This window comes from Gobius niger, assembly GCF_951799975.1.
Source record: "Gobius niger genome assembly, chromosome: 19".
Taxonomy (NCBI): domain Eukaryota; kingdom Metazoa; phylum Chordata; class Actinopteri; order Gobiiformes; family Gobiidae; genus Gobius; species Gobius niger.
In genome coordinates, this window is record NC_136870.1 from 19,363,584 (window position 1) to 19,616,875 (window position 253,292).

The window sequence follows — 253,292 nt, forward strand, 5'->3', positions numbered from 1 at the left end:
ATCACTTTGGACATCTGCTACCTGAGTCTTTTTTTAAACTTTGAATAACACAACAAAAATGAACCTGCTGCTTATTTTCGATAAAATAGTCATTAAATGTGGAGCCAAAAACATAGTCGTGGCCTTGGACACTGAGGTGAGGGTCGGGAAATGATTTCAAGGCAAATTTTTAAATATGTGACAAAAATTTTCTTTACATGGCCTGCTTTAACCCCTTAACCCCCACCTCAACCGAGCACATTTTCTCCAGGTGTGCCCAAATCTAAAAGTTTTTTGTTTGAAGCTTACAGTCTATAGGTCAGTGTAATGCCTCATTTGAAAGCAAAGACCAACAAACCTACAAATCTAAGCTTCTTTGTTTCTGTTATCACATTATAGTAGATTTTCTTGCTTTTCTGTCACATTTTTGTTTTTGTTTTTTGTAGCGTCTAGGACACATTTTGTTTTTTGTTAGTATAATGTAACTGCGATGAAGCCACAAAAATGTGACCAAAACATGTCAAAAAAGCAACTAAAACTCATCTTTCCATCCATCCATTTTCTTCCGCTTTATCCGGGGCGGGTCGCGGGGGCAGCAGTCTGAGCAGAGATGCCCTCAACCGAACCATGCACACATCCTCCAGCTGTTCTGGGGGGACCCTGAGGCGACACCAGGCCAGCTCGGAGACATAGTCCCACCAGCGTGACCTGCACCTTTCACGAGGCCTCCTCCCAATAGGACATGCCTGGAACACCTCCCGAGGGAGGCGACCAGGAGGCATCCAGAACAGATGCCCGAGCCACCTCCGCTAGCTCCTTTTGACGTGAAGGAGCAGCGACTCCGAGCTCCTCCCAGAAAACTGAGCTCCTCATCCGATCTCAAAGGGTGCGCCCAGCCACCCTGCGAAGGAAGCTCATTTTGGCCTAAAACCAAAAAGGACAAAAAAACGTGACAATCATAGCGAGGAAGAAGCTTAGATCAGTTTTGTCGGTCTTCGCTTTCAAATGAGGTGTTACACTGGCCTATACGCTGTAATCTCCAGTCGAGAAACTTTTAGATTTTAGGAGAAAATGCACTCGGTTGAGGCAGGGGTTAAGAGGTTAACTAAATGTTCTGATCTGGGGTGGCTCTAGTTGATCAGGTCTATGCTCAGCAACACTATCAGCCCAAAGAATGAGATCAGCTAAACATCCTGAATGACCAGGTTATTCCATCAGTTGGATTTCTTCTTCCCTGATGGCATAGGCATAGGCATAATCCAAGATGACAATACCAGGATTCATCGGGCTCTCATTGTGAAAGAGTGGCTCGGGGAGCATGAGACACAATCACACATGGCGTCCAGAGAGTCTTTGGGACATGCTGGAGAAGGCTATGCACAGTGGTCACACTCTCCCATCATCAATACAAGATCTTGGTGAAAAATTAATGCAACACTGGATCTTTTGACACTGCACAAGCTTATTCAAACAATGCCACAGAAACTGTTTGTTGTAATCAAAGCAAAAGGCAATCCAACTAAACATTAGAGTGTGGGTCAGACAGCGTATTGACATTTTACTGTGTGAAATTAAGCCTAATATCATAATGTATCCAAGCAAATATAAATTAACCAGATTTACATTATTCTAACATTGTACACAGGGAGTTGAGGTGTTGATTTGGGGGCCGCAGCTTGAAAATCTTAGTGGTTAGGGCTCCTGCACAAATGGTGGAACGCTGTTCTGTCTTCAACGCTGTGGGGACGAAGTTACATCCTGCTGAATGAAACTCTCTCCACTTTTATTCAATCACCAGAGTCTAATTCCACTTTTTCCCTCGCTCTGTCTGATGAGGTTGAAAGGGTTTAAGCTCATGTTATTGGACGATTCAGACCAGACTGGAATCACTACATCTATGTAATGTATACACAGAATTGGAGCGTTTGGATGTGAAACTGAGCTGATGTTTTATTCACCGCACGCATTTCCAGAGCGCTATAAGAACACTATAGGAATAGGAGGAATAGGAGGATGAAGCGTGTAAATTATAAATGAAAGGCCCGCGTTATGTAAGCAAGACTTTGTGAGGTTTCAAAAAAAAAAAGTCTGTGTAGTGATTACTCTTCTATGTTCCAATATTCACATGATTTTGGGGTTAGTTTAGCTGTTCCTAAAGTAAATGAAAGGAAAATGCATGTAAATTGTTTAAATAGATTAAAGGGAAGGGGATTTTGCTTTTGTTTTGTGGAATGGGGGGGATGTGAACTAACTAGGATTATGCTTTGCTTTTTGGGTTGCGTTACATCACACGATCACGGGAGATTTGTCATGTCTTATCTAACAATGATAGGGACGGGACGGTGCACAAAAGGTAGCGACGGATTTAGATCAAGTAAAAATATTTCAAAAAACGCCGGTATAAACAGAAATATCCTCCAGCTGTCTGAAAAATGGCAGCACTGGAGCAGAGTTTGCTTGCTTTGATTCAGTGCTAGCTGCAAGTGGAATTCAAAGGGATGACGCTTTCTGTTTACATTAAAGGGCACACCGAATGGGCAAACAAGAAGATAAACATGCCAACTCACTTTAGATACAGTTTGAGTTGTACTATAACACTCACAGTGGTTCAGAAGTGACGCTGATGTAAGGACAATGTAAAGCAAATGTTTAATGCTGCATAATCTTTGTTGGAAGCTTGGAACCACAGACTAGAAAATGAGACAGACGCTTCTTGTATGGCCTAAAGTCATGCACTTTTGCACAGAATTAGCAGAATAATTATGGTGTGGCGACCCAAAGTTAACCGGGCATTCAGAACAGTGCCTCAAAGATACAGGTACTGTGCTTTAAAGATGATGGTGATGGTGGTGCCCAGGAAACGGAAGGAGTCCACGATGGAGATGGGGGTGGGAGAGTCTTTCAGGGCGAGGGGAGGGCGGTGGGGCTGTGTCTTTCCTGAAGTCCACGGTCATCTCCACTGTCTTCTGGGCGTTCCGCTCCAGGTTGTTGTGGCTATACCAGGACGCCAGCCGGTCCACCCCTCATCACCGTCCGAGATGAGCCCGCACACTTGATAAGTTGAACGGACTGGTGACTGGAGGTGCAGCAGTTTGTGTACAGGGAGAAGAGCCAGAGGGAAAGTACACAGCCCTGAGGAGTTCCAATGTTTGTAGTCCGAGTGTAGAGATGTTACTGGATGTCCCGTGAAGGCAGGCAAGGAGGCATCAAACTAGTGCTCAAAAAATGATTTATTTACAAAAAAAACATGAAAAATAAAGCGAAACAAAAAGCCTAGGACTTAACTTAAAGAAACCAAGGAGACAGAAAAAAAAAAAACTGGTGCAGCCTCACGGCAAACTGCCCTCCCGACAATCTACACCTACCAGGAGTAGTAGGAGTGCCCCACCTCACCCACCTGGAAGCAACCACTTCACAGGGAAGGGCGGTGGGGCAAGTGGTCTTTAACATAACCAAAACAAAACAAAGATAAACAATCACAAATTTCACAAATTATACAAACAATAATCAAATCATATTAAAGCAATATACTTGACGACAGGAACCTAAAAACCCATACACAACAAATGAAACATAACATCCCCCCTTTAAATCAATCCCAGTGCTGCAGCCCAGCTACCCCAGGTGTCACCACTAATCCCCAGCTGAGCTGACAGCACTAAACCAATCAGATCAATCAATTAAACTAGACCATGTAACCAAACAATACAAAAAGCAACATAATTGACCACTCCCACATACAGTGAAAGGAGGGGTGGAAGCCCCCCTTTCACACCGAGAAGAAGAAATATATAAATGCCATTCCATAATTTCTCATGTTGTATGATTAAACGCTGGGTTGTGTTTAGTGACAAACTCTCCTTAATTCAAATGAGTTTCAGTTCCCGTTTCTCTCCCTGATTTGGTAAAGTCATAAACATCTAAAATGTTCTGGTAAATCTATGTTCAACTCAGATTTTAAGTAAAAAAGTCAATCAACCATTTCAATCCATCAACTGTTTCGTATAATATATCAAAACAGGACTGCACCAAGATTAACCTCTTAACCCCAATATATTAATAAATATATTTTTTTTCATGCTAAAATTGTTGTCCAAAAGTTCTAGATCTAAACAATCTGCATGCTTATTTAATTGCCTCAAAGTGCTCGACAGCTCGACTGCTTAATGCAAAGTGTTTAGGATTAGACAAACCGTGACAGCATTGCCCATTTGTCAGGCTAAATCCCCGTTCTGGACCGTTGGGAGATAATGCCACACAAACAGCGTTACGAGACTGGGCATAAAGAGTATCCCATATATACATACTGCTCCCCATCCGGGGCCCCTCCCCCCCCCCCTGACTCTCCTCTCTCCTCCAGCCGCCTCTCGCGCTCGCTCTCCGGGTAAAGATGGCGTCACCACCGCGGACAGCTCCCGTCAGTCTCCCGCCCCGACGCGCTCTGGTTCCTCCGAAGACAACGTGAACCCGGAGGGGCGAAGTTCGGACAACCACCACCGCCACCACCACCACCTCCACCACCGCCGGCCAACACGCACACACACACGAAAACCAGGACCGGCGCGCGTGTGAATGTCTGTGCGCGCTCCCGAGCCGGCCTTCCCTCTCCCCCTCCTCCTCCTCCTCCTCCTCCCCAGCATCCCCCGCTTGTTCCACCGCAGAATGGAGCCTCGTTCGGGACACAGTTAAACGGCGCGCTCGCTTGTACCGCCCCTTATTTATTTATTTTCATTTACGCATGTAGCTGGCGACATTTGGAGCGACAGGATGCTGGCTCTCGTCCTGGTTCTTCTGTCTTCGGTGGTGTCCTGCCCCGGACTGGCCCTGGGCTCGCATTTCAATCCAGGTAGGAGCGCATCCTCTGTGTTCTCTGCCTCAGTACCCTCCGCATCCCAACACTTCGGGAACACTCACACATATAGGACAGAGGAAATGATTCGCACCGTAGCAAAGGCGCAATAATCTATTGGCGTTTTACAGCACGATCGTGAAGGTGTCATTTCTCCATATTAAGACTAGACATGTGACTGTCCTATAGTGGCTCTTTACACATCTGCATTCACTGTAGAGGGCATTGTCATCTTTAGCCTACACCTAAAGGAAGTCAATCTGTTTTGGGTACTTTTCTCTCTCTCTGATTCACATTCTTTTGTGTGACAACACCTTGCTCCATTTCCAACAAGTAGCTTATTAAAAATGGCAATCTGCATCTTGGAATTTGAGTTGGGCTCCAGCACAATGAAATCAATATGGCAAATGAAGATGATGGGCTAATGAAATGACTAATTGTTTTTTTTTGTTTTTTTTTTGTTTAGTTGACCCAACCCCCGAACTAAACAAAAAGAACATACAATAGAACAAAAACATGGCCATGCATTTCAGGTGTTCTCCCATCACAAAAAAAGGATTCCGACAAAGTTAGGCTACAACCAAAAAATACACAATCCTCATCAACATCCAAATAGAACAATGCATCTCATTTTAATCCAAGGCTTGAACGAAAATGGCTGAACGTTTTGCGTGCCGGATTATGTAATCCTATACGCTGAAACAATCTTACTCATCTCATCATTTTCATCTGTGCTAAATGCTATGTCACATGACCCCCCCCCCTACCCCCCCTCAAGAGGTGCCGCTGCTTGTCTCCAGGTAAAAAGCCGCGGTCTTCTCTCGCCGGAACGTGGGATGTACAGCGAGGGGCTCACGCTGTTGAGTATTTAATGTGGCACCCTTTCGCTTTTCGGGCCTGAGGTTTCCATGGCAACCGGAAGGAGTCCGGTTCTGTGGCTTTTTTCGCTCGTCGCTCGTTGCTTTGTTATCGTGTCGCTACCACGGGCCTAGACTGATTGGTGGTTTGGGTTGCGGGGTTGTCGTTTGAGAGGATTAGGGGTCTCCTCTAAAAGAAATTCTGATTTTGAGTGGGATTTGCCTGGTTAAATAATGGAAGAATATAGATCAAATAACACATCATTCATTCCATACCAAGGCGTATGTTGTTGTGTCCTTGGGCCTGTCTGATTCTGTTGTGAGTGATTGGTGAGAATGCTAACTCCAGTGTGTTCATCTCTCAGTCTCCTTAGGATTACTATCATACCAATTGAGAATGCCTCCCTTAAAGGAATAGGCCACCGTTTTTACATACTGAGATATGTTCTTACCTTAGCTTTGACGAGTTCTTTAGGACCTGTCTGGTCTTCCTCCGTGCCTTCAGTCACGTAAACACAGCACAGACGGCGTTAGCATTTAGCCTCTCCTGCTCTCCTCTATAGCTCCAAGCTACCAAGCTCTTCCACGTTTCCCCTATTTAAATATGATTACGTGAAGTGTTACACTACAAAGTATAATTACACAAAATTAAACAATGTGGATTTTCTAAGCGGATACCAGGAGTAATTTGGCATCCGCACAGTAAAGTGAAGATTACTGCGCAGTAAAGTGAAGATTACTGCGCGGATTTCGAACTACTCCTGGTATTATTACGCCTTACAATATAGTTCCCCCTTTTATCCGCTTAGAAAATCCACATTGTTTAATTTTGTGTAATTATACTTTGTAGTGTAACACTTCACGTAACCATATTTAAATAGGGAAAACGTGGAAGAGCTTGGCAGCTTCTATCTTGACCTGTTTTGGAGCTATAGTGGAGAGGGGGAGAGGCTAAATGCTAACGCCGTCTGCGCTGTGTTTACGTGACTGAAGGCACGGGTGAAGACCAGACAGGTCCTAAAGAACTCGTCAAAGCTAAGGTAAGAACATGTCTCAGTATGTAAAAACGGTGACCTGTTCCTTTAAGCTCGTGTTCATTTTGTGAGTATATTAAGAATCGCTGCACTGGTGTTCATGGTCAGTAGCAGTCAGTATCAAACTGGACCATGTGATTAAAATCAACTCTCAATGACGCTCTTTATTGACAATGAGAACACTGCAGTGATAAGAAATAAATAGAAGATCGTAGATAAGATATGAAAAGAAAAAAAAAAAAAAAAAGGACAGCCGTGCCGTGAGTATTCAGTTTTGTTTGTTTGTTTGCTACAGTCTTGGAAGAAGCTCTTGAATCCTGGCGCCCGACTCTGTCACAGAAAAGCCTACTGAAGCAGAAAGTCCTCCAGAGCAGAGTTAGTCTGAACCACAACATGATGCAGGGATGCTTTCTCCCCTAAAGAGAAAATGCTACTCTATTCAAATCATTTTTTATTTACACTTTACTACTCTTTCCGAGATCTTGAGCCAGAATGTTGTATAATATTAGTATTTAGCCTAAGCATTAGCATAATGTGCACAGTTTTGAGTTGAAAGAAACCCACTCTGACACTATTAGCTCATTTGGTTAAGCATAAACTATGATATTCTTCCATGTTTTGACACATTTGCCTGGAGTAAGAAGTTTTGCTGTTAACAATGACTTAACATAAATGCTGACAATACAATGAAAGCCTATGCCTATCTATCCCAAAGCATCAATCAATAGAAAGGGTTATGTCAGGAAGGACATTTGGAGACAGTCTTTATTCTGACATACAGAAAGTGTAGAAGATGTTTCGACTTGCCCGGACACATGTCCAGGCATCTCTTCCGTATAGTGCAGTCAGTGCCATTATGGCTCACTGAGTATAAAAGCACTTAGCTGATTTTGATATCAGTTTGCAGGGAGCACCCGTCGGAGTCTCGCTGTTTTCAGAAGCAATAAGGTTCTTGCTTTCGTTCAAGGGAATTCAGTGGACAAGCTCACTGTAAGGTAAAGGAAGTTATCGATTATTATTTATTAATGTGAGGGATAATTTTACAACAATATTTATTACATTTTCTATGTATAGTGCATCAGCGGTTTGGCTGAAGCACTTTCTTGCATCAGCCATATCCATCTATCTATCTATCTATCTATCTATCTATCTATCTATCTATCTATCTATCTATCTATCTATCTATCTATCTATCTATCTATCTATCTATCTATCTATCTATCTATAGCATGTACCTATTTCTATCTATATCTACGGTATATCTATCTCTTTATCTATATCTATCTACTGTATTTATTTATTTATCTCTCTTTCTATCTATGGCTTCACTTGCTTACATTATAAACACATGTTACATGCTTGTGTACTTGCCCATACATCTTCTGAATTTACTGTGTCTTTGATGTTAACAGTATTGCTTAACAACTTAGTCCTGATGACTTCCTTTCGAAAACATTTACTACAAAGGAAGACTTCTGTATGATTCAAAGCTTTCGATAAAGATAAACTTTATCCACATTACTGCTGTTGATTTTTTTGATTTTGATTTTTTATCTCACAAATAAATGCTACTTCAGTGTAAATATACATGTTTCTTTACATATTTAAGCAGGTGTACTTAATATTGTACTAAACATATTACTATACATACAGTAAAAAAAAAAACAATTGAATCCACATTTTACTTTGAGTACATAAAGTCTACATGACATTGAAGGGTTGTATGTGAGAACTTGACCAGAAGAGTGCTCTGTGTCTGCTGGAACTGTCCTTAACCTAATACACTGGACTGAATGTCCGAAGTGAAAATGCATGTGCACTCTAAAAGCTCTGTGTCTATGAGAATGAGTAAAAAGCTTGCATGATTGCATTACGCTTTCAAATGCAGGAGGCTGGCTATTGCCCTGTCTGCACAAAACCCACGTTAGACAGGTCAGTCGACGATGAATTAATTATTCACCAATGTTTACGTTTCGATGAGACCAAAAATATATACTGTATTATACCTCCTCATGTTTGGAAATTCAACTCACAATGTAAACAACATTACTTCATATGCTTCTGTGTTTGTATTTATAGCTAATGGCCAATGCACCTTTATTGACCTGGCCTTTAAATGCCCATTTGTACATAATGGGACGACTATGGCCTTGTGCGAAGGTTGATGTGTTTGAGATGGTTTTCTCAGTAAACATTAGTCCAAGCAAGGTAAACAGGATGCAAAGGACTAATCGAAAAATCAAGTTATTTTATATATTATTATTATACATTTGAATAGATTGTTAAGGGATTTCAGTGAAGATGAGAAATTTACTCAGTTATTTCAGAACATGTTCATAGAGGGTAGCATCTTTTTAAAGCCTTATGTTTTTGCTGTTTTCAGAGCACAGAAGAGGAAATATGAAAAATTGTGTGTTGCTCTCATTCCCTTTGTACATATTGCTGGGGGTTGGGTTAAAGAGTTGTGCTTCGTGACAACCTGGATGAAGCTGTTCATAGACTCCGTCTCCTCCATAAACGCACTGAAGAGGATGAGTGCATGGGATCACCCGCTATAATAAGGGTTTGCGGGTGGGACGGGTGGTGTAAATGTCCTAAATAGAGGGGAGAGGGGCACTGATGACCTTATTAGCCATCAATGGCAGGACACAGCTGGTCAGAATGGGCTCTTTTGTCCCTCTGTAGAAGGTGCACATGATGGGAACCGAGGCTCTTGTCTAAGTCCTTTTTTGATAAGTGATGTGAGGTTTGTGGACCAGGATCGGTTCTCTGTGATGTGGACTGCAGAGTGCACCCCCAGGAACTTCTTAACAGCTGACAGTTAGAGGAGTCTTCGAAAGTCCACAACAATCTACTTTGTCTTCTCCAAATTTAGAGAGAGATTGTTTTGCATTTACCAGGTGGCCAGGCTTCTCTGTGTCGTCCACAAACCTAACAAAGAGGTTTGAGCTGTGCTTTGAAGTGCAGTCTTGGGTCAGCAGAGGGAACAGGAAGGGCCTCAGCACACAACCTTGGGGGACTCCCATGTTCAGTGTGATGGTTTTGGAGGTTCTATTGCCAATACGTCCTGCCTGTGGTCTCCCTGTAAGAAAGTCCAGCAGCCAGTTGCAAAATGATGTGTTGAGCCCCAGGTGGAGCAGTTTGTGTATGAGCTGTTGCAGTATTACAGCGCTGAAGGCTGAACTAAAATTAGAGAGCAGCATTCTAACGTAGGAGTCTTTTGTCTCCAAGTGTGTGAGCGCTGTATGGAGCGCAGTGGAGATGGCGTCTTACTTCATCACTTTAGGTTTTTGAGATTTGCTAATTGTGACTACTGAAACTACTGAACAATATGATACATCCCAGGTTGATTTCTTTTTTCATCATTGTTTAGATGTGTGAAGAGAAAGGACTCACTTAAAATGCCTCTCACGTATTGTTATATAACGTGCCCAAATTAAACCCGCTGAATATTTGATGTGTGGATGTGGGCTTAAGCCTCATGGACCACATGAGCAGACTGCCCTCACACAGACACAGGAAATGTCTGATACAACCTCACTGAGCTGAGATCATCAGTGGAGCCAGTAATCCACTGCAAGGCTCTCACTGAAGTCTGAAGGAGAGCGGGATAATTGTAAAGGGGAATAGGTAATAGCATTATATCTGAATGATTTGGTCAATTTGTAAAGTTTCATTGCAAATAATGTCTTAAAAAGCAGTCACTTATATACGTAACTCGGTTGTTTTTGAGTTTCAGCTTTCATTCAGGAGGCTTTGTGCATGACGTTTCTTTTTAAATCCCTTGTTGCAATATAGCAGGGGTATAGGCAACGTCAGCATAGAACCTCTGGCGCCCATGATTATTGCGAGAACTATTTGTACACATGTCCAAGGCCACAATCAAGGATGAAAATGCAACCAAAAACAAGCAACAAAAATGCGATTAAAAAGTGATGAAAAAGCAACAAAAACATGCTGGAAAAGTCAATAAAAAAGCAAATAAAAACATGGCAAAAATGCGCTAAAATCCAAGGGGAAAAAGCGATGAAGAAAGCATCAAACAAAAACTACAAAAACGAGACAAAAGAGGCGAAAACACGACAAAAATGTGACAAAAAAGTTATGATCAGTCTTGTCGGTCTTAGCTTTCAAATGAGGCGTTACACTGGCCGACAGGCTGTTAGCTCCATCGAGAAGCTTTTACATCTGGAGAAAATGCGCTCGGTCAAGGGCTTAAAGTAATAAAAATGCTGCAAATACTGTCGATTTCCTATTACCGATTCTGTTTTGAGCACAATCCCAGGCTGTGCTATTTTAAGTCTGGAGAATGAAGACTTAAAAACAGACTAAGGGTGAACAGAAATGGTTCACTAATTGTGCAAAGCATTGGTTCTCAAACGTGTCACACCAAGTACCACCTAGGAACACAACATTTAGTTATCGGATAACCAGTAGATCCAAACCTAGTTCTACAGCAGGACTATACTAGGCCTAAACCATGTATGAAACAGGACTGAACAATCACTAGTACTAGTTCTAAATGAGGACTTATCCGAGGGAGATCATTAGTTCCACAAACATTATTACTCCAAACAAAGAAGTGAGCGTGAAAACTTCGTCCTGTAAATGAGGACTTATTGGAACAAATAGTCAATTCAGATGCAACAACCTACTATTAACGGAACCACTGTGGGTTTAAGTGTGCCGTTAACTCCGAGTGTGATATTAAAATATGTAAATGAATTCAAGCTTCTTTGAGCTTTTTAGGATATTTACTAAACTGGAGATTTAAAGAGCAGACGCCCCCCTCCTCCCCCCCCTTCAGTGATGTTCTCGACGCAACAACAAAATTACTATTCTATTCTATTTGGGGGGGAGGGGGGGAAAACAGCAGCCCATCTCAATAACACAGACTAAATTATTGCCTCAGATCGAAGTGTTTATTTGTGAAATTTCTATTTTCATTTTATTGTTAATCGGGGCTGATGACGAGCGCATTGTCCCAGATGTGAAACCTCTCGACGTGCAACAAACCCCCCACCACCACCTCTCCCTCTCTCTCTCACTCACTCTCTCGCCTGACCTCGTGCGGCTAAACCGTTTCCATGGCAACCGCGCTTCCGAATAAAAAAAACAGCCCGCACGACAGGATAAATCAAGATGAACGGGACAGGGTGGGAAAAAAATGATGATGAATAATGATGTATATCGGAGCAGGGTCCAGCCTAAGTAGAATTCAATTTGGGGTCCCTACGGCGCGCATCCCGAGGCTAATCGATGGAGGGGGGGGGGCACCCATTTACCGCCAAGAAATGTCAAAGTTTCACGCAATGAACTGCACAGCAAGTTACGTTTACAAATATTTCTGCTGTCTTATTATTTCCTAAAAAGTTGATCAACTGTTCAATCATGTGGGATACATAGCAGTGACGTAAGGGGGCTGCTCCTCTGAGGCGTCTTCATGTGTGCCTGTTATGTAATAGGCCCTGAAGACGTGATGTCACTACTGAGCGCGTGCAGAAAGCCACGGGGGTCAACTCTGTACGTTTCATATCACACTGGGAGAGCCACTGGAGCAGAAATACACTGGTTATCATATCTATTAGGGCAGAGCAATTTAGGCGGGGATTATGTAATGGCGTCTTTTGGGACACATTTCTAAATTCAGATTCAGTTTCTCATTTTGAACTTGTCCACGTGACTGAAATGTAAATTCTAAATCAATGCAAGAATCACATGTTTACAGACGTCTAAAACAGGGGTGGGGAACCTCAGGGTGGCCTGCGAGACCATGTGACCAGGCCCCCCCCATGGCATTTTTCATATTTAATAGCATAGATCAGGGTCGTGTGATCTTAAATAGCGTGTAGCTCGGCAGCGACTGACTTGGCATCATTGCGACCGCTAAGAAAAGGAAGGCGGATCTTGAATATTCTAGGACAAATTAAAGCAGTACTAAGTAACGTGTTTACCTTTTCGCAGTCCTTGTAGGGGTCATACAAGTGTTTATGGGATGATTGGAGGGTCTTTCATCTCCCCCTGGTGTCTCTGGCCAGAAAACCATGTTTGCAACTTGACTGCCACCGGTGCGGTGAAAGCAATACACACTAATAGAATCACGAAGAAGAAGCTAATATGCTAACGGGCAAAGCTAACTGCAGGCTAACGTCACTTTAAACAGTATTTACAGCCAAGTTTGAGTGAAAAAAAATATTTCCATTGTATAATTGGATGCACAGTGACCCTCTCTCCCTTCGCCTTTCCTGTCAGCGTAGTATTTGCTCTCCAAGACAATTAATAAGTTAAAAAATCGTAACTTGCTACTACACCTGCAGTTGCGCTTATGGCCTCTAGGGGGAAGAGTTACTTAGTACTGCTTTAACAAATCAATTCTTCTTTGTCGAAGTGAAAGGCCAGACAGTGTGCCTAGTATGTGGCGAGGGGGCCGGCAGCGATGAAGAACGCAAATCTCGAGCGCCATTACACCTCGAAAACAAATTGGATAAAATGAATTCTCTTTGTCGGAGTTTGGGTGCCCGGCAAGCAGCTTTCACACGGCTGACCCAAACTTGGAAAACCATCTTCGAGCATCATCATCACCATCACTGCCAGCTGACATCAGACGCCTCAACAAAGATAAACAATCCCAGCCATTGCATTACGTGAGTCTGAAATCATGATCATCCAAACTATCAGTCCTACCTCAATGTTGTATGAACGCTAGCATGTATGTCACTAAATTATAAGGCCCTTGGAGAGCTTAATAAAAATTGATTTGGCCCCTAATGTGAAAAAGGGTCCCCACCCCTGGTCTAAACAGCATTTCATCCTCAGTGAGATGGCATATTTTCTTGCTCGCAAAGGGCGTTGCCAAAATATCTCCAATCTTTCCGATGTGCCAAAGGCCATCATTCAACTCATGATTTCATTCGATCGTCCAACAATCTTGCAACGCTTTGTTTAGCTGATGTCCCCGATTCTATTTGTCTGCACCTTCTTTCTTGTCCCCGCCAAACGACAAAACCTAGTTGGATGTCACTATTTTATATTTATGGTACAATGCACAAACTATAGACAGTCTTTGCCATTTGATTGGGATTGTGCAGCCATATAACTACCTACCATTAAAGTCACGACAACCACTACAAGGCTTTCTACAAATTAGGCTATTTCTTTTGCTGTCCAACCCAAACAATTGTGACTTGCATTTGTTCGGACATTTCACAAGAGAAATGTTTAGTTCTGATGTTTTGGAACCTGTCGCCCATGCGCACTTGCGCAGTTGCATGAGCGGTTTTCCCAGGCGAGGAAAACGAAGGGGATACTGAGGGCCTGGGGCGCCTGGGACGCACTGCCATTGTTCGTCAAATTTTGATTGGCTGAAAATTCTGTCAGTCATGCTGAGTGTCAATCATGACAACAGGGGTATCTCAAACTGTGGAGAAGGCCCTGAGGCGGAGCAGCTCACCAGAGGTGTTTATGGCACTTTTTGGGTAGGAAATTACAGTTGCACCTCATCAATACAATTTAAGCAACTCAAACAGTTTTTCTTAATTTGGCCAGGGCAGAGAAGGCCCAGCTGGCCCTGACGGCACACCACTGATGTAAACATCAGTAATACTCTACCTCTGTTTATAAAAGAGCCATACATAGACGCTCCCTTGTGCCCTCCTGAATGTTGTTGTTTTAGGATTTTGCTGCAGCAGAGAAGAGGTCCCGAGCAGTAGTCTGTCCGTTCAGACCTGCTTCTTCCTGGGGCTGAGATAATGAAGCTGAGCCAGTCACATCCAGAGTACAACACCATCTGATTTATGGCACTGGCCTACTTACAAACTGCCCAAACTGCTGCATCACGCTTTCTCCAACGCTCTGTTGTTTCCGGTGTATTGTGTCCTGAAGCGGCCCATAGATCAGAGATGAATTATGAAACCCTCTTCCACCAACTGCAAAAAATGTCTTCTTTGCTAATTGCTCAGTAGCCGAACTCACAAAGTACTGCAGTCATTTACTTACAGTGGACTTATTCTTATTCACACAGCTGACACCAGAAAGTCACTTTCACCCATTAGCTTCTCATCCCTCTCAATTAATCTCATTTTAAACTGAAAACTGGCTTCCTTTAAATCTCACAAGTACCACTCACTGAGTATAACCAGATTGAAACCAATCATAGGACTGTACCATGTCTAAACTAGGGCTTAACGGACTAAAATGAGACTAAACCATGGGTAGTTTTAGATGACAGTGAGCCCAAAAGTGGATGAATGTTTTCATGAATCAAGTTTATTTGCTACTGACCGATAAGAAAAAACTGTTTTTTTAAACTCGACAAACCAAGCACAGTGGTCCAATCTATTCATAGTTCTAAGCCAAAGCTAATTCACCCCTTGTTTCTAGATGGGCTTTTTACAGATGATAAAATTATAACAATTGCAGAGGAGCCCAAGATGTGACATCATTGTTCCCAGTTGGTTCATATGCTTTTTTATGTGGGAAAGTGGGGATTTTGATGTCAGCAATTTGCGTTTTTCAATTTGTTGTTAGCATCTCAAAAGCTAAACAGTAGTTTGTTGTTGTATAAAATACCATGTAAATTTAGTTTTTGCTAAATTACTGTCAGGCATTTCTCTCACAATTATTATCCTCTGAGGATAATACCAACTCACACTAAACTCAAGAGATGGCAGTGCTAAACTGAAAAGCTCACATTGATCACACTTCAGCTGATTTCTGCTATCAGGTATGGAAGCCCGGAAGCTTGTTTTAACCCGAGTTCCCCCTGTTGTTTTGCCCATTTGACCAAGCATTTATGTGCATTTTCCAATTGGAGAAAATGTTTTTCCCAGATCCAGAGGGCCACATGAAGCAGCACTCCAGTAGAGATACCCATGCCACAGTTTAAGAAACACTCCCGCTTTATAGACACCTCTCATAATGTTAAACTCTCCCTGGTCTCTAAGCACTCTTTAAGCGTCACTTCTCTCTCTCTGTCTCTCTCTTCATGTCTGGCTCGCTCCTGTTCGGCTTGTTCTCCGTTCACGGTGGATTCAGTGGATTATTATTGAATTCTTTCGGGACAGAGGGCTCTTCCACAACAGCTGCCCACGTCCTGCCGCTAATTACAGGAAGCTCTGAGTTGTGAACAATATTCTCGGGAGGCCAATGTTATCTATTCTGAACAAAGTTATCTCTGTGAATACAAAGGCAGACCCCACACAGCAGCAGCATTTTAGTATGTAAACAGCAGATCTAAACTCAGTAGTCAACTCACTTAATAGACGGCCTGTAAAGATTCCTGTGATATAGGCTTACTTCTATTGTTTTATGGTAGCTCAGTGGTTCAAACCAAAGACATAAAAAGTAAATGCTTGTTTGTTACTAGTCTGCTCAATGTATTTTTCCTACAGCCCTTTGCATTTAGCCATCAAACATCACAAATTATGAACAATCCAGATGTTTTCAGGTGTAATAAACCCATAAGCCACATTTTGGTGATATCAGTGCCTATTTGCCTATTCTGCACGGGACTGTAGAAGAGCTGAGCAGCTCTCTCAGTGGCAGACTGAGACACCCTCAGTGCAGGACGGAGCGCTACCGCAAAGCCTTCATCCCCACTGCTGTCAGACTGTACAATAAGACTGTGAAGTAACATGTGCAATAATCTCTGCATCAGCTGCACTTTATTAACTCTTCTTCTTGAACGCCGACTGTAACAAGTGAATTTCTCCTTTGTGAGATCAATAAAGGTTTATCTTATCTTATCTTATCTTATCTTATCTTATCTTATCTTATCTTATCTTATCTTATCTTATCTTATCTTATTTAGAAATAATGAATGACCGTAGAGACCTTTGAGATGATACTTTAGGTAAGACTTAGCATGTAAAAGTGGCCTCTGAGCTACAGGCAAAATCATACACAGTTAAGTTACTGCTTTTAGTAGAGTCGGAAACACATCCAATAGCCACTAAACGTTAATGATGGGGAAACCTCACCATACTTTGATATAGAGACTGACTTCTCCATTCTTTCTTTTCTTTTCTTTTCTCTCGGTTTTTTCATACTGAGATATGTTCTTACCCGAGCTTAGACGAGTTGATGCGTACCTGTCTGGTCTTGTGCGTGTGCTCAATCACACAAAAAGACCAAAGATGTTGTTAGCATTTAGCCTCTCCTCTTCTCTTCTATGGGGCCAAACGGGGGGAAGTTAGAAACGACAAAGCTCTTTTTGTTTTCCCTATTTGAATACGTTTGCATGAGTAGTTACACGAAGTATAGTTACACAGAATGAAACATGTCGATTTCATAAGCGGATAAAAACGGGTACTATATGTTTGTTAAGTGCGACGTCACGACTTCCGCTTCCGGGTACTATTAGACCGACAAATATGAGAGAAAAAAAACATTAAAAACTCTTAAAAACAACCATCAATATTTCTGAAACTCAACGGAGAGTTACTGAACCTACTTATTTCTCAGACTCATTAGCCAAAAATGCCGCACCTACTGCTAAAAAAGTAATATTTACTAAAGTCACTACTTCCGGGGTTAGCGTAGCTGTTGCGCCGTTAGCATTTATCTCCCCTAACCCGGATGTACCGATTTTGGTAGATATTACTTTTATAGCAGTAGGTACTGCATTTTTGGCTTATAGGCCTGATAAATAAGTATCTTCAGAAACTCTCCGTCGAGTTTCAGAAATATTGATTGTGATATTAAAGAGTTTTTTGTAGTTTCTCGCACATCTTGGGACCCGGAAGTAGAGCTGTGACATCACCACTGAACAAACATATAGCCTATATTGTAAGGCATAACACCGTAGGAGCAATTTGACGTCCGTGCAGAGAAGTCTATATTACTGATATTACTGCGCTAAATGCTAACAACAGCTTTGGTCTTTTTGCGTGACTGAGCGCACGCGTAAAGACCAGACAGGTACACATCAACTCGTCTAAGCTCGGGTAAAAACATATCTCAGTTCCTTTGAAACATACACTTCCAATGTGCATGGTTTGAAAACAGATAGAGAGGGAAGTGTTCATGTCAGCACACATTTTAACTAATCTGACGATTTATACTATTTTTGGAAGCTTCTCTGAATGTCCCTTATTCTTCCTGAAAAATAAAGTTCCCCATCTGGACAATAAACTGACTGAACCGATGGGTGGGTGAGTGCGCTAAACTTAATTGACTGTTTGGGATGCACAGTCTCTCTCGCCTCTCGCTTTCTCCGTGCACCTGCGGCTTACTTGCTGCTTCATGAAGCTGCAGTGCAGGGCCACATCATTTATAAGCCAAATCCCAAACACAGTCAGCCTACATTTTGCGATTTTCATGTGTAAAGTTACATCCATTGACATTTATTTTTATTTATTTTCATCCATCTGAAGTCAACAGCCTCTCCTTCTCCTCTTCACCGCCGCCTTCAAAGTCTACACTTGACTCCTCAAATCGATCTTGTTTAAATTCCTCCAAGCACTGTTTTCATAAGGTCCAATGAGAACAGCTCTTGTGGAGAACTGCCGCAAGCTTTGAATCATAAATGAGTGAGAATAACGAGCGATCCGTGAAAAGAGCATAAAATGTAAATCGATTTTAAGAACAAGCCAATTACCAAGTGAGCGTCTGGGATGTGTACGTTGCTAATCTCCACTGTAAACATGGCATAATCCCGCGGCAGCTGTCCCGTAGCAGACGCGGTGGTCCCAATCCCACTCATACACCAACATGACGGGGATCCATACGAGCAGAACAGACAATCCTGACCTCCTCTGCTCCATCTGTGGACCTACTGTCGCTGAAAACACCAAAACACCAACAAGTCGTCATAATATTATCACCCTCACACAGAGTTCAGTGTCATGCTTAAATATATCACATGTTGACAGCTTTTCTCTTAACATTCTAATAGACTGGAATGAAATAAAAAGTTAATAACTAGCATTTATGTCGACTAATCAATCAAGGCATTCAATTTCAACATCTTGGGATTTTTTTTTTTTAGGTAGTTCACAACTCCTGTCTTTGGTTGGCCCTACCTACAATACAAAATTGATCGTTTTCTTATGAATAACAAAAAAACCATAAAGGGACTATACGGAGTTTAAAAATGTTAAAGCTAAGTATTTTCCTCCCCCTACATGTTCCAGCCATGTCCTAATGTGTAGAATGAGCCCAGACCGGTTCACCACAACTGCCTCTGTCACTCAAAAAGGTGTTAATTCGGGTCCGAAGTGCCGTCATATGCACAAGCTTAAAGGGGCTAGATGCAACTTGGCCATTTTATACTCACTACTGCCACCTCAGGCCATAAGTGTAACTGCACCTTCTATTTAAGCTCGTGTATGACGGCACTTCGGACCCGAAGTAACGTTTTATGTGACAGTGCAGGATTTTAGAGGCAGTTGTGGTGAACAGGTCTGAGCTCATTCTACATATTAGGACATGGCTGGAACATGGAGGAAAATACATAATTTTAACATTTTTAAACTCCGTATAGTCCCTTTAATATAGGGCTTGGCCTTATTGGAAGTAGGTGTCCAAAAGTATTTACAGTATCTGCAGAAAAAGGCTTTTCAGTTAAACCCTCTATGGCATTGCGTTGCCCTCAGGCAACAGATTCTGCTTTTGGCCCTAACACTGGCTTTTTGGCAGTTTTGATTCTATTTTTTATAATGTTCCGAGATATGTTTCTATCCAATGAAATCAGGGGCTGAAGTAGGTATTGGAGTGTTTGGGTAGGGGGTGGAGCAGTCCTTTCAGGAAGAACATTCACAGGTGATGCATGTGCCAGATAACAGTAACATAATTATCACTTTAATACAGGTTTGAATTGGAATAACCTGAAAAACATGAATATGTCAAGAAGCATAGATTGTTTACATATGTTCTTTGTTTGTATTTATTTTCTAAAACTGTGCTTTTTCAGTTTGTTGCAGTTTTGTTGGAAAAACAAAAATAATGTTAGAGATAAGCTAGAATGGATGTTTTGTTTTTTTGTTCTGTCAACCAGAAAAGTGGTTTGGAATATTGTTTTACCCTAAAAATAAAAGTCATGCCATATGGGTTCAACCTTCAAAGTATTTCCACTAGAAGTTTAGATAGAGGTGCACTTTGTTTTACTTAGCATGTGTTAAATAAAAATGCTCAAATAATTTAACAACAATGACACAAAAATCAACATTCATAATACACACAAAGTTTGATATTGTTCACCTCTGCTATGTTTAACCTACCAGAAAGTTTGCATTGACAATCCAAGCGCATAACCAGTTCATGTGACTAGAGGAAAGGTGCGTGCATAGTATTTTTAGACACATAGCAGTGCTTGGAAGAAAGTACATGAGATATTTAATTTCTCTCAACTTTAATTGAATCAGATTCCTCTCAAAACATGCTACATTTTTCAGCAAGAGACTTGTCAATCACTGAATGTGTGGAGATATCGAGGTTATTGCACGTCTCCATCTGTTTGCCCTGGACAGCAGTGAATGAGGAGGAGTGACGTGAAATATTTACAGGGCACTATAGTATTCATGTGGTAAAGATAAAACTACAGTGTGTGTGAGAGAGATTGGGTGAAGAAATAAAATGTGGTATTGTAGCTTCCCGCTAGGGTGTAAATGTGCAGTGTTGGAGAAGGCGCGCTGGAGTCGAGAGTAAAAATATAACAGTGCACAGATGAAAGCTAAGAACAAACACACTACGCCTCCGAGCTTCAAACCAGACTTGGACGCTCTCGGAGGAACACGCCGCTCTTCATGATTCACGGATGGATGAAATAAAGATGGCCGCCGCTGCCTGGTACAGCGTATGGAAGGATGTGTAAAGAATCTCAATAGAATCTCTGATCCAATCGGCTAAAAAAAAAAAAAAGAGTTGCAGAATTAATCACTATGTTTTCGTTTTGTATTCTTTATTTATAGCTATAGCTGACAATATAAGCTTATTGCAAATCAGAAATAAGCAAAGTAATGTATTAATTACTGACATCTGAAAAATACTTTTCTTTTGTTGGTCAATGCTTGAACAAGCTAGACTTTTTTCTTTCTTTTTTCAATTTTGACACCACTCTCTCTCTGGCACTGTTACCATGGTGATCATTGCATGGTGATATTTTCACTTCATTATAACATCAGCTTTTCAATTTGATTTGGGCTGCTGTGAAATCCAAGTGTCTTGAACGTAGCTATGGTTTAAAGCAGTACTAAATAACTCATGCCCCTAGAGGCTACTGCAGGTGTCGTAGCATGTTATGTGTTTTACTCATTAATTGTCCGTGAGAGTAAACACTACACTTCTTCTTCGTGATTCCATTAGTGTGTATTGGTGCCTCCGGGTCGGAGCAGGGAAAGCTGCAAGTGTGGTTTTCTGGTCAGAGAGAGGGAGACGAAAGACCCCCCCCAATCATCCCATTAACACTTGTATTACCCCCAGAGGGACTACCAAAAGGATTTATTAAAGTAAACAAATTAGCACTGCTTCAATGTGTTAGCAAAGAATAAGTACATTTCAGTCAGATGGACGATCTCAGCGACATTGCGATGCATTGTTTGCTTCTTGCGATATAGATATTGCGTTACTTGATATTGTAAAACATTTGTTATCTATAAAAACCTTATTGCTTGACAGTGAGTTGACTAATCACCTTTCCCAGCGCAAATCTTTGCAAATCCATTCACGTTTGCCGCTTTTTGTTCTGAAAAGCCAAAGACATTGACCTCTGCGTGTCTCTCGGTGATAATTTCATCTCACGCTGCTCTCATCACCGTCTCCATGGCAACGGCACTTTAATCAAAAGCTCCGCCGCTTCCCTCCCCTGAGCATCTTAACATCTGCCTGTTTACATGGAGTGGTGTCACCTTCTCTAAAAATAACTTTGTTTTCAGTCACTATTTCCGGAACAATCCTCATTCTGACGCTGCATCCTTGAGCAAGACACTTCACCCACCTGGCCGATGTGGATGATAAAAAATGTGTTTACAGCTGGGGTACTCAAAACTCGGGCTTTTCCACACAGATATGATGTGTATTATATGATGTGCTGCTCAAGAAGTCCCCGTTGATCATGTGGCATTTCTAATATTGTGCCTGTGTGTCCTGTTCTGTCCTGCAGATGGCGCCCCTCTGAGTGAGCTGTCCTGGTCCTCCTCTCTGACTGTGGTGGCCGTCTCTTTGTGTGGACTCTTCACGCTGGTTTTCCTCATGCTGGCCTGCCTCTGCTGCAAGAACAAGGGCAACAAGGGATTCAGGGTAACACCTTTTTCTGCTATTTCAGTGAATCACAAAGGCTGGATTGCTTTACTTTAGATAATATGATAAGATTGTCAGTCAGTTATGAGAAAGAAACACCCAGACCTGCCAATTCTTGATACAACACAACACATGGAGCTGAATATTTATTTCCACGTGTCCCATGTGTGCTCATCTTTTAGTATGTCATCTATTACTCACATAGTGTACATTCATGCGACATGAAACTTGTTTTTCATTTGTCACCGTCAATAGTGACAGGGCCGGCCCTAGCCAATTTGGCTCCTTAGGCAATTGATTGAACTTTTCCATTTATATTTCTGCGTGTTTCTGTCTTTTCCTGAATTTTCTTGAGCCAAATAGCATTCTACAGTTTTTTCCTCATTCCTTTTGGACACAGTTCTACTTTTATTTTATTTTAGATTAATATGATTATCATTGTAATAATACATTATGATTATTTATTTATTTAAAGAAATAAATCATAGCATGTGCATTATGAAACGTACCTCTACTACCTCTACTACTAAATTTACAAATTTTCACCGCAATGGTAAAGAAGGACCATGGAGGGATGGTTTGAAAGCTTGAAATAATCAGTTTCCAATGCAAAATATCTTAAGTCTTTATCACGTTTTGTTCCAAAGTTATGTTGTAAATGGTGGGAGAATGGGTTTCAAAAATTAAAGCACAATTTGGCGCCCCCTCTAGGGCCTAGGGCAACCCTACAGGGCCTAATCTGCCTAGAGCTGAATAGTGACCACCCTGCTGTCAGTCTTAGGTACAGCAGTGGCAATATGTGAACAGAGCACAACAAAACATAATAAAATGCACAACAAGCATGTTGCTAATAACTTTATGATGGAAATTAAAGAACTGCATAAAAACATCTGTATGAATATTACACTTTAGCCTCTACATTAGATTTCGAATTGTTCCTCTCTGAGAATTGAGTGATCCCAAAATATAGTGGGGACCCAGAGGTGGGCGGGACTAAAGATTAAGACCTGCTCTTGTTTGTAAACTAAAGGTTGGGTACAGGCTCATGAATTCAGTTCCTCACATAAGTGACTGGTTACAACATGTCAGTGAAGAAATCTCCTGAACTTAAATTGCATCTGTCATTTTGCAAAACTGCTGGAGGAGCAATGATTAAAATCTATTACTAAGATCTTTATAAACAGGCCGTTTTCAGTGGTGTTCATGTATGCTTGCATGTTGTTATTGGAACAAATACTTGTATATATGAACCGAGAGACTGGGTTGGCCTTCACGGCACCTCTGGGTCCAGTTGGGTGTGTCATGTGCGTGTGTGTGTGTGTGTGTGTGGGTGGGGGGAGGGGGGGTATTTTTCTGTGGGGTGAGGGGGTGGAGGTGGGGTGCATTTACCCATGAGGCCACGGTGCATCCGGCCTCTGGGCCTCATCTGGACTTAGACTGAGCCGCTCCCAAAGCAGGAAATGGGAAAATCAGAGAAGAAAACAGTTCTCTGACAGTGTTTTATTGAGGTTTGGGGGATTCTTAAGATTTTGCTGCAAAATCCCCCAAAATGCGTTATACGTGTTGGACATAAAATCTGACATGTTTTTGGATTTGCAGTTGTATTTTTGGATTCCTGACGAGAACATCATAATGAACCGCTGATTTGGGTGTGGGGCGGAGCACATTGCATAAAGATGGGGTCAAAGTTTACATGTACAGATTTTTTACATTCATTTCTTGGATGCTCCATTTCTCCACAAGGGTCGTGAGTTCAGACTTGACCAATTATCGTCTTTCAAAGTGAAGTGTTCATGTCCTCCCGGTTACTCTGGGTTCCCTCCCACTGATCACAGACTTTAGTGTGTGTTGTGTGAATTGCTGGCTTCCCACAGTTCATGTAGTGGTTGGTGGACTGGTGTGTTCGTGGATGTTCGGTGTCGGTCGGAGAGTCCAGGGGTGCAGATTGGCAGCCTCCTTTGTCAGTGTACCTTAGGGCATCGGGGTCTACTAACTACCACGAGTGCAGAGTGACTGAATTATGCACGAAATTGTAAAGCAACTTTGAGTGTCTGGACCTTCTCCTGACTTTGGAAAGCAATATAACTTCACCGATTGAGCCGAGTTAGAAAAATTATTCTTTCACGGCTATTCAAACCATTATCTATCAAGTTTAAAACAGCCTTTGCACAGGCAGCCTTCTCATTCAAAGGCATCAAAGACTGGAACAAACTCCCACATTGTCTGAAACTTTCCTTAGACCTGAAGGACTTCTCTCGCAATACAAGAAACGGTATTGGAGAAGAATATGAGAGATATGTTCTTACCTGAGTTTAGACAAGTTGATACGTACCTGTCTGGTCTTTGTGTGTGCCCATGGAAGAGCTTGGTTGCTTCTAACTTCACCCCCGTTTGGAGCTATAGGAATTCACTGGGAGAAGCCAAATGCTAACAACATCTTTGGTCTTTTTCCGCGACTGAGGGCACGCACAAAGACCAGACAGGTACGCATCAACTCGTCTCAGCTCAGGTAAGAACATATCTCAGTATGGAAAAACGGTGGCCTGTTCCTTTAATTCATGTTTTTTTGCACATTGTCCGAGTTGAAATGAACTAATAATAAACTAAACTAAACATGAACTCACTTTTGTGCACCGATTCAGTGTCCAGTAGAGACACTTTGAGCGGGGCGGGGCACATTGAACATATTGCAAAGTTGGAGTTAGTTATCATTTCGTAATCGATTCTCTGTTCATTGCACAGCCCAGAACCCATCCAGCTATGGGGTCACATATGGAGCACCCTGAATGGAGCTGAACCAAAGACTTGCGTTCTGCAGCGCAAACCGATCAGCCACTGTACGTGACTGAACCCAGTGATCTCTTACAGTGCTGTGTAAGTTGTGAATAGTTCAGAGAGTGTGCTGCGTGCGTTGGGGGTGCAGTGCAGATGTTATTTGGCTTTCTGGACAGAGGAACGAGAGAGTGATGTAAGGAGAGGGGTATGTGACCTCCTCCTACTTCCCTCTCCCCTCTGTCCTTCCCTCTCTCTCTTTCTCCCTCCGCAATCATCCGGCAGTCAAGTCTTTACACCCTGGACTCGAGACTGTCCGGCAGCTCCCTCCTGAGTGTGCGTGAGTGAATATGTGTGTGCCGATGCTGCCGTCACCTGTGCGCTCTGAGCTAAGGTAAGGTAACACTAGAGAGAGGGGTGTTAGGATGGGCAACTGTCTTATAATAATGATGGAACTTTTTTGTGGCAATGGCATGGAAGATCTGGGGTTTGGACAATGCAAACATATTAGTAATAAGTGGCTTTTTCCCTATGTTTTTGTTTTTTTTTACAGTTTAAACAGTAATGAGTTGTAGAAGTTGTGGTGTGTTTGCTGGAAATGGAAAACATTGGGTGTAGCAATGTAGATTGAAGGCGTAATACAAGTAATACAAATACAGCCAATAAATATAATAAAATACAAGACTCTATTTCATTGTGGTTATGTTTGTTGGTGAAAATACGCCTAATAATAATAAGCGGGCTCGCCTCGCCTCAGACCTGACTCGTATCCTTTCTGGGAGCGAGACATCACCAGTTCGTCTCCATGGTGATGTTACTGCCCTGCTTTGACAGAAGGTAGCCAAACATAAGGCTTAAAGGAACAGGCCACCGTTTTTCCATTCCGAGATAAGCTCTTACCTGAGTTTAGACGAGTTGATACGTACCTGTCTGATGTTTGTGCTTCCCCTTGGAAGAGCGTGATAGCTTCCAACCCCCGTTTGGAGCTATAGAAATATACAGGGAGAGGCTAAATGCTAACAACGTCTTTGGTCGTTGGGCACGCACAAAGACCGGACAGGTACGCATCAACTCGTCTAAGCTCAGGCAAGAACATATCTCAGTATGGAAAAACGGTGGCCTGTTCCTTTAAAGACATCAGGTCCTCCTCGAAATGTTTCATATTAGCTAAACCACTGCGAAAAATGTCTGTGTCCAAGCGCGTCTGTGTAAATGTTTATTTACCAGCATTTCGCCACAGTTTGCTTAGTTTACTGGAACGTTAGGAAATGGGGCTTTCAATCATTCCACTCAAGTGATTCTGTTGAAGTGATTTTCCCATCCATCCAGTTGCATGCAGAATTACTCCTGCACTAGAATTAGGGATGTGCCATGAATCGAAATCAGAATCTCAACAATTGAACAAGGTCCATTTCAATTATCGTTATGAGGCTTTTTAATCATGAGGTTCACAGCCAATTCTGTGGCAGTAACGGCGCACATGGTTTGGAGCTTGGAGGAGAAAATGGAAGATTCTAGTTCGTTAAATGATTCTGGAGTGGAAAGTTGTTTGTCTGTATGTTCATGACAAAAAAACAAGATCAATGCATGTGGGAAAAGTTAATTTACAACTTGAAATCATTCTTTTGACCTCCCCCCATCGCTGCTGTTGGTGGGAAAGGTCCTGCTCCGCGTTTGCTGTGACAGAGTGCGAGTGAACAAAACCACATGTCGGGCCTCGGACCGTGTGAAGATCTGAGCGAGTGTTTTTGTGTGTCCGTGTGCATATTTTTGAGTGCGCTCTTTTGCATGTGTGTGTGTGTGTGTGTGCGTGTGTGTGTGCGTGTGTGTGTGTGTGTGAGTGTGCGTGTGCGCCTTTTGTGTGAGGGGTCACATTTTTCCAGCGTTGGGACATTTCTCCGCTCCGATCTGAACTGAAAGACTCTTATTGGGACGTCCGGTCTCGGGACACTGACCCTCTCTATTCTCCTCCTCCGCTTCCTGCTCACCATCTCCTTTAAACTCTGTAACCCCACTTATTTTTCTGCAGACAAGAAGTGCCTTTAAGTTCTCCGTGTCTCTGGGCAGATAAGCCGTGTCCAGTACATGCGAAATAGTTTCATGTGAAGAGATGGTTGGGGTGAGAACTTTTTTCAACCCCCAAGGAAGGCGCCGTTTTCAAAGAGCAAAACGTTTAGAAGAAGAACTAAGTATCTTGTTTCCTTAATAAATCCTTTTCGTGGTCCCTCTGGGGGTAATACTGTCTCTGGCCAGAAAACCATAATTGCAACTTTCCTGCCTGGTGGTCGGAGCCATCAATACACACTAATGGAATCACAAAAATGAAGCTAACAGGCTAGCGGGCAAAGCTAACTGCGGGCTAGCGCCACTTAAACAGTATTTACAGCCAACTTTGAGTGAAAAAAATGATCTCCATTGTGTAATTGGATGTACAATATCCCTCTCTCCCTTTGTCTTTTCTGTCAGCGTAGTATTTACTTTCACGGACTATTAATGAGTAAAAAAACGCAACATGCCACGACACCTGCAGTGGCGCTTATGGCCTCTAGGGGCATGAGTGACTTAGTTCTGCTTTAAAGCATTGATTCATCACTAGATTCTGGTGGATATTTGTGATCTTACCTGTATCTCCAACAATAATACACAGAATGTTCTCAAAAACATACATTTATGATTGGCCCAGTTGTCCTTGTTAATCTGTTTGTTTGTTTCTTCTTCTACAGCTGAAGCACTTATAAATAACCGAAAAGTGACTTCCTCATTTTCAAACTCTATAAATCATTACCAGACTTTCCTTAGTTGTTCTGTACTTCATTTATCACAGCGGTATGTATCTGTTGCCATTCCGTTAGCTAAATCGTGTCATGCGTCTTTATTGCATCATGTGTAATTCCCCCTGCATCCACAAGAGGGAGCTCCAATTATATCAATGCTGAGGTTTATAAACAATGTATCCACTTAAGCATTAATCGTGTGCAGGATTAGTCCACCATCCTTGAAAGAACTTTTCTCTTGGCCACACTGAATTGTTTTCTTTCGTTCTCGACATGTAAATAAATGCCTCTCCAAATATGTCAGTGTTTAATATTTAGTGGAGCATTGTGAAGTTTTGTTTTGACTGTTAGGAGGATGACGGGTAAAAGCTGTCTGCTCGTGAAATCTGTTTATCCACACTGATGTCTGTGTCTTCTGTGGCTAAAGCTGCCCCGGGGCCAACTGGCAAAACGGTGACATCTAATCTGGTCAATGTCTTAGATGGGACATTGTTGACTACCTACCCAACCTAGTGTTCACAACTCATATCTTTTGGATCTGTACGTCCCCATTTCATATAAAACAGCATGAACTGGGAGGAGAATCAGCTTTATCCGTATCGTCTCTAACGCTTGACATTCGCCCTCTGCTTCAGGAGTTTAAAAATGCCGACGGCGAGGAGTACCGGGCCGACATGTGCATGGCGTCGCCGTCCCAGGGCAGCCCTGACGTCTACATCCTGCCCCTCACCGAAGTGTCTCTGCCCGTCGCCAAGCAACCGGCCCGATCAGGTGAGAACGTCCAACAAAATCACTCTGAAGTGGCCTTTTACTGGTTCAGCTCTGTCCACCACACTGGGCATTATGATGATGATTGCCATTTATGAGGTCAACGGTGAAAAAGCTGCTCTTTTAGCTGGACACATTTTTAAAGAGACATTTTTGCAAGTACTTACTTCTTCTACTGCTCCAATTCCATCTACTTTTCTGTTATAAAAAGTGTCTATGACTCTTCTGTTTCTTCTTTTTATTACTACTATTGCAACTACTTCAAATAATTGTGCATCCAACATGTTACTCGCTGCAGGCCTTCACATTACCCTTGCCTGTTTTGAGGGTGTGATACTGCGGTGATTCAGTGTTGCTCCCTCGGGTGCCCTCCTCCCTCTAGCTGGACCGTGGTCAGCTCGAACCCCTCCTAGTATCCCACAATCCCACAGTGGAGCTCGCCCCGTGAACTGCGCTTCGCTTTCTCCCCTCTCTCCCACAAACATCTGGCTCTTGTGTAACAGAGTCCAGGCCCCAGCGCAGAAAGAATGTGAGAAATGCGAGAGGAAACGGCCATCTGTGCCTCTGCAGTCACTGCGCACCACTCGCTACCCTCAATAATGACACGATCAGTTCCAAAATATCTCTTCAACTGTCTCTGCTTACTAGAGAGGCGCAAAACAATGCATCTTATTGTGACGCAATTAGCAAATTGAAAAGGCTTCAATTATTCAAGTAAAGAAACACACAATCTGTCTTCATTAGGATTTATTATGTACTACAGTTCCTGTCTTCTTTCAAATGTTTAGGCTCCAAAAAATGTGTCAAATCTGAATTGAATATTGAATAAAAAAAGACCAGGCCATAACTGACAGTTAAAATTGCACATTTCTGAGTTCAAAGTGTCGCCCTGTCCTTGGATTAAACAATGATCCGCCCACACTTCTCTGTGACTGTTATTGTGCAATGGATGGTGGTCGCATGGACTATTTGAATAGACTGTCTGTGTGTGTGTGTGTGTGTGTGTGTGTGTGTGTGTGTGTGTGTGTGTGTGTGTGTGTGTGTGTGTGTGTGTGTGTGTGTGTGTGTGTGTGTGTGTGTGTGTGTGTGTGTGTGTGTGTGTGTGTGTGTGTGTGTGTGTGTGTGTGTGTGTGTGTGTGTGTGTGTGTGTGTGTGTGTGTGTGTGTGTGTGTGTGTGTGTCAAGTCACAGATATAGATGGATTCTGTCTTCATGCATCAGAGCATGTTCAATGTGTTCATAAAGTTTGGATAAAAGAAAAACATTACAATTCATCCATGTTTTTATCTGTGTGTTCTTTGTGTTGTATTCTGGCTGTGGACCGCTTTAACCCTTTAATGTTACCCCCACAACCATAGTATAAACTAGTCTATACCTGGTCTAAGCCAGTCTAAAAGTTGTCAAAAGAAGCATAAACCAGTCCAAACTTGCGCTAAACCAGTCTTAACCAGTCCAAACCAGGTCTATACCAGTCCAAACCAGCATAAACCAGTCCAAACTTGAGCTAAACCAGTCTTAACCAGTCCAAACCAGGTCTATACCAGTCCAAACCAGCATAAACCAGTCCAAACTAGTCCAACCCTTATCTAAACTGGATATTTTGAGTATTAGGCAGATGTAGAAACAACACATGATTCAATAAAGTGTGCTCTACCAAACGGTGGAGCGGTTGAGACTAGATGCAAGTTGGTCATTTTATGCTCACTACTGCCACCTCAGGCCTTATGCGTAACTGCAGTCTCTATATTAAGCTCATGCATGACGGCATGCAACAACTCTTTGAGTGACAGTGCAGGATTTTAGAAGCAGCTGTGGTGAATAGGTCTGGGCTCATTCTACACATTAGAACATGGGGATAAAAAAACGTAGTTTTAACATTTTTAAGCTCCATATAGTCCCTTTAGGCCTCATACTTGATTGTATTTATTTTTTTAAATAATGAAAGAATGTGTTAATTTCAAATAGTTTGTTGTGGTCAAAACTCATACCAAACTTTGCAAGTGCGTCCCAATTCTTCACATGGATGAGTTTATGAGCAATACTGTCACTGCAATATATACAACAACACTGTTAAAGAAGGCTTTTTAATTAGATGCACCACACATTAAGATCTTATTTCACAAAGTGTACTTTTACAATACCCTAGTCTAGGACAAAACTAATCGATAAAAATCAGGTGTAGGGTGTCCATTTGGAAACACCTTTATTGAACTTTAACATCATATTTTCAAAGGAGATTGTGATGTATGTCATCATTAGGCCATTTAGCTCATCTGTTCTATACACTAAGCCCCTGTGAGAATCCAAACAGATTACTACAGACATCATGTTCTCCGTATGTCGATGTGCGAATGTGCTTTGGGACCATAAAGATCTGCAGTTTTTCATTCGAAGTATTTTGGCTTTGTCCCGGACCCTTGAGCCCTGTCCCGCCCTGATACAGCTGTTTAATACAACAGAGACCCCACACCCACCCACTCCAGATGTAACGCATACTTTACAGCGTACGCACTCAATCTAATGCACATGTGCGTAGAACAACCGTGGACTATAATGCTGTCCTGCAGTGACAAAGTTGAAAGTAAGGGGTGATGTGATTCGTCATGCAATTTGATACTTATTCGCCACATTAGTTTCCAGACGTTTTAAACCATATGTAAATCTGACTGAGCTATTTTACAAATGCAAAGGTACGTTTGATTTATAGCTGGGGCTGCAATATAAGCCTGGCCCTGCTAAATTTAAGATAAATTGTCATTATACAGCACCGACACCAGCCCTTAGTGATTAACATGTGTTGGGGGAGTCACTAAACACAAACTGCACATGCAACATAAAGTGAAAGACCATTTTAGAAATATGTTAATCGTCTATAGCGTTTGGCAAACCAAGTGCATAGATGGTGACGGAAAGACATAGGAGCTGTATGTAACACATTCAGCTGCACTAGGGCAACTTTCTATCAGGAGTTTCATGTTATATATATGAATATCTTATTGGCTTACATAGTAATTTACTGTAAGGTAAAGTCTATTGTTACATAAAGAATAGAGTGAGTTTTGTTCTATACTATAGGGGTGTGTGTCCGTAAATGAATCCTCTGTAATATTGAAAAAAGTGAATGCGAGATGTGAAGTGAAAAGAATGTCAATTTACAGTGGGGCAAAAAAGTATTTGGTCAGTTCCCCATAGACACCCTAGTGGATTTCGGCCAAATACTTTTTTGCCACTGTATGTGGCCTGGTTGGACTGGTCTATGACAATATGAAGTCACGTAGCAGTCCTGGCCAAAAAAAAAAGATTACCGATATTAAAATGAAAACTCCTGGTTTTGCTTAAAGGGACTATATGAAGTTTAAAAATGTTAAAATTAAGTATTTTCCTCCCCCTACATGTTCCAGCCATGTCCTAATGTGTAGAATAAGCCCGGACCTGTTCACCACAACTGCCTCTAAAATCCTGCACTGTCACAAGCTTAATATAAAGAATGCAGTTACGCTTAAGACCTGAGGTGGCAGTAGTGAGTATAAAATGGCCAACTTGCATCTAGTCTCTTTAAAGGGGCTAGATGCAAGTTGGCCATTTTATGCTCACTACTGCCACCTCAGGTCATTACGTGTAACTGCACCTCCTATATTAAGCTTGTGCATGACGGCACTTTGGACCCGAAGTAACAACTTTTTGAGTGACAGTGCAGGATTTTAGGGGCAAACTCAGTATAGTCCCTTTAAATAAATCAGTTTTAATCAGTCTTTATGAACTTCATAATGGACAGTACCAAGTATCTGGTACCAGGCAAACAGTCACACACACTTGGGTTGTGAAAGGATTCAAACTCTCTCATACTATAGGCGAGCAAACAATCATTAATTAATACAGCTTTTTTGACTTTTAGCTGATACAAAAACCTTCTCAGAGCGAATGACTTATTACTATTGTATTCGTTCTTCGTCATCGAATTTCTCCGTTTGCGTACTATCCCATTATGATGCAAATGCCAGAGAGGGAGTTGCACATAATTGTACATGGCTCTCATAATGCCCTCTGTGTCAGCCTGTAGTGCATTTTAAATGGTGCCACACGGTCACTGCTGCGGAGTGGGAGCACTGGGGAATGACAGAGATCTCGTCCCAACAGAGAATGGACTGTCCCCCGTGCACAAAGAGGCAACTGTCCCGGGACTTTATGGAACAGTGGTGAAATGTAGAGATAGGCTCAAACCAGGAGTGGACAACTAGAAGACTAGACATAGCCTGAGTAGAAGACTGTGGTCAGTTTTTTGTTTTTTTGGGGATTTGGGAAATTCGCATAATGGGTAATCCTGGGTCAAAATTAGGACTAACGTGGTGGACAGTGTCTGTGAGGACATGAATTCAGTGAAGGTATGTCAAGGAGAAACCATTTGTAATTCTGTAGTATTTGTAGTATTTTACAGTATTAGTGACCAGACATCAAAAATAGGACTGAAGTTGTTTTAAGACAGCATAGTCATTTAGTAACAGTAATTTAAAGTATGGCTTGAGAACAGAATGAGTAATATTTTATACTCACTTATGAATATGTTGCTATGGAAATAACGAGATATTTGTCTTGTCAAATGCACAAACTGAAAACGTATTAACATTGTGAATACGTTTTTGTTAAACAATAAATACCCAGAATTAACCTTTTCTGTTTCAAAGAATGCTCAATAATTTAATGGTGTCATGAAAGTTGAAAAAAAAGAAGAAAAAAAAAGCTATTGTTCTGCAATTTCATATACTAACACAGACAGTGGTCCCAACCTGGGGGACGGGCTCCCCAAGAGGGGATGACTGGACTTGCAGGGCGGGACCAGAGCTGTCCTGGTTTAGCCTGGTAAACCACGCCCACTTCTTTTCTGCGTGAAAGAAGGCGGGTCTGGACACACACGGTAAACAAGTGACTGTTTGGCCGAACCAATCACAACCGTCACAGGGAATTGACAAGTTACATCACTCGCTGCGCCGCTATGTTGTAGTTCTATCAGCAGTGGCACGTGTAGAACTAATCATGGATGAAGGAGTCGATGATTTTGCCTCCGCGCTCTCGTCAGTTTATATTCAGTTGATATTTTCTGAATTGGACTACAGCTTTGTCACATCCACTAATTGAATCTGTGCGCGTTAGACTCGCCTGTTCATACTGCTCCAACTGCTCCGTTACCAGACTAACTTCCCTTTGTGTGCTGTGGCAGATCCAGTCCTGGTCAGAGGGTCAGTTCATAAAGGATATCATTTGAGCAAAATAAATCATTGCATATGACTAAGAAAGGACTTATTTTGCAGAAAACACCACACATTCTATATATTTATTTGAATTAAATGCTAATTGGTCATTATTTTTTATGCATTTGCAAAAAAGGTGGAAAACAACAATGTTCTAACACATTCCTCTCAATCTCTCTCTCCTTCAGTGCAACTCCTGAAGTCGACAGACCTTAGCCGCCACAGTCTGCTTTACCTGAAGGAGATTGGACATGGATGGTTTGGGAAGGTATGTCCTTAACGCAGCCATACTTCATATAGACCAGGAACTTGCAATCTGCCAAAAATCTGTTTTATTATTATTTGGACCTGGCTTAATCCTTGTTTATAAATCCTTGGTCTGTTTTAGTATGAAGTGTATTAACTTGTGACTTGTTAACCCATGTTTAACTTAACCTCATGTCTCTCTCTTGTCCGTCCCATCTCATGAATGGTCTTTTCATCCTCGACTGGTACGTCCATGTGCTGCTTGTCCCATATATATGTGTGTGTGTGTGTGTGTGTGTGTCCTCGTCCATTGTCTTCCCCCCGTGTGTCTCTGTCTATTTGTGTACATGTTTACCGCCCCGTTGTCTCCGCCTGTCCCATGTGTCTCCGTGTGTCTTTGCAGGTATTATTGGGGGAGGTGCACACCGGGCTGAACACCACTCAGGTCGTGGTGAAGGAGCTCAAGTCCAGCGCAGGTGTTCATGACCAGATGCACTTCCTGGCCGAGGCGCAGCCATTTAGGTAATTTATAGAGATAGAACTAGATAGAACTAGATAGAACTAGATAGCTTAGATAGATAGATGGATGGATGGATGGATGGATGGATGGATGGATGGATGGATGGATGGATGGATGGATGGATGGATGGATGGATGGATGGATGGATGGATGGATGGATGGATGGATGGATGGATGGATGGATGGATGGATGGATGGATGGATGGATGGATGGATAGATAGATAGATAGATAGATAGATAGATAGATAGATAGATAGATAGATAGATAGATAGATAGATAGATAGATAGATAGATAGATAGATAGATAGATAGATAGATAGATAGATAGATAGATAGATAGATAGATAGATAGATAGATAGATAGATAGATCAGCAGCAAAGGAAGGAAGGAAGGAAGGAAGGAGAAATAAGGAGGGAGGGAGGGAATAAAGAAGGGAATAAAGAAGGCAAGAAATAAAGGAAGGAAGGAGGGATGGAAGGAAAGAAAGAAAGACAGAAATGAAGGAAGAATGGAAAAAAGAAAGTAAGAAAGGAGGTAGGGAGGGAGGGAAGATGGGTGGGTGGATGGAAGGAAGGAAGGAAGGAAGGAAGGAAGGAAGGAAGGAAGGAAGGAAGGAAGGAAGGAAACAAAGGACAGGAAACAAAGAAAGAAAAGGCAAATGGAACAACTATACTTTTACGTTTTTTGCGCTGATCTACATTGTGTGTGTGTATGGTCCCTCAATAGATCCCTGCAGCACCCGGCTCTACTGCAGTGTCTGGCCCAGTGCACGGAGGTCACGCCCTACCTCCTGGTTATGGAGTTCTGCCCCCTGGTGAGTAAATATGATCACTTAAAAACAATGCACAGAAGTATGTAGCACTGAAATGCCTGGCTGTAATGTGGAAAAAAGAGAAGGCATTAAACACATTGGATCTACTCATTTACTTTGCTGCCCCCTAGTGGAGAAACAGAGAGAAGTAAACAATGGGTATTTGATTTGCATATCTACATTTATTACTAATTACAAAAAATACAGTAATGAATTTGGTACTTTTCAGAATAAAATAACCTCAAATTTAATAAGGTCTGCTGTAGGGATAATTTGAAAATATTGCTTTTAAAATAGTTATTGAATAATCCTGCAATCACAACATCCTGAGTCTGAGCCATGATGAGGACCATTGTAGTGTTCTTCATTGAACGAAATTGCAGAAACCAATGTAAAATTGATGTTCTGTGAGTTAAGTACAGAAGGCTGCCCTCTGGTGGTGTGTCCATGTATCATTTTTCCTCTGTTGTTGTTGCCAGGGCGACGTGAAAGGTTACCTGCGTAGTTGCAGAGGGTCCGAGGTCATCACCCCTGACCCACTAATGCTCCAGAGAATGGCCTGTGACATCGCCTCAGGATTGATGCACATGCACAAGCATGACTTCACTCACGGGTATGTCGATATTGTGCTATTTCTTCTGTATGTTTACCTTTTATAAGATGATTATTGTGCGTATTATGTCTATTTTTGTTGACTCTCAGACTTTTAAGTGATAAATACATATGTAAAATAATGAATAGATAAAAGAATGAAAATGTAAATGTGCGGTGGGAGAAGATCCTAGTGAACCCCAGGCAGAGATGTTGCAGTAAAACCTATCTTGCCCCCATTCCAGCTGCCAAATTTGACTTTGAACAGAAAAATTGTGTTTAATTTTACATCCATGTGGCTCTAATGTCCCCACAATACTGTGTAGATTACTCTAATGTCCCCACAATACTGTGTAGATTAGGGTTAAGTCTCCTGTCAGAGAGATGATGTAGTACTAAAGCGAGTGGTTATTCACATGCAACAATTTGTAATCATTTTTGAAAATGTTCCACCCAACCTTCCAGCTATACTGGATCATTCAAAAATGGACTCAAATGGGGAAATGGTTGTTTCCTGAAACAATATCCTGGTGCTGCCTGAGTGCTGCTCCAAACTCCAGCATCAGTGATTTTGTTGCAGGCGATGACTCCAGACTTCCAAGACCTACTTAAACCCTAAAACTGCTTTGTTATGTTTAAGAATTAGCATGAGAAAATATTGATGAAATCCATATTTCTGTTTGGTGATTTAGTGATCTGGCGTTGAGGAATTGTCTACTGACCGCTGATGTCTCTGTGAAGATTGGAGACTATGGGCTGTCCCACACAAAGTACAAGGTATATCCACAGATGTTATCTGCACCTCAGATTAATCTCATTGTAATCAAATTGAGTTTCCATTCTATGCCCACTGTCTAAAACTTTACATTGTATTGCATTGAGAGCTCTAAATCATCACTTACAGCAGTGGAAGTATCCGAGTCTTGATTGCACCAAATGCTTGTGACTAAAAATGGCAAACTGGCTTAACTCAGACTTTAACAGAACTATAGGCCTACAATCTGAGCTACAACACAAGTATATAATGGATTGTATATCTTTTTTCAGGACGACTACTACGTGACTTCGGATCAGATGTACGTACCGCTGAGATGGATCGCTCCTGAGCTCATCGACGAAGTGCATGGAAACCTGCTAGTTGCCGACCAGACGCTACAGAGCAACATATGGTAAAATCACAAACATATTAAGAAGGTGGCCTGGAGGCTGAAGGAGAGTTCTGACTGACCCACTCACTGTGTCTTGTGATGCAGGTCTCTGGGCGTGACGATTTGGGAGCTGTTTGAACTGGCAAACCAGCCGTACAGACATTACTCGGACCGACAGGTGCTGACCTACGCTGTGAGGGAGCAACAGCTAAGACTGGCCCGCCCGCTTCTCAAAGTCCCACTGGCCGAGCGCTGGTAAGCTGTACTATACTGTATTCACTGCATGGCTTTTATGTTTATAGAATGTGCTACATAAATAAAGCAACCAATTTGTAGCCTTAATTCTGATCTGTAATGTGTTTTCAGGTATGAGGTGATGCAATTCTGTTGGCTCCAGCCTGACCAGCGTCCCACAGCCGAAGAGGTGCACCTGTTGCTCAGTTACCTGTGTGCGAAAGGAGCCAGCGAGGCCGAGGAGGAATTCGAACGCCGCTGGAACTCCCTCCGTCCTAACAACAGCCATAGCGCTTACTGTAGCTCCTTACGGGACCACCACGCCACCTCTTCATCCTCCTCCTTCCCTCTGCTGGAGAACTTCACATCCACGGACGGCTACCACTCCGAATCGGGAGACGACATTTTAACCGTAACAGAGACGAGTCACGGTCTGAACTTCGAGTACAAATGGGAACAGGCCAGAGCCGCAGAGTCGATAAACCAAGTCGACCGTCATTGTCAAGACGCGTTCTACCCACCAGGGGGCATTGTCGGAAGCTGCCCTGCTGACAGCATGAGCCATGGTGTTTCTCCTCCCACATATTATCAACCAAAGCACCTCCATGCACCAAGTGTACTTCCAGTCTTGAGTGCCCACAGCCCATCGGTTGGTAGTGAGTATTACATCCGCATTGAAGAGCCAGTTGACTGCAATATAGATCCCGATTACACAATGTGCTCCTACAGCCCTGAGTACCAAGGCAGCAGTGGCAGCTTTTTGACCGGAAGTGCTGAATCGGGCGAGTGCATCGTTTGTCCCTCCCAAAAAAACATGGCTTATTGGTCCGCTAATAAGGCTGATGTTTATGATTCCAATGATTCAAGTCCAGCAATATCGTTGACAATGGAACCGCTTATGGGACATATTGCAGATACGAGCCCGATACAGCCCTGGCAATCGGGTCACTACGTGTCCTATAAAGATCAAGATGGCGGCTACTACTACGAGCAATCGCCACCGGATCTGTATTTGATTGGAAGGGAGCATCTTCAGGAAAGCTGGGGGTCGCGAAATTTGCGTCAGGCGTTGGGTGAATTTGAAAGTCCGTTGCGTATTTCCCCCACAGCGAGTACGCCACCTCAGCAGGCCTTTAGGGACAATGAATATCTGGACACGACCCACGCGTCCGTAATTGGAAAGACTGTGACTGGCGGTTACTACGACATGATGGGATCTCTGAGAAAAACTATGCCGAGCCATATGAAACACCACTCCATCAGTATAGACATGGAAACGGAAGGAGCGCTTTACATTGGGCACCAAGACAGCGAAACCGAGGATGATGAAGAGGACATATTCGTAGAGAGACACACTTGCAACACGTGGCCTTCGAAGCACCGCCACAGTAGCTACCACAACAGACGAGCCAGTCATAGCTGCAGACAAGATGCCTATGCTGATTTCCATTATACAATGCCAACTACCGACATCGAAGATACGTGGCCAGAAGATCATACTATCCCAGCTTACCACTCTTTGCCAAAACACGTGGAGTATCTTGAGTCACGCCAGGTAAAAGACAACAGCGCTTGCCTTAATATAAGTAAGCACCACTCAATAGTGCCCCAAGATAATAATGCCTACGTTTACCTGTGCCATCAAAGCGACAACCCCTCCGAATGCTGCCACTCGCATTTCGTTGACCCCCTTTCTGGCGTACTAGTTCGAAACAACGCATTAATCCATAGTTACACTCCTCACAACAGCTACACACAAGATAAAGCCACTGACATCCAAGCGAGCGATGAAATGATCAATCTTTCTCCAGCACCGGGAGGTCCAGCTGTGCCCAGGCCTGCCCTTAGCAAGATGGTGGCTACGGAAGATCAATACGTTGACCTCACTGGCGACGATACACCTTTGAAGGAGAAGAAGGATGATGTTGTCAAGGAGGTGGCGCATAAGCAAATTGAGGCCAGGATCGAAGACATCCAACTTGCCCAGAAATCGCCGCCTCCCCCTGCCGATAACATGCACGTAATGGTTGCTGATGCACAATCAGAGCTGAGCCAAAATGTCGACAGTGGCATGGAGGGCGGTAGATCTAGTGTTAGTCTTGCCGATATATTGGATTGCAGCGATGAAGATGAAGAAGACACGACAGATGATATTACAGACATAACTTCGGGCATCTTCGTAGATGAGTCCAGCGAAATGACGGCGTCTCCTGCCATCAAATCTCTTCAAAAACAAGTGGGGACTCCCGATTCTATGGATTCAATGGATTTGCCCTCCGCAGCTGGATCTTGCGAAGGTTTAAGTCCGGCTTCCTCACATCCATCCAGTTCTCCCAAAGCAATGGACAGCGGATATGATACAGAAAATAATGAAAGCCCAGAGTTTGTCCCTAAAGAACCTCATGAAACAAGAGACCAAGCCATGAACGATCTTAATGCAAGTCTGGAGGAAGCTGAAGCAGCTGTCAAGGAATTTGAAATTGAAGATATAGAAGAAGAACCAACATTAGATCAAGGCTTAGTTCTGGAAGCTTCTCAGAAAGGTGAAGACACTTTACTACCATTAAGTGAGAACACGCCATATCGAGATTCTGCGTATTTCTCGGATTACGAAACAGAGAGGCACTCGAAGGAGGAAGAATTGCATGGAAGCAGGGACGAGGAAGCTGAATCTGAGGAGGTCAAAGATCAAGAAGGAGAGGGATTTCAGGTCGCTGGGGACAACGCAGCTCTAAATTTCGACCCTGACAATGATGGAAACTCATTGGAGCTAGATTCGGTGGAGGGGGCTTTGGATGAATGGCCATCTCAAGAGGACTGGGCGGCCGAAGTGGTGGGTGCCATGGATGAAGCGATTGGAGCTCTGAATGGAGATTGCAGTTCAAATGTCAAGGACGATTTGGAAGATGAGCGGAAGGAAGAAAAAACTCAAGTCAAGTCAGCAAAAAGTCACAACAATCCTGGCGGAGCGACTGAAACGATGCACATTTTGCCCAAAGACGAAGTGGCTCTACAGAAAAACGCGCACATACGTCGTTTGTCATCCTCGTCGTCCTCTCCTCCTGCTACTCCAACGGCGCCACTCCCTGCGGACACGTACGAATACGAGGAGGAAACAGACAGCGATGACTCCGAGGAGGAAGAGGTTAGAACTTTTAACGAACAGAGCGGAGGAGAAGACAGCGAGGACGAGTGCCACCCCGTTCCCATAATAATCAGCGATGACAGCGTAGCTAAAAATCTGAGAAGTCTGCTCAAGATGCCAATGCTGCTGACGACAGAGAGCCTACAGGAGGAGCTGGATCGCAACAAGAAGACGGTGTCCTTCTTTGATGACGTCACAGTCTATTTGTTCGATCAGGTGGGTACGGTTGAGATGGTAGATAGAGATGGAGTGAGCTGAATGCTGAATGAATTGGAAATTAAATTGCATTGTCAGCAAAAACTATTGACTAACTGATGGATTTACAGCAAAAAGACATATTTCCAAATTCCATGCTGCTCATATAGGTGACAAAATTAGATGGGAAAAACCATGAAGACCATGATGGTTATTTCAGGACTAGAATAATTGTTTTTTTTTTAGCTTATATGCTAGTTATATGTACTAACAGCAACAATGAATAAGAACACGTTGATTCACTTGCAAGAGATTTTGAAAAAGGTTTCACATGTGTAAAATTCAGATATTGAGTGACTGTTAATGTTGTGCCTCCTGTTATTTGTAGGAGAGTCCGACTAAAGAGCTGGCGGTGCATGGTTTACCCTTGGCTTCAGACGGTCAAAGTTCACGCCTCAGTGTTTCAGACGACTCCTCAGATGGAAACGTCTCAGAGGAGAGTAAGTTGTTGTTTTTTGGGGGGGTAAATCATTAGTAATGTCCAAAGGCAAAATATAGGAATGTTGCAGTAGTTTATCATATGGTTAAAGTGTATTATCCTGCTCTATTTATCCAACCCTGCGTCAGAATTGACCGATTAACAAAACACAGGGAGCCAAAATTCATGCATTTTTGTGATTCATTAGGTGCAGGATACGAATGGGACGACGACTTCTCTCTGCTCCCACTGCCCACCTCCGCAAACACACCGGACTCTCCGCCGCCCCCTCCACCGAGATCTGCCTCCAGACCAGAGTCCAAGCCCGAGACAAAACCACCAGTGACCCCACCAGTGACCATACCGGAGACCAGATCTGCTGAGTCCAAACCCGCATTCTCCAGATTTACCGTGTCTCCGACCCCCGTCTCACGTTTCTCCATCACTCACATCTCTGACTCAGATGTGGACTCAATTGGAGGTACAGTAGGCTATGTGTTCTTTTCTTTTGGGGGGGTTTTAGCCAATACAGCCTAACTTGTGCTGTTATGAACGATATATAAGAGACGACAGCGCTCTATAACTGTTACCCTGGCAACTAAAGCACCAATAAAAAGACAATCACTTGCACTTGGGGACCTTTACGATTCCAGCACAGAATGAATTGTTTTCATGATCACACAGCTCACAAATAGGCATCGGCTTTATGTTATTTTAATGACTAACGCAGCCTTATTTTGTTGTGTTTTCCAGGCAGCAGTGAAGACGGAGACAAAGAGTAACCAGCCTTTGGAAAAAAAAGAAAAGGAAAAAAAGAAAAAAAATCGCATGACTTTTCATACTTCACTGTAACGTCAGGTTTTAGAAATACAAGACAGTGCCTCCTTTGTCTGTGGACACTCAAAACCTACAATATTTAAAATAAAAGATTTAATATATAGTGTAAGAGAAAATAATATATTAAAAAGATGTATAGAGTCTATGAAGATGGGACCTATCTTTGACTATTGTCTATTTTTTGGAGCAAGAAACAAAAGGGAATGAGCTAATGATTTATGAATACAGTACGATGGAAAATGGATGACAACTTCGCAATGGATTTTTAGCACTTTCAAACAACGCTGTACAGATACATAGACTTTTTTAGAAGCTTAGCCATATCATCAAAAATATATCATAAGTGAGTAATAAAATTTTCATAACCATTTTGGACAATGGACATGATGAAAGCAAAGGGAGTCTATGGAATGACAAACGAAATAACGACTTTTTTTGCCATATTTTTGAAAACGTTTTGGTTCTTCTGGGGTTCACACAGCAAGTCCTCTGCCCTACTGCAGGGATTTGCATATTTGATAAATATGTTGTTATCGCTGTTTTGTTCATAAACTTTTCTTAACTTAATTTTAACATCAGACGCAATTCCTGATGCAACTGCCTTTTTTCAGACTTGGGACCACCATAGTATAGAAGTACATCGACGATTATGGTACACTTGTTTTCAAATGTTTGTACCATGAAAACATTCAAATTGAACGCTTACTAATTCCTCAAATATAGCGATGCATGGTTTTGACGATTACAAAATGGTATTTACTATTGAGTATTGAGTAAGATTATTAAAAAAAAGACGTGGATATGCGTATAATGTCAGGCCACACAAATGAACAGTTTACCTGCGCCTTTTTTTGTAGACATTTGAAACACAGTATCTATTGCCATTTTCTATGTTTCCGAAAACTGACCACACTGTTACCTCCATCCGCTGTAAATTGGCACAACAATCATCAGATTAAATGTTGCTTTCTTTGTGTTTTTGTGACGAGCCGAGTTGAAATAATGATGTATCGTCTAAAGTGTTTTGCTGCCGAGTCCCTCTCCACTCACAAACTTTTTTCTGGCCTGACCAAACAAGTTTTTTTTTGTTTTTTTTCTCTTTTCCGTTTAGTTGACCATGAAAAAAAAAAAAAAAATGTAACTTGTTGCACAACAAAAAAAGAGGAAAAGATCCCAATTTACCATAGTGCTATTCGGCAGTAAAGATCCCGAAATATGAATTTGAAAACTTCATATTTAAAATGAGTTACTTAAAGAAGAACTAAGTAACTTGTTCACCTTAATAAATCCTTTTCGTTTTCCCTCTCGGGGTAAAACAAGTGTTAATGGGATGATTGGGGGGTCTTTCATCTCCCCCTGGTGTCTGGCCAGAGAATAGAATCATGAAGAAGAAGCTAACGGGCAAAGCTAACAGTGGGCTAGCATCACTTAGACAGTATTTACAGCCAAGTTTGAGTGAAAAAAAAAATCTCCATTGTGTAATTGGATGTACAATATCCCTCTCTCCCTTTGTCTTTTCTGTCAGCGTAGTATTTACTCTCCAGGACAATTAATGAGTAAAAAAACGCAACATGCTACGACACCTGCAGTGGCGCTTACGGCCTCTAGGGACATGAGTTACTTAGTTCTGCTTTAAATCGGAGGGGTGATGCGAACTGTAGCGACACCTAGTGGTCAAATTTCTGACTGCCCCTCAACATCTACCAAAGCCAATCAGCAATATGCAGGAGTAGATCTTTTAGATGTTAAATGCCTTATTTTTCTCTGTATTGATCTGTTGACAGTTGGTATTCCTTTAGCCAAAACACAATGGGTTCAGCTCTTCTACTACACCACTAGGGGGCACCAGTTGAGGGTAGTGATAGCCATAGGATTGTTAATTGTATTGTAAATGTATAATCACTAGCTGCTACGGTTTGACCGCCTTATTTTTGTTGACAGACTTATGGACTGAATGAGTGGCGAGGGACTTTGCCGAGCTATGAAAATAACGCCACGTCCACAGCTGTTCCTAATATTTTTGTATCCGATTCAGGAGCGATTTCTCTGCATAGACCATGAAGTATTTTAGATTTGTTGATGTGGCCAATGGGGAAATCTGTGGTTTGTTTTGTTTTTTGCCAAAGATAATTGTACGTCAGGAATAAAGTTGACAAAATAAGTTAAACTGAATGAAAGGAATGAAAAAGCTGGTGGTTCTTTGGCCAAAAACCATTACATTGTTTATCTTCTATAAATATCAATTAAAGTCTGTTTTACACATCTGAACACAGTTTAAAGCTGTTGTTGTAAACAATAAAACATTCAAAACCAGTTACAAATGTACTTTTAATTTAATTTGTGTTAGTTGTTGCTGTCATGGTTTATTTAGAAAATCACAGTGGAGATGGGTGGAAAGATTTTATTGATAGATTAGTGAACAGTTGATAAAATAATTAATAACAATCAATCAATAAATTAATGATATTCTGTAATTCAGGTGACAAAGCACAAAAGTATAACACTACTTAATTTGTGGTTCAACTTGTTAGTTTTTTGTTATTGCTTTCACAGTAATTATTTATCATGGTAATTTGACTGTTTTGGTATGTAGTGGAGAGACTCTGGAGGTGCTTCATTTAAATGGTTTAAAACTATCCAAAAGGAAGTACATTTATGTTGACCGTAAATGATAGACATTTCCTACAGTGATGTATGACATACTGTTCAATCTAAACATGAAATTAACTTTATGTGCAAAGTGCACTGTTGTTTGAACAGGAACAACCAGAATGCTCATTCTAGCCACTTGGGGGTTTTACATAAAAATAAAAGGAAAGAGTTCCACACGTGTCCAGCAGAGGGCACTGACATAATAAGAGCTCAGGATATGAACAACACATTATATAGCCACATGGTAAATGGACACTCTGCCCCAGGGCGACTGTGGCTTCAATAACAGCTCACCACCACTGAGTGTGGAGTGAATGAATAATGACTACTATGTAGTACTTTGAGGACCTTGTGACACAGGCTTGTAAAGTGCAATACAAGTGTAAGCCGTTGTTATTAATGAAGCTACAGTGAAGTTGGGGCTTTGACCAAATCACAGCTCATTATGTTTCATTTATTGGGAACATTTTCTCTATTATCTGCCGTCCGCGATCTGATGTGGGAGCTGAATTTCGGCAAAATGAGTTTGACACCCCGGCTTTGAGTGGTACATTTTGTTCCCTAACACCGACATTTTGCAGTTTGTTTACACAACACAACTTCATGTACACAATAAAGCGTGATAGGAAGGTCTACACTGCCTGACCAAAAAAATCGCCACATAAAGGTCACACGCTCTGATCTCAAATGGACCCCCTTTAGGTTTGATTACAGCTGAGTCTAGCCCTGACCACCTTCAGTAACCCCAGATCAGAACAGTTTTTTTTTATTTTATTTTTTTGGTCAGGCAGTGTATATAATGCTTCAGTATTCTTCCGCTGCGGTGGACGCCTTCTCCACCACGTCGTAATGGGTCTCATCGAGGGTCGTCAGCTCTTCACCCTCAGGAAGAGGAGGCTTGGGCGGAGCTCCGACGCACGGCAGAGTGGGCGGGGCCAAGCTAAAACAACACAGACAACAGTTAATCGGCGAAAGTCAGAAGTACATTGTGAGGTGGAAAATAGCATCGTAGAAAGTGCCCCAAAAGACACCACCTGGACTCTAGGTAGTGTTTTTTACTTGCTCCATGCAGGGTATTAGAAGATTGACATGCACTGAACACAACGAAATAAAGAAAGACAAGTGACTTTAATGCCTGGCCAGTAAACCTCTTCATCTAATTTTATTTTCTTTATACTATTGAGAAGACTATTACAAGCCCAAAATGTAAATATCGCATCCAAATCATGGCATGTGCTGTAAGTATTGTAAATAGTGGCTTTGATTTTCATTTTTGAGGACGAGCCAAGTCAATTTGAAATGATATGCATGAACCGTGACTTTGTTTTATGGGGGGAATTTACAGTCCTGCCCTTGCTGTGAATGGGTTTAGCTAGCCAGGCTTGACAACAAGAAGCAGCGTCATGTATTTCTGCACAACACGACAGTTTAACAACATATTCACAGAGCTTCTCGCGTAAAATGAAATTCACAAGACTATGAAAACACCATAAAAAAGGGAGTTTAAAACAAAACATAGAAAAATTAACCCACAATGCTGTTACATGCAAAAGTCAAATGAAGCATGCTGGAATACACCACCACCACCAACACATAATGAAAAGAGTAGCCGTCCACTTACTCTGAGGTGTTCTTTAGAAACGCATACAATCCGGACGACTGAAACTACAGGTCAGAGACACAGTGACCACCCCCTGTCCGCTAATGTTCATTCATACAGCCCTGTGCCTTATACACACTGCTAACAAAGTATAAAGCAGCTGTCAGTCATTTGAAATAGTGTAGTCGTATAGGGCTGTTGTCTTTGTCCTTGGGCAAGACACGTCACCCACCATCCCAAAAGATCGTGTCATTTTTAAAAGAGACGCTGCAAATTTGAGTTGAACACTGGACTGTCTGGTTGCAATGTACAGTTTATTATAGTGTTACAAAACTTGCTGCATCAGGGTTTCTACATGTGGCAGCAAGTCAAGTGTAATACTTATTAATGCAATTTTAATACCTAAATACTATATTTTTAATGCCACAAACACAACAACTCTTGGCATATTCATTCGGAAGATTTGTAAACATTCGATCACAGAGGGGAATCGGGGAAAATGTTGTTATTCAAAGCTAAATTGGACACAATGAGAACTTTTGAGCATATAAGCAATAAAGATTTGATGGCAGTTTGAATCAGATTTAATGTTTTTTTAATGCCGCGCGGAAACCATGTTGCTGCATATTCAGAGAAATGTTTATGTTTTTATTAAAGGGACTATACGGAGTTAAAATCATGCATTTTCCTCCCCCTACAGGTTCCAGCAGTGTCTTAATGTGTAGAAAGAGCCCAGACCTGTTCACCACACCTGCGTCTGAAATCCTGCACTGTCGCTCAAAAAGTTGTTACTTCGGGTCCGAATTGCCGTCATGCACGAGCGTAATATATAAGGTGCTGTTACGCGTATGACCTGAGGTGGCAGTAGTGAGTATAAAATGGCCAACTTGTATCTAGCCCCTTTAATATTCAGTTTTATTGGATAAGGTTAAGGTATGGTGACATGGAAAGTTTCACTCGCTCAAGGCCCATTGGTACAGTATAGTTATACACCCTTTACCCAAGGCTTATTAATAAACATTACAAAAAATGCCAATAAAAGGTACATTTTTTACTTTAAAATAATACAATTACCGATCCCTACTTTGGTGAAGCTCAGTAGTCATCATAGGATTTTATAATCGACAGGTTTCTTGGAAGATTTTTGTGTGTGAAAAGAAACTGGAGGAAGGAGCTGAGGTTTGTATAATATATGTCTACGTTCATCAATCAGCAACATATACGGTATGTATCTTTATTATGAAAAAATAAAATTGAATCAAAAATTGAGATATGTCAATTTGAGAGTACATTTTGTGTCATATCGTCCAGCTCTACAATTACTTCACTTTCTACCTTTATGTATGATTTGTTTGAAAAAACAACAACATATGATTTATAATAATATATAATACAATCTCCCCCACCACAGTATATCCTCACCATTAATGTAACTGAATCAGAACATAATGCACTGATGACCCAAAACTGAAACAATCTCACAAACTGGTGTCACATGAAACACAGCACAAGAATTACTCAACAAATCCCCAAACATCACCAGCAATTTATATTTATTGGACACAGTTTTAAAGGAAAATCTCGTTGCACGTTTGAGGTCAACAATGTTATACCATTCCTGTTTCATGCATCCGCACAAACTTCTTCATTTTCTTCCTTTCAAAATAAAAGCACAGTGGAAAAAAAGTGGCTACAGACAAGCGCTGCTCCTTTTTTCAAATCGGAGAAACACACTGACAACATTTGGTTTGCACACAGTAAAATAAGTCATCTTTAAATATTATTTTGAAGAAATATCAGCAAATAATCTGTAAACAATGGAAGGTTTTGAAATATCGTCGACAGGACTGGGTTGTTTTGTTGAGGACGTTTCATTTATCTTTTTTACACCTTACATGATTCACTTATTAAGATAGTTTAGAGCTTCGGGGCAATACTCCGGGTTCTGAGCGAATCAACTCCGACAACCCACTCCGGTCGATGATATTTGAAGACCTCTGCTACGATGAAAGTTCCTGGGTGACTGAGAGCTTACACAACAATGTAAACAATATTCACTTTATGTTTACTTACAGTATTTTAGTACCATCCAGATGTCTTTAAGATTTAAAGCAGAACTAAGTAACTTATGCCCCTAGAGGCCATAAGTGTCGTAGAATGTTGCGTTTTTTTTTTTTAACTCATTAATCGTCTGTGAGAGTAAATACAGCGCTGACAGAAAAGAAAAACTTTGTAAATACTACTAAAGAGGTGCTAGCCCACAATTAGCCTTGCCTGTTAGCCTGTTAGCTTCTTCTGATTGTGAGTCCATTAGTGTGTATTGGGGCTGCGGGTCGGAGTAGGGACACCGGGGGAGATGAAAGACCCCCCAGTCATCCCTGTAACACCCCCAGAGGGACTACGAAAAGGATTTATTACGGTAAACAAGTTGCTTAGTTCTGCTTTAAGTTAAAAAAATACAATCTTAGTAGCAGATGTTCACAATTTGACTAGGGGGAAAGAACTTAAAATACAGTATTATCTGTCCCAACTATAGACTGTGGAAAAACATGGACGTAGTATCGCAGTTAGCTGCTGAAGCTAAATAGGAAATGGGGGCTGGCTCCGGAAGTTCCTAGCTCCTATAGAATTTCCATTAAAACTCTTTAAAGTGCATATGACAGGTTTTAATGCTTTTGAAAATATGGCTTATTTAGATGGATAACATCAGTTGCATAATTATTAATATTTTATTTCAGTGAAGCAGCAATTTATTTTCATTTAGAATTTTAAGCTGCTGACAGGAAGTGACATAGAAGAAGGTAACATTTGACACACCCATTTCCTATTGACTTAACATGGTTGGCACGGCCACAGGTTAAAATTGTTTACCTTCTTCTATGTCACTTCCTGTCTGTGTCCAGAAAGGAAGTGAAACTATAAACATCACAAAGAAAGCTGGGTACAATCTTTAGCAAATTCTTAAATATAATCGCGTTAAAAATTGTCTAATGTGTCATATGCACTTTAAGTCATGATTGAACCTCCTGTTTGTCCCTACATAATCTAATTCTTTTTCCTTTTGCTACTTTTATTTTCGCCCTATTCTCAATATAGAAGCCGGCTCCAAAAAAACAGGCCAAATTGTTAGCATTAATGAGATCTAGCTAGCTCACACTGAACAGTATGAAGCCACCCTCACTTAGTCCATTGGTATTCTACAGTCTATGATCCCAAAACAAAGGGACCTCAAGGGAAAAGGGACCACTGAAAGTCAACACTGCTGATATAGTAAACATATTTAACGATGTAGATTATTTATGTTATTTTGTATTCGAATAGAACTTCAGTCACTGAGAAAAATATAAGGTCCTTTTTGGTCACAGGAGGAGAGGGCGTTAGGAAGGACATCTGGAGTACAACTCATGACCCCTAAAGGAATCACTGCACGAGGTGAAATGATTGGCGATTGGTGTATTAAGAAAATATTTGTATTTCATGAAAAACAAGGCATTTTAATCCCATGAACACTAAATCAAGTTTGAGACAAGGCAGGACATAAATATTATTAAAACGACTTAACGTTTGTTTATTTATTGTGATTATAAATAACATTTCGAAGGACGAGGATTCATTGAGCACATTCAGCTTTCATTTTCAGACGACACAAGAGAAAGTCACAGTTTTCAGAAATAAAACGGCGGGGGAAAAAAAAGGTCCAAAACATGACAAAAATATAGATTATATTCACGGTTAGAAAGTGCATGTAATCATTTCAATAGATATTATAAGACAAGCACATGTTTGGCACATGTAGTTTATGTACAAATAACATTCCAGTAACATCGATACATTGATAAATCAACCCAATCTCACTTCCATTATCATTTCCGCAAATCACTGAAGATACAAATTCATAGAAATAGGCAGAAAAGGACAGGATTTTGTTATGTTGGTCACTGAACATTTTTGTGAAAACAGAAACAGAGCAACTCATTAAATTGATAGTCTGTAAGTTTGCAAAGGGAGGGAACGGAATTTTCAAAAGTAAGCAATCAAGCTCCTCCCCCTCCCTCCTGATTGGATCTGAAAGGCTGGTTCACAGGAAATGCTCATCTCATTGGTCAAGGCGGGAGGATACTGGCTTCTGATTGGTTGCTGAGATCCGGGGAGGAGGGACTTTACAAAAAATTATAAATTAATATACTTACTTTACATCAAAATGCAAGACTAAGTGGTCAATTTTGCACATTTATAAAAAATTGTAATACATTTAGATTTCCAGACTATCACTTTAAGTTGCTTAAGACAGTGTACATTCATGTGCTTCATCAGGAATCTGCAAAGTACAGTTTTCGAGTCAATGCCGCTCTCTGACTATCTGTAGTGCTCTGTTTCTTTTTATACAGTAAATGATGCCATTTTTTAAATCCAAATGTTCATTGTGTACAGCACTTTGGTTGTTGTAAAGCACTGTAGAAATGAAATTTGATTCATTAATAAACAGGTTGTCAGGTCAAATCCTTTATGTCTAAGTTTTGACATACTGCAGTCCTCCTGGTTTCATTCATATTATATAAAATGGAGCTCGGGAAAGCACTAAGATGAATGGGATTTCTGGTGCATTCAATAAATGTAGAATACTGGAGTTATCGTTCATTCGGGAAAGTTGGAAAGTTGCTGGTTCAGCCTGAGCACATACTCTTGTCATGTAAGACACATTGAGTGGTCAATGTGAAAGGAAGGGACTCCAGTGTACTATTTCTGAATTACTAGGAGAACAGCTGAATGCTTTCCAAGGTAAATAACAAAAATAATAAAATTGGAAAGGCAACTTCTCAATAAGCTAACTTTCCAAGCACCATACAAACACAGCAATAGTATCTTGTAAGATATCAATAAATAAAGTAGTGATTTGCAGAAACAAGTACAACATTTTATAGAAGATTGGGTTGTGCTAAAGTGATAAAGCTCCTCTGATTTAAGAGGAAAATTAAAGATTATCAAAAGCTCCCGGCATTCAACATTATAGTCCTTCCACTTCGGGACCGACAAAGTCCTTCCAACACCTTGCAGCTCTCTCTTTAAGAAAGTCAAAAACATGCATCGTGGACAGGCGAGGGACTCTCCCGACAAAAAGAGATGTGGCCGTTTGTACATTTGTTCAACCGCCATTCTGCCCCGGTCCGTTCTGGCTGGGATTTCAAACCAGGATTTTGAGGAGCCGGAGAAGGAGCTAAAGCCTGTCCTGAGTCTTACAGCTGAAGCCTGTGTCTGCCTGTCTGCTTTCTCACACTGTCGAAATCAACTTGACCTCTGTCGAACTGCGGACAAACAAAGGGCACAATGCTGCAAATCCCCAACTTTTCTTTACAGTTCACAAAGTCAAGCCGATCCACCAGACAATAACAAAACAAAACAAAAAAACACATGAGGGAATCAGTTATGCAAACACGAACGAAAAGATGAAATGAATGAACACACCACTGAGTTACACAAAGCTAAAGGGGAATCTCAGCTTTCAATCAGAAATTATTTAAAGATAATCTGGTAACTAAATACTTAACAAATGCTGCATTCCAGGCAACTGGGATTTTTCCCACTTGAAAATTACGACCTACAATCACAGAGTGTTCCAGCTAAATAAATATGTACGTACAAACAAAACGGCTAAAGCTACAATAGTTAGCTAATAAGATGTTAATATGAACACTAGATATACAGTAATGCTGTAGGCTGCGGCGAAAAGTAACATCATTCTCCTGTCCGGCTTTACCCAAATCTAAAAGCTTCTCGACTGGAGAGCAACAGTGTAATGCCTCATTTGAAGGAAAACTTTTTTGTTGCATTGTTGGCGCCATTTTGTCCCATTTTTGAAGTGTTTATGTCGCGTTTTTGCCTCTTTTTTTATTTTGTAGATTTTTTTTTTGCTTTTTTGTTGTGTTTCGCCACATTTTTGTCACTTTTCTATTTTGTTATTGTTGCTTTTCTGTCACGTTTTTGTCGCTCTTTTGTAAGTATATAAATGATGTATTTATACAGCACCTTTCACAGACAGGGAAGTCACAAAGTGCTTCACAAAATTACAAATATATCTTATGTAATATATCTTCTTGATTATAGTAAATTAATGTATCTACTGCTCATGTACAAAAGGGGGTTGGCGCTAACAAGCTTGAGATTCTGCTTACTCCTTTTGAGCATCACATCCACGTTACTTATTTATTTACTTGCGCATGCATCTTTCTTTGGCTTTGCTTACTTTGAAAAACTGTGTTCCTATGTAGAACTTTGTGGAACTCAGATGCTCAAATAGAAAAGATGAATTAAATTGACAATGCAATTTTGTTGTTTTTGTCACTTTTTTTTTCATCAAAATGTGCTCGGTTCATGTGGGAGGGTGAAGTTTTGTCATTGCCTACACTTGTCCACTGGGGGCCGCTATTGCTGTCTTCATCTCGTATCTGAACTGAACTCTGATAATCTCCCAGTTTACATGTTGTAAATTGCCACTTTGAACGGCGTTACAAGGCATTTTTCTTCTTCTCAGAGGTCACCAGTTGCCTGGAGCGCAGAAAAATTCTACTGATAAGTTTCTGATCAAATATTTACTTTTTCAGGAATACTGTCCCAACAACAACACAAAAAGTAATACAGATGTTGTCCTGTTATAATTCATTGATTCTCAACTGGCATCACCGTTACATCCAATTTCAGTCAGGTTTACCTTATGCCCACCAACCCACCAGCTGAGAATCCAGGAACAGCAATCGATGAATGAACAAAAATAATAAGGACAGAAAATGTAGTAACTTGGCGATTACATGCAAATAATGGGAAACGTGTAAAGTAAACAAAAAAAACAACAACTTCCCAAACACCACCGTACATTAAAAACAATAATCCATCATCATTTCCGTTGTTTAAGTTCAATCAAGATTATTTCATGTTGTGGCCTAACAATATGCTGTGCATACATGGTTTAAATGTGTCGTTTGTGATTTTACAGTATATCAGATAGATGAGTTAGTACAGTAAAGTGAACGAACAATTATCTCAAAGTGACTGAACTTAAACCGGGTGTTTCCATTTATAAATAGAGAAGTATTCATAATCAATGCAAATGCAAGTAGTTCTTACCTTGTGGGGAAACGTGGCTCATATTCTTCCACACCCTGCTGATAAAAACAAAACAATAATATTAGGATAGAAAACGGCAGTATGAAATTAGGAAAACCGCAAAGACTGGGCTGAAAAAGGGCTTCATCGGAATAATGTAATTTCCAAAAGTGCCATCAGGTGGAGATGGAGGACCATGAAACTATATGACAGCCAGAGATGCTGCATATTACTGCCTTTGTCAAAATAGTGATAGATAAAATATAAAGCTTCAGGCTGGATATGATGAAAATCATTGCATTAAGAGAATACTTTGTACTTGGAGAAGTATCACATTAAACACTTAATGATTCCATGTACTTTTAAACTAGCACATCTTGAACACCTTCTCCACCTGCGCCCGTCTCTCCTCCCTCTCATGTTTGTATTTTCTTATCGGACCTCTTTGCATCTCACATCTGTGCAGAGATGAGAAGAGCGCTGAGAGGAAGTGTGTGTTTTTATTTTTTATTTCTTTCTTTTTTTTTTAAATGTCAGCGCAAGCACCACAGTGTGCGGGAACCGGAGCGTCGCCCACCACACGGGAGTCCAGGCGAGACGTGGGACGGCCCGGACGTTGTGTAAGGATTTTGAATATTGACAACACAACACAGCGAGCGACGGTTTTATAACTGAAGTCACAGCAGCAAAACAGACTAATGACACTTCAATCAGGAGAGATGTGACTAATGCATTACAGGCTCGAGAACGTTATGGGCATTTAAAAGTAATTTCTTCTTCAGTGATTCAGGTAGCAAGTTACTTATCAAATATAGTAGTAATTTAAATAGAAGTAAAGTAGTAGCATATAAATCCTTGAATACTGCCAACATAACACAGGAGTCTTTAAATGCCAGCATCTTCAATAGGACAGCCCAACCTAATGAGATGTTAACATGAGGGCAGTTACGGCACAGTGGCAGAGTGGTTAGAAGGTCCAGGGTCCATATATGTGGAGTTTACATGTTATCCCAAAATCCTACCACGAGAAACAAGTACAATAGGATCCCCTCTGAGACCAATTCTCAGTGGGACTTTCATGGTTAACCTTTTAACTCCCGTCTGAATTGAGCACATTTTCGTGAGTTCGGTTTCTTCTAAAAGTGTCAGGAGAATAAGCACCAAAATAGTGATGAAAACAAGACAAAAAAACAACAAAAAATCAACAAAAACATGACAGAAAAGCAATGAAAGAGCAACAGAAAAGTGACAAAATGTCATAAAAAAGTGACAAAAAGTGTGTAACATAAGAGCAACAAAAACGTCACAACAAAGTGACCAAAAAAAGCGATGAAGAAGTGATATGCAATAAAATGCAACAAAAAAAAGCAACAAAAGATCAATGAAAGGAAATGTCAAAAAAAAAGTGAGGGAAAGATCCACTTTGATCACTTTTGAGGGTCTTAGCTTTCACATGAGGCGTTGCGCTGGCCTATAGTAAAGCTGAACTGGAGAAAATGCACTTGGTGGAGTTTAAGGGGTTATATAAAGGTCAAAAATAGGGAAGCTGATCATCTATAAGAGCTGATCTTTAGTTTTTTGCACAGTTTGAAGTTTGGAAGGAAAGTCTAGATTATCTTCATACAGCTATAGTTGACATCCAACTGTTCTTAGCTTACTTGAGAGTAAAATCTTTCTTGTAGAGCCTAAACACAAACAAAAAAAAACCTTTGATTTGTATAAATAGAGTAGCTCCTCACCTGTGAGAAGCCAGGGCCGGCCATGCTGTAGGGCCGGTGTCTGTGCAGGGTCTGGGACGACATTCGGAGCCCATAGTCCGGAGCAGGGATTGCCACGTCCTCTCGCTCCAGGAGGTTCCCAGTGCTGCTGCTTTTCCCGTGGTGAAGACTGAACACAACAGCAATTAAATAGGGACAGTCAGACTTTGATAATATGAGCCAAACTCCGCTCAGAAATTCAATAAATCAAGCAGTCTCTTGTTCTTTGAGTTTCATCACAACTTCTAACACATAAGATGAAATCAGGCTGAGTAGAACACTGTTTACTGAGTCGCTGGCAAACACAAGACAGAAATGGTCACATAGAATTTCAATACCCACTTGTGAACTCTTAGATGCCTCATTGAGTCGGCCTCCGCATCAGAAATCACTCGAGTGTATGAGAACGGGAACCAGCCACGCCTGAACAACAAAAGTACACAAAGTTTTACTCATTTGTTAGTCATTTCTTTATAAAATGGAAGAAAACGCACTAGTCTCTATGTCTAGGACAGGGCCTTGGAGTCAAAGTGTGGTGTTGATTGCCTTTCAAGAGTGTTTTCTTACTTGCCCCATTTATAAATATTCTAAAAAGTACAAAACCCACGTGTCACGACGAGAGGAAGGTTGCATGGCCACAGTAATAGATTGTTTATCTCTTGTTATGTCACACGCTGTACCTAATTCCCCGTTTTTGCCCGGGGCGCTCCTCACTAATGACTCACATGCGCGTCTTCTCGCTCTCCCCGTAGTGCCAGCCGTCCCGGGCCTCGGGCACTAACAGGGAGATGACGTCGCCCTCGGAGAAGCTGAGCAGGGTGCTGTTGTCTCCGGCCGCGTGCGAGAACACCGCCTGCACCCGCGTCCGACCGTTCCTCTCCAAACCCGCCGCCATCGAGCTGGAGCGGGGCAGGGTCCGGGTCTCCACTGGAAGACAGAGAGGAACTTTTAATAAAATACAGTAAGATAAGTATGAAGTCTGGTATTGCTTCTGAAAGGAGAAAGGGAGAAAGAAGACTAACAACAGTTCATATTTGTAAATCATACTTTGAGTGGTTTTGCTCTTCTGTGGGGCAGCTTTGCGGACGGGCAGCGTGTTGGAGTACACCTCATGCCTCTGGGTTTGGGGCGACACTTTGCCCTGGGACACTTTCGCCTCCATCCACTGCTGGTAGTCGTCCGCAGCGTGAGCCCCGTTCATCACTGGCATCTACAGAAATAAACAGTATGACAGGAAAAGGTATTACAGACATAAGGCCAGTTTAACTGTGAAATGGCAAGTAACTTTTGAAAACCCGTGATGATAAGTGGTTCACGGGTAAATATCGGAAATGATTAATGGGCTGCAAAAAACAGCATTTACAGCTGTTGCATAAGTCTCTGCATCGCCGCGGTAACCAGGTCGAAACAGGAAGTAGGTCAGGAGAAGATGATTAATTGAAAGTCTATGTTTGGATTAAACAGGAGCAAACAAAACCTCTGGGACAGCGAGGGGAGGGGGGGAAACGGTGCTAGAAGAAGCACAGCGTTTGAATCCGCCGAACTGGATCATAGCAATCCACTTACTGGAAATGACTGCATCAAGATTAATATCATGAAAGACAGGTTGACTAATTGAGGTGGCACAGTGGCACATTTCCTCCCCATGTTTGTGTGGGTTTCCTCCAGGTGCGCTAGTATCCCCCAATACTCTCCTGAATACACTTCCTCTGTCTGACTTAGACCTTTGGAAACACTGACCTGTTGAGCCATGGCTCCTCCGGCTCTGAGGGCAGCGAACTCAGGGGGCATCGGCAGCGGTTTGGCCCCAGGCAGAGGCTCTGAGATGGGCACGCCTCCGCTCATCTGCTGGGCCAGGAACATGGCGCGCTCCGGCAGCTTGTTGGGCTCCACGCAGGCCTGCTGCCACATGGGGAGCTTCTGGGACAACAGCTCCTTACCCTGGACAAGAGCGGGAGAGAGGCTGCAGAGATCAGTATACAGGAAAACAGGGCTGAACCATTTGGAAAAATGTGGATATGCAGCCTTTCAGACAAGTATGGCAATTAGATTTGCGATTTATCTCTTTAACGCAGAAGTAAGTAACTCATGCCTCTAGAGGCCATAAGCAGCACTGCAGGTGTTGTAGCATGCTGCGTTTTTTTACTCATTAATTGTCCGTGAGAGCAAATACTACACTGACAGAAGAGACAAAGGGAGAGAGGGATATTGTACATCCAATTACACAATGGAGATATTTTTTTTCACTCAAACTTGGCAGTAAATACTGTTTAAGTGACGCTAGCCCGCAATTAGCTTGTTAGCTTCTTCTTCGTGATTCTATCAGTGTGTATTTGTGACTCCAACCCGGTGCAGGGAAAGTTGCAATTGTAGTTTTCTGGCCAGAGACACCGGGGGGAGATGAAAGACCCCGCAATCATCCCATTAACACTTGTATTACAACTACGAAAAGGATTTTTTTAAGGTAAACAATTACTGAGTTCTTCTCTAAACGGAATTTAGTTCACCATGCCCCTTTAAAAGAAAGTTGAGAGAAGACTTAAATATGACCTGCTAAACTAAAATGTAAGCAGTTGGCATTTCATCATTACCAATAAAAATACAAAGAAATGATCTATGTACTTTTGCCTCATTATCTTAACATCTTTTTACTGTCCTGTGGAGTTATTTAATCAATCCCTCTGTCTTTTCCTCACATGGAGAAAGACAGCACTGAGAAAGTAAACATGTTACTTCGGAGGTTGTGGTGCAGCTGAACTTTACTTCGCCATTAAAACTGTCTCAGATCAGGATACGCAATTATGCAAAAGGCACAATTACTTTTGATGAATGTCAATGAGGATAATGAAGAAAATGAAGGAGCAGTTCAAGTCAATTAAAGCTTGTTCCCAGCACATTTTGAGTGACATTTTCCAAGTCCAGATGCAATGTAGCCACATGGTGCAGAGACCGGAAATAAACTGACTTTTTGCAAACAATTTTTACTAGAAGAACAACACACAAATGTTCATTACTTCCATAGATGCCGACTTGCCACTCATCTGGCTTCTGTTGCCATGCGGTGACATGACCTGCATATGATCTATAAACTACTTCATATTTAATTTGAAAAAAAACACACGTAGTATTAAAAGTGTATGTCCTGAAAAAAATTGATTACGTTTTGTTTTGATCGGAATAATTAGCAGCCGCTGTCAAAAAGCGGGACAGGAAATAATGTCGTGTCTTATCTAACTTCCTGTCGTTAGCATGTGTTAGCGGCGGCTCCCTCTCGTCTCTCGGTTTGCGCTTCAGACATTTTCACTCCCACTCGCTCCGTCTGAACTCACTGTTCTCGCAGAAGTAGGTCACCCCCTCCCCACAACATCACATCCACTGTCAGTCACTCGATCGATGGAGTACAGCGAGCCACGAAATTCCACGAAAACCCACTTAACGCTTCTAGGTGGCGTTCGTGGTCCAGGATTTGACGTTGGATCCCAGACGGAGGGTCCGGGGCCAGTTGGTTTTGGTGTTTTGGGGACTTTTGACCCAACCTGTTTTGTTTTGAATCGTTAATTGCTATGGCAACGGTCCCGATGTTTCATCACTTGTCACCCGTGGCATCTCTCAGACAGAAATCTTCAAACAAAAGTCGAATTGTCTTTTTTTTTTGTCTTTCATAAAACCTTTCCAGATTTTCTTGTGGCTGCAAGTCCTTTCAGATAACAATAATCATGTCTCTGTGATAGAGTTATGTCACCAGTTTTTTGAAGGCCAGATCGAGATGGGTTCAGCATTGACAAAGAAGGAATTGTGAATATGTGGAGAAGGATTCTGAGGTGAAAAACTATTAACATTTCTTTTCATTGCTTTATTCATTATTCTGTTGATTATGCACTACCTAGTCAACAGAAAGAGCTTAGAAAACTTTCTGCACGCACTGAAAACGAAAACATAACTTGCACGTCTTACCTTGCCATGATAGCTTGTGCCGGTTTTAGCCACAGCACACTGCCGGTCCACCAGGAAGCAGTACCTCCGGCGCTCCTCGGAGAGAGCGTTCTTGTATCCCTCTGCGATGTAGTTGTCCAGCTCACCCTGCTTGTTACTGATGGCTTCCACGAACTGTAGAGGAAAGACAATGGATACTTTACTTCACTAAAGTTAACTTCAACAAAGAGAACTGCTTATAGAATGGATAAACTTAAGCACTCAAAGCTGAGGCAGAGACGTTGGGAAGTAAAATACGGATGTTCTTAAAGACAGTGGTGGTGGTGGGGGTGAGAGGAGATGGAAAAGCTGAGGAATAGGACATACGCCTTAACCTTGCTTTCCAATGTGTGTTTTGCTTGATTATAGAGGCACAGCGCTCCTCTGAAAACACAGATCCACCCCTCCTCTTTTTCCAATAGAAAGAGCTGCTCTGAAGGCCTAATGTTTCAGCTTCTGTTACTTGAACTCAGGATTTAAATATAGAGTAAAGCATATTTGACATGAAAACACCTCTGCCAAAAACAGGGGAAACACTCCAAAAAACTCAACCGAATTCCATGAAATTACTATTTATGGCTTTTGACGTGTTGACTGAAAAGCAAATGTACCAGGCTAGTAATGACATGCGGTAGGAAGTTAACAATTTTTTACTTTAATACTGCATTTCAAAAGTTCTGCTTTAGTTCCGCAAAAGGGAATTGTACACGAAAAAAAAAAAAAAAAGAAATCCTTTGATACTTCTTCTCAGTTGGAGGTGTAAAAGCAACTGCAAAAAGTGTCACCTTTCCGGCACTGTGAATGATTTGTTGATACTTCCTGTCTGAATGTGACACCTACTGCATTATGCAACGGGACAATCTGCTCACAAGTGTCTCTATTATGTAGACACCTTTTCCTCAATCTTTGATATCGATAATGGCTCATTCGTAATAACTGGGCTACAGTAGATGAATTAATTGTGAGGGCTGCAATATTAATGCAGTAATCAAATATACGGGCAAAGTAAGATTGGAGATATGATGATGATGATGTTGACAGAATTTGAAGAATGTATGATATTGGCAACACATTGATTGACTGAAGAAAACTACAGCGCTTTCTATATTTCACCGGACCTCATATTCCTCCTTCTTGTGACTTCCTCTCTCCTACCTTTGATATTTAATTTCACTCGGCCGTGTATGGCATCGTTACATAAGCGGTGCAGCCCCAGACCGTTTTCTGTCGCTTCAGTATGGTGCTTTGAAGCCGCCTGTGATTGCCTTGAATATGGCTTATCATGGGGGCCATAATAAGCCAATCAGGACACAATGTGGAACTCGGGGGGGGGAAATCTGCTGACGCCTACAGCGCAATTCAACGGCAATGCAAAGAGGAGGGGGCTGGTAGGGTTTGGTCCACTAGTATAGATTGGATTGACTCATCATATGCTGTGCTGCATAGAGGAGACAAAGCATGGTTTTAAAGCTGTTCGATATTGGACGTCGTTTACTACAATGGATGTTTACATTTATTAGAAAGATGACATTATAATAACTACACCTTATTTAGACCAAGAATATTTAATCCCATGTTAAACTTACTCAAATTCTGATGCTTTCAATCGATCTACTTCTATACTTGCAGTGCTAACACTTAATAATGACTAAACCTTATTTAGCCTTGATGATGAATTAAGTGTTAATTCATCATTTATCATCAACAATTCATTAGTTAAGTGTGACTTAATACTAACACTTAATAACTACTTAAAGGAATAGGCCACCGTTTTTACATACTGAGATTTGTTCTTATCTTAACTTTGACGAGTTCTTTAGGACCTGTCTGGTCTTGCCCTGTGCCCTCTATCACGTAAACACAGCACAGACGGCGTTAGCATTTAGCCTCTCCCTTTCTCCACTATAGCTCCAAAACAGGTCAAGATAGAAGCTACCAAGCTCTTCCACGTTTTCCCTATTTTAGTATGGTTACGTGAAGTGTTACACTACAAAGTATAATTACACAAAATTAAACAATGTGGATTTTCTAAGCGGATAAACGGGGGAACTATAATGTAAGGCGTAATAATACCAGGAGTAGTTTGAAATCCGCGCAGTAATCTTCACTTTACTGTGCGGATGCCAAACTACTCCTGGTATTATTACGCCTTACATTATAGTTCCCCCGTTTATCCGCTTCGAAAATCCACATTGTTTAATTTTGTGTAATTATACTTTGTAGTGTAACACTTCACGTAACCATATTAAAATAGGGAAAACGTGGAAGAGCTTGGTAGCTTCTATCTTGACCTGTTTTGGAGCTATAGTGGAGAAAGGGAGAGGCTAAATGCTAACGCCGTCTGTGCTGTGTTTACGTGATAGAGGGCACAGGGCAAGACCAGACAGGTCCTAAAGAACTCGTCAAAGTTAAGATAAGAACAAATCTCAGTATGTAAAAACGGTGGCCTATTCCTTTAAGGATACTATACAGAGTTTAAAAAATGTTAAAATTAAGTATTTTCCACCCTCTACATGTTCCAGCCATGTCCTAATGTGTAGAATTAGCTCGGACCTATTCACCACAACTGTCTCTAAAATCCTCAATCACTGAAAAAGGTGTTACTTCGAGTCCGAAGGCGTAATAATACCAGGAGTAGTTCGACATCCGCACAGTAAAGTGAAGATATTACTGCGCGGATGTCGAACTACTCCTGGTATTATTACGCCTTACAAAATAGTTCCCCTTTTTATCCGCTTAGAAAATCCACATTGTTTAATTCTTTGAAATTATACCCTATAGTGTAATTCTTCACATAACCATATTTAAATAGGGAAAACGTGGAAGAGCTTGGTAGCTTCTATCTTCACCTTGTTTGGAGCTATGGAGGAGAGGAGAGGCTAAATGCTAACGCCGTCTGTGCTGTGTTTACGTGACTGAGGGCACGCGTGAAGACCAGACAGGTACAAATGAACTTGTCTAAACTAAGGCAAGAACATATCTCAGTATGTAAAAACCGTGGCCTATTCCTTTAATATAGAACCTGCAGTTACACATAAGACCTGACGTGGCAGTAGTGAGTATAAAAATAACCAACTTGCATCTAGTCCCTTTAACAATGGATCAGTGACGTATGTGATGAACTGTTAATTATGAGTTAGGCATTAACTGTAGCAGTTAAGTAGTTATTAAGTGTTCGTCACACTTAACAAATGAGCTGTTCATGATTAATTAAGTTTTAACTCATCATTTATTAAGGATAAATAAGATGTAGCTATTATAAAGTGTAAGCACTGCAAGTATAGAAGTAGATGTATTAAATTGGAAAATTGGCAAGCATCAGATTTTGAGTAAATTTGACATGGGATTAAATATTCTTGGTCTGTGTCTACCAGAGTTGCTTTGGGCTTGGGACAGACCTTGTTTAGACTTCAATGAGTGCAGCTTTTATGAGTTATTCCTGGTCTGCATGGGTCAAAAGTGGAAGAGTTTTGAAATTGTTTTAAGTGATGCATGTGGCAAGCAAAACATAGCATACTTCAAATATATTGTGGCATTGCGGTGACAATTTGGCATTATATTGAGCTGTATGTGTTTGAGTGTACATCATATTTATTTATTGGTTTGTTTGGTTGGGACAGGCAGGGATCCTAATCACTCCACCACCTTGCTGCCCGACCCTATGATACTGGTCCGTGACACAATGGTCTGTTCCTGACTGGACCCAATCAAAAACAACAGATTTGCTCCACTTACAACAGTTGACTGGCCATGTTTTTCCATCCACAGAAAACTAAATCTTTGTCATTAAACCAAGTGTCTGTGGACTTTTCATTGGCTACAGACCAAGTTCGGCAGGCGGCGCTTCTGTTGTAGACCTCCAGAGCAGATTGTGCATATAACGTCTAGAGACGATTTTACGCTGCGCCTTTTTTTTTTTCTAAATGCAATATGGCGTCTGCACGTGTCCCGGTTCATATGACTCACCCTATGTTTGTCGAAGCTTCACTCAGGGCAATGTGGAGCTAAAAATAAAAAGCACAATTGTTCAAAACACTGCGAGAAGCCAATTTATGAAGGACGGAGCAATCATTCTCAAGTGGTTTTGGAGGAGGTAAACAAAAAAGTATTGCGGTCCTTCACATTCCTGCAGCCATTAGTCTTTTTTTTTTGTATGTTTGTTTCATTAAGCAAAGCAGCGCATTGAACTAAATAGGTAAATAGAGTACTTTAATTAATTGCTAATGTACACATGAATGGCGACCAATCATTCAAATAACATGCACAATAGGTTAATCCTCCAGCCTGGTGATTCTGACCATTAGCCTGGGTGAAAATCCTCCTCACTGGAAGGATGGGTCAAATGCAGGGGACCAATTTCCCTACATTCGGGGGCAATAAAGTACACCTTAAAAGCCTTCTTGACACACAATGAAAGAGAGAGGGAGTAAATTCAATTGCTAATATGGTCCAAACTCATCACTAACTTTCCTAACACATTTCTAACTAGGGCTGAACGATATTGAAGTAACTCAATAACTCGATATCGATATTATTGCAATATTTCACCAAAACATTTCAACACGATATGTTCCATTGGCTAAATTAGGACAAGTTTAACTAAAACTAAACTTCCACAACTTTCAGAATTTCAATGCATTGTTTGTTTTGGACCGACTTTGCCAAAAAATGTGTCGATCTATGTGTCGCGATATATTGTGGCTTCTCGTGATACGGATATTGTGTCACCTAATATCGTGATACGATATTTTTTGCGATATATTGTGCAGACCGATTTCGAACGTCCCAATTCTTAATGGGGATAAACTCATGGACATTGCACAACTTTCCAGGGTCACTGCCACAGAGATGCTGGAGTTCAAGAAATGTATACAAATGTTTTATAATTACATTTTGTATTTTTTTCTCAAGTTTACAACACACTGGAGGAGGATTATAGCTAAGACCTACAAAACTGTTCTTGATTTTTCCTTGTGTTGTCATCACTTTTTTGTGATGTTTTTGTTGCATTTTTGTCACTTTTGTTGCATTTTTGTCGTCTGTTTTGTTGAGTTTTTGTTGCTTGCCATCACTTTTTTGTTACCTTTTTGTCGCCGGTTTTGTTGAGTTTTTGTCGGCTGTTTTGTTGTGTTTTCATTCTCATTTACATCTTATTTTTGGCACTATTTTCACGTCAAAGTGCTCGGTTCAGGCGGGAGTTAAGAGATTAATGATCATAATGTATTTATCATCATATTATCAATAAAGAGTATGTATGCAGTGTTGTTTGTGGATAACAATGTCATTTTGGTTGATGCTCTTTTTGTGCATCTTTTCTCAAGAATATGATCCATTTTTGGCCTGGACACTGGTGGTGCTGAGGAGAAGACGAGAGGCTGTGGAGGCCAATAGTTCTACTGCTTAGGGAGAACTCGAGAGGAATAGGCTTGATGCATGTATGTGTATGTGAAATGGAAGAGAGAGTGCAATTATGAAAATCTTAAGAGGTGACTGATCGACGGCAACAGGAAGGTGACACAATGTAAGAGTGAGGTAGGGATTATGGTTGAAAGTAATGTTCAGCTTTATATAACAAATTACAGCAGGTTATTGTTGATCCCGCCCACTTAAAACACCCCCATAAGCGAGCCGAGAGACTTTCAACTTCCCTGGAACACCTGCTGACCTGCCCGTCTTTCAGCACCTCATCCAGAGTCACTCAGTGCGATATACAATCCGCACACTACAGCATTGCTTTGCCAACCTACTTTACACATTAAGTCCACCCACTGGTTTGCCTCTCGCTGCGGTGAGTCAGCCTCGGAGACATGTGGGATCGTAACATCGTTTTAGTGTCCCACATTTGTATGGGAGTTTTGGCAGCTCGAAAATACCAAACCAGACCGTGCAGTTTGTAGTCTGTAGTCCTACTTTCTTTTTTTAAATTGATGCGGGTCCGCGATGTCCATTAGAGGACTGTTGCGTATGTCAAAAGTGGCTGTGATTCCAACCTCTTGAAAGATATCTTCGCATTTTCTATGTAGGAGTACGATAATGTACATTCTCAGTCATCCAGGTGATTAATTTCTCCGAACCTTAAAACATTTCACTCTCCATCTAAGAGTGACCTTGAAAGCTTTCTTAAAGCTTTTTTCTCATTTTGACTGTACAAGTAAAATTTGTTCTTTTTTTGAGGAAAATGCTTCATCCACTGGTAGTCCTATTTCAAAATTTGCCAAATCTACTCAAAACCATAATAGATCAAGCCCTATTTAGCTTATTCTCTTATTTATGTTGGTCATTCATGTCCAGCTTAATTCATTTGTTTCAGTACCATTTATGTAAGTCGATTCCTTCAGTTTAGTTTGCTCTTTTTCTAAAGGAACAGGCAAGCTATCGCCCATCTTTCACAGGGAACTTTACAAACCGTTAATAATGCTTTTACTCCGTGCCTCATCACAGCTGCAATGTGGCCGAGTGTTTGGCAGCATCAAAGACCCGCAGTCCAATTTAAACATGTCCAATGTGCAACCTCCCTCTCTCTCAGTACAGCTGGATTCCTTGCCTATTTCTGCAAGCAGCATTTGTGGTTTCTGTGCTCCACATTGTTTTACTGGATACTTCCATAAAGTCCATAGAGGTCCTGAAGACAGCAGCTTTTTAAAAGTTAACAGCAGCTTATCAGCGAAACCCATTTGAGACCTACACATTTCTTCTGATGAGACACTGAAGAGGCACCAAAAGCCCCCTACACCTGCAGCACAGGTTGCTCTGGCTAATGGACGTTCACTGGAGAATACAACAGATAAACTGCAAAGCTCTTCCCAGATGACGGTGAAAGACTGTTGTGGAGCGGAGGGAGCTGCACTGGAGGAAGAGGAAGGAGGAGGAGCTGACCAGTGCAGGACACCACGCTCTGAAACAGGGACAAACAGAAGAGGCGGTGCACCGTTTAAGAGGATCAGAGGAGACTGAAGGTAGCTAGCCAGGTTTCCTCCGGGTGCTCCGGTTTCCCCACAGTGGCAGCGTGGCTCAGTCACAGCGACTCAGGCCTAACATCTGAACACTATTTCGTTGCACGCTTGTACAATGACAAATAAAGCACTTGCTTACTAAATAAGCTAATCCTCTGCACTGCACCCATCCACCACTCCTCAGGTTGCTGCTCCACGTGATAACAAAGCCAACCTTACATTACCATGATGACTCTGCTTGTTGTTCAATTAGATGACTCAAATGTATCAAGCCCGAATGTGTCTAACGTTCTCGCATTTAGAAGAAACTTTTATGCCAGAATTTTGACTCTTTGAAACAACTGCTTTATGATTCACCCTCAGATGTTCTTTAATAGCGATGACTGGATTCAGACTTGACGCCTTTTGCTCAGCACTCACGTCTCATCTCAAAACAACACAATGTGGATGCAACATTTTAGTCACTCCTAACTCCGAAATCTGGACTAATAATCACATGTAACCTTGCTGACCATATCTATCCACAACGATACCAAACAATAACCCCTGTTCCTTATTTCAGAGGTGTCTCATCCCACGTTCTCACTCTCTGTCGCTCCATCTGCCCATGGACAACAGGGCGTCTGTCTCAAATAAAAGGCCTCAGCGGGACGGTCCTGTCAGCCTCGCACCCCTCCGCCGACTGACCTGCATCTCCTTGTCGCCGTATTTGGACGGGTGCTTGCTGCCCTGGCTCTTCCTGCGCAGCTTCTTGAGCTCGGCCTGGCACTTCTCCAAGCTCTCGCCTTTGCTCTTGTGCTCCATCTGGTACTTCTTCAGGGCGGCCTGGCGGAGACGGGGACAGAGTCAGAGTCAGTGGGGGGGCAGGGGGGGGGGGACGAGCGTTTTCAAGCTACCAAACTTTTTAATGATGCCTAAAGTTTTATTGTTATATAAAAAAAAATGGCTGCCTTCCATTGCAGAGATACAACACTTACAAGGTAATGATTTTCTGTTGCCTTCACTTGTCTAACAACCGCACAGGACAGCAGCCCTAATGCAATACTGAAATAATATGGAGGAAAACAGATTTGGAAATGCTGAAGATGATAACAAAAACTACCAAATATGACTGAATCTACAGTTACCACAACTAATATTGGTACTACAACTACAAGGGCTGTGAAAAATGCAACACATGATAACTTGTGTCTTATTAATGTCACTTTTTTACTACACCATTTCAACAAAGAACAATTATATCCCTTTAAATGTAAACAGACATATGTATTAATCATCAAATTGTGTCAAAACAAGACTTAAAAGATCAAAATGAGGACAAAAACATAGCTAAAATAAATAGTAAATTGGTGGGGGAGAAAATGCTAAGAACCATTCTTAACCTCTTAACCCCCACCAGAACAGAAAACATTTTCTCCAGTGTGGCTTTACCCAAATCTCAAAGCAGAACTAAGTAACTTTACCTTAATAAATCCTTTTCGTAGTCCCTCTGGTGGGAATACAAGTGTTACTGGGATGATTGGAGGGTCTTTCATCTCCCCCTTGCAACTTTCCCTGCTCCGGGTCGAAGGCGCTATACACACTCATAGAATCATGAAGAAGAAGCTAACAGGCTAACTGGCAAGGCTAACTGCGGGCTAGTGCCACTTTAGCAGTATTTACAGCCAAGTTTGAGTGAAAAAAAATGATCTTCATTGTGTAATTGGATGTACAATATCCCTCTCTCCCTTTGTCTTTTCTGTCAGTGTAGTATTTACTCTCACGGACAATTAATGAGTAAAAAACGCAACATGCAGTGATGCTAAGGGGCACAAGATACTTAGATCTGCATTTTTAAAAAAGGGGAAAAAAAACATCAAAATAGCCATAAAAGTGAGGATGAAAACGCAACAAAGATGTAACTAAAAAGCAAAGGAAAGCTATTAAACGAAGCCAAAAAATAGTGAAACAAAAAGCGACAAGAAAGTGACAAAAAAAGACAAACGCAACAAAAGCGTCAATAGAGCAATAAAAACGTGACAAAAACACGACCAAAAAAAGGGACAAAAAAGTTATAATCACTTTTGCAGGTCTTAGATTTCAAATGAGGCAGTACATTGTTGCTCTCCAGTTGAGAAGCTTTTAGATTAAAGCCGAACTGGAGAAAATGCGCTCGGTTCAGGTGGGGCTTAAGAGGTTAGGTGGATCATCATAATAAAAAAGGTTCACTAACATAAATATAATGTCAATTTTCACTAATGACAAGAAACAGGCATTTGTGCAAATAGAAAACTGTATACTGAAGATATTACAAAATCTACAGAAACATTTGACTTAGACGGTGAGAAAAATGCCTTAAACTGCGATGTGAGAGTTTGATTTGAGGTCATTTTTACAAAGAATACATCAAAAGTGACTTACATTAAGATATCGCGCATCCAACTCCACTTTCTTCTCCAACTCCGTCAGAAGCTCGTTATGAAACGACTTGAGCTAAAAAACACAAACGTTGCACATTACGGGAGGTCACCGCGGAGTTCCTGAGCTGACAGATCCATTTAAAAGGGCTGTTTCTCATGTTGAAAAGCAGTGGATTTGTCAGGGACGTTCTGTTGAGATAAGGAAAGGGTTGAGTAAAGTTGAAGAGTGTGAAAGTTGAACTTGCGGGGAAGCGCTGCAGCGGGGACGACTGATGAGGACAGAGTAAAAAGGATTTATCTATTCAAAGTGCTTCCAGTCTGACGTGAGGTTTCAGGCACAGAATACTAAGTTTGTCTAAGTCCTTAATCCATAAAGAGGGATGGCTTTATTACAATTTTGTCATGGTCAAGTATGCTTAAATTAATGGTTACACAGATTAACTTTTTACTTATGTAATTTAGCGAATCGTAGGGCTGTGCAATTAATCGAAATTCGATTACAATTTCGATTATTACACTATTATTACACACGATTACAAAATTAGCATAATCGGTTTTCAATATTTATTTCTTTTTTATTACATTTTTTCAATTTTCTTTTTGCAAAGCAGACTTGCATTATTTCATGGCGCTGGGATTATTTTCGCTTTGCATTTCACGTGCCATGGCCATGCTTTTGCCTGACATAAAAATAAACAGCGCTGTGTGATAATGTCATCAGGCCGCGCTGCTCAGTTTACTTGCGCAGGTGTGAGGGCTGGCCAGCAGGGGGCAGGTGTGAAACAGAGACCTCTCCTTAATCGAGGCATACTTGAAATCGTTTGTACTTTCATGACTGTTCAGAAAACAGAAAATATTCAGCACAGTTTTTTTAAATTAATAAATATATAAATAAAATAAAGACTTTTTTTTTAAAAGCAACAAATAGTCAATTTCAATTATGACAAAAATAATCGTGATTATTATTTTTTCAATAATCGAGCAGCCCTACGCTTGTTGTCCAGTGTGTGTCCTACTCACCATTTCTTCCAGCTGGATTTGGATCTGTCTGTGAACCTCCGCCATCTGAAAGAGCACCTCCCCTGCAACGCCACACAGCCACGAGAGAGAAAATAAGTTTAACGGTCGACCATACGAAAGTCTCTGAACAACAGGCCTGTAGCAGAATCCACTGCAGACGGAGAGCATGCAGGACAGACCATGCAGCCACATGGACCAGATGAAACACAAAGAAACTCAGAGACACGTCGAAATGAAGAGAGTAGAAAAGATTAAATCATACTGGAAAAGAGGAGTGTTTGTACATTAGTGAAACAGCTACTCAACAACTACACATTTATTCAATTTGAACAAGTCAAACGGGCTGGTTTCACACAATCACTTTAGCACAGCAGACTATGATCAAACAGGGTCTTCATTTGTTATTTACATCAGTCTAATGCAGGGAGAGACGAGCCGATGAGCGAGTGCAAGCGGAAAAATAACAGATTTTATGGGAATTCTGCGCCTGATTTAACATTGGGACATTACAGTAGTAAGGCCACAAATCTGATATGTAAATAAGAAAATGCTGCGCCTGCTGGAGTAAAAAATGACTGTGCTGCTACTCCACTTCAGCACCTGCTATTCGTTTTTAGAGCTGGGTACCGCTTACATTGTTTTCGATACCAGTACTTTAACGATACTTGGTTTTCGATACCAACACAATAACGATGCTTTTTCGATACATATATTAAATTATTTGTCATACAGAACTATAAAACAGATTAATAATGTTAATTTATTCCTTTTCTTTCCATTTAATTTAGATTGTATTATTTCATCACAACCAAGAACCCCCACCCCCACCCCTCCATTTTAAAAAAACGTTTTTTTTTCTTACATTTTCCATATTTTTTATGAATTTTTTCCCTAAATGTTCCAAATTTTTCCCTCAATTTTTCTACGTGTTTATTCCCAATTTTCGTACATTTTCCCCATATTTTTCCAATATTTTTTCATGTTTTTTACAAATATTTTTATAAAATTTCCCCAAATCTTTCCACTTTTTCCCAAATTTTGTCTACGTGTTTATCCACCAATTTTTCCCAAATCTTATTTTTTTTTTTTTTTTTTCACAATTTTGCCCAAATTTTGAAAAAAAATATCCACTTGTTTTTTCAATTTCCTTTTTCCCCTGATTTTAACCCCCTTAACTTAATTATGTTATATTTTAATTTTAATGACCAACAGCATCTAAAGAGTTTATATTTCTTGCTTTCGATACTTACATTTTTTCGATACCAGTGGTGCCTAAACCTTTTTTTCTCTATACTAGACTGGCATCATTTAACGGTACCCAGCCCTACTCGTTTTGCACGTGTGCAAACGCTCAGTACATGAGACACTTAAATGAATGAGTTCAACATGGTGGGGCAAATAAGGCTCACACCCAAAACCAGCTGTCAGCTCAACAGTTTATTTTCTCACGGGCACTGATGCCGACAGTGAGCGCAGTAGTAGTGAGTGGTTAAGTCTTTTAGGTTGCTAATGTAGCCTAAAAGAAAATACATAACTTTCAAATGTGTAATCAGTTCCAGTCAGCGGGTTTTCAATTGTTCACAGACATTAGACTCGTGTAAAAACAAATTTGCATCGATCCGCTGCTTGACCAGTCTAAAGCGCCTTTGTGAAACCACCAAAACATGAGGAGAATCCCAAAAAGTCATAATAAATCAAAGTGAATCGAGAGAGAGAAAGAGAGAAGGGGGGGGGGGGGGGGGGGCAGGGGGGATGAGTCATGCAGCCAGCGAGGTGCGTGTCTTTGATTGGAGATACCTACATGCTGCCTCTTCTGAATGTGCAATGCAGTGTAAAAAAAAAAAGGAACAAAAAAGAGCTGGTTTGAGCAGAGAAGAGACAGACACACACGCAAAGATAGCACTGGGGGAACTTTGCACTCATCTTTGGGTTAGCAGGAATCTACATTATGTTTTGCCAGTGTTACAATGTCAAATCTGGATGATTATTTTGGAAGGAAACTTTACAATTATCAGTGACATCATGATGGAAAAAGAATTACAGTATTATGAAATCCCTTGTGTCCACACTGTGCCATACTTGATACAAATATGTTATTTAATAAGAAATTGTGGGGGATTATATGACGTTTTCAGCTTGACACAATTGTAAATGCTGTGTGACATTCCTATCTTTTATATATTTCATGGTAGTAGGTGTGTGAAGGCTCTCATTCATCCAGGAGGTATTCGTCATAGTGAAACTGGACCGGGTTAGGATGAGTTGAGGATGTTTTGCTTCTATTCACAGAAGCAAGAAGAAGAAGAAGCTTCTGCGAATAGAACTTGAAGCGAAACATCTTCAACATAACCCAGTCCAGTTGACAATTTAAGCTTCACTTCAGTTTCTTGGTTTCTTGGTAATAGCATTAGTTGTTCTGGGAGCAGTTGAGGGTAATGGCAAAAGTTTATTTCACTCAAGTAGTTTTCTCAAGCACAGCTGCTGGATCATTGCATTCGTACATGTGTGCTTCATAAAGATTAAGAATGAAAATAGTAGACAAGTACCGCAGTATTTCAGCAGTAAAACATGTTGAAACAGAAAAGAAAATCTTTCTATTGGACAATACCATCTACAGAAAAATATGCCACATTTAAATATGGAAGAAAAAACGCAAGACATAAACAAATTTTAAATCAAACATTAACAATAAAAATCATTTTCAGTTTCAAAAATGGGAATGTGTACGTATGCCCTGAGCTTCACCTTCCATACCTCACTCCATACTGCACGATAATCTCTCCTAATCTGATTTATGAGCAGGGGCAGGTCATAACAACTATGTCAACAACAACAAACGCGTTGGAAACATTTTGTATCTAAACGCAAGTCTTTCCAAATCTCGTAAAAACAATGTCATAATACCAATAATAAAATATGAGATGATACAATGTACGTAGGTTTAGTCATTATAGTGGATTATGATGGCACCAGTGCATCTCAAACAGTTGGAACCAGGGGCAAAAGAAAGATTGTGACCTGAATACTAAAGAAAAAAAAACTGATACATAAAAGTTGCCACAACACAGAAAGTTCATACACTAATTGCCTTTATGAAGAAGAAAGAGTAGTAGAAGAAGGAGGAGAAGTAGAAGAGGGAGGAGGAGAAGTAGAAGTAGTAGAAGAGGAATTAGAAGGAGAAGAAGTAGTAGAAAAAGGAGGAGGAGAAGTAGAAGAAGTAGAAGAAGTAGAAGAAGTAGAAGTAGAAGAAGGAGAAGTAGAAGAATTAGAAGAAGGTGGAGAAGTAGAAGACGAAGACGAAGTATAAAAAGGAAGAGAAGTAGAAGATGGAGGAGAAGTAGAAGATGGAGGAGAAGTAGAAGTAGAAGCAAAAGTAGAAGGAGGAGGAGGAGAAGAAGGAGAAGAACTAGAAGAAGAAGAAGAAAAGGGAGAAGTAGAAGAAGGAGGAGGGGAAGTAGAAGAAGAAGAAGACGAAGTAGAAAAAGGAGGAGAAGTAGAAGAAGAGGAAGAAGAAGTAGGAGGAGAAGTAGAACTAAAAGAAGAAGTAGAAAAAGGAGGAGAAACAGAAGAAGAGGAAGAAGTAGAGAAAGGAGGAGAAGTAGAAGAAGAGGAAGAAGAAGAAGTAGGAGGAGGAGGAGAAGTAGAACTCGAAGAAGTAGAAAAAGGAGAAGAAGAAGGAGGAGAAGAAGAAGTAGAAGAAGGAGAAGTAGAAGATGAAGAAAAAGATGAAGGAGGAGGAGAAAAGGAAGAAGAAGGAGGAGAAGAAGAAGGAGAAGAAGGAGAAGTAGAAGATGAAGAAAAAGATGAAGGAGGAGGAGAAAAGGAAGAAGAAGGAGGAGAAGAAGAAGAAAGGCTGGTGGAATTTAACCACTAACCTATATAGTTTAGAACTGTAATATACATTTGTTTCCTGAAACTGAACTAAAAATGGCCAGTGCAATTTCAAAATTCTAATCACAAAACTTGTCAGTAAAATGACACTAAGACATTTCTGTGCAGCCCTGACGTCCCCCGTGTGCGACGGATGCTTGAATTCTACATCATATACCTCCACAATCCCCAATTACTCTTTGCACCCCGTGACTGCACCCTCTTGTGTTGCTGCGTAGCCTCTGGACACCTCCCAAACTGTTGGATGTTCTCATTTCAATCGCCCCAAACTCTAATCCCAAAAACTCTGCAGCTTGTGAAACGCTGGGTCCTCTATGCGGCGCGTTTAAGCAGCTTAGCGATAATGCGGTTAGATCCCACACCTAAAGCTTACACAGTCCCAAAGTCCATTGTCCAAAGCAACACTAGGTCTCTTTGTTCGCCCCTCACTCATATCGTGTTCTGGCCACTCCATTCCAGCATCCAGAAGAACTTTGAGCATAGAATTAGGGGAAAGATTGTGACATGGGATGCTCAGGTCACATGTGAGGTTGGAGCTATTTGATTAATCTGTTTTGGTTTTTGGTCTTGCTAATAAAAAACAAAGCAAAAATAATAAGAAGGAACAAATGGAAAGAAGATCAATGACACCTTTTCAATCAGAAGCTCGAGCAAGGCTAATAAATTCAATATCCCAGGAACAAGTCTGCACCTTTGGACTTTCACTAAAAGGAAAAAAACAAATAACTTGAATAATACAATTTATAGCACTTCTGGACAATTCGCTGACTTAATACTTCAACAATTAAGACACATTTTATTGGTATGAGAGAGTAATAGCTGGAAAAGGACATTGTACTCCAGCAGCTCGTCTTTGAACACTTGTGCTGATGCGGGGAAACGGAGAATTACCGCCATGTTTCTTGGACCACAGCCGCCTTTTTTACGACTTTATGCCCCGTGTTTCTGCGTTTTGCTGAGTCGCGTTCCCCTCTGAAAGCAGCCGCTCTGACTTTTACCCCTCTGACTATGAGCTAAACAAAATAAAACGAACTTGGCAGAAGCTCAAGGGACGCCAAAATTGCCAGCTCCGTAGAAAGAAAGAAAGGGGGTCAAAAAACGGGGTCTTTAAAAAAAACTGAGACAGCGGACGAGGGAATCTGCAAAGAGTATGCAACCCAAAAGTAAAACGATTTGTAATACTATATGACACCATTGTGCAACAGATGCGCTTTCTGACACAACCTCCTCTATTTATCTCACTGATCGTGAAAAATAAGGAAAACAATTCTGTTCCTTGTTGATAATCTGTTCACGCAAAATTAGCATGACCACCATTAGGGCTGCACACTATAACGGCAAATTAACAATATTGCATTATTAAAGGGATATTTCAGGATTATTGACATAGGGCCTCATTTCTTAGTTATCCAAAGTGTTGTTGATTTCTGGAGATATTTTTCTTTGTAATTCATGCAGTTCTTATATTTGAAGAGTTTCGTGGCACTAGGCTAGTGCAAGGTTAGTGCATTTCTACGGTATCACCTAGCCTGACCCACTCCACAGTGCACCTGAGGCAAATCGCCTATAACGCCAGACTAACCATATAAATGTCTGTGTCAATAGAATATTTTTTGGAATATAACTGACCTTGCATCACATGAATGATCGCATTTTCAGGGACTATTTTCAAGCAGATCACTCCGCCGCTGCGTACCTTATACAACCACGAAGCTGATGCTGCTCAAATATAAGCTATTTTAAATGTAAAATGGTTCAAATGATTCTATCGACACAGACATTTATATAATTTGTCTGGTGTTATAAGTGATTTGCCTCAGGTGCACTGTGGAGCGGGTCAGACTGTTTTGCATTAGCCTAGCACCACTCGACACTTAAAATATAAGAACTGCATGAATTACAAAACAAAATATCTCAAGAAATCAGCAACACTCTGGATAAATGTCAAATGATGTCTACAGTAAATACTTTTTAGTTGTTTAATTTCTTTGGTGTTGTTTTTTGATACTAGCCATTAGCTTTGAGATAAAAAAGCCTATGAACACCAGTCAAATTTACATCAAGGCTGCCACGATAAACATTTTTGGGCTCGATGTTTATCGTCTGTACATTTATTCTTTCTTTGTAGATCTTAGATTTTTCACTGAACAAAATTGAGTTTTATTATATTTCATGTTTATTGCAGCTCGTGTGGTATTTTAGGATGTGATGATGCACTTTTAGAACAAAGGTTTACTGTTATTTTTAAGCCTGAGAGGTGACAGTATCTACTATCGTTAGAGTCAATAATATCTTTTATCGCGTTAATTCCTGTCTCAATATATCGAACTGCAAATTTGTTAGCGTGACAGGACTACATCAAAAGTAATGTTCCGTTGTTATTGGGGAAAATAGCGAAAGCAACTTTTTTGCCAACACAGCCTGAAAAAAGTATGGCAACATAAAAATGTGCTCAAACTTAGTTTTAGTCATGATTTTCACAATTTTAACCTTGTTTTGGTGCCTCGTTTTGACACAATTTGACCCAAAAAAAGGCCAGCGTTTGAATTTGACTAAAATATCACACTGATATTGACAATAATCAAAATTCAGTTTTTTTGTTGTTGTTTTTTTCTCACAACGTGCTCCCCTTACCACATTGAAAGCGGTGGAGAAAATTGTATTCAAAAATGTTTTTTCGTACTGTTCTCCATCTCCGTTTCCTTTCACTGCCTCTTTCCTATAGAAACCCAATGTATCGCTCTGCATTGCCATCGCGAGCGTGTCAGGGAGAACACGGCGGCTCGAGATCCACGGCTATAAATAGACAAAGCAGCTCCTGACATTGGAAAATACAACGATGCCCACAACCCCAAAAAAGGTCTGGCTGTGTGATGTCACGGCTTGTCTCTAGTTCCTGCAACCAGATATGGGCAGGGAGGCGGGGAGGAAGCTCTGACCAAATACACAAACCAGACTCTCTGGGATGGAGATGGAGATGAGGCGGAGGAGGACGCTGTTTCATAAGGCTTGAGTCTGCAGCTATTCAAACATAATTATAAGGGTTTTCTATGCCGAGGGAAATATGGGGCTGACATGTTGAAAGAATGGCTTTATCCATATGACAAGGCAGAGGAGGACAGTTATATAAAGATAGAGAATTGACTGATAGGCAGCGATTCTTTGTGTGAATTTATGTTCGCTGCTTGACCTTTTCTAAACCAGAAAAGTCACGCAGAGATATAGAATCTTTTCTTTTGTATGTAGGTATTACAAAGAGAATGATTTAAGTAGGTACATTCAGCAAGTAATAAAATAAGCCATTGCTCAAAAATGGCCACTTTAGAGGGAAAACTAAGGTTAAGGTCAGGTTTACAAAGAACTTTTAAAACAACCATCGCTGTACACACCCGCAATACACAACAAAATAATCAAGAACCTTCATATAATCCTGCTCAGCTTGTGTTAAAGGCCTGTGCAAACAAATGGGTCTTCGAAAGAGATTTGAAAAGAGAAAGAAGGAAAAAAAGAGCAACACTTTCATCTATTATTTCCCCAATACTTCGACAAATGCTGAATTATGAATGCATTTTCAACATGGAGAGGAGCAAAGTGGCAATGCTAACCGTAATTCTAACATTGGCATCATGTTACAAGCTAATGGCTAACTTCGAGTGTGTTTTTATTTTTTTTTTTTTCTAGTGGACAATCTGCTCTGTATAAAACAGGGTCATCCAACTAAATTTGTTCGAGGTCCACAAACTTCACCATCGTAACCTTCGGCATGTGTCCAGGGTCCGGACATAATGTAGTCATTGCTCTTAACTGTGCAAAACAATAGCACAGGTTAACTGTTAACATAGCAGAGCTGATCGAAGAATAAATAATTCTGCATTTCAATTCAATGTGTTCTTTATATTCTGTATTTAGTAGTATATTCTACTAGATATTAAGTATATTGAGCTGATGAAAAGGCTTTGGGGTCCGGACTATAGCCTCTGGAGGTCCAGATCTGGACCCAGGTCCACCAGTCGGGGACCCCGGGTAAGAAATGTTCAAAATTATGGCCTGATTGATTTTGACTTGACTCTATTTGTGTGTGGTAAATATGCTTACAGTTCGCCAGAAAACGTCTGATAAAAAATGACTATTTCCTCTTGCCCATGATGAGTTGCCGTCTGTATTTACTATATTCCCATTGGATTTAAGAACAAAAGGGTACGGGCTGAAGTTAGTAATTATTTTTGCGCTTCGATTTGAATCAAATGCCCTTCCTGATGCCGTCCCCTCTATTCATACTCATTCATTGGAAATTTGCAGCTCGAAAAACACAACGCCTCGTGCCCCACTGCGGCTTGATTAGTGCAGAAATAACCCGTGAATGGATACGCTAACTTCTTAGTCAGCCTGTGATCTCAAGACAGCATTGAACCACTGTTGCATCATCACTGAGAGAGGGGGGTCTATAAAAAGGCGAAAGCGTGGATAATCGCTGTTTAATTTGGGACTAATTACTGCAGCATGAGTCCGCCATGACATCAACATCCTCCTTTTAACCGTCTATTTGCATTCCCCCCGAATGCAATGACATTAATGACTGTTCACTGATTTCTCCAGCTTCGCAATCTTAACGCTCTGTTTTAGCACAATAATTCCTGTTTAACTTGAAGACAACAGCGGCCCAGTGTTTTGGCATTGGGAGCCCGCGGAGCCGTCCAAACACGCTGCTCTCCCCACATTGTTGCGCTCAATCATAATATTCCATGCCAGTCTTTGTGAAAGTGTGAGCAAATATTTGGTCTCTTATTATTACTTATTATTCCCTGCTACTATGGTCATTGGGAAAGACACTTAACCCTTCATACCTGTGTGAGTGTGATTACATGTGACTGGTCGTGGTTACAGGGTTACTGGCAAGGAACAGCAGCCACTCTTCCATCAGACTGCTCCAGGACAAGGGAAAGGTACATTTACACTACTTCACTCCTCAGCACGTCAGCAAAAGGCTTGTCCTTTCACACACTGTTGAAAACTACGCTCAGACAGTAAGTTGTATCACTTCTTAAAGCCTTAGACTATGCAACATCACAGATACAGACGGCATCTCTGGTATCGTCCATATGCTGTCATGTTTGAAAACAGCTAAACCTTCCCTAATTATTAAAAAACTACAAAAAATAATGAATTATGAATATAGTTTTCTACTAAATAAATAAACAAAGACATGGAGAGGAGTGGTTCAACAGCCCATAAATACATAAATAACGGAGAATGCTAACATGATGCTTCATTTTAGCATCGTACTAATGCTAACGTTAGCAAGCGCTAGCTACGACTGCAGTTTTTTTTTTTTGTTTGCTTCTACTGAAAAATCTACTGTGAATAAACATCCATATGGACCCGATTTAGACTTGACTTTATTTGCATGTGATAAATATGTTTGTATTTCACCAGAAAATGGCTAAAAAGAGTGAATAATTGTGCTTCCCAAAAGATTCTATAAGCCACGCCCCCTTCTATGACGAGATGTATGTGAAAATAATGGCTGATATCAGACAATTAATATACAATATGGCGCCAAAAAGGCAATTTTGTTGGAGTTTCTTCCACGGCTCTTCTCTACACTTTTTATACTGTTTTAGCTAATGCTAGTCTATGGAAAATGTACAGTATGTAACAGCTGCAAACATGGCGGATCTCCATGGTGACAGTAGATTGTCCCAAACTCTATATAAGACTTACGACCACATCTACTCTATTTATCCTTTATTCTCTTTATAATAAACTTGTGCCTTTCATTAAATTCATTGCTCAAACCATTCCAAACCCTGTCTTTGTACTTTCCTCCCATTTTCTGCTGAACAGGCACATTTTAATGTCATTAGTGAAGTATTTAACGTTAATCTCTCACTCAATCCTTTAAGTTGTGGAATTAAGGATGGTTAAAGTCCAGTTTATTTGGTGCAAACACAAAACCCCAGTTATTTGAAGCAGCACAAATCCTTCTATTCACACACTCAAATACAAAGACATGTTTACAGGTATTAGTAATTATGTTAGTTGCAAGTAAAGGTAATGATTGTGAGGTGAAACATCTCCATGGAGATATCCTTAATTCACAATTCACGAAAATAGCTACTTGTGACAAATACCTTGAAAATAAATTGAAAATAAGACGAACTTCTGAGACTAGACCTTTGAGAGTCTAATCCAAATATGTGAATGGTTGAACAGTAGAAAGAAGGACTATGAATAACTACCAGACAATGTCAAATTTCTCGAAGCTAGACATGGACATAAAAGTATACTTGAAAGTGAGGACATGCGCTCATCTCCTCCGGCGGGATAAAGGAAAATGTCGTGAAGAGATTGTCCATATAAATAATGGATATTGCTGCTATAACTGTCACTCCGCTGAGCTGTGGTGGAGTCACGTTGGGGTGAAGCCCCAGAGGAGGCAGCGACGCGAAGCTAATGCCATCACTCACGCCCCGAACATGTGACTGAGCCATTTCATAACAATATAAATACAGGGTCTAAAATTGGACACTCGGAAATAATGTACAAGAAACTGATACAATAGGGAATACATTGAGGCTGTATTATAAGTTGATTATACAAGACTCAAAAGTTAAATGAAAAAGAAATCATGTTCTTTTACTTAGTATAATCCGTAGCCTTTCAGAAATGTACTTGCCAATATACTTAAGTGATTTGCTCACCCACACTCAGTATCATTACATACAGAAACATAAAAAAAATGGTGTTTCTCATCAACTCCTAGCCATCTCATCTTCACATTCTATACACCGCAGTTTTCAGAGTTTCTCACAATTAATTGACAGAACAACAACAGAAATCGTAGTCGTCAGGAGCTTAACGTTCAATGACTTCCAGATGCAGCTTAAACCCCAAATCGAAACATATTCGACAGGCTGATTCTCAGGTGCTGCCAACTCTCCTGTCCGAGGGATGAGTCAAATGCTGAAAATACATTTCCATGAAGTAAACCTTCAAGTCACAAATCTTGCATCTCACACTACTCCAAGGCTAAAAGCTCGAGTTGCAGTTGCAGTCATTAGGCTTTCAATAAGATCCTTGTGTCCTTGTGCAAAGAACCCACATTCAGCTTCCCATAGAGTGGCATTAATGATTTTGCAACGCGTCAAATCGAGGCCAAGTTCATAGAAATGGGGACAACCGAACCACCAACAAACGCGCTATAAAGCTATCACCTACTTTTTGGTAAATTTGGCACTTTTTTAGCTCACATCAGTCACTAAGCCGATCACCAGCACACATTTAACTTCCATTCTTATTCATAACCACCAAAACAAGCCCATAAGTCACATATTTTGCAAACTTACATTACTCAGACCAACCTAAAGCAACTTTACAAAACTCAGGAAACTGTATTGACAAACCAACAACAACCTGCAATCTCTTTGGATAAAAAAAAAAAAACACTTTCAGATCCTTCCAGTCACCAATCCAATCACCTGTATAGTTTCACTCAAGTCCACTCTCTCAAAGAATTCGTCAAACCCAATCAGAAATGCTGCTTCCGGCCACGGCTACAATCTACTGTCTATGCTATGAAGACTCACCAAGATCCTTAGATCCTTGGCTTTCGCTGGCCATCTCGCCCATCCGCACCAGCGCGTCGAAGTAGCCCTTTGCAGCAAAAGTCACACCTGGAAACATGAAGCAGTGGCCGTCAGTGGGCTCAAGCACTGTCACCTAGCGCCTATGCAAAAAGCAAGAAAGCGGGAGAAAGAGATAGAGAAAGGGAGAGATGGGAGGAAGCCAGGCAAGAGGAAGAAAGAAGCTCTACAGTTTGGACGAGAAGCGGCAGCAGCATTTTGGAGGTATTGCCAGGTTCAAAGACAGACCAGAAAACTTCAGAATCACCAGTAATGATTATCGCAGACAAAAGACATAGATGCTTCAATTCATCACATTCTGAGCCAAACAAATACAGTTACACCAATGCAAACACCCTGCACTGCAATAGTCATTTTCTCGCTTGACACAGGCCAAAAAACAATGGATGGAACCAACCAAATAATTAACAATGAACAAATCCACACCAAAGCTGACAAGTACTCCATCCAAAGCAAGTGCCATCCAAAGCAGAACTTTATTCATTAAGATTGGTGAACATTGGAACTATGCAAAGAAGGTACTCACGAAATCACATCAAAAGTCAGGATGAGATTGTGAAGAGATAGAAATCTTTGCAAAATAATCTTTTTTAAAAATACAGCTCTTGTATAATAAGACCTTGTGGAAATTGAGACGTGGGATATTATGTGTGATTTTCTCCTACTCTGCTTCTCTCCTACCTAATTAGACTTTCTTCCCGATCGGATCATGAATACTTTGACATTTCAGACTATTTTGCTTGCTTGAAATAAGAAAGTAAAACTGCCAATGGGATGAGAGGAATTTGCTTTACCCACTGGCAAGCTGAAATCTGAAATTCAGACAAAATGTATTGAAACGAGTCAGAAACATCCCAAGTGAAATAATGTTGGTCGTGGAAAAGTCCAACCCGGCTTTGTTTACATGCATGCGTCCCGTGAGTGTTCATTGACACGCACTGTCCCGTCGCAAGAGCAGCGCTGTAGACCGGACCGCAGGCTCACTTGGCACACATCTAGCTTTAGAGCCTTTCTAATGCCCAGTTCTGTGAGTCTGAGGCTGGCATTGATGAAGTGTGATCCCCTCTCCGGGAGTCGCATGGATATTTTTAGCCTTATCTATGGGCTCGTTCTGCGGCCTCGGGGAGCGGCAGTGTGAATACAAAGAGAGGAAGGCACCACCAGCGAAACTAAATCCCAAGAAACTCCTGACTTGAAATGATAGGGAGCCTGGGTAAAAATAGCTTTAAGAATGAACCGCCAGACAATGAAAATGTTAATTCAACCGACCGTGTTTTTACCTCCCATTACCTGCCTGTTACTGTAACCAATGAAGACAGTTTCACACAAAAATAAATCGAAAAATGTATATTTAATGGGTGTGCTGTGTTGAAATGGTTGGCGTTACATTGTTATTGCAAAATTCAAGACGATATCCCAGACTTTCTCTTAAATTGTGTAGCTCCGACACAAACTGATTTGCGTGCCCTTTAGCGCCCTTTTGCATTGTGTTGTTAGAAAACAAAATGACTTCATAAATACACAATTATTTTATAAATGAGACAAATATTTTCGACTTAGCCCGTGTCTCCATCAGTGCTGATATCGGCACTTTTGTTAAATGCAGCAGGATTCACCTTCAGGCGTCCTTCATGGCTCATTGGGAAACTTAATACTCGATAATTAACCGCTGCTGAGTCATTTATATCATCGCACATTGCACTGCAGACACTGTGACACGAGTCCGCCACAGCCTGCACCGAGAAATGAATCCACATTTGGATTTTTAGGGGACATTGTGCAAAACCATCGGAATATGGCATGACATTTATCATTGAAAGCAATAGAATCTTTACCCTGCATATGTGCTGAAGCCTTAACCATTAGGCAATCATGCAGCATCTGCAGACACATTTTAACAAAGCCTACCTATACTCGCAATCACTTCTGAGATTTTTGCCACATGTTTTGTAGAATGGGAGGCAATGCTGTTTTGTAAAATGACAACAGAATTAATGCCTTTTTTGTGAACATTGTTTTTGCCTATCATAGAACTGTTTTTATTTTTCAAAACATATTCTACCTGACTGAGATTTGCACATACCTTACACGTATGGTAACATAAAAATATGCAATAGTACAGTTTTAGTGATGATTTTCCTGATTTTGTTCCATTTCAGCCTTGTTATGGTCCTGGTTTAGTCTAGTTTTGACACAGTTTGATGAAAAACACATTTCTTACAAGTTTTGTTTAATTTTAATGGAGAAATAGTTTAAAATATCTCATTTTTCCCTCACATTGTGCAGCCCTGTAAAGTTAATGTCCAGCTAATCCTGTGTCATTGGCCGGTGGCTGGTGTCGCGCCGTCTTCTTACATATACCTGTGTTTTGTGTCCCGTCCTGGTTACAGTCAGGGCTCTGTTCTCGTTCCTTGCCCCGTGGGGATCTCATTATTTTACCGCCTCCTCCTGTCCCACTTCTCATTGGCTCCTGCTCCAGTTAGCCGTCCCGCACACACACTAACACTCAGCTGCAGTCGCCTAATGCCGCTGCTCCACAGCCCTTTTGTCTGCCGTGTCAAGGCGAAAACAACACCTGGCTACATATACGGGGATGTAATGTGTTTTCAAAGGAAGATTCACGCGGGGTCGTTTTTCATGTAAGACATAGCTGTATCCAATGAGTTATTCTTATTGAAGAGTAGAACCTATAGCTGTATCAGTATCAGCAGAAATACTTGTCATGGGTTCGTAATAGTAGCTGCAGTGATAGCGATACTGCCTGTAGGAGTAGTAGAAGTGGCAGGAGAAATAGGAAACACCTTGTGGACAGGCAGCTTCTTCAACTGGGCTTGACGGTGGAATTCTCTAACCACTGGACTAAAACTGTGGATATGAACATCTGTAGCAGAGAGGTCTGGCAGAGTGGCTGAAATATTTGACATGCGTTAACATAAACAAAGCACTTTCATTCCCGATCACAGCTGTTGGACTCTACCAGAGTTCTGACGGCAGCATTAGCAGGTGTGTCACGATAAGCCTACTATTATTTATTTATCTATTATGGGAAATTACCAGTGGGCCAGACCAGAATGTTTTGGCAAGATGGATCTGGCCCCCAGGCCTTCAACTGAATAGACCTGATCCAATCACGATAGGATTTTATCACCTTATTTCCACCCCTGAGGAACAGTAGATTTAGTTAGTTTATTAGTTGTGTAGTGTAGAACCCCCACCTGGTGCACTATGAACTGATATGGATTGTAGGGGTCCGATACCGACATGAAGGGGGTAGGCCTGGTCGATAACCGATATATAGGCCAATATTTTAAGTAATTTAATTTGATGTTTCTTAATCTCTCAAATAGCCTTCAGCTAAACACTTATTGATATAGTAAAGGTTTCAATTATAGAACTATATTAAAATATATCTAACAGAGGCCGATAATGTTTTTTTCTAAGGCCGATACTGATTTTTGGGGATTTTGATTGGCCGATACACCTCTTAAATTTTTGGAAAATTTCTGGTCTATAATCCCACGTATGAAGCTTCTAAACATGTCTGTGCTAAACTCTGACAGCAGGGGGGCGCTGTATATTCATGTGTAGTAGATACATGAGAGGAAGCTTGTTTGAAAGACAGAAATCAGTAGTTTGCAAAACAAAAAACTGTAAGTCTTTATCTCTTATTGTTCCGAAATTATACACAAAGGTCTTGTGGGAGGGCTCATTTTAAAGCTCTAAGCTCTCTAAAAAATTTTCGGTTTTGGAGATAGCCAGTATTGTATATTATCAGATGATATATCGGTCAGACCGAGCAGAGATAATGCTTCTTAGACGAGTTTGTGGATGGTGACAAACAGGGTTCTGGCTGTAGGCTGACTCCTGCAGTACTCCAGCCTGAAAATGCCAACAGGTATACTTGCCACTGGGCTAACAACCCCTTGGTGAGAGAAGCAAGCAGTAGTAGTAGTCGCAGTAGTAGTCATAGTATTAGTGGTAATAAAGCGGTGCAGAAACAAACCCCAACTCAACGTGGCGCACTATGGACACCATTCCTAAAAAACATGTTGATGCACCTTGAATGAGATGTAGCTTAAGCGCAAAATCAACCTGGAAGCTCTTCACCAATCAGCCAATCACAGTCCCATCTCAAGCCACACCTTCGCGACCGCCAATCACCGCAGCACATTCCTGCTTCAGCCATTCATCGCCCAGGATCCCCTTCTTAAGCTCCCTCGTCCATCACTTGGCCGTTTCCCAGCTGTGCTGCGACCCTCCTCAGCCCCTCCTCCGCCTGGCCTCTCCTCCGCTCTGCACATTGTTGTCAACAGCCCGCCCCGGGTTTCATCCTCTCCCACCACCAGTGTCCAGACTCCGGGGGAAGATTCTCTCAAACGTTCATCATTGCCATGTATTTCATATCGTTAATTCAATCTTCCACCAGGGTCTGAGCCCAAAATACGATTCATGTCCAGTAAAACTTCCTAACGCCACTCTGTTTCTGTGAGTCTTTACAGGTTGAATTCACGGTTGGCTTCAGCAGCTTGCTACTTCTGCAGTACACCAGCTTACGTCAACATAGTAAAATGCCTTGGGCCTAACTACCTGTCCGTTTCTGTCTTTGCCCGTGCTACAGAGTATTTTGTTTTTGTTTCTTAAGTAGGTGCAGCTACTAAAAGATCTTTTGGCCAAGTTCAGCAGTACCCGGCGGTCATTGCTTTTTGATCTGGCTACTCCCCTCCTTCTGGGCTACCCGCCAAGAAGCTTGCGCCTGTGTGTCCAGTATCTAACACAGGAAAGCGAGGCTAATACTCTGGCGAAAAAACAAAACAAAACTACAGCCTGCCTCGTTTTGCTGTTTGCTGTCACTGTGAAACTCTTTTGCTAGAATCGAAGAAGAGTTAGTAGTTAGTATTAGTAGCAGTCGTAGAAGCAGTCTTTGCAAAGCGCCCAAAGGTTTGTGGTCAACATTTATGACATAGGGAAAAACTCTTTGTCCGTGTGAATGTTTGTTTGACAGGCACATACTCTACTTTATGGACAATAGTATTTTGACTCAGAGGTAAAGAACTTTTCACTTCTCTGTGCCATCTTTTCAAACAGAACTGACAACAAGACGCACAAAGACACGATAGAAAGAAATTCAAAAAACAACACCACGTTTTTCACAGATGAACAATGACTAATGTTCAACTTTGACCAAACTATGAGTACTTGTATTTGTGAATTGTTGAGATGAAGTGAGTTTAGGCAGTGCCATGCAAGTGTGGAGCTAACCGGTCTAGATATATACAGTGAACACCGCTCATTGTGACAGAGAGACACAAAGAATAAAAGGACAGGAGATCGAAATGGCGCAGATTACTCACTGGTCAGCGCTTTCTCGTAGCTCTTCCCCATCGCTATGAAGTTCCTCAAGCAGGGGTTGAACTGTTCCATGATTGACTGGAGACAACAAAGGCAGAGAGGAGAGGCGTAGCTTTAGTTAGAACATGCATTATAAATCACAGTATGGTGAAATACTTACCTGTGTGTTCTTAAGAGCAGCTGTGACAAGTTAATTTCTCATCAATCCAAGTACCTTTTTCGCTTGCCACCAAGGAAACCTGCCTTTCCATGGGGTTCATTTCATATTATTCCATTGCATTTTATTTGAATAAGATGCTCATGCTCGTCTTTAAATGTATTCACAGAAAACCCCCAGCAATTTGAAAAAAATAAAACTGGCAAAAGACTTGGTGATAGAAGAGCATGTTCTGTATTTTGACACATTCGTTCTTGTTTTTTCTGGGATATTGGACTGTGCCGCTGTGAGGCTCGGCTGCCAGGTTATTTTTAAACTTCAAAGTCACTCACAGCGGCTCACCTTTAGTCAACCACAGAGCCACTAATTAAAAATTTCGACTGCATCAGCAACGCGCTTGATGTGACGCAAAATGACCATATGTTGTACAAAACGACGATGTGTTTGACCACTGTTTACTTAAACTGGGATGACGATGGGGCAGTGAATCGAGCGATCGAACACCAACCGGGGTCAGAAGTTCAAAGCTTATTGGGTTTATGGACCAACACAACAAACTCTCTAATACTCCCAACTCTAAATTGCCTTGAGTGAAAGACTGCAACACAGTACAGTCGCTCAAAACTCATAGCTGCTGAGAATATAACATGTTCTCTGCATCTAACCCTTTCTTCAACGCCGCCCGTCTCCAGATCTTCAGCAATGTTTGGTTAGGATTTGGACGATTATCCTATTGTGCTATTGTGTGTTAAGTTGAAAGGAGAAACTGGACCGACCGGAGGAGAAAGCACATAAACTCAACGTAGACGGGCCCCACAACATGGAACGGGGATTGAACTCAGGACCTTCTTGTTGAGAGGAAGAAGTTCTAACATTCAACGCTGAACAATCTGTCTGACGCAACCCCTCAGTTTATCTTTACTTCTTTTCCAATGCAATCAAAAGTTACACACAAAAGATTAATTCCAGTTTGTTACCAAGTCTTGAATCATCCTAATTTCTAATCCAGGACGAGGTGAGAAGTGCAGAATGTAACGGTATGCGATTCGAAAAACTCGGCGTACCTCGTTTGCATTTTAAATCACGGCTTGTGACCGAGACGAAGGGAGGGGACAGTTGCGTAACGAAAGCCAGCGCAGAAGATAGGAGCTGTCCTCAGAGGCGAAAAAGAGAAAACACGCTGTGCTTTGAAACAACACACGAATCTGAGCGATGACTGAGAGACTTACATAATGAGCTGGACTGGTTCAACTTCATGCATCTCATTCTGCGCCTCAGCAAGCATCCAGTCACACAGACAGCACCCAGCAACATGCTTCAGCATAGGGCTGAAAGAATAAACACCAGAAGAACCACCAGAATTCAAGCTCTGGGTTTTAGCAACTGGAGGCACTAATTAGGCTTGATTGGGGATTGGTGCTGGGGCTGTAGGAGTAGGAGAGAGTCCCTTTATGTTCCTTTCCAAACTGGCTTAGCAACTCTAAAAGTGGGGCTCATTCTGTTTTGTGAATGCATATTTGCCAAGAGAAAACTAGATCAAAAATGTAATTCTTTTGTCAAAACTTTTGTCAAGTCGACATTGAAACAAATATTTGATTTGAATTTACTATTAAGGCATAAATAGTCAATCGGGCCGATATTTGGGTATTTTACAATATCGGCTATCGGCCAATCTAACGCTGATAAAAGCCGATATCTCCAGGACCGATAATGATATAGACGTCCCGTTTTTTGCATTGGAAAGAGCTAACACCACAATGAAACTTAGTTAGCTAGAAGTCTGTTAAACAGTAACACAAGTTTCACCAACTAAACCTCAGTCAATATGGACATGCTGCACTTCATTCTGAAGCACAGAACCTGGAGAATTCAGTCGCTGAGTTAGTTTTAATCTTCGCAATTGTATTCTTGATAGTCGCGAGCAACGGCATGCTAATGCTAACGGCAGCTATTTAAGGCTGGGACAAAAGCTATGATTAGATCACCTAAAGTGATCAAATAAAATCGGCCACTGCTTGAGTGACCAAGTTTTTTTTTTTTTTACAGTATTACAGACCACACATTTGGAAAAATCGGCCCAAAATATTGGCATCGGCCAATAAAAATCTCCAACAATCAGAATCGGCCTAAGAAAAACCCATATCGGTCGACTTCTAAGACGTCATCTTTAAGAAATCTTAATGAAAATAGTTTGCTGTAATCCATATTTTTTATTTGAAAACAGAAAAAACATCTGCATCACTCTTTAACTACTACCCTCATTATGTCAGGATATGTTCAAAATACTGATATAAAGTCAGAGTAAGACCTCATTATCTGGACTCATTATCAGGACTCAAACTAAAAGAGGGCCCTGGGAGGTTTTTGGGCCCTGGGACAAAACTGGGCCGAGTTTGGAAGTGGGAACAAAAGACTATGACTTTATTTGCACTTTAAAAGCAGAAAAAGGAAAACTAATTATGAGGACATCCTAAAAAAAAAGTAGCACGCAGAAATGAACTGTAGCAAATGTTATGCTTTAATCAAACGAAAAACCAAACCAAAGAGGAGCTGTTAACACAAAACTTAATGCAATGTGAGCGGTTTAAAAAAGTGGTGACGGCGCGGCAGTGTTCCAAGCCTTTTGTCTGAGTTTACTGCCGAGCTGTCGCCGTGATGGGCCTAAATTGAATCACAAATCACCAATTAAATTTCCAAATGGCTGCGAACAATATGAGAGCTGTGAAGGTTATCGGTGGGACATGAAACTGCGCTCCGTGTTAATAGACTCCAGATAATGCATTTTTACAAGTAATTAAAATGCTACATTAAACAACAGACATAATATGTGCCATAGCTTGATGGAATTGCACATAAGGTTGTGGTCAAAATACTTAAGAACGAAGAAAAATAATAATAATAATAATAAAAGAGTTCTCAATAGGCAAAGTTATTAAGTTTTATAATTACTTGACTGCTGGTCCACACACTTGACTGAATGATTGTTGAAAACAAGGGGAAAAAATATGATAATTTATTCGAAGACTTAAGTAACTATAAGTAAGTGAGAAACTTTCCACTTTTGCTTGTGCATACACTGCAAAAATAGGTGCACCTCCCCTGCCCCCCGTAGTGTACCCTGTCAGGTGTAAATTAATTTTAATGTGCTGCTGCGAGCTTCCAAGATAACAAGACATGGACCGTGCCCAGGACCGCAATGAGGAGAGCGGACGTTTTTTGGATTTTTGGATGTATTCCTCTCCGTTACTCTGGCCTACTCTTTATCTTTAAACCGAGTGCTCAAATCGAGCTTAAATCAGATTAACAAACAACGCCGCAAAGTTTGTCTCCTTGAGGTCTCCTTGGGCGCCGGGCAACAATGAGCCAAACCAAACACACACTGCGGGAACAACCCCTTGAAAATGACCTTTTCGTGGGGAAAAACAAACATGGCAGGTGGGCCCCTAAAAATAAAGATACAGATTTTGTTTACAGTTTTTTTTGGAGAAACTATATCAGATTGGCGCTGCGATGTACTCTTAATTTGGCCAAGGATTTGTTTAAAGTCCATAACCATTTTATTCAAGGAACTAATTCTAATAGGGAGTTACACAAAGCTTCTCGCCTGAGCGTTTTTCTATTATGGCAAACACAAAGAGGAAAAACACTTAAAAAAACTGTTGACAAGATTTTTCTTCTTCTCTTATCGGCGAGGCACAGCCGGGCGCAAGACAAGCAGTGCGTCCCATTTCTGTCCACTTGCCTCCTCGATTCCACTGCTATAAATCCCACCCAGGGAGGAGAGTCAACCAATAAGAAGCAACTTTCTCTTTTGCTTTTATAAAACGTTGGGAGAGAGGTGAACAGAAACAGAAATGTGAGGCGCAACCCGAGGAAGGAAACAGCGCAGAGAAGAGGGAAGAGAGGAAAGTAAAGGAGGAGAGGGGGGGGGGGCGTGCAGTACTTCCTTTTCCTGTTGCCTTATATGGTCGTGCAGGAATCCCCCCGGTTACAGGGCATTTCGATTCGGATCACGTTCACGCGAGGAGAAGAGCCGGAGCAGAGAGGAGGAAGGCGGGCGGCGTCAGAGAGCAGTGACGCATCACACGAGCACCGAAAAAAAAAAAAAAAAAAAACATTTTACTCTCTGCATTTGTCCTTAAAAGCCCTGCGGGATTCAGAGGAAGGTTGTTGAGCTGCAATAATTGTGCGTTTTATTTGTTATTATGACGAAGCGGATCTGATCTGCATAATTTGCAATGGGGATCAAAATGGGAGAAGGCAATTTCGGCGGGCTACAGAACATAATGGCATGATCACCTATGCAGGCTCTTATGCAACACATTCTGCTGCAATATGCCGCCTTTGTATCAGAACCAGCATTAACTCCCGCAGCTATTCGGCCTACACAAGGTCACGGGGCAACTTAAAAGATCGCAATTATCAAATTGCAAAAGCTGCTAATATTTACGGATAGACAACATGAGGCCCTGGGGTCAGATCCGGCCCCCGCGGTATTTATCTTTTGGCCTCAATGACACAACAGAGATTAATGTATTCACGCACTTGCAATATTCCCTTTTTTTCTAAGCATTAATTAGGGACAAAATGTTCACTTGTTTAAAAATATATCACAAAAGCAAACAGAGCTCTTTAGAAAAAGTGATAGATACAAACCCACAGTGTTGTTCATTATGGGCAGAAAGAAATCCATGCATCAGCTTACCTCAAAGCAAAAAAGAACTAAGATTAATTTAAAAGCAAAACATATATATCATCTATGTTAGTGTTGAAGGTGAACATGCAGAATCTGAATGGCAGTTGATGTGTAAATGTATCTTCTCATTAAGTGTTGAGTAGGGCACGCACATACAGTAACTAACCCATGAATCATTTGACGTAGAACGTATGTCTGCGCTGATTTCCCGCAGTCCACACGTGAACACGTTTTATGGCACATGAACGCCTCGCGTGACGATCACTGTGAACGCAGCAGATGCTTATACAAGAATATCAATTAAACATGAATCCGTGATATCCCCTCAGTTTTGAATGCTACGTGGAGACGGATTATGTAACTAGCCTCAAAGACATCCCCATTTGAACAAGACTGCGAAGTAAAGTCCCAAATATGCAAAAACTATGACTATGTTGCACTTTTAACAGATTAATCACACTTTTTAAATATGATTAATTGATTGCAGTTCATTTTAATGTAATCATTCTAACTATTATTAATACTAGGTCTACATGAAATGCTCTACAAACCATCTCCTCATATCCATCCATCCATTTTCTTCCGCTTTATCCGGGGCCGTTTCCTCATATTTCATTTATAAACTAAATTATTTCATTAATCGCTTTCACTAATCTCTACTACTTGTGTTTTTTTAATGAAAATCCTCTACCTTCCAGATAACTCAAGGTACAGAAGTGTGTTAGGTCAGAACATATGAAGTGATTTATTTTCAATGAAGCAATGATTAATGAGTTCATTATCTTTGGATTGATCGCGAGTAAAAAGGTTAACTTTGACAGCCCTAATTTATAAGTTAGTTTCCCATTCAATAATTTAATGACAGTGCCTGAACCCCCCAAAAAGCCGACACCTGCGTTCAACTAATGCGTATGATCTGGGGTTGCTATAGTTCAGGTCTAGGTTCAGCAACACTATCAATGGATTTCTTCTTCCCTGATGGTACAGGCATATTCCAAGATGACAAAGACAGGATTCATCAAGCTCACATTGTGAAAGAGGGGGTATCATTTTCACACATGGATTGGTCACCACAGAGTCCAGATCTTAACCCCATTGGGAATCTTTGGGATGTGCTGGAGAAGGCTTAGCGCAGTGGTCAAACTCTCCCATCATCAATTTAAGATCTTTTGACATTGCAGAAGCTTATGTTGAAACAATGCCACAGCAAATGCACTCAGCCACATAATAGAGCCTGTGACCTTTTTTTGGGTTACTGTTAGTAATCGGTCCCATAAATTAGATCAAATAATTCACAACCTTTCGCAAACCTTTTGAAAGTGGTAAAAAAATCCGGTCTATTTGTGCAAAGACAGAAGATGGATTTTGTGCCAGGTTTTGCTTTGATCACAGAGATACCGACCACAAAACCAGATCAAAACATCTGCAATGTGAGTTTAAGCCAATTTCTGCCATAAAAACTTAGCTGTACTCTGCCACAAAACAGTCCACAACATGTTTAGTTCAGTTTAGTTCAGATCATTACATCTGCTTTAAACATGACTATGTGAAATACCTTTTTTATTTTACCCTCCTCCCTATGCTCCCTCCACAGGCGACTCCTACTGCGCTTCAAACAAACTCCACAAACACACAGATGGTGTTTGATCAGCAACCACAACAACCTGCAGCAAACTTCTTTTTCCCACACACACACACAGCCATCAAACGCACCGCAATGATGTGAAATAAAATGTAAAAGAAATCTCCCAGGACAACTCCCAGACTGCATCCATCCATCATAAACACTGTATTGTCTGTGTAAGCTTGTATTCTTTTAATACATAAACCACAATAGCCATTTGTCCTGTGCATTTGACCGATTCTTCTCTTTTTTTTTTTGGCCAACCTGGGATCGGAGCAGTGAGCATCTGCTAAGGCACTATCTCATGTATACAGAACTTTACTGGAGCTCGGGAATGCTGCATGCTGATTGGCCGATGCCTTGTGTGGGTATGGACAAACTGTCCTATGTTCATAATTCATCAGCGTGGCAGATAATGGCGTGTTGCAAATGTCATGTAGTATATCACACACTGAGAGGCTTTAAATTATGTATTGCAGGGTATAAATGTAAAAAGGCAATTACAAAGCAATTATAACAGTATCGGTATATTTTATTATTATTGCTTGGTTTTATCATGACTGATGATTATTTGAGACTAAAAGCAGTGATATATTTAGCCGTCAGTTATCAGCATACATGTGTTTTGGTGCAATTTCAATTAAGAATAAAAGAAAAATGTCATTATTTTTTATTAAAGAGGTCCTTATGTGTTAAATGTCAAACCCTAAGGATTTTAGAGTGTTTTTTTTTGTAAGGTTCAGATTTAATTCAACCTCTTAAGCAGCTAAAATATATTCATGTAGTCCAGTCTTGTTTATTCATTTATTTTGGTTTTAAGTGGGACAACGCACATGTATAAACATAATGATAATGTACCCGAATTGGCCAAAAGGCACGTTTCCATCTGTCTCCCTGCCAGATCTTATCAGGCAATGGCATTGTTGGAGACTTAGAGAACAAATAGACTCTGAACAACTGAAATAAAATGATTAATGTCCAATGTGGGTTACAGCAAGGTTTACAGTAGACATATATAGGAACATTCTCAACATTTTCCTCCTCATAACAAAGCAGGTATTGTGAGAAAAAGCTATGATGCACAGTTTGAACAGTTTATCCAATATGACTCAGGTTATTGTGATCGTCTTTCTTTTCAAAATTGCTTTGCTGTTTGTGTATTATCCAGACTCCTCTGTCACACTCAATGAATGCGCCGAGTGACACATTTGTAGCAGGAATCAAACTTCAGATGAAACAAACAAACTTATTTCCCCAAATCTCTAATTCTTCACTCTTCCACGCCTTCCTTTTTTCAATTCTTAAAGATTTTCAAGAATGTGTCTGCCTTACATGTCAAACAGGTTGCATGAACTGCTCGCTGAAATTCCTCTCGACTAAGAATGTCCTTAAAGAAAAAATGTTCTGCATTTTTTTTTAACACATCTGATAGTTCACACGGCATTTCATGTCCCACACACAGACATAGCGACCGCTTTCCCTGTCGTTAAATGTCTAGCTTTCTTTAGGTGTCTATTAAAACCGTAGGCAGCCCAATGTGACTCACTCACAAACGCCCCCAACCGATTTTCAGCCAACTCAAAAGCAACTTCTCCCCCCCCCCCATGAAAATGTCACAGTGTCACTTTACCCGAAATGCTATGGTAGATATATGATTGCATGCATAGAGACCTATTTCTTATTCTCAAGAGTCTTCAAGCTCTAACTTTATATTTATCCCTATGTAGGTAACCACACATTAAGTTCAGGTCTGGAAATTTAGACCTGAGTCATGGCATAATTCAGTTCAAGGCTACATAATAGGTTTTTACTTTGGTTTGTCCTGGTTAGACCTTTAATCCATTATTTCTCAGGTTCTGGGTTACTTTTAGTTTCTTTCTTTTTTTTTTCTTTTTTTTTTTTTCATTCATTTATGTCATTTATCATTTTGCCTTATGAAATGTATAGGCATCATTTTACCTAAAAAAAAAAAAAAAAAAGACTCATTGGAAAACATTTTCTTTTCTTAGTTGTAAATCTACTGAACGAAACCAGTTTAAAAATGATACATCAATTCATAATAAAGTATAATAATGTCTTAATAATCTCTGGCTTTCCTCGCGGGTCTTACCTTGTAGACATTCTCCGTTATACGGTGCACCTCGTCGGTCCGGGACATCCTCGTTGGCGCTTCAGTCACAACCATAGACGGTGCCGGTGGAAAAGGAGGACGGATCGCTGGAGTTTCGGTGATGGTCTGCGGCGTCGTTACGGTGGCAGAAAGACTCGTGCCGTGAGTGGGATCCCGGCTTTTTAAAGGAAAGTCCCCCCGCTAAGCCCACACACACGCACCACGCACGGCGCCACGCACGAGTCCAAGGACGGGGAGGTGCGGGAGGAGACGGCGCAGCGCAGAGGCGGACTCTCTCCACCGAGGCGCGTTCAAGGACACTGGGAGTATGTGGCGAATGCACTTGAACGACCTATACCCCCACAGGTGTGAACGGTGTGTGTGTGTGTGGATGGGATCCGGATTTTTGGCGTTTAACCCCTTAACTCCCACCTGAACCGAGCACATTTTCTCCAGTTTGGCTTTACTCCAATCCAAAGAGCTTCTGGGGGAAAAAAAGGTGTGAAAATAGAGACAGAACTGAGACGAAAACAATGATGATGTGGCAAAAAAATGTGAGAAAACTTTGACAAAAAAATGACAAAAATGACAAAAAAGTGACGAAAAAATGACAAAAAATGTGACAAAAAAAGACCAAAAAGACCCAAAAAATGACAAAAAATATGACCAAAAAATGACAAAAAATGTGACCAAATAAAGACAAAAAATGACCCAAAAAAGACAAAAAAATTACAAATGAATGACAAAAAAGACAAAAAAAAAATGACAAAAAATATGACCAAAAAAAGACAAAAAAATGACAAAAGAATGACAAAAAAGACCAAAAAAATAAAAAAAAAAATGATCCAAAAAATTGACAAAAAAGTTACAAATAATACCCCCCCCCCCCCCAAAAAAAAAAGATGGGAAAAAATCTGATGACGTGAGGAAAAAGTTTTGTAGATCTTAGCTTTCAAATGAGGTACGTGTTACACTGGCCTACTGGATTTGGGTAAAGCTGAACTGGAGAAAATGCTCTCGGTTCAGGCGGGAGTTAAAAGGTTAATAATGAAGTTAATTAAAATCTCGGTGGCATTTCTGTGAGAAAATCCATTCAAAATAGGCCCATCAACAAATACACGCTGCCTGATCATATGGGCCAGGTCCTAATTCCTTAGTTGTTCAAGCTCCCAGTTCAAAATATAAAATATTGTAGTTATCGTTCATATACAACAGTAGCCTATGGATTGTAGCCTGGTTATAGGAGCTGTCCTTTGGTAACAAGTTGTAATTGCTGTTCATTGTAGGTTTTTTCTGCTGTGATTGGCCTCCACCCTTACTTTAATAATAGTATCATTATTGTAGCCAACCCCTGAGTACAACCCCTTCCTTTAAAAAAAAAACCTTTGAAAGACTTCCGTGACCTTTCATACAATGGGTGTGTGATTGTGTGCCATTGAAACATGCAAACACAAAGCCTTGTCTACACATCCATGGCAACCCCAGGATTTCCCATGTGAAATTTAACACACTCTAAGATTACTGCTGTAGGATTATGTAAGATTAATTCAACTCTTTCTCTGTAGGTAAAATGTCACTGGTAGACCCGTTAATGAAATGTCATTTTGGAAAAGAAGATCGTCACTTGTAATGAAAGCTTGATTCTATTACAGGCCGAGGCTAAGTCTGTCGGTAATAGTGATGGGACAATAAACGATATCGTCAATCACGACAAAAATGTGTCAATTAATCGATCGCACATTTTTTAAATATTCGTGATTATAGCGCTAGAAGAAAAACTGCTAAATCCACCATGTAGTTCTATGTTATAAAACCAGCAACAATGACTGTCTATCGATTATGGCAATGAAAAGAGTAGCTGGTTTTCATTATATAATTTACTGCAATTTTGTTTTCTTATATTGAGTTTTGAGTTGAATTTGTTGAAATGTACTTTATCAGGTTTCACTCATTATAGCATCTATAGGAGACAATGAAGAGGAATATTTCAATACCCAATTCTCAAAAGTTTTGCAAAATCTGGAGCTTCAGTGAATTTCTTAAACGATAGTCAAATATCGTGATAATATCGTTAATCGCAATTATTCTCTAGATTTCATTATCGTCCCATCCCTAGTCGGTAAGTGGCCTATTGTTTTATTCCCATGGCTTGTAGCCTAATTCATATATTACTTAGATAAGCATACTATAGCCTACTTTTTAGCTCCTTATACTATATTATTATGTCTTATCTTGTTAGCTGCTGTTTCTGAGTCGTCTGGTCCTATTGCTGGGTTGATGTCTAAGGCCAGGTTTCAAATGGCATCACAAACATTCTTCAGATCATGAAGACATTTATACCTATGTTTCTGTTGTTCCAAAAACGCAGCACTGTATTGACCGAAGCCACGCCCCCTCCACTGTGTCACGCGCATCCCACGCCGCAGCCGCCTCCTCTCCATTCAGACAGTGGAGTGTGGTGGAGGGTCCGGAGAGACAGGGGAGCATCACTGAACTGCAGCACGAGGAGGCACGGGAATAGAAACTACACAGATGCAGAGGACGACAGTATTTGTATCGATAGCATGTGAGAGCAACACCTACAATAGTGGTCCATTAGTGGTCTGTTAAAGCCAGTTTTGTAAATATGAAGCGTTTAGAACAAGGTGTTACACAACAAGGCACAGGGGTTTTCAAACTGTGGTACAAGGCCCATTGGTGACACTTGCTGATTCAACACCCATGAACTGGACACCTTCACCTTAAAAACACATCGCTAAGAATTATCTAGGTTATCTATTATTAAACATTTCAAGCAACAAATTGTTTAATTCTGGCACATTCATTTTAATTGTGTCATTTTTAATAGCATTCTTAAAATGTTTTGGGATCTGTAGCTCAGACTCACTGATAACTTAAAGGGACAGGCCACCATTTTTACATACGGAGATATGTTCTTACCTGAGCTTAGCCCTTGTCCATACGAAGTCAAGCTGAGGATCAAACATAAAGATATTTGATCAATCCAGTGCATCGTCCAATACTCGCCCGGCGTTTTAGGGGTCTGAAAGAGAAAAAGAACATTTTCCAAACTAGGTCCCAGAGTGGAAAGATCTCAAAACGCCGTTTACTTGGCACCGGTGTTACAACTTTCTCCGCAACTTTTACCAAAACGATGACGTCACAGCACCAGAGTGGTGTCTGTTATAATCTACTGACCGTATAATGAGTTTTACTCATGGATTTATAATGGTTTTACTCCGCTCCTCTTTGCTCCACTGCAGTCCACAAGCCACAGGTGACAAGAAGAAAAACACGGTCGCGTCAGTCTGTGTTTTTGGACTAAAAAGTTGGAGTAAAAGTCACTGACAGGTTTTTCTGCTTTAGTCCCTTTGCGTCTGAAGAGTAAACTCGCCTCCTCGTCTCTTCTGTAGATCGTAAATCCTTGAATCAATCCACAAAAGTTTACTGCACATGCGCCCTCTACACATAGAATTATATACCTCTACATCTTGTTCTATTATCTGTGTTAGCGTCAGCGCCTCACACAGGCCTGGAAGAGGTTTCACAGACCTGAGTCGACCCATGTGGACGCACACATTTACTAAGCTGGCTTCGTGCTTGCAAAGAGAGATTCTGAAAATACAAGCATTTTGTCTTCATGTGGATCTAGTCTAGAGATGTTGTTAGCATTTGGCCTCTCCCAATGTATTCCTATAGCTCCAAATGGGGGTGACGTGAGAAGCTATACCACGCTCTTCCACAGACATTCACAAAAACCAGACAGGTACGTATCAACTCGTCTAAACTCAGGTAAGAACATATCTCAGTATGGAAAAATGGTGGCCTGTTCCTTTAAAAAATTAAAATCTATGCCTAAATGGAACAGGAAAAGAAAAGTAATTAATTCTGAACCAAAAGAATAAAATACTTCAGAGCCAAATATCCTTGAACGCCTCCAGCTCTTGGCAGTAGGCTATGCCTCTCATACCATTTTGCTCCAAATATTTACCTTGAAAAGCAATATCAGTGTAAATAACAAGTACAAAACATTTGCTTCGTCTACATGAAACTATGTAGTAATTATACTGAAATTTGAGTATTGCATTGCACATTGTTTCAATCTCCAGTGTGTGATATCCACAAAAGCCCATTTCATGATTATCCCATAGAACTGGCACGTTGTTGGGAATGTTTCTCTTTAATAAGATTTTGCTGCGGCTGTGTTTGTGTTTGTCTGCAGTGACTGAGCGGACCGAGCCTCGTGCCATTTGGACAAAGCCTTATTATTTGTTATCATGACTTTACCAAAACACCGCTTTTATTTTTTTTTCCGCCGAGGATGAGTCAGCGGCAGATTGTTTTGAGTGCCCTTTTAAAGAAGAATGGAGGACTCGGACATTCATTTTGTCGAAGCTCATAGTATAATTTTTGTATTATCCTCTTATTTGTGTCTCTTACAGTGCAATCTTCATATTTATGTGCAAAATTAGTCGGTCATTTCAAGGATACAAACACCAACGCAACCCACACTGGAGTCTCGATGAGTGTGGTGATTTGCTCATGAACAAATCAGCAAGGTGGAACATGGATCGAACCACCAACCATCCGGGTACTAGCAGGCGAACGACTCTCGCTACAACACCTGGAGCAGCTGTTCCTACCCACCTCTGATTCCAAGATTGTGTATTGAGGATGGGAGAGTTTGACCACTGCACAAAGTCTTCTCAATGGGGTTTAGATCTGGACTCTGTAGAGGCCAATCCATGTGTGAAAATTATGTCTCATGCTCCCTGGACCACTCTTTCACAATATGAGCCTGATGAATCCTGGCATTGTCCATCCATCCATCTTCTTCAGCAGTCTCAGCAGAGATGCCCAGACTTCCTGATCCACACACACCTCCTCCAGCTGTTCTGGGGGGACCCTGAGGCGACACCAGGCCAGCCCGGAGACATAGTCCCACCAGCGTGTCCTGGGTTTTCCACAAGGCCTCCTCCCAATAGGATATGCCTGGATTGTCCTATAATCCTGGCATCTTGGAATATGCCCGTGCCATCACGGAAGAAGAAATCCATTGATGGAATAACTTCGTCATTCAGGGCAGCTGATCTCATTCTTTGGGCACATAGTGTCCAGGTGGTGATTTTTTGGAGGGGTCAGGCAGAGAGAAAGCTATAAGGCATTTGTCATATTTCGTAATATTTTAATATTTTCTATATTGAAATTAAATAATGTGCCTTAGAACTCTTTTGTAATCCAACTCAAAGGCTGGTGGTTCAATTTTAATGGCATTGTACATTATTGTGCTCTCAGGCAAGATTTTGTATTGAATTGAATAATAGTCTTGAACAATAGTGCATTCATTCATAATTGTTGAGGCTCAAAGTGACTTTATGACTTTGTGCCCTATTTATTCAGTGGTGGTAAGATATGTTATGTACAGTTTGTCGCCACAGCGGGTACTGACCTGGTCTAACTTGCTCCAAGAAGATTGAACATTCTCAAGGGGTCAAGAGGCTCTGAAAAATGGCAGACCTTTGTTGATTTGCCAATTACTACATTGTGAGAGAAATGAATCAACAACACACAAACTGAATGAATGAATGAACGAATAGAAGGGTGGGTGTGTTTTGAAGCAGTTAAATTTGGCCTTGTGAATAGAGTGTGAGGGTGTAGTCCGTGTGGGCAGACTCAATCGGAGGTCCACGGACATTCAGAGTCCACATCTATCGCTCTTTGTGCGTCCTCACACTCAGAGAGAGATAAAAACCTCCTCTTCACTTAAAGCCTGACTCATCAGCTCTGACTGCATCCCACGGACTCCGGCACACCTCTGCCCATCACCGTCGCTTCAACCAGATCTAAAAAGGATTTGTCAAAACACACTTGAAATGGAGTGGCCATTTACTAATAAATATTTGTGCTTGAGATTAGATTTAATATTTCAAGACATGTTTAAGCAAATAGTGCAAATCTCAAGCAAGTCCACCAGGGGGTCGGACTCAGGGGGTGAAGGGAGGAGCGGGTCCTCAAAAAGTCTCCTCATTGCAGACAAAAAAATAAATGAATAAATAAGAAATAACTTCGGGTATGAGTCCACAACAATGGTTTGTACCAAGAGCCAGAAAAGACAGACAGTCCACAGACAGCGATCATACGCTAAACAAAAAAAAACTCACACTCAGAACATGTTGGTTTAAACTTGTGGGTTTGTCAGTTTTACAAATAAATACCCCGGAGACCAGCTATTTATCTGTCCGCATAATTACTTAATTCAATTAATTGCAGTTTATGTAATCATTCAAACATATGTTGACAGCTGTTTTGTGTTTTTATTTTTTTTTACCTCAATTACTGTAGTTGAATATCAGCTTTGTCACAATAATTAATAAGAGAATAGATTTTGATCAAAAGAAATTGTAGTATTTTTAGTATTTTCAGGTTAAGGGAATTCAGGAATAAAACAGTAGGTTTGATGCCATCTTGTGTCCAAACCTTTGTATTACACTTTGGGTGTACGATTGCACGGGGTACTTTAAAAAACATTTCATTGAAGAAAATATGTGTACATGCTTGCGATATCTGCCTGGTCCGTCAGTATTACGTACAATATGGTGTAATAGAAGCCATAAGATATTTGCATGAGCTTAATAAACATGAAAATACCTTTTGCTACTGTGTGAACATTACCTCTGCATTTTTTAGTTCAGGGACTGCACTTGCTTAATGGTCATGGTCCCTATCAAATACATGAACCTAAACTAGCTCATGTACAATAATGAGCGAGAGAAAGGTTGCTCATCCTTCAGTGCTTCTGAAACGACTTGTCAAGAGCGCTTGACCTTGGTTTGTTTTTTCTTTTTTCCTATTATGCATGTTTTGAGATTAGAATATTAAAACAATCTATTCAAACTGAAACACATACAGGACTTTAACGCATGATCCATTGATGAAACATGCTTAATACTTTTTATTTTAATTGTGTATGGTTTACATTTCACAAAAAGTATTAATTCTATAATTCTTTTGATAGTTAGCATAAGTATTGCATGTAAAATGAGCAAACGCTTATCCTGTATAACACAACACTGTGAACGGAAACAGGGATTACGAGACAACCCATATTGTGCTGAAATGTACTTTTTCAAGCTGTTAACCAGATCATGATAAGTTGTTTGAGTAATCCTTCATGAAAATATGCAAGATTACTCAGACATGAAATAATATCTTCAGGCATGTTTTTACTGAAAGAACATTGGCACAAAATGGGACCTTGGAGATGATAAAATATTGTATAAAATGTATCAAATATCCATTGTTCAAAACATTATTGGCACAAGTGCACTCTTTTTCCCTTCAGTCCAACAAAACAGGCAAGGGGCAAAATCTGAGACAAATAGGAAGCAGAATTGAGAATTGACACAATTGTACTCCATAAACAAGAGAAATTAACTTTAATGATCATTTCACTTTTTAAAAAATGTTATAACGTTGAATCCTTATCAAAAACACGCCTGGAGTGTTTTGTTTCGGTAATCCTGCAATTTTTGTTCATCTCCTTTTCCAGAGCTAGAGACACCTCCCCCACTCTGATATACAGAACATCAGCACTTTGTAATCAATGAAGCAAATCCAAGTACCTTCACCAGACTAGTCATTTCAGTGCTGTCTAAACTTGCGCCCTCTACTGGTGAGATATTCTGTAGGTACACTATTTTAAAGTGTCAGTATTAGTCAAAAAATCTTGAATAATGCATAATATAGGAGTTTTTTAAGGATATCAGTTTACTGTATATGCAACACTGTTATTCAAAATAAACAGGAAGCGATAATCCATCAAAGTCTTTCAGGATTTGATAAAAGTACAGTAATTAAAAAACGATAGGCACATATTGTGAAGTCAAAAGTCTTGATGAGTCATATATTGGTGTGATTTTATAACAAAAAAATCTTTAAAAAGTCAACGGGCAGAGATGTCGATTCAAAAACTGTCGTCCGGTTTTAAGGGAGAGACATCATTAGCGCAGAAGATTCAGTTGGACGTCTACGCCGCCAGCATCTCACGGTCCGGCTTCTTTTTGACTTTTTCTCGCTCTGAAACAAAAGACACATTTGGTGAGTGTATCTAAACACAAGACCATCTTCTTTCCTGCTAATAATCTGGATACATCATAGGAGAAATCACTTTCCATTTTATTGTACAGTAAACTTGTGTATTTGCACTTCTGTGTTCTAAAGCTGCGTTGGAGCTGCCGGTCATGGTTAAACAGTGCATAATAATTATTTTTGAAGGCACAAAGAAGCCAGCTCATTTCAGTTTCTGAAATTCAAGTGAGAAATGAGGGAAAATGTAATATTCAACAGTAATTTGGATACAACGAGAATATTTTAAGCAAAAAAATCGTGTCCAATTTCAACCAAACCTGGAGCTGAAGGTCATTATTTTCCAAGAAATATTGATTTATAGCCAGTAATGCCATTTGAATACTTTTGAATAACATTTAAGGCCTTATTTTGGCACATAGCGTTTGTGTTTTTTATTTCTATATCAAATATTAACCTGATTAGCGTAAAATACTTTGTGTTTAAAGTCGGTTTGAATACCAGAAATCCATAAATAATATAACCTCAAATAGTTTTTTGGCAACTCCACAATTGGACTTGATACAATAAATATATGTTTCCTTGAGTGACATAAGGGCAGGTGGATTTTTTTTCTTAAATACATAACGGGAGTGGGCCATATCGTATCGCATATCGTTATTGCGATATCATTTTTTGATATTGATATTGTACATTTTTGGCATCCTTGTAAACACGATATAATTTACATTATGCTCAGCTCCATCAGAGCAGCATAAACACTGAGTGTAGGACACTGGGACAGGTGCTTAAAATGTTAAATGAAATGAAGGATGTAAACTGCTTGAGTAGATCGTATTTTTGAGGAATTTAGCATGCCGTAAAAAAAATAAAAATAAATAATAATCATAATATGACTGGATTAATCTTCCCAATAGGCGCAAGGCTGGGATTTTGAAGTAATTTGGCCGTTGTGAAATATATCGTCAAATATATCGTTATTGTGATTTTGATTGTAGGCCGTGTCGCCCTGCCCTAATACATAACTGTGAAATTGTTTGCACCAAAAAGAACAATGCTGACCTGGTTTGTCTTCTTTGGCTGCTGGGACCTCTGGGAGTTCGTCTGAGGGAACTTCAGGAAGCTCTACATCTCCCTGAAACACAAAAAAATATATTATGAAAATGCGGTTTGACACTCACTCAAGGTTTGGTGACCAGGATGGGGAGGAAATCAGATTAGGAATGAGAACAGAATAGGCTGGAGCTTGGTGACTTTGAGAATAGTATTGTTGACATAAACGTGCTTTTATTGCTGGTGTGTTTTATGAATCGAACCTGAGTGATGGCCTCCAGCTCTGCCAAAATGTCGTCTTCATCCTCCTGAGTGAGAGTGCCTGCTAGCATCTCGTCTATTTGCTGTAAACACAAACAAAACCATATCAGCTTTTCGGTCATCATTGTTTATCATTTGGAGATGAGCAGTGCAGCACAGAGAACTTACCTTCTGGTATTCAATCGCGTCCTGAGTCTCATCCATAATGCGCTCCACTTCATCAATGGACATCATCTGCACGACAACAGCAAATTATATCCAAGTCAGCTTTTATTGTCAATGTTTGAGATGACAATAACTAACAGGGTTAATACTCACCTCATGCATTTTCTTAAGACATTCATTTCCCACTTTGAGTCCTTCTAGCACCTTCATTTCAATCTGAGCAAACTCCAGATCCTGAACCTGTGGGATGAGCAGAGAGCAGCATGTAAATATTGGGCATACAGATTTTCAAAAAGCACAAAACCACTTATTATGAGGATGATACAATTACTGCATACAATGAATGAGGTAAAGTACATTTACAATTAGCCATTATGATAGGAGACCTCTATGAGTTTTACTAAATGTATAAAACATTATTTATTCCCAAACTCCTCTGTAGTTACACTGGTTTACTCCATAACCACTGTATCTTGATTTTTTAGTGAAAGAAAGAGTTAGGCCTTGAGTGAATAGACTGAGACTGTGCTTTATCTGAAATAATTGTCCTTAATATGTATTTCACTTTCATAACTTCAGGTCTAAACTCACCATTTGCTCCAAATTACTGATCTGGTTTTCCGTTTTGTCCAAGAGCTGCTCCTGGTATTTCTTCTTCTTCAGCAGCAAAAGGGCTTTACTGTTTGGGCAGACACAACATGAGAATCAGAACACTTAACTTCTTGTGATTGACGTCCCAGATAAAACCAGAATGAGTTGTTTCATAGCAAAATGTTGTTTACTCTATGTCATAGGACTAACAAAAGAGAGAAATCCTCTGGGTATGGTGAATACTTACTCTTTCTTTCCATCCTTGAGCAGCTGTTTGGCCACAGTCCTCTCCTTCTCCAGCTGGAGGTTTATCCTCTTCTGATACTGTCGAAGTTTATCTCTTTGTTGCTTCAGTTGCTGAGGAAACATTTCATATTTAAATAAGGGTATGTCACAAAATGCATGACTTTCCAATTATTGCTATATAAGGTGTGGATATTCTGATTATAAAGTCCTCTGTTTAATCAGGGCAATGCTGAAAAAAACATTAGGTCAATCTCAGTTCAATCTCAAGCGTGGCTGCAAGATTGTAAATATTTTGAAATGAAATATTGCATTAACAATATGATTGCTTTTACTAAACCATTTTGATTTTGTTTTGTTTTTTAATGCAAGAAATTCTTTTTTCAGCCTTTGTGCCAAAACAAGACTGAAATGGAACACTATCAGAAAAAGCATGACCAAAATTAAACTATTGTACTTTTTTTTTTTTAAGTTTTCAATGTGTAACACTTAGTCAGATGGGAGACCACAGGGATACTGCAGTATACTGTAGCTTATTGAGATATTGTTATAGATAATTTAGCAATATATAGCACCCAGTCTTAGGTACATGCAGGTTGTCTTATCAGGCACAAGGGCAAGTCTTCAATTGAAAATAAAACGGGTATAAACCATTTATAAGCCTGGATTGAAACCCACTAAAAACAAATTCAGGGTTAAAAAATCAGGATAACATAATCCATGTGTAAACTCGGGTCTAAAACAAAGGACTAGGCAGTGGCATATTTCACATTAAAGCTGGATAACAAGACATCCAAGCACCCACCACTCCGTTTCAGAGTCAGTATAAAAATACTTATATTAGAATCCATTATGAAGGATGCACAGCAGTAAGATGACAAACATAACCACGCCTAAAACTGGTTTAGATCATGATTCTTTTTGTATTGTTTTATAGTTTGTGATTGACACATTTCAGATCAAACATGTGTACTTTCCTGACAAAACCATGGCACTAGCTATATTTATTCAAAGCCTATAGTTCAAATTATTTGGGGTGTTAAATAGTTATTATCTTCCAGTATATGGAAGCAAAAAGAAGTACCCAAGACCAAACTTTACAAACCTTTATAAAATGCATCGCTAGAAAATAATTATTTAAAGGATTTAGCAAATTAATCTGTCATATTATACGTTTCCATTACTATAATGACATGCTTTGCAACTTAATCTGGTCCCTTGACTTTATTGTGTGAGTTGAGCTGCAGATTTGACAGGTTAGCATGCTAGGCTAATGTTAGCTTACCAACACAGCCTTGTCTTGTTCTGTCACTCTTGTGCGTTTCTTTTTCCCAAATAAGTTCCCCATTTTGACACAGCATCCCAGCCCCGGCTTGGCCAGAGACGACAAAGAAGTTGCTAAGCGCTAAAAGACTAACATCAATGTGCAAAAGTAATATTCTTGGCCATTATTTGTGTGTAGTCATCTGTTTCTGCTCCACACCCACAACAGGAAGTCGCGTTGGCCGCGTCGGGACGGGGTTGCCAGATCGTACGGAAGAAACCAGCAATACTTTAATAATAAACAATCATTACAGGCTTGGCAGTTTCAACAAAGATGATATGAGGCTGAAGCTTGCCGAAATATTGCATTCCCTGGCTATTTAAACAAAGTAAGACCTACATTCTTCAAAGTCTCTTGACAAAGTAGAGAAAAGTACTCGCAAAAACTACAAATATTAGGTACTTTTACTGAAGATCATTAAATGGCGAATACTTTTTACTTTTACTTCTGTACATTTATTTTCAAGCATTTATCTGTAGTTTCTGTTTTCTGTGTTTTAACACATTTATTTTCATAGTGAGTGACTTCAGGTCTGACTGAGCCAGGCTGAGTTTAAAACTATTTTCATTTGTAGAAGCTGTTCTCATGTGTCAGGGTTGTTGGTCGTTTTAACATAAGGCTTATGAATGTGAGTTCAAGAAGAGTTAAGAATAATACAGCACAATTCTTTATTCCAAACACCGTACATTTAAAATCTCTAAAAAATTAAGTGCAGTCAACAATTTTCAAAATCTCTACAATGACTGATTATTCCAGGATGACTGCTAGCCTTCACAAACAATAACCAAACCTATTAACTAAAATATGTCAAAATTAGACGGCATTAAAACACATTCAGAATTCAAATATATATCAAAGTTAATGTTTATTTTCCTCAGCATTTGCTGGAATTTACAAAGTCAACAAAAATATTATCTGTTGTGGTGGATGAGGTTACTTTTAAGCAGAGTTACACATTATGCAATACACACAATGCTATAATGCCTTTAATAATAATAATGCCTGCTTATTCTGTGGCCATTCATTTCAATCATCATCACCGTTATATAATTTCTCTATGGTTTTGTGAATAAGTCCCGCTCCACTCAGAAGGGGAGACCGTGGTGGATTGGTTAAACAAAGAAAGGCATATTGTTCATACGATGCAAACTCTAACCCCTAAAGGCCTCAATAATGAACTTAAAGGAACAGGCAACCGTTTTTGCATACTGAGATGTGTTCTTACCTGAGCTTAGACGAGTTGAAGCGTACCTGTCTGGTCTTTGGGCGTGCCCTCAGTCACGCAAAAAGACAGATGATGATGGAGTAGGCCCGGAGGAATTTGAGAGGCAGCCGTTGTACGTTCCTGAGGCATGCCTGGAAACCATGGAACGAACGGGGCCTGAGTCGGAGCAACCGACTGACTGAGTGACTGAGTGCACATGTAAAGACCGGACAGGTACGCATCAACTCGTCTAAGCTCAGGTATGAACATATCTCAGTATAGTAAAACGGTGGCCTGTTCCTTTAACTTAAGAATCTGTCTGTGAAATGCAGTTTGTATGTGGGACGATTGTTTGCGTGTAGAGATGGATATATACACCGGGGTTATTATTTCTCCTGTCAACCGTGTCCATTCCTCCAATGTAATCATGTAATCAACCATTTATAATTGTACATTTTCATATTTATGTATGTTTTATATTTAATAGTAATTCTTTATTTTTTGCTATTTGTAGATGTATTCTGTGTGTTTATTGTATATGACTTATTGAGCATTGTTATTGTGCACTGTTCTTTTAAATCTGTGTCATCCTGGGGTGCCGGCCACGCCCTATTTATGGATGCCACCCAGAGCTCCTCAGTCATTGTTATCCCAAAAAATTGGCATAACATCCCAAAATAATCATATTTCTGCAAGTTTTGGCAGTGTGTGAGATTTTTCCTTATCGATGAACAGTGGGTTGCTCCCTCATCTCCAAAGCACCTGCCCTCAGTATGTTATGTCCTTTAACTCCTTTTCTCTGTCCCCAGTGTGTGGCATGAGGAAGAAGCACCCGATCCTGGCTATGAGCTGTCCAAGACGTATCTTCCAATGTCACATAAGAATGAGTATTTATATTTCATTAAGTTTCCCGTCACGTTAACGGCCAACGCTGATGTTACAGACTTTGCAGCTTGGATCTTTCTTGGCGTTTGCCGTGGACAAACTCATGAGCTGATGCCCGCTGATTTGCGTCACTGTCCCTGTGACTAGTTCCACGGGCTCTGTGAAGATCACCTCCAGAATGACGTCTTGGGCGTGATGGAAAAGCAGCGAACCGTCCTCCACCTCGGTGCAGGACAGGAAGGGGTTGGAGGAGCGGTCCAGAGCGGGCAGACGTCCCTTACAGAATACATCTCCCTTTGATCCCTCTGGGGCCAGGACCAGGATGACGTAGTGGTAGGAGGTGTACATGCAGTAGAAGTCGCCGAAGTACAAGTTGGTGCTTTGATTGAACAGGAGGTCTGCTTGGATCTGTGGACACCAAAGACATTTTTGAGGAATATCCAAAACACTTCCTCTCTGACAATACAAATGAAATGTGGTACAAAAGTGTATGTCCGGACCTTCAGACCGAGTTACTACCTGGAAACGGTATGGTCCGTAGGGAGAGTCTTGCGGGGGTTTGCCGGTGTTGAACTCTGTATTGCAGCTGAAGAAGATGCCCTCCAGTTTCCCGCTGATCGGAGACCCGTGACTTCCACTGTCGTCTTTAACACACGGCAGCATTCGGCTGCATGCAGGGTCTCTGGAGCAGAACAAGGGGCTGTTCAAATGCAGAAAAAACACACTTCACTTAATATCTTTGTATGGGCTTAATATTATGACACAAGAGCTGGCATAAAGTTCTGCATTTTATCTGACAACGGACAAGTGGAAGAAGATGGATGGATGGATGGATGGATGGATGGATGGATGGATGGATGGATGGATGGATGGATGGATGGAACTTCTAAGGTGAGGTAGGGTCACTATCAAATAATGATCATGGAAAACATTTGCGAGTCTAAACAAAAGCTACAATGGTCGAAGTGTGTGGTTTTGGCCGCCTCAGGATCCACAGTTTGTTGACTCTCCTCACCCCAGAACCCATTTCACACTGAACTGTCCCATCCAATGAAGCCTTTGGACTAAAAATTCAACAGTGCGAAAATAAAAGCTCCTACCCCTTCTCTTCGAAGTACTCCTTCTGGTGGTTTCTATAGAAAACAGTGAAAGGAAGCATCCTGCCGGCCAGCGCCTCGGCTTTCTGCAGCAGCTGAGTGAGGTGGACCGAGGAATAATCTGAAACATTCAGACAAGTCATTACAGGACTTTCAAAACAATAGCATAAATAGATGACATTTCTTAACAAGATTAGAGGTTGAAGGAATTGCAGTCAACACAGGATATACACCAATAATGTTTAAAGAAATACTCAATGCTTCTTTGTGAGCGTTTGAGCGTAGTGTGTCATCATGCTGTCACTCAAACTGACCTGCAGTGCAGAACTCCACACTCTCGCTCCACTTGGACACAGTGTAGTCCCCGTCGGGGCGTTTGGCTGCAGTCTGCACTGACAGAGTGTACTGTGTCCTGGGGCTCAGGAACCAGTGTCCTCTCACCATCATGGGCAGACGCACTGCTTTGGCCACCAACTTCGTCGGGACGTCCTGATTGCAACGAAAAGAGGGTGGGAAATTGTTAATTGTTTAATCTCTTACTGTTCATGTAAAGTGGACCTATCATACATAATTATGGCTTATAGTAAACCATAGGAAACTTTAGCTCATAATAAAGTGCATCCTGGTCCTCGCGTGTGCCGACCTTGTGTTTGAACTTGTTGGGGCCTGTGTTCTCCTTCTTGTTGAGATCCATGAAGTAGTGTGTGACTCTATCTCGTCCCGCGCTTTCAATGTCCCATCCGATCTTAAAGGAGTCGCAGGTGATCTGGCTGATGCAGATGTGCTGAGGGACCGGCAGATCATCACCACTGTCCACTGAATCCTGGCCTGAACAGACGCAATACATTTCATGTTTAACAGTTTACTTCACAGCTGATCAGATGGTAGAACGGGTCGCTGGGGTGTCTCAGGGCCCTAAGCAAGAAAGGGCCCAAAAAAAGCCTATTCAATGCTTAAAATATGTGGTATTTGTATCTATAGCGCCCAGAATTTCATCCTACACCCCTGGTGGATCATTTTATAACCAGTGTAGTGGTTTGATGGAAAAGTGCTTTGAATGCCTAATGTATGGCCGATGAAAGAAAATCATGAAAATCTAGGAATCATTCACTAGTTTTGGCATCCATGGTCAAATGATGTGTGTAAATGTACGTTGTTAAATTGTTAAAATAGGTGGAAAAGCATGAGGCTTATATTAAATGGCTATAATTGTGGCTTGTAAACTTGAATTTGGGCACCTCGGCATTGGTATGTTTTATAAATTGAAACAATGTCATAGTATGGAAAAGAGACTTTATGAGTAATGAATGCTGTTGTTCATGTTGTTTCTTGCTTAGAGCACCCTCCTCTTGCAGTTTGAATGATTCATGGTAAAATGTAAACACAAGACACTTTTTATTAGCTGTGAACATGTGGAAGACACTTTTGGGTTTCTAACAATTACATTATAAAATGCTGCACAAAAGTAGTTAAAGCCATGATGCCTTGTGGACACTGAGTGCTCTTTCCTCGGAGCCTTCTTCCGAGTTGTTGTTGACAAAAGGAGGAAGTGAAAGCTGCATTCATTCTCAGTGTGGAGGTGATTAACCACAGCCGGAGCAGGGACAGGTGCCAGGGCAGAACAAGCAGCCACTGTCCTACTGCTTCAAAACAGCATAGTTCACAGCAAATACCCAGGATTAAAAGACCTGTAATTGATTCTTATTTTTTTGCCCCAGTCATGGAATCTGTGCAATGTGCCTTTAACTACAAGCTTTTTATCGGACAACTTTTTTTTTTTTTAAGGTTCCTCTTTCATTGTTTGTAACCAAATAAAACCATGTTGTTGAATTAAAGCCAGCGAAGTGGGATTCTCTGTCAAACAACAGCCTACAAGAGACAGCCCCCATAATGCACACTATTTCACAGACTCGTTTTCTCACTATTAGGAGACATAGAAGTAGATCCACTTCTGATTAAACCTGTGTTTGCTGAAATAAACATTATGCAAATACAGGTGGATGCAAATGACTTTCAACTGCTGTTTTCATGACAAGACACTCCAACTAAACCACAATGTTGTTACCACTATACAGCTACCATTACTCTTATATTGCTACTACCTTCATATTACAGGGTGAACTGCAGATGACTTTGAAAATGTGTTTATAGTGAAGAGTTTTTTAGACTTTACGTAGATTGGGGCCACAGTGATATTCAAAAGCACCATTAGATTGCATCTCATGACACGTATCAGTGGTAGCTTTTGCCTTCAGTGTTTTGACCTGATTATTGATATAAAATATAATAACTGAGGCCAAAAAACAAACACTGCCATAAAGACGAAAGCTTTCTCTGTCAGCACAAATTAACTCTCTTAAAGAAACAATGAATTAAACTGTTTCTGTTTGGAGATTTCTTTCAAAAATGCTGACACTGCGACTGAACTCTGCACTCCATCGGAGATTTTCACACCACCAAATTCAACAAAATTAATCCAACAATTGGCATACCAGACTGTCATAGAAATAACACAATATGAATGAAACCAAACCATGTGTTAAAGGTCAATCAGGCAAATACTCCAACATCTGTCTCAGATTTCTCCACAAAATGTAATTCCCACTGACCTGCGGAGTCGCACCGTTGCCTGCTTTTCAGATCCAACAAGGGGCTGTCCGTCATCTTCACATACAAAATACCACTGCGCTGCCACTACTTCATATATACTTCTAAAAGGGAGTTTGTTGTCCGGAGCGGTTTACCCAGAGGGAATGGACTGAGAGTGTGATGTCAGCCTGTAGGGATTACATGGTGTGCCGGGGAGGAGGCGGATTTACATGGACCAAAGGCAAAAGTGAATTAAAGCAGGGATTATATAAGGAGATTTACCATCCAGTGGCAAAACATGCTGCGTCCATTCAGAGTACGATTGGAATCAGGACAACTGCAGAAAAACAATAGGGAGGAATGGGTGACTTTGAATTCAAGAGGTTGCAGCCAGAGGGATGTCAAAAATATGCATAAGATTCCTGCAAATGGATAGATTCAAGTTTTGTTTTAAAGCTATTGATATAGGAAGAACAAAGTGGAATGGAATTTGACTTTTTAAAAAAAAAAAAAAATTGTGACTAAATAAACCACTGTTTACTGGGCTTGTCACAATAACTACTTTATCAACTTTTTGTGCAATAAGGGAGAAATAATCGATTTGTTGTTGGAGAGTTCATTTGCAGAAACAGATAAGTGCCACTGGAGTTTCTGTGCCATAATAAAATAGAGTTGCTTGTTATTTATTATCCATTGAGTACAGTAATATCCCCAAAAAACATTTAAAATATATTCAAAAGATCTTGATTTTTGAAGAGAAAGTGTAATCAGTCACCTCAAGTCTCTCTCGCTTTGACACAAAAATATCAGGTTAGAAATCTGAACTATAACAGCCACATCAATGCAATAACATCAGCTGCTGCTCAAGTCCTGACAAGAACCAGGAAATACGACCATATTAGTCCAGTGCTCCGGTCTCTGCACTGGCTTCCTGTCCCTAAGAGAATAGAATTTAAAACAGCTCTACTTGTGTATGGTTTAGCACCAAAGTACATCTCTGACATGCTAGAGCCGTATGAACCATCTCGGGCCCTGAGAACCTCAGGGAGGGGTCTCCTGGTGGTTCCCAGAGTCAGGACTAAACATGGTGAGGCTGTATTTCCATTTCATGCAGCTAAAATCTGAAACAGTCTCTCAGATGTGAGACAGGCCTCAACTCTGACAATGTTTTTTTTTACCTTTATTTAACCAGGATAGTCCCACTGAGATTAAGAATCTCTTTTTCAGGGGAGTCCTGGCCCCAAAGGTGAATCAAACTTGCCTTTTACTTTAATTTATTCATTTTTATGTTGATGTTTTATTGATTTGATCTGCTTTCTTGTAATTTTATGCAACTGTGAAGCACTTTGAATTGCCTTGTGTATGAATTGTGCTCTATAAGTGAACTGTAGATGTTGTATCTTGACCCCATTGTAAACAAAAAACTTGGCCCACTGGCAGATTTCTTGAAAAAAGAAGCCAAACTCTTACTCAATCACAACGGCTGCATGTGTTTGTTTGCAAAAATATTTATTCAAAAACAGTTTAAAAATTCATCGGGCATGCCATATTTGCACAACACAGAACATGAGAGCTCAGATGGCACATGCACTGGAGAGCAACAGAGAGACCAGCGATTCAGTTCATATTTTAAAGGATTTTTTTGCATTATATCGACTTGCACATTGACAGACACATACTTGGTTTTAATATACTTTGCTGCAGAAAATACTTTTATCTTCCATCAAGACACATGGGACACGGTCGTCTGGTTACATTTTCAATTCAATCAAGCCCTTTTTTGTTATCTATTTTACATTTCTCACATTCAGTTGTACTATTTACACGTTTTATAGTACAGGGAAAAGTCTTAGGCAAAAGGAAAAGGTTTATGAATGAAAATCATGAAATATCAAAAGAACCCGTTACTCATTTTGGCACATCTGATTAAATCTATGCTGATGTGTGTGACTTTATGTTGTCGTTTTGGTGAAACTATGACCCCAAGACCCAAATAACATTCACAATTATCCAACGATCGCTCCGACCCATCCTCCTGACACTTGACTAGTATTTGTATTGCAAACTTATTACTTTTACTCCACTATATTTGTATAAAGGCTAAAGTAAAAAGGTCAATTTGTCCATGTGTTTTGTTCATTTTAAAAGCCGAATAATGCGCACTCCAGAACTGTAGGTGGCGCTGTGGAGATGTACAGTCAAATACTACAGACTCATAACAAAGAAGAAAGTTTGTCCCCGTCGAGTTGCCGTACAGAGGGCGCCTTCAAGCACAATTTTTGTTTTTTTGAAGCCGCAAAGTTACTTTTAAACACTTATTTAAACTGATTTGAACTTTCTACTTTGAATACATATGTATTTTCTCCAGCAAATACATCAGTACTTTCACTTTAAGGCGCTACACCAGATTTTTTTTTCTAGTCGAGGAACACATTTTGTTTTGTCCTCCTTCAGTGTATTGTAAACTCTGACATTTGTGGGAAAACACATCTATAATTACAAAGCATTTGTATCAATTTCATAAACTCTAAGTGACTCTAAACTTGTTCCTGTGAAGAATCGGAACGTTACAAATATATGTTTGAAAAGTTAAGAATTTGGAGAACAAGAGTTTGGACACAACTAACATCAATTCAGCGCCTTCCTCTTTCATTGTTTGTAATAGAAATAAAAATCAGGTATAGGGCCTTTAGGTATGAATTTTATGAAGCAACTTTTACTTTTATCGGGGTAATGTTTGACCTGTAGATCTGTACTTTAACTCAAGTAATGAAATCAAGTACGTTGACCACCTCTGGCTACAACTAACCATTTAAAATGTGTGTGCTCTTTCTATCATTGCTTATAAACATTTTTAAAAAATCAAGTATAGGGCCTTTAACATGCACAATCCTAACCAAACAAACAAATAAAGGCCTATAGTTTGGTCATCAAATGTTAGCAAATTGTTCATACTTGTGTCAGTAAACTTTTCCATAAATTACAACGTGGACTGGAGAACTCGGATGTATAAAAATGACATACAACAACCTTCCTTGCGCTTAAATCTTTGAGCAACAGATCCAAACATCCAAACAATAAGTCATTGATGATTAACAGGCATGTACGGTACATATTCAACCTCACAGCTGCTGAAACCTTTGCTCAGTACAATACAGCCCATCGATGTCCGTGAAATGTGGCATAAAGTAATTGCATAATACAGCGTACACTTTGGATTAAAAATAAATTCCCTTTTTGAACATAAAGTGCTGACATGACCGGTCTCTATCAGTCATTTTGAATACGATAAACATTTGCCCCTCAGATTCAGCTGGAGTTTTGCAGACCAGAGATTCTCAAACTGTGGACAGATTTATTTTTTCTTTACTGGTCTAGAATAGTCAAAACAACAATGAACCTTCCTTCCTCACTGTCCACCAATCAATGGAAAACTAAAGGATACAACAAAAACAGTTTAGGAAGAATTGGAGAACAGACCACCTACAAGGCATTGGCCCCGATCTCGCAATGGTAAAGCTAACGCCAGAAATAAAAAACCTGGGCAATTGACAAAACGTCTTTAAAATGCAGGTTCGCTGTTGTTCAAATGGTTAAAACTAGCAGCAACGATCGTCTTTCCCCTCACTAAAGTGCTTTTAGCTTGGCACAAAACTCGGCTCGGTCAACAAAAAAATACTCCGAACACTTCACACACTTTTTCCTTCTTGGTTGATGCTGATGGTTTTGTGTGTGTGTAGAGATGCTGGTTCAATATTTACATTTCAGTTCACATATGAGAGAAGAAGGCCATGTGAAATCTGTGTGTTAACATGATTGTACAGTACAATGGTATCACATTATGATCTCGAAATTCTGACGCCTTTCAGCCAAAAAACTTCACTTGAGTTAATCTGTAATTTGTAGATTCTCTGTTGGGAACACTAAAGAACATCCTCAACAGAGCGGCAGTTTTGGAGATGCCTGACCCAGTCGTGCAGCCATCACAACACGTCCCTATTGTCAAAAAAACATGCCACAATCTTCACACTTTTCCTTCTTCCGACAAACTGTTCCTGGTTTCTTTGGCAGACTCTTTCAAACATCAGTCCTGTACTCTTCCAAAACTGCGGCATGAGCTCTGCAGAGGCAGCTCAACTTCACTAAATGCTCTTGATTAAATTCATCCTACTAGTGTGGATATTACGTAGTATTTAGGAATATAAAAAAGTCGCCAGGCGAGCTATTTGACTTCTCATTGTACTCTACAGAGAAAGCCCACGTGGTACGATGAACTGACTCCGCTGGACGAAAATCAAACCAGAAGGGCTTTCTCGGTACCTCGGTGTATGGCGAGCAAGGCTGTATCACAAGGCAGATGACGAGATTTTTTTTTTTTTTTTTTTTTGGAAAGAGTCACATGGTTTTGTGGACTTCCTGTTTACTGAGTAGCACTTCCAGGAGCCGGAGCTTGGCCTTCAGCTGCTTGTATTCCTGGTACTCGTCTTTCATGGGAGAGCGGTCTTCTTTTTGGCAGATTCTGATGTAGAACAGAAAGGAAAAGGTAAGTAGGGTTTAAAAAAAAATGTGGTGATCATTTCAAACACATCTTTATCACTATCTTGCACTTTGTTGGTTAGAAAATGCAATATTGATCTAAAACCGGAGAAACTAAATATCTAGTGGTTTCACTTCCTGATTTTCTCCCCCTAAGACCCTCCCACCTATTCTCCCCTTGCTCCCCTTCGCTGCACGGCTGTTTCAATAAAGAGACAAACACACTGCTCGCCGCAAGTGGGTGAAGTGAAGCTATGGCGAGTGTTTTTACTTTGCGATGAAAGGATTAAGGATTAAGATTGAGAAATGATATGTAGGACGTTTTGGGAGCTGCCACCGAGGTGCTAAGAACAGCTTCAGGGGAAGATTCAAAAACTACTCAAAGATCCGCTATGAGCTCAACACATCGTTTTTGATGAGAGAACAACATTGTAACAGGGTAAAAAGCTTGAAAAGGTGGAGTGTGCATAGTACCCCTCCCTTTGCATGTAGCTACACAGAACATAAAATCCGATCATGTCAGATGGAGAACTTTATGTTTGAGGAGCTTCTTTTGATTTGTACGAACTAATCAAACAGAAAACCCATAATTAAACCTGATTATTGTTGTTTATAGTTGCTGTTGTCCACACACAGTCTACCTACCTACAGTCTACAATTGTGTGATTGAATAATGCAGACCAACTACTGCGAGCAAAATTATTTAGTCTTAGTTACTTAGTGCATTTTTCCGTCCAGTCATCGTAATTTGGTATCCCCTCAAATCCCTTAAACACTTTTCAGGTCCAATAAACAGAGTGAAAGATGATGCTACCTTCCAGTTTGTCGGTAAAACTCGTCCTCAAACTCTCGAAGCACTTTGCGTCTGGACTTCTTCTCGGCTCTGGTCTGACGCAGGCACTCCAGCAGCTGATGCCTGAGGGTCAGAGGAGAAGATGATTAAAAATGGGAATACAATACAGACATTTTAATAGAAGATGAATCCAGCTGTATAAATTATCACTTCATAATTTGCGTTAATGAATCAGTGAATGAGCCTGTGGAGAACGTTTGACAAACTAGCTTCAGACCTGGACGCTTCATGCAGGTTGCTCATGTGCAGCGCTGGCCCGTGTCTGACAGCTTTGACCTCGTCCAAGGGGGACACGAAGGCGGGGTCGCTGTCCCGGTCGCTGTCCTCCTCCGCGGGGCGCTCCAGTCTGCAGGGCGCCGAGACAGGACGCTCCTCCACCGTCGAAACCTCCACTGAGTCTTCGTCGGAGCCGTCCTCCTCTTCCTCCTGCGGCAAACAAAAGCAAACGCTGCGTTGGAATTTGAATTTATCCATAGAAATCCGCTTGAGATTGGAGCTTGGAGCACATCATTTTCAAAGGGGATCAAAAGCATAAGAGCATAAGAAAACCCAAAGCCTGAGTGTGTGAATCTTGGTAGAAGGGGAACGTAGGTACAGATGTGCAGCCAGGTTTCCATCATTCATAATGGGGATGCCAGATATGTAGCAACTCTTGCACCTAGAGGCCAAAGGCGCCACTGCAGGTGCCGTAGTGTGTTACATTTTTTAATTAATTGTCCGTGAGAGTAAATATTACGCTGACAGAAGGAGAGAGGGATATTGAACATCTAATTACACAATGGAGATAATTGCTTTCACTCAAACTTGGCTGTAAATACTGTTTAAGTGGCACTAAGACCCCCCAATAATCCCATTAACACTTGTATTACCCCCAGAGGGACTACGAAAAGGTAAACAAGTTACTTTGTACTGCTTTAAATAGAACCAATGAAATGCGGAAGAGCTGGTGAAAATCTTAACTCGGGCTCCTCCTGTTGGCAGCTATAGGAATAATTTTCTTAAAAAATAACTTCCAGATTGGATACGGCGTGGATAGCAGCTCCAGTAATGCGCGATAAACACACTTTGAGCACAGAATGGCTCAAAATCAATCATGTTGGATTACGAGCTTTAAAATGTGGAGGACAATGACGCAATTGTAATCAGGAAGTACAGGACGAGGCGCTGACGCCGTAGAAGAAGAAACCGTTAAATTTAACAGGATTAGCCGAGGATTACTCAAAACTGTTGTGAAATATTACTCCAGGTCTGCCTTTGACGAGTGAAAAACGTTAAAACATGGTGTAAACCTCAAGAAAGTCTTTCTGTGTGAGGAAGAGAGGGGGCACATCTGGATCATCAAAGGCAGTGGCTCTATAAAACTACTAAAACAAGACATTACAGCTGCAGCATTCTTCCTGAGGCTTTTACACATGCATTATAGAGAGTAAATTAATAATGCATTAAAGTTAATCACGCTATATGAGCACAATGCATTTCTATTGTTAGGCTTCCATACTCACAATTGTCCAGAAGGTGGGGCTGGTGCACAGGAGGTGTTTGATCATCTGGTATCTGTCGTACAGCGGCTTCACCAGGTTTTTCTCCTGCTTCGTCCCCTGAGTCAAACAGACATTCAGACAGGAGAGAAGGTCAGAGGAGTAAACTAAACCAAGCTAAGCAAGTCCTATCACAATAACTGGATCTTAACCAGGTCTAAACCAGGGCAGATGTGTAGTTCACTGATCAGTGAAACTCACCGGCCGTCCGTGCAGACTCTCGAAGTACAGCAGACACTTCTGAAGAGTGATTTTCTCCAAAACCATCTGAGCCTGCGTCATCTCCTGCACGACATCAGGTAAATTCAGTAAAGAGCAGGCAAGAAAGTAAAAAGCTAATGAAGGCATTTCATTTGAGCATGTCTTCAGTAGTTTGCATTGGAGTGCATGGGTTTAAGTGTTACTTTTAGACTTGGCAACAGGGATTTAGAGTTAAATATGTAACACTCGCCTTCATGTTGTCAGGTAAACCCAAGCTCTGTCTTTTCTCTCGTAATCGTCTGAAAAGAGACTCGACGGTTTCCTCCAGAGTGGGCTTGTGATCAAACGCCCCCTGGTGTCCAGTGCCGTATCTGCAAGGACACAAACGCTATATGATTTGCGGCAACATGTAATTTTTCAATATGCTTGTTTGTTTGCATTTCAACAATTTGTAGATATTCTTAAAAGTAACAAAAAAATGAAATATTATACAAATGTAATCTAAAAATCGAAAAGCATTACCTGCAAACATCGCTGTTCTGGCTTTCATCTTCCTTCGAGTCAAACACAGACTGTCTGAGGCGCAGCTCTGCAATAATACAGTTCAGTCAATTAAAAACTGTACTTATTATTTCTTAAACTGATAAATAAGATTATGAAGCTTTGCCTTTGAGTTGTTTCCGAGCTTTCGCCAGCTCATTCATGACCCCCACAATCTCAGGGTTGGAGTATTTGTCATTGTAGGACGGCTAAAACAAAACAGAGTCACAAATATCAGGAAACTCAATACCTCAAATGAGCAAAAATAGATGTCTTGCCATTTACAGACAAACAATAAATATACGGCTAATCCGTCAATGTTTTTAAAATCACCTTGTATTTCATCTCGTGCTCAAACTGCTCCTCAAAACGGCGGAGCTTCCTCTTCAGCGCCTGGATGTGTCGGGTCAGAAACGGGATGGAGGGCGGCCCGACATCTTCGTGAGTCTCACTCCGACCTCGACTCCTGAATTAAAACATTGAAAAATACAATGATAAATATTAATTTGTGAGGATTTCCTTACAAATCAGGCAAAGATGGGTGTCAGCCTTCCAGTTATCGGATGACTGCTCTACCACCTGAGCCACTGCCTCCCCAAAGCTCAAGAATATACCCTTTACAAAGAGTAGATCCAGGGAGTATCCACACACCTCTTCCATCTGACTGAAATGTACTCTTTTTTGCCAGCTCAAACTACAGTAAAACAAAAATAGCAGCTTCGAAGTGTGGAAAAGTTCAGTTTAAGAGATGATTTCTTTAGCTAAAATCTTGACCTGTTTTTGTTTTGATTCCGATTGTTTTAAGCCTTGTTTTATCACAAAGAACAGTATAATTTTTATCAATGGAAAATAAATAACATTAAACTGAAATTAACTGAAAGGCTGCACAAAATGAGGAAAAACTGTGATATTGGGGAGAAGGTTGTGAATAGCAATAGTTTGGTGCATTACATTTCATCTGGGCCAATACAAAGGTAAAATGAAGATGGATGTACAGTATATTGTGGCTTCTTACACTATTGTGTCACATATTGCGTCATGTTGAGCAACACTAGTCTATACCTACTCTCTCTTAGGAAACACAATGGGAGGGGTGTCACTCACAGCATGTACTGTTGGCTGCAGGGCGGGGAGGGGGCCGTGTCGGGGTCAGAGTTGAACCTCAGGCTGTGGCTCAGACTGGAGCAGCGCGGCGACGGCACCGGGCCGGGGCCTCCCGCCAGCTGCTGCAGGAGCGCGCTGCCCCCCTCCTGAGGGCTGCCCCGCTGGGACCGGGGCGAGTGGTGTGGGCTGGGGCTCAGCGTGCCCTCCGCCGTCTGCAGAGAGGACAGCGGCTGGTGGCGGGGCGAAGAGGCAGGTCTGGGCACGACAGTCAACAACTCTGGGGGAAAACAAAGACAGTATATTTATGAGTCTGAGGCTCTTTGTGTATTGATTTGTCTTCACGATGCCAGCCAGATAATTAAATAAAGAAATGGAGACCTCAGTCATGAATATCACATCACTATTCTACAGTAGTCATTTGTGTTTTTACTGTTAAGATGGAGATGTTTTCATCTGGTTTACGGATAATATTCCTGTTATTACTCGGCCTGTCCAAATGTAGTAAAAACTGGTATGAGGCTCAATCCTCTCTGAGAACAAAACTGAACTAAGGTGAAATTGTTTTCTCTCAAAAGCGGCAAAAAGTGGGGAAAGTAAATACAAAAACATGGGCATGTTTGTTGCTAATTGAATGTCCTGGCAGGTATGACATTTCGCAGGTTTTTGGAGCTGTTCCAAAAAACTATATTAAAGGTGCTCCTCTTGTACTTCCTTATCAATAGCAGTCTCTGTGTTGTGCTAATTATGACTTTGATTCAATTGTGTTTTTGTACAGTCGTAGATCGGGTTCAACATGTGAACGCATCATGTTCTATTCTCCTCGGGTCCTCAGAAACCATGAATGAAGTCCCAAACATCATGTTAATCGCCCTAATTAGCTCAATCCGGAATCAGATGCTTAATTTCTGTGTAAATGTCTCGAAATATGGCTGCGCAAAAATAGACAGGGCCGTTTCTAAAAACAGGTTGAGAAAATACAGTACGTCATCCTATTTGCGGAGTGCCAAGTCAGACTGAGCTCACGTGCTGCAGTGTCTTTGAGCTAAAAATAGCAGCGGCAGCGAACAGCCGTGGAGCTGGCACACCCTCACACAAAACCAACCAAAAATCTAAAAACAGAAACACATATTCAAATCCATAATTCATGACATTTTGGGTTGATGTTTGTATGCATTTACAGTCAACAGTTTTGGGTAGTGATGATTTGGTTACGGTTTTTGCCACAAACGGAGATGACTAATACCACAGGAGTAGGGCAGAAATGGAAACAGTCGCAGCCGAGATGTGCTGACTGACCAAAATGCACGTCCTTTGTCTCACTAAATCTGCATGAGCCATTAGGCCTAAACAACACTGAAAAGTGCAAGATTGGAAAATAACATTTCATGGCACAGCATAATTGATACATCATTACGCTGTGTCAATGATGCCGTAATGTACCTGTATATGGACAGCAGATAATGCATGAATAATATAAGACAGGAGTGGTTTGGACATGGTGTACATCCAGTTTAGACAAAAGGTAGTCAGTAGTTTTAGCCTTTTAAGACCCAGTTTGAGTACCTTGTTGTTGATTTGAGTACCTTGTGTTTAGATCGATGTAGATAAAGAAAGAAATCAATCCTTTAATAGATTTGTGTCCTCTCTTTGGATATTGTATCCCGAAAAATGTTATTAAGTTGACTTGTACAGGACTTGTAGCTTCACAAAAACATTTATACAAATTGAAAAGCTGACAAATGTATGCTCACATCTCAGTATTATTAATACAACCCTTTGATACAGTGTTATGTCATGGAGGGTGGTGATTGTGGTGAAACATTCACTTGGGTGCCTATAGCAGAGGTTTAAACCGTGCCCCACACCTTTATTTAGGCTGTGGACGTTATGCAGCTCTGTCACAATTGAATTAAAAAAAATGAGGGTATAACTGTGTAAAGCTATAAATATTACGGTCAAAAGTAAAGTATTCACTCTCTGATGATAATTCACTTTGGGCACAACTGTACAGAGGAGCACTGAAGGCAGCCAGCCAGGTTTTCTCTGGGTGCTCCGGTTTCCCCAACCTCCAAAAAACATGCTGGTCAGGTTGGCCCACAATGGCGGCGCAGGAATAAGCCAACACTATATCACTGCAAATAATTTACTGAATTGTTAACATAGGTTTAATAACTTTCTAATACAGAAAGCTGGAAATAATTGCATGTGTATCAGCAAGTTAAAAGAATATAGGGGACAGAAACTTCAAACTGAACTCTGTTCCTGACGCGACTGCAGGAAAGGGGTAAGTAGGTCACTAGAACACAGACATTTTTGCCACTCCATTGTGAAACTATGAACATTATCCCAAAAATATGTATATCCACCAGGAAATAACTTACTTTTATTATTGTTTTCTCATATTGTCCTGTCATATCAGAGACCCGGCTTGGTCCTGGTGTACTCCTGGTTTACTTGATTCAAAAACCCTTAATCCGTCCATCTTCCACAACTTATCAACAACGAATGACCCCAAACAAAGCCGGGTTTTGGAGCCGGCACCAACCACAGCAGAAGTTCTGTCCACCTTTCGTTTCTTCCTTTCTCATCAATGAATCCGGATTTTTGCGGATGCTGCCAAAGAGGGAGGCAATTTATCTCCACACGTCGGGAGCTAAGGTAAGCGCTGTTGTCATGGATACAGGATTCATAGAGGAATAAACCAGCTTGATAAAAGTCACGAGAGGAGATAGTTTGTGAATGGAGCATGCTGCCAATCACAGCTCTCCGTGTGTGTGTGTGTGTGTGGCGACGGCGGGGAGACGCACGCTCAAACTGAAACGAAAAACGAGCGCCACCGATCACCTCCTACGTTCGATGGTGTTGTTCTCACCAAAAGACACTTGTCCCGCTGTCGGCCAAAAACCTGCTCGACCGGGAGGAGACTATCCAGTTGGTATGAAAAGAAAGATACACTTGCACCTACCCCATCTTTATAGACTGAAGCATTGCCAGATGGATTGGCCGGTTCGATTTTATGCTCAAACCCCCCAGGACATAGATATTGGCCTGGATTTCTGTGGTTCTCCTTGAGTGTACAGAATGAGCATTATAGGTTTTTGTGTTTATCATAATAGTTGTTTGAAGGGATAATGCCTGTGAAGTCCTAGTCCTAGTTCTGAATGTCCACGTCAGAATTCTTGTCTAGACATAAGTCACAGTGGTAGGTAGGCGTGCTGCTCACCTGGCGGACTGTTCTCGTCGACACTGTGGCACATAGCGATGGTTTTGCCGTCCTTCAGCCCCCCCAGATCCACCACGGAGCTGCAGGGGCTCTTCTGCTCTTTGCTGCCCAGAGGAGGAGGGCTGTCCTCCGGGGACGGACCCAGCGAGGACCCCCCTTCCACCTCCAGCGCCTGGAGCTTGAGGAGTGAACTTTGCAGACAAAAGCAGAACATGCCAGAAGCTCTGACCCAGAAGGTTGTAAGTCAGGTCCCGAGACGGTTCGTAAAAAAAAAAAAAAAAAAAGGCCTTCAGCGGGCAGTCAATGCCAACAAAGAAAAGAAAAAAAGAAAGACCAAAAAAAGTCTAGTTTTGTGCTTTTAACGTGTCATTCCATTGTTGGCCACTAGTCTCTGGCTCCAAGTGTGTTTCATTCATTCATTAAAAAAAGACAAGAGGGAGGCAAAATCGCAGCAGGTGTTTAGCTCAGTTCTTTAGAATAAATAATGCAAAAAAAAAATGTGTGAAAAATATAAAATCTTCCTAATTTCAAAACATTTAGAAACAATGTGTTCAATCACTTACTTCATCTCTTGTACTTCCTTTACTACATCTAAATACTACTATATCACTGTCACAACATATTCAATTCATTGGTTTATTGTCTCATGAGTAAAGAGACAACTGTGACGTGTATAATGATGAACCGATTTCAATGATCAGCTGGGTTTTGTCTTTGTAATTTCTTGCAGTAAACAATAGGCAATAGATGGTACAGTTTTAACAGCGATCCTCCTCAAAAAAAAACAAAAAACAGGCCTATTATAATTAGTGAAAGGCTACGCAACCCACTGCTGACGTCAAGGTGGCTACGTCCACGTTTTAGCTTCAGAAACGCCACATGTAGGCAAGAAACGTGTTGTCAAAAAAGCACAAAAGCGACCGCGTCTTGATCCGAATCGCCTTTTGCTGAACAAAAAAATGTCTTAAAACGGCGCCGGGGATGCTATCCGGTAAGTAGCCGGAAACCGTTCATTTGCAGCCATGCCGATCTCCTCCTTCATTCGAGGCTCTTCCAGAAATGAGTCGGCGCCCGCGTAAAAAAAGAGTGTCCTGCGCTAGCTCTTCCGCTGTAAATAGATCATAATCCGTGGATGCAACGCAAGTTATTTCGGGTAATAATAATAAAATACAAAAAAAATATATATATACAAAAAAAGATCCGCGCCTGATGATGCTTTTTTTCTGGATGCGGTCCGCGCGCTGATGCCGTGGTGCTGATGCTGAGCGCTGTAGGTTTCAGGGAGGAAAAAAGCGGAGGGTGGGTGTGTTTTGGCTCGTCCCTCGATTCGGCGGATTACTCATCGGGTCCTCGTGCAAAAGGAGAAGGGAGGGGTGGAGGTGGAGGAGCCGCGTGTGTGGAGAGGAGGTGCGCCTGCGAAACCGGAGCCGCCGCGCGTTCACCGCAGCGGATCCACGACGGTCGCTTTAGAAAACAGGGCCCCCCATACTACTAGGTATACTATTATCCTCTAGTTCTGCTTACTGCATGCTTGGGAGTGCCTGTACTCAGATGGTTGGTCGTTACTGTCGATGTCTCCAGCCCATATCGGCGGAGGAAACCCCTTGCCTGCAGGGATTGGACAAGAAGAACGGAAGCTTCAACAAGGACTGGACGTTCTTCCACGGTCTTGGCCCGTCTGCTGAGGGACTCCCATCGGCCCTGGGTCTATCTATTGCCTGTCCGTCCATGGGAGTGGATGTCTCCGTCTGTGGTTCTCCCCAAGGTTTCTCTTTTCTCCCACTGGGTTTTTTAGGGACACGTGGCTCGGCACCACCTGCTGCAGACACTCTTTTGGACATTATATTTGCCTGGATACTTCATTTGCCTGAACTACTTTACATTGTCTTGCTCATAGTTTTTTTCATTGTTTTAATGTTTGGTGCAGCCCTGAATGGCAACCTGTGATATTGGTTTATACAAAACAATTGATTGATAGGCTACTATCTGTTTGCAAGGTCATGAAGAAACAAACTCCAACGCTTAGATTTTTAAGTTTCATCGAAATAAACACTTCTCTTGTTTTCATTACAAACTAGCTCTTTACTATATGTTTATAGTCTACACTTAAAGGTCCTTTACCAGGTTACTTTTGTTTTCTTTCTTTTTTTCACTCTGTTTGCTTTCATTGTTTAAGCATAGATTTTGTGTTATAAGTCGTTTTTACCCCTCCTGGAACCGCCACCTTAACGTGGTGGAGGGGTTTGAGCACCTGAATGATCCTGGGAGCTCTGTTGTCGGGGGCTTCGTGCTCCCAGGGCAAACAGGTCCTATAGGTGACGGGTCAGAAGCCCCTTATGAGAGACCAACAGGCCCGGTCAGAAACGTGAGGCCGTCCCTCCGTGGACCCACCACCTGCAGGAGGAGCCATAAGGGGCTGGTGCAATGTGATTTGGGCAGCTCCAACAGCTGCCCCCACGACCCGGAAACGGACAAGTGGAAGAAAATGGATGGATGGAAGTCGTTTTTAAATTTCAATTCATCTCAGGGAGGAGTTTATAAGCACGCATGTATCATTCACGTCACTTTTTAGGGTGTCACAGTTGTGCTGATGAACAATTTGTCTACTAGTTCCTGAGTGAAGTAAGGCTTTATAAATAGAGTGTTTTCACAATTGGGCAGCCTACTTAAAATTTACAGGAGAATATGAATTTCATTCCACTACCAGGAAAAGTGTCAGGTACTGTGCCTTTAGCTATGGATTTACAAATGTGTTTACTGTTTTACGGGACATTGTGGACCTGTTTATATGAGGCTACAGTTTGTGATTGGGAAAATGCTTTGAGCTTTCTTTTATAAAGCACTTTACATTAAAACGCAGGTCAAGACGCTTTATGAACACACATGGGGGGACTCACGCCTGTTAACTCGCCCCATGCCGCATCATAATTCCCCCATGTCGTCTCACAGTCGCACTCACAAACATGCTGTCATTATTGTTCATGTTTTAAGTGGAACGGAGAATGCAAACTCCAAACAGAAAGACCTCATCCAGCACAGGGATCGAACCCGGACCTTCTTGCATGCGTGTGTTAAAGCGTTTAAATTGAGCAGTCTAACACATAGAAATATACATAAACAACAATATCATTTTTAAATAGGTGAGACATGTACATCTGCCATCTGCACTTGGATTCTGTTATACCAAAAGTTGATGTCTGTCTTCGTCGTAGATCTGCTGTGGTGGATCCGCAGCGGCTCCGGTCTGCAGACGTCAAACATTGGGCGTATGTGTGGGCGAGTGAGGAAGAGGGAGAGAGAGAGTTATTGCACACATAGGGATGCTCCTCTCCTCGACTCTTTTTCGTCGTGAGGTTTTTCCCGCATCACTGGGGGCGGGGCCGGGCACGAACGTCATCGGAGCGTGTGTGTGTCGGAGCTCATTCATAAAAAAGAGAGGAAAAAAATAGCAGAGGAGCTGAATACGTGCTTGTGCTCACACAGGCACTATATTTAACCCTCGAAGGTACACTGTAAGTCTAACCAATTTGTACTTTTACAACAAAGTCATGAATGGAGACATGTTTTAGAGAATATTTCCTATTCGGTCCATTCTGTGCTATATGTACCTTGACCTTCATCGAGGCCTGTCACGTCATAGTGCATAATTATAGGTCTATTAGTGGCATTATTGTACATTGAAAGTTACTTAAATGAGGTGATAGTGGCTAGGTTGGCCATTTGAATCCTGACAAGACCCGCCATCAAATGAAGCCTATTGTGGTGTATGAGAGATCGGTGTTGGTTGGAGAGGCTGTTGGCGCAGATTGGCAGCCACTTTCATCAGCCTAATAAGAGATTCTTCTGAAAATATTCCAGGCTTAATTCAGGGACCCTATACCCAGACAGTGCTGTAGGGGCAAATTGAGAACTGAAAGCTTCTAATTCTGCATTTTGGTGCATATATTTGTGCTTATTTATGTCCATTTCCGAGTGTAGTCATTGTTAGGTCATATAAAATTTAACATAAAGAGTGTTCCTTCAATTCTGCCAGTAGCCAGTAACAATAGTGCAGTGGTTAGTGCTCGTTCTTCGCAACTAGAAGGTGCGGGTTCGATTCTCACCTGGTCCCCGTGTCTGCATAGGTTTCCCCCACAACTAAAAACATGTACAATAGGCCAGGACGAATGATGTGTCCGTGAATGCATGGTGGTGGTCAGAGGGTTTTTTGGCGCAGATGTGTGTGTTTTCTTCTTCTTCTTCTAAGATTCCTGGAGTGGCCTGTGCAACTTTACTGACCACTCCCCACACCCCTGCTCGTTCTGTAAGCCTGGTCTAGTTAGACTAATTGAATAACCCTAGACCAGTGGTTCTTAAGTAATGGGCTGGGACCCAAAGTGGATGGAAAGTCTCTCCTTTTCAATATTTTTTTCGTGAAAAAGCATAAAAACACTTCCTTAGTCTGCTCAAATTACTGTTATTGAGTTATATGGACCATGCTTTCATCTTTATAAGCTAATGTTTATTCAATAACAATATTTAAGACAAACTACAATATTTTGCTCACTATCTAAAAGATTGTTTATAATGAAAATATCAGGCAGGAGAATAGACTGTATTCCCCACCTATCGAAAATATGTATATTTGTCAAAGCCCTTTCTTATAATTGTCTCTGGTTGGGAATAGTTCATGCTTCATCTTATAACATTCACTTCCAAACAGAAATTGAACCTAGGGAACAAGGTATATAGCTAACCTATAGTTAACAACTTATTACAACGTTATTAGAATGAATCATCATGTTTTGGTTTATGAGGAAAGCCCAGCAGACAAAGTTGTGGCAGGAGAGTTTTATTAACAGTCATGCCCATAAAGCTATTTCGAACTGGGGTCTCTTAAGCTACTGGAAGCCACTGTCAATTTTCAAAGAACATAATAATCATCATTAAATATATAACTACAAAGAAGTCACGATACCTCCAGTATATACAAATATCACCTCGTCCCACAATTGCAAAAAAAACAAATGTACAAGTTAATCAATTCATGCAGAGAAACACGGCCACTGATCATTTACGCCATCACGACATTTTTTTTTCCAAAGAGACAAAAATAGGTAACGATATAAATCACTGAGAAGCAGCAATCTGGGCGTCGATACAAAGGTCCATGACAGTAAAAAATATACACAAGAGACATCATCGCACTGTGGAAAATGCTTTTGGCACAATTTCGATCATTCGATTTCACGATACAACTTGAAAAATGCAGCAGTTTTACAAAAAAGTCATGCATCTGTCTCAATACGCGGTGTGTGTGTGTGCGTGTGTGTGCGTGTGTTTAAAGTTGTGAATGATATGTCGATAGGTTGTGGAAATATTTACAAATCGTCGTGGTTTAGCTTCACACGAGTTCGACATCAACATTAGCCATATGCTCGTAATGGCTGGTAAACGTTGTTACTCTCACTAGCGACTCTATGCATGTCTGTTTTAATGGAGAATCTCAAGGTCTAATTCATTATAGCCTGGCTCGATAAACCTTCCCATTGCATTCTATACGGAGAAGATTTCCACCTTCAAAGCGTTCAAATGAAGCAGACCTGATGGATTCTCTCACTGTAGAGCAGAAGTGCCTAAAGTGAGTACTTAAGGATATTTAAGCATTTCCACCCACGAGAGAAAAAAGTTTGGGCACCCCTGGTATAGAATAAAATGAGAAAGACACGCCAAGCTATTCATTCATCATGATCAGAAAGTACGACATGTCGACAGGCAACAGTTTCTCTGGCTAGTATAATCACTTTTTGGCAACTAAGCGACGTTTGAAAAAAGACTAGCCACAACGTTCACGCCAAGCCCTGGTAAGGAAGAAGTCCAGTTATTCTCACCTTTTTCGACTTTTTGTCTTTGGACTAAAGCTTGATAGAGGCTTGGAGGAAGGCAGTGAGGTGACCCTGGACTTTGGGTTCTCATAAGGAGTCGTAGGGTATTCAAAAATATCAAAAGATGACAGAGATATTTCGGTATGGTGGTATAAAATGTCATTCCTTTAGGCCTAGAGTGGGTAAAACTGTAGAGCGTGAGTCCAGAACTCTTCAGCAATCAAGTCTGTGGAGTTAAAACAAGGTTGGTCTGTTTTTAATGTTTGATTACTAGCTACTTTAAAGATAACTTGGGTTTGTTTCGTATTTGTTGATGCCACCAGAATCAGTCTACCCTCCCTAGCTGCCCACACAAAGCTGATTTTCCAGGACAAACCATGAACAAGGCCTTGAAATAGGACAAAACAAGATAAGAACTACGACTTGATTAACAACTGTACCTCGCAACATCTACAATTGACTACTGGATCAAGCTTTATCAAGCACTTTAGTAATTCAAACCAAAAATGCAATACCGATGTAGAGATGCAACTTATAATAGCTTCCAACTGCACTGAAACCTACATCTTGATTGAAAGAAACAGTCGACATTTAGACTTTCCATTCAAATCAAATTGTACAAAAAGCTGATGACGGCGTCGCCTTGATCTTAATCAGGGTTGCAGCTTCGTAAAAGGGCTTTGTTACTTTTAGGTGTTAGTCAAAAAAAAACATTTATCTGGAAGTCGTAGCATTGGAAGAGCTAGAAAAAGTCAAAAATCTCATATTCCCCAATGCATCAGCTGCGTCCTTGTCAAGGTGCTTTAGGTTTATAGACATAAATTTTCTTTTTGCGTCCAATTTTGGAAAATTCTTCTAGAAATCGTAGTCCCAGCCCGAATTGTCGTCCGGTGGTGGCTCTTCTGTGTCTTCAGGAAAACTGTCAAAGTTACTGGTGTCGGTTGTAGAGGAAACCTGTACAAACATAGGACAGAAAGTTTGATAAATGTATTCAAGGTATATTTTTGACTCTATGCAGTCCATATCTAAAATCAATATGTCTGAGAAAGACTTCTCAACTGTGTTTCGTCTCGTTCCCTCTCAATGATGCTTAATTGCAAATTATTTAATACCTTATTTATTTCAATTTGCTGGCTCTCTCCAGTAGGAGGCACTGTTGCAATACATACAGTAGCATTTAAGCTCGGATAGGTTTTATAGGTGCACTTACATTTGGTCTTATTGGCGGAGTAAGTGTCCCTTTCTTGAGACCTTCCCAGTTAAAGCCTTCGAACCACCTTCAAAACAAAACATTTAAATTATGAAAGAGAAAAAGATAGAAAATAAAAAAATAAAAAAAGATATATAGATAGAGCTCTGTCTTACTTGTGTTTCTGAATATCCTTCACACCGTTTTTCAGATTCCCAAGTCTTTCTATAGGATTGTCTCTGTGGGGAAATACAGTTTAGTTTAAATTCACAGTAGCTTGATTCATCACAATCACTGAAGCGTTAGCGCCCCCTACCTGCAGAGCTTTTTGATGAGGTTTGCCGCGTTTTTGGTGACTTTCTTTGGGAACTCGATCATGTCGATGCCTCTCAGAATCACGTTGTAGGTCTTCATTGGGTCTGGGCCGGTGAAGGGAGGGCTGCAGGAAGAAGAAAGACACAGGGTAAAATAAATAGTGAAATAAATTATAAATGATTATAGATGAAGCAGTGTCTGATTCAAAGTTTTAGAAGTAGAGCACAGTAGGGTTTACCTCCCGGTCAGCAGCTCGTACATGAGGATGCCCAGAGACCAGTAATCCGCAGACACATCGTGGCCTTTGTTCAGGATGATCTCAGGAGCCACGTACTCCGGAGTCCCACAGAACGTCCAAGTCTTTTTACAGTAACCGATCTTCTTTGCAAAACCAAAGTCCACCTAGAGACCAAATCAAAACAATCAATGCTTTTCTTCAGGATTATATGGAAAATACGACCTTCAATTTTTGACACTGTATGTGACTGCTTTAGAATAATAAACTAGTAATATGTGGTACTCACAATCTTGGCGTATCCGCGGCTGTCCAGGATGAGGTTTTCGGGCTTCAGGTCTCTGTAGATGATGCCTTTGGCGTGGAGATAGGCAAAGGCTTCCACCACGCAGCCAGTGTAAAACCTAGTCGTCGAATCATCAAACGAACCCCTGAAACAAACACAGATGGAGGCTGTTCACTCAAGTCAACATCACTATCTGCAGCAAAGCAATTATGTATTTGTGATTTCATATCTACTACATTAATGAATAAAAATAAACAAATGAAACCAAGAGGGTACCTGTCTCTGAGAATAGTCCAGAGCTCCCCTCCGAGACAGGCCTCCATCAGCATGTACAGGTATTTGCTGTCTTTAAACGTCCGATACAACCTGAACACAACACACAGGACTCAGTACTGCAAGTTTAAATAAAGCGAAGGAGCAAACTCAACCAGGACAACTATATTTTTCCTGCTTGTTGTCACCTATCACAGCTTAGTCATTCATATACGAGTAATACCACAACCACATGTCTAAATCCATCCAGCAAGAAAAACCATCAGCCTCCTCAGCTAAATCTCGCAGACATAGGCCACAGCTGTACACAAACTATTCATAGCTCCGCACTAATTTGTCTGCATCTGTAAAAGTCTGAACATTTTTTTGCACCTGACGATGAAGTCGCAGTGGGCGTCGGTCATGATGTGTTTCTCCGAGCGGATGTGCTCCTGTTGTCTCGTGTCGACGATGTGCCGCTTCTTCAGGATTTTCATCGCAAACGTTTTTGCATCTTCACTTTTGAGCTGCACCTGAAGAGGAGGAGAGTTAAAAATCATGACTTAAACCAAACTTTTGCAGTCCTCTAGGCAGCATGAGTGAAAAAATGTGTAAATCTCAGTCAGGGGAACGACCTCAGTGTTACTGCAATCATATATTTTGGCTTCTTGGCATCTTGCGTCATGGATATTGTGTCACCTAATAATAATTTGTTGGTAATTTGTGCCGCACCCACAGAGTTACATTGGCCTCCCTCCTTCCAAGTTCTAATCTTATGCAATGATCGTATTCTAAAACATGAACACAACCTAATGGGAAAACTCTCCTCAACATGTTCAATTTGCCCTTTGACATTGGTTAAAATTCAGACTAACGTGAACCTTCTCCTACACAGCTGCTGATCTTGTGGAGTAAATGCCAAAAGATAAACACTTTCTGCAGGGATCCTATTACTGCTCTGATCCAAACGTGCCATAAACACTTTTATATATAGATATTTTTACAACATGAGACTCCGACACTTGACGCCTATAGCCCATCAGTCACTTTACTAATGGACATATCTGGGTCCCGATCATAAAGCATTAATTTATTAGTGGTGAAGTTCCTCTGAGTCACACATTATAAATAGCCCCGGGGCATGATGGGCGACCCTGAGCGGGGATTCCTTCCTGTTTTTGGGCAAACCCTTCGAGGGCTTCTCCGGCGCCCTTTAGTGAACCCCAGTCCCTCCCCTGCGGCAGAGAAACCAGAGCCCTGCACCGCAATGCACCAAGACCACTACGAGGGTTGTTATGAATGTACAGAGCTACAAGTGTACAAATGAATGTTTTCCTATAACACCTATATGTGCTATGTGAGTTTACAATTCATTTTGACAGTAAGTTTAACTCATTTTTTTCATATTGCTAGCTCAAATTCACTATCTATAGTGTCAGTTTGGCTTGTTAGGGAACACTAGATTGAACCAGTGAATGTAGGTTAAGCTTCTTGCCCAGGGACTGAGAGGGATTTGAACCAGCCACCCTATGGACAATTGACTGTGCCACTATTTATCTAATGTGATAATTATAATAGTGGCAATGCCCGTTTGTATAAGATAAAAGAGCCGCAATATGATTCATAAGCAAAAGGGAATTAGCATATTGCAAAAGCTTCAAATAATCTGGTGAAAAAAAAAAAAAATCTCTACAAACAAAGATCCATTGAAAGACCAAGTTAGGTAATAACAAACTAGTTGTATATGACACCTATGGAAAGTTAGGGGGGGCACTTAGGGGTTGCCCTTACAGACTTGGAAAGCATTAGTCCAGTTGGCCCAGTAGGAATGTCCCGCATGGACAACCTTGGCCTGGTCACAGCGGGTCACATGATTAAAGCCGGTTTGGGGTTCCCAGGGATGATACTTTACTGGAAAGTTACTTCAAATAGCTCCAGACACGCACCCCTCTGGACAGGACGTTTACCAGATTGAATGTACACCCAGAAATAGCCGCTACAAATTTAGATGAAATGAAATAATGGTCATATTAGAGAAGTAACAATATGTAATGTGGTTCATCATGGTTGAGTAGGTATGAAGAATTAAGTAATCACAACTAAAGCCATCTTTTCCATGGGGGAACTACACTATAACATGGTTTTATCAATGCACACAGTATCCCGGTCATATAAACGTGAGTGTAAATATGCAAAGGTGTCTTTGATTGTTACCAGTTCAACGCGTCCAAATCCTCCGACTCCCAAAGTGTCAATGATGTTGAAGTCCGTGAGCTTCAGGCTGGAGAAGAAGGCGTTTTCTGCTTCATATCTGCAAAACACAACACATGATTAAGTTGTAGTTGAGTACTTAAGTGACAGTAAAGCTCCACTTTGCTCCCTTAAAGTTTCTAAACCTGCTTATACCTAAAGGCAGTAAGAAAGTAAATTTACCCACGTACATACCATAATAGAGTTTTTGAGGACGTGTACTTGAGTATTTTTATACTATTTTTATTTGGTATTTTTGTTAAGAACTTATAACATTTACATTCTATAAAGGCTCCAAAGAAAAAGGTACATTTGTCCATGTATTTTGCACACTCCAAAACAATAGGTGGCGCTGTGCAGATGTACTGCATCATAACCAAGAAGATGGTTTGTCTCCATCCCACAAAGGATTGCAACAGAGCAACTTATACTTGCATTGGGGAAATATTTGACCAGTAGTATCTATACTTTGACTCAAGTAATTAAATAAAGTACTTTGACCAGCACTGCTACCATTCCTGTAAAAAAAAAATCACGTTTGTCTGTGAGAGTAAACACTACGCTGACAGAAAAGACAAAGGGAGAGAGGGATATTGTACATCTAATTACACAATGGAGATATTTTTTTTCACTCAAACCTGGCTGTAAATACTGTTTAAGTGGTGCTAGCCCGCAGTTAGCTTTGCCCGTTGGCCTGATAGCTTCTTCTTCGTGATTCTATTAGTGTGTATTGCGCCTCCGACCCGGTGCAGGGAAAGCTGTCAGTGTGGTTTTGTGGCCAGAGACACCAGGGGGACATGAAAACCCCCCAATCATCCCTTTAACCCTTGTATTGCCCTCAGAGGGACTACGGAAAGGATTTATTATGCTAAACAAGTTATTTAGTACTGCTGTAATCAAGTCAAATTAATCCAAAATGTGCTTTTTAATATTTTCTATACTTGATTGACAATAAGCTTATAAAACTGAACTGAAACATAAGTTGCCCCACTGTGACACACAGCGTTAACTTGTCAAACCTGGAGCATTTGACGACATGGAAGAACGGGAACTTCTTGGAGGTGTGTATGGAGTAAGAGACGATGGGGGCAGAGGGAGAGGGCAGCGGGGCCGGGAGGCTGGTGAGGCGCTCCCTCTGCCTCCGCACCACCGGGACGGGGAACAACTCTCTCATCTTTCCAGGCCCCAAGATCCAACAATGATGATTTGTAGTTCTTCAAAAGCTTTTCAGTCCAATATATCGCTGAGGTCTTTCAAAATATTACGTAAAGGGGACGCAAGATCCCCAAATATACAGGCAAGATACAAGTCCAGTTCACAAGAATGCCCAAAAAATCTCCAATGTGTAAGTTTCAAAGTGATATGCACACAAATTTACACAAAAGTTGAGATTGTGGGAACAAAAAAGTTCTCTATGCTCTATGAGGGAATTCAGAGCGGGAAAAAAACAATACAAAAAAGTATTTCCAGGAATGTTCAAGGTTTTTGCGGAAAGATGTGGTCTAAAAATATACAAAACAAGAAAATGTTAAGAATATTAAGATTATACTTGATTTGGTCTGTTTTTGATCCTAGTAAAGAAATAATAAAAAAAAGTTTAGGAAAATGTCCGACACAAAGTTTGTAACAAGGCCGTTTCAAAGAAAGGTGAATTTCCAGATTACATGGTGAAATTTAGGCCAGTGGTTATTGCGCCGGCGATGGTGAGGCAGGATGAGGTCAAAATTTGCCAGATCCGCCAGCTGTGTGGGCATCCAGTTAGAAAAATCCACGATGTCTTCGCAGAAAAGACTATGCACTCGCTCGGAGATGAGATTCAAGAGTCAAAAAACTAACGGACGGTGTTCAAAGTTGCTCCCCGAACACTGTTATGTCTTCTCTCAGTGGGGTCTCGATGGGGTAATGCCAAACGGGACGGGGGCAGACGCGGTAGGGCAGTGGAGGTAGTATTTTTAGCTGCTGGAAACATTGCCGAAAGGTTAACCCAGTAAAAAGGCGGCGCGCAACACCTGAGAATTACCACTGACCCTGCCATCTGAATCAGGGCTTTATGTTTGTTTATCACTGCTTTGGTTACCTAGGGAACGCACACATACTGTCTGGGAGCATAGCGTTTTAGAATATGTTACTAAGGCAGTAGTAGTTGTACTGTAGTAGTCACAGCAGGATAGTAAACTCTTTGATCAAATTACAGTAACAAGTACTCAAGTGAATGTACATTTTCATGAGTAAAATGATTGAGATTGACACAGTATTATGTATAATTGACAGAAAATTTGTGTTTAGTTTTGCCAGTGATGCAAAGCCCCAGTTTCTTGCTGCTTGGTGCAGAATATGTAAGTAGGCTGTGGTTTTCCGTCAACTTGGGACCCACTTTTCTCTGTAGCTAAACACATTTACCTATGCGAATAAACAAACATAACCGAAATCTGAACCTGGCATTAAAATAAACCGAAAGTGGTCTAGGTATGTACTTCATATTTCCCGATTTAGACTATAGCTATAGGTTTATAGTGTGGAATTGCTTGACCCCGTGCAGCCCACATTGCACTCTTTGTTTGAGAAGCTTGTTAATTGTGTCATTCTGATAACTGATAGTGTTGATCTGACATAAACATAAGTAGACATATACTTTTCTGTCTCTATAGGGTTTGTACGCAAGCATAGTGCCTAATCTATTATAGTGTTATAAACAATAGAAGCAGCAGCATGCAGTAAAAGTAGAGAATACAGAAAAAGCCAATAGCTATAGAAATGTACTTGGATGTGGTCTTTCATAGAATACAGGTGCTCGCCATATAAATGCAATATCATGAAAAAGTTCATTTATTTCTGTAATTCAACTTAAAATGTGAAACTAAGAGTATATGACTCATTACATGCAAAGTGACATGTCAAGCCTTCATTTGTTATAATGTTGATGATTATGACTTACAGTCCATTTACAAAATATTCCAATCTGATTTTTAATTTGGGGTTTTTTACAAGCTGAGCCATAATAATCAAAATGATAACAAATAAAGGCTAAATATACTTTGCATGTAATGAGTCTATCATATATACATTTCACAGTTTAAGTTGAATAACAGAAGTGAATTAACTTTTGTAAGATATTGTAATTATATGACGAGCACCTGTATATGGACATTACATTATGTTTTGTGGTTATAGGATATTACAGTCACAGGTATCCAAAAAGTGTATTTCAGGTACATGTGAGTCAGAAACTTGGTAATACAGGCCTGTAAACAGCAATACAAGTGTAAGGCATAATTATTATTATCATGACATATACAGGTCAGTTAATGTAAAGGTACACTGTGTACACTGCAGTAGGAGCGGTGACATAGACCTCTTGCATTGGGTCACTCTTATTTTTAGCCGCGGGTCGTGGGTGATGTATGTTCACGTTCAGACAGTGACCGCAGAAACTTCATCCTGTGTGACCAGACTGAACACCTCTTATGGTAAACGTCCAGTCAACCAGCCTGCCTATAGGTCCACGTGTGTAGTACAAACCATGTGCAAGCGGCATGGTATAGCGCAGCCAGAAGGTCCTCTGTTCAAATCCCTTTCTGTGTCGAGTTTGCATGTTCTCTACGTTTTCTCCAACTTCCCCTACCAGTAAAACATGTACAATAGGTGAATCCTCCAGCCAGGTGATTCTGACAATCAGCCTGACTCCATATCTGGAGAGGACAAATTGTACAGTTGTTATAAAGCACCTTAACTTAAACCTTAACCTAACAAAAGGTGGCTTTCATACTGCAATGGGCTGAATCAAAACATTATATAGACTTGAGGTAAGATGGGGTTTGCATAATAATTACTACATCAAATTCATTTCAAAAGATAAACAACATTTTTTTAAAGGGGAGTGCAGGGAGGAGGGCTCATTATTTATTGTATGTAGTTCAGTTTTCAATCTCCTATTTCTAATTCTATAGTATGAATTGAGTAGGTATTAACATGCTATTGTGTGCTTGAATTCAAGAATGCTCATGCTTTTGGGTTAGAGTGACAGTTGAATTAAATATTTTCTAATTTTGTCATGAAATCAGCAATGGCTCATAACGTGCTATGCATCAGCACATGAGACCAATGTGATTGAATGGCGTTGTGCAGTATTTGCGCCTCTGTTTTATTAAGGCCAAATTGACAAAAAAGCTGCCTCGTGTTCAATGACAATGAGAACGGTATAAGAGATGTGTGCTAACGCAGCCAGTGATTCTGGAGACGCACAGGGATCACTCCGTGCGTGAAGTCTCCCCATTCATTCAGCAGACTAAACACAGGAAATACATCAGCAAACATAAGTTTAAGAGCTCCGATAGAAAGTTAGCAGCCTGTAGTGTTCTCTGGAGCCTGTGCTCACAATTATTAATTTCTATAGTTATTTTTGATGTAGTTTTAAGAGTGTGTTTAATCGGCTCTGCCCTCTTGCCTCACTTTTTTGTGTGTTTTTGGATATGGTTGAGGGGGACCACCAACCTTTTCTGCTTAGGGCACCACAATGGCTAACAGTGGCCTGTCTAAGTACTATAAACTTTGTACCGCTGTGTATAATGTGTCCTTGATCAATGCTGTCCACTTGTCTTGACTCCAGATGCAGCAAATACCTTCTAGAGCATTGGTCATTCAATCAAGTAGTTCCTATTTCACTCAAACTAGAGGCTTATTGTAAAGCTCTTCTCTTCAGCTGAAATTGTAAAGTGTTCTTATGTTCTTATGTTCTTGGGCAAGACGCCAACTCTGAATGATAGTCAGAGGGAGTGCTGAACCGCGAGGGCAGCTGTGGTAAGACGCTCAACTCACCTTCGACAGTGAGTGGAGTGAATTTGAAAGCTGAGGAAATCACAGCTCAAACCTTTACAACGGTTTAACTTTCCGTGAGCATCAATGCTACGGTGATTCTGAAGATATTTTGTTCTGTATAACAAAATATATATCGAGCTAGGTCAAAACTAAAGATAGAATCATACTCTTTCTAGTCCTAGAAAGACCTTGACCAAAAGCTTGAAAGGGGGAGCTATTTACTATGGCCACTTCAGTTGGAGAAACGCCAAAAGGAGAAAAGAAATATAGGTTACAAAACAACACTGTTCCGGTATGTGCTGACAAATGCAGACTTAGCACTTTTAAAGATTGTCGTTGGAGTTAGCGCCAGCATTAGCTCCTGTACAGCTAATCTATTCCCAATAAAGACGCTATTCCTGGAGCGATTACGAGCCGTTTATCCCTGGCATAAGCTACTGTTACAGATGCTGGTAACCCCCCTATTCAATTCCATCATGCTTCAAATAAACACATAAATAGCCCAGGTGTATTTGGCTGAGTGAGATCAGTGCAGAGCAATTGGGCACGTGCGAAAACTTTTGCCCAGTCAGCACTGCCCTGCCGTCGAGCACAACACGTTTGACCAGGGGATTGGACGGTGGAGCAGGTTTATGGTGTTTTCCAATGTGTCAGGGAAGCTTCGAAATAAATGAATCTGCATACTCGAGGTATTTTCAGTGGACTGAGTTGAGTTTGGAGCCTGCATGTTCTCTCTGCGTCCCTGAGTGGATTCCCTCTGGGTGCTCTGGTTTCCCCCATCAATCTAAAATAGCCTAATAAAATAATCCACCAGCTACTGTAGGTACCCCCTGACTTAAATTCTGGCACAATATGAGGAGAAGGTTCCACTCCCTGCTGCTCCGGAACGCTCCATTAAAAGTGAAAGATGGGTCAAATATAAAGAAAAGAGAAACATATTCCCACAACAACAGTAAAAATCTTGATGAGACTCAGTTTTATGCAGCTGTTAATGTCTCTTTCGAGTGCTGCAGTGTGTGAATTTTTCTTTTTTGGATTAACATTATTGGTTTGCTCACTCGTCTCCAATGCCCCCTGCCCGAGGTATTTGCTGTGTTAACTTTTTCCACATTTATGCAGTTGAAATCTTAAACAGTCTGGATGTCTGACAATAATCAAATCCAGGCGGTTTTAATTAGCTGCGCATATGACAAGTGGAAGTATCTGCGCTCTCGGATTTAAATTAGTTTGAATGATAAAATTGTATGGATTTAATTTCTTTAAAGCGCGTTTTCATACTCTTTGTGCCTTCTTTTGCAATTGAGACAAGACAATTGACTTGCTTGAAGAAGAGAAAACTAATGGAAGGTGTTATGTTGTTCTTGTCTTCTCTGAGAGGGGGGGGGGGGGTGATGGGGTAAACAGGACGGGGGCCTCGTGTTGGCTTACTTGACATACAGTGCTGAAGTGGAAAAAAATCCATATGGCAAACGGATTTGGGAAACCTTTGGTGATGGATTCAAATATTAGGATTAAATTTACACAGAACGTTTTGTTTTTACACGTACTCTTGCGTACAACAACTACCTACACTACTACTCCAACTACTTCTACAGCTAGAAAGCCCAAAGTTGTGATCTCTAGATTTCAAGCATGGTACCCACAGCGACATAGGGGTCAAACACACTGTCCTTTGAATAAACAAATCTATTTTCATTCGCTCTTGTCACATATGTCATTTTAACATTTACGTCTTGACCTTGAGTGCATGAACTTGTTTTGTTTCTCCTTTTAAAGTCCCATGCCAGGAGAGCGGGAGGCGTTGAGCCGCTCTGTCCTTTGCACTCCAATTACAAACCGATCTTACATAAGGAGGGTCATATTCAGCTGTAAACATGGACATACAATAAACACCAGCAGCAGCCGTGACGGGAAGCGAGGCACTAAAGCAACATGGTAAATGTCAACAGACGCTATATACTGAGAGTGACAGTGATATTCTGTAGACGTTTTGACTTTAAAGACGGTGTTTGTCTGTCTGCTGTGGTGAGCTGAGGTTAGAGGTTCACATTGCAAACTGTTGTTGTGTCTTTCTGACCTACACCAACCACAACACTCCACTCACACATCACCCAGGCGTCTTGTCCAAGAACACAATGACACCTGGGGAAACCAAAATACAAACTGCCAACCTTTTGGGTATAAGACGACAAGTGAATTTCTCCACTGTGAGATCAACAAAGTCCTATCTAAAGCTCTAAACCGCAGCTTCAACCAAGCACATTTCCTCCAGTTCAGCTTTAATTCCAAAAGCTTCTGGAATGGAGCTTACAGCCTATTGGCCAATGTATTGCCTTGTTTGAAGACCTACAAAAATCATCTAAGCTCATCGTTTTTGCCACATTTTAGTCACGTTAGATTTGTCTTTTGTCACGATTTTTGCCACATTTTTGTCATGTTTTCATTGATATTTTTGTCACGATTTGGTCCTTTTTTTTCATAGTGTAAGGTAACTGTGATCAATCCACAACAATGTGACCACAACATGTCAAATAAGCGTCAAAAACGTGATGAAAACACATCCAAAAACTAAGAAAACTCGACAATCGTAACGAGTTTCGTAGGTCTTAGCTTTCAAATAAGGTTGCAAGCTCCAGTCGAGAAGATTTGGGTCAAGCCGAACTGGAGAAAATGCAGTCGGTTAAGAGGCTAAAGCTCATTTCATCCAAGGATTAGAATAAAATACAAGCATTTATTTGATTTAAGATATTTCTATGTCTTTGCTCCTCAGACGTGACTGTAACTCACTGGGGGCGGGGCATCTCCAGCTCGTCTCCATGGAGATGTTGACAAAAGGCAGACAAGTATGATATTCAAACAGGTTACGTCCTCATTCGAATCCATTCTTTGATTACCCACCGCAAATATAGCATTTTCTGTGTCGAGCTGGTCATTAGGAGTGTATTTTGTATTGGCAACTGTAGAATCCAAAATGTTACGCAGTGTATCTTTAAATTAATTAATATTTTTTCTGGACATACTTAGCCTTCAGTTCTGCGTCCTCATAGCCTTTGTTGGAGACATCTTCCAATCCACCGATCAGATGCTTGAACGAGCTGAAAAATAACAACAATTCAGTGTATTAAAGTGCCAGGTTAAAAAAGTTTAAAATCATATGTTTTAAAAGCTAGAGAAAGACAGTGTATATGAGCTGGTGAGGTGATAAAATACGATGGGCTTTGGGTCCCGCATCCAGGGCAATTATCTCATAGATTTCTGAATTTAAAACTGATGTTCAATACAGTAAAATCTTGAACCGCTTCCTTGTAATTAGTGGGACATTTACTTGCAATAAATCCTTTGACCCACAGAGGGCAGCAAAGAGCCTAATATTCCAAAGCCAGTTGCCAGGGATACTTGGATAAACTGTGCATTTGTTCCCATACACAAATTATGTGCATTCATTGTGAAGATATTTGCATTGTGAAGCTTAAAAATAGAGTTATTTTGTAATGTGACTGACAGGGGAGGTGGCCAACACTGACTTCCACATTGTGGGTTGGATACAACAGGCAGCAAAAGAACATTCCATCCCCAAAGTTAGTGTGTTTAAAGCTAAAAAAGAACACGAAGTGAGGATTTAATAAGGATTAGAAAAGGGCCAGATTATGCATGCTTTAATGACTTTGTAAGAGCATCTTCAAAACTGCAGCTCGTGTGTATAAAGCTTCCGATCTGCAGGGCTGGGAGTCGATCGAAAACTGGTTTCAGAAGGAAAGCTTAGTGCTGCAAACATAAAGCATACTGCCACGGTGTGATCTGGTAAGAAAATGCTCGGATGAATGGCGCGTAGTTCCCTGCTAGAGGAGCCCAACCTGTTGCTCGGGAGCCACCAGTCGCTCCGCAGCCGCGTGAAGGAAAGCTCCACAAAGACTTTCCACATTCATACACTTGGTGAGTCACATTTGATGACTGTCTTGGCAAAACAACTCATTACTATCTAGTCACATTTAGGCCAATACTTTCTGTTTGTGCACCAAATGACAGTGAATATTTTATAACACAATCTGCAAACAGTAAAATATATATATATATATTTATAAATTTTGATTTGTTAAAAATTTTAAAATGTAATATTATTAGCATGTCACAAAAACAACTATTAGTCCGGTTCACCATGTTCAGATTTCCACTGTTGTGGGATTTTCGTGGAGAGTGTGTATGTTTTTGGAAACCTTATGGTATAAGCAAATGGAAACACTGTCTCCATTTGCACTTGTCATTTGGTAAAACCATTTCCATTAGAGTAAATGTGGAGTTCTGGTCATCGCTATGGTCACGCCATGAAACATATGACAAGGGTTTCATTGACTTTTTTGATTGGAACGACCAAATAAAATTTTCTCTCAAAATATGTACATTTCTGCCAAACTGTATTTTACTCCCCAAATAAATGTTATAATCACTATTGTTTGTTTTTTTTGGTTGTTTTGATTTTTTTCTTTTTTTAAAACAAAAATCTGGCAAATTGCAAAGTGAACCGGACTACATATTGACTCATAGTTTGATAAATGACAGATAAACAATATATTCTAGGGCTTAAAAGTGATAGTCTGTACGTTTAAATATTTTACAAATTTAGTCCCTCCCTTTGCTGATTTCAGCAACTAGTCAGAATCCGCGGGCTACCACTTTGACCAATGAGACGAGCCTTTCCTGTGAACCAGCCTGTCAGGGCCAATCAGGGGAGAAGGGGGAGGAGCTTGATTGTTTACTTTAAAAAAAACTGTTCCTGCGCAAATCCTTTTGCAAACTCGGAAGGCCTTTACTTTCAAATTTCACTCTATTTCTCCTTACTTTGCAAACTTACAGACTATCCCTTTAATGTTCATTGTCTGTGTATTTAATTGCATTGTTTCACATTTTTGTTTGTAAATGTAATTTTTTACACTTTCTATGGCAAAAAAAAGTTGTCTTTCTGCCTCAACATAGCGAACTTCAGATTTTCTCATCATCCTAGTTGTTCTAAGTTCTAAGCATCATGTGTCGCTCTCTGGCGTTATCATTTTAAAAGTAACTCAAGGATATGTGCATATGTGATCACTTAATTACAACTCCTTGGTGTTTGTAGTGGGAAAGTTTCCAGAATTCGCTGTCATTTGTTGTAAGGGCAACACCTGAGAGCGGTGGTCATTATGTTTTCCCCGTTTAGTGCATAAATTCTGTGCCTCTTACTCTCTGTCGATGACCAGACATGTGACGGAGTCCACGGCGACCACGTTGGCTGTTCTCACGTCCTCACTGTGGGGGAGAAAAAACACACAAAAACTGTCACCTGAATGTCCCGCTGTGGTGAAGAGACAAGCGATTCTGAATTTCGAAAGTATATCCTGGAAACTGTCAAAACAATTGTCTTATTATCCGGAGTGGAACAATCTGGATCGAGTTTGCAGCTTAGACACAACGCTGACTGACTTTGTAATTCAGATGAGCACTTTCCTCTTGAAAATAACTAGAAGTGGATCATCCCTCAAAGTATTGAACATCAAAACCTAAAAATATACAGTCCTTTATGGTCTTTCTGTTTCCTATATCTTTTAAGATCTTAAGGGCTTATTACAACCTTTTCTTAATTGGTAGGACACTGACACATAAACAAAAAACACTGCACACTTTCTTATGAAGTGTAGTCAAAAAAACCTGCTCAAACAGAGGATATATTACACACCGCACAGCAAAACAACACCTGTATCATTATGAAACTGAATTGGAAACTAATGATGTGTTTTCCATCATGTGTGTCTCTGTTCATTGACAAAGTTGTTCTAGAGTAAATTACAGAGACAGGTAACACTTTATTTTACACTACCCTGGATACATTGTACCTGCCACATTTAGTACAATGTTATGTGCTACAATGGAATAATATTATGTATTTGTAGTTTGGAGGTAGATAATTTAATAACACATAAGACTCTAACTCTAACCCTAACCTAAAGTCCTGACCCTAAGGCTCTTATGTCTTATTATATTATGTACCTCTAAAGTACAAATACGCATTCCATTATGTATGTACTACACAGGTACAAGTAATTACACATTGATACAGAGCAGATTACAATACACTAAATTTTCTTTGGTACAATGCATCAAGGCACTGTAAAAAAGAGTGTTTCCAAGAGGGATTTAGGTTATAGAGAACGTTGTGAAACCATGAACTGACATCCAGTAAGAGGCTTTTCTTTTTTTTGGCCCAAAGGGCCACATTAAATCATCAATGTGTCAATCGCAAGGCCACATGCGGCTCACAGGCCTTGTGTTTGACACATGTGGTTTAATCAATGCCTTCTTTCTCATAGGATTTTAAACATGTCCAAAATTCTCTCTCTCTCTGAAAATACAGCAGTGAATCAAAGAAAACTCACAACACATCATTATAAGTAAACTTCAGCTCAACTTTCAAAGTGATATATCTAAATAATTTCGTCCCTTCTTCTGCGGAGTCTCGCCTTAATTTACAATCTTAAACTTGAAATGTTTTTTCCCTGTAATGACTTCCACCTGTTCCACGCTTTTCCTCTCAGCCTCCTTGAAAAATCAATGTCTGTAAAGCCTCTCTATGGTCTCCTCTCTCGCTGGTCTATTGAGGGAGAGGGGCACTTTATTTATGTGGAGGATGTCACGACGAGGAGGACAGCAGCGAATCCCTCGAGTCCAGCGCTCACTCAGATCACCTTCACGTCTCTGTGCTGCGCCACAAAGAGGAGGAGGCGAGGGGACAAGACGTACCGCTGTCCAAATCTTTCAATCTGGCAGCGAGGAGATGCACTCAGCTGTTTCATGTGTCAATTACAGACCGAGGGAGGAATTTGTCAAATATTGAGAGGCTTGTAGGCAATTTTCAAAGGCCTATCCTATCCGAAATGTACTTATTCGAGCTTTATACCATGTTTTGACATTGCTCTCTCATAAACACAGACCAGTTAAATGTTTTGTTTCTTGCACATGTTTCACTAATCCTGTCAGTTCCTGCACCTTGACTCAACTGCTCTGACCATTTCAACACTCTGCACTTAACGACAAAGTCACTTGAGCAAGTTTAGAGCCTTTTTCATAGCTTATTCAAATGTTTTAGCTTTGCACTGGAATCGAGTGTGTCTGCTGAGATTTTGATGTCGTAAGTGATGGGGCTTTCAATAGATACTAATACATTTGCAGATACAGTATGTACTATACCTGTATAATCTATGGGACACCAAATACCAAATGAAAGTCTTTCTGTAGGTCACAATGATGTATGACACAGGCCAGGGGTGTCCAAACGTTTTTAAAGCAGTACTAAGTAACTCATGCTCCAAGAGGCCATAAGCGCCACTGCAAGTGTTGGAGCGTGTTGCGTTTTTTTTTTACTCATTAATTGTCCGTGAGAGTAAATACTACGCTGACAGAAAAGACAAAGGGAGAGAGGGATATCCAATTACACAATGGAGATTTTTTTTTTCACTCAAACTTGGCTTTAAATACTGTTTAAGTGGCGCTAGCCCACAGTTAGCTTTGCCCGTTAGCCTGTTAGCTTCTTCGTCATTCCATTAGTGTGTATTGGGGCTCCGACCCGGTGCAGGCAAAGTTGCAATTGTGGTTTTCTGGCCAGAGAGACCAGGGGGAGATGAAAGTCCTTCCAATTATCCCATTAACACTTGTATTACCCCTAGAGTGACTATGAAAAGCATTTATTAAGGTAAACAAGTTACTTAGTACTGCTTTAATTGAGGGCCGCACATTGAAGTGTTCATTGTGTTGAGGACCGGTGGTCAACTCAGTAAAAATTAGGTTTGAAACAATAATGGCTGCTCTTTCTCGCATTTCTCTCAGAATATAATAATGAAGCTTGCGGCAAAAAGTTCCGTCTTTGGCGAGGTGTGCCAATTCAATAAGCAGCCTGGGGGCCACAAAAAAATTAGTCAGAGGGCCGCATTTGGCCCCGGGCCACACTTTGGGCACCGCTGTTATCAAGGGTGTAACATTTGGTAAAATATTGGTGGGCTAAGAGTCAGTCTCTCTCAGTGGGTCTTATTAGTTGCATTTTTTATTTTTTATTTTTTATTTATTTATTTGATAGGGACAATGCATATTGATGAACAGTTGCACATGAGCACTGTAAATATGCCAGATTATAGCGGGGATGCTAGTTTCCATCTGTAGTCCCTAGGCAGGCAGCACATACACAATTTACAATTTACAATTAACATAATGTGACAACAATAAATGCAGTAACAATTAAAAGTGTTCACAGGCCTGGTTTTCCTTTAGCCACAGCTTAAAACGTGCTTTGAAAGTGGCCAGAGTTGGAGTCTCTCTGACTGATAAAGGGTGTCTATCAGCGCATCAGTTATGTTAGAATATTGGGGGGGTTGAAACCTCCCTATCCCCCCCATATTTAGTGAACAGGATCCCTAAAGGGCCTCAGAAGCTCTGCAGAAGGGCCTAAAACAAGTACATGAAAGAACACTGAAATGGCAATAAGATTTTTTTTTTTACTGGGTTATTACTGGGTTTTTTACTGGGTTATAGAACTTTAACTTTGGTTAAAATACTAGTTAGACGTGTAGTGTGTCCAGATCTTGAGCCAAGTCCTTGACCTTGCCCCATGTGGGAAAAAAAGGTCCCAAAATGACCAGGGAATTGGACATTTTTGCTGTGAAGACTATTTGGCCAATCTGCTTTTATTCACATTTATTCTTATCCTACATTTTATTATTAAACATTATAGTGACTAAACTAAACCTAATCCTAATAAAAGATTTAACAGTAACAGTATTTTGTTGGGAAAGAACAGTTGGTCTAGACACTGTAAACAGACCTGTCAATCATCTCATTCGAGCATGGGAAAATAAAAAGACTCTTCCTGGTTTCTCCCCAAAGGCCAAACACACACCACTTATAGCGTCTATAGCTTTTAGCAGAATGTATGTATCCTGTTCTTCGCGTACCACATAAGGGGTATAAATTGACCCTCATGTCCCTGGGGCAAGTTAGCGGGACATTTTAACCTTGTAGTGTGATCACGGATTAATCCTGAAAGAAGTCGACATCTTCACTGCAGCAGAAAGAGTTCAAACCTGCTTCACAGCGAACAAGGTCAAACCATCTTTCAAATAATAAATGCTGCTAACTTGCCAAACGTTTAATACAATTTTGTTCTCATATCGACCGAGTACTTCAGTCAAGGTTGAATCCTTTCATTGACCTAGTTCAGAGCTGCTTTTGTCCTGGTATTGACAAGGTTTTGACTTTTGGTGGTGGTTGATGTCATAACATAACACGGATACAATCAGGGATTCAACGTATAAACCATCACATAATGCTATTGTGGAAAAATGGACACACAAAAAGCGTCAAGCTCCACTCTGAGCGAACATAACATAAACATAAATACCAAACCTACTTACTTAAACCAAGGATAGCTCTAAACGAGAACTGTCCTTAATAGTGTATGTGCTGATCGACTAGGACCTCTCTAGTTGCAGCCACAGTACAGGCAACTTTCCGACAGCTGGCTGCTGGTTGGCTGGCAGTCATTTTCTTTTGACCCCCAGCCAATATCTCATCCTTCCAAGGGGAATCAGCCTCCCAACCTGGGGTACGGAGACTCGAGGGTTTGGCAGGGGGCACTTGGAACTATTTCAGATTAAGAAATGTCGAACTGAACTTTAAATTGAAAGGAAAGGCTATACTTTGGAGTAAATTGTATAGTTTGGGGAGAATTTTAGGTCTACTTTGAACACAACATTGTCTTTATACTTGCAAAATGTACTTATGAGTGTTTTCTTTCTAAACAAACTGCAACACACTTGAGGGTGGGGGTCCACAAGACAAAACATGGGCAGCATGGGCTCTTGATAGTACAACTTGCAAAGCGCATTTACAGCAACAACAACAACAACAAAAATGCTTCCAGCTGTTTTAACCCTGGAAGTACTAAGGTGCATGTAAACTTACATACTTCCCCAGTAGCTGACTCTTTAATTTTCTTTAAAAATACAGATAATGTAGCAGATTGTTTTAATTTGTTTTCCACCTCATTCCACAAGTTTGGACTTCTGTGGCATATACTAAAGCTAGTACATTTTAGTTTCCTTTATTTCCCTTTAATAACCAGCTTATTCCTCATACTATGTTGGTGAGAGGGTGAATATAATGGAATGAGTCTGCACAATCTGGTAGTTATTTATTATTCTGTAGCAGCCGTTGCCAAAGTCGAGCAAGTTGTGGCCTCTCCATAGATCCAAAATCCCAAAAGAATAGACCTAGAAAACAGCAAGATTTCTATTTGTCTGGAAAAAGCGCCACTAAATTTCCTCACACTGCAGAATTCAATACTGTGAAGCTGATCAAAGCTGACATTTAAAGCCATTTTCTCGGACGAAAATCACAGAACTGACATTTACAAACACAATCTTAAAGATAAGTGTTCATAAACTAAACGTCAAAGGTCAGCGCAGCCAGGAATCGCACCGTCACCCTGTCATAATGCAATAATGTCCGACGGGCCGGTGTGCGGATACAACGGTGATAAGGGGTCAAAAAGTCACGCAGTGCAGAACGTTAATAAAATGAATTTTCCTGATCGCAGCACAGCCAGACCGGAAATGAGGTCACAGTGGGCAGAATATTGGTTTATTACAAGTTTGAGGCTGCGAGTGAAGTGTGGCCTAGTTATTTTGTATCGTTTTGTATAAAGTCAGGTCCATAAATATTGGGACTCAATTTGTATCTTTTTGGCTCTATAAACCACAACAATCGATTTCAAATGGAACAACCAAGATGTGCTTTAATTGCCGACGTTCAGCTTTAATTTGAGTATTTACATCCAAATCAGATGAACTGTGTAGGAATTACAACCGTTTTTATGTGAGCTTCCCACTTTTTAAGGTAAGTACTGGGACAAGTGGCTGCTCAGCTGTTCCATGGTCAGATGTCTGCTCTTCCTTCATTACCCCATTTATAAGGAACAGATCAGACATCCAGAGTTAATTTCAAGTGTGATATTTGCCTTTTGGAAACTGTTGCTGTTGAATTGAAGAGCCATCACTATGAAGCAAGCCATTATTAGGCTGAAAAAATCAAAACAAACCCATTAGAGAGATAGAAAACATATTAGGCGTTGGTAAATCAACTGTTATAAAGAACACACCGGTGAGCTCAACGACACCAAAAGACCTGGAAGACCACAGATGACAAATGTTGTGGATGACCAAAGGATTCTTCCCCTGGTGAAGAAATCCCCTTCACAACAATAGGTCAGATGAAAAACACTCTCCAGGAGGTGGGTGTATGTGTGTCAAAGTCAACAATCAAGAGAAGACTTCACCAGAGAGAGTACAGATGATTAACCACAAGGTGTAAACCACTGGTGATCCTCAAAAACAGGAAGACCAGATCCCATTACTATTGGTCCCCTGAAAAGTGGGAGGCATACATACAAAGAGTTGTAATTCCTACACCGTTCATCTGATTTGGATGTAAACACTCTCAAATAAAAGCTGAAGGTCTGCAGTTTAAGTACACCTTGGTTGTCTCATTTCAAATCTTTTGTGGTGGTTTATAGAGCCAAAAAGCTGAGAACTGAGTCGATGTCCCAATATTTATGGACCTGACTGTATATGCATGGTAATCTCAAATGACAAGTTTGCTCAGTTATATTGCAATATGTACTATTTTCAGGTACAAAGACTCACAAAAGACGAATAATTTTCAAGATAAGGTAGAGCTAATTTGTCAAGTACCCCTGAAGAGCCCTCTCTCCAAACCAGTCTCCCCGGGTCAGCTCCCTCAACAGCACGGGCTCGTGGCTGGCTGGGTCCTCCTGAGTCACATTCACCTAAAGGAACAGAGGAGAAAAAAACTGATCTGTAGTACAACTATTTACCACAACAGACAAGCTTTCTATTCCAAACTGTCTGGACTTGATAAAGTTGCGTACGACGTAGCTGGTGGTGCGCTACAAACAACGCTGACTACAACAAGCGCTTGCTGCTTTCTCTCCACTCTCTTCTTTATATAAGCATCATATGCCGACTGTGAGTTAAACACTGTCCATGTCCCGAGAGAGAAAGAGAGAGAGAGAGAGAGAGAGCATAGATCGATTGTCCCGCTCAAGCACTGGGCAAACTCTACTCCACAGAAACGTCAAAAAGCCTAGCCAATAGTTAGGGCTGGGCAGTTAATCGAATTGGAATCTAATCGCAATTTAATAAAGGTCGATCTCGAAAGTCGCATGGTGCATATTAATACACAGGAGTGCCAGTTCTGTTGCATTCTGGAAAAAAATAAGCAGTTGTTGCAGCGCCTGTCAGGTAAATCCCAGGGATCATTCAGCCAAACATACAGGAAGCACAGGATGGCAAATGCGGCAGCAAGAGGAAAGGACCTGGTGAGTAGAAATTTGGACCATGTGTTTGATTTTTTTCTTTTTTTTCGATTCGACAATCGAGATCAATCAATATGGGGAAAATAATCTGGATTTTTTTTTTTTTCCAAAATCGCCCAGCCCTACCTACAGTCTACGTTTGGTAACACAAGTTCAGCCTCTTAGTGTCCATTTTTGCAAGCTTTAACTGCGAGTGAACAATCTATAAATCAATAAAAATGATAGAAGCAGCAGGGAATGTGAAATGCTAGTTACCATTCCTTTACTGATGATGAAGAAAGTGTCTCCCATCGCTCCCTGCCGGATTATGAACTCCCCGTCGTCATAATGGGTCTAAAAACACACAAATAACAAAAAAACACACACACAAAGGCAATAATTACTGCTATTGTTTTATCTAGTTAAAATGTCTATAGACAATGGTTCAGATAGACCTCAATATATTTAGTTCTGAGGTATGTAAGTTTTATTTTCCCCAATTCACCTGCAGAGTTTCGGCTAAGTACACCTTCTCTTGGTGTTGCAAATATATAAAAATCCCACAGATGTCTGAAAACAGTGCCAAGGCTCAACATTCATTGCCTCTTCAAACATGTACAGTGAATTGGTTTGACCTTTAAAAGACTGTCATCGTTATCGACTGAAATTGTGTCGGAGGATTTCCTCACCTCCTCCATGACGTCGGACAGTTTATTGAGCGTTTCCTCCGTAAGGTTCTGGAAAGTGGGAACACTTTGGGCAAAAAGAGAAAGTGAAGGGGAAAATCATTACATTTTATATCGAGTGTGTTCTCTGTGCTTGCAGATACAGCACTGTTGGACTAAAAGGGTCACCAATTTACTCTGTTTGCTGCTCCCAAGCCTTACGTGTCGGCATCAGCTATATTTCTAGAGCGGAACATACACAAGCAATAAAGAAGGGGAGTAAACCAATCAGCGAACGGCGGTCGTGTGTTATGAATCACAAAAGTCACCTAATGTCGATGTGTTTTTGGTCATTGCCAAAATTAACGGCTCTGAATAAAAGTTTAGGTACTACTGGTATTGAGAAGTATCGAAGACAGGTCCCAAAAAATATATAGTTTTGATGCCTGTTGTGTCCAGGGACAGCATTAAAGGAAGTTACTTGGTTGTTTCAGCTAAAATAAATTACACACATTTAAAAGAAATAGTCGTTTATGGAAAGTAACATCATTGTTTTCTGTGTCGGTATCAGAAATGAAGTATCTTTAAAGGGACTATTCACCTTATTCCGGAGCCTCACGTGGGCGCCCCCATTAATTGTGCCCGCCCCTTTTCTCCTATCTGATAACATGAGACTGGAGAAGTCCACATAAAATCAGTCACTACACGAAAACACAGCCGTTTTTCGAGAAACGGTGCAGTGTTGACATGTTGCTGCAAATGAACATTGGCCATTTTACACAAATCAATCTACTAAACATCAGATTTGGGCGGAGAGAGTATTTTCCCTCGTTCTCCGTTTAAATGAACGGGCTTCGCGCTTCTACCGGAGGTGTCTGTACAGCGGAAGTGCCGAGACAAAGCAAAAAGTGGCAAAAGTGGGCGGGGTGGAATAAGGTGAATACAGAGTTTAAAAATGTTAAAATAATGTATTTTCCTCCCCCTACATGTTCCAGCCATGTCCTAATGTGTAGAATGAGCTCAGACCTATCACCACAACTGCTTCTAAAGTCATGAACTGTCACTCAAAAAGTGCCGTCGGTGCAGTTACATGTATGACCTGAGATGGCAGTGGTGAGTATAAAATGGCAAACTTGCATCAAGCCCCTTTAAAGTACTGGTACAGGAAGAAAAAAAACAGCCCTACGCGTCAGATTGATATTGAGGGGATTTCCGCATCCCTAGAGTGACTGACATGTGACTGCAAATAAACATTGTGCGGGTTCGTTTGAGTTTGCTTGACTTGCAAAGCTTCTTATAGTGTGCAAAGAATGATCTAAAAATGACATATAGAAATGCTTGTATCCTGGGTTGGGAAATGCTGGGTATTATCCAAGTATAGTCATGTTTTCTTCTGATAAGTAGGTGTCTTCCTCAAAATAACATTTTGCTCACACTCCGGAGATAACATCTTGACTTAAACATGAACACTTTTTGTCTTGTGTACTTTTTTGAAGGTTATTTTAGAGAAACCTGCAATATCTAATTCCTGATTTACTGAGCGTTACTGAGATGTGAAATGAATCTTTTTACAGAATATGCAGGAAATTTTCTTCTCACACTTTCATCATCAATCAACAGGAAAAGTTTCTAAACTAAATAACTTAATTTCAAACTTTACTTCATCTATTTTTCCCTGTTCGCCCGTGTGTGTGTGTGTGATATTAGGTTGCAGAAACTGTGCTTGTATGAAGTCAGATGATTTGCTATCGGCAAAAAAGCAAAAAAAAGCATCAAACACAATCTGAAGCATTTTGGTACATCTCCTCCCTCTCTAACGCACCGTGTCTGATGCCCTTTCAGATTAACGGCCTGTATCTGCATGAATAAAATTGGGGCTTTTATTGCAGCGGGTACCTCTTGAGAAAGTCCATGTACTCTGCGTGCTTGATGAGGCCGGTTCTCATCATTATGGTCTGGAAGCACTGCCGGTCGATGGCCCATAGCTTCACATGCGTCATGGCTGCAAAACAGATAGATAAATACATAAATAAAAAACATCAACGCATCGTGAGAGCGCCACAGGACTTTAGAAAAGCATTTGCAGTAATACGTCTCCAGGGTTGAAGAATCGTTAAGCCAATTAGAAAACAGTGGCTTGTACATATTTAATGCCAGGTCTCGGTGTGAGGTCTCTGCAGAGTGGGATGGAGGGAAAAACAAACACGAGCTGCTCTTCTTTATGTCACAGGCAGCTAGTATAGTACATCTTCAACAAAAAAGGAAAAAGTAAATACATTTTCATTTTAAAAAGGAGAATTTATGCAGTGACTTTTGAGAGCCGTTTACCATGTTAAGATGTTCCCTCATCAAAATACATGCTTGGAGTTGTTTTGAATAATTCATTTTAGATCACTAAAGCATTTCTAATTAGCAAAATGGAAGATAGTAATCAAGATGCGTGTGTAAAAAGCGCAATACCCCCACAATGACTCTATGTAACTCATTATCTGACACAAGCTTACACTGAAGATAAAGTATGTGTATGAAAAACTGGTTGAAGGGATTCAGATCTAACACAAAACATGTAGAGTTCTTGAGAAGGAAGCAGACTGAATATGCGGGATGACTTTAGTAAGTGTTTTATTTGTCATTGTACAAACGTAAAACGAAATAGTGTTCAGGTGTTAGTCATGAGCCGCTGCAACTGAGCCTCACCACCATTGTGCGTCAACCTGACCCGCATGTTTTTGGAGGAAACCTGGCTGGCTGCCTTCAATCTCCTCTGATCCTCTGAAACTGCTCCTGGGTTTGTCCCTGTTTCAGAGCGTGGTGTCCTGCACTGGTCACCTCCTCCTTCCTCTTCCTCCGCTCCACAACAGTCTTTCACCATCTTCTGGGAATAGCTTCGCAGTTAATCTGTTTTATTCTCCAGTGAACGTCCATTAGCCAGAACACTAGAAGGGATAGAAGGGATGTGTGGGTTAGCTCTGAGTCTCGCCCGGATACCTCCTCATTTGTCCCTTTTTTGTTTCCTGTAGCTCCTCTTGTGATGCCTCCACTCTGCTGCAGGTGAGGGGGGCTCTTGGTGCCTCTTCAGTGTCTCAGAAGATGAAATTTGTAGGTATGAAATTGGTTTAACTGATAAGATAGCTGTTTACTTTTAAAAAGCTGCTTTCTTCAGGACCATTATGGACTCTGCAGTAAAAAAAAATCCACCGATCCACACAAAAAAACATGGCAAAGACGTACAGTTTGCCAGTGAAGCCAAAAAAAATCAGTTGTACCGAGAGAGAGGGAGGTTGCTGCTTGTTTACACATCGCCATGACAAAGGCTGGGTACGTCTTATGAGGGAACGATGTTATAACATGGTCCAAAGAGTTTATTCAGCGTGACGGTTCTTTTAAAATGATGTGAAATCAGATTATTTGACACGGAGGCAGATGACGGCTGGAGGCAACAGTGACTCATGTGATAAAGAATTCAGTTCGGTTCAATAGTAGCTCAGTCCACTGCACACGGTTGTTGTGTCCTTAGGCAAGGCATCTCACCCAGTTGCGCCTTCAGAAGTAACTTGAGTGAATCAATAATGACTGCAGCGCTTGAGGAAACTTGTCAAAGCACTGCAGATATATTTTTGAGACAACGACATGAATATATTCAATAGTTTTGGCAGTAAATATCCGATTTATGCGTTTTACAGATTTAATAATTACAATGGCTCACACTTTCTTGCTAGTTTATGTTTCATGTTGCACAGTTGCACCAAAAAATCCTAGTTTGCGAATGTACCTTCAGCAACAATGGCAATAAAATCTATTCTGATTCTTTTTGTATATGCAGTGGCAAAGAAAAAGTAAGTACGGCGTTTGAAATTTCTCAATAGAAAAATGAATTCAGCAGTTTCTCAAGATATTTTGCAGAAAGACTTCACAACACCCCCACCTATGGTCATGAGATTTGGGTAATGACCGAAAGGACAAGATCGCGAATACAAGCGGCCGAAATGAGTTTCCTTCGTAGGGTGGCTGGGCGCACCCTTCAAGATCGGGTGAGGAGCTCAGTTACCCGAGAGGAGCTCGGAGTAGAGTCCCTCCTCCTCCACGTCAAAAGGAGTCAGCTGAGGTGGCTCGGGCATCTGTTTTGGATGCCTCCTGGTCGCCTCCCGCGGGAGGTGTTCCAGGCATGTCCTAGTGGGACAAGGCCTCGTGGAAGGCCCAGGACACGCTGGTGGGACTATGTCTCCGAGCTGGCCTGGTGTCGCCTTGGGGTCCCCCCAGAACAGCTGGAGGAGGTGTGTGTGGATTGGGAAGCTTGGGCATCTCTGCTGAGACTGCTGCCCCCGCGACTCGCCCCGGATAAAGCGGAATAAAATGGATGGATGGATGGATGGATGTAAGTAAGTGAACCCTTGTATTAAATAGCTGGCTGATCCTTCTTTTGCAACAATAAGTGCTTTTCTGTAGTGTCGTAGAATCTTGGACCATTCCTCTTTACAAAACTGCTGCAGTTCAGTGAGATTCAGGCTGTGTACTTACTTATTCCACGCTCTCCTGTGAAAGTTTACATGTTATGGCCAACAAAATTATGATAAAATGTAAATGTTTGGGGCGGTATTAGTTTAAGCAGACACGGTTTAATCAGTCCTGTGATTTTGATGAAGATCAGACCAAATTTAGTGACCAATTTAGGCAGAAATGTGGAAAAATTTAAAACGGTGTACTTACTTTTTCTTGCCACTGTTTGTCTTCATTGTATTTTCAGATATTTTTAAGTTACAGATATCCACTAGGAATTCAAGATATCTACAAGACATGTTAGACAAAACTGAATTATTGACATCTCTTAACTGTAGCTTGTACAAGAGAAAACTGAGATACGGATATCCATAATTGGAGTTCTATACTGCGCCCAGATCTTGGGGCAGGATTTCAGTCTAGACGAGAGCGCTATTTCACAGTATTATCAGGATTATATGGTCTTATGGGTCTATAAACGTTAACAACATGTGAGAGACCATAGGACCACGATATTTCCTATGAGTACAGTCAGCGTCGCCATAGCAACAGTGGATGGATACCTGCCATCTATTTCCTCTGCCTTTTTTTCCCCCTTCCCGGTTCCTTTCTTCTTCTTCTCTTTACAACGTTTTGTGATTTAAGTTGAGCAGCGAGAGCTCCACAGTCGCACATTAGCGTTGGGTTAGCAATAAAAATTAGACCACTAAGGTACTACTGTTGCCTAGGAACCGGCCTAATAATGCGATGGTTAAAGACTTCTGCCGGAGTTTAAAAAGGCGCCCAGAGAGGGGATATAAAAGTTATGTTCGCACGGAGGTAATGAAGACGAGTTAGGAGTGTACAGATTAACAAGAGCTTTAGAGCAGGAGAAAACATGAGGCATAGACAACAAAAAAAAGAGAGAATTTAAAGTAGTAAAAAGCAAAAAACAACTGTGTCTGGTTATGGTTAGGAAAAGGGTTTGGGCTTGGAAACATGTTTATGATTAACAATATATTGGGAAAGCTTTGTACATGTGTTAGAAATGATGAAATGAGTAGAAAGAAGCAGAAAAGAGACATTTATAATGAGAGAAGACAGTGACGTTTTAAAAAATCTGTATATTTTGGTAGAAGGGGTTTAAATCGAACACTTTTCGCTTATTCCAATTGGTCTTGGACTGCAAATTTCAGTGTGAATTTCAGAGTTGGGTTCGGCTACATGGGCTTCTCTTTTGATGCGTTTCTGAGTGACTTTTTCGGCGGTCCATTGGGAAATTAGCCACACCGACACAGCGATGCTTGTTGTTCAAATCAAAGGTTTCAGAAGCCACAAAGTCTTTTTTTTTTTTTTTTCTTCAACAGACTGCACCTCTCTAAGCTCCGGAAACGGCTCACTGGATGTTCGGCTTGACTTGCCTTTCAAATCCACTGCAAAAACTACTCTACCAGATAAAGTTAAACCAGGTGCAGCCTTGTTGGGATGTTACTGTTATGTAGGGCTGCACTGTATGTAATCAATATATATATTTGTTAACTTTCTTCCATATTGCATAAACTAAACTGCTTTGATTGCAACTGTGGCATTGTTTTAATAAGCTTCTGCGATGTTAAAAGATCCCGTGTTCATTTTTCCCCAAGATCTTGTGTTAATATGGAAGAGTGCGATCATAGTGCAAAGCCTTCTCCAGCACAGCCCAAAGATTATCCAAATTAGGTTAAGAAGAAATGGCGGTGTGAAAACGATGTCTCATTAGCCACTCTTTCACAGTGTGAGTCCGATGAATTCTGGCATTGTCATCTTGGAATATACTCGTGCCATCAGGGAAGACGATGGAAGAAGAATCGATGGAATAACCCGGTCATTCGGGATGTTCAGGTCATCAGCTGAACTCATAGTGTTGCTGAACCTAGACCTGAACAGTTATTTAACCCCTTAACCCCCGCCTCAACCGAGTATATTTTCTCCAGTTCACCTCGGAGCTACTCGACTGGAGTTTACAGCCTCTAAACCAGAGCAACGCCTCATTTGAAAGCTAACGTCTACAAAACGGAGCTAAGATTTTTCCATACATTGTCGTCACTTTTTCGTCGTACTTATAGTAGTCGTGTTATTGTCACTTTATTGGGGGGGGTTTCATCACTTTTTCGTCATCTGTTTTGTTGTGTTGTTGCCGCATTTTTGGTTGACTTTTCATCGCTTTTTGTAACCATTTTCATAAAGGGACTAGATGGAGTTTAAAAATGTTAAAATTATGTATTTTCCACCTCCTACTTGCTCCAACAATGTCCTGATGTGTAGAATGAGCCCAGACCGATTCACCACAACTGCCTCTAAAATCCTGCACTGTCACTCAAAAAGTTGTTAATTTGGGTCCGAAGTGCCGTCATTCACAAGCTTAATATAGAAACTGCAGTTACGCGTAAAACCTGAGGTGGCAGTAGCGAGTATAAAAATGTCAACTTCCATCTAGTCTCTTTAAAGGAATTGGTCACCGTTTTTACATACTGAGATATGTTCTTACCTGAGCTTAGACGAGTTGATGCGTAACTGTCTTTGTGCCTGCGCTCAGTCACGCAAACACCCCAAAGACGTTGTTAGCATTTAGCCTCCCGTATTACCTATTTAAATACAGTTACCTGAAAAGTTACACGAACCAAGTCAATTTACACAAAATTAAACATGTCGATTTTCTTGGAAGAGCTTGGTAGCTTCTAACTTCACCCCTGTTTGGAGCTATAGAATATGAGAGGCTAAATGCTGAACACCTTTGGTCTATTTACACAAAGACCAGACAGTTACGCATCAACTCGTCTAAGCTCAGGCAAGAACATATCTCAGTATGAAAAAGCCGTGGCCTGTTCCTGTAACTTTTCATCACTTTTCCATCACCTGTTTTGATTTGCTTTTTCTTTTAGTGCGCTCTCATCCTCCTTTACAACTTGTTTTTGTCGCTATTTTGACGCTTTTTCAAGGCGGTTTTAGAAAATGTGCTCGGCTCAGGTTGGGGTTAAAGGAATAGGCCACCGTTTTTAAATACTGAGATATGCTCTTACCTCACTTTAGCCAAGTTAATATATCCCCGTCTGGTCTTTGTCCGTGCGCTCTGCCAGGCAAACGGAGCACATACGCAGCCTCTCCCACATGTCATATAGCTCCAAAAAAGCTCACGATAGAAGCTACCAAGCTCTTCCACGTGTTCGTGCTCGTATCATTACGCCTCACAATATAGTCCCCCTTTTTATTTGCTTATAAAATCGACACGTTACATTTCTGTGTAAATATACTTCGCATGAAAACACTTCACGTAACTTTATTTAAATAGGGAACACGTGGAAGAGCTTGGTAGCTTCTATCGTGAGCTTTTTTGGAGCTATGTGACATGTGGGAGAGGCTGCGTATGTGCTCTGTTTGCCTGGCAGAGCGCACGGACAAAGACCAGACGGGGATATATTAACTTGGCTAAAGTGAGGTAAGAGCATATCTCAGTATTTAAAAACGGTGGCCTATTCCTTTAAGAGGTTAAATCCAGGTGGTGCGGTGCCGAGCCCATGGTTCAAATATTTCTTCTCAAACATTGTAAGCTAAATGTGTCAAAACAAGACATACAAATACTAAATCAGGACAAAAACAAGATCAAAATGAAACTAAATTAGGAAAATCGTGACTTGAAGTGAACTTTAGCTCACATACTCATTCCCTCTCTTGCGTGAATGATCCTGTATAGACCGTTATGCAATGTGTGATGGTAATTTATTCTGTGTAGTGAGAGAACTATCTGTATGTAGATGCGGGACTTATGTAACAGGCGTCAGAAATGGACGTGTGATTCACAGATTTTCATCATAACATAAGAGGAAAATGGCTCGTTTGTCGCCGTGTCGTGTCATGGGGTTTATGAAACACTTTGGCATTTGTCTCATAAGCCTGTATTGACCAACTGCGGATCACGATTTGTCTGAGTTGGACCCGATCAAATGGACTTTGGGAGTGGGAGTCACACGACCTTTCGCAGCTGACATCACAAATGTCTGCCAAAGAGAAAGAGAGGGGAGGGAGAAAGAGGCAGACACACAGAGACAGGGCAGAAGAAAGAAGGCGTGTGATATTTACAGTATTTTTGGGGACTATTTTGCAAACCATCAGAAATATGCAAAAATGTACTGCCAAACCTCTTAATTGGGATTGCTTGGTCGATCAAAGGGATAACTGTGTTGAATAAACTACAAAAGTGCAGAAAAAACATTACATCAATTATATTTTCTTTTCTTTTTGGTGGTTTCTTGACTTTGGAGATTAACTTGATGTTGTAAATCTACCAAAAAGCATCTTTGATATCATCTTGTAGACGATATACAGCCCACCCCCCGTATCTTTTTTATTTTTATTTTCAGCAACCTAATCTTCAAGATACTAGTTATCCCCTCCTGGAACCGCCACCTTAACGTGGTGCAGGGGTTTGAGCGCCCGAATGATCCTGGGGGGTCTGTTGTCGGGGGCTTCGTGTGCCTAGGGTCTCCCATGGCAAAGGTCCTGGGTGATAGGTCAGACAAAGAGCGAAGCCCCTTATGAGAGACCAACAGGCCCGGGTAGGATCAAGAGACCGTCCTTCTGTGGACCCATCACCTTCAGGAGGAGCCATAAGGGGCTGGTGCAATGACCCGGAAACAGAAAAGTGGAAGAAAACGGATTAATGGATGGATGGAAGATACTAGTTACAAGCCAAAAAAAAAAACACCTGAACTGAGCACATTTCCTCCAGTTTGGCTTTACCCAAATCTAAAAGCTGAAAAAAAGCACCAAAATAGTGACAAAAACGAGGACTAAAAAGCAACAAAAACACAATAAAAAATAGAGATGAGGCAATAAAGAGTGTGAAAAACATGGCGAAACCCCAAAAAAGTGACAGTGTCCATGCCGCCTTTGCTCTGCCCGGTCCCGTCAAACCTTGGAAGCTAAGCAGGGAAGGGCCTGGTCGGTACTTGGATGGGAGACCGTTTGGTAACAACAGGAAGCCTGGCGAATGTAGTGAGTGAGTGAGTGGTTGTTGGTGGTGGTGGGAGGGGCTGATGGCGCAGACTGGTTGCCTCTCTTCCGTCTGTCTACCCCAGGGTAGCTGTGGCTATGACTGTGTGAATGTAAAGTGTCTTTGATGCATTATTATTATTAAAATGTGGTGAAAACACGAGAGAAAAAAAGCAACAAAAAAGCAAGAAAAAAGAGACAAAAAAAGAGACAAAAACACATCAGAAAAGTGAAAAACATTAGCATTACACTAGCCAAGCTCTCTAGTTGAGAAGCTTTTAGATTTGGGTAAAGCCGAACTGGAGAAAATGTGCTCCGTAAGAGGTTAAACTTGACCAATATAACTGTAGGCTACACAGCACACACTTTCAAAATAATAGAAAAATAATCAATCAAAGATTAATCCCTCAACTTCCAATGTTACTCACGAATGGCTGAGTAACATTGCGGTGAAAATTGGTCACAAGTTCGTAAACGGTTTTGCTTGTAAGTTCGGAACTGTAGTAGACATATCGACTTTTCTGCAGGTCCACCAGAGTTTATCTGGGCCTTACCAAAGCTGTGCAACATTGAATTGAAAAGTCCTTCAAATCAGGTAATTTAACGCCTGGATTATTATTGCACTCTTTGTCAAAAATAAACATTTAGTTACAACCTTTATTTCCCATCTCCTTATCATTAGGAATGTCTGTAACCTAATTTGTGTCCCTTTATTGTGCAGGAAATGTATTTTTCCGCTTTATATTTGTGTCGTTTTTCTGATTCATCATATTTATTAGAGTTCATTGACCCCATTACAGCATAAATATGATGTATAGCACTTGATGGTGCATTAAAAGGTGATGTTTAATAAGCACATTTTTTCTCCCCTGTTCAATAAACCGAGGGAGAATAATGTTTCAAAAATGCCCATGAGAAAAAAACAGTTCAGCCTTAAGTGCAATCATTGTCCCTTGTCCAAATAAAATATGCCTGTTATGTTTTGTTTACTCGCTCGGCATCAACAGATGTTATTGGTCAAGCGAGGCAGTAACATTAAAAAAACAAAAGTATATCTGTAACTTGTGTCTTTGGGAAACTTTGTCGGAGGAAATGTAATTAAAGAGAGCGGCGTCAGCTCCGAGGCGTCCCCGAACAACGAGACAGACGGTTACCGAGGAGACAGCCGGTGCGTTTCCGTGGAGACGACTTCGGGAAGTTTGTTGAGACGAGGAGGAAATGTGTCAGAACTTTTTTTGTGTGTGTTTGTCAGACGTGCGGTTGTACTGCTAAGACCTGAGACATGAGAGTATCTCGTGGTACAAGTCTGGCTCAAAACCACAGACTGACTTATCAATAGTGGACTCTCACCTCTGGCGGAGACAATTTCCAATTCTTATTTTCTGCTTCGTCTTTTTCTCCAGCAATGTCATTGATGGAGACATTTGTTTGCTTTGTGTCCCCATTATTATAATTTCTATGTGTATTTTGAATTTGCAGACATTCTGGTCCACAGAAGGATATTTCTTCTCTGCAATCTTTCCTGTCAGCAGTGGGACTCATCTCCAGCCAAGATCTTAGTCATTACAAAGCTGGAGGATTAACCATGTTCTGGGCAGGGGCCGCCTGATTTTGGAACACATCAATAGCAATTTGCTGTCAAATATTGTGACAGAAATTGAGATCAATGTAAGCATTTTGATCATGGCCTGAAAATGTGTTTAAGGAATATGAATTGCTCATTTCCATAAGGAGCCAGTGATACAATTTCAAGGTCTTGTTGCTTGCAGAAGATATCGCATTGCTTGAAGTAATTTCCCAGTCGTAACCACTCACATTTTAACACAAATGAATGATGAACACACTCTCAGAACAGGAGCTTTAAAAATGCACAGGGAATTTCCGGGGTTTAGTCTCTTAAAGGGACTATAAGGAGTTTAAAAATGTTAAAATTATGTATTTTCCTCCCCCTACATGTTCCAGCCATGTCCTAATGTGTAGAATGAGCTCAGACCTGTTCACCACAACTGCCTCTAAAATCCTGTACGGTCACTCAAAAATGTGTCACTTCGGCCCGAATTGCCGTCATGCACGAGCTTAATATAGAAGGTGCAGTTACACATATGGCCTGAGGTGGCAGTAGTGAGTATAAAATGGCGAACTTGCTTCCAGCCCCTTTAAAGCCATCAATAAGTTTTTTAAGTGGTGATGTCATAGCTCTACTTCCAGGTTCGTATAGACCGGCAGATGTGCGAGAAACTACAAATAAACTCTTCAATACCAACAGAGAGTTACTGAACATACTTAGTTATGAGGCCCATTAGCCAAAAATGCTGTACCTACTGCCATAAAAGTAATATTTACCCAAATCGCTACATCCCGGTTTAGCGGAGAAAAATGCTAGTCCGAGGCGGCGCAGCAGCTACGCTAAACCAGGAAGTAGCGACTTTATTAAATATTACTTTTTTAGCAGTAGGTACGGCATTTTTGGCTAATGAGTCTGAGAAATAAGTAGGTTCAGTAACTCTCCGTTGAGTTTCAGAAATATTGGTTTTCAAGAGTTTTTTCTCGCATATTTGCTGGTTTGCTACAATGCCCGCTGGCTGCTCTGCTTTATGCCTACGACATTGCTCCGCCTTTGCTGTAGTACATCTATGTCGCCAAGCATTGGAGTTCAGACATGTTAAAAACAACTTTAACGCCTGGTTTCTAATTTTTAAACACTTTCTATGGCTAGATATTCCTCCTGAGAAAACAATGGGTTTGTCACAATTAAAGAAGCCAGACTGGTTTTCGTAAGAAGAATTTTAGAAATCTCGTACTGTTAGCATTGGGGCTGCGCAAGCTACACGTCACGCAAGGGCCGAGTCTACAGTGAAGATCCCGCCCTTACGCCCTTTTTAGGAACATGCTTCGTCAGAGCTGGGGAGGGGGAGTCTGTAAATCCGCCATGGTTTCCCCCTCGAGTGTGGTCATTATGGTATACAGGGAGGAGTGAGCAGAAGCTGTCCATTATATATACAGTCTATGGTCTGATAGTACCCGGAAGCGGAAGTCGTGACGTCAAAGGGACTATACTCAAAGGGACTATACGGAGTTCAAAAATGTTAAAATTATGTATTTTCCTCCCCCTACATGTTTCAACAATGTGTACCTGTCTGGTCTTTGTGCGTGCGCTCAGTCACGCAAATGTTGTTTGCATTTAGCCTCTCCCAGCATAGGTATAGCTCCAAACTGGGGTGAAGTTAGAAGCTACCAAGCAGTTCCACGTTTCCCCTATTTAAAAACAGTTATGTGAAAAGTTGCATGATCCCAGTTACACAAAATTAAACATGTCGATTTTCTAAGCGGATAAAAAAGGGTACTATTTATACTGTTTATCCGCTTAGAAAATCCACATTTTGACGTAACTGTATTAAAAGGGGAAACGTGGAACAGCTTGGTAGCTTCTAACTTCACCCCAGTTTGGCGCTATACCTATGCTGGGAGAGGCTAATGCTAACAACATTTGCGTGACTGAGCACACACGTAAAGACCAGACAGGTACACATCAACTCGTCTAAGCTCAGGTAAGAACATATCTCATACTGTAAAAACAACCTGGCAAGACCCACATTGATCTTATAGTGCCAATAATTAGCTCTGATATCCATTTGGGATCCCTCCAGCTTAAACTGTTCCTGGAGCAGCAAGCCTTGTTTTTCCCATTGTTGCCGCATTTATTATCCATTTGGCCCAAACCGCTTTTGGTTCGGATTCAAACAGATAGGCGGGATGAATTCTGGTGCTTTTGTGTTTGAACTCACAAACACAGTGAGCGTTCAAGCTTGCAGGCAAGGTTAGCAAGATATTTTCTTATTACATTTTTTATTTGTTTCCAGGAGTGGGCAGACGCAGATTTCGGCTGTTCTTTCGGTGTCATTGTGAAATAGTCCTCCTCCACAGCTTGCCTACTAATGACAATCTGCTGCATCCAAGTAACAAGTTTTTCTAGTTCCATGTCAGAGGTGAAAGCGGAATCAGATCCAGCATTGGCAGCTAAATGTTTAACTTGCCGAATTTGCTTGACATACGTGACACCACCGCCCACGCAAACTACTTAAGCACCTCGAGACTAATTAGAGAAAGTTTGGGAGGCAACGAGCTTGTGGAAATTTAAGAGACGTAACAAAAGTTGCCTTGATGAGGGCCTGGGGTTTGGCGGTGCCCTAGCGTCAGCGCGTCATTAAGATTCAGATCAGGACGTCGACAATCAGTGTTTTTGGATTAGACACGGAGCAAATTTACAAACTGCAGGGAGGAGCAGAAGAGAAATTGAGTTTATTTTTGAAATACTCTCAGGCAGGTTTCCACATTGAAAGCACGAGTAGAATTTTACAACAGCTCATCCGGCTTAATATTTAGCGATCCACTGAATGGTCTATTATTGTACAAGGACACTGTAATCTGCTGAGAGAAATAAAGAACACGTTTTATTAAACATACTGGTCGTCAGGTAAAAATTTGACCTTAATCATTGCATGAAAGCTCTAAGTATGACAGTTTTTCTCCATCTTCGGCTACAATAGAACCTCTGAGTAAGGACTGAATGAATAAGGATCACCGTTGACGTTAATAATGGTAATATACTGCTACTGGGGTGTCTGGTGCAAGTGTTTGTAGAGCAGTTATCGAGCACTTCCTCCATTTTTTCTTTTTATAGCGTCTAAATCATCCCATTTCCCCCCCATTTCCATCTCTACGGACCAGTGAGAAAGATTTACTGAGATAATCCTGAGTTTGAGAGCTGCAGCAGACAGAGCAGTCAAAACACCTGGAGGGTCATAACAGCCGCGGCTCTGAGAGTTCACTCCTCTGTCAAAACCTACAAACTGTAAGCGCTTGCGGCACGTTCGAGATTTCAGTTTGGACTTTAACTCAAAAGGTCACATTTTACAAGTGGAAATGCTAAGAATGGTAACAATACAAAGCTCAAGGTAAGTAAAACTAGTAGTTATTCTACTTGTCTATTATGGCAAAATTAAAAAAAACATTTTCCACAGATTTTTTATGTCTTTCCACGCTTATTCATTGACAAAATATATGTATAACATATTTTGTATCCACGTGTAACATGACAAGACGCTGTAATCCAAACATGGTCATTTCCTCTGTGGAAGACAGCGGTGGCCATATAACTGCGGCTAAAGACAGAGAAATATACATATCCATTCACAGATGCTGCAAAACTTTAACGGCCGTTTTCAACAACATTTCCACTTTAGTAACTTCTACAGACTCTGCTTTTCAGTCTTGCACTTAAAAATATTTTTACAGATTTGTTCACTTATAAACAGCTTATGTGCAGCAGTTAGTGCTTCTGCCTTATAAGAAGAAAGTCCCGGGTTGGATTCCCACCTGGACGGGGTCTTTCTGTGTGGCGTTTGCATGTTCTCCTCGTGTCAAAGTAGCTTTCCTCCGAGTACTCCGGTTTCCCCTACCACTAAAGACAAGTACAATGGGTTAATCCTCCAGCCAGGTGTTTCTGGCCATTGGCCTCGTTCCACATCTGGAGATGGGTCCCCGAGTGCCAGCTGCTCACTGCTCCTACAAAAAATTCTCTCCGGAGATTGATAAAGTTTAACTTAAACAGAACCTGGCTGTATCCATTATTTAGATTTCACAGAAATTATGGGCAAGCTTAGTCATTTTTATGCATAACATGCCTTATTCTTATATGAAAACATAAAATGACAGAAAACTTGAAAACATTTTTTCTCATATTTGTATCAGTCAATAGGAGGATTGACAACAACCCGACGCACTCTTGCTGTTTGAGGGAGCAGGGTGACTATTTGTCTGCTCAGGTTGTCAGCTTGTTTGCCCCGTCTCACCTGCTAAGAGCAACATCTACACTGAAGTGACCTGAACCCCAGACCGAGCCCGATCGCTGCACAGTCGCCTGTGCATAATGTTTGAAGCGTATGTTTAGACGTAAATTGCAACAAAATGTCCCCGTTCAAACACTGTCGTCTATGGCAAGTGAATAATTGTATGCTCTGAACCCCGTCGCCTTATTATTTCTGTTTGTGTCACAAAGAAGTTTGGATATTTTTTCGTGTCGTTGATAAAACAGTGTGGCAACATTAGCATGAGGGAGCCAAATGTAGAGAGTTTAATAACTGAGAAACACAGTAGAAAAGCTCTCTTTCTGATATCCAGCTGATTCGCTGACCTAGTGCGGCGATGCGAGACGCAATATGGCCAAAACCGGCTTCACCGACCTGCCCGAGCCGCTCTTTATCGGGTTGGTGTGCAAGGGCCTTATCCTTAACTGATATCTCTAAATTGATTTATTTTGTCCCTGTATTCACCTGCAGTGTCTCGCCTTAGGAGCCTGTTTAGTTGAAGGCAAGCATGGGGCCAAGCAAAGATTGGCAGTGTTGGATCATGTTTTTAAACTTACAAAGAAAGTGGATTTACCCATACTTCTCAGCTCTGAAGATAAGCCTTTAATTAAAAGTAACAACCGAGGCATAAACTACTGTTGACAAACCGAGTCTCCAGCTTTGTAAATTATTCAGCTTTCTTCGGAGAACTCTTTTTAAACCCGGTGTTTTCCTGCTACTTCCTCATTAAAATCGGGACTCCATCAATCCACAGATAAAACAGCTTTACGGCTCCGGGGCAAATTTATTTTTCCGATATGTCTTCTTTCTATATCCGCCTGTCCGTGCCTTTAAAACCAAGTAATTCAATTAAATAATCACCGCCGCGGCCCGTAAAGTGATAGATATAAAGAGAAAACAAGCCGTGTGTGTCGTCGGACCCAAAGCTGTTGCCAGGTAACGCTGTTGCCTGGAAACGGAGCGCGGTGCAGAACAAACAGGAAAAAGTTGGAGCGGCTCTGGCACTTTGGACAGTGACAAACTCCTACACCGCAGCAATGGATAGGACAGGAGGGAAAATGGCTTGAATTGTGGATATTTATGGATTCTCGCAGTTTTCAGTCTGTAAAATTGACCGTTTTTCCACCACGAAAGAAGTATTTAAGTCTTTTACTGGATACAGCAGGTGCCATTTTTACATGCTTTTCTGTAAAAATTAAGTTTGTGTAATCTGCTTGCCCAACTTTATCAACCTTATGGATAACCAATCAAGGCTACGACTAATAGAGAATTAGAGAATCACTCATGGCTTCAATCCCACATCTAGATCCTAATTCTAATTCCCTGCCTTGATCACCTCCGAGATCAAGGCTCTGATCTCGACCCCAATACTAATCCTAACCTCTAATTTGGATTGTAATATCGGTGTATTGAAACTCTGCACGTTTTCACCAGTTCAGATGACGGCTGCAGAGTAGAGGCAGACAAAGCACCGCCTGGACTCCTGCTGCGATTAGAGCAAGAAAACTTCTGTGTGTCGCAAAATCACGCATAACAAATGCAAAAAAACGGCATCCCAGGCTCCTCACACAGCCTCACATCGAGTGTTTGTTTTTGCTTTACATTACACCGTTTTTGCAAAGCTATAGCACCGTGACTGAAATTGATGGCAGGGCACAAAGCATTTTTCAGCACAGTTTCCATATAATTACCATTGCCCTGGTAATTTATTTCGTAGTTTATTTGGTCGGGACAGTGCATGTTGATGAATATACATGTAAACAATCCATCGTCCCCCATGCGCACTCTCGAACACACTCTAATTCATCCTGGCCAATTGTACATGTTTATAGTGATAGGGGAAACCGTATGTGCCTGGAGGAAGAGACACGGTGAGAACATGCAAACTCCACACAGAAAGGCCCCGTCCAGGTGGGAATCGAACCCGGACCTTGTAGCTGTGAAGCACGAGCGCTAACTGCTATGCTACCGTGCAGCCCATTTAAACTTTTCATTGTTTTTATTTTATTTTTGTTTAGCACTTTAGAGCAGCCATTAAAGGTCAAAAAGATAAGAGAGAATATAAAAAAACATCCATTCAGATAATTGAAAATACCAAAAAAACAATTGCATGTGCATGGGATAGGTAAAACAATTAAATAAGACACAAAGTAAATTCAAGCCATGCCAAGTCACTACATAGTGAAAATACCACGTCAAATACAAAGTGTGAAATATACGATACTCAGACAATCATTTCCTTTTTGCACTTCATGCTAAGAATGAGGTATGTACCATTGTAGTAGAGATTTTCACATTGTGTTCCCTGGACTGGGTTGATTGAGTTGAGGATGTTTCGTCTCTGTCTTGAGAGACTTCTTCTTGTTCTTGTGGTTAAAGGTAAGACTGGTTAACGCACAAGCTGAAGTCGAGATGTCGCTAGGGGTCATAACCACCAACTATTTGTAGCTTCTATCAAAAACAGTTTCACTCATTAAAAAATACAATTCTTCAGAGCAGGAGCAAAGCTCAGAATCATTAGGTCTCACTTGCATTAGCAAAGCCTTGCTGAGAAGTCCATTGCAGGAGAGACAAATGATGTCTCACCACTGTCCCGGTTCAGGAAAGGTCAGCGCCTTTTCACAACAAATGGCCTCTTTTACTCTATTTCCTTAACTTAGATTTATGCCTAACCGTCATCAAAAGTATGGTATCTCTATTGCAATAAAACTTGTTCTAGAGCCTACAGAAACATATTACCAAAGCATCTTGATTGAGTCTTGATTCCATGTTTGGGTTTCAGAGGGGTAAAAGGTGATGGTCAGAAAGGTATGTATAATGTCATCAAATACTGTATTGCATTGAGAGGAAGGTGCATAGTTGAATATGGGGCTATAGTTTAAACTCACTGCGGACTGTGGCTGTCCTGGTGCAGTTGTAGAGAATGGCCAGCTCTCCGAACACTCGCCCCGGGCCCATGGTGCACAGCTTCATCTCCTCCTTCGTCACCTCCACTTTTCCCTCTGGAAAAAACAACAGATAAGACCATTTTACCGTAACGGAAGTTGAGTGAAATTGATATAAAATGTTGCAAAAGGAGTGTTGCCGTTTTCAACCTGTAAGTGAGCATCTTATCCTTGAATCTAATGAGTTGGAAGAAGAACAAAATTTGCAAAGATTTGAGCAAGATTAGAGCCTATAGGACTGGATCACGGTATCTCCAAACTGCAGCATGTAATCACTCCACTACAAACTGATCTAACATCAGACATACAGTGGACATGTTGCAGGCGGCTGGCCTCAATGTCTATACAACAGAAAGTATGGGCAGCACATCTTTGGGCACATATCTGAGCCAATACTGGAAGAAATACAAAATTGGGTATTGATTGCAAATTTCCAACACTAAACCAATACCTCACATCTCTCACCATTTTAAAAACTCAACTTTTACCAACTACATCCAGGTGAATATGGATGCATTTTGAAGTTTAGAACCCGGAGAATTTGATTGTTTACTTAGTTTTAACAGATGTCTGATGTCAGATGCAACAGTATGCTAATGCTAGCGGCAGCATGCTAATGCTAGTGGCAGCATGCTAATGCTAACGTCAACTAATAAAAGCTGGGTCAGATGATTATTAGATCACCTAAAGTAATAAAATCGCCATTGCTGACCAAGTGATTGTATTTTAGTTTATGAAAAACTGTTAAAGAATAACAGATCTAACACATTGCACAAGTTGCATAGGCGCCAATTTATGTTCTTCCCAGTGGAAAAAAGTCCGGGGTCGGACCTATGGAGCTAAACGAGTGGCACCGCCATACATAAATTTATCTCATGAACCGAGTGGTGGCTTAACAGGTTAGGCAATATTTATTGAATCATTTTGTTTGAGGTGTTTATCGTAGAAAAGGTTAAATCAACTGGACTGGGTTGTTTATATTAATGCAACCTAATATCCTTTTCTATACCCAAGGAGATTTAGTGCAGAAAAGTTCAGTGATTCTTGTGTAATGTTTTGCCACTAGTTTATCAATAGATATAATTGATATGTAACATCATGTTTGCAAGAAATGAGAAAAGAGAATCATAGCATCACAGCAGCCGCTTGAAAGTCTCTTGGTATCGGTTAATATCGGATATTGGTGGATCGGTGCATCTCTAATGCTTAACTGTGATTTCTCTGACAAGTATTGCAATTAGATTAGTGATTTATGTTCATGGTAAAGATTCAGTCACTGCACATTTTATGCCCTGTTTTTACATGGAAATAGTCTGCAGGAAAGAGCAACAATCACGCTGCCTCTGATTCACATTTACTTGTAAATGATGTTGTCAGGAGAGCACTTTTCTTTTTGATAACAAAATGTGATCAGTTTTTGCATTCGCTGTAATCAAAAAGAGGAATGTTTTGTTTAGTAACTTTGGGATGTTGAGGGTTTCTGAGTAAACTTTGGTGCATTCTAAAGTAAAAGTCCATCTATATAAAGGAAAGGAAACATGTACTAATTGTAGCCTTTGCGGTTTGCTAATTGTGAATTCGATTTTGTTGTGATTACCGTAATTGTGCCCCTCGAGTTGGTACTCAGAATGAATAACCAAAGAGACACAGCTGTTTAAGTTGTGATAGCCCCCTGTCATATGTTTTATGTGTTTTCCCACTGAGTAGACAGATTTACAGTCTACAGTCTGCCTGTATTCCCAGATAGGACACTGGTGTGAGCAGATACGGCGCTGCATTGTTTGCAGAGGATCATAATGCGCCGCGAGTGTTGTAATAGATACTATGAATGCGCTCTCTCAAATGTGCCTCATTATTTTATGGCAGGGAAAAGATTAAACATGACACTATTACAGCAGGTGCAGCGTCTGTGAAAGGGAATTAGGGATTATGAGCCTCGGCTTATTATTCAGAAAAGACAGAGGGTTTAGTGGCTACAATTTCAGCGCAATTAAAGCCTATGTAGGACTTATTGTCAGCGCTAACCTCTGATGTTGCAGAGATAATGTTTCTACAAGACGAAAAATTGTTCTCTAATCTCATCCGGGTTCAATTCCCTTATGGAAATTCAATGGTAAAAGTTAGAAAAAATAAGTGTTTGGTCCATACTGGTCCACTGAATGGTAACTATTATAATTATTTTATTTCACACCTTATAGCAGGGGAAGGCAACGTCAGGCCTGGGGGCCAAATCTGGCCCTCCAGCATAGAACCTCTGGCCCCCAAGGTGATTTAGAGAAATATTATTATACAAGTAAAAGATCAAATACCTGTTAAAGTATTCTTGGCATCCCCGAGTCTCCAGATTCAAGTACCCCCGCGGCTGTGACCAAGTTACTGAGGGAAATCCTGAAAATTGACAAACCTGTCCTTGTTGATCGCTCTCACAGGAGCATTGCGTCAAAACGAGCCGGGGGGAAACCGCGTGCCATCGTAGCGAAGCTCCACTATTACCAGGACTGCGTTGAGATATTGCGCCGTGCCAGAAACCAAGTCCCGCTGATGCTGAACGGTCAACGTGTTGCCATATTCCCTGATTTCACCCCATCGGTTGCCCGGGCTCGGGCTGCCTTCACTGAGGCTCGAAAGCTTCTCCGTGATCAACCAGGTGTCCGGTTTGGCATATTGTTTCCAGCACGTTTTCGCATCACGTATAAAGAAGAAGAGCATGAGTTTCTGGATCCTGATGTCGCCGTGGACTTCATAAAAAAGCATGTGATCAAAACCTGAAGAGAGAAACACTGCTACGTGGGAGTGAGAAATCGCCGTAGAGGTTTGTTGCTATGCTTTGTTGAGTGGACATTTGCGCTGGACCTTTCATCAGTGACTTTTGTTTCGTAATAAAGTTCTCAGCCTTTTGGATAACTGAATGTAGGTTGTATTTAGGTTTAGCGGGAGCCTGCCGTGTTTTAGTTAGCAGACCTCCAGATAAGCACTTTATGTGTGGATTTTTGAATGAAGCTTTATATTTTTTTTTGTTGGGTCTCCATGTTCTTTTAGGAGACCTTGTTCGCTGTTTTATGGGGTTGGGAGCCAGCCAGACGGTTACTTGTCTTTATTTAATGCAGTACTCATGTTTTTTTTTATTCCCATTACTTTCTATTTTTTCTCAATTACAATGTTTTCTGTAAACACCAGTAATGAGTGTGAGTGGCTCGCCTAGTGACTGTTTGATAAACATTGTTAGTTGGAATGTAAAATCTTTGAACCATCCAGTTAAGCGTAAAAGAGTCCTCTCCCATTTACGTCAGCTGAAGTCTGACATAGCGTTTCTTCAAGAAACTCACTTGCGCATCTCTGATCAATCTAGACTTACAAGTAAATGGATAGGCCAAGTATACCACTCCAAATTCAACTCCAAAGCACGGGGAGCTGCAATTGTAATAAACAAATCATTACCTTTTGTGGCTACAAATATTGATGCAGACCCAGCTGGACGATTTATTATTGTTGTAGGGACATTATACGGCGTCCCTCTGGTACTGGCAAACACGTATGCCCCTAACTGGGATGACGCAGATTTTTTCAAGAATGTTTTTTCACGCCTTCCAAATATGGCGTCACATAATGTAATTTTTGGTGGAGACCTAAATAGTGCGTTGTCCTCTTTGGATCGCAGCTCCCAGAGGGTTAATTCGGTCTCTAAGTCAGTACGCGTTATCCGTTCTTTCCTGGATACGTATGGGTTGGCAGATGTTTGGAGATTTCGAAATCCAACCTTACGCAAGTACTCATTCTTTTCAAATGTTCATAAAACATTTTCCCGTATAGATTATTTTTTTCTGGATAAAAAACTTCTCCCTCTAGTTACAGATTGTGATTACAAAGCCATGATTATTTCTGATCACTCCCCTCTAGTTCTCTCCTTGCGGATTCCAAATGTAAATAGTAACTACCGACCATGGAGACTAAACCCGTTGCTGTTTGCAGATGAAGAATTTAACAACTTTATGCGATCTCAAATTGAACTATTTGTTAGTATTAATCAAACATCAGAAGTTTCACACTCAACTGTATGGGAGTCCCTCAAGGCATACCTGAGGGGTCAGATAATCTCCTTCTGCGCAAAACAGAGACGAATAGAAGCTGAACGCCTCAGTAAATTGGCTGATGAAATAGTTAAACTAGATGCCGTCTATAGTAATTCACCTACTCCCACATTATATAAACAACGATTACAACTACAGACCGAATACAACCTTTTATCTACAAGACAAGCCGAATATCTTCTCTCTAAATCTCGAAGTTCCTTCTATGAATATGGAGAGAAGACAGGTAGGCTTTTAGCACAACAACTACGACAAAGAACATCTAATCAAGCTATACCAGAAATACAAAACGATCAAGGAGTAAAATGCACAGACAATTTAGAAATAAATAATAGCTTTTTGAAGTACTATCAAAATTTATACAACTCCACGCCAACTAGCGATTGCTCTGGATTAGACAATTTCTTTCACAATCTCAACATTCCTTTACTGGAAGCAGATGCAACTAAAGGTTTGGAGGAACCAATCTCTAATGATGAAATTCAAAGGGCTTTGAAAAGCATGCAATCCGGGAAATCTCCTGGCCCTGACGGGTTTCCGTCTGAGTTTTATAAAGAATTTGCCCCTCAAATCACTCCATTGCTAAAATCAACATTTGACGAATCCTTTATTTCACAGTCTCTTCCCCCAACAATGCGTCAAGCAGTCATTTCTTTAATTCTTAAAAAAGATAAAGATAGCCTAAATTGCAGCTCGTATCGTCCAATATCATTACTAAATGTAGACACCAAAATCCTTGCTAAGGTGTTGGCTCATCGCTTGGAGAGAGTCTTACCTTCCATCATCTCACCCGATCAAACAGGATTTATTAAAAATAGATATTCCTTCTTTAATATTAGACGCTTACTAAATATAATTTATAGTCAGTCTGAAAATAATGCCTCTGAAGCAGTAATCTCACTTGACGCCGAGAAGGCATTTGATCGGGTGAGATGGGATTTTCTTTTCTATACATTGAAGAAATTTGGATTTGGGGAAAATTTTATTTCCTGGATAAGGGTGTTATACTCATCCCCTCTTGCAGCTGTTCGAACTAACAACAATCTATCTAAATATTTTCAGCTTCAGTGCGGCACAAGGCAGGGGTGCCCTTTGTCACCCCTCCTTTTTGCACTAGCGATTGAACCATTGGCAATTGCCTTGAGGCAGTGCAAGGACATCAAAGGGATCCTTCGTGGGGAAACGGAGCATAAAGTCTCGCTTTACGCGGATGATATGCTCTTGTTTATCTCAAACTCTTCACAAAGTCTCCCAAAAGTTCTAGACCTGCTTAAAGAATTTGGAGCAATCTCAGGATATAAAGTTAATTTTGGTAAAAGTGAAGCCATGCCCCTTGGCAAAGTAATAGGGGAATTATCAACTACTTTAGATCCTTTCAAACTTAGCTACAATAAATTCAAATACTTGGGTATATGGATCACACGCAACCACAAAGATTTATACAAAGAAAATTATCAGGTGTTACTATCCAAATTAAAACAAGATTTTGAGAGGTGGGAGTTGCTGCCCCTCTCGCTTGGTGGCAGAATTAATACAATCAAAATGAATATTTTTCCAAAATTTTTGTATTTATTTCAATGTCTTCCTATTTTCCTGACCAAAACCTTTTTTATCAATTTGAACAGCCAAATTTCCTCTTTCATTTGGAATAAAAAACCACCAAGATTAAAATTAAGTATATTACAAAGGCCCCGGAGTGCAGGGGGCTTGGCACTCCCAAACTTTCAATCCTACTACTGGGCGTCCAATGTGAAAGCAATACTGTACTGGACAGAGGGGAATGATAACTTACCATCATGGGTAGCTCTAGAAAAATTGTCAGTAGAACATGTCACACTTGTATCTCTGTTATGTGCCAGGTTACCTCTAAAAAAAACAATCTCCAGCTTCACGTCGAATCCACTGGTTATTCATTCAATCAAGCTGTGGAACCAGTTCAGGAGGCACTTTAACTTGACCGAACTATGCCTCACCGCACCGCCGCAAAGACATTGTATGTTCCCCCCATCATTAATTGATGAGGCATTTAGTGTCTGGACAAGTCTTGGAATAACATCGTTGCATAAACTCTTCATTGACAATGTTTTCAGTTCTTTTGAACAGCTGAGGACTAAATATCATATCCCTGGATCCCATTTCTTCAGATATCTACAGATTAGGAACTTCATTGCCTGTAACATGGACTCCTTTCCGTCTTCCCCATCCCCATCACTTTTGGATGATATCTTCAAGCTCAAACGAAATACCAAGCGCCTCATAAGTGTTATTTATGGATTGTTAAATAACTACAAAATGGTGACATTGCAGATACTCAAAAACAAATGGGAGGAAGACTTGTCTGTGCAGATTTCAGATGAGACCTGGAAAAGGATTATTAACAGAATTTTTTCATCATCTATTTGTCTCAGGCATGTTGTTATACAATTTAAAGTAGTACATCGCCTTCACTGGTCCAAGACCAGATTGAGTAAGATCCGAGAAAATTTCGACCCTACATGTGATCGGTGTAAACAAGATCCAGCCTCTTTGGTGCATATGTTTTGGACATGTACAAAATTACATAGCTTTTGGGAACACATATTTGATATTTTTTCCAAAACGTGTGGTTTTACCCTGAAACCCTGTCCATTTGTTGCACTATTTGGAGTGACTATGGATGCCCGTGTGACAAAGGCACAACTCGGCTTGATAGCCTTTGGTGCACTGTTGGCGCGTAGAAGAATTTTATTGAATTGGAAGGATACACATCCACCTGTATATGGACACTGGGTTAGGGATGTCATGTTCTATATACAACTAGAAAAGATTAGATACACAACAAAGGGTTCTGTCCAAAAATTTTATGACATCTGGAGACCTTTCCTTGCTCGGTTTGGGGATTTGGATGCAGGGGATATCACTGTGTAATGTGCATGATCTATTACTGCATTGTTTATTATTGCACATTTTGTATTGGGTCTGGCTGGCTGTGGGTGGGGGGTAGGGTGTAAACATAAAACCTCAATAAACACACCTTGATCAAAAAAAAAAATACCTGTTAAAGTACTCTGAAATGCGGGAAATTCTGTCACTATTTCTTACGTTTCCTGGCCGAACATCCCAATATATCATGAGGTTATACAATATATGGTGAGGTTCGGCACTTGGTGTTTTGGCAATGATGAAAATCAGCCCTCCTCGAAGCAAACTTGCCAACCCCTGCCTTAAAGGGACTATACAGAGTTTAAAAATGTTAAAATGATGTATTTTCCTGCCCCTACATGTTCCAGTAATGTCCTAATGTGTAGAACTTCAGACCTGTTCACCACAACTGCCTCTAAAATCCTGCACTGTCACTCAAAAAAGGTGTTAATTCGGGTCCAAAGTACCATCATGCACAAGCTTAATATAGAAGCTGCAGTTACACGTAAGACCTGAGGTGGCAGTAGCGAGTTTAAAATGGCCAACTTGCATCTAGCCCCTTTAAGACTATTTTATCTTTCAGTTTAGTTTAGTTTATCTGTTCACTAAACCTACTTCTATCTGCATGTGTTTACAAAAAACTGCAAACCCTGCATAGCAAGTGGGCTTCCAAAGAACTAGCAGTGCAGATTTTATTTTAATTTTCTGAATACAACCTCTGGCTCTTGCACGCTGTTCAGTTTTTCCTGGATGTGCACAACACAAAGTTTCCTCATGCCGTATATGCCGTGTATAATGGAGCGTGGGAACATTTCCTCCCGACATGTATTTAAATCACTGTATTTTCACATGTTGGGCAGAAAGGTCAGAGGTGGCGCTAACACTGTCCAGAATTCATTTTAAATCTATTCCCAGAAACTCAACCAGAAGACGCCCACGCGCAGAACGTGAGAATTACATGCACCTGCTCCAATACTTTCCCTGCAACAATGAGTGGGCTCCCAAACTATTTTATTTCATCAGTTTAAATGGATGGGTTTAGAGGATTACTAGTTTAATTAAATTTTACTTTGTTCAAGGATAATTAATGTGATGTTTGTTTATTCACAATTGGAAAAGCATTTTATATCATTAGCGCCGCACATCAAAGGCAGGGTGAGATGAAATGGTTTAACAATTAGCGACTTGTATTTTGCATTGCAAAAAATCATGTAAAGGTAATGGCCAAATGCATTGACGCATGATGATGAGTTAAAGGAATAAGCCAAAGACTGAGATATGTTCTTACCATAGCTTAAACGAGTTGATGCGTAGCTGTCTGGTCTTTACGTGTGCGCTCAGTCATGTAAACAGAGCACAGACGGCGTTAGCATTTAGCCTCTCCTCCTCTCCTCTATGGCTCCAAAACCAGAGTGAGGTTAGAAGCAACCAAGCTCTTTCACGCATTTTCCCTATTTAAATATGGTTACATGAGCCTTTACACGATCCAAGTATAGTCACACAAAATATGATAAAAAGGGGAACTATATTGCAAGGCGTAGTAATATTAGCTCCCCTTTTAATCCGTTTAGGAAATCAACATGTTTGATTTTGTGTGACTATACTTGGATCGTGTAGCTACTCACGTAACCCTATTTAAATAGGGAAAGCGTGAAAGAGCTTGGTTGCTTCTAACTTCACTCTCGTTTGGGGCCATAGAGGAGATGAGGAGAGGCTAAATGCTAACGCTGTCTGTGCTCTGTTTAGGTGACTGAGCACATGGGTAAAGACCAGACAGCTACGCATCAACTCGTCTCAGCTAAGGTAAGAACATATCTCAGTATGTAAAAACAAAGGCCTATTCCTTTAACATATATCTTTAAGTAATCATGTTGCCAGGTCCGCGGTTAAACCTCGGAATTGGTCGTCTTTTGAAGCTTTTCCTCAGGTGAAAAAGGCTGTTGATGGGGTTTGGCAATGCTCATGTAAAATGCATTTTTTGATAAAATCACAATTTCCAATGACAAAATCTCAAATTCAAGGCCTTGGGAGCTGTGTTTCAATGAGAGAGGAAAGAAAGGGGCTTCTCCCATCATTGGGAAACACATGGGCTTTGTAAACAAGCAAAAACATTGTGCTGTATATATTTTGGGTGGTTTATCAGACATTTCTTGGCCCTGGCAATCCTGCACGTTACCGAAGCAATGCTAGATTGACTGGAGAGCCCCTTGCCCCGGAGCAGGAGTTGATTTGGTCCCTCTAACAGCCCAAGCCACTCATACTCTGCCATTCGAAATTGCGTCAAAAGGTTGGGCTTGTTCTAACCCAGCTACACATATGGCAAAAGGAAAACGCCTCATGTTTCCAATACCAGCCCCAGGGCAGAGCAGTATGCAGTAACCGACCTATGCAAAACAATGTACCTGGCATTACTATCGCAGCAGATCGAGAGGCAGTGCCCAGGGAAACATAATGACCTATTTCAACATAACTGGCTGATAAATGGTTAAATAATGTGGTCATAAAAAGCTGGTGGGCCGTCACGGCGGGTCACAGCAGGAAGCACTTCTCAAAACAAAAGCTCTCGATAAACTATTAGCGCAAATGTGAGGCTTTGTGTGACATTTGTGACTAATGAAGACGGAGAGCGATGCGTTTGAGGAAATAGAAAATGTCCAGTGATCTGAGGGACACAAGCATCAGGTGGACAAGGGTAATAAACCACTAAAAACGGAAAGCCATCTCAAATATGGAAACGGGATGCGATGCGGGAAGAAATAGGCAGGCGGCGTCTGATTTAGAAGGAGAATAATTTAGACTACTTGTTATGTAATTGTTAGTAATTCTGTCAGAAATAAGTTTTAATGAGGGGATCCAGCCCGAACTTCACACGGCTCGGAGGGGGAATTCCATACAATGCATCGGAAATTAATGATCCATAATCCATCTGCACTATTTTTCCTAATTAGATTTATATGGCGCCCATTGGACTTGCAATATTCATTCGCTGGCACAGTGGCTGCCAATCCACAGCAACAGCTTCCCCAATCTCTGATCACTCAATCACACGCCATATTCACACATACGCAGGTAATGTAGAGTTCATGAGGACAATGACCAAGAATGGCCATGAAAAGGTGGGAGTTTAGCGAAGTAGAAATCCCAGGGACATGAACACTCAACCCTTTGTGCTAGTTTGACCATTCAAGTCAGGCAAGAGGGTTAAGAAACCATGCACAGCTGTGATAAGCAAGCTAAGGCATAAAGCGCTTAAGGGACAAAAGCCTGTGACAAATTTGCACAATCAGATGCACTCGAGGCAGGTCATGTTAGACGAGAGAAAGACCCGGAGGAACATTTTCAGGGAAGTGGTTTTGAGTGTCCAGAGGGTGTGCGTCTCTCTCTGGGAACTTGCTACTTAGGTATTGAAAGTAGAAAGTGTTGCCGAGAGTAACTTTGCAGCTTCAGAATCACAGTGAGCCAGTGGCATTTACAGTATACATCTGCACAGTGCCAGCTACTTAACTGGAGTGTGCATAATAGAGGTCGACTCGGGCTGGTATATGGGTATGTTACTACTTCTATCTGTATCTGTGGAACCGGAAATGATATAGACTTGCCGGTTTTTGTTCTGGAATTTGCTGATTTTTGTCTTTCAAACGAGCTCCCTGAGAAGCACCTGCTAAACATGAATGTCCTGAATAAATCAGCCCTATGCCTCTGTCGTCACAGTTCAACACTGACACATTTTAGAGTTCAGAGGCATCATAAACCGGATTATACACTGCAAAAAGTAATCTTGAAATAAGTACTTTTGTCCTTCATTTGAGCATCTAATTTCAAAACATCTGTCCACTGGCCAACACTTACATTCAGATAAAAGAAATAAATCACACTCAGAACTAGATGAAAAATCTTAATTGATCTTACTTGAAATAAAACTGTTGTAGTTGTTTAATCTTAATTTAAGAGTAAATATTTTGTCCCGTGGACAGATTTCTTGAAATTAGACTCTCAAATCTAGACAAATTTGCTTATTTCAAGATTCAAGATTATGTTTTGCAGTGTAGACAACACATTTTTAAAAATCGTCCAAAAAAGTATTAGTGGTGCTTATCTGCATCGACCAATCAACATCCCCAATAGCCGGCATTGGCCTTAGAAAAAGCCTTACTGTGCACAGTAAAGCTTTTAAATTGAACAAAACGCAGCCACTTTATAGAAGTGGAGTAGAAAGTATTATATTTATCTTTCAAGTCTAGGGAAGTAAAATTATTGTTTTTAAAGCCCTCAACGGCCTTGCCCCTCCTTATCTGTCAGGCCTTCTGACTGTCCGTAACTCTAACAGGGTAATAAGGTCCACAAACCAGCGCCTGCTGGAAGTCCCAAGAGCCAAGTATAAACACTGGGGTGATCTGGCCTTTTCAGCTGCTGGGCTCAAACTCTGGAACAAGCTTCCCCCCGACATGCGCACGATCAGTGACTTTGGCATTTTGAAAGCCCGGTTTCAAACCTATATATTCAGATTGGCTTTTAAAGCAGACCTAAGTAACTTGTTAACCGTAATAAATACAAGTGTTACTGGCATGATTAGGGGGTCTTTCATCTCCCCCTGGTGTCTCTGTTCAGAAAACCACAATTGCAGCTTTCCCTGCTCCGACCTGGAGCCCCTATACACACCAATAGAATCACGAAGAAGAAGCTAACAGGCTAACGGGCAAAGCTAACTGCCGAGTTTTAGTGAAAAAAAGAAACTCCATTGTGTAATTGGATGTACACTATCCCTCTCTCCCTTTGTCTTTTCTGTCAGCGTAGTATTTACTCTCATGGACAATTAATGAGTAAAAAACGGCAACATGCTACGACACCTGCAGTGGCACGTATGGCCTCTAGGGGCATGAATTACTTAGTACTGCTTTAATACTCAGTATTGTGGTGACATTTGATCTATTTCATTTTTTTGTCTGTTTTTACTGTAAACCTTGAGTGCTGTAAAGGGCTTCATAAAAACATTTTTAATTGATAACAGATCCTCAAAATGTCTACCCTAGAGCAGTACTTAAGTAGATTTACTTTCTTACTTTGCGATTTTCTCGATGAGCTTCTTCGCTACACTCAGTCATCCCTGCTCTCCTCACTCCTCTTGTGTTCACATGCCAATAATCAATGTGCCACAGACGTTTTTGATATGTGCGTAGGAGGAGAACAGCCGCTTACATACGTATTTGGTTATAAGGGGTATGACCCAGTGTGATAAATGTGAATGGTTACACAACAAGCACAATGGGATGACTGTTCACAGACTTTCTTCGCTCTAAGACGGCTGCTCTACCACCTCAGCCGTTTCCGACCCGAAAGGCAGAACATCACACAGTATTTATCTATGCACAGACCCAATGTTCAATTATTACACAGGGACTTGGGGGCCGTCTTCATTTTTTTTTTTTGGGTTTTATTTGTTTTTGTTTATCTTTTGCTTCCGGGAGGTTTGTGAATGTGACGGCTTCCGTGCTGTGCAGTGGAAACACAGATGGCACTGAGATAAACACACGTCTGATAATGGCACGCTGTAATCATCATTAGGTGTATGCCTCAAGCAAAACGCACGCAGCAAGAATTAACCCCAGATTCAGGCCACGGGAAATCCTTACTCCAGAGATCAAGAGAGATCAATAGAGAAGCAGGATATCAGAAATGGTTAAGGTACCGTGTACAGTAGATGAATAATTTAGTCAACTCAAGGGAAATATGACTAAATACAGAAGAAGATGAATCTCTCCATAAGAAGATGATTAACTTATAGGCGACCTGAAGCTATTAAACATGTCATATACCACAACATCTTCTTCAAAAGGCACCCTCCTTTTAGGCTTTATTTTTCGGGTAGCACAGCGTGATAGCGTGAAAGGCTGCGAAGAGCAGAGAGAAGCATTTAAGAAACTGTCAGAGCCGGGGCTCGAGACCACACGACTGAAGCTTTGTACAATCATTGCTCACAGCTAAAGTGTGCTCCGTGTAGTACATACATGTCAAAAAAAAGACATGGGTGAGTTGGATTTATTCTCTCTGTGCGCCGGGGAAAAGGGGGAAGAGCAGGGTGATGACAATATATTTGAGCAGTGACTCACAACTCTTCTTTGTAGGCAATTTTATATAAATGCTGATATTTTTCAGATTTGTCAGCTCAGTACGTGTATCATTAGATGGCCATGGACCCTCACTTCATCTGGACAAAGAAGATGCCATTTGTCAGCACTATGGCCTTAGGACAACTGTTTCCAACCTGTTACACTCCGTGAGCTACTTTTATGTAACAAATATATTAGAGAACTTATGTTCTCTAATATATTAACCTTATGTTTCAAAAGTCCCATCCATCCATCCATCCATTTTCTTCCGCTTTCTCCGGGGCCGGGTCGCGGGGGCAGCAGTCTCAGCAGAGATGCCCAAACTTCCCGATCCACACACACCTCCTCCAGCTGTTCTGGGGGGACCCCGAGGCGACACCAGGCCAGCTCGGAGACATAGGCTGTTTCCCAATTGCCAGGATCCTCGGCGTCTCGACCACTTCGGACGTCATTTGCGTCATCACGGCGCCGCCAAGTGGTGTTCCATTTCACTTGGACCACTCGCCCCCTCGCAGCTCGACTCCTCCGTTTGGCTCATTTACGAAGGATACAGCAGTGGATCCTCCGCTGCCTCGGAGAGCTGAAATTACCCATGATGCACTGCAGCATAGTTTCTTTTTTCTTTTCTCGCAAAACTTTATTAGTTTGAACTCACTTTAAAAAAAGGTTTGTTCCACATAAACAGTTTCCTGGCCTCTGTTATTTATAAAACAGTTGTTTTAATGAGCATAGATTGACACGTGACCTGACGCAGCCGCTCGCTCCGGAGGTCGTTCCATTTGAGCTCAAAGGCGGCGGAGGGAGGACACTCCGCTCCGTTTTGGAGGAGCCGCCACCGAGGACGTCAACAAAGTGGCCAAACGGAGGACGGATCCTTGCAATTGAGAAACAGCCACTGTCCCACCAGCGTGTCCTGGGTCTTCCACGAGGCCTTGTCCCACTAAAAAAGTCAAAAGTCACTTTGAATAATTTACCTATGTTTGATGATTGGACGTATATAACTCACACTTTTTTTCAGAGTTTGGCAGGGGGTGTGTCTTATTCCCCGGAGCAACTCATCCGTGATTTATTTTTTTTGCTTTTTCTTTTTATTCAAATATATAATTTCACATGCCGCTAGAGGGCACCGCAGGCTAATCGAGCAGCAGAAAGAAAGTTTGGAGAGAGCGAGAAGCGGAGGAGAAGAAAACAAAACAAAGCTAATCACGAGCTAAAAGCTAGATGGCCACAGCAAGAGATAGGGCTGTGCAATTAATCAAAATTCAATTACGATTTCGATTACAACAGTAAACGATTACAAAATTGGCATAATCGCCAAAAAATTGATTATTTTTCAATTTTATTTTATTTTTTCAAAAAAATTCTTTTTTTTTTTCAATTTTTCAATTTTTATTTTTTGCAAAGCAGACTTGCGTTATTTCAGGCCGCTGGGATTATTTTCCCTTCGCTTTTCACGTGCCATGGCTCACGCTTTTGTCTGACATAAAAACAAACAGCGCTGTGTGATGATGTCATCAGGCCGCGCTGCTCAGTTTACTTGCGCAGGTGTGAGGGCTGGCCAGCAGGGGGCAGGTGTGAAACAGGGACCTCTCTTTAATCATGACAAACTTGAAATCATTTGTACTTTTATGACTGTCCAGAAAACATAAAATATCATCATAGTGTTTTGATTAATAAATAAATAAAATAAAGATATACTTTTTTTTAAAGGCAACAAATAATCGTTTGAATAATCGTGATTTCAATTATGACAAAAATAATCGTGATTATTATTTTTTCAATAATCGAGCAGCCCTAGCGAGAGAAACGACTTCGTAAATGAGAGCTTGAACAACATGCTGCCGGGAGAGGCTTGCCAATGGTGCAGTTACGCCTCCGTGCTCAGGTAGTTTCCAAGGCGATTGTTCAGAAGTGACACCGAGGATGAAGATTTCAATGGATTTAGAGATTTGGAGTGAGATCGAGTTTGGTCAGACACCTATTTAGTTGATGGTTAGCTTCATGTAGCTAACCATCAATGTGTTACGTTAGCAAACCGTACGCCTATTCAGCCTGTTTTTTTCTTCATTAGGCATATTTTGGCTGGTGCGTCTTATACTCTGGAGCAACTTATAGTCTGGAAAATAAGGTATTTAATTTGTACTTGACCAATGTCTGTAGCAAAGCAGTTGTTGTCAAGAAAAGAATGACTGAATGTGAGAAAGGGGTAAGCTTTAAGTGATATACTTCAGCTTACTCCTTTTGAGCTTTTCTGTGTGCCTTGATTAATCATTGTATACGGCGCAAATGAAAGATTCTGTTCAACATGTTTAGAACAAACGGTAAATGACATTAAAATGTGACTCCTCACACACATATATAAATGTAGAAAGTCTTGGACGAGCCACCAGGAAAAGGCTGGCGATCTCTGCCTTTGAAGTATTCTTTCCAGGAGGGAATAGTGAGGGTTGGAGGCCCATCTGGAGTCCGTCTGTACCTGCATGTTGCCTGGGAGCTTCGACAAAACCTTACCCCCAGGCTAGCACCCGTCTTTCTACCTTCCACTGCTGATCGTACACATTTGGGCGGACAGAAAGAAACCACTATCCACGCACTTTATGAAACTAAACCTTTTTCTGCGCATTAACTGAGATAATGGCAGATCGCAGGAACCACCTCCGCTCTTTCGCATCTGTAAATCTAACACATTTTACGTCTCAACAAAGCCTCCCCTTGTGCTTGACGGCCGACGCCGAGTTTAAAGCCTTTATAACAGCAGGGGCTTTGACAGACCACGGGCAGCAAAGACACTGCCAAAAGAGCCATGCTGAGTGGTGAGTGAAGAAATGGCAGGCTTTTAGCAAACACCTTCATAACCTCCTGAGAGTCAGATAAACGTTTTTAATGTGGTGTCAATAAAGGCAGCGTGGGACTGGACCAGCGTGGGAGCTCATCTGCATGTCTACAGCACAGAGACCAGCAAAAACTCTTTCTACATTTACCAAATACTTTTTTTGACTTCTTTCGCGAGCCTGCATTGACATAGTTCAAGTTGCTTTTGTTGCTTTTTATAATTGGAAAGGTTTAATTTTCAATGGTGTAGTTGTTTGTAGACTCTCAGTCATTCCGGGGTTTAACATCGCTGTAAATAGGGATGCACGGATACCACGTTTTCTAAAACCAATACGAGTACTTTGATTTAAGTACTTGCCGATACTGCGGAGACCGATACGAGTGAAAGGCATTTTCTTCAATATACTTTTTGAACTGAATAGACAGTTCATAGACTGACTTTTTCCCAGCAGATTGGTTAGTAATTAGTTTTATACATTTCCTCGAGTAAAATAGGCTACACTTTTAAGAGAAGTTATATCAGAATTTAACAGATGCCATTTTATTCCTCATTGAACATTACTTTCAATTTTTATTGCACTGTCTATCCTAGACAGAACAGCCCATGTCCAAAAGCTCCCCAATGCTTGTGCTTTATTCATTCATCTATTTTTATTTAACAATAGTATTGAGATGGTTACTTATTACTGCAACTACATGGTCTCTTTTCGCCTTTACTACAGCTCTGTGTGGGTTCTTAGCCAGTAGCCTACAGCATTTTGATTGTTTTGCTGCAGCTCATTTTCGCTCAATACGGACATGCAGTATCTCTTTATTTTGGATTTTCTGAGTACTTTTTAGTTGCTGGGTTCGTTTTTCAGATGAATAAATCCCTTTGCATAAAACAGCGTAAGAATCGCCAGAGCTGTTAGCTGCTAGTTAGCGGCTAGGGGTGCGTGCCTATGTTCCATCGGACCAGAGGAACATCAGCTGACCCCGCGGCTAGTTAGCAACATTAGCAACATTAGCCTGTATCTTGTAAACAGTGCAGACTCCACGCTGCAGCACTAACAACATTTAGCTCTGGTTAAATCCAGCACAGACTCTGATTTAGGGAGTGTAGTCTGTAATAAAGTCAGCTCTATGTGGAATATTGTATTTCCACCAAAGAATTCTCCGCGTTTGTTGCTATTTTCTCTCCTCAGCTGAGAGTTGCGCCTGCCACACGTCAAGTGGTATCGGTTTCTGGTATCGGGAGTACGAGTATGAGTACAAGCATGTGGCATCATCCCTCGCTATAAATGTTTCCCATGATACAGAACAGAAGTAGAGATTTGAATATTGTGTCTCATTTTTGTGACCTTATGTGATACGATGTTCATTAAGCCTTTCTGTCTCACCATTGTTTTTCAATTCTATCAAGAAGGCTGTGAAGTTAGAAAGTAAAAGACGAAACTGATTTTACTGCAAAATCCTTTGAACATCATTTTCAAATATGACTTATCTCATCTCGCTTTCGTCTTCTATTTAATCCTGACATAAAGTGCATGCCCCAGATGTTCCTGTGCCTCCAGTTTGGAAACGCTGCTTTTTCCTTCCACTCCACCGCCCCTGCATTGCCCTGTGCTCTAGATTGATTGATTGATAAACTCATATAGCACCTTTCAAGCTGCCCCTGTCACAGTAGGAAGTGGTCAACATGAACAGCCTCCAGCCACGACCCATCACTCACTCGCACACTGCCCTCACACAGGCATATTAGCTGAAGGGGGTTGCCACTGACGCCCCGTGATAAATAAAAACAAGGGAATGCTGTAGTGTACACTTTGTATGAATTTTGCTTTCACCTCAGATCCGGACTGTGGGAACTTATTAGAAGAAGTCCAGAGGGAATTCCCGTGTCAGTCATAAATTCAAAAGCTTCAAAAGTGTCATGTTTTTGTCATCTCTCTGACAGGTACATGGGCTTATGTCAAACCTGAAGACAATCCAATCCCCAAGACCAGTGCGCCATCTCCATCTGTCTCCCACTTCTGACGTAAGGAGGAAACATGGCGGGCTGTCTCTTTTTAATTGCTTCTATGTAAAGGCTGAAGGAGTATGCTGAGAATCTTTCTTTTTTTATAAAACAAAATATAATATTCCAAAATTCTAACTTGAAACAAAAACTTAGAAGGAAAGTGTTCAATACTGTAGCTATTGTGAAACTGAATGATAGGTTCGTGATTACAGCTGATGCCAGCAACACATTCATGGATTGGCACATGGCCATGAGTTCGCCTCCTGGTTCCAACTCTTTCACTCTGAAAGGCTCTCTCTAATAAAACCCAATTAAGCCCAGAAATTGCCTCACCACTGGCAAATTAGATCAAATTATTTGTCCTTAGGGATTAAACCTGTAGCACCTGTAACATGTTTTTGTTCATTTATTTAATGAAGTTTAATGAAGTTCAAAGTCTTTAAGCACCTTGCTTAAAGTGACTGTCTGGAAGTCTAAGGCCCAATCTCAATTCTCTTTTCTACCCCTAACCCTAGCCCTTGCCCTTTCCCTACACCCTGAAACCAAGGGCTAAGGGCGAGGGTTGAAAAGACCGCCCTAAGACATGGGACAGCCCTCCATTTGACTGCATTTACTAATAACACAGATGATTATGGCTATGTAAAAAAAAAAAACTACTGAACCAGTTCATCACTTGACCGATACTGTTCTGTGACACCTAAACAACAGGACTCGTCTCATGCTAAACCCAACAGATTTTCATCTGTTTCTGCTTCATTCAGTGCTACATTCTCCTTCCCCCGTCCGTGTGTTGCGGCTTCTACCGTGAGTCGCTGTGGCTGCAGTCAGAGCTGAGAGAGATCAGTCGATCCGCTTATGTAGCACAGTCAGCGGGGCCGGGCAGAGGCAGACCCACTCACAGTGCGCACAGGGCGGGGACAGGCACCCGCAGCCTCCGCTCTGAGCCCGAGCCTGAGCGGAGGCTGCCGAGGTGAGCTCAGAACGGGGACAGACTCGGACCCGGGCTCAGAGCACAGCGGCATGGGGAGACAGACAGCGGGAGACAGCGGGCGCAGTGAAGCGATGAACTCCTTGTGTCATGGCATAGCGATGTATCGAAAGTTTGGAAAGAAATTGCAAAAGTCAGCCAATACAGCACAAATAAAGCGTTCGCAGCAGCCAGCAGCAAAGCGAAAACGTAGAACAGACACGTTTAACCCAATAGACTGTTCTAATAGTTACACAAAGCGAATAAAGTCACACACGAAGAGTTCTGCAACTTTATAAATGTTGTAAGAGTGCTTAGTGATGATGTGAAGGGCTATGTGGCCCTCTCCCTCACCCCTTCCCCTCGCCGCAAAATAGAATTGGAACACCCCTTCGTCTCTCGTGCACGTGCAAAATGAAGGGAAAGGGCTAAACGGAGGGCTAAGGGGGAGAATTGAGATTGGGCCTTAATGTATTACAGATTTTTTTAAATGTGCAAAATCGTCCACCTGGTCTTTTTGTAAAGTGCCTCCTTCCCGGATCTCTCTGAGAACAGAGTCTTGTATCCTCCTGCATTGACCAATGAGACGAGCTTTTCCTGTGAACCGGCCTGTCAGGTCCAATCAGGAGGGAGGAGGAGAAGCTTGATCGTTTACTTCTGAAAATTCTGTTCCTGCTCTCCACATTTTGCAAACTAAGAAGGATGGTTAATGAGGAGAGGAATTTGGTTGTTTAACTTTAAACTCACTTTGCAAACTTACACACTATCACTTTAAGGTCCAGGGTAGCAGGGTAGGAGAAAGAAGAGGTCTGGTTTGTGTTCAGTGAGGAGTCTTTGTGGGTGGAGTTTGGATGTTCTCCCTTTGTTTGAGTGGGCTTCTTCTTGGTACTCTTCCATCATGCACAATCCTTCATCTTTGGGTAGTCCTGACCAAACTTAGTTAAAGATCTGGAGGTGTGTCCCCGGGCGCTGCACTGCGGTCGCCCACTGCTGCTGACCAGTTGTCTCAGCAGCACTGAAGGATGGGTCAAAAGCACGAGCCAGTTTTCCTTATGCGGAGGATATGGTTGGATGATTCGCTGGTGACTCACTGAATGTGGAGCAGCCAAAAAAAAAAATGAAGACTGGCTTTATTTAAAGATTTATTTATCAATCTAATTACCCATAACAGTTGTAACGCGAGCATCTGCGTGCCTCCACTCTGATTGGATCATTTACAACCGCCCCCGGGCAGCAGCCAATGAGCACTGAGCGCCTGTCTGTGCGGGGCTAATGTGGCAGATCCAGGCGACACGGAGCATCTGCTGCAAGACATTTCAGTGCACAATCTGTTTTTAGCAAGAAAGGAAAGAAAGTTTGACAATGGTTATGTTTAAACTGGCGGAGAACAAAGCTACAAAGCGTTTTTTGAATTTAGTTGGGTTTTTTTTTCATGAGATGTGAGTGCTTTGGTGCGCAGATGGGTGATAAAAATATACCTGAGGAAAAGCAGAAAGCGGCCCCGAAAAACAGCACTTGACATAAGCTGTAAAAAAGAGACAGGTACTTATTTAAAAGTCAGGATGATTAAAAGGCTCTGTACCTAACTTTTTCCTTGCAGTGGAGTATTGTTGCTGTCATATGGTACTGTATATTCTAAAAGATCCAGTTCCCCTAAAAAATCTGTACAACTTTTCTCCCCAAATTCCTGTATCGTTGTGAAGTGTGAATTCTGATTACACCCCAAGCGAGACAATATTTAATTTACTCCATAATCAATGGTGGTGCCCTTGACCTGGTCTGGTCGGGGATTGGACCAGGCCCAACCCCCTGATCTGATGGGATCGGGCAGTCGCGAGGCAGGCGTTCTTGAACACTTTCCAACAACATAAGTTAAACCTAAGTACTTGACATCAAAAATCAAATTTCCATCAGGTGAAATTAGGGCTGGGCAGTTGATCGAATTTGAATCTAATCGAGATTTTAATAAAGGTCGGTCGCAATGCTGCAGCGCCTGCCAGGTCAATCCCAGGGAAACACTCGGCCCAAGCAAACACGGATCTGTTTACGACATTGATCAATATGGGGAAAATAATTGAGATTTATTTTTTTTCATAATCGTCCGGCCCTCGGTGAAATTACTGTATTTTCATTATAAAACCCAGGCATGAACAGCACTCAATATCAAACGGCTGAATAAGTGATTTTTTTTTTTTCACAGGAAGGTCAGAGCGAGCTTCACAGTTTAGCGGGAAAAGAGCGGTCACCCAACTGCTTGGACTGCCTGTACCAGGAACAGGGAGAACAGCACAAAAACCATCAAAGAGCAGGACCAGAGATATGAGGGAGGCTGTCCAAGGGGAGCACACTATGGCACACGATTACAACTACATTATTTTGCAAGGCTACACAATATTCTCTTTAATGCAGTATGAGGTGAGCATAGACAACAAGAGAAAATCGATTAACCTCTTACCCCCCACCTGAACCGAGCACATTATCTCCAGTTTGGCTTTGCCCAAATCTAAAAGCTTCTCAACTGGAGTTTACAGCCTATATAGGCCATTGTAACGCCTCATTTGAAAGCTCAGACTTACAAAAGTGATCATTACTTTTTAGTCACATTTTTGAAGCGTTTTTGTTTCTCTTTCCATGTGTTTGTCGATTTTTGTTGCTTTTTTGTTGTGTTTTCGCACCATTTTTGTCCCTTTTTGTTGCTTTTCCAGCACGTTTTTTGACGTTCTTTTGTGAGTTTGTGTTGCATTTTCGCCACGTTTTCATATCACTTTTTTGTCGCTTTTTTGTTGTGTTTTTCACCACATTTTTGTTGAGTGTTGGGTCACTTTTTGTTGCTTTTTCAGCGCTTTTTTTTTCCATCTCTTTTTTATCACATTTCCACTTTTTTGTCACTTTTTGTTGCGATTTCGTCGCTATGTTGATGCTTTTTTGGGGAAGCTTTTAGGTTTGGGTAAAGCCAAACTGGAGAAAATTCCCTCAGTCCAGGCAGGGGGTTAGAAGAGTTAGAAGAGGGGGTTAGCAGAGGTTAAAAGAGTTCAAATTGTCTACTCTTTTGGTCCTTTTTGAGGCACCCTTTTAACACAATTTGATGAAAGAACAAATTGATAATGATGGGGCTGAAATTATTAAAGCAACATTCAGCACAAAGTTTTTGGAAGACTGCATTTTCTTTATTACATCGTGCAGTCTTAGTATTTCACGTTTTAAAACATCCATTGGTTCTAACATTACATTAACTAATTACTATGGCAACACAATCCTGATATCTTTAGATTGCGCTTATGCAGTGTGCGTGTATTTGTGTGTTTGTGTGTTATTAGCCGGGCTCGCTGTGCGCTTGTTGGGCAGACTGGAGCAGATGCGGCCGTTTCGAAAGCTCATTATGAAGAAAAAAATAAAACACACACACACACACACACACACACAGGCGCAACGCTGGTGGATGCTGTCGCCATGGAAACGCCGCGGGACCATCGTACACACACGATGCTGGAATGTAGATGCCAATGTACAATACGCCAACGGCAGATGAGTTAAATAAAGCCCCGGTGAGACTTGTATAGAGAGATGGGAAATGAATAGATGTTTCGGGGTCATCGGAAGCAACATCCAAAGATTTATGTAAAAAAAAATTATAAAGAATTTGAAAAAACAGGTATTTCCTAGTGGCAGTCGAGAACAGTGGTCGCAGAATCGCTTTCAGTGGGTTGAAATATTTATCTTCTGAAAGTATAGTAACACCATCTGAGTGTTGTCAGCTTGATGATGTCAGCTCTTTTGGCTACTCTAATTCAACAATGGGGAAATACAATATTTTGCATTATATAAGTCAGATTTTTTTTTTATTCGGGTCGATGCTCGTCATCCTCGCATGATGGTGGGTCGTGACGCCAAATCAGTCGAGGACCACTGGTCTAGAACGCTGTTTGCCAACGAGGGTAAATATGTCAGACATACACTGCAAAAAGTAATTCACTAGATTAGTATAAACATCTCAATTTGAGCATAATAATCCAAGTTGTTTTGACTAGTTAAGATGTTGCTGGGCATTTATCCTAGATTATTTCACGTGTACTGAGATGTTTCCGACTCGTTTCAAAACATTTCATCATTTTCGGGTAATTTTCTTTGCCAATGGGGTAAGAACATTGGTCTTATCTCATTGGCAATTTGACTTTCTTATTTCAAGCGAGATTTACATTAGAACTGGTCTGAAATGTCCTCAAACAAGCAAAGTAAACTAGGAAAAGTGTCTAAATGAGTGAAAACCGCTCAAAACAAGATACATTTCCTCAATCCAAGTCATTTAAGCCAATTGATATTTACTTTTAGCAGTGTAAAAAGAAGGTGAAATCGAGCAGTATTTTGTGACGGCCAATGGTCTTTATGAGTTTGTGTGTGTGTTCTTGTAACTGTAACTTGTAAATTACCACATTGTGAGGACCGGTTTGAGTTTTTAACCAACAGAGTGAGGACATTTTTGGAAAGTGAAGACATTTTGGGTGGTCCTCACTTATTTGAAGGCCTGTTTGAGGGTCAAGATGTGGGTTTAGGGTTAGGGTTAGAATTGGGTTTAGATTAGGGTTAGGATTAAGGTTAAGGTTAAGGTTAGGGTTGGGGTTTAGGGTTCAGGGTTAGGGTCTGAGTAATACATTATGTCTATAAGTGTCCTCACTAAGATAGAATTCGAAACGCCTGTGTGTTCTTGTGCTTACGTCATTGTGAGGACCAGTTTGCGTTTTAACCAACAGAGTGAGGACATTTTTGGAAAGTGAAGACATTTTGGGTGGTCCTCACTTATTCAAAGGCCTGTTTGAGGGTCAAGATGTGGTTTTAGGGTTAGGGTTAGAAATGGGTTAAGGTTAGGGTTAAGATTAAGGTTAGGGTTAGGGGATAGGGTCTGGGTAATACATCATGTCTATGAGTGTCCTCACTAAGACAGAAGTACAAGATTGTGTGTGTGTGTGTGTGTGTGTGTGTGTGTGTGGGCGTGTTCCTGTGTATTGGGGGCTTTATTCCTGCTGCTGCTCCTCCTCCCTCTCCTTATTTGTGTACAGGTGTGATCTCCTGGCTCGCCCCTCCCTCACAGCTACTGGGTGTGGCTCCTCAGCAGCTCCCTGTTTAAGAGGATTGGCTACAACTGGCTACAATCATTTTAAAAGAAAACCTCTTTTTTGCATAATTTGATAATTGCAGCAAGACAATGCACAACTAAATACCAATACATCTGAGTTTAGCTCAATTATTTCTAAATTATTGGATGAAAGACTCAAAATGTTGGGAACCACTGGTCTTGATGACTGCTTTTGAGCAATGGGTGCAACCCAGCTGACACGAATATCATTTGCTGTGCCTTAGTTAAATGTGTATCTGAATGTGTGTATGCATTCAATGGGATGTAAATTTATTTATGACTAAAAACGCAATAAAAAGAGTAAAAAAAAAAAATTGAAACCCCTGCATTCTTTACAGACTACAGATTACATTTTCAGACTGCTTCTTGGTTGTCTACCTTCATTTGTTGCAAAGACATCAAGACACAATACAAGACCCATGAAAACAACCTAAATCCATATTCATAGCTGCTTTATAGGAAGAAGGGGGGGGGGGAAGACAAAAGATGCAGCCGAAGGACACATCTCTGCTGCTCACTGATACATGGATTAACCATTATTTTCCCGCTTGCTATAAACATATATATGAATAAATCACAGTATTTTTTAAAGGTTTGCTGTGCATTGGTTTGGATTATTGCAACAGTGCCCACTAAAAATGTCCCAAACTATTTAGAGAAAGGGTGCAATGTGTTAGCGTCAGCAGACGGAGGAAAACTGCTTAGATCCACGGAAAGTCCAGCTGAAACTTATGGACTGACCCACTTAGTGTCACCTGCACACAAACTTAAACACACGGACCACAGTACAGAGTAATATCCCAACTTGTCACATTTCTAAAACTTCAAAATGTATATCAACTAGACAGAAAATATTATAACAGTTAGTTGATCCTGGTGGCTTATTTTTTGGTCAGGCAGTGTCTCTAGTGTTTCATGGGTTTAGTAGCGGCTCAGTTCACTTCCATCTATCTCCTTTCCCCCCATGTCTCTTGTTCAGTCCACTAACTCGCCCATTAAACCCAGTGTGTGGCTTCAACACAAACGACCTGTGTATCAAACCAGTGAGCGCTTCTTACGTAACAGGATATAAATACAACAAAGAGTCTGCACACATCTGATAGAGGCGCACATTAGGCTAAAAACACTGCAGAAAAAGAAGTGCCTAGTTGAAATTACATTATAAGACATCTAGTTAGTTTAGTCAAGTTGTTGCACTTTAAAGTTCTGTACTTTTATTTGCTTATTTGGTTGTAATGAACACACATGGGACTAATGCATGTAAACAGGCCAGGCAAAGGGAGAGCATGAAAACAGGAATTGAACCTCAAACCTTCTTGCAGTGAGGATTGCAAATAGTTTTCAATCAATCAATCAATCAATCAAACGTTATTTATAAAGCGCTTTTCATACCCAAAGGTATCACAAAGCGCTTTACAGATTACAACATTTAAAACAATACGCCTGGCACAACCTCCCATATATATTATATATTAGGACTACATAAATAAATATCAGTTAAAAGCTAAGCTAAAAAGGTGGATCTCGAGCCTGCTCTTAAAAACATGAACGTTCTCTGCAGCCCTGAGCTCCTCCTCAGGTCGTTCCAGAGGCGAGGGCCATAATATTGAGTCTTTTTGTTGACTTTAGGAAAAACTAGGAGACCCCTGCCGGAGGAGCGAAGGGGCCGTGAAGGTTCGTAAGGTAAAAGCAGTTCTGAAACATAAGAAGGACCAAGACCATGAAGACACCATTAAAAGAACTTTAAAATCGATCCTGAAACACACGAGGAGCCAATGCAGCGATTCTAAAACCCGTGTAATGTGGTCCCGCCTTCTGGTATTCGTCAGGACACGAGCTGCTGAATTTTGTAAAAGTTGTAAACCTGAGATACTCTTTGTGGCCAGAAAGCAGTGCATTACAGTAGGCGGTACGACTGGTGATAAAAGCATGCATTAGTGTCTCCGTGTTGGCCCGAGAGAGTTTCGCTCTTTCTATGAAAATAATTTATGGCAAGTATGACATTGGCTGTAACTCAAAAAAAGTTGCGGTAATGCTCTTTTGATGCAGCGTTGTCATGCCTGGCTGTGTGTGAGACAGCGATATAAAAAGTTGCCTGGTCTCCCAGCACCAATAAATTTGAAAAACTACTGCTATTGTTCAAAGAAGTGACTTCAATAAACAACAGTGTTTTATGGTTCTGGAATAGATCATCATCAATGCGGCACAGGAACAAAAAACAAAATATTGTTCAGCTGCCAGTAAGTCAGGGATTGTTTTGGTAATGGGGGAAAATTATATTGAAAGCCTTTAGAATAAAACACCTAAAAACAACAATGACCTGGAGTTTCAATCTGTTCCAGGTCCCACTGACTAAGAAAAAGGTTAGATCACCAGTCTGGAAGCTGAACTCTCCCATTCCCTCCCCCTGCTCTCTGCTCTACCCCCTATTGTTGACATTTCACTGTACAAATAAGATTTGAGAGTAACGCGATTTCAGTTCCTCTGTACGTCCTTTACACGCGGTGGAGCGGCCGCTGTCTGAACTTACCTGAACTTCCATAACGATATTATGTAATTCCTTCTAATGGCTATATTACGCTTTTACAGTGAAGCTGTATATTTTTAGCCCCACGCCGTGTGCATCCGTTCCCATAGTAATCCAATTTGTGAGACACTAAAACAGCATGTATTTTTTCATTTTATCTTCTCATTCGCCCACACACAGCCGAGTCAAACTTCCAGGTTCAATGGCGCGGATTAGTAAGAGTTGCAATCTAAAATCAATGCAATTTTCCCAGCAGGAGCCGAACAGCGTGAACGGGAGAAACAGAGGCTTTTCTGAAATGAATTACTCTACGGGGTAAAATGGATTTTGCAATTAACTTGAACGTGTTTTTGTTAAGAGTGGGGCGTAATGTTTTGGTACAACTTTTTCTCAAATAACCTGTAACAAGTGGAGTGTGAAGTAATATTCTTTGGAACAAACTCAAACTCAATTTTGTGTACAATGTTGAATGAACAAACGTATCTGTAAATGTTATCATTGCTTACTCCAATAGCACACCTTGAAAACCTTGGTTATCAGCACTATAAATGATACATTTGATTGATTAATTGACTGGTCTACATCTGCGCTACTGGTGCCCCAAGAAGAAGGAGAAGAAGAATGAAAGAAGAGAAGAAGAAGGAGGAGAGAAAGAAGAATGAGAATGAAGGAAAGAAGACGAAAAGAGTAAAATGAAGTGCAACTATTACTTTCCTGTTACAGTTTAAAACCACAATTTTCTTAATAGCCACCTATTTATTCCTAATAGCTCTTTTATGAAGGAGACGAAGAAGAAGAAAATAAAGAAGAGGAGGAGGAAAACAAAGACGAAGGAGAAGAGGTAGAAGTAGAGGAAAAATGGTAAATGGTCTCAACTTATATAGCGCTTTTACCCAAAGCGCTTTACATCAAAGAACCAGTCACCCATTCACACTTTCATTCATACACCAATGCACGCAGACACTGGAGGCAATGTGGGTGGAGTGTCTTGCCCAAGGATACAACGACGAATACACAGGCTTTTGATCATGAGACAACCGGGTCTACATCTGCTCCACTGTCGCCCCAAGAAGAAGAAGAAGAAGAAGAAGAAGAAGAGGAGGAGGAAGAAGAAGTAGAAGAATTAGAAGAGGAGGAAGAAGGAGTAGAAGAAAAAGAAGAAGGTGGAAGAAGGAGAAGAGGGGGAGGAAGAAGAAGAAGAAGAAGAAGAAGAAGAAGAAGAAGAAGAAGAGGAGGGAGAAGAAGGAGAAGAAGAGGAGGAAGAAGGAGAAGAGGGGGAGGAAGAAGAAGAAGAAGAAGAGGAGGAAGGAGAAGAGGGGGAGGAAGAAGAAGAAGAAGAAGAAGAGGAGGAAGAAGAAGAAGAAGAAGAGGAGGGAGAAGAAGGAGAAGAAGAGGAGGAAGAAGGAGAAGAGGGGGAGGAAGAAGAAGAAGATTATGAAGAAGAAGAAGAATGGAAATGAAAATCCCCAACATGTAATTACAGTAATTGATGTTTTCAGATTGTAGAGAGCGGGATGTCAAACAAAATGTACAAATGTGGAACCTGAACATTATTCATGACGTTAGGGCTGCACAATATGAGAAAAAAAAAAAACGCAGGAAATGTCTCAAATATTTTGATATTGATCACCCCATGATATTTTTCGAAACAATTAGCAGTTTATTTTATTTCTAACTATGACAAAACAAACTAAATTGACACATTGTGGTTTCTTGAGATGGGTATTACGTCGCCTAGTGTTGCCATAACATTAATTTGGCGATAAATTGTGTCCGGCCCTAGTGGCAATCTCCCATATCCCGCTATATTTAACAAACCACCAAATCTGCACATCAACAATAGCGATTTTACTTGCCCCATTTAATCTAACACTTCAGGCGAATAGATGATTGTTATGTCATCTGAAACCCAGCTTTGCAACAGAAGCGCGGATTCAAATTCACTACAAGCGGCAACTAGGTCCTCTGTTCTTCCCCCCGTTGAGCTAAAAATAAGTCCCAGGTCTACGTTTCATCATTGGTGTTCATTCATGCCCAAACAGACAACTGCGAATAAACACGAGTCGCGCATCGAACCTAGAGGCGTAACAGACTCCTCACTGAGAAACTTGTAAAGGTCAAAAGAGGCTAAATTAGAGCGTCGCAACCTCCTTTTGAAAACTTTCACACCGTTTCCAGGTCAGGGATTTGTCGTAAGAGAACTTATGTAATTAAACGCTCCGTGCTGAAAATGGGCTAAGAATAGACCGCAGATATGTCAGAATATTTTGTAAGGAAAATAGAGAAATGTGAAATACGAGCGCGTAACGTCTTTGTGAACGATGAACAGAGGGTGAGATAAGTGATAACCTTAACTTTTCAGCCACACACCTCGTGCATCCATTCTCGCAGTAATCCAATTTGTGAAACAATAAAACAGCTCATTTTTCATTTTTCAATTTTCATTTTGTCCTCTAATTTGCCCACACACAGCCCAGCCAAACTTCTAGGTTCGGTTGTAAGAGTGGCAACGTGCGATCTAAAATCACTGTCATTTTCCCAGTAGGGGCTGAGCAGTGTGAATGGGAGAAATCAAGACTTTTCTGAATGGTCGATGTTCGGATTAGCAGTTTAATTCCCAACTAATGTGGGGTCAAGCCCGGGGTTGTGCACCGAGGCAGGTCCAAAATGGTTCATGTTACGGTTATTCAACCCTTGCCTGGAAAAATCCAGACTCACTAGACTCTTGTCAGAGCCGAACTAAATTTCTAGAGCGGAACAAACGCGAGCAAACAGGAAGTGGAGTAACCAATCAGTGAAGAAGAACAAGGAGAAAAAGGAGAAGAAGGAGTAGAAGAAGGAGAAGAAGGAGGAGGAAGAAGAAGAAGAAGAAGAAGAAGAAGAAGAAGAAGAAGAAGAAGAAGAAGAAGAAGAAGAAGAAGAAGAAGGAGATGAAGGAGTAGAATAAAAACAGGAAGAATGAGTAGTAGAAGAAGAGGAAGAAGGAGAAGAGATGAAGGAGTAGAAGAAGGAAGAAGAGGAGGAGGAAGAAGGAGGAGAAGAAGTAGAAGGAGAACTAAAAAGAAGAATGAGTAGTAGAAGAAGAAGAGGATGAAGAAGAAGGAGAAAAAAAGGAGAAAAAAAAAAAGAAGAAGAAGAAGAAGAATGGAAATCCCCAACATGTATCTAAAGTGTTGTTTTCAGAGTGTAAAGGTGTGGAGAGTGGAGAGAGCTAACAGGAAGCGGAGCAACCAATCAGTGAAGGGCGAGCGTGTGTAGTTGATGCGGTGTTATTAGAGGTTCCGCGTTAATATTCGAACAGGATTATAAATCACGAAACTCACCTCCTGCTGGTGTGTCATTCAGGGGACCTCCCAAATAAAAAATAAATAAACAAATCCGATTGTGCGGATCCGTTTGCGTTTGGAGGACTACCTGATTTTTTATTCTCAATTTGACAACATAAGCTAAATAAACAGTGGGGCATCATGCATTAAACCATATACACTGCAGTTTCGCACATAGAAGCAGAAAACTCATGGGGGAAAGCCCCAAAGAAAAAGTGCCTTTTTGTGCATATGTGTGTGCTTCTGTATTGCTTTTTTTTCTTGCACCACGTTTCACAGCTCAAATACAGCATGTTGCCGAGAGGAGGATGCACAGTGAGAGCCGAAAGCCTTTTATGAATTCAACAATTTATACGTAAAACTCTTTCACAAACCCACAAGGACGACTCGGTTTGAAATACAATGTGGATCACACTGGGAAACTTTACCAAAGTAACCGAACTGAACAACTGGAAAAGTATGAACTTTCAGAAACTTGTGAAGGTTGACCTAATGACTACATATTAACAACTTTGATAGAAAAGTTGTATTTCTTTTCAACAGCTTTTTGAGCAATAGCAGTGCATGTTAGGGTTGCCACATAGCAGCCAAATCTGCTTAAAAATATCTGAAAAAGGCTCAAAACCCTCTGACAGCGCAGTCCAAATAAAACTAAAGAACTGTCCATGAAAAGCAGTTCACCTTCACCTGTATGCGTGGTGACAATGTTCTGGCTTGTACCGGTCTTTATTTCACTATTGGAAAAAGCAAAAGCTCTTTCCGAGGTTTTTAACAACAAGCAGCGCCAAGTTTACTCAAAGTTCACCATTTCCCTGCTTGTTACTATCAGGCTAAGAACGACTCTTGACAAGCCCTTTTTTCTGTTTTTGAAGAAATATTTATGACTGTTTCTAGACAACCTTTGTGAAATCGTGGTGAATTTGAGGATGTGTATCTGACGAGCTGTGTAAATATTCGCACAGCGGCAGAAAGAGTCTCTAGTCCAGTTTTATGGAAGAAAAAACATAGGCATCACTGAACTCAAAGCTTCAAAGGATTTAAAAACCTACAATTTACTGGGCATTTTTAGCGCGGATGTACCAGGGGGGATTTGTTCTGAAGAATTTTGAGTTCAGAAAAGGCCACATGTGCAAAAAAGAAAAGGAAATCCGGATCATATAATCAGTATTACAGTAAAAGTACTTAACTTAGGCCTCAATTAAAAGTAAAAGTACTCATTGTGCTTTAACTACACAACATATTCAGGGCAGAGTTGGCCACAGACAACACTGTAATACAAATATGGCGATTTCCTTCCTGGGAGACAGCAGCGGCTAAAGCCTGATTCATTGAGCTTTGAACCCAAAAAACAAGATACAGTTTATTAATTTTTTTTTACATTTTTTTTTTTTCACTTAATAAAAGCTTATTAAAAAAATAAACTAAGATAACCAAAATTCCTCCGGGTACTCCGGTTTCCCCTACCACTAAAAACATGTGCAATAGGTGAATCCTCCAGCCAGGTGATTCTGACCATCAGCCTGGCTCCACATCATGGAGATGGGTCCCCGGGCGCGGCACTGCCGTCGACCACTGCTCCTTACGGGTTGCCCCAGCGGCATCGAAGGATGGGTTAAATGCAGAGGACAAATTTCCCTACGGGGACAATAAAGTATACAAACAAACAAAACAAAACAAACAAAACATCCCTTTTGAAAACATCTTTGTAACTAATACATCAACAAAATAAACCCACCAATCTATCCATTATCCAGATTTCGTCACTGAAACTACTATTTCTATGCATGATATGTCTTATCTTTAAGGACAGAAAATATGTAATAATTTTTTTTCTAATATTTACACAGCAAATTTTTCAAATTGATATCTATTCATTGATTTTTTTTCCCCCAATTCACCTGCAGAGTCTCGCCTTAACCTCGTAACCCCCACTTTGACAGAGCGCATTTTGTCCAGTTCAGCTTTACCCAAAACTAAAAGCTTCTTACAGCCTACAGGACAATGTAACGCCTCATTTGAAAGCTAAGACCTGATCTAAGCTTTTTCCTCGTGTTTCCATTCGTTGTCGTCACTTTTTTGTTGCTTTTTGGTGTCTTTTTTAGAGTGTTTTTGTAACTTTGTTGTCACTGCTAGGTTGCCTTTTTGTGATGTTTTTGTTGCGTTTTCATCCTCATTTACATCTTGTTTTCATCACTATTTTGATGCTTCTTTCAGCCCAAATCTAAAAGCTAGATTTGGGTATTGCCTGGATACCTGGGTAATAACTGGAGAAAATGTGCTTGTGTTGGTGGGGTTTAAGAACAACTAAGTAACTCATGCAATAGAGGCAATAAGCACCACTGCAGGCATCGTAGCATGTTGCGTTTTTTTATTCACTAATTGTCCGTGATAGAAAATACTACGCTGACAGAAAAGACAAAGGGAGAGAGGAATATTGTACATCCAATTACACAATGGAAATCATTTTTGTCACTCAAACTTGGCTGTAAATACTGTTTTAGTGGCGCTAGCCCTCAGTTAGCTTTACCCGTTAGCCTGTTAGCTTCTTCTTCTTCGTGATTCCATTAGTGTGTATTAGTGACTCCGACCCGGTGCAGGGAAAGTTGCAATTGTGGTTTTCTGGCCAGAGACACCAGGAGGAGATGAAAGACCCCCCAATCATCCCATCAACACTTTTACTACCCGCAGGGAGACTTTCGTGAGACGAAAAGGATTTGTTAAGGTAAACAAGTTGACAACTGGACTACATTTTGGAGCCTCTTGTCCCTTTGCTGCAATGAATCACAATTGAATGACTGAATGATGCAAAGCAAAAAGGATCACCCTACCAGACTGTGATCAGAGGTTCCTTATTGTGTTGGAAAGTAGATATGAATTGAGAGGACTTAAAACTTACCCTCCATGACGTAGACCAGGGAGCCCACGTCGCCCTCTTTGATGATGCAGGCGTCTTCCCCATAATCCACTGGGTACATGCAGTCCACGATCTCCTGGATCTGAGACAGCTCCAGGTTCTTCATGAAGTCGTTGTCCAAGATGGCGTCGTGGATCAGCTCCTTAGACCTGGGAAGTGCAAAAGGACAAGGGGAACGTAAGAGAGGGGAAGGATGTGGTGAAAACTAGGACTGTTTCAACACAGTTTTCCATCAACTCAATGAAACACTAAAACAAGTGCCAATATAATCTGAAATGGAATCTAATGACTGTCTGTCACACCATAATGCTTCATATTGAGGTCACTGCAGTTGATCATTTGCATCTTTATTCAAAACATATCAGCCTCGTGACTGCCCTGTGGATGCATTTGAATAAAGATTTGGATGAATTCAGCATCAGTCCTGAGGGCCAACGGCTATTTTAACAGTTATGTGCTGCGTTCATGACAACTGCGGAGCTCGTTTTCCGTGATGTGGCGACATCATCCCCAGTTGGCTTGTGTTCATGTACTTTCATGTCGGAAAGTGGGGATTTTGATTTCACAAAATAAAATCAGTCTATTATAACTGATTAGCATTTAACTGAGCTAACTATGGTTTGGCTTGTTGGTTTTATAAAGTATCACTTAAATTGTATTTTTGCTAGCATTAAAGGAACAGTCCACCATTTTTACATACTGAGATATGTTCTTACCTGAGCTTAGACGAGTTGATGTGTACCTCTCTGGTCTTTGTGCGTGCCCTCAGTCTAGCAAAACGACAAAAGATTTGGCCTCTTCCAATGTATTCCTATAGCACAAAGACCAGACAGGTACGTATCAACCCGTCTAAGCTCAGGTAAAAACAAATCTCAGTATGGAAAAACAGTGGCCCCTTTAATGTCAGGCATTTTTCTCACAATTGTGTTAATCCGAACACTAGTTCACATTAAATGGTAAATGAAGTTCCAGCTGATTACTGCAGTCAGGTGTGGAAGTCGGGAGCTCGATTTGACCCCAGTTATTTTCCACAGTTGAGTGAGCATTTTTGTGCCTTTGCCAAGTGGGGGAAATGTTTACCCCAGGACCACATGAACAGCAAAAGCAGCAGTAGTATTATTGGCACCAGTAAAACTCGTAATAATAGTAGTGGTTTTCAATAATGATATTAAAATCATTCCACACTTCACTGTAAACCTCATTTTATTGTTTAATCACTTGACCCTGTTTTCATTAAATAACAGAATACTCGTCTCACTCCAAACACTGGGCTAAATGTCAGTGAGCCATTGGAGCTACTTGTAAATGTTAACACATGCAGTTTGTAAGGAATTCGGAAAGAATCTGTTCTCTTTCATGAACTCTGAAGAAAATAATAAAGTTGTTTACCAAAAGAAATGAATAATTCAGTCAAAGCCAAAGAAGTGCTTTTTTTTTAACGGCGTGCACTTTGTTTAACCGGACAAAATGAAAATGACTGTCATAACTGTTTTTTCATTTATTTTTTTCAAATGTTTTTTGGACCACTTTGGTTAGACCCTGTCAGCTAATTGTGTTGCTTTTCACACAAGGCACCAATTAAAGGAAAAAAAATCAAATCAAGATCTAAACGAGGCAGCACTGAAAATACAAGACTTTTCTCTCCGTAAAGTAACTAAGTTAGATTACAAGTTACTTTATTAGTTACGTTCATCAGCTGCCAACATAACGCCCCCCCCCCCCTTCAGAAATGTGATGTATTTCCATCTCTCTCCTCTTCTATTGTTGACTACTTTAATGTCGTGAGTTGTCTTCAATCTGAAAATGTGAATTGTCGCAGAAGTATCGTCACTACTCAAGACGCAAGAGAAAATAAATATTTATTAGAAGTATAATCACAAATAGTAACTCACAGTGACTTGGAAAAGTAACTTTAATCTGATTACTGCTCTGGAAAAAGTAATGCGTTAGATTACTCCTTACTGAAAAAAGTTACTCGTTACTGGCTTAACTGCCTACAGGTACATTTACTTTTACAAAAGTGTGTTAAGAAGTTTATAAATTTGATCCAATTATTATCTAAACCCTGCGTGTGTTCAGTTAAACCTATGCACTGCCTGCACAGCGGCTCTTCCTGGAAAGGCAGCCGCGTTTGTCCCTCCATAATATTTCAGTGGTGAGAGGATCACATTTATTTCGCACCCGAAGGCACATTCCATGCGCAGGAGGGTATCCACCAGCCCCTGCCTCGGTGAGCAGTAAACATCACGGAAAGATCTAGAGGAAGACTTTCCCACTTGTCCGAGTTATTACAGAAGAGTGGGGCATAACCGAAAGGAACCGCGTGACACCTGCAGCTCTCTCCATCTCGTCGTGGTTCTTTCATTAAAAATATCCGAGTGTCATGGGACCCACTCGTATTAAACGCACTGTAGATGCATTGTTATTGATAACATGACACATTATTCAGTATGACAATGAAAATCTATAAATTAGCCACAGGGTTCATAACGTCTGGGACGGTTTGCAGCCGAGTGTGTAGCGGCCGGGATGAGGATCAGCACCTCCAAATCTGAGGCCATGGTTCTCCACCGGAAAAAGGTGGCTTCCCCTCTACAGGTTGGTGGGGAGTCCTTGCCTCAAGTGGAGTTCAAGTATCTCGGGGTGTTGTTCACGAGTGAGACACGGATGGAGCGTGAGATCGACAGACGGATCGGTGCGGCGTCAGTAGTGATGCAGTCGCTGTATCGATCTGTCGTGGTGAAGAGGGAGCTGAGCCACGGGGCAAAGCTCTCGATTTACCGATCAATCTACGTTCCCACCCTCACCTATGGTCATGAGATTTGGGTAATGACCGAAAGGACAAGATCGCGAATGGACAAGATCGCCCAGCCACCCTTCGAGATTGGGTGAGGAGCTCAGTTACCCGGGAGAAGCTCGGAGTAGAGTCGCTGCTCCATCATTTCAAACGGAGCCAGCTGAGGTGGCTAGGGCATCTGTTTCGGATGCCTCCTGGTCGCCTCCCGCGGAAGGTGTTCCAGGCATGTCCTAGTGGGACAAGGCCTCGTGGAAGGCCCAAGGCACGCTGGTGGGACCTATGTCTCCGAGCTGACCTGGTGTCGCCTCGGGGTCCCCCCAGAACAGCTGGAGGAGGTGTGCGTGGATCGGGAAGTTTGGGCATCTCTGCTGAAACTGCTGTCCCCGCAACCCGGCCCCGGATAAAGCGCAAGAAAATGGATGGATGGATGGATGGATGGTTCAGAATGTGTGGAAAAAGTAGCGGCTTAATAGTCCGGGAGCAACAGTATCCAAACCATGGAACTGAAGCACAAAAACTAACCTAAAAGAGGACAAACATATATTATATTATATATATCTCTCGATCGGTGGCTTGCAAACTTTTCACACCAAGTATTGGGTTTCATCATCAAGGTATCGCCTAAAGTATCAGAAAAGGGTCTGAAATTGAACCAAAATGTGTCCAAACTGGGTCTGAACCATGTCTAAGCACAACATTTATGCATTTTCTGGAAATGTTTTATGTTTTAAATAGTTTTCACTCAGCATTGCATTTAGCCTCTATCGTCCATCGCAAAACCCAACCTGTTGTGTAGCTTACGCTCAGCAATTTCCTTCAACTTGTTATTGCAACCACTGCAGAGTTGCATCATGTCAGTCTAAACAAAAACACAGAATGCCTAATGGGACGAAGCCAACTCACAATATGCTCCGTGTTTTGACAACCTGCTTTCGCTTTACACATTTCAACTCAGCCTAAACGCGCAAATCTGTTCTTGTTTGTTTATTTTCTCCCGTGTTTTTTAGCTCCGAGCAGCAGCCGCACCAGCGTTGGCCACAGACGACCGGAGCCGAGCTGAAATCAAGTGACTCACATATTGGAGGATATTGCAGCAAAGCCAGAGGTTTTTTTTTTTCCTCCCCTTTCCTGTCTATTCCATAAAGACCTCCCCATTGAAATGCATTGAAAGCTCTGAGGCTGTGATTGGCCCGGAAAGCGTCGGCTTGGCTCGTGATAAAGAGAAGTCTCTCAAAAGGGTTCAAATGGGGTTTCAAAACACTTGATCAATAGGTCAGATTTCAATGCAGCGGTTTTCTAACCTTAAATAGAGGAATGGGACGGTAATTTGCAGGAAAATACGGGGTGACAAGAACTCTGTTGATGAAACTTTCAGCGGAGAATATTATGAGAAGGTTAGTTTGCATCGGGGCATCGAGAAGCCACAGGTTTCATGGTGAAAGTGGCTTTGAAAGTTTTGTGAATGTAACCACAAGCAGAGAACTGGAGAACTGAGACGACATACAGTATAACTCTCAAATCCTCGGCACAAACTGTACACACCGTGAAATCTAAAATCCCACGGGGCTGGAGTGGACTAGAGTTTGTGAAAGCAGTTAGAAGAAGAAGGAGAGAGGGGAGGAAAGGGTGACAGTTTGGCTTCCTGTGAGCTGAGTGGCTGAAGCTGTCCCGGGGCTTGGAGACTCCCTTCAGGCAGTTCACACTGAAGAGACGAGACTGTGCGAGTTCATGGGATCACCCGCGATGGTAAGGGCCAGTGGCGTAGCTTATTTGCACAAGGCCCCCGGGGGCAAGTCTGGCACTGGGCCCCCCTCCAACCCACACCATCTCGACCCATCCCTGTGCGACAAGCAGAACAATATGATGATATGATAGAATTAAATTCAGTGATTTACTAAAGTTCTTAATCCTATGTGAGTGGTGGTCAATTCTCTGTAATCAGCCTAAAGCTGCCGCTCCAGTCGTAGTGACATTCGGACTCTTTCATAATAAAGCTCTCCCAGCGGCTGGAACATTGACAACTTCTATTTTGTAGAGACAACAGGAAGTGTTTCGTCGCTATTAGCTGTCAGCGCAGGTTTCTGTACTTTCGCTTTACTGCAGACTTGGATTATTTGTTTGCGTGTAAATGGCGAGTTTAGACGGAGCGTTTGGGTTTGTGATCAGTCATAAAACAGACCCGAGAGCGGACAAGACGCTCACGCCGATTGGATGAGTTCTTTTGATGCGTGGGACTGACTTGCACGCAACAGCTGGATGAGCTTTGAGAAAACTTCCAATAGTGGGGGGACTTTATTAAAATCCTGGAGGGTCACTTTTATGTTTCATTGATGGCTTACACCAGCTGACCCTTTGCAGGTGAGCTCAAACAGGACATTATGAAACAGTTTTGAGCAATGGCTGTAAGATCAGCAAACAGAAATTGCAGTTTCAGGTGCTTTTGTCAAAGGCGACTGTATTCGTCAATTCTTCTGCTATCGGTGATGTCAGTGTACTTTTATTATGTTACTGGATTTCATCTGATTTGAGCACATCTTCACACGCAGAGAAGAAAGTACACACACCTTCCACGCAGATCAATAAACCAGCAGCAAAAGCAATTGGGCCTAATAAGCCCCTCTTTGGATGCAGAAAGGGCGTAATGCGGTATGAAAGTCAGACTTGTTGCAGTGAGGGAGCCTGGATTCTGTGGGAGGATGCAAGATTGTTCATAATTAATAAGTTAATCAATTAATCTCCCTCATGGGCAAGATCAATAAAGAAAACGCTCACATTTAATTGCTATCCTTACATCTACCGTCTGAGACCCTTTAATGTAAAATAGCGCTTATGAATTAAACTATCTTTCCTACTAAAAAAGGAACTTCTTGTATTGATTACTACCGCTGATGAAAACAACATGAACCTCTTACCACCCGCCTTAACCCAGTGCATTTTCTCCAGTTTGGCTTTATTTAAGAGCTTCTTGACTGGAGCATAAAGACTATAGGCCAGAGCAGTTTGCCTGGGCTGGAGCTGATTTTTTTTTCCCCCTCCCTTCTAAGAACTTTAGAGGCTTCGTAGTTTTCTGCATTTCATCTTTGCATCTCAACAATGTAAGACTACTTTAACCATTACATCATTGGTTACACCATTGGTCTACTCTGATCGTATGATCTTATACAGTCTGTTTGTATAAATACTATGTCCTGGCTCTGGACTGACAGAGCATCTTTGTGCAACCTGTGCAAAATGTCTCTCCATATGCATAATTCAAATAAACCTGCACGCTGGATTCACAGCTTACGTTAATGAGACAGCTGAACGCGTAGTGGAGTTATCTCGGGTTAGAGTCAGTGGGTGGGGGGAGGGGGCTATATTTCATGGTTAGCCCAGGGGCCAATGGGTAGGTTAAGTCAGCCCTGGGCAGAGTAACACCCCATTTGAAAGCTAAGATCTGCAAAAGGAATCTAAACGGATCTGTTTCCTCGCCTTGTTGCTTTTTTTTTAACTTTTTTTTTTTCATTGCATTTTTGTTGCGCTTTTGTCACATTTTTGCCACCTTTTCATCACTTTTTATGCCACTTTTTTGCTGCCATTTTGTCACATCTTCATTGCTTTTTCAGTGCTTTTTGGCACTTTTTTTGTTGTTGCTTTTTCAGCGCTTTTTTTGTTGGTGTTTTCGTCACATTTTTCGTCACTTTTTGTTGCGTTTTCATCCTCATCTATCATCTTGCTATTTTAAGGGGTTAAGAGGTTAAGCCAGTGATTAACATTACTGTAGGGCTCACCTTAGCACAGCAAACTTTAAAATAAATATAGCTAGTTGAGAGTTTTCTAGCTAGTTGATGCAAAATGCAATTATTTCTTAACTGGTTAGTGTAATTACAGGCCTAGTTTCCTCACTAAAAATCTGCTTCCCGTTATACCGCGCTGCTGAGGCAGGAGACAGGTTTAAAATGCCTCACGCTGACAGTTTTCCTTGTTTATTCGGTCACTTTTATTTTCCTCTTCACTCGGGTGTAAAATTAATTCTCGTCTCCAGAAATACTTCAATCACTGGATTTGACGTCTTGTTTCCCTAATTGCAGCTTTGTGTCAGTACAGGTGCTTTTGTCATTGGAGCTTTTTCAGTCATCCCAGATGTTGTTGCCGCTGTCAATGTCTGTACTTCTATTATTTCATCGGCTTTGTATCTCTTTTTATCAAATTTCAATCCGCGCAACTCATTCCTTTCATTGCTGCAGCGCTCCGAGGCAGAGATGAAGTGCAATTTTTGACTTGGATTAGTACATGCAATAATAGAAGATGTATCGGAGTAGTAGTGTCGGTATTTAGCCATTGTTGTAGTAAAGATTTGAGAAATGTGGGGATCCATGCCATCCTAGAAATCCGTGTATAATTCCTTTGCAACTCACATAATAGAAAAGCATCACGAGTTCAACACTGGTCATCCCTGGCGGAGCACCTTTACCTTGAAATACAGTTATCCTTTATTTGAAAGCATTTCTCGCAGCGTTTTACCGCCCCCTCTGCTCCTGAACCAGCACTAAATCATATTGATGTTGTTTGTTTGACCCAAGGGCGGCATTTTAAACCCGTACAGTCAACAGAGCTACAGGCAAAGAAGCACAGTGTTGCTCAAAGTGTCCATGAAATTGCTCACTGGCTGATCACTGGGGCTTCCTGTAACATAGTGAAAGACATTAGCAATATAATAGGCTTCTCGGGGACCAATCATGAAAATCTGGTGTGGTTCAAAAGCTTTGCATATTTTCAGCCAGTGTTGGTATTACAAAACCCTTCTTTTTTTACTTGGATGTCATAATTTAAGTGCATTATTAAAGAACAGGGTTTTGAAGTCTTATATAGCAGTTTCTGAGTCAAGTTGATGGGTAAACAAGTTGTGTCTACCTGTTGTTTCTGGAGGAGGGGCGGCAACATTCGCAAAAACCTCTCCCCCCTGTTTTCTGTCATCATTTATCTTATATATATATACGTACATAAACTGGGTAGTAAAAGTCAGATTATTAAAATCCTCAACTGAATTCAAAGAGACGGCACAAAAGCGGGGTTGCAAGAGGTGTAAATGATTAACCTTTGTATCTGCTATATCGGACGGTTGTGGTGAAGAAGGAGCTGAGCCGAAAGGTCAAGCTCTCGATTTATCGGTCAATTTAAGGTCCAACTGAATTTGGGTTATGACCGAACAGACAATATTGCGGATACAAATGGTGAAAATGTGTTTTGGGTGGCTGGGTTCACCCTGAAAGATAACATGAGGTGTCATCCGAGAGGTGAATGGAGTAAAGTCACTGCTCCTCCACGTCAAGAGAGGGATCAGCTGAGGTGGCTCGGGCACCTGTTTTCAGATGCCCGTAGGACGCCTTCTCGAGGCTTTCCAGGTCTGTCCCACCAGGAGACACAGGGGACTAGGAAGTTATATTTCTAAAGCTCTTTACAACAACCAAAGTTGACCAAAGTGTGAGTCTGAGGTTTTGAACAGGTCTGTGATGGCATGTAACTCAAGCGGCAACGAGTTCCAGAGTTTTGGACCTGCCGCAGCCAAAGCACGATCACCCCACTGTTTGTAATGTGACCTGGAACGTAGGGCTCTGCTGGGCTCTCACAGACTCTCACATAAATACGCATTATGTCTCACATCTGTCCTGGGATCACCTTGGGATTTCCCCAGAAGAGGTGGAGGAGTGCTCTTGGAAAGGGAAGTAGGCACCTCTGCTGAGACTGCTGCCTCCATTACCCAATCCTAGATTAGCACCTGATACACTCCTTTTATATGAACGTATTGTTCACGAAACGTTTTTTATGATGTTTTATTTATTCATTTCGCTTATGCCTGTTTGCTTGCAAAAACCTCAAAATATTATTTGCAAACCTTAATGCAACATGTGGCATGAATATTAGACATAAGCACTGAGGCCATACTGCCTTGGACTTGGTACATGGATGGACGATCATGTGTTAGTGGTTGGTGGAGGTTGGAGGGGCCAATGGCACAGAAAGATTAGCAACCTCGCTTCCCTGAAGGGGCTAGATGCAAGTTGGTCATTTTATGCTCACTACTGCCACCTCAGGTCATATGTGTAACAGCACCAACTATATTGAGCTCGTGCATGACGGCACTTCAGACCGAAGTAACAACTTTTGAGTGAGTGACAGTGCAGGATTATAGAGGCAGTTGTGGTAAATAGGTCTGGGCTCATTCTACACATTAGGACTTGGCTTGAACATGTAGGGGGATGAAAATACTTCATTTAAACATTTTTTAACTCTGTATAGTCCCTTTAAGGTTTTCCCAGGGCAGCTGTGGCTACAAAATGTTTTGGGGGCTCCCCTGAAAAAGAGATTCTTAATCTCAGTAGGACTTTCCTGGTTAAATAAAACAAAACTACATATGTCCCAGATATTTAAATTACTTATTAAATACTTTCTTTGAGTGTTTACATTTTTAATTCCATCACCGAACAAAACCCTAAAGAGACTTTGAGTGTCTGGAAAAGTGCCACATAAAACTAATGCATAATAATTATTCAGTAATATCTCTCTTATTGCTGCCGTCTCTAATGCAGTCGACTCTGCTTCAAGCGCTTAGCTGTTGTCATGGCTTTATAGAAAACTACATTTATAAAAGGCCACCCACAAGCTGAAGTGTCAAACATTTCAAACTTTCATTAAAACTCAATTGCAAGCCCTTAATAATAATCACGTTGTTGCTTTCAAAATGAGTGTCATGAGTCAGAGACATGCCACAGATGACAGACACTTTCAAAATAAAAGCGCAGCAGGTCGTGGGGGCCAGGCCGATCATTAACTCATCTGAAATCGCTTACGACACAGACATCAAGAGAGAGACCCCCCGCCCACTCAAACTTTTATTTAGCTTTAAAAATAACGCTCTCTACGGCTCTGACTGTGAAACTTCGACAGTGTGGCGGCGGCGCTAATCCGTAGGACGCTAAATGAGACGCTGTCAGCTGTGTGTGTGAACGAGGGGGCGGACTGGGATTAAAAACACTGGTGGTTCGGTGCCATTGGAGACAAAGACAAAGGCATGTTATAATACACCGAGCCGCAGGAAATAGATCATGATGCAATGGTTTGAGAGGAGATTGTCCTGAAGTAACTGCGATGGCTTAGCTAGTTAAAGGTTAAAAGGAAAGAAAAAAGGCTAATCAGGCAAAACATTACGACCTCTGACAAGAGAAGAGGAAGCAAAAATGTATTTTTCACAATGGCGCTTGTTAGTGATACTTAGGAGCTTGTCAGCAGAAGCAGTAAATATGGGAATGGTTCGACCTAATGACAGCATTTGATCAAGTGGCACAGTGGTTAAAGCAATTTTTTTCGGACCAAAAAAGTCAGTCAGGGTTCAGTTGGATTGGATCTTTCTTTATGAAGCACATCTGCTTAAGTCCCCAACTAAAAACACTGCTTGACTGCTCTAATAAGATTCCAAATCTCAGTGGGACTTTCCTGATTAAATAAAGGCAATAAAAGTCGAGTTATACGTTAGTGTCCCAATACATTTGGCACTTGCAAAACATGTCACAGAAGCGTTGGGAGAACACAGCGCCCAGGGACGGATCGACCTTCAGATCTTGAGCTCTGGCAGTGGGATGAGCCTATTTCACAATTGGAACGACATGCAAACTCATGCAGAAATGCCCCACACAGTTTGGGAATTACAGTAACCCCAGGATTTTCCTTCTGTGAGGCGAGAGCACCAGCCACTGAGCCACAGTGGCTCGAAGATACTTGAGACAGCTCGATTAAAGCTTCTCCTAAGCTGTAGCTCTTGTGGGGTGTCTACTATCTGCCATTAAACACCTGTACAATAAAGGAGTAAAAATTGCTGAAATAAAAAAGCTCTGATGTATAGTTTGTGAGAGACACATGGGTCTGCAGGTGGACATAATGATTTGGCTTCATGCTATAAAAAATGGCATTTTTACTATTAACAATAAGTAATTGTCAAATCTATATTTATTATTCCTTAAAGGCCTGTGTTAGATTATGGATCCCTGCAGCTTGAGCAAAAAAAAAACTGCTAAAGTTTGTGGTTTATTTACTTTGTGCCTTCAGGCTTCACTTTGAGGACACAAATCCTAAAGAAGCTGAAAATGGTTTTACAACAGAAATAAACAGATTTGGAGAGATGTCAAATGTTCTTGGGTTGTTGGATGTTGGCCACAGGCAACAAGCCCAGGGGATGAGGCAGCGTGACAGATGGGAAAACTCACAATGCTCATAGAAAGAAAATTAGGAAATGCAATAAAACCCCAATGCTGCTGGGTGGATTTATAGTGTAGAACCTGAAATGATCGAGTGCATTTTGTATATCAGTAATGCACAAAATTTACATTGAAAAAGCAATAAGGTTCCAGGGTCATATTTTGGCGTGGTCACATGGTTGGCGCACCAAGACATAATTAAAGCGTATCACGTTAGAAATGCAAACAAAGCACCTGAAAAACAAGGTTCAATGCCAAGACTTCAACACTGCATTCCCTTTCTATGCTGTTTGCTATTTCAATGTGTCTTCCATACCCCCCTGCATTGTTATTTTAGGCTATTCTCTCCCATGAATATAAAAATAATGCACATGTCATGTACCAAGATAAGTCACAGTCTCGAGCTCTGTTAATAGAGTAGTAAATTTCCTTGTCTTCCAGACGGAATGGTTTCTCTCTCGACAAGGTCTTACCCATGTTTTAATTTAGACGAAAAATGTAAGACCAGGGTGAAACACTAAACCAAGCATGTCATTCATTAGTTTGCTTAAATTAAGGATTAAACTGCAAAGGACCTTCTGTATATACACTGCCTGGCCAGATAAAAGGCCAAATCAAATCAAGATCATAACAAAGACCGTATTTTCCGGACGATAAGTCACACTTTCTTTCATAGTTTGGCTGGGGGTGCGACTTATACTCAGGTGCGACTTATATAGCAAAATATAAAACTTCACATGTTTGTTACTTGGACGCAGACAGCCACGAGAGGGCGCTCTAGGCTTGTATCTGCTAATCCTGTGCCACTGAAGAGTTCAAAAACAGTTATTGAGCAGCAGAAAGAAAGTTTGGGGTGAGTGAGAAACTTGTGAAGGACTGGCGAAAAGCGGAGGTTACTCTTACTGCAATGAAGAAAACAAAAAAAGCTAATCGCGGGCTAAAAGCTAGAGGAATGGGTAAATGGGTGCTTGGACAACGTGATGCCGGGAGAGGCTTGTCAACTGAGCCTCCGTGCCCAGGTAGTTGTTAAGGCTGGTGCGACTTATACTCTGGAGCGACCCAAACCCTGGTAGACGACCCCGCAATTCCACAACGATCTGCAACAACTTTTGAAAGCAAATATTAAAAAAAAAAAACACACTCACTCTGGGCTCTTGGGGTAGAAGGGCAGCGTGGTGTGGCAGAGCTCGCTGAAGTCGCAGGCGGTGGGCTCGGCGGAGATGGCCTGGCGCTTGCTGCGGTGCTGGTCGGGCCCCGGCAGGAGGGTCTGCTGCTGGACCTGCTGGACCGTGGCGGGGCGGAGCACGGAGCGGTACTTGTCCAGCTCGTTCTGAAGCCTCTGGATCAGCTCGTCCTTTTGGTCCAGCTCCAGCTCCAGCTCGTCGATCAGGGCGTCCCGTTGCCGCAGCTCTTCGATCTTCTCCTGCAGGGCGTACTGGAGGTCTCGAAGTGTCCCCATGGTGTTTGGATATCAAGTTTGATTACATAAGTGTCCAATCTATCTATCTATCTATCTATCTATCTATCTATCTATCTATCTATCTATCTATCAAAAAGGTCAAAAATTCAAAAATATGTCTGCTTTGGGCAATATAAGTTCAGGCAATGAAGCTCGGGATTGTGTCATCAAAACCGCTAAGTACTCATTCGCATGAAAGCATTTGGACAAAGTGTTAGCTATATTTATCAGAACTGACTGTCTCTACTTTTTGATTTGGTTTTCACGTACAGTATCTTCATCACGCTCCCATTTAGCAATAGTTCACGACTGTGCTGCTTTGCCAAACCTGTGGAATGTACCTGAAAATGGGTTCCCAAAATATATACTTTATATTAAACGCAGCGTGTTATCAAAGAGGTTTAGAGAGTGGAACATTAGCCGGGGGGTCAATGAAGGCTTCAGCACTTCTACCCCTTTCACACAACACTTTCCTTTCAAATAAAGTCCACAAAAAAGGGAGGAAGGTAGACAATATTCCAAATTTCAAGCCAAAAACTCACAGGAAGTCCAAAAAGGTGTCCTCATATTACGCTACCATTTTGCAGTCTCTGGATGTTTTAAAAGTCAAAAATGCACAGCGCAGTTCTCATGGATTCATTGAAGGCCAGTCTTAAGCTTGTGCAAAATGATACGACTGGAAAAAAAAAAAAAGAAAAAACCTTAACATTGAAAAGAATGAAAACCAAAAAGAAGGACCTTGTGAGTTTTCAATACATAAATAATAAGACGCTTAACCAGATCAGTGAACTTGAATTTTCCCTTCACTCTTTTAAAAACAAATATTTGACCAACGATATCATTAAAAAAAAAAAAAAACTACTTCAACTTTCAACACCAATACTCAGACAGCCTAGTTCTGCTTACTGCTGAGGGTTTTAAATTACATCCTGATCAATACCGGGGCTATCCAAGTCCAAGCATCAGATCCTTTTGTAGATCTGAAGCAGCTGTTTTTTGCAGCAACTTGTTAGACTGTCCTCTTTTTTTTGCTTGGTCCACAAAATCCCTGTGACTCTTTGAAATCAGAATCCTCACCAGAACTTGCAGCAGCTTTGCCGGTTCTTAATTAATTTCATCACATCTTCAGCCGCTCAATATTAGTTTACGCGATCAAGACTCTCGACGAAACCAGCGTAAATCTCTGAACTTTCGCTTATCCGACCCTGTGCCTTCTCATCACGCGTGCGTAATGAAGAAAAGAAAGAAATGCACGCGTCTTCCGTATGAGCTGCTGCTTATATTCTCCTCATTATATAGTCACCTGCTGTCACCCCAAAAGCACATCGACTTCTGTGGCTCCAAAGCGGTGGCCAATTAGCTTTGTGGTGCCCGCGGATGAGCAGAGGATGCGGAGACGCTGCCGTCTACGATATCCCGGTTGCCAGCAGACATAAAAGTAAACAGGAAAGTGCAAATACGGCTTAAAACATGACGAAATCGTAGCGTCGACATCAAGCAAAACGTGCGTTCCTCTAAGCTACAACTTTTTCAAGCTCCACTAGAAAAACAACCGAATTGGGAAGACTTAGCACGGAAGTGAGTCCCCCAAAAAAGTTGCACGGAAAGTTCGCGTGACCTTCAGCAGCCTGCACGCGCGGCAAAAACATCCATGTCATCAAGGGGAAAAAAGTGCATTCTCCCAAATGTGCAACACAATCTTTTCCTGGGAAGAAGGGCGCGAAATGGCACGTAAAAAAAAAAAAAACCGACGCGTTCGTGGCTTTAAAGTGAGAATTCCCCAAGTCCGCTTGTTGCCCACGCAGCGACGGGAAAGTGATGGAAGGATGAGGAGGGGGGAAAGTGTCAGAAAGCGCGGCACGAAAAGACGAATCACATGGCGCACGAGTCTCCCCCCCTCCCTGCTTACCAAAAAAAAACAAAAAAAGGATGGAAGAAAAAAACAAAACACGGTACCGATTGTTGAGCAGCTCTGGCAGTCTTCCCCGCGTGCGTACCGGAGGGAGAGGAGGAGAGGAGCGCGTGTGCGGGAGCGAAATGAGCGTTAAAAAAAATAAATAAAAAAACCGAGACTCTCACGTGTGCGCAGTGTGGTTGGAGCTGCTTTTCGCGCCGGAGAAGAAGGGAAGGAAAAGGCAGGAGCGGAGGAATTAGGAGCCGTGGGAAGATCGTGGGATGAGCTCTGTGCGCCCTTCTGTCTTCTGCTGTTTCAATATTTCTGCGCAATGTGTCTCGCGTGGAGATTTATTTATTTTTTTAATCCCAGATTCAATAAAGTTGTTTAGCTTTTCTTTTCCCATGCCTCCTCCAATGCATCCATGTCTTATAGCCTATACGTATTATTATGACGTCCATGTTTTTAATTTCTTTCTTTCCTTCCTTCCTTCCATCCATTCCCCCACTTCCTTCCTAGATATATTTCTTCATTCCTCGTTTCTTTCCTTTCTTCTTCCTTCCTGGTTCTTTCCCTGCTTCTTCTTCTGTCTTACTTTATCCTACATCTTTTATTTCCTTCTTCCACGTCTATGATTGCATCTTTCATTACTTTTTCTGTCTTGTTTTCTTGTTTTCTTACTCCCTTTCATTCATCCCTGTTTCTCCTTTTCTCAATATCTTCCTTTTTTCTCTTGTTTCCTTCCTTCCTAATTCTCTTTCTTCCTTCCTTGCCATAAACATATATATATACAGTATTAGAAACAGTCTCCTCATTAGACACTACCTGTTGAAAGTATAACCACTCCTTGTATTGGGGTACACCCACAGGCAGATATAACAGAGAGGTTTCCAGAGTAACACGATTCCAACATCACGACTTCCCCACTTCAACATTTTACTTGGCACACTGTGCAAACAAGCCATATTTCCCCCTCAACTTTGGATCTTCAGACGGTGTATGAAAGAGAACTGTTTATTATTCTGAATTCATGAGCAGGGCTTGGTGCCAGAGTTAACTTTTAGGCTTTGGTTTTTGTAAATTTCAGGCCCCGCTAGTGCCGTGGTGTCGAATTTTTGTGATAGTGATTCATCATCATTACCAGAGGGCGACAAGCAGCACACAATACAAAACAACAACGCACGAACTGAGACGATCACATGTTCAAAAAAACTATATAGTAAAAAGTGATTGGTCTTTAACATTTTGATAGGAAAAGCCCTGTTTACTGCGTTTCTCTTGGGATTTTTTACACTCATGATTTGGGCATCCTTACAGTGACCTTAGGAGGACTTAGGAAATAGGATGCAGGAGACAGGACGAGGAGATGGTGTGCCCCGATGCGGCAGACCCAGAGGAAGTGGGTCTGCTCTGGTCCAATCTTCATTAGTTTAATGAGCGCAATTATCAGACGGGGGTTTGGGAGGAGGGATCTTAGAAAACAGGCGGCTACAATCGGCCCAAACATCTCATTACTGTGCATTTATATCATCATCTTCCTAGATTTCCATTCCTAATTCTGCATGTGAAGATAATAGTTTTTAAATGGTTGGGTTTAGGAGGGGTGTCCAAACTGTATCTCCGGAGTTTACAGTATCTTTTCCAAGTAGATAGAGATAAAGCTCCCTAAATTACCACATTTCTAATTCTATTCATCTAATCAAATTTGATTACTCTCTTGGCGTAACAAAACCGTACTCTTTATTTCTACGTCACTGATATTGCTTTGAAGTTCCAGTACTCTAAACCTGAATAACATTTGGTTGCTTATTCCACTGTGTCGAAAAGATTCCAACTTTAATTAATCACTTTATTGTATACCGTATTATCCTAAGAATGGTTTGTTTAATGTAATTTCAGGATGCTATATTCAACTAAAACACTATTATTCAAAAACTGCCCTGGTACTCACTGTACTCATTTACATTTACTTGAGTTATTATTTTGGTTTTAAGTTCCACTTGAGTAAAATTATTTAAAAGTAACTCTTACTTGAGTAAATATTTCAGCTTCTCAAAAAAAAATTCGAACAGTAAATTCACTTTTTGGGGGAATTTGTCTTACCATGTGTCTATGTTTGGCCTACATGAGTTTGTGTCATATGTGTCTATAGTTTAACATTTTCTTAAAGCATCTGGAATTACTGTTTGTATAAACTGTGGAATACAAATAAACTGGCCTTGAGCGAATTTACAAATTCCTGTATGTGCCTGGGTGTGGCTGAATATCATTTGGACAAAAACTTGCACACAGCGAACTTTTACACACAGGCATAGGCGACCCTGGCGGCCGTCTAGGGCACCGAATTGCACTTTAATGTTTGAACCTCATACTCCCGCAGACTTTCGGACTTAACTTTGGAACAGAAAGTGATAGAGACTTTTGGTCTTTTGTGTTGAAAACGAGCGCTCTCTGGTTCTTCTATACATATATAGAACTGTTTCATGATACACATGCTGTGATTTTTTTTAGTGAATAGATGCACATAATTGAACAATAATAATAAAATTAAATAAAACTAGCCTTTTCCCACTGACCGAAAGGATGAGATCGCGGATACAAGCGGCCGAAATTAGTTTCCTTCGCAGGGTGGCTGGGCGCACCCTTTGAGATCGGGTGAGGAGCTCAGTTACCCGGGAGGAGCTCGGAGTAGAGTCGCTGCTCCTTCACGTCGAAAGGAGCCAGCTGAGGTGGCTCGGGCATCTGTTTCGGATTCCTCCTGGTCGCCTCCCTCGGGAGATGTTCCAGGCATGTCCTATTGGGACAAGGCCTCGTGGAAGGGCCAGGACACGGTGGTGGGACTATGTCTCCGAGCTGGCCTGGTGTCGCCTCGGGGTCCCCCCAGAACAGCTGGAGGAGGTGTGTGTGGATCGGGAAGTCTGGGCATCTCTGCTGCTGCCCCCACGACCGGGGCCCGGAAAAAGCAGAAGAAAATGGATGGATGGCCTTTTCCATATAAGTGTCGAAAAGGATTGGGGATAGAAAAAAAAATACTATAGCATGCTATTTGGATCAAAAAACATGCAGAAATAACTGTCCTCTGTATTTGTGGGGTACCCTTGCCTATAGGGCGCCAAATTAGCCAGGGCCAGCCCTGTTTACACCTCTGCTTTTGTAATGTATCAAGATTTGTGAGTCAAAGCTTACCATTCTGCCCTTACTTTGACGTGGGCCATCCGGAACTGTTTAGCAAAGTCATCGTCATGTCATGGCTTTTGTTTCAACCCTTTGCTTTGATATTTACCCTCCCGAGGTCTGGCATTGTGTGTAGTATAGCAGTAGTAATAGAGGAAGTGTATACTGAACAATCTTGCAGCAAAAGTATGGATTATTAGTGCACAAACTCTGAATTCACCATTTTTTAAGCCACAAAAAGTTGAGACAAGTTATTTTCCAACACGTGCTAATAGAAGTAGTGATAGTGAAGTAGCTGCAGCAGTGTTGATTGAAGTAAAAGTAGCGTAGCCCTGTTGTAATTTGAATGGACAGCAGGTCACTATAATTAGACATTGCTTTGTTTTGACACTGTGTGCTTTGTTGCACCACTATATTTCCCAAAATAAAATAGCCTCTTTCGTCCTCGCCCCTCATTTTTCAATCCACCTTTTTGGAGCCTGAATCAAAACAGCTTCAGGCAGCTCTTAAGGCAAACTGTAGCCAGGTCGAGAGTCACATAAAGCGAGCTATTTCTGCAGTCCTAATTCTATACGGTGCCAATATGTTACAAGGTGGATAAACATCACCTTTCGTCACATTTGAGTCAGAGAAAAAAATGATGCAAGAGCTGGGAAACCAAAGACACGACACATGACCACAAAAACATGTCTCTGTAATGAGATGGAGAATATGGTAGCATTCAATTCAGCCATAACATTATGACCTCTCTCTATAACAACTAGAGCAGTGGTTCCAAACTGTTCTCAGAGGTCATCTACAATTTAGAACTCATTTTTATTACAGATCATCTCATTTAGAATGTCTTAAGTGCCTTCAATTCAGTTTTGTGTATTCATTTCATTTTTCTGGTTTGGCCGTGATTTACACCCAGTTTAGACAATATTTAGCTTAATTTATAATAATAATAATTGCTGTATCCATAAATAAAGTTATTATATAAAAATAGACTTAGGCTATTAGATAAAAGCCCACAAACATTCTACTTTCCTTCCACTGAGACGAAATGATAAAACTGTTATTTCTTTTTTGTTGGTGTTGACATATGGCACCATCTGTTGGATTTGTTTTGCTATTGCACCCAATTCCATCTACATGTCAGATAAAACAACTGCTGTACCCTTCTGTGTATTTGTGAGTACATGCTGAATTTGAAACAGACTCTCATCCCTATTTCGTTTTTAATGAAAAATCAAAAAACAATTGATCACAAAAAAAAGTAATTCACTTTTGACAGTTAACATAGGCAAGTTTGTGAAGACTTGCCAAATCCTAAGGTACATAGGGAGTTATTCAAAGTTCCTACTGGAACCACCACCTGAACATGGAGGGTTTGAGCAGAGCTTCGTGCCCCTGGTAGGGTCTCCAAGGGCAAACAGGTCCAGGTGACGGGTCAGACAAAGAGCGGTTCAGAAGCCCCTTAGAAGAGATCGTGAGGCCGTCCTTCTGTGGACACACCACCTGCAGGAGGAGCCATAAGGGGCTGGTGCAATGTGATTTGGGCAGCACCAGCTGCAGCCTCCATGACTCGGCAACGCACAAGTGGAAGAAGATGGATGGATGGAGTTCCATGACACACAATGAGTTCCCAGCTGTGCAGTGACTGTATCCATCTTTGTGACACGGCCCGCGATGTGAGTGGGCTGAGAATCTGTATCAACTGCAAAGTCACAGTCTGAAAACTGGAAATGTGAAGCCTGTGATGTAGTTCTTTGTGTCATGTCTTCATCAGTGGCATAAATAGAGCAATAAAACGATAGAGCTGTTTGTGTATTAAAGAAAGTACATTAGTCTGAAACCTTCTTTTTAACATTTTGGGCTCCAGGCCTCAAATAACTTCATTGTGCTCTGTTCAATTTACGCTTGTTTTTCTTTCTTTTCTTCTTATCAAACACATTGCATTCCATGTTGGTGCAATTAAACTACTAATGTGGCATAATGATTAAATCATGTAGTGTTTTGAACTGTTATGAACGTACTATTTAAGAACTAAAAAAACACACCTTGAAAAGCCAACTGGAGTGCAGCAGAGAACATGAAGCACACGTGCACTGTTTGTGAAAACCATTGCATCAGGAGTTTTATAGCTTTATTTGTATATTAAGAGGAGACATATTGATTATTAAAACATAACTAAACTAAACGTTCCCTGGTCGTTTTGATATTTTCTTTTATGATTTTAGGAAAGTTACTGTTTTATAAATACTCTCAAATGAAAGAGTAAGTGTACCGGATGACAGTTACTGAAAATGAGTATCCTAAATGTAATCAGTTACTACCCAACACTGCGTGTGCTTTTTCAGTTTGTATTCAGGGTCATGTGCAATTGGAGACTATACCTGAAAGTTTAGTGAGGCTTATTCTTCTGGTTTAGACACACTTGCACCTACACTAACTCACTAAATAAAAGATACCACATAAGAATGCATTGAAAGCTGGTGTTACACCAACATTATAAGGTGGTTATACTAACAGTGAGCAGCTGAGGGCGCTGTTGACAAAGGAACAGTACCTTCACGGCCCAGTGCGCACTCCTCCTTCAGCTACGCCCCTGGATGGGTTCAGATTTAGACGAAGGTTCAGTCTCAACTCCCATGAAGAGAAAACACACGCAGCTCCCACACAGAAGAGCGCACTCAAACGAGACGCAGCAGGAGCTTCGTGTTGAGATCAGAGGATCACGTTGTAAATCCCCCTGAACCTACTTTACAAACAGTCCAAGTTTAAAGATATTGAAACTTATCTTTCGCTCGGATGGTGGAGTTTTAATTCGAGCAGGTGAATTCATCGGGAAACAACACACAGCCTCGAGGTAAGAGCAGCACGCAGCCCGTTACGCATGACTTTTCATCTTTGTTTTTGGCTGATCCTTTGCTTAATATACTTTTTTTAGAGCCTCGTTGAAATAGAAGATTGTGTGATTCGTAAGCCTATTATTTTAGGCTAAAACCGATGTGTATCCTAAAATCTTCTATTTACGCGCTGTGGAGTAAAAAAAAAAAAAAGTCAGTGATTCTTAAACTGTGGTACGAGTACAACTTGGGCTCTTCGGGTGATACTCTGAGTCATCTGTACATTTTATACTTATTTTTAATAGAGATCAGTTCATCTCAATTGTATGCTATAGAAAGGCATTTAAATCTGCTCCTGATTTGGACAAGATTCACACAGAGTTTGCATCATTTAATACAATATATGTTTATTTTAGACACAGTTTAGTCGTGGTTTGGTGATATTCAGAAGGTCGAATAAGTTTTGAGGTGGCACATGGTGTGAAAAGGCTTTAGAACTAATGATCTAGATGACACACATTTACTCAACTTTGTGCATCATCTTATAATGAGATAAAGATGTCATGTTGTTCAGCACCTGTGCGAAGTTACACCAGTAGAAAATCAAACCTTAACTTTTGGACCACAAATCGGTATCATCAACATGATCAGCGTGACTAGCAGATTACCTGGAAAACCTATATGGCTGGTACTGGAAAGCAAGTGTTAAGTTACGAGAAAATGTACAAAAACTGTCTTCGAGCCCCGCCTGATTATCATATAGTGACGGCTAAAGACAACTGGCTCAGAGCATCTCCAAAAGTGCTGCTCTTGTGTCTGCTTGTCTGCAGTTGTCAGCATCCATCAAACAGGGTCCATTGAAGGAACAGGTGTGCGTTTGGCTGCCGGCCATAAAACTTGACCACAATACAGCAAAAGGCAGGTGTTTTTCCTGATAGATGTGGTGTTGCTTTTAAAGAGGTCTATACTATGCAGAATAATATCCACCTTACAGCCTCATAAATGACAAGCTATAAACCTGTATTTACAATGATTAATAAAGGGCTATTGATGCATTTTACCTCAGGGCTTGTGATAAAAATCTATGTCTGTCCCAGTACAGGTCCATATGCAAAACCCAAAAGGCGAGCAGTGAATGCAGTCTCCTGTTGGACTTTTCCTCAACAGTTAATCATTGACTGGACAAATATTGACTGTGTACAATGGTGTTACTTCAAATCAATGGGACATAAGAAAGTTGCCAAGGCTTTCAAACAGTTAAACTTGTGAATAAACATGGCTGTCGTACTAGATTGCAGTGAACTGACTCGATCGATACCGTCTCATTGACTGTCAGAGCCGTGTTATTGATACAGGTGCTTCAAGGAGACCTCAGACTATTCAGCTCGGAAAGAGTGTTCAGTGTTTTAGTGCTGTATTGTTATTGCAAAAGAAGACAGTGTGTGCATATAATTAGGGATGCATATTCTGCTCAATTTCAGTCGTCGATGAAATGTAAAAGCTTCTTGGAAAAAGCGTCAAAATAGCGCCGAAAACGAGGATGAAAGCAAAACAACAAAAAAGCAAAGAACGTGGTGAAAACTAGACAAAAAAGTGATAAAAGACATGACAAAAGATGACAAAATCACGGCAAAAAAGCCACAAAGAAGAGACAAAAATGCAAAAACTAATTAATAAAGCATCAAAAAACAAGAAAAACATGACAAAAAAGACAAAAACTGCAATATAAAAGCCACAAAAGATTAAAAATTTGACAAATATGCAGTGACAACAAGATTAAAAAGGTACAATCACTTTGTGGTCTTAACTTTCAAATGACGCATTACCCTGTTACCCTCTCCAGTCTAGAAGCTTTTAGATTTGGGTAAAGAAAGTGCATGTCAAAAATGTGGTGAAAACTAGACAAAAAAGTGACAAAAAACATGACCAAAAAATGACACAAAACGTGGCAAAAACACGGCAAAAAGGCCAAAAGAAGAGACAAAAACACGACAAAAATGAACAAAGACGCAACAAAAAACTGATGAAAAAAAAAGACAAAAATGCAATTTAAAAAAGCCACAAAAAAAGAGACAACAACGTGACAAATATGCAGCGACAACAACATTAAAAAGTTACAATCACCTTTGTGGTCTTAGCTTTCAAATGACGCATTACCCTGTTGCTCTCCAGTCCAGAAGCTTTTAGATTTGGGTAAAGAAAATGCGCTTGGTTCAGGCAGGGTAAGAGGTTAATTAACTTAGTGTCGAGCAGGACATTTTATATCAACGAGATTGTAAACATGATTTTTTTTCCCTCCAGTAATAATAAAACCAGATAATAGGTTTGTAAACTTCAGCAGATGCCACACTTTTTGCTTATTTGCACCTAACATACAGCATAACCATTCATTGTTAACATACTTATATATCTCAGCCCATGATGACGATTAATCGATTAACTGATTAATCATGAACATCCCTATTGCATATCTATTGACGTGAAGACATACAATCAAATTTACTCATACTGCTGCTCCAAATATTACTTTTAAGTGGTTACTTATTTGCTCCCAACAATGTATATTTCTGCTGCGGACATACGGGACACTTCAAACTGTAAAGCATGAAGGCCCTTTTTTAAGCATATTATGTCAACGTCAAGTTTATTTACATAGAAACAGTTGCATACAGTCTCCTTTACTGCCTGAAGCTGCTGTATGCACGGTGAGGTCATGGAAGAGATTAATAATAAGTGTCATTGTTATGATGCATTGTTGCTGCTTCTTTGTTACAGTGTTGTAACTGCTGCTGCTGTAATAATGGAACTAGACTTTTCATAGATATTTCATCACTGTTAATCACAACAGGAGACCAAGAAGCATGTATTTTACTCATTTGTTTTCCGTGGAGGCAGACGTTGGCGGTTGGAATCCCTGGTGTCCATGAGCAAGACACTTCACCTACCTTTTCTATGAATGTAGTGTGTGTCAGTGATTGGTGGTGGACGGAGGGACCGATGGTGCAGAGTTTACCACCATCCAACACTCCACTTTAAAAAACTTGGCAACACGGGCTTGTAAAATGCAATAGTTAGAGAAAGCCATTATCATTATGATTCCTAGTTCATCAAAGAAGTCAGGAGCACAACTAGTGACTATTTTATGTGGATGATTTTAAGCTGAACCAAGTAACTTTTGCCCCTAGAGGCCACAAGCGCCACTGCAGCTGCCGTGGCATGTTGCGGTTTTTTCTTTTTACTCATTAATTGTCCGTTAGAGTAAATACTGCGCTGACAGAAAAGACAAAGGGACCGAGGGATATTGTACATTGGGCCACGACCCAATTATACAATGGAGATGTTTTTTTCCACTCAAACCTGGCTGTCAATACTGCTAAAGTGATAATAGCCCACAGTTAGCTTTGCCCGTTAGCCTGTTAGCTTCTCCTGATTGTGATAAGCCAAGCAACAACCTTTTGCAAAATGTTCATCAACAAACCGAAAGCTGTAGACAGAAATGTGAGCCAAAAGTGATTTTGTAGAAAACTGAGAGAAGCGAGGGTGATGTTTTCCATTAGTGTGTATTGGGGCTGTCGAGTTGGAGGAAGGAAAAGATGTAAGTGTGGGTTTCTGGTTAGAGTAGCTACCAGGACTGAGAAGTGATGAAAATCAAAACTTTTTATGTGCAAATCTGTCTGTTGGAGTATTTATTATAGTCTTAGAAATCCTAACAAGACAAATGACTGTTCTCAGAGTTTAGTACAGTCTGCACTTCCTAGTTTCACTGTCACCAAACCCTCTTCAGAACCACGCATTACGCTCCTAGAACAACCACAAAACTATCTACATCAAGATAACATTTTCTTTCCGTGAGATCAAGTAGTTTCCTTATAGATTTCATGTAATAGGTCCACTCCCTGCACAGTAAGTATGAGTAATAAAGCACACAGAAATTAATAGGCTGACACAAGGCCATTAATAATTATACAGTCATTCTTAGACATTGTTTTATCAGTGGCAAGTTTTGGCCCAGGCCTTTGATACACATCGTTTAGCATCTTGTCGTCATAGTATCACCGCCATCGCTATCAGTTTTCAAGATCTTCAGTGTGACTAAAACCCTTTTTTTAACCTGACAGGCAAAGAAATTGTTGTACTTTTCTGAAGTTCGCGTTAAATACATTGTTTTGGGGCAACAGTGGCTCAAATGGTAGAGTGGGTTGTGGGTCCAATCCTGGATCCTGTTGTAGTGTCTTTGGGCAAGGCATTTCGCACACTTGGTGACTGAGTGATTCGAGGGCTATTTAATAAGATTGGGAGCCTCATGTCTGGTTTATTACCACAGAGTAAGGAGTGAATGGATAATGCAGTAAAGCCACAAAAGTGTTCAACAAAACCACTCTCTTTGTAATGTATGGATATAACTTCAAATTTGCCCTGGACTCTGTGGAGGAGGTGAGGGACAGGAGGGTGTTAGCCAAGCTCACCTCCATCATGGACAACACCTCCCACCCACTGTATGGGACTGTAGCGGAGCTGAGCAGCTCTTTCAGTGGCAGACTGAGGCACCCTCAGTGCAAGAAGGAGCGCTACCGCAGGGCCTTCATCCCCACTGCTGTCAGACTGTACACTACTGTGAAGTAACTCATGTGTACCACTATGCAAAACTACGTGCAATATTCTCTGTATCAGCGTTACTTTATTGACAACCTGCGCTTGGACTGTAAACTTTGCATTGCCAATGCTGACTTTGATATTCTACTTTTTTTTTTTTTTTTTTAGACTTTCTTGTTTATATTTTTGCCCCTTTAATCTTAAGTTATTACCCATTGTACATAAGATCCCTCTATTCAAGTCAAATGTAACATGTGAAGTACTCCATTGTGAGATCAATGAAACATTATCTTATCTTATCTAGCCTAAATATATGAAAGCAGTGCATGGATCCTTAAGTTCAGCCAAACTATGCAGTTTTGTTGATCAATGTTGAAGTATGCCCCGAGCCTTGAGTAATGAGTAAACTCAAGTTAATGTTTTTCAGTTCCTCTTGAACAGATTCACATCTCTCACCCTCCCAAAAATCACCTTTAGGTTTGTGCTTAAAAGGAAGAGGTGGAAAGTCACTCCATTTAAGTACTTCACTGAAAGAAATAAAGGGTTTTTCCTGAAAATTAAGATGTGTGACTCCAAAACATCATTAAAACAGAATCTCTGGAACATGATAACTCTCAACAATGTAAATGCTTAATGCAGTTTTTGATCTTTTGTTGCTGATTAAGCTTAGTTGTGCTTTTAAACTCTTCATATAATTCCATCTTATACAGTGCGGTTTATAGAAAAAAATGAATAGGGATTTTACTTGAGGGAGGCAGTCATATTATCTGTCCCTAAATTGTCCTGTGTAGTCAAGAAAAGTGTGTTTGCTTTTCGCTAACAGCTATTTTAAACCATTAGGAAAGATGGTCCAAGCCCATCCCTTAGACAAACCTATCAGTCCCGGGAGTGAATTTATCACATTACCTCAGACTTTAAACATCTCATTGACGAGGTTTGTTTGACATTGGCGTTTTACTTTGACACTCTGCAAACACCCATTCAAGCTGAGGGTCCTTGGGTTCGCCCTGGAAACCATGTGTGTTATTTTACACATTTTAGTGACCAGTTTATTGTGAGTAAATAATCTGTGTTGGGCAGCACGGTGATGCAACGGTTGGCGTTCATGCTTTACAGTGAGAGCGTATTCAAATTTGTGAAGTAAAGTTGTGGTTCCCAAAGTATGATGCATGACATGTACGACAGTGAGTGAGTATGTGTGGTTATAACTGGTGCCATGAATTCTCTATTGTGGCCTCAAGTAGAGATGCACCGAACCAGCTTTTTTGCGTCCGATACCGATACTGGGGGTTTGAGTTTCTGCTGATATCCGATATTAACCGATACCAATAGGTGTCTCCCTGTCACGTGACTAGAAATGCAAGCGCCTGACATTTTGAAGAGAATCAAGAATGGCGAATGCAACAGAAAACGGTCGCGATTCCACACAATTATACAGTGTTTTTTCATCTACATCTGATACAACTCACATACAAGGAAATGCGGCACTTCGATACGCAAACAAACTGTCATTGTTGGATATTACAGACCCATACACGCTTCCGGCCGAGTTATTTACTGACGTGAAGTTCTCGGTCAACATGCCTTCACTTGAGTTTGCCGATATTTACATAGTACATGGTTACTTGATATGCTTTCCGTCTTCATACATAGGAAAATCATTAAAAGCATGAGTAAGGTAAGTTACTTGACACTTCGCTAAACCAGTAGGCTAATAATACTGTAAAACACATTGAATTGGACACCCAGCTTTTGTATAGATGCTATCTTTCACAGATTAACAAACAGTAAATCTCACATTGACAGTAAATCCGTCTATGCTACAGCAGTTTTCAATAGGCCAATAATTTGATAAGATATCCGATTGAAAAGTACAATGGGACCCCATTAAAAGAGTAAAGACATGAGAAATTCTGATACCACTAATTTGCATCCAACTGCGCAACAAGTTTCAGGCATTTCAGCGGTTTTGAAATGGAGATTTTAAATGAAACGTTGGTGTGAGTTTATCTGGAGTTCATTAGCAAGTATCCCGTCAAGATGGAGTAACTTAGTTGGTGTGACGTGTGTGCACCTATAGACATTCTTAAAAGTGTCTTTCTCTGAGTAAAATGTGAATGGTCCTATCCCCAGTGTAAGATCAATCAAGTCTTACAGATCAGTCATCAATTATATTAATTAATATAATAATGAAAAACATTTCAGAAGGATCACTGGATTTTCGACACGTTCCTTCCCCAATTTTGTCAGGCTACTTAAGGTATTTCATTCAGAGTCCCAGCCATGATTAGGTGCTGCTTGCATTAGCATGCTCCCGCTAGCTTTAGCATGCTGTTGCTAACCGCTGTGTTTTGCGCAGCGATTAAAAATACATTTGCGGAGTTAAAACTAACCCAGCAAGCAAATTCTCCTGGCTCTTAGCTTCAAAATGACATACGGAATGCCCCTATTCCCTGATATTTAGTCGGCGAAAGTTGTGTTTTTAATGCGGTGAGCCAAAACAGGTATCGTTTCAGTATCAGTTCAGTATTTGTAACTGATACCCGATATTTTTTTCAGTATACCAGCATCGGATTGGTGCCTCCCTAGCCTCAAGTCCTGTTGACTATCATTGTCCTGTCTAATCCCCACACGCACATCAGAATCTAACTCCTCTTCCTTTGTTCTCCCTTTCCCAGGTCTTTCTACTGTAAATTACACCCGTCCACCCATCTCGCCATCCTCGCCATGTCGGCCAACTCCACCGTCCCGCGCGGCTGTGGCTCCACCGTGGACTCCCTCTACTACAACCTGTGTGACCTCAGCGCGGTCTGGGGCGTCGTCGTGGAAGCGTTCGCCGCCGCGGGGATCGTCTTTTCCTTCGTTCTGTTCATCTCCCTTCTCGCGAGCATCCCGTTCACCCAGGACAAGAACAGACGCAGCTCCGTAGCCCTCCACGCGTTCTTCCTGATCGCGACATGTGGACTCTTTTGCATAACTTTCGCCTTCATCGTCGGGAAGGATTTCGCGACTTGTGCGTCGAGGAGATTCCTTTTCGGGGTCCTCTTCGCTGGATGTTTTGCGTGTTTGCTCATGCAGGCGGTTAGGTTGAACTTTCTTGCGAGAAGCAATTCGGGGCCGCCATCTTGGGTGCTGTGCTTAGGCGCGTTAGGTCTGTGGCTAGTGGAAGTGATCATTAACACCGAATGGCTAATCATCACCATCGTGCGCAACCCTGTGTCGCCTCTAAACGGGTCTGAAATCGGCCGAGCAACCGCTACACCGTGCAACATCGCAAACAAAGATTTCGTCATGGCCCTGATTTACGTCATGACCTTGATTTTGGCGTCTTTTGTGGCGAGTTTGGTGATAATGTGCGGCAAACACAGACAATGGAAGCTGGAAGGCGCTAGCATCCTCATCACAAGCCTGCTGTCAATATTCATCTGGATTGCGTGGATCGTCATGTATGTTTTCGGCAATGTGAGGACAGGAGGACCCACCTGGGACGACCCGACCTTGGCCATTGCGCTAGTGGCGAACGCGTGGGTGTTTTTGCTCGTCCACACCATCCCGGAGATTTGCTGTCTGACCGATGATGAGGAGGAGGTGGAGCAAGGATTCGGACAGGACCTGTATCCCAACAGGGCAGTGGGCTACGAGACCATCCTGAGGGAACAGAGCTCCCAGAATATGTTTATGGAGAACAAGGCTTTCTCCATGGATGAACCCAGCCATGGTATGTAGCTGTTTAAATTGTTGTTATTGTGAGGCAACTAAGCACTTTAGATGGCTTCATGTGTCAGAAAAGGTTACCATAGGCTACAGAGAAGAGTGAAGCACTAACACGTGGGGAGTGCATATGGGTTTACACATAGCCCAGTACTCCCTTTAACTGCCTCCCTTTAACTGAGTGCATTTTCTCCAAGCTTCTTGACTGGACAGTTGACAGTCTATAGGCCAGTGTAACGCCTCATTTATAGGCCATGGCCTATTAAACTGATCTAAGCTCTTTCCTCGTTTTTGTTGTCATAATAAAAATGCAACAAAAGAACAAACCCGTGGCAAAAACCAACAAAAACGTCTAAAGCTTGAGAACACAAACAAGGAAGAAGCTTAGAGTTTTGTAGGTTTTACCTTTCAAATGAGGCGTTACACTGGCCTATATGTTGCTCCAGTCAAGAAGCTTTTAGATTTGGGTGAAGCCAAACTGGAGAATATGCATGTGGTTTATGTGGGGGGTTAGTAGGGGTTAAACAGGACAGTTAACCATGTTATATTATTATATCCTTGACAAAAACAGACAAGGAATGGGGTAAAATGTGTGGATGTTTCAGTAATCCTTTACATCTAGTCTGTCACTCAAAAAGCAGCCTTTACAGTAAATCCATGAAGCTCCTCTGACGTTTAATCACTGGAGTTTAAACACTTTCACAATATTGCTCTGATCCATCACTCTTCCATGTTTGCAAGTTGCCATCTTTGTTATTAGTTTGCAAAGTGAACCATTTTCCTGCTCTCTATGGCAGAACCGGGTTGTGCACCCTTTGCTCTCGTATTGTGTTACTGCATTTTACAAAATCTTAAATGTTGAGGGTAGTCTAAAACACACACATTATTTTAATACTACAAAAATACAAAGGCTAATATGTCCAAAAGTAGTCAGTGTGAAGCATAATATTGGACTTTCAGCACATTTGTCATGTTCCACTCATGCATTGCCTCAATCCCAGCATCATTGCATCTTCCCTTGGCTTTTGCGTCAGCCACTGCAATTACATACAGCAGGAACCATATCTTTTTTTTTTTTTTGCGTCCAAGAATTGATTCAAATCCTGTTATGTAAGGCGCCTTATGCAACGAAGGAAATTAGACACAGAAGCCACGTCAGCCTTTACTAGCTGTCTCAAATTGTCCGCCTCTGCATCCTTTCGAGGTTGCTGTAATGATGACTTGACAGAATCCAACGCTGTTTCTACAAAATACATCAAATACTAATGACTAGACAAGTGGTACAATTCACAAGGAAATATACTGAAGTGTTCATACTATTTTCTATCTTTTAATGCTCCTGTTTTGTGACTTAGCCAACATTCAGGGTTTATTTGTTGCTATATTACAGAAGAAACACAACAGTAATGTAAATTTAGTAATATGTTTTCTTTAATGACATTCCCTACTCGTGCAGCTGTTATTATTATAATCATTTTTAATCAATCCTTCATTTAACAAGGTGAAATCATATTACAGCGACCACATACATCCTCTGTTCCTATGGAGACTGTGGCCACGCCTGTCACCATAGCGACAGTGCAAACAGACTCATGCGGTGAGTGATGCTCTCTGTGCTCGTTAGCGCTGAGCTGCTAACGAGGAGAGACAACAGAGAGATCAGACACGCAAGTACTGCAATATCATACATCTTTGGAGACAAGCTTCTAAATGTGAAATCTGAACACTAAATAAAAATAAATACTTATATAACCCAGTTAAAACACAGCTATAACAAGAAACAACTCTCCCAAGAAAAAATGTACTCTCAAATGAATAGTAAACTATAAAAAAAAATGTCATACAGAGCTAAATCTTATTCTCTATTCTTATTGGATTACTTTTAGATACAAGCATTTGGTTAGTTTGCCAGAGGATTACTTAATGGGATGTTTGCAAACTGTAGCTGAGTGACTGGTTCTCTCACCTCCTCTCGCCTTGATTCCTGGAGGCCTTTTCTGTGTAGACTTTGCATCCATGTCTGGATTAATTACCTCCAGGTGCTTTCCCCTCATCAACCCAAATCATTCCCAGTAGGCCAATCATCGAGCTAAGTACCTCTGCAGTTGCCGTTTACGCCTCACACATTGCTTTGAGGCACTAGTTGAAGAATGGGTCAAGTGGTCCACAAAAGAAGACACATACAAAAATACTAATCCACCATCCCCCAAGCAGACCCACCTTCCACCCACAAACCTACTCCGGGAAGAGCTCACCACAGTGCTTGGCTAAAGTGCGCTGTTCTCAATGGGATATTTCATAAACAGACCTCAAGTTACAGTTGGATCAATGTGTCTATTTTGAGTGAAATGGGCTCAGTGAATGAACATTAGATTTGATATTGATCGGTGGAAAAACAAAAACAGTACATCGTAAATCACTGTGTGACGTCTGACACAAGCAAACACGCCCTGATATTTGCACACTCTTTTGATAGAATTGACTGGATAGCAATTAATGTGGAAATTTGATCCTTTTCTGTGAATTTTAGGCTCCAAACCAGTGTCTCCTTACAGTGGCTACACGGGACAGATGCGTGCCTCGGTTTACCAGCCGACTGAACTGGCCCTTATCACCAAATCCACAGCAAATGTAAGTGCAGCCAGACACTTTTGAGAAATATATAATAGACTGTAACATGAACTTGCAGTTGGGTCTGGAAACCAATGAAGAGATGGTGCCATGTTATTGTGAATAGTCTTTCATTATCATTGTCATTATGAGACTGTGTCAGGCAAAAGGGAGTGGAGCTTAAGGGGGGGGCATCCTGAGTAGGTTTCCTCTTTCTATTGTATTTGATCAAGAATTTGGTACATAAACTAATAAAGTCCTAGAATAACAGGTAAATTTCCAACCTCTGGCTAGGAAAAATGCCTTTCTTTACGTACGAGTTGATACAGCTGGAACTATCTGAGGCCGTATTTTCCAGCAAAAATAATACCAGTTGACTAGCATGCAGCATTAGTAACCCAGTAACATCTCCACCACATTCGCTCTTTGTTGCAATGATAAGATTTGTTTTCAGATTACTTGACAAAATTTCTTACTAAACTCCATACAGCGCCCCCCTGAGGCTGGTTATGACACTATTATTCCTCGAGCCACAGCACCCTCTGCAGGCAGCAGCGGACAGAGCACTCCCTCGACTCGGGCCGACGCCAACGGGATCAGCACGGCTCACACTCACACCAACGGCACCAGTGTATGTCAGAAACAACAAACTAATCAACTAACTTCTGGACGTGCATAGGTTGCTTGGTCATTCATACGTTAACTAATGCAGTATTACAGACCAGTGGTTCTCAAGTCTTTAAACACTAAGGGGGGTCACTTATCAAGGGTTTGCTTAAAAAAAAAATCAAGATCAAAGCCTTGCAAGTATCTTAGATCAACATCAAATCGTGACTAAACTGGGTCTATTGGTAATAAGAAGATCTAAATTTGAGAAAACCATGTTGCAACTGGGTGTATCTAAACTAGAAAAAACAACTATAATGCATCATCAAAGCAGACATTAAATTATCTCCAATCAAAATTGCAGATGATCCTGAGTAAAGGATAGACTTTCCAGAACTCATCAGGAGAAGTCTACATAGGTCACAGATTAGGGCTGGGTACCGTGAAATGATACAGGTCTGTTGTCGGAAAGAAAAAGGTTTAGGTGGTACTGGTATCGAAAGCAGGTACTGGAAAGAAATAGAAAATCTTTTGATGCTGTTGGTCATTTAAATTTAATAGAGAAAAACAAGTGGAACACAGGTTGGGGGAAAAAGGGGGGAAATTGGAAAAAAAAAAAGTGAAAAAATGTGGGGGAGATGTTGAAATAAAAAATGTGGGAGTAATTACGTAGAAAAATGAGCGAAAATGTAGATTAAAAAAATTGGGGGAAAAGTGGGAAAACGCAGGGGAAAAAATATGAAAAAATATGGAAAATTTGGGGGGGGGTGTGCTAAAAATGTAAGGGACAGGAATAAATTAACATTGTTCATGGGTTCATGGTGCTGTATGACAAATAATTTAGTATGGGTATCAAAAAAAGTATTGTTTTGTTATTGGTATCGAAAACGAAGTATTGTTAAAGTGCTAGTATCGAAAAAAATGTAAATGGTACCCAGCTCTATCACAGATACATGCACCACATGAGAACCCCTGGTCTTGACAGTAGATTATGGACCAATAGACCATAACACACAATACAGCATAACTCCTCACTACAGACCTTTAGTGCAGCATGCCTCCATGTATTTGTCTACAGTTATTTACTACGCATTACGGGTGTCTTCCACAACTTTCTGATGGTTTCTTGCTGCTTGTGGTGTCTTTGCAACTGCCTGTTTATTTCTAAAACTAATTTTTCCAGGTTTTCTTGCTAAGCCTTGCCATTTTGCTGCTTCTGGGACGTTTGGGGTCTTGATTTGCATCAAAACAGAAACTCTGTAATTAACATTTATCCATTTCTCTCTCTGCAGGGCAATGGTCTGCACAGGACGACCCAGTGGTAAACCCCCCCAACCCTTCACAAAATCTATATAACATTTTACTGATGTATTTATTTCACTGTGTCGGACTCCTGCTCCTTGTGAAGAGAAAGCTGGACTAAACCCGCGAAAACAACTTGTTCATGGGATTGAAAGTACCAGCAAGACTTTTCGATGGATGGACATTTTGAAGAAGTTGAAGATGCATGAAGAGGACGAAACACAAAGAATGAATGAGCACTGAGAATTTTACTGGACACTGTTAACGGTTCACGTTCCTTGTCTGTTTGTATGGGGTTGTTCTTGCCGTGCCTAAAGTTTTTTTTTACTATACTTGAGTAGAATATGCCCCCATAGATTTACAGTACAAATTACATACAGTAATTTGGTTCCTGCATTGTAATATGAATGATTTTTGTCAATAGCCAACTCCACTTCACTGTCATACAAATTCTTGGGGGTAAGAAGTCCTTTGAAACTGCAATATAAAGTTCACTGCATCATCATGGATTATCACTGGTGCGGCTTCTTTACAGCTGTTGAGAAAATCCCTTGCAAACAGACTATGGATTATCTGACTGAAAGGGTTTATGGTTTTTTTAAGCTATTATTTTTTACATTATTCTTCACAGAGCCGCTGCTTAAAATGGAAGCCATGTAAATATTTTATGAATGCATGTATTTAAAGACAACACCAATGTTCACTACTGACCACTATCTACCAATCAAACATCGCTAGATCAGTTTTTAGTATTTAAGATTTAGGACCCGGTATTGGCATGAAAGCTTTTCATGATTGCACTTGAGAAAATGTAAGCAAAAAAAATAAAACTGAGCAATTGTAAGTCAATCCTTTTGTCGTTTGTCGTATTAAACCTCTTATTCCCCCGCCTTAACCGAGCGCATTTTCTCCAGACAGCTCTACTCAAATTTAAAAGGTTCTTGACTTGAGAGATTGCAGCCTATAGGCAAGTGTATTGCCTCATTTGAAAGCTAAGACCTAAACGGATTGTACCTTTTGTGTTGCGCAGTTGCCGCATGTTTGTTGCTATTTTTACGCTTTTTTCAAGAAGCTTTTAGATTTGAATCAGGTGGGGATTAAAAGATTAAATTGTCGCTTGAACTGAATCTAGAATAACATTTATTTAACCCTTTAATGTTACTCCCTACACCCTTTTTTGTATGTTCGAAGCATTTTTCTAAGCAATAGACCTCTGAGTTACCTGCCTTAAACCAGTCCAAATCTGATCCGAACCAGCACAAACCTGTCCAGCCAGACCTGCCTAAACTTGGTCAAAACCAATCAAAACCTCCCTTTACACCAGTAAAAACAGCTCTAAACCAGTCCAAACCTGGTCTAAACCAGTCCAAACCTGGTCTAAACCAGTTCAAACCTGGTCTAAACCATGTCTAAACCAGCATAAACCAGTCCACACTATTCAAACCCCCACCTATACTAGTCCAAAGTGGATATTTTGATTATTACAAACTTGAACCGAATGGTGGCGATAGGCAGAATTAGAAACAACACATGATTCGATAAAGTGTGCTCTACCAAACGGTTGAGCAAACTATTAAAGGGTTAAGTCAATGTTGCATGTATGACAGTTATTGCAGACTTAACTAAAGGTCCATCTTGAAAAACAGGTTAGGTAAAAGGGGGTATCCCATTACAAATAAAACACACTCAAGTGACAGCACTTACAGTGGACAATGATTAGTTTGTTAAGGAATTGAAACCGAGATGTGCACTTTAAGAGCTTACATGTACACATTAAATAATGCCAACTTGTTTTTCTTACTGTTATGCTGACCGTTTCCATCCTTAACCACAGCATAAACCCAGCCTGTGATGAACCAACAAACGTCCGCATTAAGTCAAGAAAATCTAGTTAGTTTGATTGATGGGTGTTATATACGGTATAATGATCAGCTGGACACAGACAGACATTCTGCAGTGGGTTACCAGAATAAAGCATTTGAAGGAAACCTAAAGTATTTAAAACATTCTTTGCTTGCTGTTGTAACTTTGTGCTCACATCAAAAAACATATAGAATAGCACTTTTCATTCACAAAGTTTTGAATCATTCTGCACACTTTGGCCATTTCTTCTTCTGGTTAAAGGTGCACTATGTAACTTTTTAGTGACTCAGTGGCATTATGGGTGCAGCATGACATGTTTGCTTTCCCTCACAGTTGCCTCCATGAAGCTCCAGAATCAATTGTTTTGGGGTTTCTGACCAGTTTCTGGTGTGAACCCCGAAAAACAACGGATCCTGTAGCGTCAAAAAGGCCACAGGGAAAGCAAAGGTGCCATGCTGCACCCATAATGCCACTGAGTCACAAAAAACGTGAAACATGCACAAATAACGTTTTTTTTTTTCACATAAAAAGTTGCATAGTGCACCTTTAAGCTCTCCAATCTATTTCTGGCATTTTGCAGTTGCATTGAAGGAAAACAAAACTATCCTCCACATTCCTAAAATCCAAAGGTTTGTTTTCACTGTTTTATAAAGTGTCATTCCAACCACTGCCTGCAGAGGGGACTCCAGGCAAACTCCTCTCTTGCTACTCACTGTGTTTTTTTTTTGTTTTTTTTTACAAAGACAATGCTGAGGTGCCCAAAAGAATGATTTCTAAGCCTCAATTACGCATCTGTATGTTAAAACATCCCATTACCAGAATAGTCAGGGTTATCTATTTGTAGCAGTTCTTCCCAGCCCACTCCAGCTGCTCACGTTACATGGCTGTGTAATAAAAAGCTATAGTGATTTATGCACCTCTTTCCCACTGCAGCCGCCTGATAACCTCCACTCGTCCCTTTCACACGGGCCGGCTCACGACACAGAGCTATTCTGGGCCTTGAACAGGTTTCTATCACAGTAGGGCTTTTGCATCATACTGGGGTTTATCCTCTGTCCCGAAATACTGCACCACGATAAGATAGAAACCACATGAATAGGACGCTGGCCCATACATTCGTTTGTATTAACGAGTGTGCCAAGGTAAATAAGGGAATGCGTTGGGTTTATGGGAGAGGGCACAAAAAATGACGTTTGTTTGTTGGGAGATAACAGTAGGTGCGTAAATCTGTGCAATGACGAAAGAATAATTAAAAGTCCTATGCCGTGCTTTTCCTGCTTACATCATCAGTGACATCAGCTGGAGGCGGGACCAGGCAGTGGAAAGAAGATTGACTAAAACTAGCGAACAGAAATTACAAGTTTAAAACGTCGTCCTTTGTTTATAGGCGGAGTTGGAACATCATTCGGGGCTGTAAAAAAAAATTTTTTTCCTGACATATTCAACAACATGTGTTAAGAGTTACTATGACAACAGCTAGCCTACTATAGATAATCATCGAAATGCCATTTGCTATCTGAGAAAGTTACTGCAAATGCATTCATTTTTTTGGGACCCGTTTTGGATAGAATTGAGAGTTCTATCCCCATACAAATGAATAGGGAAGCCAGGCGCAATACTGAAGTATGGCAAGGTATGTTTTGTCCGTTTCATTAACATCTAAAAATGCAAGAAATAGTGTCGGTATTTTTAAAAATTCTTGGCAGAGCACCACACTTAGTCATATATATTGTAAAACATGATTCTCAACTTGTGGGTCGGGACCAGAAAGTGGATTTCCGAACCATTTTCTGTGGGTCTATATGCATGGAAGCTTTTTTAGATGATATATATGACAATTTATAGTTTTATTTGGGTTGCAGCTTGTCACCCTTGAGCTTTACTGTCTCATGTAAAGCGCTTTGTGACTATATGTCTGTGAAAGGCGCTATATAAATAAAGATCTTCTTCTTCTTCTTCTAATGGTGGATCCCAAAGCCATCACACTTGAGAACCACTAATGTAAAACTCCACAATGCAAACTTGCCTATCCCTGGTGTAGAGGATCTGAGATATATATATAGATTTTTTTTGTTTTATCACAGGTTTTACTACACATGGTCAGCTTGTCAGACATCATTCTGGGTATTGCTCCTAACTCCATCTTTCCAAGTGTTTAAACTTGACATTTCAGTGCTAGATTGTCCTTTTTAAACTTTAACTCCTTCAATTTGTTGATGTAAAACTCCTTTAGAATGACACCTGCTCTTACACACGTCTGAGCCAACCTTTCCATTAACAAGCTGCTTTTTCACAGCTCTGTACCCAGCGGCCGACTGTGACGTGCTACTTTGAAAGTCGAGAGTTTGTTTGTTCTGGTGGTTCATTAACAGCGTTGCATTTCACACTGACTCTACACTTATGGCACGTATTAAGGGCCGATGTGAGAACGCCGGCTGATTGGCTGGAGGTGTGATAGTGTGGAGGTCATTGATGTGAAACGTTTTGAACTTTTAGGTAGACTCAAGATCAGAATGATTTACAACAAAAACTAACATCAACATGACACTTACTTTGTTTTCACTTTGAAAACTTTTACTGCTTACTCGACCATATGCTTATGTATCAAGTTGGTATCGAAAATATGTGGATTTCTTTGCATTTTTGGGAGGAAAATATAGGTTAAATACATTATAATCACAACAAGCCAGTATTGAACAGATACAGTAAAAGAGGATGTAAAGTCAAAAAAGCAAATGATAATCGTAATGCTTATATAGTGCTGCAAAAAGCAATGTAGAAAAAAGTAAAATCTTCTTTCAATAAGTTTATTTGCTCTTTGTTTGAGAAGGTGCAAAAACAAATACTTTTGCACTTTAATTATGAAAAATATTTAAAATTGGAGATAAAAAATCTCAAATTACTTGAAAAAGATGCATTTGCTTATTTTTAGTGCAACAAAACTTATTCCACTGGCAGATTCATTTGCTTGGCAAGTCAAAATTAGTCAAATTAAAGTAAAATATTCTTAGCGGGAGCATTTTTTTTCATTGAATTGACTTTTTTTTTTAATTACGAGCCATATAAACAAAACTATACAGACAGTGTTCAAGAACAAATACAGTACATGCCGAATCTGTTCAAGATCTTTACTTTTCATACATACAACGTTCTTCCTTTGTCCCTATAATTGGCCAACAAAAAAAAAAAAAAAACGTTTTAGCTCAAAAAGGAGTGGGAAGAAGATAAACTTATTTACTCCCACCCTCTATTAATATATTTAAATGATTTAAATAATGTGGTTGCTGCACTAACTTAGTTTAGTCCTTGGTAGCTTGTAGTAATAAAACAATAAAGTTGGTTACTTGTGTGCATGAGATGCAACAATGCCTTACATTAAAGGTGCACAATGTAACTTTTTATGAAAAAAAAAATCTGATCATGGCACCTTTGTTTTTCCTCACAGTTCCCTATGACGCTCTAGAATCAATCGTGTTTCGGTTTCTGGTCAGTTTCTGGTACAAACCCCTAAAACATTTGATCCTGGAGTGTCATAAAGGCCACTGTGAGGGAAAGGAAAGGTGCCATGCTGCACCCATAACGCCACTGAATCACTAAAAGGTCAAATATGCACAAATATCAAGGTTTACTTTTCACATAAAAAGTTGCATAGTGCACCTTTTTAAGTCAACATTCACAAATGCTACACTTTATAACGCATGTATAATTTTTCATTCCTACACCCAACATATCAGCATGTATTACTGTTATTATTCATTATAAAATCATCATCATCATCACAAACCCACACAGTATTTATATTGTATATAATATAAGTGTTTGATTGATATATAACTGATCACTTTTAACTCATCATGGTGTATTTTTCTTGTTTTTAACAGTTGGCTAAAGTTGTTATTGGACCAAAACCTGCTTGCAAAATGGTAACCAATAATTTGCCATGAAGAGGGAATTGTAAAAGATTTGATGAAATATAGATAGTGTTAGCTGAAGTAGTTAAAAAGTCCCGAAAGAGCCAAATATTTTTCAGCGCTACTGCGGCAGACTATTGTATTCAGTAAGTATTCACACTATCCTACATTCATTTTGAAATACACGTAGGGCTTCACTGATTCTTTCGTACCGTGACTAAGCTCTTCTCCTGAGCTCACCGGTTGGTCACCGTGGGCCGTCCCTGGAGACCGGGCCCTCGATCATACCTGGAAGACTCCTGTTTGTGTCTCATTAGTTTGTTCCTTTGAGGACTTGGCTTCTTCCTGTTTATCCTCAGAGGAGAGACCTGGGCAGACAGACACACAACCGGGGCTTAGATAGTTGTAGACAGCAGTCGACAGTCGAGAGAAAAGCTTTGGATTGTCTTGACTTTGATGGTTCTTCTTCTAAAAGTGTCTCTAATATTACAGTCAGGGATTTGTGTTTCTTTGTGAATCTCTATAATTTTCCTCTATACTCTTTTATTGTTTTAGCTAATGTTGTGGACTGAATTTTCTATAGTCCCCCACAAAATGGCAGGTATCTGTATTTACATTCAACATTTATAACATCAGTTTGAACATTACAGCCAGAAAATGCAAGAATAAAGTGGGATTTTCAGGATTTCATCTTCCTTTTATAGCCCAGAAGTAACAGCAATTGCAGCACTAGTTGTAGTAGCAGGTCACTCTTCCTTGTCTCCCCCCTGTACCTCAAATAAACACGTCTTGGAGGATTGCGGAGGTTCCCGTTAGTGGCCGTGTCACTGACTCGTCATTTCGCCGCAGCGTCCCGCGAACAGAAGGCTCATTGTGTCCCGGGACAAAGCTGCTGCTGTGAGAGGAACCTTGAGGAAGGACACCTGAGCACAAAATACACTACATTACATTAACATAGGGGTTTAGCAGAGGCAGGGGTAAAGTATTATAGGCCCACTGTTTTGTAATAGTATCTAATTTAATTCAACTTTTTTTTTTTGTAGAGCCCAATGTCACCACAGCAGTTTCCTCACAAGGCTACCCATACAATGTGGATTTAATCAGAATGAAAATCAACTTGTAATACTATTTTAGGCTACCAAAAATAACCTCAAATAGATTTTTTACATTCAAATTTATGTTTGTTGTAGTGAAGATGCAATATAGTTGCTGCAGGGGTGGGTAGAGTAGCCTTTGTTTTTCCTCAAGTAAGAGTAATGTCAATACTCAAGTAGGAGTAACAATGTGTGACCCAAATAGTATTTACTCAAGTAAGAAAAAAAAAGGTTCTTGAAGAAATTTAACTTGGAGACTTTATTACTGATAGTATAAACGTAAAAAACATAATTTATGTTTCACTCGTGACATAAATTATACCAGGAACAAGGAATCACTTCATTTACAGTACCTTGATACATTCTATCTAACTAAATTTAGTACATTGTAATGTGCTCTCTAACTATGTGTAGTAACTTGTAACTGTGGGTTAGATACACAATGGAATTACTTGTATTAGTACTTTGTAGGTACATAATGTAATAGGAGACGAGACACTTTGGGTTAAGGCTTCATGGTTAGGATTAGGGTTAAAGTTATGTTAAGTTAAGTTATTCTATTGTGTATGTAGCCAATAAGTACAAGTTATTACACATTGTTACAGAGCACATTACATTGTACTAAATCTAGTTAGGTACAAGGTATCAAGTGTGGTGTAAAATATAGTGTTACCTGAGAACAAATTATGAAATAAAGTGAAAATTCCATAATCATATATAAAAATAAATTATTTTTGAAGTATAAGGTACGCAAAGCATAAACATCATCTGCCTTTATGTCAGTATGAAGCTTTTGCCACTCACAGATTTACTCTTTGTTGTAACAAGTAACTTTTTTTCTACTGAAGTAAGAGTACGGATACTTCCTCCGAATATTACTCAAGTAGAAATGAAAAGCATCTTATAATAAAATTACTGAAGTACATGTCCTTGAGTAAATGTAGCCAAATCAAGTAGTAGCAGTGATTGTAGCGGTGGTGGTGGTAGTTTTTACCTGCTCTTCATATCTGTTGTACCGTCGTCTGTGGCAGCACTTTCACAGCACAGTAATCACATGGCTGACTGTATGATTGTACCTAAAAGTGTAACAACTTGGTGTTTATGAAAACCAGTGCTGTGACAACAAAGGAATTTAATAACATGGAATTATATCCATATTACCATGTTATTACTGCACTTAAAGTGTCAGCCAGTCTGTCTTTATGAGGTGTTCCTTTGCTGCTTGTGTGGATAAACAAACACGACTATCAAGCCCTGGCTCCACTTCAATATAACGCACTTATTGAATCTGTTTGATGACATTGTTGACTCAGCTGTCAGATTAACGCATGTCCGCAGTGTATTTAAAACCTCAGAAGTGAATAGGCACAGTGTTTAGGCTGGTAAACAATGACGAGGGGAATACAAGCTCTATTTTAAGGATATCCAAATCCATTTCATTTTAAAGCAATAGTGCTAAACAAATTATTTCTGTATTTAATTCAAAACATATACATGGGCATTTATGTTTCGATCCAAATCCGTAGCACCTTCTTTTACAAAAACAGTTTCCGTGGCACAAGCAATAAATGAGACCAAATGACTAAATATTTCACCAATACTTTATCAAGTTGCCCTTTCCAAAACATTGTCTCCAGAGAAAAAGAATCAACATTTCTTTTTGCATAGTATTTAGGAGCAAGCACTAGGAAATGTTGCTGAATTACCACATTTACTTTTAAATTTCACAGCATCTAAACTTATCAATCATCTCGGGATACCACAGGACTCCGGGTCATGTGAAAAAGGCACTTTCTAAATATATAAGTCTCCCATGTGACTAACTATTTGAGTGCATTACCCTCAGTCTGAGCATGGAGCCCTGCCTTCAGGTCAAAATCAGAGGAGAAACCTAATCCTGGTCCCGTCCCGTCGCTGGTGTTTGTGGGGGTGGGCAACTTTTGAGGACGGGTCTGTCTACACTCACATACCTCACATACTTACAGCGTATTCCCTGCCTTCATTCCACCTGCACGGGAAGGACTTGATGTGACCTAACAAGAATTGACAGGGTTTATTTAAGGATCCTACGATATGCTTTATTTGGGCCTTTCAAAGTACACTTATTTGTATTTAAAATTGTGGCACTGACTTAAAGGGGACAACACTGACTTTTTTGAGCTTTTAAGTACACCTGGATATAATTTAGGTGTACCACATTAGAAATCCTCAGGAAGCATCCTAAAACAGGATCCAATAGACTTCTACCATATTCACCACTGCTTGTCTATGGTCTATGCTTGCTGCCTTAGTGAATTATAGTAAAAATGTGTGAGGTACGGTATAGCATGCCACCTCGCCCTCTTGGTAAAGCCCATGCACCTGCTGTTGTTTCTCTGGCCGGTTGTCATGGACATGGCTTGCAAACACCGAAGTCCTTGGGGACCCACCGTCTCCCACTCAACAGTCAGGGGAGCACGGGACTTAGCATCATGCATGAGTGAACTGGTCAGACAGAGTGAAGAGCTGTAAAGGATCACTGATTAAAGAGTTCAAAAAAGGGCCGTGAACCCGAAGTAAAAACACAATTTTTATGAAATCCAACATGGAGCTAAGCCAGGACTAATTCAGGATTAAAACAATGTCCGAACCTTATCGACCACAGCACAGATGTGGAGTCCATAAATAAACACTCAAGTAATCTAATAGCGGCTGAAATTAAAGTGTTTGAAGCAGGGGTTTAAAGTCTATACCACAGGACTAAAGTGGATTAACATCAGGACCCTATTTTTTTCTCTCTCTTTTTTTTACTCTGACAGGAAACTTTGTTGTGTTGCATACTTTGACTCACTCTGCATCAACCTGTCTGAAAATGAAGGCATACTTTTCTGGTATTATGTTGTGCACTTGTATTTAAACCCATTCTTAACCTCTTAGCCTCCGCCTGAACCAAGAGCATTTTCTCCAGTTCAGCTTTACCCAAATCTAAAAGCTTATCGACTGGAAAGCAACAGTGTAATGGCACATTTGAAAGTTAAAGGAACAGGCCACCATTTTTAAATATGTTCTTACCTGAGCTTAGACGAGTTGATGCATACCTGTCTGGTCTTTGCGCATGCCATTGGAAGAGCATGGTAGCTTCCGACTTCACTCCCCCTTTGGAGCTATAGGAATACACTGGGAGAGGCCAAATGCTAACATCATCTTTGGTCTTTTTGCGTGACTGAGGGCAGTTCTTCCATACTGTGATATGTTCTTACCTGAGCTTAGACGAGTTGATGCGTACCTGTCTGGTCTTTGTGCGTGCCCGTGGAAGAGCGTGGTAGGTTCCGACTTCACCCCCGTTTGGAGCTATAGGAATACATTGGGAGAGGCCAAATGCTATCAACATTTTTGGTCATTTTGCATGACTGAGGGCACGCACAAAGACCAGACAGGTACGCATCAACTCGTCTAAACTCAGGCAAGAACATATCTCTGTATGTAAAAATGACGGCCTGTTCCTTTAAGAGGTTTTAACCATTTAAAAATGTGTCAACCAAAACACAATTTTCTGATAACATACAGGAACAGGAAAAGTAATGAACAACTAGCCTCATAATACACAGATACTTAGGTCAAGTATAATACTACACCCTTCCAAACCCAATCTCAGTAGCCCAGTAGTTTTTGTTTTGGAAAATACTGAAAGCCAATCTCAGCAAGGAAAATGTCATGTTTCAGTCAAGCACTGAGCACTGTCTGTTCTTCTCATATGTTTTTCTTTGCAATGCTGCCCCGTTGTGGCCACATGTTTCAAACGCACTCATATTATTAAAAATGTCTCATTGGTTCATATATTTTTATTATTATGTTGGTCATTGGTCGCTGAATTGCCTTCCATCCAATCAGCGTCTTTGTTGACAACCATATCCTCCCTACCGTACAAGGCGGAGAAGCTAGCTTTAGCTGCAATGTTATGACAAAACTGTGGTCTTTAAATACAGACAAAATAAAAAGAAATGTTATTGCCTGGGTTTAAGGTCCATTTTCCCGGTAGCCTTTGACAATCGCGATGTTCTGCTTCGGTGGAAATGTGCTGAGACCTTCAGCATGTTTACATAAGGTTAGCTCTATTCAGGCTAAGGTTGTTAGCATCGAGCTAACATATGAACCCAGTGAATGAGTAGAAAGGACGCACTCACCTTATTATTTTAGAGGCTGTAATACAATCAACTAAAGGTTATGCCGTTATTACCGTGAAGGCAGACTATAAATTTTGTGTAGATATAGAGTTGGAGTTGGAGAAGCTTTCATTGTTTTCTTTATACAGCTTACGTTTGGTGTACTGTGGGTATTGATTAGAACATTTTTGGATCTATCATAGCATACCTAACAATGACAGTGGGTATGATTATGGTATGGTTAAAGCAAGGGTTCCCAAACTTTTTTTGCTGGGACCCCAAAATTGACACATAAACAACTCGGGATCCCCATAAAGTTACTGTCTCTTACGCTACTTTAGGGAAGAATAGCACGTTAAAATTTGCATCTAAACAGTTTATTTTAAATAATTCAATGTCTTTCACTAATTATAGGCTGATTTACACTGAAAAATATACTAAGAACAGTAGAAATGTTCTTTTTGTTTAATCTTGAATTCATCTGGGGTCACCCACCCGAGGCCTCGTGACTCCCGAGTTGTCACGACCTCCACTTTGGGAACCACTGGGTTAAAGGAATAGGAAGTAATGTTACTGATTTCTCATGGATACTTCTCACAGAGAATGACAGCGATTGCTCCATCTAAGTGTAGCATCATTGTGTGTGTACATCATTGTATTTACAGTGCTTAAATAACTTATGTTTTGTTTTTATCACTTTAGATGTGCAGCCTTTCTTTGTGGCAAACATCTCAGAGAGCATTACTGTCTACTGAACCAACAGCCTCCTCCCCCTCTGCGGATGCTAAATCGCCTGCACCTTCGTCTGTTGCTGATGACGCTCACAAAACCAAATACAAAGAGGAAATCTCATCATGGACCCCAGACCAGGGGCCCCCTCCTGCCCCCACTCACTGCTGCATGAGTGGCTGTCATAACTGTGTGTGGATCGAACACGCCGAACAACTGCTAAAATACTACGGCGATGGAGGAGATAAAGCGCTGGCCGCCATCGAGGAAAACGTCCAGGATGAAAACCTCAAAACATACCTCAAAATGGAGATACGACTTTTGAAAAAGATGTGACAAATGTTGCTTGATTTTTATTGTGGGTTTACTAAATTATTATTTAAAGATGTTTTATTGTGTTCTTTTATAAAAAGTCTACATGAAAACATATACTACTTGGGGCTGACTCCACCCCTCTTCACCCAAAACCAGTGTGGACAACAGGTGGACTCATCAGAGCTGCATTTGCAAAGCCATCGCTGGTATAAGCCTTTCAAATGTAACACCGGCCCTAAGGCTTATTGGCAAAAAATAAACTTGGTAGATCACGTTAAGAAACACAAGGGTCAGCAGCCAGTCTGTGATGTACCGGTATGTAATAAAGTCCTGGCAGATTGGCCAGGTCTTTGCCGACATAAACTGATTCACAAGGGTGTGAAAAATCATAGCTGTCAACATTGTAGAAAGCGCTTTTTATACTATCACGTTTCTGAAAAGGCATAAGAAAACACACACACTGTTCACACGAACAGAGAAAAAAGCCATTTATGTCACATTTGCAGCAAAATATTCTATGATGCTGGTGCGCTAAAAATCCACTTGGGCAAACAGGAAGGAAAGTATATTTATAATTGTCCTGTATGTAATGAACCCATAAAAGGAACTCTCAGGAGGCACATGATGATCCACAGAGGAGAAAAACCTTTCAGTTGCTCTGTGTGTGGCTTGGCTTTTATGCTTAAAAGTAATCTTGACATGCACATGAGGATCCATACACACATCAGACCTTTCAAGTGTAACATGTGTGAGTATTCGTAAGCGTCACCTGGACGTGCACATGAGGACCCACACAGGGAATAAACCCTTCAAGTGAAGAGCCACCAGGCAGACTAGTCTTGATTTGAAGAAGAAGCCTTGTTGTTTTCAGTAGTACCTACCTTTTGAACTTACTATTACGTAATTAAGAGTGTCTTTTGCCCTTTTATGTGTTGTTGAATTGCACTTTGAGCTTCTTGCTTATTTTTTCCAATATAGTCTTATACTGCAAATGTCTAATAAAGTGAATCTGAATTGTTCTCTTAGGTGATGGGCAAGTGAATAAGAATAATTTTACATTTTCTCGTAAAATACTATACTATACAACACAACATAATCTTTAGTTTAGCTGATCTACAAGTTTGAATTAATGTTTATTAGCTTATCCAACTTAATCTTCTCACTACAAGAAGTATTGTTCAATAAAATGTGTTAAAATCTATGTCTTGATTTGTGAAAATATGAATTTTATTGTATTTGAGTCAAGTCGGATTGTGGAGGAGACTTTAGCGCATGAGTAAGAAAACACAGAAGGCTCAATCGATTCAACTGGACATTTCTATACATATAGTTGCCCGACATTTCAAGAATCACACAATTCTCTTTTTTAAAGGGCCAAAGCTGTTCCTGTCGAATGGTAGACTGGGTGGTGACATACTCCAGCGCAACAGGTGTTGTAGATGTTGTAGACAGCTTTGTATGATTTGTAATAGGCCATCTCAAGTTTAAATATACTTATTTCACTTAACATGGAGAATCAAAATGAGACTGAACCCTATGGAGCCCAGTCAGAGGCTGCTGTAACATCCAGTTTGTAATAGGACCCACTCTGTTGCTGTCCAAGGTTCTGAAATGTTAAGATAGGACTTTATTGATCTCACAGTGGAGAAATTCACTTGTTACATCAGCTCTCAAGAAACACTTAGGGGGTGCAGACAGAGACAGGAAAATGTGCAATCAAGTAACGAGAGGCATCTTATGAATATAGTTTAATTTTTGATTAAGATGCAGTCTTCATGTTAAGCATTGGCAGGCTGGAAAACCTGATTATTTACAAAAGCCATAATTAACTCGATTAAAATGTGTAATCGAGTCCCACCACTAGAAAAAAATATGAGGCTGTTTTTTAAAATATATATATATATATATATATGTATATTTCTAAGTTAAAACATTTAAAACATTTACTGAAATGTAACTAAAATATGTTTCCTGTACATTTAAAGTACATCTATTAAACTGAGTGGTGCAACTGAGATGTTAAGATTTATTTAAGATTATTCATAATAAGAGATTGAACCTTGTTGGTGCAAGGCCTTCTTTCTATGATCATTGTAAAGTAAAGAAAAACCCTACCAGATTTGGGATAGGTAGCGATGAGGACATCGTCAGGTCGGAAAGACAGATCCTCACACTGCAGCAGGGCCTCGGCAGGACTGACCTTATGAGGCATAAAGACGCCTTTGTACAGACTGTAGAGCTCTGCTTCTGTCATCTCTGCACTCTGTGTGTCTGACTTTGGCTGTACACACCAGGTTTTTATTGTTAGTTTGTAATCATTAAACACAATTTTGGTAGCCTAAACCACACCCACTTCTTTTTTCCACGAAAGAACAACCTTCTTTCGTGGTCTGGCCATACACAGTAAACAAGTGTGTGATTGCCTCCGTGCTCTTGTGAGTTTATGTTCAGTTCATATTTTGTGAATTGGACTACAGCTGTCGTCATGTCACCATCACCTGCAGGTGGCAGGTTCACCTGCAGGTGGGGTGGACCCATAAAAAGAAAACAAGATGACACAGAGGCCACCAGCGAAAAAAAAATAAACTTTCACTCACCCGTCTGAAGTAACCTTTGCGTGATGATCATGATAAATCCATGTTCGTCGCTCAGTTTTTTTCAATGTAGAGTTTGGCAAATCCGCGTTATCCTTCTGTCTTAAAACACGCACACGCACACACGCACAATGACACACCTCCACGGCGTGCGCTATTTCTCCGACAAAACAAGATTTTGTCAACCAAAAAAACGGATCGGCGTATGTATAAACCTGTCTTTTTTGCGTGGCATTTGTTTGCTAAAGCATGTGCACCAAAGCAGCAGTGCCTCCTCCTCCGCGGTGTTTACCCAGCCTATGTAAATAGACACAAAGTCACGCCACCACTGCGCGCTCCAGCACTCTCCCAAAACAAGCCAGTTTCTCGCGACGCGGCACATAACAAGCGAGCGTTCGTTTCCGAACGTATATACACTGCTCACAAAAACTTAGGGCACACTCAAAAAACACATCCTAGATGTCAATCAATTCGATTTTTCGGATGAAAATCTTTATTCATAGTGTAGGGCAATGTGTTGAGAACAAAATAACATAAGAATGATAAATGGAAATCAAATTCTCCAAAATTATAGTCAAAATCAAAGTGACAAATCAGGTCACTGGTTGATCCAAATTCTGTAGAAATTCCTCCAAACGAGTCTGTATCATCCTCAGTAGTGTGTGTGGCCTCCACGTGCCTGAATGCACTCCCTACAACGCCTGGGCATGCTCCTGATGAGACCACGGATGTCCTCCTGAGGGATCTCCTCCCAGACCTGGATTAGAGCATCAGTCAGCTCCTGGACAGTCTGTGGTGCGACGTGGCGTTGATGGATGGACCGAGACATGATGTCCCAGATGTGCTCTATTGGATTTAAGTCTGGGGAACGGGCAGGCCAGTCCAGAACATCAATACCTTCATCATGCAGGACCTGCTGACACACTCCTGCCACATGTGGCCTGGCATTATCAGGCATCAGAAGGAACCCAGGGCCCACAGCACCAGCATATGGTCTTACAATAGGTCTGAAGATCTCATCCCGGTACCCAATGCCAGTCAGGGAACCTCTGGCTCGCACATGGAGGGCTGTGTGGCCCTCCAATGAAATGCCTCCCCAGACCATCACTGACCCACCACCAAACCGGTCATGCTGGATGATGTTGCAGCAGCAGAACGTTCTCCAGGGCGTCTCCAGACTCTGTCACGTCTGTCACATGTGCTCAGGGTGAACCTGCTCTCATCCGTGAAGAGCACAGGGCACCATTGGCCAATCTGCCAATCGCTGTGTTCTCGGGCAAATGCCAATCGGGCTGCACGGTGTTGGGCAGTAAACACCGGCCCAACGCCCTCATACCACCCTCAAACCACCCTCAAGGAGTCGGTTTCTGACCATTTGAGGACCAACATGCACATTTGTGGCCCTCTGGAGGTCATTTTGTAGGGCTCGGGCAGTGCTTCTCCTGTTTCTCCGTGCACAAATGAGCAGATAGCGGTCCTGCTGCTGGGTTGTTGACCTTGGTCGGCCCCCCCAGGTCTCCTGGTGTACTGGCCTGTCTCCTGGTATCTTCTCCATGCTTTGGACACTGCGCTGGGAGATACAGCAAACCTTCTTGCCACAGCACGAATGGACGTGCCATTTTGGATGAGCATCACTCCCTGAGCAACTTCTGTGGGTTGTAGATGCTCCTCATGATACCTCTAGTGGTGAGAACACTGGACAAATGCAAAAGTGTTCCAAAAATATGGTACAAAGGATGAAGACAGGGAAATGGAAAACCATTCCTCTTTTGGAGTGTTCTTACTGTAGGAGGCCGAGCCTTTAGCTACCAAGCTCCGGTCTTATGGAATAAACTCCCAGCCCACGTTAAAGAAGCAGACACAGTCCCTATATTTAAGACTAGGCTCAAAACGTACCTCTTCGAATTAGCTTATAATCAGGTCAGTTAGGTAAAGC

At 41.0% G+C, this 253,292-nt stretch overlaps 7 protein-coding genes across 15 annotated transcripts; 2 read left to right on the forward strand and 5 right to left on the reverse strand.

Annotated features, from left to right (window-relative positions):
• Positions 1 to 4,298: 4,298 nt before the first annotated feature.
• Positions 4,299 to 41,689, forward strand: aatkb (apoptosis-associated tyrosine kinase b). 2 transcript variants are annotated; one of them, XM_079577088.1, is made up of 14 exons: positions 4,299 to 4,825; positions 21,817 to 21,953; positions 28,135 to 28,270; positions 33,701 to 33,780; positions 34,162 to 34,280; positions 35,008 to 35,095; positions 35,572 to 35,705; positions 36,376 to 36,460; positions 36,731 to 36,852; positions 36,937 to 37,086; positions 37,198 to 40,426; positions 40,794 to 40,905; positions 41,092 to 41,364; positions 41,637 to 41,689. In XM_079577088.1, exons 1-14 carry the CDS (start codon positions 4,747 to 4,749, stop codon positions 41,663 to 41,665), a joined length of 4,773 nt encoding a protein of 1,590 aa, XP_079433214.1. In that variant the 5' UTR covers positions 4,299 to 4,746; the 3' UTR covers positions 41,666 to 41,689. The 2 variants fall into 2 exon arrangements, with proteins under 2 accessions (XP_079433214.1, XP_079433215.1); XM_079577089.1 differs by lacking the exons at positions 4,299 to 4,825; positions 21,817 to 21,953; positions 28,135 to 28,270 and adding an exon at positions 32,381 to 32,648.
• A 3,443-nt stretch (positions 41,690 to 45,132) lies between these two features.
• Positions 45,133 to 94,911, reverse strand: baiap2b (BAR/IMD domain containing adaptor protein 2b). 6 transcript variants are annotated; one of them, XM_079577197.1, is made up of 14 exons: positions 94,642 to 94,911; positions 86,057 to 86,132; positions 80,649 to 80,735; positions 69,172 to 69,233; positions 68,153 to 68,224; positions 66,440 to 66,577; positions 58,782 to 58,934; positions 56,568 to 56,768; positions 55,875 to 56,037; positions 55,553 to 55,754; positions 55,170 to 55,250; positions 54,810 to 54,957; positions 53,092 to 53,126; positions 45,133 to 45,312 (listed from the first exon to the last, which is right to left on the reverse strand). In XM_079577197.1, the coding sequence occupies exons 1-14, from the start codon at positions 94,714 to 94,716 to the stop codon at positions 45,177 to 45,179; spliced, it is 1,629 nt and encodes a 542-aa protein (XP_079433323.1). In that variant the 5' UTR covers positions 94,717 to 94,911; the 3' UTR covers positions 45,133 to 45,176. The 6 variants fall into 6 exon arrangements, with proteins under 6 accessions (XP_079433323.1, XP_079433322.1, XP_079433324.1 ...); XM_079577196.1 differs by having other exon boundaries at positions 53,092 to 53,129; XM_079577200.1 differs by lacking the exon at positions 45,133 to 45,312 and adding an exon at positions 50,454 to 51,275 and having other exon boundaries at positions 94,642 to 94,910.
• Positions 94,912 to 102,404: 7,493 nt separating this feature from the next.
• On the reverse strand, positions 102,405 to 106,559 carry chmp6b (charged multivesicular body protein 6b). Its single transcript, XM_079577292.1, has 8 exons — positions 106,325 to 106,559; positions 105,044 to 105,153; positions 104,797 to 104,884; positions 104,359 to 104,445; positions 104,209 to 104,274; positions 104,043 to 104,123; positions 103,789 to 103,861; positions 102,405 to 102,717 (listed from the first exon to the last, which is right to left on the reverse strand). The coding sequence occupies exons 1-8, from the start codon at positions 106,385 to 106,387 to the stop codon at positions 102,668 to 102,670; spliced, it is 618 nt and encodes a 205-aa protein (XP_079433418.1). The 5' UTR covers positions 106,388 to 106,559; the 3' UTR covers positions 102,405 to 102,667.
• A 1,665-nt stretch (positions 106,560 to 108,224) lies between these two features.
• Positions 108,225 to 112,342, reverse strand: LOC306978966 (phytanoyl-CoA hydroxylase-interacting protein-like). Of its 2 annotated transcripts, none has more exons than XM_079577721.1 (6): positions 112,159 to 112,342; positions 110,193 to 110,377; positions 109,864 to 110,038; positions 109,553 to 109,670; positions 108,972 to 109,134; positions 108,225 to 108,860 (listed from the first exon to the last, which is right to left on the reverse strand). In XM_079577721.1, exons 1-6 carry the CDS (start codon positions 112,211 to 112,213, stop codon positions 108,486 to 108,488), a joined length of 1,071 nt encoding a protein of 356 aa, XP_079433847.1. In that variant the 5' UTR covers positions 112,214 to 112,342; the 3' UTR covers positions 108,225 to 108,485. The 2 variants fall into 2 exon arrangements, with proteins under 2 accessions (XP_079433847.1, XP_079433846.1); XM_079577720.1 differs by having other exon boundaries at positions 108,972 to 109,152; positions 112,159 to 112,340.
• A 4,112-nt stretch (positions 112,343 to 116,454) lies between these two features.
• LOC306979053 (protein FAM13C-like) lies at positions 116,455 to 124,395 on the reverse strand. Its single transcript, XM_079577826.1, has 11 exons — positions 124,134 to 124,395; positions 120,911 to 121,187; positions 120,140 to 120,272; positions 119,934 to 120,015; positions 119,789 to 119,855; positions 119,517 to 119,637; positions 119,267 to 119,350; positions 119,030 to 119,125; positions 117,745 to 117,953; positions 117,489 to 117,590; positions 116,455 to 116,657 (listed from the first exon to the last, which is right to left on the reverse strand). Exons 1-11 carry the CDS (start codon positions 124,345 to 124,347, stop codon positions 116,534 to 116,536), a joined length of 1,509 nt encoding a protein of 502 aa, XP_079433952.1. The 5' UTR covers positions 124,348 to 124,395; the 3' UTR covers positions 116,455 to 116,533.
• Positions 124,396 to 130,716: 6,321 nt separating this feature from the next.
• LOC306978553 (cGMP-dependent protein kinase 1-like) lies at positions 130,717 to 216,511 on the reverse strand. Its single transcript, XM_079577164.1, has 18 exons — positions 215,674 to 216,511; positions 203,483 to 203,649; positions 170,652 to 170,765; positions 154,289 to 154,394; positions 152,417 to 152,480; positions 152,004 to 152,081; positions 151,105 to 151,199; positions 144,554 to 144,619; positions 142,360 to 142,434; positions 134,489 to 134,585; positions 132,668 to 132,807; positions 132,299 to 132,388; positions 132,026 to 132,167; positions 131,740 to 131,903; positions 131,503 to 131,625; positions 131,363 to 131,425; positions 131,208 to 131,274; positions 130,717 to 130,951 (listed from the first exon to the last, which is right to left on the reverse strand). Exons 1-18 carry the CDS (start codon positions 215,985 to 215,987, stop codon positions 130,853 to 130,855), a joined length of 2,064 nt encoding a protein of 687 aa, XP_079433290.1. The 5' UTR covers positions 215,988 to 216,511; the 3' UTR covers positions 130,717 to 130,852.
• A 7,171-nt stretch (positions 216,512 to 223,682) lies between these two features.
• Positions 223,683 to 237,053, forward strand: gprc5c (G protein-coupled receptor, class C, group 5, member C). 2 transcript variants are annotated; one of them, XM_079577805.1, is made up of 5 exons: positions 223,683 to 223,906; positions 231,158 to 232,197; positions 234,721 to 234,821; positions 235,291 to 235,431; positions 236,699 to 237,053. In XM_079577805.1, the coding sequence occupies exons 2-5, from the start codon at positions 231,207 to 231,209 to the stop codon at positions 236,729 to 236,731; spliced, it is 1,266 nt and encodes a 421-aa protein (XP_079433931.1). In that variant the 5' UTR covers positions 223,683 to 223,906; positions 231,158 to 231,206; the 3' UTR covers positions 236,732 to 237,053. The 2 variants fall into 2 exon arrangements, with proteins under 2 accessions (XP_079433931.1, XP_079433932.1); XM_079577806.1 differs by lacking the exon at positions 235,291 to 235,431.
• The last annotated feature ends 16,239 nt before the right edge of the window (positions 237,054 to 253,292 follow it).

Coding starts and splice junctions, on each gene's coding strand:
- aatkb (XM_079577088.1), top strand. CDS start 4,747: ATGCTGGCTCTCGTCCTGGTTCTTCTGTCTTCGGTGGTGTCCTGCCCC. Junction 35,096..35,571: donor TTATGGAGTTCTGCCCCCTG/GTGAGTAAATAT, acceptor TGTTGTTGCCAG/GGCGACGTGAAAGGTTACCT. Junction 36,853..36,936: donor ACGCTACAGAGCAACATATG/GTAAAATCACAA, acceptor CTTGTGATGCAG/GTCTCTGGGCGTGACGATTT.
- LOC306978553 (XM_079577164.1), bottom strand. CDS start 215,987: ATGGGGACACTTCGAGACCTCCAGTACGCCCTGCAGGAGAAGATCGAA. Junction 142,435..144,553: donor TGTCTGGTCATCGACAGAGA/GTAAGAGGCACA, acceptor GTTATTTTTCAG/CTCGTTCAAGCATCTGATCG. Junction 132,168..132,298: donor TGGACTATTCTCAGAGACAG/GTACCCTCTTGG, acceptor TGTTTGTTTCAG/GGGTTCGTTTGATGATTCGA.
- chmp6b (XM_079577292.1), bottom strand. CDS start 106,387: ATGGGGAACTTATTTGGGAAAAAGAAACGCACAAGAGTGACAGAACAA. Junction 104,446..104,796: donor TCAGTAATTTGGAGCAAATG/GTGAGTTTAGAC, acceptor CTCATCCCACAG/GTTCAGGATCTGGAGTTTGC. Junction 103,862..104,042: donor AGCTGGAGGCCATCACTCAG/GTTCGATTCATA, acceptor TTTGTGTTTCAG/GGAGATGTAGAGCTTCCTGA.
- LOC306978966 (XM_079577720.1), bottom strand. CDS start 112,213: ATGACGGACAGCCCCTTGTTGGATCTGAAAAGCAGGCAACGGTGCGAC. Junction 110,039..110,192: donor CCAACAAGTTCAAACACAAG/GTCGGCACACGC, acceptor CGTTGCAATCAG/GACGTCCCGACGAAGTTGGT. Junction 109,153..109,552: donor GAGTACTTCGAAGAGAAGGG/GTAGGAGCTTTT, acceptor GCATTTGAACAG/CCCCTTGTTCTGCTCCAGAG.
- LOC306979053 (XM_079577826.1), bottom strand. CDS start 124,347: ATGTTCTGCTTTTGTCTGCAAAGTTCACTCCTCAAGCTCCAGGCGCTG. Junction 119,638..119,788: donor CAGAACAGCGATGTTTGCAG/GTAATGCTTTTC, acceptor GTGTCCTTGCAG/ATACGGCACTGGACACCAGG. Junction 119,126..119,266: donor AGAGTCTGCACGGACGGCCG/GTGAGTTTCACT, acceptor TGTTTGACTCAG/GGGACGAAGCAGGAGAAAAA.
- baiap2b (XM_079577196.1), bottom strand. CDS start 94,716: ATGGTTGTGACTGAAGCGCCAACGAGGATGTCCCGGACCGACGAGGTG. Junction 86,133..94,641: donor TAACGGAGAATGTCTACAAG/GTAAGACCCGCG, acceptor TGTTGTCTCCAG/TCAATCATGGAACAGTTCAA. Junction 53,130..54,809: donor CCGGCCCTGGCTTCTCACAG/GTGAGGAGCTAC, acceptor TGTTTTTATCAG/CAGGGTGTGGAAGAATATGA.
- gprc5c (XM_079577805.1), top strand. CDS start 231,207: ATGTCGGCCAACTCCACCGTCCCGCGCGGCTGTGGCTCCACCGTGGAC. Junction 232,198..234,720: donor CATGGATGAACCCAGCCATG/GTATGTAGCTGT, acceptor TGTGAATTTTAG/GCTCCAAACCAGTGTCTCCT. Junction 234,822..235,290: donor TCACCAAATCCACAGCAAAT/GTAAGTGCAGCC, acceptor AACTCCATACAG/CGCCCCCCTGAGGCTGGTTA.